This window comes from Pongo pygmaeus, chromosome 10 (assembly GCF_028885625.2).
Source record: "Pongo pygmaeus isolate AG05252 chromosome 10, NHGRI_mPonPyg2-v2.0_pri, whole genome shotgun sequence".
Classification (NCBI taxonomy): domain Eukaryota; kingdom Metazoa; phylum Chordata; class Mammalia; order Primates; family Hominidae; genus Pongo; species Pongo pygmaeus.
In genome coordinates, this window is record NC_072383.2 from 102,435,232 (window position 1) to 102,691,543 (window position 256,312).

The window sequence follows — 256,312 nt, forward strand, 5'->3', positions numbered from 1 at the left end:
AGTTTGTTACACAATAATAGATAATATAAAGGTTATGGGACCTGACCCAAGTTCTTCATTTGTTTTGTATTCCTCAATATTTTATAGTTTTCTTCATGTTGCAACTAAGTCTTTCTTAAGTTTATTTCTAAGTATTTTATGGTTTTTGTCTCTGAGTGACACTTTTTAAAATTTTCACTTCAATGTGTTTTTTGAAAGATTACAGCAAAACTAGTGATTTTTATATATTTATCTTACAGCCAATAATTTACCAGATTCTCATATTATTCTATACTTTTTTTTAAGGGGCTGGGCAGTGGCTCAACTCGAGGCAGATCACCCACTTCCAAGATCCAACTATAAGCTTTTTAACTGCAGCAACTTAAGTATATGCTATTAGAGCTGGAATTAATCATTCTATACTTAAAACAAAAAACCCTAGGGTCTCCTGGATTTCTGGGACATGCAATTGTCATCAGTAAGAAGGAATTTCAAAATAAAGAACTCCACCTTTTCTAAAATTTATGCCAATTACTTGATTTCCTTGTTTTATTAAATCCTCCTAAACTGTGTGGGACATTACTAACCATAGCAAGCATCTGTGTCTGGTTCCTCATTTTTTAGTGAAATGGCTTTTAGTGTTTGTTGTTTAGAATGATAGTCGCTGTTATTTTTCTTTAATTGAGCTATACATAACAAAATTTAACCTTTTAAAGTGTACAGTTTGATGAGTTTTAACAATTACTGACATCAAGATCAAGAGCATTTCTGTCACCCCAAAAAGTTCCCTGGTACTCCTTTGCAGACATTCTTTTATATCTTTACTTCAGTTTAAATAAGATACTTGCACTTATGCTGTAACTCCATTGTTAATATTTGCACAAGGCTGGGCACAGGGCTAACGCCTGTCATCCCAGCACTTTGGGAGGCCGAGGCAGGCTTGAGCCCAGGAGTTCGAGACCAGCCTGGACAACATAGGGCGACCCCATCTTTACAAAAGAAAAAAACCTCAACGTTGTTCATAATGAGCTCAAAGTATCCCTTTTTTTTTTTTTTCTGAGACCGAGTCTCACTGTCACCCAGGCTGGAATGCAGTGGTGTGATCTCAGCTCACTGCAACCTCAACCTCCAGAGTTCAAGTGATTCTCCTGCCTCAGCCTCCTGTGTAGCTGGCATTACAGGCGCTTACCACCATACCTGGCTAACTTTTGTATTTTTTAAGTAGAGACGGTGTTTCACCATGTTGGCCAAGCTGGTCTCGAACTCCTGACCTCAAGTGATCAGTCCACCTCGGCCTCCCAAAGTGCTGGGATTACAGGCATAAGCCACCGTGCCAGGCCTACAAAAAAAAGTTTTAAGTTAGCCAGATGTTGGTGGTACATGCCTGCGGTCTCAGCTACTCAAGAGGCTGAAATGGGAGGACTGCTTGAGCCCAGAAGGTCGGGCCTACAGTAAGCCATGATCCTGCCACTGCATTCCAGCCTGGGTAATAGAGCAAGACCCTGGCTCAAAAAAATATATTTTTAAAATTTAAATTTAAAAATTAAAAAAATATATTTGCACAAGTTCTATATAAACAGAAACCATATCTATATTGCTCACCCCTGTATTTCTAGCACCTAGTGTAATTCCTGGCACATACCAGGCCCTAAACATTTGCTGAAATGATGAGTTAATTAATGAATAAACCAATCAACCAACCAACCAATTCACCTTGGAGCTTGGCTCTATTCCTTAATGTTCCCTGATGCCAACTGCTTTCTTGCCTTGGTCTCCCTAGTCTGCTGACTCCCCACTGACTCCCCACTGCTGGACTACACCTGCCTACTAGGAGAGCTATCGACTGCCCTTAACTGCATTCCTTTACCTATTGGTTTTTCCTTCCGAGTTTAACTACAAAGTGGGGTGCTATCTAGTGGGGTTAGCTTTGCTCAAGGAGAAGCTTAACAACAACAACAACAGTAGCTGTTTCCAGCAATACATAGAGAAAAGCTAAAATTAGGACAAGGGAATCTGATACAAAGGCAGGAAACTTAATAACCATCTGGAGTGTTAGTTCTGGAGGAGCTAGGCCAAGATGGGAACTAGGTCAAAAGTCAGAAGAGGTGAAGAGACCACAGCCAGAAACAACAAAGCTGGGAATTAACTAAGTAGGCCTATTCTCTTTACAAGGTACTCAGCCAGAGAGCCAATCTTTTTTTTTTTTTTTTTTTGAGATGGAGTTTTTGCTCTTGTTGCCCAGGCTGGAGTGCAGTGGCATGATCTGGGCTCACTGCAACCGCCGCCTCCTGGGTTCAAGCGATTCTCCAGCCTCAGCCTCCCGAGTAGCTGAGATTACAGGCAGGCGCCACCACGCCCGCCCGGCTAATTTTTGTGTTTTTAGTAGAGACAGGGTTTCGCCATGTTGGCCAGGCTGGTATTGAACCCCTTACCTCAGGTGATCCGCCCACCTCAGCCTCCCAAAGTGCTGGGATTGCAGGCATGAGCCACCGTGCCCAGCCCAGAGAGCCAATCTTTAAGGGACAGAGCTGATCAGACAACGGCCCGCCATCTTCTGCCAGCCTACCATCTTGTGCTCTGCCTGCCTCATGAATTCCCACCATCATCTGCAGAAACGTCTACCCACAAGCAGTGGCTCTATTTTGAAGGATATGTCTCTGTCTCAGTTCCCTCCAGGTGCAGCACCAACTCCCCACCACTCACTAGTTAAGGTGGCATTTGCAGTTTCAGAACTGGTTGCTTACTTATTCAGAATTGGAGGAAAAGGTGAAGAAGCTGAGCTGTGAAATGCAGAAAAAAAAGTGAAGAAACTCAGTTTTCTCTCAAAACAGAAAATAAAGGAGTTAAAATATATAAAAATGCAACTGAAATCTCTGAATGTAATTCACACTCTAGTATGCTCTTTTAAAAAAAGATGAAAGCACAGAAGCATACATAAAGCATTCTTTGTAAGCTACTCTTTGCTTACTAATAACAAATGTAGGTAAATTGGGCAGATGTAAATAAGGCACCACCACAACATGTGAGCGCCAACCACAGAGCCAAGGTCCGCACACTAAATACGGGAAGTTGTAAAAGACTGTGACAGACTGTCACTAAAAAACTTGTCTTCAGGAATTCGGATGATTATTTGAAAAGATATTCAAAGTTCAATTTTGTTGGAGGAAGCAATAAGGAAGTGGGGTGTCTATGTCAGAGACGGGGGCGGGTATGCGTGGGGGTAACGTATAGAGTAGGTTAAAGGGACGTAGAAAATATTTCCAAAGGCACAAGTTTAGCATGAGGGACTTCCCTCACAGGAAAGACACCTGGTGTTTTATATGTCCTTCTGAACACGGGCAGGGTATTTCTATGAAGTTACAAAGCTGCAATCCCGTTCTCATGTGCAGCAGCACCACAGGTTTTGCTTTCAAATATCTGCAGGTGCATCCTCCTGCACTCGTTAAACTAAGGGTTTTCCTTTTCTGTGCTAGACCCGCTTTTACCACCACGCTCTCCACCTGATTCACAGAAAGGGTTCTACGACCGTCAGGTCACCGCCGCCTTTGTACTTTATGGGGGAGTCGAAGGCCTCAGCGCTGCTCGCGATTTCCCTAAGGTGGTCGGGGAGGTCCCAACCACGTTCTTCTGTAAACCAGATGAGGAAGGCCTGGGGATTCCGGCCGCGGAAAGGCACAGAGGAGGTGTAGGCTCGGACTGCCCAAGTGACGCACTTGTAGGCGGATTCAGAAACGCATACTCTCGAGACGGAGGCGGAGCCCCCAGACTCAGACCGACCCCCCAGAACAGGGCGGCCTTGCCTGAGGCATGAAGGCTTTCTAGGCCAGCTTCTAAAAGCTGTGTACAATGGAGACTCCTGGAATAGGCACATATCTATACTGTAATCAGAACGAGATGTAACATCTAAGACGCAGGACAGGGCTCCGGCAAAGACACGCTGGGGGAACGTGAAAGAAAGGGCTAAAACTACGCAGCTGGTCCTCAGAGACCAAAGACTACAACCCCCAGCATTCAATGCAGTGTACCCCTAGGACGTTGCATGCCGGGAGCTGTAGTTTCTCACCGCCCCCCATCTGAAAGTGTTCTAGGGGATTTTCAACCTCTCTCGTGTGTTTCTTCTTTCCGAGAAGCGCCGCCACACGAGAAAGCTAGCCGCGAAAATCGTGCTGGAATCACTTCCAACGTAACCCCAGGCATAGATGGGAAAGGGTGAAGAACACGTTGCCATGGCTACCGTTTCCCCTGGTCACGCAATAAACGCTCTCTAGGATCCGGAAGTAGTTCCGCCGCGACCTCTCGAAAAGGATGGATGTGTTCTGTGCTTACATTCATTGGACGTTTTCCCTTAGAGGCCAAGGCCGCCCAGGCAAAGGGGCGGTCCCACGTGTGAGGGGCCCGCGGAGCCATTTGATTGGAGAAAAGCTGCAAACCCTGACCAATCGGAAGGAGCCACGCTTCGGGCATCGGTCACCGCACCTGGACAGCTCCGATTGGTGAACTTCAGTCCCCCCCACGAATCCTCATTGGGTGCCGTGGGTGCGTGGTGCGGCGCGATTGGTGGGTTCATGTTTCCCGTCCCCCGACCGCGAGAAGTGGGGGTGAAAAGCGGCCCGACCTGCTTGGGGTGTAGTGGGCGGACCGCGCGGCTGGAGGTGTGAGGAGCTGAACCCGGGAGTGGGGGGGTGGAGGCGGCTCCTGCGATCGAAGGGGACTTGAGACTCACCGGCCGCACGCCATGAGGGCCCTGTGGGTGCTGGGCCTCTGCTGCGTCCTGCTGACCTTCGGTGAGTGATTCTGGAGGAGCAGACGTTCCCTCTCCACACACGCGGCCGCTTCTCGAAGGTTCTGGGGGCGTTGAACGTAGGAGGGGGGATCCCGGGGCCTGCGGTGGGCCAAGGGACTTCACCATTCCTCGAAAGAGGGCAAGGGGATTACGTTTATTCTCTTCTTCCTCTGAAAATAAAGAGAGCAACATCATCTAACTCGCCTATAGATCTAATAGTATTTCGCCCGGAGGTCTCAGCGACCTCGGGGTGGGGCCTCTCTGGGGCTCTGGCTCCCCCGGGAGCTGAGCAAGTCCCTCCCCCCTCCCCGCCCGGAGGACTTTTTCGGCCACCGCAACCTTCGGCCATCCCAGCTTTCCCGTCCCCTAATTCCCCAGACTCCGACTCCTCGCAAGCGCGTGTCCCTTCTTAGATGTTGGCCTCGGGAGAGTGAGGCCTGGGGCCCGCGGAATGGCAGTGTCAGCGTGTTTGATTCGGTTTTGCTGGAGTTCGGTTCTTAACATTTCTCCCCCTTCTCATGCCTCTGGGCTCAATTTCAGTTCCCCTCGCCAGAGGTTGCATAAATCCTATTTGCATTCTGACCTGTGATAACGAAGGCCGAAGTTTTGGCTTGGTCAGTTGCGAGGCCTTGGCTCGGCCTGCGCGCAACACGTGTGGGTGTAGAAGAGGCCTGGTATCAGTCTGCTTAACGTTATTTATAAATGATCGGAGACACACTGTTTAGAAGTGGTGACTGCCTCCGTATTTCAGGATCTACTGGGGACCTCAGCATCTGAACTTAAATAGATGTTCTGTCTTGGCTTTACCTTGGGTATTTAAACCAGGGAATGCACTCTTTCTTCCCCACCTCCCTTAGTTACCAACTGAATTTTGCAACCCCTACCCTTCCCTATTTGATCATCCTCCTTGGAGAAGTGTGATGTTGAAGAGTTTGCCCGTGTTAAATCTTCAGGGTCGGTCAGAGCTGACGATGAAGTTGATGTGGATGGTACAGTAGAAGAGGATCTGGGTAAAAGTAGAGAAGGCTCAAGGACGGATGATGAAGTAGTACAGAGGTTTGTGTTCATTTGAACTTACCTATGCAGATAAGCCCTGTGAACCTTGTGAGTTACGGTCACTTCTTATGTATCTCTTCTCCAAAGGTGCAGATAGCCTAACACCCTGTATTTAAATACCTGGTGAGTTGTGTGCATACATACCTCCTAACTTGCCCCTAGGAGTGATGAAAACTGAGTGAATTCGTTTGAAAACTATATTGCGGAATACTAGCACCATAAACTTTGTAAGACTTTATAGAAGAGACTTTCAGTTGGATTTGTATTCATTAACTGTGTACACCAAGTAAGTTTAAACATGGGATTTCTGTCTGTTGAACAATATTTTAAAATTTGGCTTCTTGGGACTTATTGACAGTTTTGGAGTCCTCACTGTGGAGCATAAATGAGTATGATTTTGCTTTTTAGTAGAGGAAAGTTGGAATTTTTTTTTTTCTGGCAATTTTAAGAACCGTGTATTTCCAGTGCAATGTTAAAGGCAGCCTACTGCTGTGCTAACATGATGAGACGGTATATCAGTTATATTTTATAAAGGTTTCCATTTTAACCCCCAAGACAATATTCAGAGGCCCCTGTGCTTTTATCATAATTCCTCTAGTTTTGAAGGGAACTATGCCATGCAATATTTGCTTATCTAACTGATTTCCTCAGAGAGGAAGAAGCTATTCAGTTGGATGGATTAAATGCATCACAAATAAGAGAACTTAGAGAGAAGTCAGAAAAGTTTGCCTTCCAAGCCGAAGTTAACAGAATGATGAAACTTATCATCAATTCATTGTATAAAAATAAAGAGGTAAGCAACATGTGGTTAGAATATTTTATCTCTGTATGGTGCCATACTTGTTTACTTAAATTTGCTTAATTTATTGCAAAAGTAATGTAGTATCCAAGTAAGTAGGTAACAACCTTTAGATACCTAATATGTCCAAGAATTGCTACCAGATACCTGGGAAGAAAGGGAGTGTCAGACATTTTCCTTTTCCTTTACCTCTAAATAGGTTCATGGCCTGATAATAGTTGTGAGTGTAAGGGCAGTCACATAAACTAAACTTCTTGCATTGCATACCTGAAGATCACTGTTAGGTGAATAGTGTTACTACCCTTACCAGTTAATGTATCCCTTATAGTTGCCACAGTTCTTTGTGTAAGGAGCTATGCCTTTTTTTTATCAAAAGAGTAAAGCCACTCCTATACCATAAGAAGTCTTAATTCCTTAAAGAGTGCTTTTATAAGGTACAGAGAAGAAATAAATGGGTTTGGCATAAAATCGAATATCTTAATGCATCTTGAGGATAGTCTAAGTGTATTCCCTCTGGCTTCCATTTAGATTTTCCTGAGAGAACTGATTTCAAATGCTTCCGACGCTTTAGATAAGATAAGGCTAATATCACTGACTGATGAAAATGCTCTTTCTGGAAATGAGGAACTAACAGTCAAAATTAAGGTAAGTGCAAGGCAGTTTTTCTTTCTTTTAAAGGAAAAGGAATCCTTACAGGTAGAGGATCCCTATCAGTCAAGATAGGCTAGATTATATTGCAGTGGCAAAAAACCCCCAAGTCTCAGTGGCTTGAAAGTCAGCAAACTATGGCCAAATCTGACTTGACTGGTTTTTATAAGTAGTTTTATTGGAATGCAGCCATGCCCATTTGTTATCTGTGACTGCTTCTGTGCTTCAACAGCAGAATCAAGTTGTTTTAACAGGAACATAAGTCTCCCAAAGCCTAAAATATTTACTGTGTGGCCCTTTACAGAAAAAGTTTGCCAGCCCCTGGCTTAAATCATTGATCACAGGCTGCCTGTGGTCTTTGCTCTGCCTCATCCTCATGCTGGGACAGAGGCGTGGGCAGCCATCTGGAGTATGTAGCCAGTTGCCATGGTGCAGAGCAAGCTTAGAGGGTCTCATACTATTATAATTAAAGGCTCAGCCTGAAAACAGAGCTCTCCTTTACAATTCATTGGCCATTTATAACTCATTGGCCAAAACTAGTCACATGGCCTTAGCCATTCTTAAATGGAAAGTAGAATCCTCCTAAGTTTCTGGAAGGCAGACAGCCAGGAATATTGAGTGAAGAATATTACTTCTTCACTCAATATTCCTGGCTGTCTGCCTTCCAGAATCTGTGATCCATCACATTCCAAATAGAGGAATCATTCAAGTTGTTTTGTTTTCTATCAAAGAAATAGGCAAGACATAAAATTTTATTTTTCTTGAATTGTTTTTCTTCAAAGGTAACTTGTTTTATTTAGGTCAGCCTCTAACCTTTGACATTTAGGCCAGTCTGCCCATTTGATATTAATACTTTCTCAAATACATAAATTAAGATGTACACTTTCAGAAAAGGCCATAAGAAACTATGTGGAGGAAAATATCTCAGTTTAGTTTCTGTATTGGAATTGATGGGACCCAAAGCTTGTTAGTTCCTCAATATTTGTTTGGCATAATGTAAATATTAAATACAACTATCTGGTTCTTGTCTTGCTTTTAGTGTGATAAGGAGAAGAACCTGCTGCATGTCACAGACACCGGTGTAGGAATGACCAGAGAAGAGTTGGTTAAAAACCTCGGTACCATAGCCAAATCTGGGACAAGCGAGTTTTTAAACAAAATGACTGAAGCACAGGAAGATGGCCAGTCAACTTCTGAATTGATTGGCCAGTTTGGTGTCGGTTTCTATTCCGCCTTTCTTGTAGCAGATAAGGTTATTGTCACTTCAAAACACAACAACGATACCCAGCACATCTGGGAGTCTGACTCCAATGAATTTTCTGTAATTGCTGACCCAAGAGGAAACACTCTAGGACGGGGAACGACAATTACGTGAGTATGACCGATTCCTTATAAGAATTAATAGTCACGGTGAGGATCTTGACTCTCCAGTTCTATTCTCTGAGCAAATGACTTATTCTGGGCCTTAATTTTCCTGCCTATAAAATGAGGAAACAGAACTGTTATCACTTGAAGAAATGTTTGAGGACCTGCAAAGGGCCAGGTACAAAGGTTTGTGATTGCTGTTGTACATGGACGGTATAAAGTAGGAAAGAGCAGCAGCTTCCCCAGGGGAGAAGGCTTCTTGGGTACCCACAGAGGAGGCACTGCTTGGTCAGTTTCCCAGGTTAGAAGAGTAATTTGTCTGTGGAGCATTCTGAATAAAGGCATGGAGGCACAGCATGCTCACTAGATGAACAGAGTTCTTTTTGGTGGCAGTTACGGATAGAATGTGATGAACTTTTTTTATTTATTTTTTTTGAGACGGAGTCTCGCTCTTGTTGCCCAGGCTGGAGTGCAATGGCACAATCTCGGCTCACCACAACCTACGCTTCCCGGGTTCAAGCGATTCTCCTGCCTCAGCCTCCCAAGTAGCTGGGATTATAGGCATGCACCACCACGCCCAGCTAATTTTGTATTTTTAGTAGAGACGGGGTGTCTCCATGTTGGCCAGGCTGGTCTCAAACTCCCGACCTCACATGATCCACCCGCCTCGGCCTCCCAAAGTGCTGGGATTACAGGCATGAGCTACTGTGCCCAGCCAGAATGTGATGAACTTTTTAAGATTTTCAAGGTGGTGTGGAGGATGTGAGGAGGGGACAAGGGGAGATTCTTTGGGGGAAATATTCCTCTTGAAAATATTCAAGATGAGTGGTAGCAACCAGGGCTGGGGCTGGCTTGTAGAGATAAAGGGCTTAAAGAAAGTTCATGAAAGTTGTGAAAGCTGTGGAATAAAATATGTCATTTAAGGATAGTTACAAGTTTTTAAATTTGAATTAAGATCCCTCTTAAGCCAGTAACTGTTGTTTATATAGGTGAGACAGAGCCAGTGCCCTACAGTATCTCTCGTTGCTTATTAGCACTGTGACGTAGACAGGGCAGCTTTTTGCCTTTTTAAAATTTTACCATCTTGGAGATGAGGAAATTCTATTTCAGAGGTCAGTTGGCTTGCCAACTCCTGCTAAGTGAGTAACAGAATGTGCCTACAGCTTCCATTTTCTTTTTTCTTAATTCAGTTTTAAATTTTCTTAACATTAAGGGAAAGAAGCACATACTTATCATTGTGGCCAACTTTCTTCATCCTAGAAAGTAACATTTCTTGTTTTTACTGCAGCAGATGTTCTTTTAATGAAGACTAATTAGATGACTGCATTTTAATACTTTTTTAACTTGTGTTCCCAATTTACCTTTCCCTGCCTTTGTCACTAACATTGATATCTGCAGGTCTCATTTGGAGGCATCACTAAGAGTTATGCCCCAGTGCCCTCTCTTTTTAAGCACTGGGCTAGGTGTTGGAGAAGGATAGGGAAATCATTCCGAAAGAAAGATAGAAAGTGATGTCCCAAGAGGTGTTAATGTCAGGTTGCTAAGAAACAGGTGAAATTATCTGGATATAAGCTCCATGAAGGCAAACATTTTGTTGGAAGCTCCATTCCCAAAGCTTAACACTTAATTTGGCAGCCATTTGTATGAATAAGTGAGGTTAAACAGGACAGTTCCACGCAGGGAATGATGACTGCTAACACCTATCCAGGACCTAGTTTCCACGACCATGCATATCTTTTTAAAAATTTCCTTTGCCCACTTAATTTTAACATACATTTTCTCCAAGTTAAGTTTCAGCCCTTTTCTCATTGTCCATATGATTCTTATGTAGTCTTACATAAGAACCTGCCACGGCCTCAGGTTCCATCTCTAGTTCTCAAATTTATATTCTTAGCCTAGATCAGGAGTCAGCAAACTTTTTCTTGAAAGAGCCAGCTAGTAGAAAAAAAGATAAAAGAAAACAACAAAAAAGAAAGAGCCAGCTAGTAAATATTTTTAGCTTGTGAGCTATATGGTCTGTCACATGTCCCAACTCTGTTTAGCTTGAAAGCAGGCATAGACAATACATAAGGATGTGTCCCAGCCAAGTGTGGTGGCTCATCCCTATAATCCCAACACATCGGGAGGCTGAGGTGGGAGGATCACTTGAACCCAGGAGTTTGAGGTCAGCCTGGACAACATAGTGGGATCCCATCTCCACAAAAAAATAAAAATAAAAAATTAGCTGGGCACGGTGGTGCATGCCTGTAGTCCCAGCTACTCAGGAGGCTGAGGTAGGAGGATCGCTTGAGCCTGGCAGGTCAAGGCTGCAGTGAGCCATCATCATGCCTGGGTGACAGAGGTCCAAAAAAAAAAAAAAAAAAACAAAACAGTGTCCCAATAAAATTTCTAATGAGTGCCAGCTATACCTCTATAGCTTGCCAGCCCCTTTCTAGGTCTCATTGCTGGGCTCTGTGTTCATGTGTTTAATTGCCTTTTAAATGCTTCTACCTAAGATATCTAACCAGCAGCTTCTACTTGCATCCAAAACTGAACTCTTAATCCCCAAATCACTAGAACATGTGCTCTGAGACCAGCAGCCTAGTCACTCACTAGGCTTTGTCATATCATGGCTACTTATTGGCCAGGTACCACTAAGCTAATGAGCCTTTTGAGACAGGGAGGGAACCATAGATAGACCATTTCCCATACTTAATTGGGAACACAAGTATCAAGATATGGACTACCTACTGTGCTTAAGAATAGGTTCTAGGCCGGGCACAGTGGCTCACACCTGTAATCCCCGCACTGCCCGGTGGAATTCTATATAATAGTGGAAATGTTCTATATCTGCACTTTTCCATTTGGGCAATCACCAGCCACATGTGACTGTTCAGTACTTGGAATGTGGCAGCATAACTGGAACTGAACTGTACATTTTATTTAAATAAGTCACATGTGCCCAGTGGCTGCCATTTTGGATAGTGCAGCTATAAATATAAACCAGATTAATTTTCTAGCTTTTTTAAGGAAAATGTTTTCATTAATTAGGAATAGTTATCTACAATAATCATTAGGTTTCTGGAATAACAGTAAGAGCTATGAGAGTGCATGATTCCATTTTTCTCCAGAATATTTCAGTGCTTTCTCACCTTGAAAAATGAAAACCATCTATTCAGAAGATTGGGAATATTTTAATTGTCTACTTAAAACTAAGGTTATTCTCCACTTGAGGTAATGTAGAGGAGATTCTTCTCTTTACTGTATCTATATGTGTTACATTTTAGCTCACAAACCCTTGTTGGTGATGGAGAGTTAACATGAATAATTAGGACATCTTGGATTATACTGAACTGCTGGCTATTACCATGGTATTTAGATGAATTTATAATCAGATCTTCTAAATGTTAGGTGTCTCTAAACATCGAATTTTTCTTGCAGCCTTGTCTTAAAAGAAGAAGCATCTGATTACCTTGAATTGGATACAATTAAAAATCTCGTCAAAAAATATTCACAGTTCATAAACTTTCCTATTTATGTATGGAGCAGCAAGGTAAATCTATATTGATTAAAAACTTATATGTATTACCTTGGCATGTATTTAAATATTCAACACTAAAAGAACGAAGGCAGGCTGGCGAGGTGGCTCATGCTTGTAATCCCTGCACTTTGGGAGGCCGAGACAGGTGGATCACCTGAGGTCAGGTGTTCGAGACCAGCCTGGCCAACATGGCAAAACCCCATCTCTACTAAAAATACAAAAATATTAGCTGGGTGTGCGGTAGCACACGCCTGTAATCCCAGCTACTCGGGAGGCTGAAGCAGGAGAATTGCTTGAACCCAGGAGATGGAGGTTGCAGTGAGCCGAGATCACCCCGCTACACTCCAGCCTAGGGGACAAAGCAAGACTGTCTCAAAAAAAAAAAGGAATGAAGGCAAAATATGGTCTATTAGTTAAGGATACTCTCAGGGTTTTCTTACAAAAACCTGTTTTTTGATCTGTAATGTTACGTCATATTCTGTAGACAAAATCAGAATTGTTAAACAAATGAGTTTAACCATAATTCTCTTATTTCAACAGACTGAAACTGTTGAGGAGCCCATGGAGGAAGAAGAAGCAGCCAAAGAAGAGAAAGAAGAATCTGATGATGAAGCTGCAGTAGAGGAAGAAGAAGAAGAAAAGAAACCAAAGACTAAAAAAGTAAGTCTGGTTCATCTCCCTGCATAAGATATTGTTTAACATGTATAGGCAAAACCAGGAAAACCTAAGTATGCACTGGCTGATTTGAAGTCAGCTTCAGTTCAGGTGCTAAGTCCATGGAGCCAGCTTTTAAAATAAGGCCTTTGTTTGTATGTTGAATACATTGTCCTGTAGAAAGTTTTAAGTATCAAACCCAGGTCATTTTTATGAAGAGTTTTCTGACTTTTATATATTGCCTAGGACTGGTGGCTTATATGTTTGGAATTTTAAAATCTTAAAAAGCTTTCTGAGTCCTCTTTTGTCTTTTTATCATGCAGAGATTAACTATAAAAATGGTTCTCTGGCTTGCTTAGGTAGCAGACTAAGAAGTATTGATTATGGTGGTTGAGAAATATTTTTGTAAAATGTTGGATTTCTTTAAGTCATGAAATGGGAATATGTAATATGTATTTTCTTCTCACCTCAAAACAAATATTTTCAAGAAACGTTTTTGCTAGTTAAAAATAACAATGAAGAAAAACTTAAGTGGCTTTTCATCAGTTAACAATTGTCTCTTTGAATTAAATATTGAGAAAAATACTTTGCTTTTGATACAGTTGGCAGAAACCTTACTAGATAACAGGTATCCTTTGGTGCCTTTTTTTTTTTCTTTAATCTGGAGACAGAGTCTCTGCCACCCAGGCTGGAGTGCGGTAGCACAATCATAGCTCCCTTCATCCTTGAACTCCTAGGCTTAAGCAGTCCTTTCACCTCAGCCTCCCAAGTAGCTAGGACCACAGACACACACCACCAACAGACACACGCCACCATGACTGGCTAATTTTAAAAAATTTTTTGTATAGATGGAGGTCTTGCTATGTTGCCTGGACTGGTCTTGAACTCCTAGGTTCAAACAGTTCTCCTACCCTAACTTCCCAAAGTGCTAGGATTACAGGCGTGAGCCACCACACCAGGCCTCTGGTGCTTTACATGGTCTTTTGAAATCTACTGAAGCCATGGTTACTGCTAGGATAACCTTGGTGAGCGCTGAGAGAGACTAATCAAATACTATAATAACTTCAGGTTGAAAAAACTGTCTGGGACTGGGAACTTATGAATGATATCAAACCAATATGGCAGAGACCATCAAAAGAAGTAGAAGAAGATGAATACAAAGCTTTCTACAAATCATTTTCAAAGGTAAATATTTATAATTCCCTAGCTTCTGGTTATTAATGAATAGACAAAATATCACCCTGTTAGTTTAATTGTATATGGTATGTGACCATGAATATAAGATGGTCCATTCCCATTTTTTCCCAGTGAGAAAATTCAAAAAAAGACCTTTAGGCCAACTATAATATGTCTACTTCTGGTTTATTGACCTAGTCATAATTAAAATCACATTTATGAACCTTTGAGATTGACATCTCAGTAGAGATGGTCTTTGAGAGTAATTGGTTTCCAGAACACACCATTTTTACTTAAGTTGAATTACTATACTCATCACTACTTCAAAATTGTAGCAGTTATTAAAATTAGTCCTAGCTCTTAGTTAATAGTGAAACTACAAAATCAATAATGTTTGAAACAGTTTTATGGCTGTTTAAACACAATTGGTTTCCTTTTTATTCCTGTGTATTTTGTAATACGTGATTTTTTTAAAAAATTATTTTGAGAAGGCGTCTGTAGGCTTCACCAGCTTGCCAAGGGTTTTGTGTGACAAAAAAAGATTAAGAACCACCTACATAGGTAGATGTGTGATTTCCACCACAAAACCCGTAAAACATGAAATCATGTTGTTAAGTGGCTTTTAATATAATCTTTAAAGAGCTTGCTTACAACATCAAACACTTATTGTGAGATCCTATGCCTGGGAATAATTACTAAATTTATGTTTCCTTGCCTGTTTTTTTTTTTTTTTCTTCTTTTACTGATCCCTTCTTGTAACTCTTAAGGATGCAAAACTAGCATTGATAAAGTTTGTTTCAAGTTAATGTTTCCCCAGCAGCATTTGGTACAAGTAGTAGAATGCTCTAGTGGACTTAACCATAGCTAAATAAAACTTAATATTCTGTGTCTGTATTTGTTCTTTTCTCTATCTCATATCCTTTAAATTTCAACTCTTAAAACACTGTTGGTTCTGCCTTCACTTTTATTTCCATAAACTCCAAAGTCCTAGTGTCTATAAACTTACTTTTTATAAAGCAGGTGTATTAGAAATATAATTAATGTGAGCCACACATGATTTGAAATTTTTTAGAAGCCATACAAAAAAAGGAACCATGAAATGCTAATAGTATAATTTATTTAACCCAGCATACCCCAAATAGTATTATTTCAACATAATCAATATAAAAACTAATAATGAGACATTTTATATCCTTTTTAAAATTTGTACTGTGCCTTCAAAATGTATTTTACACTTTAATAGCACATCTGAATTTGAACTAGCTACATTTCAGTGCTTAATAGCCATATGTGTGGTACAGTAATAGATAATGCAGATCAAGAGAATTTCTGACTTTGTTTTACAGATATTTACATACATCTTTGTAGCCACTGTTAGAGCTAAGTTCCATGGAAGAAACATGTTCTTGAGTACTTGTAGTTCAAGGGCACACTGAAGTGTTGTATGTAATTTTGTCATTTAGGCAGGGTGGTGGTTTTCCTATTCACTTCTCTCATACATAAGAAATATAAACTCATCCATCTTTCTGCGAGTTTAGGAAATAATGTTATTGACAATCATCATCAAAACAACCATGTCTAGTGAATTAGAATTGCAATCCTAGTCATTTCTTCACTCCACCCTTTTCTTTCTCTTCCCCCCACCCTTTTCTTTCTCTTCCCTTCTCCTGCCAGTAAAGGAAATTTTTTTGTTAGTTAATTGCTAAACTGAATGTGTACCACATAGTACATTGCTTAGTTCTTGCACTGCTTTTCTCCTGTGTCATTTGAATGACTAAGATACCAACTTTGCACAGGAAAGTGATGACCCCATGGCTTATATTCACTTTACTGCTGAAGGGGAAGTTACCTTCAAATCAATTTTATTTGTACCCACATCTGCTCCACGTGGTCTATTTGACGAATATGGATCTAAAAAGAGCGATTACATTAAGGTGAGTTTTTAAGTAGTACATACTGCGTTTAAAATTTGCAAGTTTAATTTCCAGAAAGTGACTTTTTTTTTGGTCTCTTTAGCTCTATGTGCGCCGTGTATTCATCACAGACGACTTCCATGATATGATGCCTAAATACCTTAATTTTGTCAAGGGTGTGGTAAGTATCTGAAGTTTGGGAGAAGGGGTGATTGTTGTGGGGGTCTGGCAGTGTAGAGTGTTTGGCTTTGCTTTCTTCCAGTGGTTTTATTGCTCACTGAACTTTCTTTTGCCATCTGAAGGTGGACTCAGATGATCTCCCCTTGAATGTTTCCCGCGAGACTCTTCAGCAACATAAACTGCTTAAGGTAAGTGTCTCTGGGAAGAAACTCTCCACTTTGCTGTTTGATTGGGGTTCAGAGGCAGGCTCCATTTGTGGAGTAACCAGATTTTGGGTCTGGTCCATGATTCTTCAGATGAATTTCCTTTCATTCTGGAGTTATCAGATCCTAAGAATCTGATTTTTTTTCTCCTAACATTTAATAATGAAGTTTCAAACATCTAGAAAAAAATTAAAGAATTGTACAGGTCCAGGATTAACATTTTGTCATCCAGACACATAGCCACCTTTTTATCAAGCCTTTCATTAAACCTTTCCCCTCCAATACTTCCATAATTAGAAGATTCTTTAGTTTTTGAATTTAAAAGTATTTGAAAGTAGAATATTTGTTCACTTCATTTAGATGCTAGAGAGAGAGTATCAGTGAGTTTTAAGGTTAGAATATAAACATTAAGGCAATCTTGTGGCTATTTGCATGGACAGCTGAATTTCAGCCCAATCTGAATGAATAGGAGTGCTTCACCATTTCCTGCCCCTCAATAAATGGCAATAACGATATTGTCTTTGTGTCTTTCACACTCCTCCCTGGGTACCTTACATTCTGAAAAGTTTGAGATTAACTTCTCTAATCAGTTATTCTTTCATTGTGTTTAGGTGATTAGGAAGAAGCTTGTTCGTAAAACGCTGGACATGATCAAGAAGATTGCTGATGATAAATACAATGATACTTTTTGGAAAGAATTTGGTACCAACATCAAGCTTGGTGTGATTGAAGACCACTCGAATCGAACACGTCTTGCTAAACTTCTTAGGTTCCAGTCTTCTCATCATCCAACCGACATTACTAGCCTAGACCAGTATGTGGAAAGAATGAAGGAAAAACAAGACAAAATCTACTTCATGGCTGGGTCCAGCAGAAAAGAGGTGAGATGAACTCGTAAGTGTTGTCAGCCATTCTGGAAGGTAGCTAGGAATTTATAGCCAACTCTTGAGGGGGAGAAAAGGAAAACTTAATTGTGTAACTGGAGTAGTTATAAGGCCTGGTCAGTCACTGACAGGAAGATGGTTTATATTCTCTGAACCTCCTAATGCTTCACCTGTAAAATGGGGTTTTTAATGATGTATAAACATAGCAGCTGCTAGGATAAACAAATACACCAGGGCCAGACTTGGAAAACTTTGTGACTTCTCTTAATTTTGTAGGCTGAATCTTCTCCATTTGTTGAGCGACTTCTGAAAAAGGGCTATGAAGTTATTTACCTCACAGAACCTGTGGATGAATACTGTATTCAGGCTCTTCCCGAATTTGATGGGAAGAGGTTCCAGAATGTTGCCAAGGAAGGAGTGAAGTTTGATGAAAGTGAGAAAACTAAGGAGAGTCGTGAAGCAATTGAGAAAGAATTTGAGCCTCTGCTGAATTGGATGAAAGATAAAGCCCTTAAGGACAAGGTATTGTGGAAATTACAAATTGTGGAAATATTAGTATCTGCATTTAACAGAAAGTTATTTTGTCAACAAATTAAGCTGCAGCTGGTTACTTTGTAACCATTAGAATGGTAAAAATTTAATTAATGTAATTAAATTATTGGGAGAAAGCTTAAAACTTTTGACAGTAGTTTAATACTGCTTTGTTAATAAGTTGTTACAAATTAAATTTTATATGTTTTTAAAAGGTGGTATTTAAACTTCTGACTAAAAAATTCAGATTATCAAGTAAGTGCCCCTACAAACTCTCCTAAACCTTAAGAAAAGCTATTTTTATGACCTGCTTCTGTGTTTATGATCTTAAGTGATAAAGTCTTAGACAGTTGAAAGACAATTGCTGAATGACCTTACCTGTTGATACTAATTTATATGACTTGATTTCTTTTCCTAAGATTGAAAAGGCTGTGGTGTCTCAGCGCCTGACAGAATCTCCGTGTGCTTTGGTGGCCAGCCAGTACGGATGGTCTGGCAACATGGAGAGAATCATGAAAGCACAAGCGTACCAAACGGGCAAGGACATCTCTACAAAGTAAGCATCCTCGGGAAAGTCCCTGCTAGGGCGTTGCCTCTTACCCAGTCTTCATTTTGGAGATAATACCAGCTTCAATACAAAGAGTAAAATTGCCTTAAATGTCTACCACTGTCTACTATAAGGTAGACAACAAGTTTACGAAGGGATTTCTCCTACATTTGATTGAGAAAGAAAAGGTCTTTGACTCATGATTTTATGATTTTATTGTATTTGATATGTAAACAGGAATTTTCTTAATGTGTTATGCTTATTGTCTTTACTTTTGCATTGGATTATATGCTTAGCCTAATACCTGAATTTATTTTACATTTTTAAATGTAATAGCTGCACATGAGGTTAATGACAACATTCCTCAAGTGAGTTAAGTCCATTTCAAATCACGTCCCCCAAACCCCCAAACATTGAATTATGGGTATCCAGATAGAATGTCTTATAAAGTAGATGGTACAGGACCTGTGAATTAACAGTATTTGAACTCAAGGGCCTATACCTGGAGGTATAGTGAGTCTTTGGTACTCTTTATTTTCAAGAAATATAATATTTCAAGTTTATGTTTTAATGTCACAGCAATGACCTTGAAAATGACTTCTCCCCTACTTTTATTTTCTTTTCTTTCACCTGGAGTATGTTTCTGATATGCTATCTAGTCATCTTCCTTTTTTCCCAAGGCCTAGCTTAAGGATTCTTTTTTTTCCCCCGCCCCCTGAGACGGAGTCTTGCTCTGTCACCCAGGCTGGAGTACAGTGGCGCAATCTCTGCTCACTGCAACCTCCGCCTCCTGCGTTCAAGTTATTCTCCTGTCTTAGCCTCCCGAGTAGCTGGGATTACAGGCACCTGCCAGCACACCCGCTAATTTTTGTATTTTTAGTAGAGACGGCGTTTCACCATGTTGGCCAGGCTGGTCTCGAACTCCTAACCTCGTGATCTGCCCGCTTCGGCTTCCCAAAGTGCTGGGATTACAGGCGTGGGCCACTGCGCCTGGCCAAGATTCTTTTTCTCACAAATGTAGTCTCCATTGTTGTCACAATTCTAAAATTCCATATGTCTTTTAACTATAAATTTCATGCAGAGAATAGTGTTCTGTTTATCTGATATCCCATTGCAATAGTACAAGGGCCATTTAAAACATGTCCACCTATTAATTTCAGGAAATGATTAATTAACAGGAAGTTACCTTGCATTCAACAAACATGAAGACTTCTTATGTCCATGCACTGATGGTCACAGGTAGACATAACTCCTGTCTTTTGTAACATTTAGACTAGTGAAAATGACAAATCAAAGCCAGGCATGGTGACTCACTCCTGTTGTCCCAGCTACTCAGGAGGCTGATGCAAGAGTATCAGTTGATTCCGGGAGTTCGAGGCTGTAGTGTGCTGTAATGGCACTGCACTCTAGATCTAGCCTGGGTAACATAGCCAGACTCCGTCTCTTTTTTATTTAAAAAAGAGGAAGAAAAGCAAGTCATAATCCGAGCCCTACATAGATAATGGGTACACCAGGATAGGGAAAGATGTGGTTCCTCCCTGTCCTCAGAGCTTTAAACTAGAGAAGAGAGAATAATCACAACCAACAGTAAAAAGCTAAGGATTTTGAAGGTATATTCAAAATACATTTGGAACTGAGCTCAGAGAAAAGAAGTTAATTTTTCTTGGAATCATTGGCGAAGGCATCATGGAGAAGGTATTATTATTGGAGCAGCATCCAGAGGCTACATAGATTTTTCTGAACTTGGGGAGGCAGAGCTACAATTATGGTAGTAAGAATAAACTAAGAGGGAACAAACAGCACATTAAATCAGTTCATCTATTCAGCAGTGCTCCAGATACTTGGGACTCATCAGTAAATAAAATAGTTCCCTTCATTTCATTTTTCATCTAACCATGTCCACTTGCTCCCCACCCTGCCTCCCCGTTAAAAGGGAGCAATACAGGCTGGGCACATGGCTCACGTGTGTCATCCCAACACTTGGGAGGCTGAGGTGAGAGAATCACTTGAGGCCAAGAGTTTAAGACCAGCCTGTGTAATATAGTGATACCCTGTCTCTATAACTAAATAAGGAAACAATGCAGTCATCCCTTTTTGTCCATGGGGTGTTGGTTCCAGAACATCCCATGGATACCAAAATCCACACATAGTCAAGTCCGTTAGGTAAAGTTGTGCTGTATTTGCATATAACCTATGCACATCTTCCCATGTACTTTAAATAATCTATAGATTACTTTTAATACCTAATGCAGTGTAAGTGCTATATAAACAGCTATTATACTATATTGGGTTTTTTATTTTTTTCTTGTTTTGCCCTTTCTAATGTTTTCAATCCGAGGTTGATTGACTCCACAGATAAAGTGTACTGGAAAAGTACAGTCGTCCCTAGGTGTATGAGGGAGATTGGTTCTAGGACCCCTGCCAAAATCCACAAATATTCTAGTCCCCCAGTCTGCCCTGTGGAACCCGTGTATATGAAGAGTTGGAACTCTGTGTGTGTGGATTCCACATCCCAAGAATACTGTTATTTTCTCTCCGAGTTTGGTTGCTGAACCTGCACATACGGAGGGCGGACTGTATTTATTGGAAAAAAATAGCATATAAGTTCAAACCTGTGGTGTTCAAGTGTCAATAGTACATTTTGATTTTTTTTTACCAAGAGTTGTTCTCTGTAATTATGAAAAATAAGGGAAATGTATGAACCCTAAAATTGGATATGTTTTGTTAATGTTCATTTTTATCTCTTAACAGTTACTATGCAAGTCAGAAGAAAACATTTGAAATTAATCCCAGACACCCGCTGATCAGAGACATGCTTCGACGAATTAAGGTAGTATTACAGCAGTCCTCTTGCTTGTCTTTTAATTTGAATACTTTGTATCTTTTAATATTGATCTAATGCATCTTCTTGCATCTCAGGAAGATGAAGATGATAAAACAGTTTTGGATCTTGCTGTGGTTTTGTTTGAAACAGCAACGCTTCGGTCAGGGTATCTTTTACCAGACACTAAAGCATATGGAGATAGAATAGAAAGAATGCTTCGCCTCAGTTTGAACATTGACCCTGATGCAAAGGTTTGTATCCCCAACCTTGCCACAAAGGCTGGCTGGCTTTGTTTCTGTTCTTTCAGAATAGGTCTCTCATGATTGAGGGATGTAGCTTTGAGACATTTGCCTAATTTCTACCTTTTGAAAGAATTTTATTGAATGTTTGAATCCCTGTAGTGTCGGGCACTGCACTAGAAACTAAGTCCTCCTTTTATGTCCTCTTTCCTTTTTGCCTGCCTCCTTTTGTTAGCTTGGCTCTTCATTCTAGTTAGAGGATTTAGTCTGTGGTTCTGAATAAATAGAAGTGACATTAATTATGATTTTATACATTTAAATGAGCAAAGTGGAAATAAATCCAAGGCATTAATGGGCCCGTAAATGTTGTGTTTAGGTGGAAGAAGAGCCCGAAGAAGAACCTGAAGAGACAACAGAAGACACAACAGAAGACACAGAGCAAGACGAAGATGAAGAAATGGATGTGGGAACAGATGAAGAAGAACAAGAAACAGCAAAGGTATGGCAAATCAAGAATGTGACTTGCATTTTCAGTTCTGGCAAAGTTAGGACAGAGTTTTAGTTCTGGCAAAGTTAAGACTGTGTAACTTATAGAAGTCAGACTGAGCATTTAAATTGTTTATTTCATGCACAAACCTGTGAGCTAGGTTTTTTTTCTGCTAACTTTTAATACCATCTGGGTTTATTTATTTACAGGAATCTACAGCTGAAAAAGATGAATTGTAAATTATACTCTCACCATTTGGATCCTGTGTGGAGAGGGAATGTGAAATTTACATCATTTCTTTTGGGAGAGACTTGTTTTGGATGCCCCCCAATCCCCTTCTCCCCTGCGCTGTAAAATGTGGGATTATGGGTCACAGGAAGAAGTGGGTTTTTTAGTTGAATTTTTTTTTTAACATTCCTCATGAATGTAAATTTGTACTATTTAACTGACTATTCTTGATGTAAAATCTTGTCATGTGTATAAAAATAAAAAAGATCCCAAATACTCAGTGTCTTGACTGTCTTACAGAGAAACTACCTAATACTTGGCTGAATTTTTTTTTTTTTAATCATGTGTCTTGGGTTCTTTTTCTTACAAAAGTGACTCAGTCTTGAGATTTTTTTTTTTTTTTTTTTTGAGACCGAGTCTTGCTTTTGCCGGCTGGAGTGCAGTGGCGCCATCTCTGCTCACTGCAATCTCCACCTTCCGGGTTCAAGCAATTCTCTGCCTCAGCCTCCCGAGTAGCTGGGATTACAGGTGCCCACCACCATGCCCGGCTAATTTTTTGTATTTTTAGTAGAGACAGGGTTTCACCATCTTGGCCAGGCTGGTCTTTGAACTCCTGACCTCATGATCCGCCCACCTCTGCCTCCCAAGAAAAGATTTTTTTAAAAAAATCAAAGGTTGAGCCAGTCATGGTGACACACACCTGTGGTCCCAGCTCCTGAGGAAGCTGAGGCAGGAGGATTATTTGAACTCAGGAGCTTGAGACTGTTGAAAAACCAAAGAGTTTAAAAAGTCTCCCCCAGGGAGAAGCGAGAATTGCCTTAAAAGATTTCCAAATATATGTAGATACTCCCCCTTTCATAGGGTGGAGCTTAATCTTCCGCTCCTTTTTGAATGTGGGCTAGATTAAGTGACTCCTAAAGAACAGCATGGAGAGGGAAAAAGTAACTTTGCAGTGGAGAAACCTGGCAGACTTAACCAAGTGATCAATGTTAATATCACCAGTGATGTGTACCCCCCTGATAGGATGTGAAGTCAGGTGAACTGCTGTGGTTTCCAAAAACCTGTAATCTCAATCTAATGAGAAAAACAGACATATTTAGAATATGTGAACAGTATTCTTCAAAATTTCCAGAAAATTTTCCTCAGAAAAACAGGCTGAGAAGTAATCATGGATGGCAGAAGACTAAGGATACATGACAACTATTAATAAATACAGTGTGGTACCCTGGAAACAAAAGGGTGTTAAATGGAAAAACTGGTGAAATCTAAAGTCCAGAGTCCAGAGTACAGTTGAGAGTATTGTACCAATATTGGGTTTTTTTGTTTTGAGACGGTGTCACTGTCTCCCACGCTGGAGTGCAGTGGTATGATCTTGGCTCACTGCAACCTCCACCTGGATTCAAGCAATTCTCCTGCCTCAGCCTCCTAAGTAGCTGGGATTATAGGCAACCGCCACCAGGCCTGGCTAATTTTTGTATTTTTAGTAGAGATGGGGTTTCACCATGTTGGCCAGGCTGGTCTTGAACTTGACCTCAAATGATCTGCCCACCTTGGCCTCCCAAAATGTTGGGATTACAGGCATGAGACACCATGCCCAGCCCCAATACTGGTTTCTTACCTGGCATACCATGGTAACTTAAGATGACAACATTCATAGAAACAGCATGGGGTATATGGGAACTCTACTAGATTGTGGTTTTTCTGTAAATCTAAACTTAAAAAAAAAAGCTATCTTTGAAAAAAATCACCCATAATCCTACCAGAGATAACTACCGGCATTGAGTGAAAATCCACATTGACCTATATTTTGAAATGTACTCTTGTTTATGAAACAATCTTTAATTTCACTAGTCTGTTACAGCTAACTGAAATGGTAGTCTTAAGTTTTTGTTGTTTTTACTGTGGGCTAGAGAGAGATGTCTTAGCTGTATATTTAAGGATCATGTGTGTATTAGAAAATTTTGCACAACTTAATTTATGTGCTACAAAGTTTCATTAGAGACTTTACAGTTTTTCTGATGATCTAGTACTCCTCTACGGACTTCTTTTTCTGTTGATGCTTCCCCACCCCCTACCTTAAGGTATTTTTCTAGAATTAGTTTGCAGTAATCATTACCAGCTTCCCTACTTGAGTGTACGTTTTCTGAAAACCACCCTGCTTTTCCCTTTGTGGTAGAATGGCAGCTCAGTTACAGAAACATGCTATACTTAAGGTATATATAGCTTCCTTTTATGGTACAGGCTTATATTAATTGCTACTTGAAATGTTTCCCATTTTGGGGCCACTATGCATTACCATTGTTAATACTCCTATGATATAGAAATCAAAGCCATCAGATCACATTGAATTAGTCATATCTGACACTTTTGCTCCTCAGAATCCTACAATTTCTAAATTTCTGTTGTTCCTAGCAGGAAAGCATCATACTCCTTCAGGAAAGCATCATACTCCTTCAGTTTTTGATAAAAATAAACAGCTCAATCATACCTGTCTTGCATAAAAACTGTTTAACTGGCCTAATTTAATTACCAAACAGGTTGCAACTGGTCTATCTTGGCCTTTTAAGTTAAAAAACATCATTATTGGGGATAATATAGTACTGCTTTTAATTTTTAATGCATATATGTTACAGATTTGGTTCTCCAAGAAACACTGAGGTGCAGTTTAGCAGGGAGTCTATGAAGGCGCACCCTTCGATCAACACCTGAGAAAGGAAACAGGACTGAGCAGAGGGATAAGTTGAGTTGCAACGCAGATCCAAAGACAGTGTCCATAAACCCCATAGGGAGTTGTGGTGGGCCCATCAGAGTTGCCCACCACTCATGTGCTGAAGTGGCCAGGCCTTTCTATTCTCACCTCCAACAGTCATTGGATTTGGGCCCCTTCAGGAGGCATGGCTTTGAGCAAGGCCACCGTAGCCGAGGCAATCCTTCTAGAAGCTGACCATTGAAAGCTGCTGGCATGCTTGATGCTAGGTCAACAAGCCTTCCTTAGGGAGTCTGGATGGTGCATTTCCATGACCACTACAATGCATATTTTTCACAATGGGGATCAACTTCAAAACAGGAAGAAAATGTACCTTATTGGAAGTCACTTGGAACCAGCACTTAATGAAATAAAGATGGCATTTTTACCCAAGGTAAATTTTTACTTTAATAACCATAAAACTGATTTTTCACCTTCATGAAGTCATTGTCTTACAGGAGACTCAGATTCAAATCATGACTCTTTCCCTCAGTAGCCAGACCACTTACTCTGTACCTGTAAAAGGAAAGGTATGCGGTGCTTCTAAAGCGTGCACTGCATCCATTCATTCACGTGGTCCACGGAGTGACGACGGTCTGTCCTCCCCTTAAGCAAAAACTGGCTCTAAGGGACAGGTCTTTTCTTCATGCAAAAGGTGAGCAATGCCCCCAGCCTTTCATTCTAGAAAGTGATGAGGTGATGATTTTGTATCCACAAAATGCATTATCAAAGCTCACCACTTTGGTGTTCATTTACTAAAGTTAGCAGAGATCTAGAATTTGAAAATACCAGTTTAGCAATGAGAAATAACTCCACTTAGCAAATTCAATTAATGAAACTAGTTCATAGTTTTAAATAATTTCTTAATTTATATGAAATAAAGACAACCCATATAGTAGACTTACAAATATTCTATTTTGCATTATATTCAAGACTAATCATCTTCCAAACCATATTCATGAAATGGTTTGATATGCGCTTTGGCAGTTTTCAAGAAATATCAATCAAACCGTAATTAAATTTCAACGTATCGGCTAAACGTCCACTGAGCACCTACTCTTGTAGTCAGCACTGGACTAAGTGCTTAAAGACAAGTACTCTGATGCAATAAATTAAGAAATACATATTTAAGACTTATATTATTCACAGAATTCTTGGCATAGTTATTTAAGTTCCTCCTGTTGAGAAATTTGAGGTTTGTGTTTTCTTTCTTTCAGTCCCAAAAGCTCCGTTTTGAGTTCTCCACGCTTTGGTGGAATTTCAGGTATTGTCTGCAAAAAAAAACAAAACAAAAAACCTAAATGTCTAACCCTTAATAAGGCTGTAATTCAATGTAACCTGGAAGACTTTAAAGAGTAAAAAATAACAAAAAGTTCCCTTGCTTGCTACTCAATGATAACTCTTTATTATGAGAAGCTCTGGTTGATCTAAGTCCCTTTCTAACCCTGTGTTTATATGAGTCTATCATCCTGACAAGGTCTTCGGCATTGCGTACTGCAGGACTCACAGAGGATAGCTGGCATCAGAATCAACTAACAGGTTCATAGCTTTGAATAAAACTTTCCACATTTGGAAATTCATTCCTGCACCATCTACTGACTCTCTACCATGTGCCTGGCATAGAAAATAGGTGTTAGGAATTAATTTATTAATTCAAAAATATTAAGTGCCTATTATATGCAAAGCACAAAGCATTATGCAAAAAAATACAAAATCCTTGCATTCCAGGAAGGTATTCACAGAGTTCTGCATCTATCACCACAATAAATTTTAGAACATTTTCATCACCCCAAAAAGAAACCCCATACTTATTAGCAGTCACTTTCATTTCCATGCAACCCTCCCCCACATAGCCATAGACAACTATTAGTCTTCTTTTTGTCTATATAGATTTGCCTATTCTGGATATTTTCTATAAATGGAATCATATAATATGTGGTCCTCTGTGTTCTTTCAGGTAGCATAATGTTTTCAATGTTCATCCATGTTGTAGCTTGTATCAGTATTTCATTTTTTATTACTGAATAATGCTCCATTGTATGGATATACCATTTATCCATTCATCAGCTAATAGGCATTTGGATTTTCCACCTTTTGGATATTATGAATAATACTGCTCTGAACATTCATACACAAGTTTTTGTGTGGATATGTGTTTTCATGTCTATTGGGCATAAACCTAAAAGTGGAATTGCTGGGTCATATGGAAACTCTATGTTTAACTGCTTGAGGAACTACCAGGCTTTTCTGAAGCCACTGCACTATTTTATATTCCCATCAACAATGCGTGAGGCTTTCAATTTCTCCACATCCTTGACGATACTTGTTACTATCTGTTTTACTACAGCCATTGTAGTGGGTATGAAGTGGTATTTCACTGTAGTTTTGATTTGCCTTTCTCTGGTGGCTAATGATGCTGAGCATCTTTCTGTGTGCTTACTGGTGTTCAGAAGATGACTTCTGAACAAAGACATGGAGGAGGATGAGGGAGCCAGCCATGCAGTTACCTAGGAGCATTTCAGGCAGATGGAACCACAAGTGCAGAAGACCTAAGGCAGGAGTGTGGCTTCAGGTTCAAGAAGAAGCAAGGTTGTCAGTATAGCTGGTACAAAGTATTCACAGAGAGGTTAAGAGGAGACAAGGGCAGAGGAAGAGGGAGTGGGGAGATAAAAGTCTCCAGTGTTTTTCACTCTGAAATGGGAAGACACTGGAGAGTTCTGAGAAGAGTGGCATGTCCTCACTCAAGTGTACAGAGATGACAATGGTAGCTTTGCTGAGAATAGACCACAGGAGAGCAAGAGTTGAAGGGAGAAGACAGGTCAGGAAGCTATTACAATAACAGGTGAAAGTGACTGACAGTGGATTGAATTGGGTAGTAGCAAAAGAGGTGGTGAGAAGCAGGCAGCATCTGGATGTACCTTTCAAGTTAATCCAGTGGGATCTGCTGATATGTACAGTATGAGAGAGGAATTAAGGACGACTCCTAGCTTTCAACCTGAACTACAACAGAGTCATCTCCTTTGTTATTCAGATGAGCTGAGCTGGACAACTAAAAGCACCTGTAGCAGTTCTCCCCAACACAGCACTGAGCACAAGTCTAGGCAGTTATCATAGTCTCCTCTGCTCGACTCTGCCCAGACCTTTCAGTTCTCAGACTGAAAGACTTGTGATCCAGTTTTGTTACAAAGAACAAAGTGGTTGACAACAGTGACAGTAATTACTGGAGCAAAACCAAAAGACATAGGTAAAGAACATATAAATGTTAATAAAGCACACTGCTTTCAACACACAGCCAGCCACCTGGGCCTTCAAGTTCCTACAGAGATACCCCATTGCCAATGTCACCACCCAATCAAACTGAGGTGGGCTTAGACCCTTCAATATGGCCCTTCTAAAGACTGTGGCTTCATTCTATCTCTTCCTAAGGTACAGGTAGCTGCTGTAACAACCCTTGCACATTCCCAATTATAATGAAATGGGTGAATCAAAGGTCAACTTCCCAGGGTCAAATCCCAGGCATTCGTTCTTTTGCAAGGCCTGCCTGATGTCTATTCCTGCACAAGCTATAGACTAAACTGCATTACTGTGGAAGGTTCTTGTCACTTTGTCTCCACTACGTATCCTTGATGCTCAATAGAACCCTTTTTAAAACAGAAGCACTCTGAAGTTGTAAGAAAGAGCTTTTGCAGCATTGTATGTATAAAAACTACATACTACCTAAATGTCAATAAGGGATTGATCAAATAATATGTCACAGCTATATTATGAAATACTATGCAATAGTTAAAAAGAAGATTTAATATACACAAATGTTTATTTATGTAGATGTTAACCAAAACAAGGAAGTTGCAGAGAAATGTGTACGTGAACTCCTATTCACATGAAGGAAAAACACTCCACAAACTGTGTGTGTACACATGCATGCACAGGTGCATTTGTCCATTTTGCATTGCCTGAGGCTGGGTAATTTATAAAGAAAAGAGGTTTATTTGGCTCATGGTTCTGCAGGCTGTACAAGCATGGCACCAGCATCAGTCCAGCTTCCGGTGAGGCCTTAGAAAGCTTTAACTCATGGCAGAAGGCAAAGTGGGAGCGTATGTAACACATGGCAAGAGAGGGAGTGAGAGAGAGAGCCAGGTTCTTTTAAACAACCAGCTCTCATGAACTAATAAAGTGAGAACTCACTCATCACCACAGGGAGGGCACCAAGCCATTCATGAGGGATTCGTCCCCATGACCCAAACACCTCCCACCAGGTCCTACTTCCAACATTGGGGATCACATTTCAGCGTGAAATTTGGAGGGGACAAATATCCAACCCATATCAGTGGGCATTCAACAACAGTGAGAAGTAGCAAAGGATATTCACCAAACAAGAAACAGTAGTTACGTGTGGGGAGCAGACAGGAGAAAGGAGGTTATAAGAGGGGGGATTTTCACTTCTTACTCTACATACTTGAATTCAGTTTGAATGTTTTACAAGAGTACTGGATTATTTTATGAACAGGAGCAAAAAAGAGACATACCAAACAGAAAGCTTGGGCTTCAGATCCTCAAATCGTCTCATTAAGCTATGTGACTTTGAGAAATCAACTTCACTCTTCTGAACCTGTTTCTCATCTGAAAACAGGAATAACACCTTCAAAATTGTAGTGACAATTAACTGATGTTAAAAATACAAATGGGCCAGGCACAGTGGCTCACGCCTGTAACCCCAGCACTTTGGGAGGCAGAGGCGGGGGGATCACTTGAGGCCAGGAGTTCAAGACCAGCCTGGCCAGCACAGTAGAAACACCATATCTACTAAAAAATAGAAAAAATTAGCCACGCATGGTGGTGTATGCCTGTAATCCCAGCTACTCAGGAGGCTAAGGCATGAGATTTGCTTGAACCCGGAAGGCAGAGGTTGCAGTGAGCTCAGATCGTGCCACTGCACTCCAGCCTGGGTGACAGAGTGAGACTCTGTCTCAAAAAATAAAAATAAAACATAAGTGCAAATACAAATGGAGCCAGGCACAGTGGCTCACACCTGTAATCCCAACACTTTCAGAGGCCAAGGTGGGAGGACTGCTTGAAGCCAGGAGTTGGAGACCAGCCTGAGCAACATTTTGAGACCTTGTCTCTACAAAAAATTTAAAAATTAGCTGGGTGTGAAGGTGCACAGTCATCCCAGCTACTTAGGAGGCTGAGGCAGGAGGATTGATTGAACCCAGAAATGTGAGGCTGCGGTGAGCTGATTGCACCACTGCACTCCAACCTGGGCAACAGAATGAGACCTGTCTCTAATTTTTTAAAAATTATTTTTCAATAAAAATTTCTAAAAAAAGAAACACTAATGGTTGACTCTCTAAAAGTGTTACCTGTCCAGGCAGAGTCCAAACAGAAATGACTGCTCGCAACACTGTGCTCCAAACCACTAGTCACACCTATAGCATAACAGCACATTCTTGTAATTATTTGCGCCATACTTTCTCATCTCCACCTCCCCAAGACTCTAATTCCTGAAAAGAACCTTTAATTCCAGTTCCTAATGAATGCTTATTAAAATTAATTTAAATTTCTCCCTCCGTTGAACGCCTATAGTCACTCATCCTTCATTCAACAAATACTTATTGAGTGTCTGCTACATTCCAAGCAGTTGAGATACAAGAGTGAACCAGACAGACACAGTCTGGAGCTTACATTCTACTGAAGCAAACTGACAAAGAACAAATAAATAGGCAACTGCAGACAAGTGCTCTATGGAAACAAAAGATGAGACGGAATCGCAGAGGAGGAATTCTTTGGGAGCTAGCCCAAGGACCCTCATTGCTGGAGGAGACTTGAGCTAAGACTTGAAGTTTTGAAGAAGGAAACAAAGCCAAGTTGTTGGGGGGGGGCGGGGGGGTGGGGGAGGAGGACATGCCAAGGATAATAAAAAGAATGGCCTCGAAATGGGGACAGGTTTGATGAGTTAGAGAAACAGCAAGGAAGCAGGCGTGAATGTTAACAGGAGAAAGAACTGGTAAAATAGTGGCAGATAGGCCACAGGTAGGCAGCGGCCAGACTGTGTAAGACCTCACAGGCCATGCATTGCCCTAGATGCAATGGGATGCCATCCAAAGGTTTTGGGCCCAGGGCAAATGTGATCCTAATTTCGTTCAAGATCACTTTTGCTGCCACGAGGAGAATGGAGTGGTCCAGGAGCATTTGCATTGCTATAAAGGAGTGCTTAAGGCTGTGTAATTTACAAAGAAATGAGGTGTATTTGGCTCAAAAATAAAATATGAGCCCTCCCGCACTCACCAGGTCCGGTCGGTAGTACCTGTGCACCACTTCTGCCCCTGCGCACATGGCCAGGAGACTGGCTGCGAGCATTTTCAGGTAGGTGGACATGGGCACGCCCGCGGGCATGGTCAGCAGGCTGGACGGGGAAGGAAGGGGCAGTGTCAGAAGTTCCAGCTCACGACTACACCGCGCCAGGGCTGAGGCGCTCCAGCCAGCGCTGGACACGAAACACACGGCGGCGGGGGTGCAGGAGGTGCGCCGTCAGGACCCCTGGGTTCTCGCCCAACCCCACGCCTCGGTTTCCTCCTTTACGAGCTGAGGGCACTGAGAGGACGAACGCCCTCCAGGCCGAGGCCCAGCCCCAATCATTTATCAGTGAGGGGCGCCGGCCTGCGGCATTAAAGGGAGCTCTTGATCAGCAAGCGGAAAACGGATACCAGGTGGTTTCCCCGCGCCCCTTCTACCTCTAGGAGGAGAGGACCTGTGGACTTCACTCCTCTCTGCCTCTATACACGCGCCCTACTAGAGACTGTACCGCGAACTGCAGGGATGCTGGGCAACAGGTCTAAGGGCGGACGGAGCGGACGGAGCGAACCGGACCCAAAATACAGGGACCCGGGGCCGCACCGGACAGGAAAGCGGGAGCGCTGCCGGCGCAGGCACGTGACGCAGGCGGAGGTGGGACGCTGGGAGAAAGCCAGTGACTTTTTTTTTTTTTTAAACCAATTCCCACACTTTCTCAGCCCCAGGCTCCCAGCACCTCCATCACTCTCTCTATAGTTAAATTTTCCTGGCAGATGTGGAATCTAACGCCAGGCCGTGGACTGTTATTACATCGTTTGTTCTTTCGTGCACACAAAGGAAACTGCACGCCTTTACCACTTTTTTAGGAGGGGTGGAGTCACACATTGAGCATTTGCGTGCTTTTATGGGAGTTCACCCTCCTGTGACCTCTTGAGAGTGAAGTTAAAGGCACTCACTGTCCCTGTGTCTGGCGTCTTTTGATACCCGAAATAGAGCCACATCCAGACAGCTGTGGCCTTATGACCTGGTGCTACTGGGAAAGGGGAAATTTGAAATCGACATAACTTAATCCAGGCATTTTTCGATTGTTTTGATTATTGGTTGATTTTTAAGTAAAAGGTTAGTGCAAAGGCCGGGGGCGGTGGCTTATGCCTGTAATCCCAGCACTTTGGGAGGCCAAGGCGGGCGGATCACTTGAGGCCTGAAATTTGAGACCAGCCTGGCCAACACTGCAAGATGGCAAGACCCCATCTCTACTAAAAAATATATATTATATATATATTTTAATATATATGTATATTTTAATATATTATATATATTTTAATATATAATATGTATATTTTAATATATATGTATATTTTAATATATATTTTATATTTTTAATATATATTTTATATATATATTAATATATATGTATGTATATATATACACACAAAATTTAGCCGGGCATGGTGGCAGATGCCTATAATCCCAGCTACTCGGGAGGCTGAGGCAGGCGAATCGCTTGAACCCAGGAGAAGGAGGTTGCAGTGAGCTGAGATCACGCCATTGCACTCCAGCTTGGGCAATAGAGCAAGACTCCGTCTCAAAAAAAAAAAAGTTAGTGCAAGGCTAAATTCTGAAGGATTAAAGTTGTATGTATGACAAATCACAATACTCATATTTTTAAAGAGCTTTATGGAGGTATATTTGACATACAATAAACTGTACATATTTAAAGTATACAATATGATGTTTGACATATGTGAGACCATTACCACAATCAAGATAATGAACATACCCAAGACCCTCAAAAGTTTCTTAGTGCTTCTTTCTACTCCCTCCCTCCTCCACGGCCTCATTTCCCTGGGTAATCACAGATCTGCTTTCTGTCACTATAAGTTAGTTTGCATTTTCTGGAATGTTACATAAATAGAATTATACAGTATGTACTATTTTTTGTGTTGCTTATTTCATGCAGCTCAGTTATTTTGAGATTCATCCACGTTGTTGCATGTCTTAGTAGTTCACTCCTTATTATTGCTAGGTGGGTTTAGACTACAATTGGTTTATCTATTCACTTATTGGTGAATATTTTGGTTGTTTCTAGTTGTTGGTGTGTAAATAAATAAAATTTAAAAAATGTTGGAACCTAAAAAAAACACTGTAAGCCTTGAGAGAGATGTGACTAATCTGCGTCACATACGGTTACAACTTCTGTTCTCAGATTATATATTAACTCACTTTCTTTTCTTGTTCTATACAATGACTAGAGAAAATTAAATGCCAGTGACAAAAACCTCCTACCTTCTTAATGACCCTTGATTAATTTGCCCTTTATTGTCCTGCTTTGCTGAGACCAGATAACAGAAAACCCATGAGTATTATACCCTCTGTAAAAAGTGTCAAATGCACCTTCCCAAAAAGAAACACTGCGTAAAACCAACCAAATTGCTGTAAATTTGTGCCAATCTTGTATGAAAAGTGTTGCAATCCTGCTAAAAACTCCTATCTCTGCCATACAAATGAAATCTTAACTTTCTTCAGAATGCTGACTCCATTCCTTTGGAGCTGGTGTTTCCAGGTGGTCCATTCTTACTCTTTGTGCTTGAATAAACCCTCTTTAAGTTAGATTCCGACCCTTTTGGTTATTTTAGGTTGACATTGGTTGATAGATATAAAGCTACTATGACCAGTAAAGTATATGAGAAAGACTGGCATAGAAGTCTTTCTGAGAACATGGGCTTCCATTTTTATTAGGTACATCTCTAGAAGAATTACTAGAGCATATGGAAGGTGTATATTTAACTTTTTAAGAAATTGCCAGGCCGGATGCGGTGGCTCATGCCTAAAATCCTAGCATTTTTGGAGGCCGAGGCAGGCGGATTGTCTGAGCTCAGGAGTTTGAGACCAGCCTGGGCAACACAGTAAAACCCCATCTCTACTAAAATACAAAAATTGGCCAGGTGTGGTGGTGTGCGCCTGTAGTCCCAGCTACTCGGGAGGCTAAGGCAGGAGAATTGCTTGAACCCAGGAGGTGGAGGTGGCAGTGAGCTGAGATCGTGCCACTGTACTCCAGCCTGGGTGACAGAGCAAGAGTCCGTCTCAAAAAATAATAATAATAATTAACTTTTTTAAAAAAGAAATTGCCAAACGAATTTCCAAAGCAGCTATACAGATTTATTATTTATTTATTTTTACTTTTTATTTATTTATTTTTTTTGAGATGGAGTCTTGCTCTGTTGCCAGGCTGGAGTGCAGAGGCACAATCTTGGCTCACTGCACCCTCCACCTCCCAAGGAGCCGAGATTACAGGCAAACGCCACCATGCCCAGCTAATTTTTTTTGTATTTTTAGTAGAGACGGGGTTTCACCATGTTGTCCAGGTTGGTGGCAAATTCCTGACCACAGGTGATCCACCTGCCTCGGCCTCCCAAAGTGCTGGGATTACAAGCATGAGCCACCATGCCTGGCTATTTATTCATTCATTCATTCATTCATTCATTCATTCATTCTGAAACAGTCTCGCTCTGTCGCCCAGGATGGAGTGCAGTGGCGTGACCTTGACTCCTGAGTTCAAGCGATTCTCCTGCCTCAGCCTCCCGAGTAGCTGGAATCACAGAAAGGTGCCACCACGCCTGGCTAATTTGTATATTTTTTTAGTAGAGACGGGGTTTCACCACATTGGCCAGGATGGTCTCAGAACTCCTGACCTCATGCGATCCATCCACCTAAGCTTCCCAAAGTGCTGAGATTACAGGCATGAGCCACCGCACCCGGCCGAGCTGTACAATTTTACATTCCCATCAGCAGTGTATGAGACATATGAGACATCCCCATCCAGTTCCTTCAAATCCTCTCCAACATTTGCTCTGGTCAGTCTTTTTTATTTTAGCTATTCTAATATGTGGGTAATGGTTTCTCATTTTGGTTTTAATTTACATTTCCCTCATGACTAATGATTCAGATATTTTTATATGCGGAAAAAAACACAAAAACATAAAAATCCTTGGGCACATACCCCACACCATATTAAAAATTTTAAATGGGTCACAGACATTCATGTGCTGATACAGTCATATGCTGCATCACAACATTTCAGTCAATGGACCACATACATGACCGGTGGCCCCATAAAATTACAACGAACCTGAAAACATCCTATAGCCTAATGACATCATAACTGTCAAACACCATGTGTCTGTGGTGACGCTGGTGTAAACACACCGTGCTGCCAGTCATCTAAAAGTATACCATATACAATTAGGTACACTACATAATACTTGATAACGAATTTTGTTACTAATATATCTATTTACTATACTTTTATGGTTCTTACAGTGTACTCCTTTTATTCTTTAAAAAAAAAAAAAAAAGAAAAGTTAACTGTAAAACAGCCTCGGCCGGATCCTTCACAAGGTACTCCAGAAAGCATTGTTATCATAGGAGATGACGACTCCCTGTGGGTTATTGCCCTTGAAGACCTTCCAGGATGTGGAGATGGAAGACAGTGATACTGATGATCTTGACCCTGTGTAGGCCTAGGCTAATGTGTGTGTTTGTGTCTTAGTTTTTCACAAAATTTTTAAAAGTAAAAAAAAAAAAATTAAAAATGGAAAAAAGGCTTATAGAATAAGGATATAAGAAATTGTTTATAGCTGTACAATGTGTGTTTTAAGCTAAGTGTTATTACAAAAAGGTCAAAAAGTTTAAAAAATTAAAAAGTCTATAAAGTTACAGAAAGCTAAGGTTAATATATTATTGAACAAAGAAAATTACTTTTTAATAAACTTAGTGTGGCCTAGGTGTACAGTGTTTATAAAGTCTACAGTAGTGTACAGCAGTGTCCTAGACCTTCGCACTCACTGACTCACCCAGAGCAACAAGGAGTCCTGCAAGCTCCATTCATGGTAAGTGCCTGCTACATTTTTTATCTTTAACACTATTTGGTTTTTTGTTGTTGTTGTTGTTGTTTTGAGACAAAGTCTCACTCTGTCGCCCAGGCCAGAGTGCAGTGGCTCAATCTTGGCTCATTGCAACCTTTGCTTGCCAGGTTCAAGCAATTCTCCTGCCTCAGCCTCCCAAGTAGCTGGGACTATAGGTGCCCGCCACTGCGCCCAGCTAAGTTTTCTTTGTATTTTAGTAAAGATAGGGTTTCACCATGTTGCTCAGGGTGTTCTCGAACTCCTGAGCTCAGGTGATCCACATGCCTCAGCCTCCCAAAGTGCTGGGATTACAGGCGTGAGCCACCGTGCTGGGCCTAATACTGTATTTTTACTGTACCTTTCCTAAGTTTAGATACATACTTACCATTGTGTTACAATTGCCTACAGTATTCACTATAGTAACATGCTGAACAGGTTTGTAGCCTAGGAACCACAGCCTATACAATATAGCCTAGGTATACAGTAGGCTGTACCATCTAGATTTGTGGAAGTACACTCTGTAATATTCTCACAATGAAAAAATCACCTAGTGACATTTCTTAGAATATATCCCTGTTGTTAAATGACAAATGACCATATTTTCTTGTGCTTCTATTTTCTTTGGTGATGTATCTGTTCAAATCTTTTGCCCATTTTTAAAACTGAGTTGTTTTCTTATGGGTTTTGAGTGTTCTTTTATATGTTCTGGACACAAGTCCTTTATCAGATATGATCTGCAAATATTTTCTCCCAGTTTACTGCTTTTCGTTAATTTTTTAAGAGAAGTTTTTAATTTTAATAAAGTATAATTCATCAATTTTCCCTTTTGTATTATATTTAAAAAATATAACCCAGGGTCATAAATATTGTCTTCTATATTTTCTTCTAGAAATTTTACAGCTTTGGGTTTTACATTTAAGTCCATGATCCATTTTGTTTTTTTATATGGTGTGAGGCAGGAGGCGGGACTTGACTCCCAAGGTGGAGCTTGGACACAGGACCAGATTGAGGACCAGCTAAAACAGGGAAGAGGTGGAAGCTCTTCTCCATAAAACACACCAACTACTGTGCCTTGTCAGTTTAGCTTTGCCATGGCAACACCCAGATGCTTCCACTCCTTTCCATGGTAATGACCCACTGACCCAAAAGTTACCTCCCTTTTTCTAGAAATTTCTGCATACTCAGCCCCTTGATTTGCATATAATTAGAAGTGGATATAAATATGACTGCAGAACTGCGTCTGAGCTGCTACTCTGAGCACACTGCCTGTGGGGCAGCCTTGCTCTGCAGGAGCAGTCTTGGAGTTGTAACACTGCTGCCTGAATCATAAAACTGTTTTCAGCTCACTCTTGATTTATTTATTTCCTGAGTGAAGCCAAGAACACTACTGGGCTAAGGGCTTGCCTGCCCTGCGTCATGGGTACAATTTTGTTTTGTTTTTGCATATAGATATCTGAACTGCCTTTGAAGCTTAGTTGAAAATCAGTTCATCACTTGTCCATGTATGTGTCTATTTCTGGACTCTATTCTGTTGCACTGATATATATTTATCTCTCTTGATGCTAATACTACACTGCCTTTTTTTTTTTTTTTTTTTAAGACAGGGAATCATTCTGTTGCCCAGGCTAGAGTGCAGTGGCATGATCTCAGCTCACTGCAACCTCCACCTCCTGGGTTCAAGCGATTCTCTCATCCCAGCCTCCTGAGTAGCTGGGACTACAGGCATGTGCCACCACGTCTGGCTAATTTTTGTATTTTTTTAGCAGAGACGGGGTTTCACCATGTTGGCCAGGCCGTTCTCGAACTTCTGGCCTTGGGTGTTCCGCCCGCCTTGGCCTCCCAAAGTGCTGGGGTTACAGGCATGAGCCACTGCGCCCGGCCGACACTGTCTTGATTACTGTAGCCTTATAATAATTCTTAAGTCAGGCAGTATTAGCTCTCCCAGCTTTGGCTATTCTAGATCTTTGCATTTCCATATAAATTTTAGAATCATTTTGTCAATTTCTACCCAAAAACGCTTACCTGGACTTTGGTTAGCATTATATTGAATCTTTAAACATCTTCACAATATTTGGTCTTCTGATCCATGAATACAACATATCCGTGTACTTATTTAATTCTTACCCAATTTCTACCAGCAATGCTTTTCACTTTTTATGATAGAAATCTTGCATCTTTTGTCAGCTCTATCCTTAAATATTTCATATTTTTGATGCTATTGTGAATGGTATTTTTTCTAATTGTTTGTTGTTAGTACATAAACTACAATTGATCTTCCTATATTGATATTTTATCTTGCAACCTTGCGAATCTCACTTATTAGTTGTACTAGGTTTTTTGTAGGTTCCACAGGATTTTCTACATAAACCAGCACTAGAGCAATGAATAAAGACAAGCTTTTTTTTTTTTTTTAATAGATGTCATTTATCAATCTTGAGGAAGTTTACAAGTTCCCAGTTCTGTTTCTAGATTGCTAAAAGCTCTGGTGAGCCAGGTTCACAAGCAGAAAAGGTTTGTCTTCCAGACTCAGATGCAGGATGTTGAGAGAGAGACACTGATGGGATAAAAAGCCAGTTTGCTGCAACTGCTTCACCATTTTCAGGTTCAGTGTCCTCACCGACAACTCCTCCCATAAGCTTTTTTTTTTCTTTTTTGAGACGGAGTCCCACTCTGTAGCCCAGGCTGGAGGGCAGTGGTTCGATCTCAGCTCACTGCAACCTCTGCCTCCCGGGTTCAAGCGATTCTCCCACCTCAGCCTCCCGAGTAGCTGGGACTACAGATGGCAGAGATGGGGTTTCGACATGTCCAACTCCTGACCTGAGGTGATCCATCCGCCTCGGCCTCCCAAAGTGCTGGGATTACAGGCATGAGCCACCACGCGTGGCCTCCTCCCATAAACTTTCTTTTGTCATGCAAGATTGAGCAGAGGACCCTGGTCTCTTGAGGTTATGAATGGAGCTGGCAGGACCCAGCACAGCAACCCACAGTGAGGGAAGCCCTTGCTGCCAAGGGTAATTCCCCGAGTGCAGACATCCTGAGAAAAGTTTACTCTCTTCACACACACTTCAGTCACCAGAATTCTCTCCCAAAGCATTCAGCAGTCTTTGGTTAATGTGTCTTTCTGGATGCCCTGAAATAACTGAGGCAAGCCACCTTTTGTAAGACTTTTCTAGACGATGGTCCTGAGCCATTGGCAAAATCAGAAAGGACGGGCTTTTTTCATTCACTCAACATATATTCATTGAATATTTACCATGTGCCAGGTTCTGAGTAGTGTCTACTAATGGACAGGGTATTCATAAAAGTCCTGTACTGTTTTAAAAGTTGCACTTAAACTTTAAACAGTTGATATATTACAAAAATCTTTCGGTATTTACTCACGAAAGCCTGGATCCTAGAATGAAAATACATGGAGCACAGAGCCACAGCCATCTCCCAGCTCACAGATCACGTGAGTGAGAAATAAACTTCTGTGGCTGTAAACCACTGAAGGTTTGCAGTTACCTGTTACTATATGAATAAACTCAGGAAAGCCAACAAATACAGCAGCCATGTTTTTCATCATCCTGCAAACTAGAAAAACCCAAAAGCCTATTCCATTAAGAGTTCCTTAATAAACTACAAACACCAGTGACAGAAATTGAGAACTAATGAAACAAAAGCCAGCTGCAAGAACCACTGAGACATAAAAGAGGGGTTAGTCTGTAAGATTACCAACCACTGAGATTTAAAAGAGGGGTTAGTCTGTAAGGTTATGGGAGGTGATGCTCGACTGGGATCTAGTCTCGTAGACGTCAAACGTTAATATTCTCATATATCCAAAGTAATGCAGAGAGCGGTTTATGTAGAGCTTTACATTTTACATAGCAGCTTTACATTCACCCTCATTTCACAGATAAGGAAACTGAGGCCCAAGATGGCACAGTGGCCTCGACGCCCAGGTTTTCCACTTCCAAAGTCCCTCCCTCACATTTCATTACCTGATAATGCAACACAGTCTTTAATCGGGGCGAATTTCGGGGTGGAAAGGACTAGATAATACTGATAAGCGTCATCATCCCATATACACAGCACCCAAAAGACAGCACCCTATAGCCCACGCGTCCACCAGCCCCCGAAAATACTGGAGACAAAAGCTGACGTCAGCAGAGCCCACCTCGTCCCAGTCTTCTGGTCCTCCACCCTTCCCGAAAGGCCAAGCGGCGGAGCCGGGGCGCCCAGCGAGAAGGGGGTGACCGTGATTGGGCTGTCCTGCATCACGTGACGGCCAGTACGCGTGGGATTTGGCTCCGAGGAGGCGGAAGTGCAGCACAGAAAGGGGGTTCGTGGGGGAGGGTAGAAGCCTGGGGGAGGAGCTTGAGTCCAGACAGTGCCTGGGTACTGCCAGACATCGGGCCCAGGTCTCTGGGGTTGTCTTACCGCAGTGAGTACCACGCGGTACTACAGAGACCGGCTGCCGGTGTGCCTGGCAGGTGGAGCCGCATCAGCGGCCTCGAGGAATGGAAGCGGAGAACGCGAGCAGGTAATACCCGGGCCAGCGCCGCCCCTCCCTTGCGCCTCTCACTGCGGGGCAGGCTGGCTGGCGAGCGCGCGCATGCAGGGGTCTTTTAAATCCCGGCCCGAATACAAAGGCCGGGGCCGCGCGTGCGCACTGTGGACTGCTCGGCCTTTCCTTTCCTGGCTGCGGCGGTGGCGGCGGCGGTCGGGGCTGCTCTGAGGGTTACCTGGTGCACCTGGACCCTTCTTTGGTTCCCCGCGATAACCAGTTGACTATAAAATATATTAGTAAGCATTCAGCAGTCTTTGGTTAACGTGTCTTTCTGGCTGCCATTCTTGGCTAGAAGGGTTTTCCTTCACCCTCCATTACCACGCAGAGAGCTGTAAAGATGAGTGTCGAACATTTCCAGCTCCAGGATTTTCATTTTAAAGTTGGTTGTTTTGTTGCGGCTTCCCCCCGCAAAGGCCTACTGAAAGCAACGTTAAGGGTCACGGGTTAGATAATTTTGTTGTGGGAATATGTATACCACTCTCGAGTAGTCAATCTAAAAATGACCTTTGAGTTTTCCAGTGGTCTCGGGGACAATCTTAAGAATCCGTTTTTAAAAAGTCCTTTGGGGGAGTCAAGAGAGGGATTTGCAAAAGCAAGAGATTTAGGGACTTGAACTCCTGACGGAAAACTAAATTTTTAAAAAATGGATATGGTGACAGTTTTTTAAAGATAAACAGTGATGATTTACATTGAAATTAAAAGAAAAAACCTATGCCTAGTGAAGAATTATCCTGACTCTCAGTGGCTAATGGGAGCTGAATTTAGGCAATACAAGGGACTTATATGGGCCTGTTCATGTCTGTAAAGTCGACATGTCTGGAATCTGATTCTGACATGCTGAGAATTGGTGTTACATGAAAGGGCACACTAACCAAAATAAATTAGAGTTTAGGAAAGGAGATATATGTAGACAAAGTGTGGACTTTATCTTCACTTTGTGGATCAAGTCCTGGAATAAATTACTCCACTTCTTTCCCAAAAGAACTTTACAAATAAGAGAATTCACCAAAATTTGTGGAAATCTCTCTCTCATAACCTTACTTAAGAGCAGAATTGAAACTTGGGCCAAGAATAAATTACACATTGTAAGACTTTATTCAGGGTCTTACAGCAAAATAGTAGGACTTCAATACACTGTTTAGCTCAAAGCTGTGACATGTCGGCCTGACTTCATCCAAAAGGCTATAGACCAGATTTTATTTTGCCTTGGAAAGCTTTCACCTTCAGGAACTGTGGAAAATTCTGTGTAATCTTCTGAAATGACTCAGACCCCAGGTAATCCTTAAGAGAGTAGTTCTTTGTCACCCTTGACTGTGCTAATCAAGAAATGTAATGTGGGATGTGAAAAAAAATAAATTTACTTTTTTTTTTTTTTTTTTTTTTGAGACAGAGCCTTGCTCTGTTGCCCAGGCTGGAGTGCAGTGGTGGATCTTGGCTCACTGCAACCTCCATCACCCGGGTTCAAGCGATTTTCCCGCAGCAGCCTCCCAAGTAGCTGGGATTACAGGCGCCTGCCACCAGGCCTAGCTAATTTTTGTATTTTTAGTAGAGACAGGGTTTCACCATGTTGGCCAGGCTGGTCTTGAACTCTTGCCCTCAAGTGATCCACCTGCCTTGCCCTCCCAAAGTGCTAGGATTACAAATGTGAGCCACCGCGCCCAGCCGACTTTTTATTTTAGAAGACTAATTTCAGATATTCAAAGAAGAAAATTCAAATTCCATGAATACAGACTTTTTTTATTGCTTTTTTTTGAGACAGAGTTTCACTCTGTTGCCCAAGATGGAGTACAGTGGTGTGATCACCGTTCACTGCAACCTCTGCTTCCCGAGTTTAAGCGATTCTCATGCCTCAGCCTCCCAAGCATCTGGGACTACAGGTACCCAACACCATGCCCAGCTAATTTTTTGTATATTTAGCAGAGACGAGGTTTCACCATTTTGGCCAGGAGGGTCTTGAACTCCTGGCCTCAGGTGATCACTTTGGCCTCCCAAAGTGCTGGGATTACAAGCATGAGCCAAAGCGCCCAGCCTAGACTTTATTTCAATGGCAAAATAGTTCAGGGGTCTTAGAAAATGCTTACAGTCAATCAACCAGAGAGGAATAAAGGAGGAATTTTCTAAGGGTACTGGGGTGTTTCCAGTGACCTCAGGCGTGAAAAAGACATTTACCGAAGATGGAAAATAGGATGCCAAAAGTGACTGGAAGAGAGTGGTATGGACCACTAAGAATACAAACAGGAAAGATTAACCCTTGAATGAGAGTAGACTTTGTAGAAATGTTAAGGAGACCAGGAAGGACTGTTTTGGTTAGATGTTGACAACAAGAAGAATAAAAAAGATTTGGGTTTTCTGCCCAGTCTACTGGCATGGTGGCAGCAGACAACAGAACACCTAAGTACTTTGTTCTGATTTGGATTTTACATCTCCTATGTTAGCAAAATGATTGTCTGACTGGAAATGGCAGAATGAATATCTGTAAGACTTAAAGCTCAAGACCAATGAAGGCGTTTAGGAGAAGTTTCGGGTGTTCTAACAGAATCATATGCCCTGGCCTGTGTGTGTTGTATTTCAAGGGAGAGGCCAGATTAAAGCAGTGTTTCAGGATTTGTAGCAAATGTAAGAGGCCTGGAAATAAACACGTGGGTTCATGTTCTTCCAGAGGTGGAGTCTGTCCTCTATTGACATTGATCCTGAACAAAATTTTTACTTCTCAATGGTTACTGAGCATTTTTAAAAGAAAGTAATTGATCGGGCGCAGTGGCTGACGCCTGTAATCCCAGCACTTTGGGAGGCCAAGGCAAGCGGATCACCTGAGGTCAGGAGTTCAAGACCAGCCTGGCCAGTATGGTAAAACCCCGTCTCTACTAAAAATACAAAATTAGCCAGGCATGGTGGCGTAACTAGTGACCACTACACTACAGTATCAGTTTAGAAAGAAAGCAAGACCTATACTAGACTGGCAGCATCAGAAGGATGCTGGCAGGAGGTACCTACAGTAGTCATTATTATAGCAAATTTTTTATATACCAGGTACTGTTTTGGATGTTTTACATATGCCAGCTAGCTTAATCCTTGTAACCAATTATTAGATACTATTCCCATTTTACAGATGTGGAATCAGGGCATAAAGAGATTAAGGAACTTGCCCACAGAGCTAGTAAATGGGAGAGCTGAAATTTGAATCCAAATGACCTAGCTTCAAAGTCTGCTTCTCTAGCTAGCAAATGTGCTTTACTGCCTCTCTTAGTGAGCAAGATGGAGATGGACTGATGGCAATCCAGTTAGGTGAAATAAGAACCTGGCTTACTACTGAAAGAATTGGGCAGACTGAAGAGAGGTCTGTACTCATATACCATGTATCTCTATCCCTAACTTTGTTCCTTTCAGTACCTTAACGTCAGGGTGCTGATGGCATGGTGATAAAATTTGTGAGTGACCCAAGCCTGGGAGGAATTTGTGGAATTAACTGATTGATTGAATCAGAGTCCAGATAAATCCTGACTGACTGGAATGGTGAATCATCTTTTACAAAGAAGAGGCACAATCCTATACTCAGCTGCAGAAAAATCAGTGATAAAGTGTGGAATGAGGGAGAAGTGATACAAGGATAGTTTTCATTGATGGGAAACTCAGTGTGAATCAACAGTATAATGTGGGTACCAGTATAGCTAGTGTCATGGGTTCTGCAGTTTGTCTCCAAAATGAGCAAGTTGGTAGCCCTGCTCAGTTTCAGGCTGATGAGGCTTTATCTGGAGTTTTGTTTGATTCTGAGCACCAAAAAATGACCAAATACTGAAGAAATTTGAAATCATACTACATGAGGAATTATACTATTTGAGGAACACTGTATGAGGACTGGCTTATTCTAAATCTTTATATTTACAGTTTCTAGTAGACTGTACATATGGTGAATACACAGACCTCCATCTAGCAATACCAAATGGAATAATAGTTATGGTGCTATCGCATCATAATTTACATAACCAGGCCCCTTTAGTTGAGCATTTGGATTATTTAGCCTTGTTCAATATTTTGTAAGTATTCAGTATGGTATATGTTTTTTTTAAGTGAAGATAATAAAATGTATTTAGAAAATAGCAACTTAGGCTGGGTGCAGTGGCTCACACCTGTAATCCCAGCACTTTGGGAGGCCAAGGTGGGAGAATCACTTGAGGCCAGGAGTTCAAGACTAGCCTGGGCAACATAGTGAAACCCCATCTCTACAAAAAATTGAAAATTTAGCCAGGCATAGATGCATGTACCTGTAGTCCCAGCTACTCAGGAGACTGAGGTGAGAGGATTGTCTGAGCCCAGGTGTGTGAGGTTACTGTGAGCTATGATAGCACCACTGCACTCCAGCCTGGGTGACAGAGCCAGACCCTGTCTCTTAAAAAAGAAAAAAACAACTTAAATCCCTAAAATAGTGTAAAATAATTGAAGGTAAAAGAAGTTGGAGTCATTAATTTTAGAGAAAACCTTAAAAATTTAGTTTTTTGAAATACAGCAAATCTAGCCAGGCATGGTGGTGTGTGCCTGTAGTCCTAGCTACTCAGGAGGCTGAGGCAGGAGGATCACTTGAGCCCGGGAGTTGGAGTCTGCAGCCAACTATGATCATGCCACTGCACTCCAGCATGGGTGACAGAGTGAGACTCCATCTCTAAAAAACAAATAATTAAAAAAATTAAAAAATAGCAAATCTTAATTAACTGGACTAATTAATGAACTCTATGTGTGGAGTGTGTGTATGTGTGTTTTGAGAAAGACTATCAGAAAATATAGTCGACCTTCCATATCTATGGATTCTGCATCTAAGAATTCAACCAACTGTGGATTGAAATTATTTGGGGAAAAAAAAGACAAATAACAACATTAAAAAATGATACAGATACAAAGAATGCAGGATGACAGCTACTTACGTAGTATTTACATTGTATTAGGTATTATAAGTAATGTAAAGATTATCTAAAGTATATGGGAGGATCTGCATAGGTTATATACAAATACTATGCCATTTTCTATCAAGTGACTTGAGCATCCTTAGATATTGGTATCTGTGAGGGGTTCTGCAACCAGTCCCCTATGTATGCAAAACTAGGTACATACCACAGTCCATTTTTAGAAAGATTGATTAGTAATTAAAGGATGACTGTACACAGTTCATCAGTTCCAGGCAGCTATAAAAAAACAATCTAGCCGGGCACAGTGGCTCACGCCTGTAATCCCAGCACTTTGGGGAGGCTAAGGCGGGCAGATCGTGAGGTCAGGAGTTTGACACCAGCCTGACCAACATGGTGAAACCCTGTCTCTACTAAAAATACAAAAATTAGCCCGGCGTAGGTGCCTGTAATCCCAGCTACTCAGGAGGCTGAGGCAGGAGAATCGCCTGAACCCAGGAGGCAGAGGTTGCAGTGAGCCGAGATCGTGCCATTGCACTCCAGCTTGGGTGACAGAGCGAGACTCCGTCTCAAAAAACAAACAAACAAAAAACAACAACAGAAAAACAATCTATGAGCGCTGCAGTTCAACAGAAGGTAAGTGCAAATGGAGGCTAGGAGAGAAAAAGGGGTAAACAGGAAAATGAGGGAGAAAGGTAGTGAAGAATATTTGAGACTAAGGTAAATGATGGAGGAAGAAAAGTGAACAAAGAAATAAAATCGATCATGCTTGTAAGTTTAATATCAGGAAGTTATACAAATTAGAAAGTCTTTGGGGTCTGTTTTGAGTCTAGACAGATCTAGTCCTATTTCCTATACATTGTCCACATATGTAGAAATCACTGAATCTAATTCCTCATTTTCATGGTGAGGGAATGGATACCCTGAGAGGATAAATGTCTAAATGCTCTTTGTTACTGTCCTTCTCAGAGTTATTGCTCAGAAACGTCGCAGAGTTCTGGATTATAAAGTAGCAACGATCATTATGCATACACAAATGTATTTAAGAAATATCCTCACACTGAGGTTGAAAGAGATTTATGCTGCTTATACATTTAGTTGTTATTATAATAGAAGACAAAGTTATCCAGAACCCCCCCCCCCTTTTTTTTTTAGACAGTCTTGCTCTGTCGCCCAGGCTGGAGTACAGTGGCACGATCTTGGCTCACTGCAACCTCCGCCTCCCTGGTTCAAGCAATTCTCCTGCCTTAGCCTTCTGAGTAGCTAGGATTACAGGCGCATGCCACGACGCCTAAGTTTTGTATTTTTAGTAGAGATGGGGTTTCACCATGTTGGCCAGGCTGGTCTCGAACTTCTAACCTCGTGATCCACCCCCTCTTGGCCTCCCAAAGTGCTGGGATTACAGGCATGAGTCAGTGCGTCCGGCCAGTTATCCGGAACTCTTTAGTTAACAAGCATTCAAGTTTATGAAGATTTTTGTATAGATGGAATGCTTGCTTCTGCCAAGTAATAAGAATGTTGTAATCCACCATCTTTCTTTTATTTTGGCTTTTAGGAAGCTGTTGAGGTAAACAAGCTAAGTTTAATGCTCGAAGATAGTGTATTCCTCAGAACTAACACATTTTATTTCCCATAGGTTTATTTTTCTTTATCTGTTCTAATTTAACTTTTTGTGAAATGCCACAGTCCATTTTTAGAAAGATTAAGGGATATATCATTATTATAGTTAAGTTTCTAGGTTTCTTTCAAACTTGATATACCTATCTAATATAAAAGTTCAGATTATTTTTCCTCGTTATTTTTCACTTTTTATTCAGCCAACTGTGATTTCCAGAATTTTGATTTTTAGCTTCTGAACCCCAGAATTTCTGAAGATGATTAATGACCTCCGACTATACTAAAAGTTTTGAAAAATTTTTTTAAAGAATCCTTGTAATGTGAACGGTGTCTCCCTAATTTATGTATTTTCAGTTTGCATTTCCATGAAGTGCTCAAAATGGGACATGTGAAATTCTGAGAGCAGTAGTAAGAAACATGGGAGAGTGGTAGGTAGATTGCCTTCCTGACCATATGACAGAGTAAAAACACGTTTCATGCATTTTTTTTTTTTTTCGAGATGGAGTGTTGCTCTTGTTGTCCAGGCTGGAGTGCAATGGCATCATCTCGGCTCACCACAACCTCCACCTCCTGGGTTCAAGCGATTCTCCTACCTCAGCATCCCGAACTAGCTGGGATTACAGGCATGCGCCGCCACACCCAGCTAATTTTGTGTTTTTAGTAGAGACAGGGTTTCTGCATGTTGGTCAGGCTGGTCTCGAACTCCCGACCTCAGGTGATCCGCCTGCCTTGACCTCCCAAAGCGCTGGGATTACAGGCGTGAGCCACTGCACCCAGCCGCATCTCATGCATTCTTTTGCTCACTCATTTATTGTCACCATATGTCTTTGTTTCTGTATATTCAAGCTAAATCAAGGTGCTATCAGAATCTCGGGAAGCTGCCACTGACCACAGTCAGAACTTGCAGTTTCTTTAGTTAGAATTGCCATAGGACCACTGCTCAAGACTTCCAGATCTAACCTAACCATATCCAACTCATCATTAGAATATTTAAATCATGAATGTTAAACAACCAATATTTTAACAATTTATTGCACAGAGCTACTAATAATATTAAAGAAAACTATGAAAAAAAAGGACATTTTACTTTGTGCCAGGTATGCTTCTAAGCATGGTTCTACATCTTAACTTCTAGTCCCTGTCTACATAGTTTCCCTTATGTGTAGCCTTAGTTATACTATTTTGTATTCTTTTCTGTTTTAAAATATATATAAACTCTTTCCTGTTCTTTTACATAATATAAATAAACTTAATTTTTTAGTAGCTGCATAGTATTTTCTCATGCTAATGTATTATAGTTTACTAAAGCATAACTTTATGTAATTTGTGAACAATAAAAGAAATAAAACTCTTATTATTTCCTTTAAGAGATACAGGTTAATCTCTTTCTCACTCATTCTTAATCTTTGCTTTACCAACCTACCCTTAAAGATAGCTGGAAGTGGAAATGCCTCTCCAGTGGTTTGTCCATTGGGATTGGGCTTCTGTTTATCTTGAGCTGCCAACATTTAGCCCAGCCGCTTGGGGTGGTCTGTTATCCTTTGTCTCTCCAGGCCATTTAAGCTTATCCAGGAAATGCTTTAGTTTGCCTTTTTTTTTTCCTGTAAACCATTTTATTGAGATATGATTTACATACTACATAGTTCATCCATCTAAAGTATACTCATTTGACCTCTTTTGTTGTTGTTGTTGAGGCAGAGTCTCGTTGTGTCCCCCAGGCTGGGGTGCAGCAGTGTGATCATCGCTCACTGTAACCTTGAACTCCTAGACTCAGGCAATCCTCCTGCCTCACCCTCGTGAGCAGCTAGGGCTACCAGCATGTACCACCATGCCCAGCTAATGTTTTAAAATTTTTTTGTGGAGGTGGCGATCTTGCTATATTGCCCAGGCCACTCTTGAATTCCTGGCCTCAAGTGATCGTCCCGCCTTGCCCTCCCAAAGCACTAGGATTACAGACATAAGCCACCGTGCCTGGCCTCATTTCCCTTTTCAATCTGCTTTCTGAGCTTCCTGTTCTCTTTCAATGAATGTCATAGAGAATGAAAGCTGATTAGTAGAGTATCTTGCTGTAGGAAACATGACTTTTGCCGGTCGCAGTGGCTCACACCTGTAATCCCAGCACTTTGGGAGGCTGAGGCGGGTGGATCACGAGGTCAGGAGATTGAGACCATCCTGGCTAACACGGTGAAACCCTGTCTCTACTAAAAATATTTTTAAAAGTTAGCCAGGCGTGGTGGCGGGCACCTGTAGTCCCAGCTACTCGGGAGGCTGAGGCAGGAGAATGGCATGAACCCAGGAGGCGGAGCTTGCAGTGAGCTGAGATCGCGCCACTGCACTCCAGCCTGGGCGGCAGAGCGAGACTCCGTCTCAAAAAAAAAGGAAGAAAACATGACTTTCCTCTCTAAATAGTAAAGCAAACTTTTCCATTTTATTTTCTACTGTTTTTCTTCTCCTGCCTATTTAATGGCGTTATTTGGCATTTGCTGTAACTTGAGTCTCATCAAATATGTGTTTACTTCCCTGGTTTTATGCTAATAGCAACACATGAGACAGTGGTTTAAGGCCATGAAAAGTAATTTTTTTAAATTGTTTTCTTTGAAAGCCTACATTCTTTCCTTTGAACAGAATACTTTGAACAAAATTTAAATCATGTTCAGAAGAGAGGTTGAGAGGTTTTTTCCTTCATAAATTCAACACATATTTACAAAATATCCATTTGACGTTCCTCTTTAGTGACTGAATCTGTTTTGTGTTGCTATTTCAGAATACCATAGACTGGGCAATTAATAAACAGTAGAGGTTTTTTCGGCTCCTACTTCTGGAGCCTGGGAAGTCCAAGATGGAGGGGCTACATCTGATGAGGGGCTTCTTGCTGCATCATAAAATGGCAGAAGGAACCACACAGTGAGGCAGCACTTGTGACATAGAGAGATAGGAAAGGGGGTTGAACTTATCCACTCAGCTTGTCATCAGGAACCCTCTCCTGTGATAATAGCATTAACCCATTCATGAAGGCAGAGCCCTCCTCTTGACCTAATCACCATTTTTTTTTCTTTTGAGACAGAGTCTTGCTCTGTCACCCAGGCTGGAGTGCAGTGGTACAATCTCAGCTCACTTCAACCTCCGCCTTCCAGGCTCAAGCAGTTCTCCTGCCTCAGCCTCCCAAGTATCTGGGACTTCAGGTGCATGCCACTGTGCCCGGCTAATTTTTATATTTTTAGTAGAGGCGGGGTTTTGCCATGTTGGTCAGGCTGGTTATGAACTCCTGACCTCAGGTGATCTACCCTCCTCAGCCTCCCAAAGTGCTGGGATTACAGGTGTGAGCCACTGTGCCCGGCCTTGTCACCTCATAAAGGTCCTACATCTCAACACTTGCATTGGGGATTTAGTTTTCAACACATGAACTTTGGGGGACACATTCAAACCATAGCAGTGGCAAAAAAAAAAAAAGCCCTAGCCCCAACAAAACAGCAAAAATACCAGCACCAATAAAAATCAAATCTAGGCCTGAGTGCAGTGGCTCACATCTGTAATCCTAGCACTTGGGGAAGCTGAGATGGGCAGATCTCTTGAGCTCAGAAGTTCAAGACCAGCCTGGCCAACATGGCAAAACCCTGTCTAGACAAAAAATACAAAAATCAGCCAGGCATTGGGGCTCGCACCTGTAGTCCCAGCTACTTGGGAGGCTGAGGTGGGAGGATCACTTGAGATCTCCCACCTCAGAAGTAGCAGTGAACCAAGATCGCACTACTACACTCCAGCCTGGGTGAGGGAGACCCTGTCTCCACACACACACACACACACACACAAATGAAAAAATAAGTAAACAGGCAAATAAAAATAAACTAAAAGAGAATCTTAATTAGATTGGAGGGGATCTTCAGGTGATTAAATACTGAAGGATACAGAAAGTAGGGGCACAACTTGTATTTGGGGATATCTTAACCCTGTGTGGGTTGATAGACCTTTCAAGTCTGTCTACTAGAAAATTCCCTCAAATCTTATTTCAGAGAAAGTGTGGGCTGACTTGACAGGACTGATCAGTTTTATCAGTGACACATCTTATCATTTAAACAGTGCAAGAGTTAATGGTTGGTTAGTAAGCACTCAGTAAAGATTGGTGAACATGTACATACAGGACTAGATCTCTCCTCTGTAATCCACTCTAAATAAATACTTCAGTCTGGTTACAAAATACTTAATACTGTACTGAAGATTTTTGTACAGCTGATCATTTGGATTTACATTTGGGTAATTTTATCATTACGTCTCATGCTTCATTATTCTTTCAGCTATTCCCTTCAGCAAGCTCAAGCTTTTTATATGTTTCCATTTCAACAACTGATGGCTGAAGCTCCTAATATGGCAGTTGTGAATGAACAGCAAATGCCAGAAGAAGTTCCAGCCCCAGCTCCTGCTCAGGAACCAGTGCAAGGTAGTTTCACCATGAGAGCTTGGAAGATTCAACATCGGATCACGCAGCTTATTTAAGAAAGGGTTTCATGGTGAATTTTAGCTCTATTTTAGTGTTAAAAAGTCGAATCCACTTTTTAAGTACTTAGTATGTGCTAAGCACTGATAGGTTCTGGGGAATAAAAGAACATGGGTCCTGCCCAAAAATATCTCATAATCTAGTAGAGAAAAGTGATAAGTAAATACACATTACAGCTCAGCACAGTATGTAGTGAAGAGGGGTATAGAATGAATGCCCTGAAAGCTTATGGGGTTGGCTTCTCACTCAGACTGACGGCTCAAAGGCTGCTTCCCAGAGCAGAGAAATAACACCAGGGCTCTGAAACTCCAATGATGTGGAGGCTTCATCCCCATAAAGATCAGAGTAGGGACATGTCCAGGCTGAGGGAGCTACACAGGCTGGGCACAGACACACAGAAGCATGGCACAGCCAGAAACAGAGCAATTCTGTGTCCTTGGAGTCTGGGATGTAACAAGGAAATGGTGAGAGATGAGGCTGGAAGGGGACAGTTGAAACTTGTTTTTTATCCCAAAGAATTTATATTCTATCCTGAAGGCAATAGGGAGCTGTTGAGAGAATGTAAGCAAGGGATGACTTACTTGATTGGTGCTTTACAAATTAGTCTGGAAATATTAGAGAAGATAGATTGGTTGGTAGACAACAAGTCAGAACTTGGAGGCAGGCCGGGCACAGTGGCTGATACCTGTAATCCCTGCACTTTGGAAGGCCGAGGCGGGTAGATCACCTGAGGTCAGGAGGTCATGACCAGCCTGGCCAACATGGCAAAACCCCGCCTCACACAAATTAGCCGGGCATGGTGGTGCACACCTGTGATTCCAGCTACTGGGGAGGCTGAGGCACGAGAATTGCTTGAATCCTGGAGGCGGAGGCTGAGATGCTACAGTGAGCCAAGGTTGCACCACTGCACTCCAGCTGGGCAATATGCGAGACTCTGTCTCAAAAAAAAAAAAAAAAAAAAAACACTTGGAGGCAAGGAGTGGATTAGATGGATTAGAGACACTGTTTGAATAATCTAGGGGAGCACTGAGGGGGACCTGAAGGGGTGGAGAAAGAGTTAGGAAACACTTAGGAGGTAGAATTACCTAGCCATAGCTAATGGGTTTCATGTGGTTGGGGGGAGCATGGCAGGATAGAGGGGGAGAAAGGGGAGTCCAGAAGTAACCACCAGGTTTCTGGCATTGGCATTTGGTTGGAGGAGGTGCCATTCACCAAGACAGAGAATTAGAAGAAAATAATAGGTTCCGGGGATGGGAGAGTGGATGGAGAGAAGTTAATGATTTTCTCCAATGTAACAGTATTTTATGAGAAATGTGCTCAGGGTCTTGGTTTATGATTGCAGGAACACATCTAATAACTCTGCTTCCGCATTAGGACTTCCCCAGCTACATGCCAGTGATGGTGGATCTGTTGGCATAGGGAGTGGCTAAGACAGTGTGAGGCAGGAGAGAGGAGGGACTGACTGCCTGTATCCCGCCAGGCTTGATTGGGGAAACGCCAAAGAGGAGTAGAATAGGGTAGAGGCCTGAGTAGTTAGGAGAAATGTTAAATAATTAAGGGTAAGAAAATCAGGGCTTCCTGTTGGGTAACTGTAGGTCAGTGGTTTTCAATCAAGGGTGATTTTGCCCTCCCAAGGGATATTTGACATTGTCTGAAGACACTTTTGATGATCAAGACTGGCAGGTTACTACTGGCATCTAGTGGGTAGAGATCAGGGGTGCTATTAAACATTCTGTAATGTGCAGTACAGCCACCCACAACAAAAAATTATGCAGCCTAAAATGTCAATAGTGTGGAGGCTGAGAAACTGCTTTACGTCCTAAGGTTGGATCCCTCCTCTTGCCTTTTGAAAAATACTGCCAGCCCAGAGATGTCATCCTGAGCACTCCTAAATTCCCCTCTTCAACTGTGTATGGAACAAAATATACCTCATCTCTAAAACAAGCCCACAAGCCATTGTGTTTTTCTTTTTTCTTTCTTTTTTTTTTTTGGACAGAGTCTTGCTTTGTTGTCCAGGCTGGAATGCAAAGGCATGATCTCAGCTCACTGCAACCTCCACCTCTTGGGTTCAAGCAATTCTGCTGCCTCAGCTTCCCGAGTAATTGGGATTACAGGTGCATGCCACCATGCCTGGCTAATTTTTGTATTTTTAGTAAAGACGAGGGTTTCACCATGTTGGCCAGGCTGGTCTCGAACTCCTGACCTCAGGTGATCTGCCTGCCTTGGCCTCCCAAATTGCCCTCCCAAAGTGCTGGGATTACAGACATGAGCCCATTTGTGGTTTTCTACTGGGGAAGTTGAGTGAAAATGTTTCCCTTCCTTCCTGTTTCTCTATTTTTCTGTTCTTATACTTGTTTACTTATTTATGTATTTACATTTAGAATTTATATAAAAATGATACATAGATACTTTGTATCCCTGAGGAGGTTAAGATGCCAAGTAATAATATGTGGAAAATAATAGTCCATGATTATTCTTGCCACGAACAGCTAGCAGGGGAAGGAGAGTGGCGTGGGGGATTGCATGAACCCAGTTCTAGGGTGAAAGAAAGGGAAGATATTGCAGAGGACACTCATGTTGGGACTGTAAGAGCTTAATTTTGGGGAGACAGGTACAAAAGGTGCTAGTTGGGTAACTTTTCTGGGAAAGCTGCTAAAGTTTCTAAGTTAAGATTTTCCACACTTCTGGAAATTATTTGTGTTTCAGAGGCTCCAAAAGGAAGAAAAAGAAAACCCAGAACAACAGAACCAAAACAACCAGTGGAACCCAAAAAACCTGTTGAGTCAAAAAAATCTGGCAAGTCTGCAAAATCAAAAGAAAAACAAGAAAAAATTACAGACACATTTAAAGTAAAAAGAAAAGTAGACCGTTTTAATGGTGTTTCAGAAGCTGAACTTCTGACCAAGACTCTCCCTGATATTTTGACCTTCAATCTGGACATTGTCATTGTAAGATCTTTGTCCTCGTTGGATTTTATAAGTAGTATTGGGGGATCAGCTTTACTTAACAGTTGTCCTTGTAAATAGCATTTTGCTGAAAAGGACCATTTCTAAGAATCCTTTTGGTGGTAAATGGTGTCACCCTCATGAGGTTGTGTTATATGAGAGTGTTTAAGAGGGTGGGCTCCAAATTTAGACTGTCTGGGTTCAAATCCTGTCACAAGTATAATCTTGGATAAGCCTTATTAACCTTTCTAAACACCGGTTTTCTCATTGATAAACCAAGGGTGATAATACCACCCCCCGATAGGGTTGCAAGTAAATGAGATAATCCATGTGAATCACTTCAACTGAATGATACCTGTGGAGACTTCATAAATGGTAGCACTGATTTTAAGCTCTTATTTTTCTCAGTAACTGTAAGAAACATCAGCATGTGAACAATCGTGTAGGTGATGTGGAGCGAGCTTCTTGTTGAAAGTTGAGAACCAGAATTGTGGCTGGACATGGGCTCAGATTGATTGATTGTTCCAGGACCTCTCTTTCCAGACTCAAAGCAGTCCAGTTGGTGAGGGTGAGAGGCCTGGGATCATAAAGGAGTCAAACTGGTTTTTTAAAATAACAGCAAAACTGTTAAAATAAAGAAAATCTCTTTCCCATATATGAAATATTTTGTTCAGATCAAGAGTAGTAATTGATAAATGATATTGCTTATGATGCTGGATTAAATTTGTATTTTAATCAACTCAGTTTTGTCCACCACTCCTCCATAGAAATGCTAAGGCTTAGGTCCTACTTTTTAAGATGAAATGTCTAGTTGTTTTGTTTTATAGATTGGCATAAACCCGGGACTGATGGCTGCTTACAAAGGGCATCATTACCCTGGACCTGGAAACCATTTTTGTAAGTGGTTACCTTTTAAATTAATTTACTTTTAAATTAGATATCTTTGTTAACAGGTTTTTTCAAAAAAACCAATTGTGTTTTTAAAAAGAAAGAGACTGTAAATACACATTCATGTTTCATGTTGTGTGTGTGTGTCTGTACATGAAAATAAGAGGGTTTGAAATGATATGTCACTGTTAACATTTCAGTCTATGAGAGTGGAGGGATGTGAATAAGAGTACTTTCTCTTGTTTGAATTGTTTCTAATGAGTTGTACTACTTTTTTTTTTTTTTTTTTTTTTTGAGATGGAGTTTCACTCTTGTTGTGCAGACTGGAATGTAATGGCGCGATCTCGGCTCACTGCAATCTCCACCTCCCAGGTTCAAGTGATTCTCCTGCCTCAGCCTCCCTAGTAGCTGGGATTACAGGCATGTGCCACCACGCCTGGTTAATTTTGTATTTTTATTAGAGGTGGGGTGTCTCCATGTTGGTCAGGCTGGTCTCGAACTCCCGACCTCAGGTGATCTGCCCACCTTGGCCTCTCAAAGTGCTGGGATTACAGGCATGAGCTACAACGCCCAGCCAAGTTGTATTACTTTTTAAAAATGATTTTTTGAAAGTTGTTATGTATAGGCATAGTAACGATAGTATAGTACATCTCTGTGGTAGCGCAGACATAATACTAACTTTTCCAGATTTCTGGTGATTATTTTCTAGGAGAGCATAAAATAGTAGTAAAGACTCATATTTTTAGAGTAAGTTTTAAAACTAAGTGTTGGCTGGATCTGGTGGCTCACACCTGTAATCCCAACACTTTGGGAGGCCAAAGCAGGAGGATCACTTGAGGCCGGGAATTTGAGACTAGCCTGTACAACATACCAAGATCTCATTTCTACAAAAAAATAAATAAAAAATTAGCTGAGTGTTGTCGTGCACACCTGTAGTTCCAGCTACTACAGAGGCTGAGTTGGAAAGATTGCTTGAGCCTGAGAGGTTGAGGCTGCAGTTAGCCATAATTACTCCACTGCACTCCAGCCTAGGTGACAGAACTAGACCCTGTATCAAAAAAACAAAAACAAGAAAACAAACAAAAAACAAGCATAACTACTGTTGCATTGCCTTCTCTATATAAGTTGTCTTGTATGTAAATCATCTTACCTTATAGTGCCTAATAGATCAGCGTATGCAGTATACCCTCAGGAAATTCTAATTGATTATCTAATAGTAACATTCAAAACATTTAGGGCAACTGATAGTAATGTGGTTTTGGAACTAACAATAACATATTGGCCCTATTATTTTAAAAAATTCCTTTTTTAGGGAAGTTTGGACTTCTAACTTTCTTCACTGTCAAGGTGTTTGAGTGTTGTTAGTCTATTGCTGTATGTTTATGTGTGAGGTGGTATCACCAGTTGTAAAGCAAAATAGTCTCAAAGTTTCCTAAACTGAGTTGCTGTGTATTCTTGGGCAGGCATTTGCCTCAACCCCCTGTGAAAAGGAGATAATAATAGTATCTCACAAGATAATTATGATGATTAAATCCAGGCACTGTGGCTCACAGCTGTAATCCCAGCAATTTTGGAGGCTGAGGTGGGAAGATCACTTGAGCCCAGAAATTCAAGACCAGCCTGGGCAACATGGTGAAGCCCTGTCTCTATAAAAAATACAAAAATTAGCTGGGCGTGGTGGTGTGCACCTGGGGTCCCAGCCAACTCAGGAGGCTGAGGTGGGAGGATTGCTTGAGCCTCGGTGGTCGAGGCTGCACTGAGCCATGATTGTGCCACTACACTCTAGCCTGGGTGACAGAGTGAGACCCTGTCTAAAAAAAAAAAATAACTGAATTTTCATTTTACAGGGAAGTGTTTGTTTATGTCAGGGCTCAGTGAGGTCCAGCTGAACCATATGGATGATCACACTCTACCAGGGAAGTATGGTATTGGATTTACCAACATGGTGGAAAGGACCACGCCCGGCAGCAAAGATCTCTCCAGGTAAATACACAGGATTTGTTTTTATGGGTTGGAACCTTGAGTATGCTGGTGCCCCAAATATTCTAGGAACATCGTATGTATCTAGTTCAAGCTGAGCTTAACAAATGTACGATATGCTCTTTCATTGAAAGCTGTCTGAATTTAGCATATTATAAATATTGCCATATTTATATTTTTGACTACTTTTTAATTCAATTTTAGTAAAGAATTTCGTGAAGGAGGACGTATTCTAGTACAGAAATTACAGAAATATCAGCCACGAATAGCAGTGTTTAATGGAAAATGTAAGATTTACTTTAAAATTTTTTTTTTCTTTGCTAACATTATGGGCAATGTAAATATGTTTGTATTTCATTTTAGGTATTTATGAAATTTTTAGTAAAGAAGTTTTTGGAGTAAAGGTTAAGAACTTGGAATTTGGGCTTCAGCCCCATAAGATTCCAGACACAGAAACTGTAAGTCCCTAAAATTGAATTTGTAAATCAGCTAAATGTGAATTTTTTTCTAGATAATTTCCTTATTTGTCGTATCCATTGTGATTTATACCATGCAAAACAATTACACCGTATTTTGTTGAATAATATCTATACATCAGCTTTAACTAATAGTTGTAAATTAATTCAAATACTATTAGGGTTTATTAGAAAGAAAAACAAAATTGTCAGCTAAATGTCTTGATGTTGTTATTCAGTGAAAATATTGAGAGGAACTGGCTCATCATATACTACATTCAGAATACATTTAATGGCATGTAGTTGTCAAATTCAAATGGTTTAGCCCTCGTACTCAGTTGTGAAACAAACACGGAAACACAGACATGAACCTGATTAGAAGAACTAATTGCCCCATTTATATATCTTAGCTCAACTTCATTTTAGAGCCATATAAATAATACAACCCAGACAAGCCTCCAGCCAACCTAGCTGGCATTAAATACTGTTGTCTTATACACAAAAGCATCATGAAATAACAGTGTTTTTCAAACTGTCATCTCTACAGAGCTTCTGCAGGCATTTGGTTCCAATTTTGCTTCTTAAATGTAGTTTTAGATTTTATTTACAACTTTTAAAAAAACAAGACAGTGCACAGATTTACATGTTGTATATACAACATTTTAACTGATGGAGAAACTAATTTGCTGCCAGGTTTTTGTGGAAACCTAAAAATGTTTCTGCCACCTACATATATTTAAACTTCTCCTTTAAAATTGTTTTTGTTTATAATTTTTTATAAATATGCAATTGATGAGTTTTATTATAGCATCGGTTTTTGCTTAAATAAAGGCCCACCTTTGTCTGCTTGGTTAAAATTGTACAAGTTCACTACTTCCTGTAGAGTACTGTATTTTTCTCTGTTACATGCCATTTGGAAGCCGGGCGTGGTGGCTTATGCCTGTAATCCCAGCATTTTGGGAGGCCGAGGCAGGCGGATCACCGAGGTTAGGAGTTCGAGACCAGCCTGGCCAACATGGTGAAACCCCATCTCCACTAAAAAATACAAAAATTAGCCAGGCATGGTGACGTGCGCTGTAATCCCAGCTACGTAGGAGGCTGAGGCAGGAGAATCGCTTGAACCCAGGAGGCAGCTCATTAGGCGGAGGCTCATTATTTTTTACTTACTGACTTGCTAATAAGTCAGTATTACAAATTCAAACTTAAACGCAACTACTTTTATTGATTTTTACATATATTTCTATATAGTTAAGTATCAAGTTATTAACCCAAATAAAGACAAATATTCTAATCTCAATATGAGTGAATTCAATAGAATTATAAGATTTCTGAAATTATAAAATGTTGTGATTCTAGCTCTGCTATGTTATGCCATCATCCAGTGCAAGATGTGCTCAGTTTCCTCGAGCCCAAGACAAAGTTCATTACTACATAAAACTGAAGGACTTAAGAGATCAGTTGAAAGGCATTGAACGGAATATGGATGTTCAAGAGGTGCAATATACATTTGACCTACAGCTTGCCCAAGGTATGTTACTGTCCTCATTCCTTTTATTCATTTTGTGCGTGTGTCTATATATATACATATATATACATACATATATACATACATATACATATATACATATACACATATACATATGTGTGTACATATATACACATATATACATGTGTGTATGTCTATATACATATATACACACGTATGTATGTCTATACATACGTGTGTATACACGTGTGTATATGTTATGTATATGTATATGTTATGTATATGCGTGTACATATGTGTGTGTGTCTATATATATTACAGAAAGTATGTTATGGATTTAAAAGCAGGAGAAAAGAAAACAATTATATTTGCAGCCAGAGTGCTCTGATAATGGATAATTATCACATGCACACACGGATATTATCACACACTCTGATAATGGATACACACACACATTATGGATACACACACACATTACAGTATGTTGTGGATTTAAAAGCAGGAGAAAAGAAAACAAGCAGGAGAAAAGAAAACAATTATATTTGCAGCCAGAGTGCTCTGATAATGAGTATTAGTCACTGTTAAAATCTCCTTTTACCAAGGTCTTCCGTCTACTCTGGCACTTCTGCAGATAATTCACCTGCAGAGTGCCAGAGCAGAGGGATGTAAGAAATATTGTACCCTACGTAAAATTGAATGTAAGCTGTTTTTACAATTCTTATGTGTTTGTTTAGTATATGCTATAAGTTTAAAAGATTAATAGAGATGTATCTCAGTGTATATGAACATTCAAGAAAAAGAATTGTTCATGATTTCTGAATAAAGCTACTTTCAAAATTGTTGTACAAAATCAGATTTAAATCCTTTTTACCCTCCTCACAGAGGATGCAAAGAAGATGGCTGTTAAGGAAGAAAAATATGATCCGGGTTATGAGGCAGCATATGGTGGTGCTTACGGAGAAAATCCATGCAACAGGGAACCTTGCGACTTCTCTTCAAATGGGCTAAGTATGTTTCCCTCCACATGTGTATTGCTTTCAAAGACGGTTTGGTCAGGATTGGGGGGAAAATTTTAATAGAAGGAGAGTAAATTATTGAAGAATGGGAATGATAATATGAAATTTTATTTTTAAGTGACTAATAGTGAAAAATTGATGGTTATTTCATGTTGAATTACACAGACTTTTACAGTACATTTTCTTTTTTGTTTGTTTGTTTTTGAGATGGAGTCTCGCTCTGTCACCCAGGCTGGAGTGCAGTGGAGCGATCTTGGCTCACTGCAAGCTCTGCCTCCCGGGTTCACGCCATTCTCCTGCCTCAGCCTCCTGAGTAGCTGGGACTACAGGCATCCGCCACCATGCCCGGCTAATTTTTTTTGTATTTTTAGTAGAGACGGGGTTTCACCGTGTTAGCCAGGTTGGTCTCGATCTCCTGACCTCGTCATCTGCCCACCTCGGCCTCCAAAAGTGCTGGGATTACAGGCGTGAGCCACCGCGCCCGGCCTACAGTGCATTTTCTTTGAGTCATGAACTCTAGGCCATCCTAGTTGCATTTTCCTCCTTTAATAACAAATGAGTCCTGTATCTGAAAATAGAACAGAAACTTACAATTGTATTCAGGAATTGCTTAACTATTTTAATAATAATTCTCCTTCACTAGACTATTAAAATCTCCTACTTTGATCATTTAAAACTTCCAGGCCGGGCATGGTGGTTCAAGCCTGTAATCCCAGCACTTTGAGAGGCCGAGGTGGGTAGATCATTTGAGGTCAGGAGTTCGAGACCAGCCTGGCCAACATGGTGAAACCCCGTCTCTACTAAAATATACAAAAATTAGCCAGGCATGGTGGCAGGTACAATCCTAGCTACTTGGGAGGCTGAGGCAGGAGTATCACTCGAACCTGGGAGGCAGAGGTTTTAGTGAACCGAAATCACACCACTGCACTCCAGCCTGGGTGACAGAGTGAGACACCATCTCAAAAAGAAAAAAAAAAAAGCTTCAAATAAGTTGATGTGGTGGCTCACACCTGTAATCCCAGTGCTTTGAGAGGCTAAGATGGGAGGATCACTCAAGCCCAGGAGTTTGAGGCTGCAAAGAGCTGTGATCGTGCCACTGCATTCCAGCCTGGGTGATAGAGTGAGACCCAGTCTCTATTTTAAAAAAAGCAAAAATTTCTAAATGGCATAAACTAACTTTGTTTTTCTTTTCTGGCAGTTGACAGTGCGGAGTTAAGAGGAGAATCAGCTTTCAGTGGCATTCCTAATGGGCAGTGGATGACCCAGTCATTTACAGACCAAATTCCTTCCTTTAATAATCACTGTGGAACACAAGAACAGGAAGAAGAAAGCCATGCTTAAGAATGGTGCTTCTCAGCTCTCCTTAAATGCTGCAGTTTTAATGCAGTCGTCAACAAGTAGAACCTCAGTTTGCTAACTGAAGTGTTTTATTAGTATTTTACTCTAGTGGTGTAATTGTAATGTAGAACAGTTGTGTGGTAGTGTGAACCATATGAACCTAAGTAGTTTGGAAGAAAAAGTAGCGTTTTTGTATACTAGCTTTTGTATTTGAATTAATCATCATTCCAGCTTTTTATATACTATATTTCATTTATGAAGAAATTGATTTTCTTTTGGAAGTCCCTTTTGATCTGTAATTTTAAAATACAAGTCTGAATATTTATAGTTGATTCTTAACTGTGCATAAACCTAGATTTACCATTATCCCTTTTATACCTAAGAAGGGCATGCTAATAATTACCACTGTCCAAGAGGCAAAGGTGTTGATTTTTGTATATGAAGTTAAGCCTCAGTGGAGTCTCATTTGTTAGTTTTTAGTGGTAACTAAGGGTAAACTCAGGGTTCCCTGAGTTATATGCACACTCAGACCTCTTTGCGTTACCAGTGGTGTTTGTGAGTAGCTCAGTAGTAAAAGCTGGCCTTTACCTGACAGAGCTCTGGCTTTGACCTGCTCAGCCCTGTGTGTTAATCGTCTAGTAGCCAGTAACTACTCTGGGGTAGCAGGTTCCAGAGAATGCAGTAGACCTTTTGCCACTCATCTATGTTTTACTTGAGACACGTAAATATGATAGGGAAGGAACTGAATTTCTCCATTCATATTTATAACCATTCTAGTTTTATCTTCCTTGGCTTTAAGAATGTGCCATGGAAAGTGATAAGAAATGAACTTTTAGGCTAAGCAAAAAGATGCTGGAGATATTTGATAATCTCATTTAAACTGGTGCTTTATGTACATGAGATGTACTAAAATAAGTAATATAGAATTTTTCTTGCTAGGTAAATCCAGTAAGCCAATAATTTTAAAGATTCTTTATCTGCATCATTGCTGTTTGTTACTATAAATTAAATGAACCTCATGGAAAGGTTGAGGTATATACCTTTGTGATTTTCTAATGAGTTTTCCATGGTGCTACAAATAATCCAGACTACCAGGTCTGGTAGATATTAAAGCTGGGTACTAAGAAATGCCATTTGCATCCTCTGAGTTACTCCTGAATATTCTGATTTCATATGTACCCAGGAAGCATGCTGTTTTGTCAATCAATATAAAATATTTATGAGGTCTCCCCCACCCCCAGGAGGTTATATGATTGCTCTTCTCTTTATAATAAGAGAAACAAATTCTTGTTGTGAATCTTAACATGCTTTTTAGCTGTGGCTATGATGGATTTTATTTTTCCTTAAGTCTAGGTCAAGCTGTGTAAAAGTCATTTATGTTATTTAAATGATGTACTGTACTGCTGTTTACATGGACGTTTTGTGCGGGTGCTTTGAAGTGCCTTGCATCAGGGATTAGAAGCAATTAAATTATTTTTTCACGGGACTGTGGAAAGCATGTAACTAGGTATTGCTTTGGTATATAACTGTTGTAGCTTTACAAGAGATTGTTTTATTTGAATGGGGAAAATACCCTTTAAATTATGACAGACATCCACTAGAGATGGGTTTGAGGATTTTCCAAGCGTATAATAATGATGTTTTTCCTAACATGACAGATGAGTAGTAAATGTTGATATATCCTGTACATGACAGTGTGAGGCTTTTTCATTAAATAATATTGAAAGATTTTAAAATTCATTTGAAAGTCTGATGGCTTTTACAATAAAAGATATTAAGAATTGTTATCCTTAAGTTACGGGCTTTTTCTATAGCAAGACTGAGTGGTATTCTTTCCCCTTTAAACCTGAGGTCAGTTTACCTTCTATTATATTTAACATGTAGAATAGTAACATGATAAAAATCATAAAAATGATGAATATTTTATTTTTCAGACGTCCATATTTTAAATGTAATAGTTTTATAAAAGAAAAGATTGGCAACCTGTTAAAAAGATCTACATGTGAAAAATACATTTAGAAGTTTTAAAAATTTGTGGATATAATTGTCATTCAGAATTAAGCAGATTGATTGCTGGTATCTAGATGGGTCTCTTCCTTTATGTTTTTCAGTCACATAATCTTGATTTCCATAGTTAACACATGTACTTAAAGAAGTTAATCAATGCCTATATGGTCCAAGGTATATTTGCACACAGTAGTTTTTGGTTTTTATATTGTGGATCATATGTATCAAAGGTAATGTTCATAAAGAACAATGTTATAGTTGGCTACAAAGGGACAATTCCACATTTCTATACAGGGAATATTTTAAGGATAGAGTTATATCAGCTATGGTGATTGAGTTTAAATATCCCTGCAGGGTCAGGAACAAACCAGCTTTCCCATAAGTCGTTGTGAACACTAGGGAAGTCCCAAGGTTTATGTCTTCCATTCCAGTGGAGTAATTTAGCTTCCTGCAGAAAATGCTCCGAATATCTGGCATCTGGATTCCAGCCTTCATTGTGTTTAGAGAAAAAATAATAGGCTTGTTAGAGAATAACATTTTTGTATTATAAATTGAATACAAGTTCATAGTTTTAAAAAAAGTAAACAAATAAAAGGGTTATACAGTGAATTTTCTACCCACCCCACGTCTCCAAATCAACCACTGTTAGTCTCTTGTGAATCCTAGTAATGTTATAGCATTGTTTGACCTGTATGCATGTATATGTATATTTAAAGACAGAAGACAAAATAGAGCATACTGCTACCTTGCCTTTAAAAAAAAATTATTTTGTTTCTTTATGTGGACATTGCCTTTTAAAATTACTGTCTTGGGAAACTTTCCACAGCAGTACATGTAGATTTACCAAATTATTTTTAGTGACTGTATAGAATGATATTATTTATTGACCAAGTTCCTTATTAAGGACGTTTAGATTGTTTTCTATCCTATCATTAGCATAAACACAGCAATGAACAGCCCTCTATGTATGTCTAGTGTATGTATACAAATATATATATATGTAGGATAAAATACTGTAGGTGGAATTGCTAGATTGAAGGGTGTGTGCCTTTTCAATTTTGATAGAGATTGCCACATTGTCCCCCAAGAAGTTCTATTAATTTCCCTCCCACCCAAGTTTATAGGGGTTCTTTTTTCTCTGCATTTCACCTCCTTAATGAAAAATGGCAACATTTTCTTTTGAACGGTCTTGTCTTCCTATAAAATGTGACTAAGATCTACTTTTTAAACAAACAGCTATCTATCTCCACCTGAATATTACTCCCCTCATAAGTCATCACTTCAAGCATTTACCCTAACAGTGCCATTGCTTAGAATATTTTTTAGAATACCTATTCTAGAACTACATTAAGGTGGTGTGAATGTAAAATTTTTTAAAAATCTCTATAGTGTTCAACTTTCTTTCCATGAAAAGGAATTTGATATACATATATATTCTTAAAACAGCTGAAAGCCCACTGAATTCGAGATGGTTGATTTGCTAGGGTTATGTTATTCTATTGTATGACGTTAACAACAACACAACCTGGCTTCTGTTACTAATAAACATAGCTGTGACGGCAGCTGCAGAAGAGAAACTAGTTGTTTGAAACTATCACAGCATAACTGGAATAATTATCAATCATCAGAGTCTATACAAAGGAAATACTCATTTGGGAAGAGGCACATTCCCATGAAAAGTCTACTAAGTAGGGCATCCTCACCTCTCAGCTTCATAACTGAGGGGCTGTGCAGAACTACCTCAGAGGGCTTGCAATTTGGGTGATGAAATTGCTTTTAGCTAAATATATTTTGTAAATTTAAAAAATCTTAAGCCTGCCTGTTTAGACCCAAACTTAATGCCCATTAGTGTTATGTTGCCCTTCTGCCTCCAGAACACCCTGAAACCTTATTTTTCAAATGATTTTTGTGTAGATTTACTTTGCACACCATCCCTGATTCCAAAACCTTCAGCGCAGAAGGAAGCTCTGTCCTACAAAGAAAAATGACATCTTTCCTTTGGGAAGAGTATGTCCCTTCCTACTTGTCAGTAAGTTGGATGTTTCTCTTTTTTTTTTCTTTTGAGATGCAGTCTAGCTCTGTCACCCAGACTGGAGTGCAGTGGCATGATTCTGCTCAGTTCAATCTCTGCCTCCCAGGTTTAGGCTATTCTCCTGCCTCAGCCTCCCAAATAACTGGGATTACAGGCACGTGCCACCATGCCCAGCTAATTTTTCGTATTTTTAGTAGAGATGGGGTTTCACCATGTTGGCCAGGCTGGTCTTGAACTCCTCACCTCAAGTGATCCACCTGCTTTGGCCTCCCAAAGTACTGGGATTATAGGCATGAGCCATCGTGCCTGGCCTAAGTTGGATGTTTCATAAAATGTAATTCTGAGTCTCTGTCTCAAGATCATAATATGCCGTAACCTTATTGATCTAAGCTCTGCATAACTGTTGCTACACATTTTTAAAAATAGACTTTCTACTTTGATGGGATCTGCACATGGAATGGTTGATATTTGACCTAGTGTTGAACCCAACATGACTGTAAATCAAATCAGACAGAACACTAACTTCCCTGTGGCACTCTTTTGTGCATATACATGCTCAGGAAAATCAGAGGATTCTGGGAATGATGCAGAAGCAACCCACAGAATCATCGAGAGCAGACAGGAACTCAGCCTCCACAATTACGTCCTTTTTAAAAAAAAAAAAAGATTATGGGACATAACACCTTGCAGGGTTGTTGTGAGAATTAGAAATAATGTTTACCTTCCTTAACAGAACCTAGTCCAGTTCTTGGCAATGTAATGGACACTTGCTAAATATAAGTGCATATCCATTGCCTACAAGTCTAAAATAATCCCCAAAAGTCTGAAAACAAAAGGTTTTTTAATAACTTCTTTGGCAGTAAAACCTAGATTCCGCTCAGCACCACGTTACCTTTTTAAAATCCAAACCCTTTCTAAACTTCCAAACATGTCTGGCCCAGCGGTTTTGGATAAGGGATTGTGGCCATGTGTTAGAGTGGATGTGAATGTGTCCTCTATGCTAGGCTCTATGCTAAGCAATTTACATGTATTCTGTAACTTGTCCAAAATCATAGTTGGGATTCCAGTTCGTACTCTAAACCCTACACTTGTGTAGTGAGTAAAAGACTTAGAGAACTCACAGAGTACAGAGTCAACTGCTTTTTAAAGGATAAATTTTAATGGCAGCTTTCTGAATTCATCCTAAGCCATTATGCTAATTTATTTGGTTTTGTCCACTGTAAGTTACTGCAAGAGAAAATAAAAGTGTGGCTTGACAGTTCAATAAAGTTTTGAAGTTTTGACAGTGAAAGTTCTCTCTCTCTCTCTTTTTTTTTTTTTTTTTTTGAGATGGAGTTTCATTCCTGGCGCCCAGTCTGGAGTGCAGTGGCGCAATCGTAGCTCACTGCAACCTCTGCCTTCCAGGTTCAAGCGATTCTCCTGCCTCAGCCTCCCGAGTAGCTGGGATTGCAGGTGCCTGCCCCCATGCCCAGCGAATTTTTATATTTTTAGCAGAGACGGGTTTCACCACGTTGGTCAGGTTGGTCTTGAACTCCTAACCTCAGGTGATCCACCCGCCTCAGCCTCCCAAAGTGCTGGGATTACAAGCATGAGCCACTGCGCCCGGCCGAAAGTTCTCTTTATAATAGTTCATGTTTACTGAGCACATACTATATGCTAAGCATGAATTTGATGGCTTTCCATAAATCTCCAGAAACACGCTCCTCAGGTAGCTAAGAATATCAACTGCACTTGCTGAATCTGAGCACTGAGGGTCAAGTCATTTGTCCAAGGTCACCTGGAGGATTTCAGTTGAACAACCTGGTGCTTTATGTAGCACCCTCTCCTCGCCATGGTGCTCACTGGATCTATAAAATGCACATGCGGCCGGGCATGGTGGCTCATGCCGTAATCCTAGCACTTTGGGAGGCCGAAATGGGTGCATCACCTAAGGTCAGGAGTTTGAGACCAGCCTGGCCAACATGGTGAAACCCCATCTCTACTAAAAATACAAAAATTAGCCAGGCGTGGTGGCACACGCCTGTAATCCCAGCTACTGGAGATGCTGAGGCAGGTGAATTGCTTGAACCCAGGAAGCGGAGGTTCCAGTGAGCCGAGATCACGCCATTGCAATCCAGCCTGGGTGGCAGAGCGAGACTCTGTCTCAAAAATACAAAAATAGAATGGACATTTGCGTTTTTCTAAACAGTGTTTCTGAAATACTTACCCAGGTGCCTTATGTGCCACAGGGGGTTAATTGTGGAATATTTCCCATGAAACACAATCAGCATTGGGGAGGTGGCCACCCCTCCTCCCAGGGAGCTGCTATAGAGGTTTTCCCTAAGAAATGAAGTAGAAAAACAACATTTGGCCTGGAGCCCCCACAAACTCAGATAAAGTCGAATCTAATATTGTAAGTGATGTAAGACATTATCTCACTATGTACTAAGACTTATGGCCTTTCATTCCCCCCCTCAACTTTTCATTTTGAAAATTGTCAAACATACACAAAATAGTAAGAATACCATGAACTCCTATATACATCACCCAGAGTAACAGTGTTAATATTTTGCCATTTTAACTCCCAGGGTTTTAAATAGTAGACACAGGAGATCAAATTCAAATCCTACATTATTTAGAATAACTTTACTTGCAAATTCAAGGTTATGATGGTATTAAAATATCCAGATACACGAGACTGCTAGGCAATACAATGATGTGATAATAGTGCTTGTATTAGACTTATTTTTATCTTCTCTGTTGTAAAACTCTGATAATGAAAAATTATAAATTATAAAAATCAACCTTAAAAAGCAAAGTTGACTTTATATAATAATCCTTAATAAAAAATCTATATTAGAAGGGGAAACTCAACTAAGATAAATGAAGATTGTTAGGTGGAAAAGATTCAAGTCACATTTTTCAACAGCTCACCAGGAAAATGTATAATCAGGGACTCCTCACTCCACAGGATCTTGATTCCTCTGATTTATACCTTTTGAGGAAAGGTTTTAATTGACTGCCCCCTTTCCTTTCTTAACATTGCCTCTGTAAGAAAATCTGACCTAAGATGACTGTGAAATATTTCTAACCCTTGAACTACGTGTGGAAAATTAACTGAATGATTTTGTTTCCAAGCATGGAAAAAATGGTAGAGAAGCCTTCACATACTCCACATTCTTTTGCATCCATTTCTCCAATTGCTTGGTGATGCGCTGGTGCTTCCATTCTGTCATGTTGGCAACAATCACACCGGGATTGAAAGAGCAGGTGCTGGGGCTGATGCCAAGGTCCTTGATGGCCTTCTTCCGGTAGTCCAGATAGCCCATATATGTGTTCTGTGAGGGAACAGGATGTGCATGCTTTTGACCAGAGAATCTTTTGTTTCTGGAAAATGATCATTTTCTTGAAACCCTTGTGCAGTATCTCTGGGTTTCCTCCTGTGTCACTGGCCACTTGGTAGTTTGTTGTTTTTGTTTTGTTTTGCTGGTTTCCCTCATTTCTCCAACCTCTAAATGCTGAATGCCCTAAGTCTGAGTGCAGCACTGGTGCCTTTCTCTAGCAATAACTCCATAAACAGCCTTGTCCAGTCTCATGGCTCTAAATACCACCCATCTGACAGCCCTGACCTCTCCTCCGGACTTCTAACTCCTGCTACATCTGCCATCCAAATGTCTCCTTTCAGATGCTTAGTAAAGGCAGCTCCAACTTACATCCCAAAATTGATCCCAATCCTATCCCAAACCTGCTTCCCTGCACCTGCCCCATCTCAGTCAGTGGCAACTCTGTCCTTCCAGTTACTTGGGCAAAAAACCCGTGGTCATTAGGTCCTCCTTGACTCCTTTCTTCTCACCCTCTTCTCATCCAAATATTTCAGCAAATCGTGTAGGTCCCATCTTCAAAATGCCAGAAGCCAACCACTTCTCTTGCCACTACTACTACACTGCTACCTTCCTGTTTAGGCCATAATTTCCACTCACTGGATTTCTGCAAGTTCCTCCTAACCAGTACCCTTGCTTCCACTATTTTCCACCCTACTCTGTCTCTAGGTCACTCATCTCCTCTAAGCTCCTCCAACAGCTTCCCATCTCATTCACAGAAACAGCCAGAATTCCTAAAATGGCCTGCCATACCCTATATCATCTGACCCTCCAATACCTCTCCAACTCCTGTTATTCTCCTCTTGATCCCTCAGCAACAGCGAACACCTTTAATGAACCAGACTCACCCCTGCCTCAAGATCTTTACACTTGTTCTTCCTGCTTCCTGGAGGGTTTCCCCCCTAACCATCTGCACAGGTGGTTCCCTCAATTCTTTCAAGTTTAGGTTCAAACAGTGCAATCTCAGTGGAGCCTTCCCTGATTACCATATTTAAAATACAGCCCCGCCTCCACCCCAATCCTCTGTTAAATATTTTACTTGTTTACTGTCTGTCTGTTCCCACTAGAATGTGAAATACACAAAAGCAGGAGTTTTTGTTTTGCTCACTATATTACTAGTACCTAAAACAGTGTCAGGCACAGAGTAAGCACTCAATAAGTCGTTGTTGAATGAATGTTGTACGGGGCAGGACATACACATTCTTTCACCCATATAGACTGTTATCATCTATAATTCCTTAATGTGATGCTCTCAAACCTCACACAGGAGTCATGGAAATACTTGAGTACTTTCTATACACCAGGCCCTTTTCTAAGAACTTTACATGTACTACCTCATTACTCTCATGTAATAGCTTTATATGTATTAACTAATTTAATTCTCACAATAACTACAAGGGAAGTACCATTATTACCTCTGTTTGGCAAATAAGGTAGAAACAACTGGCTAAGTAACTTGCCTGAGGTCATAAAAATACCAAGTGATAGTGCCAAGATTTTGAAAAAATCGAATCTGGTCCCAGAGCCTATACCTTGAAGTGCCTTAAAATGCCACACACATAAAATTATTTGCTAGAAGCTTTTTTGAAAAACAGCATTCAACTCTTAATAACGCCTCACATTTCAAAGCTACCCCTTTGGTTTCAGCATTGCATGTAGGTTCAACCTTCCTCAGTTCCATCAGGGTAAGGAGATCTTTACCCTTAACAAAATCAATATTTTCTTCTACTGGAAGGCGGATAAAAGCGATGGTCAAAACTCTGAAAATAGAACCAATGGTTCAGCAGGTCTCTTTTACAGAAAACATCATCTCTGACAGAGAGCATGGTGATGAGCAACCTAGGTAACAATGATGATTTCTGGAGCTTTTACTTCATGCTGGACACTTGGATATCATGTTATTTCATTATTGCTCACAAAGACACAACAAAGTAGACATGATTGTTCCCATATTTCAGGTAAGGAAGGTGGGACTTTGCTGGGTTAAAGTAAGTCAACCCAGAGTTGGTAAGGCATGGAGCTGAGATATGAACCAAAGTCTCAGACCCCTGTACTGTTCCGCCTCCCAGCAGTCCAGACTGGCCCATAAGGTTTTCAAGGTAGAGGTTACACTCATTTTGAGTTGCAGAGGAAGGAGAAGGGGCCAGAGTTGTAGGGTGAAGGAAGGATTTCCGAGACAGCATATGCCTACCTGAAGTCCCACGAGTCTGTTTATGTCCTGAGCAGAGGGCAAATCGCAGTCATCTGAAAAAGCCGCTGCATGGCCCAGGGCCAAGGTGGTGTCATACAGTTCTTGGATATCACCTGAATTTAAAAACACCAGCAAGTAAAACATTATAGCATTTGTTTTTGGGCTAGATAGAGCCTTAGAGCTTAAACAGTTCTTGATTTTGCTATGGGAGAAGAGTATTGGATCACTGATTTCAAGTGGCTTGACTATTTATTTAGTAAGAGTCGTGCCTACAGATTTAGAAAACCACTTGATGACGAGTTCAAACTGGCACTGATCTAATTTCTTTGTTTCTGTTGCTAAGTAGGTACCATACCAATGCGTATCCTGTTTGTAGTGGAAGAGATAGAACACAACATTTAAACACCAAAACTTAGCTCACGCCTAAGAATGTCATCTGTGACACTTTATTTCCATACATTATAGGGATACAGGGAAAGGAAAGGCTACCAAGCTATTTATTGCAGGTTTTGACAATCAGAGTGTCAACTGGATTGTCTCAGTAAGTATCAACCTGTTTCCAAAATACTTCCAGATTTACAATACTGTACTCACAACTTAAATAAGAAGTCAAAACTCACTGTGCAATTAGCTATTTGAAAAATGAAGAGAGACAGTTATTCTACTTATCAGCTGCTTCTTTTCCAAGTGTTCTTGGCAGTTAGCGAGAGTACCTTGTACAATTACATCATCGTCCAAATAGATGACTTTCTCGTGTTGGTGGATAAGTAGAGGGAGATAAAATCGAACAAAGTTCAGCTGTTAAAACAACAAAAGAAATGATGGTGGGGGAGAGGCATATGGCTTAGTGTCTTCTGGGGGTACTGGAGAGTCGGCTTTGACCATGGCCTCAGCTCAGCTCCAGGTTTGGAGTGGAATAAAACAGGAGCTAGCAAGATGTCTCATCTGAGCTTCCCAGTGCCCAACTTATCTGAGGCCTGGGGCTGAAGCCAGTGCTGGCGGATCAGCCATTCTCCTAGACCCAAACCCCCTAGTGCCGAGGCTGTTGCCACTTTCATCTCCGTGAACTGCTGCAGTGGGAGTCACAGAGGCTCCTTAGTCAACCTTTCAGGGCGGAAATCGCCTGCCTTTCTCTACATTCAGTAATTTTGATAATTGTCAATTAAATCAGCCTTAAATACACACACATACACACACACACACACACACACACACGTGTCATTCCAACAGCAAGCTCAACCTTTTAGCTCCTTGAACCAGAAAAAGAAGCAGCATGACCTGTGGGTAAGAACTTCAAAGATTCATTACTGACAACATTGCTTACTCTGAAGTCTTAGTTTGTACTCTGACAATATCTGGAGTTGGGGGAAGATCATATCATAGACAGAGGGCTCAGAATTAAGTAAATTTTCAGGGATGAATTTAAGTAACAACCATATGTAGAAGGTGGCTGCAGTTTCTGTAAAACTGCTATCAAAAACACCACTCTTTTTTTTTTTTTTTCTTTTTTGAGACAGGATCTCACTCTGTTGCCCAGGCTGGAGTGCAGTGGCATGATCACAGCTCACTATGGCCTCGAACTCCCAGACTCAAACAATCCTCCCACCTCAGCCTCCTGAGTAGGTAGCTAGGACTACAGGGGTATGCCACCATGCCTAGCTAATTAAAAAAAATTTTTTTTTGAGACGGAGTCTCACTCTGTTGCCTAGGCTGGAGTGCCATGGCGTGATCTCGGCTCACTGCAACCTCCACCTCCCGGGTTCAAGCAATTATCCTGCCTCAGCCTCCTGAGTAGCTGGGGCTACAGGTGCCTGCCACCACGCCCAGCTAATTTTTGTATTTTTAGTAGAGACGGGGTTTCACTATGTTGGCCAGGCTGGTCTCGAACTCCTGACCTTGTGATCCGCCTGCCTCAGCCTCCCAAAGTGTTCGGATTACAGGCATGAGCAACCACACTTGGCCACTAAATAAAACTTTTTTAAGTATAAACGGGGTCTCAATATGTTGCCCAAGCTGGTCTCAAACTCCTGAGCTCAAACAATCCTCCCCGCTCAGCCTCCCAAAGTGCTGGGATTACAAGCAGGAACCAGCACGTCCGGCCAAAAACACCACTTTTTATGCAGGAGAGGGTCCTTTTTGTAAGAACTCTTGCAGTAAAATACCTTAAGATTTCCAATGCTAGGAAAAGAGCTGGTGTCTCCTGAATATATTAGCTTAGTCAATACTATGAAGTATATAATCCATCATGCTACTGTTTTTTCTTAGCTGTCGGACACTCAGAGGCAGATTTAACGTACAATCACAGTTAAATATCCCAACAGCCGGTGGGTTTGGGATACTTTTTCCTGGCCTCAGCTACCTGGCCCTCCTCCAGCTCCCACCCACACAGACATATTCACACCCATAAATGCATTCTACATTTTTTTTAATGCTTCACTTCTTCTTTAATAACTTCATTGTGCTTCTGCAAGCCATCTTAAATCCTTTTTGTAGCAGCTGGCTTATAAATTATACATAAGCGGAGTTTGGTGGAGATCAACTCCACAAGACTTCAAAAATAATATTCCACGTGCATCCCGGTGACTAGCACTCCTTTACCGAACAAAGGTCTCACCAAGGACTGTCCCCAGCACATGTGTGGTCCCTACTTACGGGCTGGAGCAATTCAGGCCTCGATGAGTCTGGTCTGATCTTCCCTTTGAGGACCATCGGGTTGAATTCCACAATTTTAAAGTTTATTTCTCTCAGTTTGGAATGTTCAATCCATTTTCTAAAAAGATGACCAAAAAACCTCTAGTATACCCTTCAATTCTTTCCTCCATTTGCCTATTGCCCCAGGGTCAATCTGTTGCCCCCCTAGAAAGTTAAAATTAAAATATGTGTAAATTTAGTAGAGTTTAGTCCAGTAAATCCTTCTGACTTTTCTCCCCATCTGGTCTGACTTTAAATCTTTTTTTTCCCCTCAATCACGTAACTCTTTCTGCAAAGGAAATAAAGCAAAATAGTAATAACCAAATCTCTCCCCAGATCCAAATAATTTCTCCAGGAAACAGGAAGAATGAAAAGTGTTCTTTCTTATAAAGCAGCATCTGTGGTTGCCGGTACTATCTTCGCCATGTGGTAACAGCTCTGAAATGTTATGAAACAGGACATTCTGAACCTTCAACTTTTTTTTTTTTTTTTGGTAATAAGAATAATTTTAATTAAAAGTTATTTATGGCTAGGTTTCTTTTCAGACCCCCAAAATTACAGTATATGCCAACCCCAATTAAGTATTTAGGAGCAGAGCATAAATGGGGAATGAATGTGTTGCATCATCTATGATATTGCACATGTGAATGTATGGGTTTATATTTACACATAGGTAGACAAAAGTGATTATGTTTTTTCCTCTCTCGCTCTGGGCCCCAGGTGCAGAGAGCTGAATTAATAATACTCCTCAGTATATACAGATTGGTCTGTACAAAGCTCCTCTCAGTTTATTACTTTTCCCTTTATCCTCAATCCCATTTAATTGCAGCCATACTATTATATTTATATAAGTCCTTGAATATTAATGTGTCCTTGAATTGAACCTTCAACTTTGATCGAAGTCATTTTTACTCTGCTGTTTTGACTCCAAGGCTGATTTGAATTTACCTTTGTCTCTTTGATTCGGTCCCTTGATCTTCCCCATCTGTCTTTGTTCCCTTTCTTCTCTTCCCCCTCCCTCTCCCCTTCTGTTTTCTTGGTCTTGCAGAATTTTTATCTTGTATCCAATTCATAATGAGATTCTTGGTAGAAATAATCTCAAAATAAAATGTCCAATGACTAAAGCCACCTAGGGTAGTATTTATTGTTGACTAAAAATCAACAAAAGAATTAAATGTGAACAAAATTTAGATCTGCAAAATCTGAAAAAATAATTGGTCATATCAATTAAAAAAGATAGACCAACAGAAAAATAAGTAAGAGACATGAACACCTACTTCCAAATGGTTACAAAGTGTGTGGGAAAAGTGTTCAATGACGTTAGAAATAAGGAAACCTCAAATTTCTAGATACCACGGACACTAATCAAAATGGCAAACTTAAAAAAAAAGATTGATTATACTAAGTGTTAGTGAGAACATGCTGGATGTTACATGAGTGTGTTTACTTTGTGATGATCCAGTAAACTGCACACTGAATTTATACAATTTTCTGTTTTGGGATTCTACTTCAATGAAGAAAAAAACTTTAAAATATGTAAAAGGGGGCAGGGAGTAGACTGGACAGCAAGAACTGGGAAACAGCCCCTGGCCAAAGTCAGAAAGTCATGAGGCTCATGGCTTTTGTTAAGGACAAACCCTTGCCCAGAAACCTTATATATGCCATCCTTTTGGATTTGGTTATCTAGTTTTCATACCCATGATAGTTAATGGGCTGTTAACAACAGGCTAAGTGAATGATGAGCAATAGTATGATAAGGAGAGTGAGAAATGAGACAGAAAATCCAGAAAGCATACACAAGACATCAAAACCCAGGGCAGCCAAGGGCCATTTAGATTATAGGCAAACACCTTTACAGATCTCAGTACCTCCTGATGGCACCACTACAAAAACATTTAATTATAAAAGCAGTATGCAAATATATTCTCCTTTTGAATGATCAAATAATACTGAAACACCCTGAACTTCCCTTCATCAGCACCCTCCCCAATTCCTCTGTCCTCCCAAGAGATAGTGTTAACAATTTGATAGCTTTCCAGTTCTTTTTCTTCACAGAAACACATACGTGTACATGTACACACTTACAGTTAGGGGTTTTGAATTTCATAAAGTAGATCATACTATACGAGTTATACTGCAGCTAGTTTTTTCCACTTAACAATATGCCTTGGGAATCTCCTATGTCTGCTTAGACAGAGTGCCTTCTTTCTTTAACATCTGGATCATATTTCACAGTTCATTTAAATATTCTTCCATTGGTGGACATTTCAGCACTTTGAAATGTTTTCACTAATTCACATAATGCTGAAACTAGCATTGTTGTACACATATTTTGGTAATATGTACTAGAATTTTTGTAGCACAGATTCCTGGAAGAGGAAAAGGCATGTGAGTCAAATTATATATGCATACAACCTTTTGATAGATATTGCCATGTTGACCTTGCCAAATGCTTTACCAACTTAGAAAATGCACATTGTATAAATAAGGAATAAGCATGTCCATTTTCCTGCACTGGGTAATGTTGTTCTGTTTAATTTTTGGCAACCTGATGAGTGAAGAATTGTCACTGAAGTGACACATATGTTTTCATTTTTATTTTCATTTTCAACAATGCAAAAATGTTTCAATTCACATTTTCCTATTAATAACATAGAAAAATTTTATTTATTTATTTATTTTTTTTTTATTTTTTATTTTTGGAGATGCAGTCTCACTCTGTCACCCAGGCTGGAGTGCAGTGGCATAATCTCAGCTCACTGCAACCTCCACCTCCTAGGTTTAAGCCATTCTCTGGCCTCAGCCTCCCCAGTAGCTGGGATTACAGGAATGTGCTAACATGTCCAGCAAATTTTTGTATCTTTAGTAGAGACGGGGTTTTGCCATATTGGCCAGGCTGGTCTCAAATTCTTGACTTCAGGTGATCTGCCCGCCTTGGCCTCCCAAAGTATTAGGATTACAGGAGTGAGCCACCGCGCCCAGCCTTATTTATTTATTTTTAGCTGAAACAAGGTCTCACTCTGTTGCCCAGGCTGAAGTTAAGTGATGCGATCATAGCTCACAGCAGCCTCAAACTCCTGGGCTCAAGGGATCCTCCCACCTCAGCCTCCCGCTATGTATCACCACCCTCAGCTAATTTCTAAAATTTTTAGTAGAGACAGAGGTCTTGTTATGTTACCCAGGCTGGTCTCAAGCCTGATCCCAAGTCATCCTTTTTCCTTGGCCTCCCAAAGTGTTGGAAATATAGGAGTGAGCCACCTCACCCAGCCTACAACACCTTTTCATGTTTATTGGCCATTTGTATTTTTTTCCTCTGTGAATTATCTGGTTATATCCTATGCCCATTTTTTAACGATGTTTTTAAAATTTTTGTAACAATTCTATATTTTGGATAGTAATTCTTTGTCTATAATACATGTTAAAAATACTTGGTCTTAATCTATTGTATGAATAGCTTCACTTGTATTTTTCATCATTGTAAAGTTTTTAAATGTTATGCAGTCAAATCTGTCCATTTTTCTGGATGATTTCTGGGCTCAGAGAGACACTCTCCAGACCAAGATTTTACAATTATCTTTCATTTTTATAATATGTCCAAATTTTAATTTTCTGTTTATTTTTTCTTAATCCAAAAAGAAAGGAAATCTATTTAAGGAAATATAAGAAAGTAGAGGCCAGGTGTTGTGGCTCACATCTGTAATCCCAGCATTTTGGGAGGCTGAGGAGGGAGGATTGCTTGAACCCAGGATTTCAAGACCAACCTAGGCAACAAAGAGAGACTCGCTCTCCAAAAAAATTAGAAAATGAGCTGGGTGTGGTAGCATGCACCTGTAGTCTCAGCTACTTGGGAGGTGGAAAGAGAAGGATTGCTTGAGCCACGGAGGCCAAGGCTGCAGTGAGCTGTGATTGCGCCACTGCACAATCCAGTCTGAGCAACAGAGCAAGATCCTATCAGAAAGAAAGAGAGAAAGACAGAGAGAGAGAGAGAGACAGAAAGAGAGAGGGAGAGAAAGAGAGAAAGGGAGAGAAAGCAAGAAAGAAAGAAAAGAAGAAGAACAAGAAGAAGAGGGAGGGAGGGAGGGAGAGAGGGAAGGAGGGAGGGGAAGGAAACAGAAAATGCCAAAGTCTGTAAGACACAACTTACCGTATTCGAGTCAGAGTATTCCGGAGTCCCACTACATAGAACAAGATGTTGGCATCAGTGTTGCTGTAGATGCTATTGATGGCAGCCATAGTGGCACCCATCCTCCCTGCTGCAGCACAAATCACCACAGGAATCTCTTCTTCCAGTTCTTCAGGAGTCTCGGATTCATCATCTGGAAACATAAAAACTGGTGTCTTGGAACATGAAAGAATTTCACAGTAGAGCCAGTTTAATGCATCTTCCACACTCCTGGGGGAAGATGGCATAGTGTGGAAGAGACTGCTGATTGTTCTCCAATATCTAGTCATTCTGTCTTCCCTTAGAAAAGAACTTTGGAATTTTAGCTGGTACATAGCCAACCACGAAGACTATTTTACCAGACTCCCGTGCAGCTCTATATGATCAAGTTCTGACCAATGGGATGTTAGTTTAAGTAATGTGTCCCACTGCTTGGTCTACCCTTCAAAGGAATGCTCACCCACCCCCTTACCTTTCCCCTTTCCCATTGGCTGGACTGTCGATATGATGGTGGGAGTTAGAGTAGCCAGCTTAGACCACAAGATGGAAGCTACTTGTTGAGCTCACCAAAACCATAATATAGAAGGAATCTTGATCTGGATAACTGTGGAACTGATACATCAGACTTATACTTGAGAGAGGAAATAAACTTCTATTTTGTTTATGTCGCTATTGAAACCATACCCCCAAAGAGTTAAAGAAACCAATGACTAATAGAAATTCTTGAGTTTGCAGGATGATAGATTAGAAAAAAAAAATGCTGAAATGATGAAACTCTCTCTGCTTCTGAGATTATATCCCGGCTGAACATCGATGCAAAAATCCTCAAAAAAAATACTGGCAAACTGAATCCAGCAGCACATCAAAAAGGTTATTCACCATGATCAAGTGGGCTTCATCCCTGGGATGCAAGGCTGGTTCATCATACACAAATCAATAAACGTAATCCAGCATATAAGTAGAACCAAAGACAAAAACCCCATGATTATATCAATAGATGCAGAAAAGGCCTTTGACAAAATTCAACAGCCCTTCATGCTAAAAACTCTCAATAAATTAGGTATTGATGGGACGTATCTCAAAATAATAAGAGCTATTTATGACAAACCCATAGCCAATATCATACTGAATGGGCAAAAACTGGAAGCATTCCCTTTGAAAACTGGCACAAGACAGGGATGCCCTCTCTCACCACTCCTATTCAACATAATGTTGGAAATTCTGGCCAGGCCAATCAGGCAAGAGAAAGAAATAAAGGGTATTCAATTAGGAAAAGAGGAAGTCAAATTGTCCCTGTTCACAGATGACATGATTGTATATCTAGAAAACCCCATCGTCTCAGCCCAAAATCTCCTTAAGCTGATAAGCAACTTCAGCAAAGTCTCAGGATATAAAATCAATGTGCAAAAATCACAACCATTCTTATACACCAATAACAGACAAACAGAGAGCCAAATCATGAGTGAACTCCCATTCACAATTGCTTCAAAGAGAATAAAATACCTAGGAATCCAACTTACAAGGGATGTGAAGGACCTCTTCAAGGAGAACTACAAACCACTGCTCAACGAAATAAAAGAGGACACAAACAAATGGAAGAACATTCCATGCTCATGGATAGGAAGAATCAATATCATGAAAATGGCCATACTGCCCAAGGTAATTTATAGATTCAATGCCATCCCCATCAAGCTACCAATGACTTTCTTCACAGAATTGGAAAAAGATACTTTAAAGTTCATATGGAACCAAAAAAGAGCCCGCATTGCCAAGTCAATCCTAAGCCAAAAGAACAAAGCTGGAGGCATCACATTACCTGACTTCAAACTATACCACAAGGCTACAGTAACCAAAATAGCATGGTACTGGTACCAAAACAGAGATATGGACCAATGAAACAGAACAGAGACCTCAGAAATAACACCATACATCTACAACCATCTGATCTTTGACAAACCTCACGAAAACAAGAAATAGGGAAAGGATTCCCTATGTAATAAATGGTGCTGGGAAAACCGGCTAGCCATACGTAGAAAGCTGAAACTGGATCCCTTCCTTACACCTTATACAAAAATTAATTCAAGATGGATTAAAGACTGAAATGTTAGATCTAAAACCATAAAAACCCTAGAAGAAAACCTAGGCAATACCATTCAGGACATAGGCATGGGCAAGGACTTCATGACTAAAACACCAAAAGCAATGGCAACAAAAGCCAAAATTGACAAATGGGATCTAATTAAACTAAAGAGTTTCTGCACATCAAAAGAAACTACCATCACAATGAACAGGCAACCTACAGAATGGGAGAAAATTTTTGCAATCTACTCATCTGACAAAGGGCTAATATCCAGAATCTACAAAGAACTTAAACAAATTTACAAGAAAAAAACAAACAACCCCATCAAAAAGTGGGCAAAGGATATGAACAGACACTTCTCAAAAGAAGACATTTATGCAACCAACAGACACACGAAAAAATGTTCATCATCACTGGCCATCAGAGAAATGCAAATCAAAACCACAATGAGATACCATCTCACACCAGTTAGAATGGCGATCATTAAAAGGTCAGGAAACAACAGATCCTGGAGAGGATGTGGAGAAACAGGAACGCTTTTACACTGTTGGTGGAACTGTAAACTGGTTCAACCATTGTGGAAGACAGTGTAGTGATTCCTCAAGGATCTAGAACTAGAAATACCATTTGACCCAGCCATCCCATTACTAGGTATATACCCAAAGGATTATAAATCATGCTGCTTTAAAGAAACATGCACACATATGTTTAATGTGGCACTATTCACAATAGCAAAGACTTGGAACCAACCCAAATATCCATCAATGATAGACTGGATTAAGAAAATGTGGCACATATGTACCATGGAATACTATGCAGCCATAAAAAAGGATGAGTTCATGTCCTTTCTAGGGACATGGATGAAGCTGGAAACCATCATTCTCAGCAAACTATCTCAGGGACAAAAAACCAAACACTGCCTGTTCTCACTCATAGGTGGGAATTGAACAATGAGAACACTTGGACACAGGAAGGGGAACATCACACCCCAGGGCCTGTTGTGGGGTTGGGGGAAGGGGAAGGGATAGCATTAGGAGATATACCTAATGTAAATGACGAGTTAATGGGTGCAGCACACCAACATGGCACATGTATACATATGTAATAAACCTGCACGTTGTGCACATGTACCCTAGAACTTAAAGTATAACAAAATAAATAAATAAATAAATAAATAAAAGAAACTGGCTGAAATCAGTTGGAACTAATCTGGTCAACTGAAGTTTGTGCAGAACAAGCTTGCTGATGTCACAGCTTGGATTTCCGCCCTGTGTTTCAAACTAACTCCTCCCAGATTTGCACATGAGACCCATGAGGTAGCATGAAGAGATAACTGTGCAAGCCTCAGGACCTTTTAGACCTCCTCTTCTCTTCCATCAATCACCTACTAATCCCAGAATCCACCCCTGAGCCTTTTCTAATAAAATTACTGCCTTAAAGTCAGCACAGGGAGACAGATTTGAGCTGGGCTCCTGTCTCCTTGTTAGTCGATTTACAAGAAAAAGCTTTGCTTTTCTCAGAACCCGGAGTCATAGTGTTGGATTCTAGCACATCAGGCTGTGAGCCCTTTTGACCATAACACAAAATCTATTATTTTGGAGCTATCTTCCAGGAGCCAGTTGGCTAGCCTAAAATACACACACACTTAAAAACATACAAAGAACTGAAAAGCCTCATTTGTCCAACAGTCTTCAACTCTTCCCTGAATCAGAATATTTACTTTGCCTACACTGCTATAAGATACTGGTTGTGATTTTCCCTCTTCTATCCCCACTCTGGTCAAGTTCCTCAAACGTTGACAGCAAGAGGAAGGAGGTAAATGAAAGAACATGACTAATGCACAAGATAAATAATTAATTATTCTTTTGAGCAAGCCTGGCTATGCTATAAAATACCAAAGCCATAACATCATACTTTAGTACTGCAATACAACTTTCAGCCATGGAGAAGAATAATGATCCATAAGTAGAGTATCCAGTACCCACTGTAAAGTACTCATCTGATTTTTACTTAAAGTTCTCTCTCTCTCTCTCTCTCTCTCCCCTCTCTCCACCCACTCTCTCCCCCTACCCCTTCTCTTTCCAGATCCTTTTTGGAAAACCTCTATCCCTGAGGTCCAGGGTAGTTCTAGCTGATATTTCATTCAATAAGCATTTCTTGAAACTAACTACCAGGTACTGTGTTTTGTGTAATTTAAGACACATTGAATGGCCTCCTCTTTCTCCTTCTACATCTTTTCTACCAGCTTGCTACTGCATCTGAAATTTCCACCACTAGAATAATTTTGTTTTCACAATATATTTACTGACATGAGAGAATGTTCATAAAACACTGTTAAGGAGGAAAAGAATACAAAATTCTCTCTAGTATTTGATCACAATTTGATACATACATATTTGCAAATGGACTTATGTCTATTTATGGAATTAGGAGTGATTTTTATTTTACTTGTATTTCTTATACTTCCCAAACTGACTAAAGTAACCTTGATATGGTATGGCTCTGTGTCCTCACCAAAATCTCATCATGAATTGTACTCCCATAATTCCCACATGTTGTGGGAGGGACTCAGTGGGAGATAATCTGAATCATGGGGGTGGTTTTCCCCATGCTGTTCTCATGATAGTGAATAAGTCTCATGAGATCTGACAGTTTTATCAGGGGTTTCTTCTTTTGCATCTCTCACTTTCTCTTGCTGCTGCCATGTAAGAAGGGCCTTTCGCCTCCCGCCATGATTCTGAGGCTTCTCCAGCCATGTGGAACTGTAAGTCCAATTAAAACTCTTTTTCTTCCCAGTCTCAGGTATGTCTTTATCAGTGACATGAAAACGGACTAATACAGTAAATTGGTACCAGTAGAGTGGGACGTTGTTGAAAAGATACCAACAAATATGGAAGCAATTTTGGAACTGGGTGACAAACAGAGGTTGGAACAGTTTGGAGGGGTCAGAAGAAGACAGGAAAATGTAGGAAAGCTTGGAACTTCCTAGAGACTTGTTGAATGGCTTTGACCAAAAGCCAGCTAGAGACACGGACAATAAGGTCCAGGGTGAGGTGGTCTCAGATGTAGATAAGGAACTTGTTGGGAACTGGAACAAAGGTGACTTTTGTTATGTTTTAGCAAAAAGACCAGGGGCATTTTGCCCCTGCTCTAGGGATGTGTGGAACTTTGAACTTGAGAGAGATAATTTAGGATATCTGGCAGAAGAAATTTCTAAGCAGCAAAGCATTCAAGAGGTGGCTTGGGTGCTGTTAAAGGCATTCAGTTTTATAAGGGAAGCAGAGCATAAAAGTTCAGAAAATTTACAGCCTGACAATGTGATAGAAAAAAAAATAACATTTTCTAAGGAGAAATTCAAGCTGGCTACAGAAATTTGCATAAATAACAAGGAGCCAAACGTTAATCCCCAAGACAATGGGGGAAAATGTCTCCAGGGCATGTCAGAGGGCTTCACAGCTGCCCCTGCCATCACAGGCCCGGAGGCCTAGGAGAAAATGGTTTTGTGGTCTAGGCCCAGGGTCCTGTGCTGTATGCAGCCTAGGGATGTGGTGCCCTGTGTCCCAGCCACTCCAGCCATGGCTGAAAGGGGCCAACATAGGGCTTGCACTGTGGCTTCAGAGGGTGCAAGCCCCAAGCCTTGGCAGCTTCCACGTGGTGTTGAGCCTGTGAGTGCACAGAAGTAAAAAATTGGGGTTTGGGAATCTCCACCTACACTTCAGAAGATGTACGGAAATGCCTGGATGCCCAGGCAGAAGTTTGCCGCAGGGGCGGGGGCCTCATGGAGAACCTCTGCTAGGGCAGTGCAGAAGGGAAATGTGGGGTCAGAGCCCCCACACAGAGTCCCTACTGGGGCACTGCCTAGTGGAGCTGTGAGAAGAGGGCCACCGTGCTCCAGACCCCAGAATGGTAGATCCACTGACAGCTTGCACCGTCGCTGGAAAAGCTACAGACACTCAATGCCAGCCCATGAAAGCAGCTGGGAGGGAGGCAAACCCCTCCCTGCAAAGCCACAGGGTAGAGCTGCCCTAAGACCATGGGAACCCACCTCTTACATCAGCATGACCTGGATGTGAGACCTGGAGTCAAAGGAGATCATTCTGGAGCTTTAAAATTTGACTGCCCCGCTGGATTTTGGACAAGCATGGGGCCTGTAACCCCTTTGTTTTGGCCAATTTCTCCCATTTGGAATGGCTGTATTTACCAAATACCTGTACTCCCACTGTATCTAGGAAGAGGAAGTAACCAGCTTGCTTTTGATTTTGCAGACTCATAGGCAGAAGGAACTTGCCTTGTTTCAGATGAGACTTTAGATTGTGGAGTTTTGAGTTAATGTTGAAATGAGTTAAGACTTTGGGGGACTGTTGAGAAGGCATGATTGGTTTTGAAATGTGAGGACATGAGATTTGGAGGGACCAGGCGCAGAATGTTATGGTTTGGCTCTGTGTCCCCACCCAAATCTCATCTTGAATTGTACTCCCATATTTCCCATATGTTGTGGGAGGGACCCAGTGGGAGATAATGTGAATCATGGGGATGGTTTCTCCCATACTGTTCTCATGGTAGTGAATAAGTCTTATGAGATCTGATGGTTTTATTAGGGATTCCACTCTTGTATCTCTCATTTTCTTTTGCCGCTGCCATGTAAGAGGTGCCTTTCACCTCCCACATGATTCTGAGGCCTCCCCAGCCATGTGGAACTGTAAGTCCAATTAAACCTCTTTTTTTCCCCAGTCTTAGGTATGTCTTTATCAGCAGCATGAAAACAGACTAATACAAACCATGAGTTATTTTTATAAACAAACCAAAAAAAAAAAGCTTCTTAAGGATTATTCCTTTTGGACTAAGTTGTAATCTTATGGAGGTATCATGTGATATGTTACCTGCTGGCTGTGAAGTGATCTGCCAAAAATGAGAATTTGACTATGTTTCTTCGTTGCTGAAAGTTCCTCATTGGTTCCTAAAAGGTAAAGCCACATTTCTTTGCCTGGCACACAAGACCTCTCATGATCCAGCCCCTGCTCACTTCTCCAGCCTCACCTCCTTCTATTTTAGCAACACCAAACTCCTCATGGTTCCCTGAACACTACTCTTATCTCATTGCCTTTGCACATGATGTTCCCAATGCCTGGAATGCTTTCGATATCCTTTTCTGCATGGCTAACCCTTACGTATTCATTCCAAATGCAGTACTGACATCAGATCCTCTGGGAAGCCTTTAACAGCTCCCTACACAAATTAACACGCACCTTCTCTATGCTGTGCTCTTGCCTGTGGTTGAATTTATTAATTGCGTTGAAATTTATTTGGTTGCATGTCTTCCCTCTTTCTCCTATTACACTAGGAGCTCTGTGAGGGCAGGCATTTTGTTCATCTCTGTATCCTCTGCAGCTGTCGCAGTGCCTGGCACACAGTAGATTTTCAATACAATCTGAATAGATGGGTGAATATTAGATATCTCTATTTGAGCACTTGCCACAATGCACTGGAAGAATCTATTTATGTGTCTGTCTCCTCCACTAGACTGTAAGCTCATTATATTATCCCCACTGAGTCTGGCACTTTGGAAGTGCTTAATGAAAGTTTGCTGGAATGAACTAAATGGAATTGATGAATGAGTCTCAGAAAACAGGGCCCTTGAGGAGTAAGACGGAAGGGTAAAAAAGCTGGGGCTGTGCCTGGCTGCCAGACTCAGGCGGAGGCCTTAAGCAGACTGTGGGAAGCACAAGGTAAAAGGAAAGTGTCCTCATAAAAGAGGGGACACTCCAGAAAAAGGTCAAACATTGAGTGTCCAGCTCTGCTGCCAACAAATGACACTGCCACACTCCTTAGGGGCCTCTGCCAGGTAGAGATACTGAGTACTAACCTAAGCCAAAAATACTGCTCTCTGCCGAAAAGTTTCCCCTGGACAGAATGAAGGACAAACGCACACTGGAGAAATGTGGCGGAAAGGCTTATCAACTGTACCTTCTTCATCGATGCTCCATCCTTGCAGTTTCTTTAGGAATTATCTGCTCCATTATTTAGATTCATTGTACCAACTGGTGCCTGAGCCAAAGCATTAAAAGGTTGGCTATGGGAAACTATTTGGTGCCTAACAAAAATAGTAAATATCACAATGCTGGCAGAATGGAATAGAAATGATACTGCCTTCGTCCATTCCATAAGCAGCTCTGATCAAGCCATGCCTATTCCTAGAAGAAAGGAAATGTCTGCTTTCCTAATGCCATGACTCAGAATTCCATTTCAAATAAGGATTGTTTTAGCTAAGTGTATCAGCTTACCTCTCCCCAAGTGGGACAGCTGTGAGTGACCAGCACACTAATCACAAGAGAAGTATCGGGAGATTACATGGAGTGTCACAATGGGGATATTACAGAGAATACCGCCATGTTTTACTTGAATGTAGGACTTCACAGGGCCTCTGGATATTAACTTAGAACACTAGTTCTTTGAATTAATATTTTTCAAATTATAAAAAATAATACATAATTATTGAAAAAAGTTCAGCCCAAACAGAAGAGTATTTGGTAAATTGTGACTGTTTTCTGCAGATCTCTCACTCCCACTCCAAAAGTAGACCTCTGCTTTATAACAATATATAACACAACCAGTGTGGTGTGTGCCCCTTAAACCCTTCTTAATGGTAATACTAAAGAATATAAACCTGGGCCAGGCGCGGTGGCTCACACCTGTAATCCCAGCACTTTGGGACGCTAAGGTGGGCAGATCATCTGAGGTCGGGCATTTGAGACCAGCCTCACCAACATGGAGAAACCCCATCTCTCCTAAAAATACAAAATTAGCCGGGCATGGTGGCGCATGCCTGTAATCCCAGCCACTCGGGAGGCTGAGGCAGGAAAATCGCTTGAACACAGAGGCGGAGGTAGTGGTGAGCTGAGATGGCACCATTGCACTCCAGCCTGGACAACAAGAGCGAAACTCTGTCTCAAAAAAAAAAAAAAATATATATATATATATATAGCTTAAACACTTATTATTTAAAAACCAAAATGGAATCATACTTTTCAGTCTCTTCTGCAACTTGCTTTTCCCATTTAACATACCACAAGCATTCTTCCATGCCAATGCTACATTCGTTTGAATGGTATTTTACAACACTGATTTTAAAAAATTTTGACACTGAATGGTTAAACGTGATAATGGATCCATTCATGTGGTCCAAATGCTTTGTTTCTCAGTATAGGTCTGATTAGTCAGTCAGGATGTGCATTTCTTTAGAGCTGTTTTAACAGCTGTTTTAAAACCTACCCACTTATTTCCCTGAAGAAGGGAGTCTGTGGTGGGATTAGCTGAGCGAATGTGTTGGTTTATGAGCAGAGATTGAAGCATGAAGAGTGGAGTCAGTTCAGATGACATTTGTCTTTACGTGACTTCCTTCTCTCTCTCTCTCTCTTTTAGAACAGTTTATTGAGGTGTAGATACTGCTATGGACTGAATTGTGTCCCCCAGAGTCCATTTGTTAACATCTTAGCTCCCAGCATCTCAGGATGTCAGTGCACTTGATTGCCTTTAAAGAGACAATTAAGTTAAAATGAAGCCATTTGGTAGGCCTTATCCCAGTAAGACTGGTATCCTAATAAGAGGAGGAAAAGAGGAGAATCACACAGAGGGTCACAACCAGGAATGCAGCACAGAGAAAAGGCCACGTGAGGACACAGCAAGAAAGCGGCCGTCTGCATGCCAAGGAGAGAGGCCTCAGGAGAAACCAAACCTGCTCGCACCGTGATCCTGGACTTCCAGCCTCCAGAACCAGAGAAAATACATTTCTATGGTCTAGCCACCTAGTCTGTCCTATTTTGTTATGGCAGCCCAAGCAAACGAATACAGATTTTTTAAAATTTACCCATTGTAAGCGTACAGTACAATGATGTTTAGTAAATTTATAGAATTGCACAACCATTACCACGATCCAATTTTAGAAAGTTCCATTGAGCTGCCTGGTCTGCAGTCAGTCCATTCCCACTCCCAGCTCTAGGCAACCACTGATCTGCTCTGTGTCTCCATTGATTTTCCTTTTCTAGAAATTTCATATAGATGGAATCATACAATATATGGTCTTTCAGGTCTGACTTCTTTTATTTAGCACAGTTTTTTTTTTTCAGGTTCATCCATATTGCAGCTTGTATCAGTCATTTGTTCCTTTTTACTGTTGAAAAGTATTTCATTGTGTGGGATAAATTACATTTTTTGTATCCTTCACGAGTTGATGTACGTGTGAATTGTTTCCAGTTTGGGGCTACTATGAATTATACCCTAAGAACATTTGTATATATGTCTTTGGTGAAAATCATTCTCTTTGCAGATTCTATGTTCATTTAGATCAGATTATACATGTTTTTAATTATTTTTAAATGAATTTTTAAATTACAAAATATAATCAGAAAGAAATGTCAGCTTCCTGGGAATAGGGATGTTGTTTTGTTCACTGTTGTGTTTCCAGTTCCTAAGTGTCTGACTGAAAAAAAAAAAACTGTGGAATAAATGTATGTAACACACCAAATAACTGTATTCAGAGTCTCACTCTGTCATCCAAGCTGGAGTGCAGTGGCACTATCAGGGGTCACTGCTGCTTAACCCTCCTAGGTTCAAGTGATCCTCTCATTCCAGCCTCCCAAGTAGCTGGGACTATAGGCATGCCCCACCATGCCCAGGTAATTTTTTGTGTGCATGCAGATGGGGTCTTGCTTTGTTGCCTAGGCTGGGCTGGTCTCAAACACCTGGACTCAAGTGATCCTCCCGCCTCAGCCTCCCAAAGTGCTGGATTACAAGTATGAGCCACCATCGCCAGCCCATAAGTGTATATTTGCCTGATTTATATAAAAAGTAAATTAGCTGGGCATGGAGCTCATGCCTGTAATCTCAGCACTTTGGGAGGCCAAGGTAGGAGGACAGCTTGAGCCCAGGAGTTCAAGATGAACCTGTGCAGCATGGCAAAACCCATCTCTACAAAAAATTAGCTGGGTGTGGTGGCAAACACCTGTAGTTCCAACTTCTTGGGGTGCTGAGGCCGGAGGATTGCTTGAGCCCTGGAGGTTGAGGCTGCAGGGAGCTGCTATTGTGCCACTGTACTCGAGCTGGAGCAACAGAGTGAGATTCTGTCTCAAAAAAAAGTAAATTAATTAAAATGTAATAAACAGTGCTTCCTGATTTTTATGGAGGTTGACTTTGCATGTGCATTGGAGTTGTGAAGGTGCCATCTCAGGCAATTCACCCCCGAGGAGGGAAACACGGTTCTCAGTGCAGCTGGGAGAGACCACAGGGCCAATGAAGGGCCATTTTCAAGTTGAGAGTTATGAGGCTGACTTGCACTGATGGGAATGAACCAGCAGGGAGAGGAGAGAGAGGGCGGTTTCCATAAGCAAAGTCATTGAGAAGCTCCAAAGAGATGGGGTGTGGAGCAGTGCACTCACCCTGTGGTCCAAGAACTTACAGCATCAGCCTCAACCAGGAGCTTATTGGAAATGCAAGTCTTGAGGCCTCACCCCATACCTACTGATCCTACACCTCACGGGTGGGCCCAGTGCTGTGTTTTAACAAGCTCTCCATGTGACTCTCACACATGCTAAAGTTTGAATAGCACCGACCATCCTAGGGAACGACTGAAAAGGTGGTCTAGGGCAGATATTCTACTAGCAGGTCCTTGGGAATTGACCAAACTGTCACTTGTCCCTGAATCCAGCTATTGAAAGGACCTAGAGGAACACATTCAAACCACATTCCTGGGTATCCCAACTCAATGAATTCCATGTGTGCTCACCTGCGTCATTCTTGGGCACAGTCCCCTTATGAACTTTCTTATACAGAATCACACAGAGGGTCATGATCAGAAGGAACAGCAGCACCTGATTAACTGAAATAGAAATGGAAACACGTTAACATTGAACCTACGAACCTGAAATCACGTGACAAAGTTTAGAATGGTAGTGTGAGTAGATGCCTTCCATGACACAGAGGAGTGGTGTCTGAGACCTTTCTATAAGCAGAGAGCATATAGAGTAAAGAATTAACCTGGCCAGGTGTGGTAGCTCATGCCTGTAATCCCAGTGCTTTGGGAGGCCGAGGCAGGTGGATCACCTGAGCTCAGGAGATTCGAGACTAGCCTGGGCAACAGAGTGAGACCCTGTCTCAACAACAACAACAAAAACACACACACAAACACACCAAAAATAAAATTAGCTGGGCATGGTGGCATGCACCTGTAGTCCCAGCTACTAAGGAGGCTGAGATAGGAGGATGGCTTGAGCCTGGGAGGTGGAGGCTGCAGTGAGCCAAAATTACTCCAGCCTGGGGGACAGAGCCAGACCCTGTCTCAAATACAAAAACAAACAAACAGAAAGAATTAACCTGGAACACTATTGTTGCTCAGGGGTCTTGCATCTTTACTGAATTTGTATATCAGTTCTAATAGTTTTTTGCTGGAGTCTAGAATTTTCCAAATATAAGATTATATTGGCCAGGTGTAGTGGCTCACACCTGTAATCCCAGCACTTTGGGAGGCTGAGGTGGGCAGATCACATGAGGCCAGGAGTTCAAGGCCAGCCTGGGCAATATGGTGAAACCCTATCTCTACTAAATTATACAAAAATTAGCTGGGCGTGATGGTGCATGCCTGTAATCCCAGCTATTTGGGAGGCTGAGGCATGAGAATTGCTTGAACCTGGGAGGCAGAGGTTGCAGTGAGCCAAGATCACACCATTGGGCAATAGAGCAAGACCTTCCTTCCAAAACAAAACAAAACAAAAACGTATCCTCTGCAAACAAGGATAATCTGAGTTCCTCCTTTCCAATCTGGATGCCCTTTATTTCTTTTGCTTGTCTGATTGCTCTAGCTAGGGCTTCCACTACTATGTTGAATAACAATGGTGAAATGCAGCCATCCTTGTCGTGTTCCAGATGTAAGAGGAAAGGCTTTCAGTTTTTCCCCATTTAGTATGATACTAGCTGTGGGTCTGCGGTATGTGGCTTTTATTTTGTTGAATTTATGTGATTCTTCTTATGAGCCAGTAGTAATTATAAATACATGTTCTTAGCCATTATGACACAGTTGCTTCTCAGTTAATTCAACCCTTGGTCAAGGATGATGTGCAGGCAGGGTGCGGTGGCTCACGCCTGTAATCCCAGCACTTTGGGAGGCCAAGGCAGGTGGATCACTGGAGGCCAGGAGTTTGAGACCAGCCTGGCCAACATGGCAAAACCCCATCTCTACTAAAAATACAAAAATTAGCCGGGTGTTGCCCATGCCTGTACTCCCAGCTATTCAGGAGGTTGAGGCATGAGAATCACTTGAACCTGGGAGGCGGAGGTTGCAGTGAGCCGAGATCTCGCCACTGCACTCCAGTCTGGGTGACAAAGGGAGACTGTCAAAAAAGAAAGAAGGAAGGAAGGAAGGAAGGAAAGAAAGAAAGGAAGGAAGGAAGGAAGGAAGGAAAGAAAGAAAGAAAGAAAGAAAGAAAGAAAGAAAGAAAGAAAGAAAAGAAAGAAAGGAAGGAAGGAGGGAAGAAAGAAAAGAAAAGAAAGAAAGGAAAGAAAGAAAGAAAGAAAAGAAAGAAAGAAAGGAAGGAAGAAAGAAAGAAAAGAAAAGAAAGAAAGGAAAGAAAGAAGGAAAATTCTTGCCCTGGATAAACAGAAGACCCCAATGCCTCCAAGCCTCCATGTCTGTTTGTTCCAGTGATGTTGGCCCTTGGGATCTGCTGAGAAGCAGAGTAGTGTAAAACAGTGTTTTCTTGAGTATGGAACATATAGCACTGGTTGTGCATGAAATGACTGAGGAAGTTCATGTTCATAGCATTAATATTTAATCACCATATGAGAAAGTCAGTCTTTCTGATTTTATGTGCAGGAACGCAACAAAAGCTACCCAGAGTTGAATCACATTCTTCTAATTGTATATGTGTTTGAAGCCACCTTTTTTTTTATGATAGGAGATCATTCTGTTTTCATTTACAGTAAGGATAAAAACTTTCTATTATGAAGTACACTTATAAATTTTTTAAATTAGTCAAAGAAAACAAAATTGGTTTTGAGATGGAGTTTCACTCTTGTTGCCCAGGCTGGAGTGCAATGGCACAGTCTTGGCTCACTGCAACCTCCACCTCCTGGGTTCAAGCGATTCTCCTGCCTCAGCCTCCCGAGTAGCTGGGATTACAGGCCCCCACCACCATGCCTGGCTAATTTTTGTATTTTTAGTAGAGACAGGGTTTCACCACGTTGGCCAGGCTGATCTCGAACTTCTGACCACAGGTGATCCGCCCACCTCAGTCTCCCAAAGTGCTGAAATTACAGGCATGAGCCACTGTGCCTGGCCTAAAGAAAATATTAAGTAATGTTTAAGACAGAAGCCACTGTGCCTGGCCTAAAGAAAATATTAAGTAACGTTTAAGACAGAAGGAACACAGCTGATGAAAAATTGAGAAGATGGCATGTTGGCATGTGTAGTGCACACCTACCTAAAATTTGGGAAAAGTTGGTAGAAGGGAAGAGGGTGTGAATTTGAAGTCAGACTCAAATCTCCTTTCTACCACCTCCTAGCTGTATGGCAAAGGGGTATCTTAACCTCTCGGAGCTTGGTGTACTTTTCTGCTGAATGAAGATTGTAATAATAAGCATTACCTCGCACTACTGTTTTGAGAGTTAACCAAGGCAATGCAGGCCCAATAAAGACTTTACAAATGGTTATGCATCGTTGTTATTATTATTTTATCTTTTTTTTTTTTTTTTTTTTGAGACAGGGTCTCACCTCAGTTACCCTGGCTGGAGTGCAGCAGTGTGATCTCAGCTCACTGTAACCCCAACCTTCCAGGCTCAGGTGATTCTCCTATCTCAGCCTCCCAAGTAGCTGGGACTATAGACACATATCACCACATCTGGCTAATTTTTTGTATTTTTTAGTAGAGACGGGGTTTCACCATGTTGCTAAGGCTGATCTCGAACTCCTGGACTCAAGCAATCCACCTGCCTCAGCCTCCCAAAGTGCTGGGAATACAGGCATGAGCCACCGCACCTGGCCTGTATTATTTTTTATTATTTTTATGCATCAAGAGACTTAATCTACTGACTTCATATGCATCTATTTTTTGGCCTCTATGCCTTTGTCTTCCCATTTGTAAAAGAGTCTCCGTGGATGCCCTCCAAAGCTACATCCTGAGGCTGTGATTCTATTTTGCTGACACCCAGTTCCTCCCTGCCTTAATGGATTATCAGATTCAGCCAGGGACAATCAGATACTAGACTCAGTTTAAAACAAAACTATAGAGAAGCAGAAAATGGACAGAAAATGGACAAAATTCTACAGTTTATCAACAGGACCGATTAATATTCACCTGCCATGGCCAGGCGCGGTGCCTCACACCTGTAATCCCAGCACTTTGGGAGGCTGAGGTGGGTACATCACTTGAGGTCGGGAGTTCAAGACCAGCCTGGCTAACATGGTGAAAACCCATCTCTACTAAAAATACAAAAATTACCCAGGCAACTATGTCTCATGCAATATTTGGGACATACTTATACTAAAAAATTATTTGTTGTTTATCTGAAGTTCAAATTTAACTGGTTGTCCTGTTCTGCGTCTTTGTTTGCTGAATCTGGCAACTCTACCCTGAGGGTCACAGAATTAGGTTACTATGTTTCTCCTCAAATTCACAAACTACTGGATCTAAAATCAGAGGCAAATCCAGATTCTGATGGGTCTGAAGATTTGAGATGACTCTTTAAGACTAAGAATGCAAAATTACAAATTACAAATGCTAACTTAGCTATGAACATGAATATTTATTCCAAACGAGAAAATGCATTCTTTTTGCAAGTTTTATAGAAATATATGATCCCTGTTGTAAGTTCACTTCCACTTCTTCTTCTTCTTCTTCTTTTTTTTTTTTTTGAGACGGGCTCTCACTCTGTCTCCCAGGCTGGCATGCAGTGGTGCAATCTCAGCTCACTGCAGCCTCTGCCTCCCAGGCTCAAGTGATCCTCCTGCCTCAGCCTCCCGAGTAGCTGAGACTACAGGTGTCTGCCACCACACCTGGCTAATTTTTGTATTTTTTGTAGAGATGGGGTCTCTCCATGTTACCCAGGCTGGTCTCGAACTCCTGAGCTCAACTGACCCGCCCACCTCAGCCTCCCAAAGTGCTAGGATTACAGGCGTGAGCCAGTGCGCCCAGCCGATAAGTCCACTTCTGACTAAAATACTGAACAACTCTCCATGGGAATCATCCGGAAATGATGATGCCAAAAAGTGCCTGCAGGAAAACTATCCATGAAAATCAAAGACAATCCAAGAAAGAAGAAAAAAGCCAAGCCCCAGCCTCAAAACCATCCTCCCAAATATCTGTTTTTAAATCATTATTTTCAAAAGTTGTAATCTTACTTTTCCGTAACAGAGCCATGTGTATTCACGCGGATAAGAACCGTAACCTGTGGATTAAAGAAAAAAAAAATCTGTTTAAAAGAGAATCAACTTAAAGTTCATCAACAAGTGTTAAGGACTACGCCTTCTCTGAAAGACTGATATATCGTGAAGTGTGTGATCATTTTTTACTGCTCCAAATCTAAAATTTTGGAAACAAAATAAATACTGGCTCATGTCTTCAAAAGTGATGCCTCTGGTTGAACAAACCTTACTAAGGGTCCTCAAAAGCTAATCGTTTGTCTTCAGAAGTTCTTTCTTTCTTTTTTTTTTTTTTTTTTTTTGGTGACAGAGTCTCGCTCCGTCACCCAGGCTGGAATGCAGTGGTGCGATCTTGGCTCACTGCAACCTCCGCCTCCCAGGTTCAAGCAATCCTCTTTCCTCAGCCTCCCAAGTAGCTGGAACTACAGGCATGCACCACCACGCTCGGCTAATTTTTTTTATTTTTACTAGAGATGGGGTTTTGCCATGTTGCCCAGGCTGGTCTCGAACTCCTAGCCTCAAGCAATCCATCCACCTTGGCCTCCCAACGTGCTGGGATTACAGATGTGAGCCACAGTGCCCGGCCCAGAATTTTTTTAACCTCTTGTAAAAAGAGCTCTGTTAGCCTTCTGGGTCAGCAGAGCAGATGGCAGTAACTGGAAGTATCACACTAGATCTCCTTGATCTAAAATATCAACCCTATGCCATCTTTCTACTATCATGACTTCATTCCTTGATAAGGAAGATTTTACATCTTCAAGAATCCCTTGGAGGGGCATGCATTATACTCAATTCAATCATTCATTCAGTATTTACATATTGAGATCCTACTAAAAGCCCAGCACTGTGCCACTTCCCAGTGATGTACCGACAAACAGTACTGGTCCCTATCCTCCTGGAGCTTTTGGTCCAGTGGGGGAAACAGATATTAAAATGTGACACATAAAAGTATTAGATTACGGTAAGTGCTATGAAGGAAGCAAAGGAGATGTTGGGATAAAGACGAACAGGGGTAGGGAGTGCATCAGGAAGAGAAATCAGGAAAAACTTCATTGAGGAGATGGCATTGGAGGGAAAGAAAAGCAAGAGCCAGTCAAGGGCAGAACTTGCAGAGGAGCATCCCAGGCAGAGGGAAAAGCAAGTGCAAAGGCCCTGGGGCTGGAAAGAGCTCTAAGTATTCTAGGAACTGCAAGAAGCTCAAAGTGGCTGGATCACAGTGGACCAAAGGAGAGACTGGATGGAAGAGGCCAGAGAGGTACCAAGGGGCCAGGATACTACTGTGCCTGAAGAGAAGTTTGGATTTTATTTTAAGTGCATTAAACCCCCTCCATCAGTGTTTAACTTTGTTAAAGCCCTAAAGCACTGTTTTTCAAACATTCCCAAGGGAATTCTGATGGTAAAGGAGAGTGAATACTCAATGTTGCCCACAATGAGCTCAAAGTATCTTTCACGTTTTTGTTTTACCTTCAAATTCATGGGAACTGTGCAAGAATGTAGTGGAAAGGAATCACTCCTTTAACTGCTGGCAGAGTTCCCCACTCAGGGAGAAAGCTATCTGTTATGAAAGCAAGGTCTTCTGTGCCTAGGTGGGATGGCCAGGTGAGAGCAGGGAAAAGCTAACCTGGTCTGAATAAGGGATGAACCAGAATCCTAAGGTTCAGCCACAGCCCAAGAAAAAATATTATTAGAGGAAAAGGAAAAGTCCAAGTCACTTACCCTGGAGAACTTCCTTTCCTGTGGTAGGCCCAGGGACTATTCAAGAACAAATGTCCAATACTCAGCTCACAATCTTCTTTCACGCTCTGCACCTTCTAACCTCAGCCCACCTCCACGCTGCTCTTCCCACAGGACCTAAAATGATATTTTGAGTGTTTTACTGGGTGTGGTGGCTCACTTTTGGAGGCCGGGGTGGGCAGATGCTTGAGCCCAGGAGTTGGAGACAAGCCTGGGCAACATAATAAGACCCCCCTGCAACAATCTCTACAAAAAAATACAAAAATTAGCAGGCATCGTGGTGCATGCCTGTAGTCCCAGCTACTCAGGAAGTTGAGGCAGGAGGATCACTTGAGCCCAGGAGGTTGAGGCTGCAGTGAGCCATGGCTGCTGCACTCCAGCTGGGAGACACAGCAAAACTCTGTTTTAAAAAAGAAAAAGAAAGAAGAGAGAGAAGAAAGAAAAGAAAAGAAAGAGAGAAAGGAAGGAAGGAAGGAGAAGGAGAAGGAGAAGAAGAAGAAGAGGAAGAGGAAGAAGAGAAAGAAAGAAAGGAAAGAAGGAGAAGGAAAAGGAGAAAGAAAGAAGAAAGAAAGAAAGAAAGAAAGAAAAAGAAAGAAAGAAAGAAAGAAAGAAAGAAAGAAAGAAAGAAAGAAAGAAAGAGAAAAGAAAAACAGAAAAACTACTCCTTTCAGAAGAGCTGCCAGATTTGTCGTGTGTCTTTTTGTAGCCTCAAGCTCACAGCAATAATATTCCAGGGGATGGTCACTGTGGGATGAGAAAGTTTATCTCATCCCACAGTAGGATGTTTATCTGGTCCCAGATAAACATCAGGAGAGGGCAGGCTTTCAGAGTAACTGCAAGGAGAAGGGAACACAAATGGAAAGAAAGAGACCCCTGGAAGAAAGGCTGGAGGACTGTCAGGGACAGATTTGGGACGAGATACGCCTGTTTCACATTGTTATACACGATTAAAGTAATTAAAACACCCACCTCTACCCAACTTCATGTAACCCAATATTAAAAGGCCTTTTTGTCTCTGTGTTAAAGATTACAGAAAATATAGGGGTCAGCTGGCAGAAAAAGGGAGATTTTTTTCGGTTGATAGTCTTACAGGACTTATATTGAACATATTTAATAACTCATATGGCCCTTGGCACTGATCAATCAAAATGGGTAGCAGATATAAATGGCTGGCACAGCCCCACAGGAGTGTTCTGACTAATAAATAGCAGCTTTGGCATCTACAGAATGTCAAATCATACTAATGTATTATCTATTCATACATATAAATAAGCACAGGAGATTCCACACACACACATACACACACATGCACACACACACACAATGCATTATATTTTGCTAAGCAGCAAGAACTATAACTGTCACATCATCAATCATTCTCATGTTCTATCAGGCCAACTTTTTACATAAAGTCCTTTGCATAAGAAAAATGCAGGGCAGATTCTAAGAGGCATATTAACTAGATGTATTCCAAGAACAACTTCTTTTTAACAAAAGAGACCAGCTGCTGCTTCAGAGCATAAAGAATTGGCCTGTGAGAACTATTTTTTGCCAAGGTATTTGATACATGTTGACAAGCAAATTTTTTTCCGGTCTTCTGGATTTACACACATTTCCTACTGTGAGTTTCTTTCTTGATGTTCTTAAAGATTGCTATGCATCAGGGGGAGGGAGAGCATCAGGATAAATAGCTAATGCACGTGGGGCTTAATACCTAGGTGATGGGTTGACAGGTGCAGCAAACCACCATGGCACACATTTACCTATGTAACAAACCTGCACATTCTGCACATGTATCCCAAAACTTAAAACAAAATTTTAAAAAATTGCTATGCATACTATTTCGTTTTTATTAGGTAGTATTTTCTGAATTCTTTAGACTGTATTGAAGAATCAGAAAGAGTGCTTCACCCAGGGAAATACAAATGGTTCTGTATAATAAACATTCAGTTTGTCTGTTTTCATTTTAAATAGGCTTCTTTTCCATGACACGTTTACTAAAGGAATATTACCATGTCAGCTTCAAAATTTGACAAGCTGATTTTTAAGTTTTTAAAAATTTACATACATTAGAATTTCCTTTTTTTCCTGTAGTTCTATGGACTTTTACACATGCATAGATTCTTGTAACAACTACCACAAACGGGGTAGAGAACAACGCCAACACTCCTAAAGAATTCCCTTGCACCGCCACTTTGTAGTCAGGCCCTGCCCAACACCTAGCCCTTGGCAACCACTGATAGGTTCTCTGTCTCTATAGTTTTGTCTTTTCCAGAATGTCATATAAATGGAATCCTACAGGATGTAATATTTTGCGAGACTTTCTTCTTTCAATTAGCATAATGTTTTTGAGATTCATACTTGCTATTGCCTTTACCAATAGTTTGTACCTTTTTATTGCTGAATAGTATTCCATTGAATGGATATACCACAGTTTATCCATTCACCCAATGAAGGACATTTGGGTTGTTTCCATTGTTTTGTGATTATGAATAATACTTCTGTAAACACTTGTTTACAGGTTTTTGTGTGAATGGAGGGTAACTACCTAGAAGTGGTATTGCTGGGTCTTTTGGGTAGATATATATTTAACTCTATAAGAAATTGCCAATCTAGGCTAGCTGCCGTGGCTCATGCCTATAATCCCTGCACTTTGGGAAGCCAAAGTGGGAGGATCGCTTGAGCTCAGGAGCTCGAGACCAGCCCTGGCAACACAGTGAGACCCCTGTCTGTATGAAAACAAAACAAAACAAACAAAAAAACCCTCAAAAACCAAATGTGGGGAGTTAGAGAAAAACATTTAGCCAGACATGGTGGTGGGCACCTGTGGTCTCAGCTATTCAGGAGGCTGAGGTGGGAGGATTGCTTGAGCCTGGAGGTTGAGGCTGCAGTGAGCCATGGTCGCACCACTACACTCCAGCCCAAGTGACAGAGAGAGACCTTGTCTAAAAAAAAAGGAAAAGAAAAAGAAAGAAACTGACAATCTTTTTTCCTGAGTGGAAACAGAAACTGACAATCTTTTTTTCCTGAGTGGAAACATTTTCATTTTGTATTCCCACTAGCATGGTGAGAAAGTTCCAGTTGCTCTGTGTTCTTGTCAGCACTTGGTATTGCTGGTATTTTTTTTATTTTAGCTGTTATAATGAGCGAATTGCATTGTGATTTTAATTTGCATTTCCCTAATGATTACTCATGTTGAGCATCTTTTTGTGTGTTTATTTACCATCCACATATGGTGAAATGTCTGTTTAAATCTTTTGTGCATTTTTATAGAATTATTTTCTTATTTTTGAGTTTTGGGAGTTGTTTATATATTCTGCATACAAGTCCTGTGTCAGGCCTCAGTGCTGTGGCTCATGCCTGTAATCCCAGCACTTTGAGAGGTTGAGGCTGGAAGATCATTTGAGGTCAGGAGTTCAAGACCAGCCTGGCCAACATGGTGAAACCCTGTCTCTTCTAAAATACAAAAATTAACCAGGTGTGGTGGTGCAGGTCTGTAATCCCAGCTACTCGGGAGGCTGAGGCAGGAGAATTGCCTGAACCTGGGAGGTGGAGGTTGCAGTGAGCCGAGATTGTGCCACTGCACTCCAGCCTAGGCAACAGAGTGAGACTTTGTCAAAAAAAAAAAAAAAAAAGCCCTGTGTTATGCGATTTGCAAATACTTTCCCTTGGTTGTGGCTTGTCTTTTCAGTCTCTTAACAATAAATTTTGCAGAGCAAAAGTATTTAATTTTGATGATGTCAACTTCATTTTATTTTTTCCTTTTTTTTGAAACAGGATTTTACTCCATCACCCAGGCTCAAGTGCAGTGGTACAATCTTGGCCCACTGCAATCTCCACCTCCCAGGCTCAAACGATTCTCCTACCTCAGCCTCCCAAGTAGCTGGGACTACAGGCGCACACCACCACACCTGGCTAATTTTTGTATTTTTTATAGAGATGGGGTTTTGCCATGTTGCCCAGGCTGGTCTTGAACTCCTGAGCTCAAGTGATCTGCCTGCCTCGACTTCTCAAAGTGCTGGGATTACAGGCATGAGCCACCACACCTGGCCTTTTTTTCCTTTATAGATCATGCTTTTGGTATCATATCTAATAAATTTCGGCCGAACCTAAGGTCATGATGACTTTCTCCTATGTTTTCTTGGAGAATTTTATAGTTTTGGACTTAATGTTTACATTTAGAGTTAATTTTTGTATATATCATGAAATGTAGATTAAACTTAATCTTTTAGCATATGGTTATCCAGTTGTTCCAAGACCATTTGTTGAGAAAGCCATTTGTTAAGACCATTTGTTTTTCCTTCTGTGGAACTGATTTTTTTCTTTAATATTTTGTTCCAATTTCAGGGTATTCAAAGGGGACTTCAAATCTGGCAAGGAGTTTGAACCTGGAGGATGACATGTGTTCTAAAGAAGGGAGCAAGTGATCAACACAGGTTTTTTATTCTCTCCTATACTTTCTACAGGAAGAATTACAGATATGATTAGTCATCAGTGACTGAAAAGTGAGCTACACCATCAAATAAAGATTCAATAATGTGGCCGAGTGTGGTGGCTAACACCTGTAATCCCAGCACTTTGGGAGGCTGAGGCTGGCGGATCACTTGAGGCCAGGAATTCGAGACCAGCCTGGACAATATGGTGAAACCCCATCTCTACTAAAAATTCAAAAATTGGCTGGACGTGGTGGGGCACACCTGTAATCTCAGCTACTCGGGAGGCTGAGGCACAAGAATCACTTGAACCTGCAAGAAGGGGGTTGCAGTGAGCCGAGATCACACCACTGCCCTCCAGCTTGGGCGACAGAGCAAGACTGTGTCTTAAAAAAAAAAAAAAATCAATAATGTTCTCAGAGTACTATCAGGACCAAGCAGGCAAGAAAAGGGTTGATCTACCATGAAAAACTTTCAACCAAACATTTCCCCAAATTCAAATTTGATCTTTGCATTATATTCTGGAGTATTTTATTTGTGCTCTGAAATCAAGAAGGCTAAGACACCCTCCCTCTATTCTCGAAATATACCTGTTAAGACTTTGCTTCCCGGTTTTCCCAATTTACAATGTATCTATCTATATGCTTAACACAGTACCTTGGATATTCATTAGGAGAAGTGGTAGGCATTAAGCTAAGCATAGGATAGGGCAGGTTTGATGAAAAAATAAAATTAACCGTTAGATAAGGATTTTAGATGACAACATTCATTTTACTGTAAAATCTAAAGTTAAATATTGTCACATTTTTATGTTCATTCACTTGTTTGTGACATTTTGCCAATTACCCCAGGAGTTGGCAACTGACTTCCTCTATCTCACACAAAAAAAGTTAATTTGCCATGAAAAACAATTTGTCTTGAAAACTCAAAGTTTATTTTAAAATTAAGTTGATCCTTCTTAATTATGGTCTTTCAAAGGAACTTCTGAACTTGACATTTGACGGGAGGCTGCAGACTGCAAACCAGGAATAATAACCTTTAGAAACTAACAACATGACAGAGATAGCCCGAGGAGGTAATTGAGAAAGGAAGGATATCGTAGGTCCCTACAGTTTCATGAACCGAAGTGTTATGAGAATTTGCTGGCAGTCATCTAGGAAAACTCTTCAACAGAGATTTGATTCAAGTCTTTAATTCACTGTAAACAACCAGCTACAATGTTCCTTTTATTTTCCTGAGCTATAGACTGAACACCCAAGAGCTCTGAGTGCATGGCAATGACCCTTCTCTTCTTCCCCTTTTGCACCTGGAAAAGAATTGGGTCAAAACAGCACACTACTTAGGATTTTTCTGAGACAGGGTTTCAGGTACCTTTTATCCATTTAGGATTTTAGGTGATATGCATGCATCTAACTTTTGGGGATGATGGAAGCCTAGAATGGTCTTTGGCCACATGTCCCCTCTTCCCACTCCATGAAAGAAGTCATCTGGTATCACAGGAGAGAATGGGGCAAAGACCAGAAGGAAGCCGAGCTCTAAGTCCCTCAGGCCATCCACTTCCTGGACATCCCAGTTATGAAAACCAGTAACTTTACAATTTTTCCTTAAACTGTTTTGAAATGAGGTTCAGTTTCTTACAAACAAAAGTCTTTACAAATAAATTTGCTGTGGCCAGAATGGTGTGTGAATACGGGGAGCAGTCTGCAGGAGTCAGATAACAATCACAGCTATCATTTATTGCAAATTTAATTTGCACGCAGCTCCAGGCTATTTAGGTACATTATCTTATTTAATCCTAACACCTTTCAAGTGGATGTATTACTATCTCCATTTTTCACATGAGGACATTGTGGCTCAGAGAGGTTCAGTAACTTGCTCAGAACCATAAATCTTGTAAATGATGGGGCTGGGATTAAAAATTAGAGCTCTCTGACTTCAAAGCCCTTAACCACAAAGTGCTGAGCTCTCAAAGGGCCCTTGTGGCTACACCAGAGGTTAGGAGAATTGGGCTCCAGATAACAGATTTCACCGTGTGTTGATGAAGCTTTACAGCTCACAGGCAATGCTGGTCGGCTCTTTCCTGAGTGCTCGGTTACTGTAACTATGAGACTACTCCAGAGGCAGAGGAATAGTAAGTGCTGATTCATCTGAAAAGGGGGTTCATCTTTCCCCCTCCAGTGTGTTGCCAGCTCTGAAATCTCTTTAAGATGAAACAAGAAGCTTTAGGATGCAGATAATCGCATGCCAATTGCAAAGCACAGCAGTAATGAGCCAAGAAGGTAAGTTCCCGAAGCCGATTGTTGTAGGAAACCTTAAGCCCTATGGCAGGAGTGGTGTCCTTGAGAAGCATGCAGTTTCAACAGAAAGTTTGCTTTAAAAAATGATGTGTGTGTGTGCATGTGCGTGTGTGTGTGTGTATAATTGCATAAAGATTTGGCGTGCCTGAATTTCATCCTATCCTTCCTTTTTACAATTTCATCTCATCTCTGATGGTGGCACTTTCTGAGTTTCAAAAAACAAAAAAGTCCCAAGTGGACAAGACACAGTTTCTGACTGAGGGCACTGAAATCAAGTGGAAAATCATGTGGAAATCCTTTTCCAGTACAATTAGTGTATTAGACTGTGGGCCTTGGAGTCAGACCACCTGAGTTCAAATCCTAGCTCCACAATGTATAAAAACCATATAAGAACCCCTTCCCTTGGAAATTTAAGATTCCTCACTTATAAAATGTCTGTAATACCATTTTACAATCAACATGTTAATAAGTAATTCAGGCAAAAAACCTCAATGAACGCTAAAATGATAGGGGGTAAAATGTTGTTAGGGTACAGAAAATTCACATTCTCAAAGTAATCACACTTAAGATCAACAAAATGAAACAAATTGAAATCCTGTGCCTTGAGATGTGATAAATATCAATGTGTTCCTGCCAGCGATATTTAACCTGATTCTATCATGGATAACGTCATGGTCAAATCCAAATCACGGATCATTCTGAAGACAAACTGCCCTGGTCTCTTCGAATATGTCAATGTCATGAAAGGAAAAAAAAAACATGTTGGGAACTCTTTAGAGGCTTGGTAATGTGACAATGAAATGGAAAGTGTGAACCTTGGCTGGGCTAAGTGGCTCACGCCTGTAATCCCAGCACTTTGGGAGGCTGAGGCAGGTGGATCATGAGGTCAAGAGATCGAGACCATCCTGGCCAACATGGTGAAACACCATCTCTACTAAAAACACAAAAATTAGCTGGGCATGGTGGCGTGCACCTGTAGTCCCAGCTACTTCGGAGGCTGAGGCAGGAGAATCGCTTGAACCTGGAAGGCTGAGGTTGCAGTGAACCAAGATTGCACCACTGTACTCCAGCCTGGTGACAGAGTGAGACTCCATCTCAAAAAAAAAGTGTGAACCTTGACTGCATCCTGAACCAAATGTTTAAAAAGAGCTATAAAGTTTATTTTTGGGAAATTGGGGAAATATTATGGCATTAATGTTAAATTTCCTGAGAGAATAAATGTGGTATGGTTATGTAGGAGTACATCATTGATAGTAGGAGACACATACATTAATTTAGGGGTGAAAGGTCAAGAGGTTCAGGGTTGTTTGTGTGTAGAAAAAGAGAGAGAGTGAGAGGTACTGAGACAATGCTAATGTGGCAAAATTGATTGAGCCATTATACTCTTCTTGCAACTTTTCTATAAATTAAAATAATTTCTAAATAAAAAGTTGAGGAAATGAAGGTAATATAAGGCTTTATGAGGATTAAATGCAGTAATACATTTACATGCATTAAGTACTTACAACAGTACTTGGCAAACAGTTGGAACCCCACTTATACAAGCCATTATGATTGTGTGATCCTAGGGAAATAACTCCATCTCTCTCCGTCTCAGTTTCCTCATTATTATGACTGAAGCAGACAATTCTATTAGATCTAACATTCTAGAACTTTACGTAGTTATGCCCTCAAAAAAGTGATGGGGGTTGAAAGAATCAACATTGTCAGAATGTCTACAACACCCAAAGCAATCTACAGATTTAATGTAGTCCCTATCAAAATTCCAATGGCATTTTTCACAAAAATAGAAAAAAAATCCTAAAATGCATATGAAACCACAAAAGCCCCCAAATAACTGAAGCAATTTTGAGCAAGAACAAAACTGAAGGCATCACATTTCTTAATTTTAAATTATATTTACAAAGTTATAGTAATCCAAAAAGTATGGTACTGACATAAAAACAGACACATAGACCAATGGAACATAGACCAATGGGACAGACTAGAGAGCCCAGAAATAAATCCACGCATATATGGTCAACTATTCTTCCATAAAGGCACCAAGAATACACAATGGGGAAAGGATAGTCTCTTTAGTAAGTGGTGCTGGGAAAACTGGATATTAACAACAAAAAAATTGGAACTTTATCATACACAAAACCAGCTCAAAATGAATTACATATTAAATAAGTAATTATTCATTTTTATTAATTATTTATTAATTTAATAATAACATAATTAAATGTATAAGATGTGAAACTGTAAAACTAGAAGAAAACAGGGGGAAAGCTCCGTGGCATTGGTCTTGGCAATGATTTTTTGAGTATGACACCAAAAGCACAGTCGACAAAAACAAAAACAAACAAGTGGGACTACATCAAACTAAAAAGTTTCTGCACTGCAAAAGAGCAATCAATAAAATAAAAAAGCAACCTGTGGAATGGGAGCGATTATTTACAAACCATATACCTGATAAGAAGTTAATATCCAAAATATATAAGAAATTCATACAACTCAATAGCAAAAAAAAACAAATAACTTGATTTAAAAATAGGCAAAGGACCAGAATAGACATTTCCATAAAGAAAGCACACAAATGGCCAAGAGGTATATGAAAAGATACTAAACATCACTAATAATCAGGGAAATTCAAATCCAAACCACAATAGGATATCACTTCACATCTGTTAGAATGGCTATTATCAAAAAGTCAAAAGATAACAAGTGTTGGTGATGATGTAGAGAAAAGGGAACCCTTGTACATTGCTAGTGGGAATGTAATTTGGAACAGCCATTATGGAAAACAATATGGAGGTCTCTCAAAAAATTCAAAATAGAGCTACCATATGATGTAGCTATCCTACTTTAGGGTATATATCCAAAGGAAAGAAAATCAGTATCAAAGCTAGATCTGCATTCTCAGGTTCATTGCAGCACTATTTTTTTTTTTTTTGAGACAGTTGTGTCGTCTTTTTTTTTTTTCGTTGTGTCATCACCTGGGCTGGAATGCAGTGGCACGATCTCGGCTCACTGCAACTTCTGCTTCCTGGGTTCAAGCAATTCTCCTGCCTCAGCCTCCCGAGTAGCTAGAATTACAGGTGCACATCACCACGCCTGGCTAATTTTTGTGTATTTTTAGTAGAGACAGGGTTTCACCATGTTGGCCAGGCTGGTCTCCAACTCCTGACCTCAGGTGATCTGCCTGCCTCAGCCTCCCAAAGTGCTGGGATTACAGGTGTGAGCCACCGCACCCAGCCTGCAGCACTATTCAGAATAGCCAAGATATGGAATTAACCTGTGTCCATAAGTGGATGAGTGGATAAAGAAATGTGGTATATATATGAGTATGTGTGTGTATGTAGACATATATACACACAAAACAAAATATTATTTCACCTTAGAAAAGAAGAAAATCATGCCATTTGTGACAATATGGGTGAACCTGGAGGACATTATGCTAAGTGAAATAAGCCAGGCAAAGAAAAATGAATACGGCATGTTCACTTATATGAGAAATCTACAAAGTTGAACTTACAGAAACAGAGAGTAGAAGGGTGGTTACCAGGGACAGAGAGGTGGGGAAATGGGGAAATGTCGGTCAAAGGGTACAAGCTTGCAGTTATAAGATGAGCAAGTTCTGGAGACCTAACGCACAGCATGGTGACTGTTATTACTAATAATGTATTGTATACTTGAAATCTGCTAAGAGGGTAGATCTTAAGGGTTCTCATTGCACATACACGAAAGGCAACTACGTGAGGGTGATGGATTTGTTAATTAGCTTGATTGTGGTAATCATTTCACAATGTGTATATTAAAACATTGTACTCCTTGAAAATATATATATGTGTGTGTGTGTGTGTGTATATATGTGTGTGTGTGTGTATATATGTGTGTGTGTGTATATATATATATGTATTTTTTTTTTCAGAGACAGGATTGTCACCCAGGCTGGAGTGCAGTAGTGCAATCATAGCTCATTGTAACCTGGAGCTCCTGGGTTCTATCAATCCTCCCACCTTGGTCTCCCAAAGCACTGAGATTACAGGCATGAGCTACCATGGTTGGCTGAATATATACATTTTTTATTTGTTAATTATACCTCAATAAAGCTGAAGAAAGCAAACAAAAAAACTCTTATTTAAGAACTAATATTTGATAAAATGTTCTTATCAATAACCTTATGTCATTTTAATTATTTAGACAATATTTACAAGAACATCCTTACTTCCTTAAAAATTATTTATGCCTGGATTCCATTCCAAGATGGCTGAATAGGAACAGCTCTGGTCTGCAGCTCCCAGAGTGATTGATGCAGAAGATGGGTGATTTCTGCATTTCCAACTGAGGTACCTCATTCATCTCATTGGGACTGGTTGGACAGTGGGTGCAGCCCACAGAGGGTGAGCTGAAGCAGGACGGGGCATTGCCTCACCTGGGAAGCCCAAAGCGTTGGGGGATTTCCCTTTCCTAGCCAAGGGAAGCTGTGACAGACTTTACCTGGAAAAACGGGACACTCCCGCCCACATACTGCACTTTTCCAGCAAACAGCACACCAGGAGATTATCTCCCGTGCCTGGCTTGGTGGGGCCCATGCCCATGGAGCCTTGCTCACTGCTAGTGCAGCAGTCTGAGATCGACCTGTGAGGCAGCAGCCTGGCAGGGGGAAGGGCGTCCACCATTGCTGAGGTTTGAGTGGGTAAACAAAGTGGCTGGGGAAGCTTGAACTGGGCAGAGCCCACCACAGCTCAGCAAGGCCAGCTGCCTGTGTAGACTCCACTTCCGGGGGCAGGGCATAGTTGAACAAAAGGCAGCAGAAACTTCTGCAGACTTAAACATCCCTGTCTGACAGCTCTGAAGAGAGCAGTGGTTCTGCTAGCATGGTGTTTGAGCTCTGAGAATGGACAGACTGCCTCCCTCAGTGGGTCCCTGACCCCCATGTAGCCTAACTGGGAGACACCTCCCAGTAGGGGCCAACTGACACCTCATACAGGCAGGTGCCCCTCTGGGACGAAGCTTCCAGAGGAAGGATCAGGCAGCAATATTTGCTGTTCTGCAATATTTGCTGTTCTGCAGCCCCGCTGGTGATACCCAGGCAAACAAGGTCTGGAGTGGACCTCAGCAAACTCCAACAGACCTGCAGCTGAGGGACCTGACTGTTAGAAGGAAAACTAACAAACAGAAAAGAATAGCATCAACATCAACAAAAAGGACATCCACACCAAAATCCCAGCTGTAGGTCACCAACATCAAAGACCAAAGGTAGATAAAATCACAAAGATGGGGAGAAACCAGAGCAGAAAAGCTGAAAATTCTAAAAACCAGAGCACCTCTTCTCCTCCAAAGGATCACAGCTCCTTGCCAGCAATGGAACAAAACTGGATGGAGAATGACTTTGAGGAGCTGACAGAAGTAGGCTTCAGAAGGTTGGTAATAACAAACTTCTCCAAGCTACAGGAGGATGTTTGAACCCATTATAAGGAAACTAAAAACCTTGAAAAAAGATTAGACAAATGGCAAACTAGAACAAATAGTGTACAGAGGACCTTAAATGACCTGATGGAGCTGAAAACCATGGCACGAGAACTACGTGATGCATGCACAAGCTTCAATAGCCAATTCGATCAAGTGGAAGAAAGGGTATCAGCGATTGAAGATCAAATTAATGAAATAAAGTAAGAAGAGAAGTTAAGAGAAAAAAGAGTAAAAAGAAATGAACAAAGCCTACAAGAAATATGGGACTATGTGAAAAGACCAAATCTACGTTTGATTGGTGTACCTGAAAGTGACAGGGAGAATAGAATCAAGTTGGAAAACACTCTTCAGGATATCATCCAGGAGAACTTCCCCAACCTAGCAAGGCAGGCCAACATTCAAATTCAGGAAATACAGAGAGCACCACAAAGATATTCCTCGAGAAGAGCAACCCCAAGACATATAATTGTCAGATTCACCAAGGTTGAAATGAAGGAAAAAATGTTAAGGGCAGCCAGAGAGAAAGGTCAGGTTACCCACAAAGAGAAGCCCATCAGACTAACAGCAGATCTCTCAGCAGAAACTCTACAAGCCAGAAGAGAGTGGGGGCCAATATTCAACATTCTTAAAGAAAAGAATTTTCAACCCAGAATTTCATATCCAGCCAAACTAAGTGAAGGAGAAATAAAATACTTTACAGACAAGCAGATGCTGAGACATTTTGTCACCACCAGGCTTCCCTTACAAGAGCTCCTGAAGGGAGCACTAAACATGGAAGGGAAAAACCAGTACCAACCACTGCAAAAACATGCCAAATTGTAAAGACCATCGATGCTAGGAGAAAACTGCATCAACTAATGGGCAAAATAACCAACTAACATCATAATGACAGGATCAAATTCACACATAACAATATTAACCTTCAATGTAAATGGACTAAATGTCCCAATTAAAAGACACAGACTGGCAAATTGGATAAAGAGTCAAGACCCATCAGTGTGCTGTATTCAGGAGACCCATCTCACGTGCAGAGACACGTATATGCTCAAAATAAAGGGATGGAGGAAGATCTACCAAGCAAATGGAAAGCAAAAAAAAAGCAGGGGCTGCAATCCTAGTCTCGGATAAAACAGATCTTTTAAACCAACAAAGATCAAAACAGACAAAGAAGGCCATTACGTAATGGTGAAGGGATCAATTCAACAAGAAGAGCTAACTATCCTAAGTATATATGCACCCAATACAGGAGCACCCAGATTCATAAAGCAAGTCCTTAGAGACCTACAAAGAGACTTAGACTCCCACACAATAATAATGGGAGACTTTAACACCCCACTGTCAATATTAGACAGATCAATGAGACAGAAGGTTAACAAGAATATCCAAGACTTGAGCTCAGCTCTGCACCAAGGGAGCTCAATAGACATCTACAGAACTCTCCACCCCAAATCAACAGAATATACATTCTTCTCAGCACCACGCTGCACTTATTCCAAAATTGACCACAGCAGGATTCAGAAACTCAAAACCGCACAACTACATGGAAACCGAACAACCTGCTCCTGAATGACTACTGGGTAAATAGCGAAATGAAGGCAGAAATAAAGATGTTCTTTGAAACCAATGAGAACAAAGACACAACGTACCAGAATCTCTGGGACACATTTAAAGCAGTGTGTAGAGGAAATTTATAGCACTAAATGCCCACAAGAGAAAACAGGAAAGATCTAAAATCGACACCCTAACATCACAATTAAAATAACTACAGAAGCAAGAGCAAATACATTCAAAAGCTAGCAGAAGGCAAGAAATAACTAAGATCAGAGCAGAACTGAAGGAGATAGAGACACAAAAAACCCTTCAAAAAATAAATGAATCCAGGAGCTGGTTTTTTGAAAAGGTCAACAAAACAGACCGCTAGCAAGAATGATAAAGAAGAAAAGGGAGAAGAATCAAATAGATGCAATAAAAAATGATAAAGGGGATATCACTACTGATACTACCATCAGAGAATATTATGAACACCTCTATGCAAATAAACTAGAAAATATAGAAGAAATGGATAAATTTCTGGACATATACACCCTCCCAAGACTATACCAGGAAGAAGTTGAATCTCTGAATAGACCAATAACAGGCTCTGAAATTGAGGCAATAATTAATAGTCTACCAACCAAAAAATGTCCAGGATCAGACGGATTCACAGCTGGATTCTACCAGAAGCACAAAGAGGAGCTGGTACAATTCCTTCTGAAACTATTCCAATCAATAGAAGAAAAGGTAATCCTCTCTAACTCATTTTATGAGGCCAGCATCATCCTGATACCAAAGTCTGGCAGAGACACAACAAAAAAAGAGAATTTTAGACCAATATCCCTGATGAACATCAGTGCAAAAATCCTCAATAAAATACTGACAAACTGAATCCAGCAGCACATCAAAATCTTATCCACCACAATCAAGTTGGCTTCATCCCTGGGATACAAGGCTGGTTCAATACACGCAGATCAATAAATGTAATCCATCACATAAGCAGAACCAACAATAAAAACCACATGATTATCTCAATAGATGCAGAAAAGGCCTTCCACAAAATTCAACAGCATTTCATGCTAAAAACTCTCAATAAACTAGGTATTGATGGAACGTGTCTCAAAATAATAAGAGCTATTTATGACAAACCCACAGCCAATATCATACTGAATGGGCAAAAACTGGAAGCATTCCCTTTGAAAACTGGCACAAGACAGGGATGCCCTCTCTCACCACTCCTATTCAACATAGTGTTGGAAGTTCTGGCCAGGGCAATCAAGCAGGAGAAAGAAATAAAGGGCATTCAATTAGGAAAAGAGGAAGTCAAATTGTCCCTGTTTGCAGATGACATGATTGTGCATTTAGAAAACCCCATCGTCTCAGCCCAAAATCTCCTTAAGCTGATAAGCAACTTCAGCAAAGTCTCAGGATACAAAATCAATGTACAAAAATCACAAGCATTCCTATACACCAATAACAGACAAACAGAGAGCCAAATCATGAGCAAACTCCCATTCACAATTGCTAGAAAGAGAATAAAATACCTAGGAATCCAACTTACAAGGGATGTGAAGGACCTCTTCAAGAACTACAAACCACTGCTCAACGAAATAAAAGAGGACACAAACAAATGGAAGAACATTCCATGCTCGTGAATAGGAAGAATTAATATCGTGAAAATGGTCATACTGCCCAAGGTAACTTATAGATGCGATGCCATCCCCATCAAGCTACCAATGACTTTCTTCACAGAATTGGAAAAAAAATACTTTAAAGTTCATATGGAATCAAAAAAGGGCCCACATTGCCAAGACAATCCTAAGCAAAAAGAACAAAGCTGGAGGCATCATGCTACCTAACTTCAAACTATACTACAAGGCTACAGTAACCAAAACAGCATGGTACTGATGCCAAAACAGAGATACAGATATAGAACAGAGGCCTCAGAAATATCACCACACATCTACAATCATCTGATCTTTGACAAATCTGAGAAAAACAAGAAATAGGGAAAGGATTCCCTATTTAATAAATGGTGATGGGAAAACTGGCTAGCCATATATAGAAAGCTGAAACTGGATCCCTTCCTTACACTTTATACAAAAATTAATTCAAGATGGATTAAAGACTGAAATGTTAGATCTAAAACCATAAAAACCCTAGAAGAAAACCTAGGCAATACCATTCAGGACATAGGCATGGGCAAGGACTTCATGACTAAAACACCAAAAGCAATGGCAACAAAAGCCAAAATACACAAATGGGATCTAATTAAACTAAAGAGCTTCTGCATGGCAAAAGAAACTACCATCAGAGTGAACAGGCAACCTACAGAATGGGAGAAAATTTTTGCAATCTACCCATCTGACAAAGGGCTGATATCCAGAATCTACAAAGAACTTAAACAAATTTACAAGAAAAAACAAACAACCCCATCAAAAAGTGGGCAAAGGATATGAACCGACACTTTTCAAAAGAAGACATTTATGCAACCAACAGACACATGAAAAAATGCTCATCATCACTGGCCATCAGAGAAATGCAAATCAAAACCACAATGAGATACCATCTCACACCAGTTAGAATGTCAATCATTAAAAAGTCAGGAAACAACAGATGCTGGAGAGGATGTGGAGAAATAGGAACGCTTTTGCACTGTTGGTGGGAGTGTAAACTGGTTCAACCATTGTGGAAGACAGTGTGGTGATTCCTCAAGGATCTTGAACTAGAAATACCATTTGACCCAGCCATCCTATTACTGGGTATATACCCAAAGGATTATAAATCATGCTGCTTTAAAGACACATGCACACGTTTATTGCTGCACAATTCACAATAGCAAAGACTCGGAACCAACCCAAATGTCCATCAATGATAGACTGAATTAAGAAAATGTGGCACATATACACCATGGAATACTATGCAGCCATAAAAAAGGTGAGTTCACATCCTTTGCAGGGAGATGGATGAAGCTGGAATCCATCATTCTGAGCAAACTATCACAAGCACAGAAAACCAAACACTGCATGTTTTCTCACTCATGGGTGGGAATTAAACAATGAGAACACTCGGACATAGGACAGGGAACATCAGACACCGGGGCCTGTCATGGGGTGGGGGCAGGGGGAGAGATAGCATTAGGAGAAAATACCTGATGTAAATGACGAGTTAATGGGTGCAGCAAACTAACATGGCCCATATATACCTATGTAACAAACCTGCACGTTGTTCACATGTACCCTAGAACTTAAAGTATAATAATAAAAAAATTATTTATGCCTGTAGAATTGTTATCTTTGATAACAGTATCTGCAATTCACTCACTGTTATTCAAATGAGTCAGATTAACTATACATCTCTTTGAAATAAAAAACAACAAATTGAAAAAAAAATTTTTTTTTCTTTTGGGACGAAGTCCTGTTCTGTTGCCCAGGCTGGAGTGCGGTCACTTGATCTTGGCTCACTGCAACCTCTGGCACCCGGGTTTAGGCAATTCTCCTGCCTCAGCCCCCAAAGTAGCTGGGATTACAGACGTGTGCCACCATGCCCAACTAATTTTTGCATATTTAGTAGAGATGGGGTTTCAGCATCTTGGCCAGGCTGGTCTTGAACTCCTGACCTCGTGATCCACCCACCTCGGCCTCCCAAAGTGCTGGGATTACAGGCGTGAGCCACCACACCCGGCCTAACAAATTGAAAAATTAAGCATCCCATTTTCTAAGTACTATGAGACTTGAGTGTATAGGTACTTTTAGCTTTTTAGATGCTGTATTGTGACTCTACTGGCTGTAAATTTGTAAGTTCAGAGTTCTACTGAATATGAGAATAAATAAATTTATTTTTAACATTACAAAAGTGATTGGGGAGTCAGCACTGTTTTCTGGCAAGGTGTTAGAGATTTTGCTATTAGAATGTAAATATGAGTTAACTAGCTAAAAATGCTAAGGGGCTGGGCACGGTGGCTCACGCCTGTAATCCCAGCACTTTGGGAGGCCTAGGTGGGCAGATCACTTGAGGTCAGGAGTTCGAGACCAGCCTGGCCAACATGGTGAAACCCCGTCTCTACTAAAAATACAAAAATTAGCTGGGCATGGTGACAGGTGCCTGTAATCCCAGCTAGTCAGCAGGCTGAGGTAGGAGAATCGCTTGAACCTGCGAGGCAGAGGTTGCAGTGGGCCAAGATCGCACCATTGCACTCCAGCCTGGGCAACAGAAAGAGACTCTGTCTCAAAAAAAAAAAAAATTAGTTGGATGTGGTGGCACGCACCTGTGATCCCAGCTCCTTGGGAGGCTGAGACGGGAATTGCTTGAACCTGGGAGGCAGAGGTTGCAGTAAACATAGATTGCACCACTGCACTCCAGCCTGGGTGACAAAGCAAGGCTCTTTCTCAACAACAAAAACAACAACAACAACAACAAAGCTAAGATGGGATAAGGGCCCAACCCAGGACAAGAAGGTAATTAGGGGGCTCCATTGACATTTCATTTATTCATTCAACAAACATTTACTCAACCTCTATGAATATACCAGACACCCAGGCACTAGAGATTCAAAGGTAAGTCTCCAGTTAGTCCACATTTGGGGGAAAGGAGGGGAAGACACCAGTAAATATATAATGGCAATACAGTGTGCTTAGATGCCTTGGTAGATGTAAGCATGGGATATTGTTTTAGCATCAAGGAGGGGCACCTGACCAGATCATGGGGGTCAGGGAAGGCTCCTGGTCTCCACCAAACCAAACCAAGATACTCTGTTCATTCTTATGTTTCCTTACTAGAACGCAAGTTCCAGGGACAGGACGGGTACTACGTTAATCATTTCTGTATTTCCAGTTCATGGCAAGCATTTGGCACTTGGTAGTGTGGCAGCCTTGATAGCTGGCTGATCCAACAGCTCTTCCCATACTTTTCTCCTTTGCCTGTTTCCATATGAGAGAGAGGAAAATCCAAATAAAGATTTTACCAGCCTTCTTTGCAGCTAGTAGTAGCCACATAATATAGATCTGATGCTCAGAGACTTAAGTGGAAATCTACTGGGAATATCTGAGAAAGCTTTTCCTTTCTGGATGAAGTGTCAACTCCCCCTTCCTCCTGCCTTGCATGGGGCCATAATGGCTGGAACTAGGCAGCCACCTTGAGACCATGAGGGAGAGGTCAAGAGCTACACAGACTGGTCAGCTCTTACGTCATTGAACTGCTGAATCAATGCCATCAATACCTACCTCCTCCAAACTTCTTATGTGACAGAAGTCAACCCATGTGTTTAAGCTGCTGTAAATCAGTGTTTCCGGTATTTGAAGTCAAAGACTTTCCAGTAGATTAAGTAGGTTCTCAAGAAATGTTTGCAGAACTGAAGTCCTGGGGATAAGCTGATTGTGGGGAATTAAGAGAGGGATCAGAGTTATAAAGAGGTAGAAAACTGATAGGAAGTCAGGGATGGAGAACTGGAGAACCAAGGAAGTGATGCCGGACAGCTTAAGAATGTGTAGGGTGGGGTGTCCTATCTTCTGGCTTCCCTGGACCACACTGAAAGGATTGTCTTGGACCACACATAAAATACACTAACACGAAACATAGCTGATGAGCTAAACGAAAAAAATCACACACACACAAAAATCTCATAATGTTTTAAGAAAGTTGACGAATTTGTGTTGGGCTGCATCCAAAGCTGTCCAGCACTGCATGCAGCCTGTGGGCTACGGGTTGGACAAGCTTGGGGTAGAGTAAAAGGCAGAGATCTGGAACCAAGAGAAACTGGAATGGGGCAGAGTCTGAGAGAACATCTTCTGGCTAACAAGGTCCCGGCATGCAAAGAACTGCACCACAGGACTTGTTCCTCACTAGGGCTGAGGCATGGGTGCGCGAGATGCAGACTATGTGCCGGCTCTCTCCTCCTTACGTGCTTCCTGTACGTGGCCTGGGGGACTCGGCTCACCTGCTTTTCCTCCACCTTTCTGATGGCTCATTCTCAGTCTCTTTCACTGGTTGCTCCTACCTCCTGAACATCTAAATGTTGGAACACCTTAGCGATTTCTTCTCTTCTTTCTCTAAACTCCCTCCTTAGGAGACTTCATCCTGACTCATGGCTTTAAATATAATTTATATGCTGAAAACTCCCAAATTTCTGTCTCCAGGTCAGCCCTCTCACATGGATTCCAGACTCCAGATGCCACTTGGCATCTCCACTTACAGGAATCCACGTGTCCAAAACTGAGCTTCTGGTATTTCCCCCGAAACATGCCCTTCCCATAATCTTCCCCAAATCAGTTCATGGTGACTCCATTTAGTTTTTATTTTTATTTTCGAGATGGAGTTTTGCTCTGTCTGTCAAGCTGGAGTGCAGTGGCGCAATCTTGGCTCACGAAACCACCGCCTCCCGGGTTTGAGCAATTCTCCTGCCTCAGCCTCCCTAGTAGCTGGGATTACATGTGTGCACCACCACACCCAGCTAATTTTTGTATTTTTAGTAGAGAGACGGAGTTTCACCATGTTGGCCAGGCTGGTCTTGAACTCCTGACCTCAGGTGATCCACCCACCTCGGTCTCCCAAAGTGCTGGGATTACAGGTGTGAGCCACTGCACCCAGCTGTGACTCCGTTTTTTAAATTGCTCCACAAAAAAATCAGCTTGGTGTTTCCTTGACTCCTCTCTGTTCCTCATTCCCATGTGCACTGACAGTAAATCTTGTCAGTTCCACTTTCAAAATAGATTCAGAATTTTTACCACCTTCTGTGGCTCCACCCTGGCACATTAGCCTTTGACTATATTATTCTGCCTTTGTCTCCCTTCAGCTGATTTTCAACAAAGCAGCCAGAATGAACCTGTGAAAATAGGAGTCGTATTGTGCTGTGCTCTGTTCAAAATCTTCCAAGGCCTTCCTGTCTCTCTCAGAGCAAAAACCAAAGTCATTACAGCAGCCTTCCATAAGGTCTCACGTGATCACACTGGCCTCCTTGCCAGACAGCCTCCTGCCTCAGAGCCTTGGCCATGTTCTATTCCTGCTGCCTGGAATCCTCTTCCCAGTTATCTACATGGCTTGCTCCCTCATGTCTCTCAGTCTCTTAGTCAAAAGCCTCTAACCCCAACAATGCACAAATTGCATCCCTTCAGGAATTACCATCTTCCAACAGACTGCCTCGTCATCACCGGTGTACTGGCTGCCCTCCAAATGATAGATTATAAGCCCCATGAAGGCAGGAAATTTTGTTTCATTCATTGCCATATACCCAGCATCTAGACAAGTGCCTGGCAATATACGCCCTCAGAAAACATTTATGGACCGAAGGGATGAATGTGCAACCATCTCCTCAGGGTGCTGCACAAGTATCTCAAACCCCCTACACTCACAACTGAAATTAGCACCTCCCCTATGGAAACTCCTTCTCTGGGGTTCTCAGATTCCTCTTCAACTTCTCCCTCCTAATTCCTCCTTCAATCACCGAGTCCTACTAATTACACCTCTGCAATAACCTCCCACCTGGCCTTCCTGCCTTTAGAATTTCTGTACACTCCCCTTCCTCAATCCATCACGGGCCTAACAGCCATAGTAACTTTTTTGTTGTTCGATAATCATATCAAGTTCATTTGAAACACAAATGCAGCTTGAGTAGCCTTAATTTTTTGTTTGATTTCCTTTTTCTTTTTTTCGCTTGAAACATTTCAAGACTGCTGAAAAGTTCGAAGAATAAATACTCATATACCTTTCACCAGATCCACCAGTTGCTAACATGTTGACATATTTACTTAATTGAACTTCATATGTACATATATATTTTTGGAAGTTGTAAACATCATGACACTTCTCCCCCTAAATATTTCAGCATATCTATCTTTAAAAGAAGGACCAGACAGACCATTGAGGACAGCGACTATGGCTTCCTCACTTCCATCTGCCTGTCCTGCCCCAAGGTGGGAACTCAATAAATGTGTGTTGAATCAATGAGAATCAGGAGAGAGAAAGAAAAGGGATGAGACTCTTGTTGCTCTGCTCTTCAGTCCCAGAAAGAAAGGACTCAGCCAGAAGGAGGGGAACTGCTGATGATCCCACCCCAGGAATAAAAGCAGAGGGCTCTGGTCGTCTTAGCAGCCTTCCTGCTACTATCACAACAAAGAGCCCCAGAACTGTGCCCCTTACACCTCTGTGAGCTTTCCTAGCCCGAGTGACTTCCATGTGTGGTTTCTCTGTGGTAATAAATAGCCAAGCCTTTAACAAGAAATTGCCTGCAGGCCTGTTTTCAGAACAGACAGAGAGGTGGAGCTGGGAGCCACTGCAGGGCAGGCAAGGCACTGCGCAGTAGCATCTTCAAAGAGGGGAGAAAAGAAGGTTGAGGTTCTAGGGCCTGTGAGTAGGAAGAAAAGGAGAGTTCAGAGAGTTGTTCTGGGCATGAGAAGAGGCCTGTAAGTTTAAAAATAAGCCCCTGAAGACCTTGCATGGGGAGCCATTTTACCAGATGCCAAAGAGTTTAGGCATGTGGCCAAACCTGGAAAGAATGTTTTGAGACCTGGCAGTGGCTAAGGGAATTTGCTCTGCCTTGGAACAAAAAGCAAAGTGGGAAAGGCTCTTCAGAAAAATACTCCAAAAATCAGTGCCCCTATGTTTCATTTTACATGCCAGCTCTGATCGGCTATGGTATGAGCTGTCGGGATTGCTAGATTGAGAAGAAATCTGAAGCCATCACTAGATTCAGTTAAAAAAGAAAAGAAAAGAAAGAAAGAAAGAAAGATTGATTAATCATGTCTGCCATGGTTAGGAGTAATAGGAAATGATCTGGGAATCAAAAAGGAAGATAAAAGGGGGGGTTCCTAAAAGTACTGTTGAATGACTTAAATATGAGAGCTGTGTACGTTAGTGGAAATATGGGCTTTATCCTTAGACAGAGCTGACTGTGAATCCTAATTAGCTGTGTAATTGTGGGGTGACTTACAAAACCCTATCTGTAAAACGGGATAGTTCTGCATATTACAAAGCTATTGCTACATAAGTATTAAATATTATTATTTTAACACTTACGTAGCAATTCTATGTGCTAGGCATTGTTCTAAGACTTTTACAAATATTCATTCACGGATTATCACAACAACTCCTTAAGGTTATTATTCCAATACACAGGTGAGAAAACTGAGGCTCAGAGAATTAAGAGATCTGCTAAGGTTCACACAACTAATAAGTGGTAGAGCTAATATTTACACACAGGCAGCCTGGCTCTGAGTTCACATTCTTAACCACCTTGATAGTTACTACAGCCAACCACTTTCCATCGCTATGGTTGCTATCACTGTGTCAAGCAACTGACATAAGCTCTGTGAGTTAACTCTGCAAGACTTGCACCCTGAAGTTCTCAAATGCATAGACACATTTAACAGAGCACTTCATTTTAAGCTATGAGAGCTACAAAGTCATTAACAGGACAAGAGTAAGGGTTCACTGAAGGAAAGAGAAAGGACAAAATCAGGACTCAGGAGTCTGTCCTCTAACAAAATATCTCTTGCCTTTTAACTTTTTGCTATAATGAAAGGTTTACTCAAGATTCACCAAGATACATAGAACAGGTGTCTTACTCCATTTTTTTTTTTGACAGGGTCTTACTCTATCACCTAGGCTGGAGTGTGGTGGCATGATCGTAGCTTACTATAGCCTTGAATTCCTGGGCTCAAGCAGTCCTCTCACCTCAGTCTCCCAAATAGCTGGGACAATAGGCACGCACCGCCACCACGTCCAGCTAATTAAAAATTTTTTTTGTAGAGACAGAGTCTTGCTATGTTGCCTAGTCTGGTTTAGAACTCTGGGCCTCAAGAGGTCTTCCCACCTTAGCCTCCCAAAGTGCTGTGATTACAGGCATGAGTCACCATGCCTGCCCGAACTGGGTGGCTTCTAAACAACAAAACTTTATTTCTTATAGTTCTGGAAGCTGGGAAGCCCAAGATCAAGGTGCTGGCAGATTCAGTGCCTGGTGAGGGCCTATTTTCTGGTTCATAGATAGCATGTTCTAGCTGTGTCCTCCATGGTGGAAGGGGTGAACCAGCTCTCTTAGGCCCATTTTTTTTTTTTTTTTTTTTTTTGAGATGGAGTTTCGCTCTTGTTGCCCAGGCTGGAGTGCAATGGTGCAATCTCAGCTCACCATAACCTCTGCCTCCCAGGTTTAAGCGATTCTCCTATCTCAGCCTCCTGAATAGCTGGGATTACAGGCATGCACCACCACGCCCGGCTAATTTTTTGTATTTTCAGTAGGGACAGGGTTTCTCCATGTTGGTCAGTCTGGTCTCAAACTGCCGACCTCAAGTGATCCACCTGCCTCAGCCTCCCAAAGTGCTGGGATTACAGGTGTGAGCTGCTGTGCCCAGCCTCTTAGGCCTATTTTACAAGAGCACTAATCCCATTGGTGATGGTGCTGCTCTCATGACCCAACCACCTCCCAAAAGGCCCCACTTTCTAATAGCATCACCTTGGGGGTTAGAGTTTCAGCATATGAATTTTGGGGGGACACAAACATTCAGACCATAGCACTAGGGGAGAAGGACAAGAGAGTCTTCAGTTTATAAAGAATTTGTCTTGCTTTCTCCTGTGCTAGCATGAGAAATTCTTTCACAAAAAGCCTTTAGATTAGGGGCCAGCAAACTATGGCCCCTGGTCAAATCCTGCCTGAGACTAGTTTTTGTAAATAAAGTTTTGTTAGAACATAGCCATGTTTATTTTTTGTTTCTCTGCTGTTTTAATACTACAACAGCAGAGTTGAACAGTTGCAACAGAAACCATATGGCTTATTATCAGGCCTGTTGCAAAAAAAGTTTGCTGACCTCTGATCTCCACTTTAGGCCAGATTTTCTATATACCAGTACAACACACATGATAATCTTATGTCCTTAACTTGAGAAGGAAAAACAAGGTATCCCCTTGGATGAGCTCCAGGGAAGGTGGGAAATAGGATGTCCAAAAGGGGAACCAAAATGAAAACAAGTGTGGCCAGAATAGCACATCCCAGAGTGTGCTCCTAGAAATGTTAATTTACGTTATGCGATAAGGTGGTTCAGCGATCAACTGTTTGGGAATCATTGCGTTAAACAACCTTAAGAGGATTTCTCTACTACAGGACTTCTCAGGACCTTTAAAATGCTATTATGCCTTGCGATCTCTAAGAGTGTAATATAGTTCACAGAGTTTCCCATGGGACTATGTTTTTTCAGAACATTCTTTGGAAAATGCTGAAATTAAAAAGGATTTAGAATCATTTTCCTCGGGAACTAGAAATGAAAACTATGAGGGCTGTGGCTTAATGAACCTCACATTTTCTCAGCAAGGAAAGAGGAAGCACAAAGAAGAAATAATGAAAGACAGAATGGGAAATAAAAGAAAGAGAGGTGTTTGAAGGAAGAAAGGAGGAAAGCAAAGTGCTGGAGAGATGACGTATTAGGGTATGAGGAACACTTGGACGACTGGACTGTCAGAGGGAACCATGGTCAAAAGCAGAGGTGTTGCCAAAAACAGGATGCATGATCACTTTTGTCACCACTGCCATCATCAGCACCATCAGAGAAACTAACCTTTCCTGAGGTCTAACTACTTTGCAGGTCCTGTATTATGTCCTTTATAGACATTAGGTCATTTAATTTCCGTTTTACAGATGAGGAACTAGGGTGTATGCAAGTTAAACAATTCACCCGGAGTCGAGCTTAGAAGGTGTGTAAGTGGCAGCACGTAGATTCAGTCCTGCAAGCCTGACCCCAGAGCCTATGTTCTTACCACTGCATTGCACAGCTCCACTTCCAAGTGCATTAAAGGGAGAACTGGAATTCCATTATGTAATATAGAAAGGATATTACACAGAAGTGCCACACCAGAACATTTGGAGGAAAAGGAAAAGACAAAAACCACCCAATATCACTTTGGATATTTGGCTGCACAGGGGCCAAACAACGAGAGGACTGATTTTTTTTTCCAAAGCACATCCAGACATTCAGATATCATCATGTTTTCTTTCTCTCACTCTCTCTCACGTTTTTTTTGTTTACTCTCATGTTAACTATCCTTCTTATTTCATAAATATCAGGCTTATCCAACGTGTGACACTTGCTCATAAAGTAAACATAAGATATTTTTTAATGTTTAAAAAGCATTTTCAACTCGAACACCATGACTACTATATTTACAATAAGCCTCACTTGGGTTTCCACAATGGCCAGTTCTTTCTGGGGGGATAGAGATCCTCAGAACAGCTTCCTAAGACAGATTCTGAAAACATGAATCACTCTCAGTTAAATCATTTGTGGCTCAGGACATACCTGCATTAAATATTAGCATTCATCCATATCCTAACTGCTGATTTTTAATGTTTAAAATCTGATACAAACAGTAAATTATAATATTTGTGGAGAGAAGGAGGAGAAACCCAGGTCTGGAAAAGCAGCCCAGGATGTGAAAAACATTGCACACTGGATTTGCTGGAAATGGCCGAAAAGGGTTCCGCTGGAATGCTACAAATTCGGACTGGGAAGTTTCTGAAGGCAAAGTTTGTGTGGGGCAATCTGACGCCTCTGATTTACTTTCTTGGGTCTGTAGCAGAATAAAGAACTGCTGCAGACTGGCCAGGATAAAATGGAACGACTGCACGCTGCTCGTAAATGTCTCTATTTACCTGGTGAATGGTGAGGGTAGGGCTTTGGGCTCCTCGGTCCTGAAGAGCTGCAAGGCAGAGCGTTCAAATCGTGGCTGGCCCTAGGCTGCTGCCCTCACGCTGCTTCGGCTGCTTCTAAGATCCCATTGGAAGTCCCAAAGGGCTGGAGAGCCCCAAGGCCAATATTACGTTTCCAAAAGAATATTCCTCCCCGACCCGCACTCCCCTTTGCTTGCGTTGACTTTGGAGCGTCTCGGGTTTCTTCCACCTCTGCGCGAAGCCGCTGGGAACCCAGGAGTTGCGCTGGCAGAGAGGGGCGGACCCAGAAACCACTTCCAGATGTGCTCGGCTGGCCGGCTCGGATGCGCCAGACTTCCTCTGGCTAAGTGCAAAACATGCAAAAAACAGCGCTGTTCTAGAGGAAAAGACACAAAACCAGAGAAGAGCAAATGATTTCAGGGTGAATTTCTACCACACGTTGAGTCGAAGGCAAACTTTGAAAGAACACAAGTGAAAAATAAAGTTCATGCTGATTTTGAGAATATTCAGGGCCACTAGCTTCTCCTGAAATCTCCTAGTCATTGAAATGCTGTTGTCCCCAAATCAAAACCCAGGTAACAACTGTGGTCTTCTTCTACCAAGGCAATAATGACAAAAGTTTCAAGATGGAGTGTTTTTGTGCCTGAACAAAAGAGGAATCAGAGAGGAATGAGGCAGGGAGCTGGGAGCTGACCTCAACAGCGATCTGCGCTGTTCTGTATCTCTGCGGTGGGTTCTCAAATCCAGGAGATGGTGCCAGCACTTTGTCTGGGATCACAGAATTTATTTCTGCAATGGCTCCTCTTCCTATTTCCTATAAGGATATAAGGATCTCTCTGCTCACTGTCTCTTTCTAAAGTGGTGCTCTCCAACAGAAATAAAATGCAAGCCACACTGTAATTTTACTTTTTTTTTTTTTTTTTTTGAGACGGAGTCTCGCTCTGTCTCCCAGGCTGGAGTGCAGTGATGAGATCTCGGCTCACTGCAACCTCCGCCTCCCCGGTTCAAATGATTCTCCTGCCTCAGCCTCCCGAGTAGCTGGGATTACAGGCGCCTGCCACCACGCCCAGCTAATTTTTGTATTTTTAGTAGAGACTGGGTTTCACCATGTTGGCCAGGCTGGTCTCAAACTCCTGACCTCAGGTGATCCGCCACCTCAGCCTCCCAAAGTGCTGGGATTACAGGCGTGAGCCACCGCATCCGGCCAATTTTACTTTTTTTGTTTGTTTGTTTGTTTAAAAAGAGACAGGGTCTTGCTCTGTTACTCAGGGTGGAGTGCAGTGGCGTGATCACAGCTCACTGCAGCCATGAACTCCAAGGTTCAGGCGATCCTCCCGTCTCAGCCTCCTGAGTAGCTGAGATTACAGGTGCACACCACTACACCTGGCTATAATTTAAAATTTTCTAGTAGCCACATTAAGAAAAAAGTACAAAGAGGTAAAATTTATCTTAATGATACATTTTACTTTACCCAATATATACAAGATGTTATCATTTCAACACATAATATAAAACATTATTAAGATGTTTTATGTTCTCTTTGTTTTGTTTTTAAATTTAATTTGTTTTGATACATATTCATGTAATAATTGTATATATTCATGGGGTACATAGTGATGTTTCAATATATAATGTATAGTGATCAGAACACTATAATTAGCATATCTATAATCTCAAATATTGATGCTTATGTTGGAAACATTCAATACCCTCCTTCTAGCTCTTTGAAGCTATATATTATTGCTAACTATGGCCATACTACACTAGAACCTATTCCTCCTATCTAGCTATAATTTTATATCCTTTAACAAATCTCTCCCTATCTCTCTCTTCCTCCTGCCCTTCTCGGTGTTTTTTTTTTTTTAACTAAGTCTTTGAAATTTGGTGTGTGTTGTACACTTGGAGCACATCTCAATTCAAACACTAAATTTAAGCAGAAACACTTCACATATATTTAGATTTTATAAATACCATTTAAAAAGTAGATTCATTTAAGGTAATGGATATCCCAGTTACACTGATTTGATCTTTACAAATTATATGAATATATTAATATTAAATGTTTGAATGCACACTCAAAATATGTATATCTATTATGTTATCAATAAAAAAATTAGAAAAAAACACTGGGAACAAAAGTAGATTCACGAATCCAGGTTGGTCCAAATGTACTTAAAAATTTTCCAGTAATTGAATAGAGTATCAGTTTTTCAATTAAAATTAGTTACAGTTAAATAAAATTAAAAATTCAGTTCCTCAGTTGCACTAGTCACATTTAAGTACTCAGTAGTCAATGTGGCTAGTGGCTACTATATTGAGCAGTTCCATTCTAAAGGATTTAGTAGGGGTTTTCTTAGATATGAACTTTGAAGGTGGGAGGATCCTGAATATCTTCCATGTATATAGAACTTTGAATATAGCCAAAGCATTTTCATATCTTCTATTTCTTTTTAGCCACACAACATTTCTGGTAGGTAAGTTGAACAGATGTTATTTGCCCCAGTTTACAGATGAGCAAACTGAGGCTTTGAGCAAATTAAAGCCCAAGTTCCCAAAGCAAGTTAGCGATGAAGCCAGGATTGGAATTCTTATTCAGCACTTCTTAAGTGTTTCCTTCTTGAGGCATGTTTCAAATACTAGGATCTGGGGCTGCAACAGTAGGGTTAAGTGGCGTGGCACCCACATTGGTCATCCTTCAGCATCAAATTTGCTGCTTGTGTAGAATTATTGACCGCTCTGTGATCCCTTATATGCCCCTATTCTAAAGCCCTCACAGAATCCAGCAAGTATGTCCTTTCTCCTGGAGAGGCTTGACATGATGCCCCTCCTCTTCTCTCTTACCCCCAGCATCTTGTACCTTATTTTATGTATTAATTATTATTATTTAAAGACGTGTCTTGCTATGTTGCTCAGGCTGGACTTGAACTCCTGGGCCTTTCTCCTCAGCCTCCCAAGTAGCTGGGACTGTAGTCATGCATCACCATGCTCAGCAAGTTGTACCTTATTTTAAAGCACAATTCCATTCAAACATTTAGCTAAATGTTTTTAGCTAAAACATTGGTCACCACTGGGAAGTCAGAAGGTTCAGGGGCAGCACAATATCCTATGCTCTAAATACTGCACACACATGAGCGAAAATAAGAACCACTTCTGGCTCAGAGTTTCCTACCGCCCTTCCAGAATTATGTGCTGTCAACTTGCAGCAGGCTAGTCCCTCAGACATGTCCCAGGCATCATGTGGACAGCAGCCTGAGCTGACACCTGCCCAGTACAATTTCCTTCACAGATCATGTCATCTCCTTTGCATCTCTCATCCACCTAGCAGAATGTTGTAGATCTTCTCCCTGACCCCCACTGTCTCTGATTCCAGCTTCTTTCTCCTTTATTCCTGCTGTGCCATGCTCCAAGGATGCAATAGGCTTGTTATGTATGACTTAGATGTCCACACTGTATGCACAGATTTTCCCTGGGGAAGAAATGAGAAAAGAAACAGAGGATACGCATGACACCGGACTGGGCTTTGGAGACAGACATACCTAGTGTGAGCACAGGTCTTACCTCCAGTTTCCTCATCTGTTAAGTCGGGACTACTAATAGGACTCTTGTGTGGGTTAAAAGACATCATGCATGTAAGGCACTCAATAAAGACTCAAGAAATGGAAGTTATTATTGCTGTTGTTTTTAAACAAAAGTAATATTTAGCCAGGCATGGTGGCTCACACCTGTAATCCCAGCACTTCGGGAGGCTGAGGCGGGCAGATCACGAGGTCAGGAGATCAAGACCATCCTGGCTAACACAGTGAAACCCTGTCTCTACTAAAAATACAAAAAATTAGCCAGGCGCAGTGGCAGGCACCTGTAGTCCCAACTACTCAGGAGGCTGAGGCAACAGAATGGCGTGAACCCGGGAGGCGGAGTTTGCAGTGAGCTGAGATCGCGCCACTGCACTCCAGCCTGGGCGACAGAGCAAGACTCCGTCTCAAAAAAAAAAAAAAGTAATATTCAATTGAAATTGAACTATAATATGTAATTGATTTTATTGAATAATATATAATTGAATATTTAATTTTAAATTTAAATATTTAACTGACAAAGACTGAATACATTCAAGATCTACAGTGTTGACTTGATATGCATGTACACTGTGTAATGATTACCACAATCAAATTAATTAACACATCCAACACCACCCATTTTCTACACTAGATCCCCAGAACTTGCTCATCTGATAACTGAAAGTTTATACTGTTTGACTAACATCTCCCCATTTTCCCCATCCCCTCACCCTAGCAACCACCATTCTACCTACTCCCTGCTTCTATGAGTTTGACTTTCTTAGATTCCAAATATAAGTAAAATTGTACGTATTTGTTTTTCTGTATCTGGCTTATTTCACTTAGCATAATGCCCTCAAGTTTCATCCACATTGTCAAAAATAGCAGGATTTCCTTTATATGGCTGAATAATATTCTATTGCATATATGTACCACAATATATTTATCCATTCATCCATCAATGGATACTTAAGTTGATTCCATATCAACTTAAGTTGACTATGATAAATAATGCTGCAATGAACATAGGGAGGCAGATATCCAAAGGAAATAAAATCAGTATTTCAAAGAGATATCTGCCTCCCCACTGAAATACTGATTTTATTTCCTTTGGATATCTGCCTCCCCATGTTCATTGCTCTGCTTCCTCCCTTCTAATAGAAACACGATTTCATTTGGACAGCAAAATGCCCATTTGAAAAGATTCTCCTCCTTGGATGTCCTGCAGCTAGAGTGGCACGTGAGCAGACATCTGCTGTCTAGTACTTCCTTGAAAGCTAGTGTTTTCCTGGCAAAGAGCTCTTTGGTGTCTTTTGCCCTTTCTTCCTGTTTAAAATACAACCTTGAAGCTTGCGTGTGAAGTAGCCACCTTGCAGCCATGGGGATAAGAGGCCTGCACTGTGCTGCTGCATATGGCCACACTGGCTGTGCACAGTGACTATAGAGTTGCATCAGTCAGGGTCCTGGCAGGATACAGACAGCTCCCTCCAATAGGGTAATGGTGGAGACTTTTTAAAAAGGCACTAATTGAAAAGGTGTAATCACTGTCAGGGAAACATGGTTAAGAGATGATACAGTACCCTGGGGCTAGCAATAGCAGGGAGTTATTACCACCCCAAACTCTGAAGGGCAACAAGGGAGAGTGGTTTCCAGGACTTGGAGAGAGGATATGGAGGGGGTGGCCAGCAAGAGCAGCCCTCCCACTGGGATACAGCCAACCTGTGGTGCTCTGCACAAAAGGGACCAGGGGCTGATTACCCCAGCCTCACAGTCTCCTGTTGGTAGTGTCTCCCATTGACCAAATCCAACTAGAAGTCAGAGGGCAAGGAGCTCAAGTGCTATAATCCATTTAGGTCAGCCTCTCAGGATACTGAACAGGTGGAAGGGTGGAGAGTAGATCTGTAGAAGTAAATGGAAAATATCCTTGCATTATATGAATGGGGTCCCTGGCACTCGTCATTCTGCAGCCTGGCATATGCTAAAGATGGCAGAGAATCACCACAGCAGCCCTGAACTAACTACTTATGGAAAATCTTGCTATGTGAGGAAAATAAACCCTTAAGTGGTCAACTAAGTTTGGTTAGATTTAGTTACATGCCTGAGTGCAACCCCATGCAATATGTATGCATTTCACATGCATTTTATATTTGTGGTATCATTTGTCAACAAAACATGTATCTCAGTCAGTATTATTCCATGTTTATTTCTTACTAGTTGAAGGTCAGATGTTCATCATTTCTTCTTGCTAACTAAGTCTGCCTTGACTGAGTATATAACTTTTAGATAAGGTCCTAGATAAAATCTATTAAAGCTGATAAGTTTGCCTGGGAGGAAAGGAATAAGTCTTCTGTAGTAGTACATGAATTACCACATTGGGTCAGGCTGACAAGCCTCTTTGCCACGTTTGTCTCCCATGGCTGGGCTCTAAGATCACACATATGGGGCAGGAATTACCGCAGTAGCCTCAATTCCCTCTCTTTTGCCTGGTGTGGTTCAGTTGCAGATCATCTTCCTGTTGCCCTGAGCTTCGGTGCTCTTGCTTTCCCCTGCTACTCCCTGAACTGCAGCAATTGCTCCAGCACCTGAGTCTCACACTTGAGTTCCCTTTCTCCCGTACGCTGTAACTGTTTTTCTTCCTTGGCCCGACTAGGGGCCCTGTTCTGGCAATTAAGTTAGGTTCTATCTAGCCTGGAGCCCTGCCTTGCTCTTGCCAGCTGCCCTCTCTATGCTTTGGCCATAGCTTCAGCCAAGATCCATGGCTGGAGCCCTGCAATCTGTAAACAGACCTCTCAGACACCATCTGTTTCCCTCATCTCGGCAACAGTCCCTGCCCAGGATCTCTGCTATTGAGTTTTGCCCACTTGCTAGCACTCCCCAGAACCTCTTCTCAGACCTCTGGCAATAAGCCTTTGGCCCTTGGCCTGAGTCCTCAATTGAGATTAAAGACATTGCAATTTACACTCTTGGCTGAAAACACAAGACTGTCTGCCACCTCCAGCACCAGATTCTCACTCTAGGGTTGACTTTTTGGCCTGCAGCTCAGGAGGAAGAATAGAAAGTGTAGAAATATAATAAAATCATGATAATGATAGAAATAAAACAATCTACTACTTATTAAATGCTAACTACATGTCAGACATTGCATAAGTATAGCACAGTCCTTGCTTGGCATGGCAACAGCACAGATTTCAATTAGCACCGTTTAGTTATATAACACAAGTCCCCCAATAATACAGTTCAAATTTCAGTTACCGCAGTATATTAACTGTGAGTAATTGCATAAATACAAGCTTTGCTGCCAGGTTTTCAGTCCACAAAATTACTATGCAAATAACAGATGCACGCCATGGTCAGTGACCACAGCACACCACTTCATTTGTAGTCTGCTGGTGACTGGTCACTGGACATCTGTTATTTAGTTATGCACAGACAGCAAAGCATGTAGTTGTGTTGCCTCTTTATCTCCAAGTAACATTTTAAAAAATGGACAATAGAATTTGCCAATAAAGATAAAAGTGAAGCAAAGAAACAAAAAGTGATTATTGTGGGAGTGAGGTTCAAATCAAAGATCACTGGAGTTACAGAAGAAATTGGTGGCCATGGGAATGTTGACATTGCCACTGTTCAACTCCAGATGGGAATCCAGAGAGACTTAATAAAGGTAAACTTATGAACGTAAATAAGGAAGGAAGTTGTAAGGAAAAGGATAAAGATGTTCCAGAAAGTGACATGGGCAAAAAATTCACATTAAAGGAATGCTCAAAGATATCTCACAACATTGAAAGCACAAAGGAAAACTTAGAAAGGAGGCTGGGCATGGTGGCTCACACCTATGATCCCAGCACTTTGGGAGGCTGAGGCTTGAGTTCAGGAGTTCAAGACCAGCCTAAGCAACATAGGGAGACCCCGTCTCTACAAAAAATAAAAAAGTTAGCCAGGTGTGGTGGTATGTACCTATGGTCCCAACTACTCAGGAGGCTGAGGTGGGAGGATCGCTTTAGCCTGGGAGGTCAAGGTTGTGGTGAGCTGTGATCATGCCACTGTACTTCAGCTCAGATGACAAAGACCCTGTCTCAAAAAAAAAAAAAAAAAAAAAAAGCAAAACACTTTAATTCTCAACATTTCTGTTTTAAATTATGGCATAATAAATATTAGGTTTATAATTTTTTCATTTCTCTATATATTTATAACCAATAGTAAGAAAGTTTTTAATATTTAGACAAAAAAGTTTTTAAACATCACAAAACAATTGTAATTTTTCCCACTGATAATTGAGATCACTTTGAAGGGTGTTGGCTTGCATATGTTTATAGGACAGTGCTATCATGCAAAGTGAAGACTGCCTGTACTTTACATGTATATTTCATTTACCTATTTCTTTCTTTCTTTTTTTCCCCCCTTGCTAGGTCGCTGCCCCATTTTCAGCACTAGATGGTGCTGAAACCCACGTTTGCCTCCATTCTAATAAATAATCAGTGCCCCTCATCCTTAATGGAGGATATCCCAGTAGTATGGGAAGGCTAGCTAGGGGTTCAGTGTCCAAGGGACCTATGGACCCAACCTCCTACAGTATGGTGCTGCTGAACAGCCACTATGATTTGGTGTCTCCATCTCTTTTTGTCAAGTTACACAGCAGGGTTTCCAGAGCTGGGATGGTAGTCTCACCTCTCCCCTTTGTCTCTGGCTGTTGTCAGGGATATTTCTCCTCTAGGGACTGCTGATGCTTCTAGTAGTTGAGGCAGGGACAAGTCTCCTGCAAGGGAACCCAAGATTGTGGAGAAGCTGGTTGTCTATGCCTTGATCTCACTTTTTACAGTGTACAGACTGTGAGTTGTAGGAAATTTTCATGCACTTGGGGCCTGGCAGATTGTGGGGAGGGGATTACAGATATGGAAGTCTGATTCTCTTACCATCTTCTCAGAGTTTTTTAAACTTCTCTGTGGCCCCAGCAATTGTCTCATCCTCATATTTGAGTTCTCGGATATTGTGGTGATAATTTCAGTGTTGAATATTAGTTTTGGGTTTTCCATTGGGGGGTGTGAAGCCAGCTTGCTTCCTTGCTGCCACTTTGGAACCATATTATCTCATTTAATCCTTTGACTAACCCTAAGAAGCAGATGCTCTTATTATTCCCATTTTGCAGATGCTCTTATTATTCCCATTTTATAGACAAAGAATCTGAGGTTCAAAGACGATAAATAATTTGACCAACGCCATACAACTAGTTAAGTAGCTACAACCTATTGGGTCTTAAAGCCCATGATCTTAACCCCAAATGAAACAGTCCAGGTAAATGACTCTGGTGGGTGTTTGATATGGAGGAGTGGGCAGAGAGGAGAGGAAGTAGTGAGAGATGAAAGTACCTTCTCTAACATATGTCTAAAAAGTCTACAGCAGCACTGTCCAATAGAGCTTTCTATAATACAACAGATGCCCCCTTACCCAAGGAGGATACATTCAAAGACCCCCAGAGATGCCTAAAACCACGGATAGCACCAAATCCTATATACCTCTAACTAAGACAGCTACTCAATAACAAATGGGCAGGTGGCACATACAGTATGGAAGCACTGGACAAAGGATGATTCACATCCCAGGCAGGTAAGAGCAGGACAGTGCAAGACTTCATCATGAGACTCAGGATGTTACACAATTTAAAACTTACAAATTGCTTATTTCTGGAATTTTCCATTTAATATTCTCAGACTACATTGACTGTAGGTAACTGAAACCATGGCTAAAGAGGGATTCCTGTATATGTATAGAATACATAATATTTATATAATCTATAATAGAGAATTAATGTATCTATTCAACCCTGATATACATGTAGATATACATGGACTTCAGGATCCATCTTTTCTTGATCCTCCAGGACCTTGATCCACCAAATCCCAGCTCTTTCTGAACAGACCTACTTGCCCTATGGGATGTAATTTCCAGTAGAGCTGCTCTACTTCACTAAGTCCTCAGGAAATTAGGCTTCTTCTGGCTCATGGTCCAAGATGGCTGCTCCAGCTCTAGCCATTACATCTACATTCCAGCCAGCAGGAAAGAGTAAGAGAAAGGAAGGTTCCCTCCTCCAGAACACATTCTGGAATTATATATATTACTTTTGCTTACAACCCATAGGTCAATATTTAGCCACAGGCCACAAAAAGTTGAGGGAAGTTTGGGAAATGAGTTTTTATTTAGAATGGTCATGTGCCCAGCTCAGAGTCCAGATTCCATAACTGAAAAGAAGAGGAGAGCAGACATTGGGGGTCATCTTGAAGCAGAGTGGGTACAGTAGTCTGGGAAAGTTCTTATTTGTTTGTTTGTTTGTTTTGTTTGTTTTTTTCCTTCCCAGCCTCAATAATGAGAGGCAGGCAAGGAGAAGGTTGGAAATGATTGCTGGTTGTGCTCTTCCGACCTTTTGTTTGCAACTGGATCCTTCTTCTGGTCCCACAAGTCTCACTATCCAAAATAATAACAATTTACACAGTACCTCTCTCTCCTTGCCAGCCATTGTTCTTTCTTTCCTTACACGGCCAAGTCTCTGTAAAGAATAGACTACACATGTTATCCGCATTTTCTAACTCATGCTTCAGTCCTCTCTGGCTTCTTTCCCTCCCACTCCATTGAAAACATTTTAATTCTAGGCCACTACTAACCTCCTAATTTGCAAATCCAACAGTTGCTTCTTCGTCCTCTTCTTCCCTTCTTCTGTGGATTTTGGCTTTCCTTGCCACTTCTGCCTCTATGAAACCCTCTTTGCCTGTGGCTTCTTTGACATCACTCTCACCCAGTTCCCTTTTAACTTCTCTGGCTACCTATTCTCTATTTCCTTCGTGAGTGCCTCCTCTTGTCTTCACCCCATCAGTGCTGGCTTCTTCAGGGTGCTATTTTCCATCCCTCTTCTCCAAACTCTCCTCCTAGGTTGTTGTTTCCAAACTACAATCTTGAAGTTTCAAAGATTGAAGGTACTTTACTGTGAAATGGGGACCTATTTTAGATGCCTCCCTCAAGGAGAGATTACTCAAAACTGCTCTACTAAAACATCTTTCCCATTGGATTATGTACTTTGTCATAGATTGAATTGTATCTCCCCCAAAAGACATGCTGAAGCCTTAACCCGCTGTACCTATGAATATGACTTTATTTGGATATGGGATATTTGCTGATATAATCAAGTTAAGATGAGATCACAGGATGAGCCCTAATCCAATATAACTAGTGAATTTACAATAAGAGGAGAACAGGCTGGGTGCAGTGGCTTACGTCTGTAATCCCAGCACTTTGGGAGGCTGACGCAGGAGGATTGCTTGAGCTCAGGAGTTCAAGACCAGCATGGGAAACATGGTAAAACCTCATCTCTAGAAAAAATTTAAAAACTAGCCAGGCATGGTGGTGCACACCTATAATCCCAGCTACTCCGGAAGCTGAGGTGGGAGGATCACTTAAGCCTGGGAGGTGGAGGCTGCAGCAAGCTGAGATCGCACCATTGCACTCCAGCCTAGGTGACAGAGCCAGACCCTGTCTCAAAAAAAAACAAAGAAGAGACAGACACACAGGGAGAACACCACGTGATGATGTGATGGAGTCAGAGACTGGAGTGATTCATTGACAAGCCAAGGGCTGCCATGGATTGACAGCTGCCAGCAGAAGCTAGAAAGAAGCATGGAAGCATTCTCTCCTACAGGTTTTGGAGGGATCACATCCCTACTGACACTTTGATTTCAGACTTATACATCCTTCAGAACTGTGAAACATTCCTATTGTTTCACAGCAGCCCTAGGAAACTAGTACACATTTCCTCATCACCCTGCAGCTCCCTATCTAAGCCACCAGTTATAGCTTGCAATCTCTTTTGTCTTAAAAATATTTTGCCTTAATTTTTCTCCTAGTTCAAGGGTTCTCGGGCTTTCAAATATCATAGCCTAGTTTTTTTTAATTTGAAGTTCAACATTAGGGTTGGAACTTTTGATTTTTTCCTTTAACCTTGTGCTATAAGGGCATTAGAAAAAAACTACCATCTAGGCGCAAAACTCTCAGAAGAAAGTACAGTTCTTTAAATTAAACACTTTGGGTTTTATGAAAAACTCACTGCTTTATTCCAACTCTTCCAGTTTTATTTCAAATCCATAAAAACTTTATTATGGCAACATTTAAGAGCCTCCTATGTTATGTATGTGACATAGAAAAATATTAATAGATAAATATTCATAACCTCTTTTCTGTTCGCAGACATATTATTTCTCCCTCCCTTTCCAAATTCTCTTTGGACATATTACGAAATTGGGCTGGCCGGGCACGGTGGTTCATGCCTGTAATCCCAGCACTTTAGGAGACCAAGGCAGGCAGATCACCTGAGGTCGGGAGTTCAAGACTAGCCTGACCAACATGGAGAAATGTCGTCCCTACTAAAAATACAGAATTAGCCAGGCGTGGTGGTGCATGCCTGTAATCCCAGCTACTCAGGAGGCTGAGGCAGGAGAATTGCTTGAACCTGGGAGGTGGAGGTTTCAGTGAACCAAGATCGCACCATTACACTCCAGCCTGGGCAACAAGAGCAAAACTCCATCTCAAAAAAAAAAAAAAAAAAAAAAAAAAAATTGGGTTAATACTCAGTGAGAGGGAGATTTTAAGAAGCAGAAGCTAAAAAGAATAGTGAGAATTCCTTTTGGGGTTTTTGTTTGTTTGTTTGTTTGTTTGTTTAGACAGAGTTTTGCTCTTGTTGCCCAGGCTGGAGTGCAATGGCACCATCATGGCTCACTGCAACCTCTGCCTCCCAGGTTCAAGCAATTCTCCTACCTCAGCCTCCCGAGTAGCTGGGATTACAGGCATACACCACCACGCCTGGCTAATTTTTGTATTTTTGGTAGAGACGGAGTTTCACCATGTTGGCCAGGCTGGTCTCGAACTCCTGACCCAGGTGATCTGCCCTCCTCAGCCTCTCAAATTGCTGGGATTACAGGTGTGAGCCACTGCGCCCGGCCTGAGAATTCCTTTTTAAAAGGTAGAGAGCTATCTCTCAAAAAGAAGCTTAGATAGATGAGAAGGTGGAGAAGCATGCTGAGGTTTAAGGGAGTTGGGTGAATGAAGCATATAAGAGAAATTGAAAATGGTAAAATAAGAGGAAAAAAGAGTTTCAGGAAATTCACTATACAGTGTCTGTGTTCTCCTTTCAGTACCTCTTGAGAATCTGAGGTAGGGATTTAAATTGCTTTCAACTTTTTCTTCCACTGGACTTGTATCTCTTATTTATCTTTCTTTAATAAAAATAGAGATGGGATCTCACCATCTTGACCAGGCTGGTCTCAAACTCCTGGGATCAGTGGATCCTCCTGTCTCAGCCTCCAAAAGTGCTGGGATTACAGGTGTGAGTCACCATGCCCAGTCCTTTTTCAATTAAAATTTTAAAAAAATAACTTGTATTGTGGATATTTAAGATATACAATATGAAGTTATGATATCATATCGACCAGGGGTCCCCAATCCCCAGCAACCAGTCCTCGGCCTGTTTGGAACCCCCATGACCTCCTGAGCTCCGCCTCCTGTCAGATCAACCGCGCATTAGATTCTCATAGGAGCTCGAACCCTACTGTGAACTGCCCATAGGAGGGATCTAAATTATGTACTCCCTATGAGAATCTTATGCCTGATGATCTGAGGTGGAACAGTTTCATGCCGAAACCATAGCCCCCATCCCCCTGCCAAGTCCATACCACCCACTCCCCTGCCAAGTCCGTGGAAAAATTGTCTTCCATGAAACCGGTCCCTAGTGCCAAAAAGGTTGGGGACAGCTGATACAGACAGTCACAAAGTTACTATAGTGAAGCATATTAACATATCCATCATCTCATATAGTTACCACCAACCCTTTTTGTGTTTCTGTGGCAAGAGCGGCTAAAATCTACTCATTTGGCATGAATCCCATATGCAGTGCAGTTTTATTCCTAATGGACTTGTGTGATTATGTGTAGGACCAAATCACAGGGCACCTAGGCCTTATTAAGCGTTGCATTGGCTGGGTGCGGTGGCTCATGCCTGTAGTTCCAGCACTTTGGGAGGCCGAGGCAGGAGGATTGCTGGAGCCCAGGAGCTCGAGCTTGCAGTGAGCTCTGATCACACCACTGCATTCCGGCAACAGAGCCAGACCCTATCTAAAATAAATAAATAAAAATAAAGAGTTGCGTATGACTGCTATCAGAGGCAGCATGGTATAATGGTTGGATATGACTGCTATCAGAGGCAGTATGGTATATGATATAAGGGCTTGGGGGTTCTGGAATCAGAAGCCCTGTGTTTGAATCCTGGCCCCAGTCTTTTTTTCAACAACTCTCCTTTGTGTCCATCAGAAAATTACTTTACTGCACTGTGCCTCATTTCCCCATCCATGAAAGGGAGATAACAGGAGCCACCTCACTGGATTGTTGGATGGATTACATGAGTTAATACATATGAGGCATTTAGGGCATGCCAGGCTGTGGACAGCCCTCACTTGTCAGCTAGCAATGAAACAGAAACCTACAAACCATCTCTCCGCTCCCTAAGCCAAACAAACCAAAAACACCTCTTGTGGCTCACGGTTCCCAAGCTTCCCGGCATGGCTCCCCACAAAGCTGCCTTCGGTTCGCCCGGCAGGCGTTGTAGCGACCTTCCCTGCCCGGGTCCCAGTCACGGTCGGGAGCAGCGGCCGTGGCCCGGGCTCGGGAGGCAGGCTCCCGCCCGCACCCTCCCGTGCGAGGTCCCCGCCCTGCGCTCCCGGCTCTTCGCACCTCTACCCGAGCTTCTCTCACGTTGCTTGTGAGACTGCCTCGCCCACACATCCTAGATGCTCAATTAAAGTGGACGTAAAGGAAGATGCTGTGCCTTCTTCCCAAAATACCGAACGGGAGGCTCTGGGTGGGGATGGGAGACGTGGTCAGTGGGAAGCGTCCTTCCACCCTAAGGTGCGCTGCCCCAGGTGGCCGCTGGCCACGTCGCCTGGGGTGGGGGCGGGGCTCCCCTGTCAGGAACCCCCTTCCCCAGCGTCTCTCCACTGCCCGCGGGCCTCCAGCCTGGCCCCCGGAGCCCGCGGCCACGTGACCCCAGCACAGCTGGAGGCGGGTCCCCGCCCTCCCCAGGGAGCAGCGGGTTGAGGCGGGAGCGGTGCATTGTGGGCAGAGGGGCGGGGGTTGGGAAGATGGCGGCTCCCAGCCTCCTCAACTGGAGGCGAGTTTCTTCCTTCACGGGGCCGGTCCCCCGCGCCCGGCACGGACACCGAGCTGTGGCCATCCGGGAGCTGATGATCATCTTTGGAGGGGGAAATGAGGGCATCGCGGATGAGCTGCACGTCTACAACACGGGTAGGCGCGGCGGCGGCTCGTCGGCCCCGCCTGCTGGAGCCGCGGAGGGGGAGGGGTGGCGAGGCGGCGGCCGCGGCCCTGACAGCTGTCACCGCCCGGTCACTGCTTCCTTGGGCGGGCGGCGGGGAGCGCGGCTCAGCCGGGCGTCCCGGGTCCCGCAGCTCTGTCCCGAACGGCAGCTCTGGGGCCCGCGGGGCGCAACGGACCCCGAGCGGGGCGCACCGGCCTTCAGGCGGGGGATCCCGCACGCCCACACCCCAGCCCGATAGGCGGACGCAGGCGACAGAAGACCGTGTCCAACCGCCTGGGCCATTCCCCGAAATCTCTCCCCTGTCAAAAAACAAAACCCACTCCAAACCAAAGTTCCTTAGGGCCTTTCTCGTCTTTGCCTGCCTTCCTTTCTTAGGAGGAAGACCATCTAGGGGGTGAGGAGGTAAAACGAGAGGCCTTCTGGCACTCTCGCCTCAAATACAACCCGGTGTTTGGCAGGTAACGGTCAAGAGCCCCTCCGTGGGCCGCGCTCTAAACCGGCGGGGACGTGGTGAGGCGGCCTTGTGTCTGCATACTCGGTGTGGGCGCCCTTCTGGACTGGCCCTCGGAAAGAGGACTGTCATAACTGGAGCACCACTGCAGATCACAAGTGCCCCTGGGCAGGGAGCCCCTATCTTTGAGGACCTCTGTGGAATAGAAGGGAGACTGGAATTTAATTTTTTTTTCCCCTCGTAAATGCTCAGGCTGTCACAAGAAATCTGTTTGGTGTAAAGACAGTGATGGAATTTTGGGTCTACTTCATGACCGATAACTTTTCTTTGACCAAACAACTTAATCACAGGAATAATTTGAAGATTAACAAAATAGTGGAGTCTGAGAAATTTTATTTTTTTCACCCTCTGCTCCTCCCAGCGCCCCAGCATATGAAGGTAAAAAGTTACTGACAGTTTGGTCTTAGTGTAAAATCCCTGGCTTTGGAACAAATTAGACCTGATTTGAATCTTGCTCTGCCGGTTGCCCAGGATCAGCGCTAAAGTTGCCAAACCTTTTTAAGCCTCACAATTTTCAGTTGTAAAATGGAGATTTTTATACTCACCCAGCAGGGCGTTTTGTAAGAATTAAATGATACAGATCAGGGTTTTTCAACAGCAGCACCCTCGACCTTTTGGGCCAGGTAATTCTTTGTTGAGGTTGGGGGAAGCTGCCCTGTATTGCACTGTACATTGTAAGATGTTTGACAGCATCTCTGCCTCTACCTACTAGATGCCAGTAACAGCCCCCTCCAGTTGTGACAACTAAAAATGTCACCAGACATTACCAAATGTCTTCTGGGGGGGCAGAATCATCCCCAGTTGAGACCCACTGATATTGATGATATATATAAAGGACTTGCTGATGGTATATGATAACCGTTGTTTGTTATAATCGGTTTTAATTTTATTTTGGCAACTAGCTACGAATCAATGGTTTCTGCCAGCTGTTAGAGGAGATATCCCTCCAGGCTGTGCTGCCCATGGATTTGTCTGTGATGGTACCAGAATATTAGTATTTGGGGGAATGGTTGAATATGGAAGATACAGCAATGAGTTATATGAGTTACAAGTAAGTGTATTTAATATTGTTTCAATCTGAGGCTTTAATAATGATATTGTTCATAACTTTTCAAAAGATTGCAACATTACTAACATTGTTTAACACATTTTAATATTATTCAAGTAATGTAAACTTCACATTTTATAGCTTTATAGAAAATGTTTCCACTTCACTTAAAAGCCAAAGATTCCTGGCAAGTCTTTTTCCCATACCCAGTGCGACATTTATAACATCAAGATATCTGTTAGGTAGCATCAGTTGTACATGTTATATATTTAGGTTTTTGTATCTTAGTGCAGTAGAAACTTTACCCTGCAACAGGAGCACCTGGGGAACCTGTGAAAACACAGATTGCTGGGTCCTACCCAGAGAGTTTCTGAGTCAGTAGAAGGCCATGAGCATTTGCATTTCTACCAAGTTCCCAGCTGCTGATGCTCCTGGTTTCTAGAGTATACTTTTTGTTTGTTTGTTTTGAGACGGAGTCTTGCTCTGTCACCCAGGCTGGACTGCAGCCGCACGATCTCAGCTCACTGCAACCTCCGTCTCCTGGGTTCAAGCAATTCTCCTGCCTCAGCCTCCTGAGTAGCTGTGACTACAGGCACGTGCCACCATGCCCAGCTAATTTTTGTATTTTTAGTAGAGACGGGTTTTCACCATGTTGGCCAGGCTGGTCTTGAACTCCTGACCTCAGGTGATCCACCCGCCTGGGCCTCCCAAAGTGCTGGGATTACCGACGTGAGCCACCCTGCTGTGCCGCAAGTTCTTAAGTATTAAGTACTGCAGGACTCACAGAGGGATAATTGGCATTGGTATCAACTGACAGATTCACAATTTTGAATAAAACTTTCCGCATTTGGAAAATCACCGTGCCCGGCCCCTAGGCTATACTTTGAAAACCACTGCTTTAGTGTTTTAGAAATTGTTACCCTCATATTAATATTTACTACACCCCCCACCTTGACAATACATACAAAAGAGGAGTAACAGTTTCCCATAACCTTTCTAAATTTGAGTCTTATTAAACCAGACTCATAGCCCTTGTTAACTTTTCTTCCTGATCTGTGCCTTATCCCTAGGGCAGTGATCATGTGGGTATCTGCTAATTGGCAGATGTGAGTGGTTATACCTACTTACAAGCAACTCATTGCAAAAATAATTTCAGCTAAAGAAAACATCCATGGCCAGATAATAAATTTTGGAATTTGATGTGTTAAATGAGCTTTATATTTACCTTTAAAAGGTTAAAATATTTACCATTCATGGATTACCTTATTTCAGAAAGTAAGAATATATAAATTACATTTAATCTTGAAGCTATGTATAATACTTTATTTTTCATTTGGAAAATACTTTAGAACTGTTAGTGTTTATTATTATATGCTTAGTTTGCCATGGAAATCTGTGAATATGGAAGAGTAACTTGAATGTCTACTGGAACATATATTTTAATTCCAGAAGTTAGCTGGTTATTTGTCATTTGTCCCAAAAGTGGTTTTTTAGTGCCTTCTGATGGGATTTGGATTAAAATGTATTGATATGATGTTGCACTATTGACAATATAGGAGTGCTTTCTTGATTTTGTCTGACTGTATTTGTGCCCTTTTTTTTTCAGGCAAGTCGTTGGTTATGGAAAAAAGTGAAACCCCATCCCCCTCCTTCTGGTTTACCTCCTTGTCCTCGGCTTGGACATAGCTTCTCTTTATATGGTAACAAATGCTATTTGTTTGGTGGCCTGGCAAATGAAAGCGAAGATTCAAACAATAATGTTCCCAGGTATGCTGACCCTTTCAGACCAAATGCTTGTTTTATGATTTAGAGTAGGAACATTTTATTTTTTCCATCTTTAATTTTTAAAAGGGATGATGCTTAGCTTTTTGCATTTCAACCTAACAATGGACAGATTTGTGTGTGTTTGTGTTTTCCTTAGTCCCTGGAGCATATTTGTTTTCAAAACTGTGTCTTTTCTTCAGAAAGCGTTGGAGCTAAAAACAAAAAAACTGTCTTTCTAATGAGAAATCATCTTATTAAATTAATATTAATGTAACTGTTTGTATCAATATATTTGTATATATTGAGCCATAATGCATTTTAGCTACCTCATAAATGATAATGAAAAGTAACAGATGGTTATTTTAAAATTAGATTTCTCTGGGAATTTGGCGACAAAACTCTGACTATAAAATGAAAGCTATCATTTCCATGTTTTATACAGGAAGCTGTTAGAGTGGTTCACACTAGCATATACTTTTATAATCAATTCTTTCCTCCTTTTTCCCAAACAGAATTAGTTCACTTCCTCTTTTCTTTTTCACATTGTGTTTTGTTTGTTTGTATGTTGAATTCCAATAAGCCTTTATGAAACAGCTCATAGGCAGGTTTGGTCCACAGGGTGTAGTTTGCTGGCACAGATTGTAAATAATGGGGCTATCTACATTGTTGACCCCTATTATAGCTAATGTTGGTTTTGTCTGCAAAGAATTCCTCTTTCCTTTGGGGAATTATACTGTTCCATGTAGTTTTTTTTTTTTTAATAAATTTTATTTGTGTAAATTTAAGGTATATAACATGATGGTATAAGATAGATATTTTGTATATATATTAAAATGGTTACTATAGTGGTAATATATCCATCATTTCGTATAGTTACCCATTTTTTTCTTCCTGGGGCATGAGCAGCTGTAGTCACCACCGGGCGTTGTGGCTCAGCACTTTGGGAAGCCGAGGTGGGTGGATTGCTTGAGCCCAGCAGTTCAAGATCAGCCTAGGCAACATGGCAAAACCCCGTCTCTACCAAAAATACAAAAAATTAGCTGGGCATGGTGGCACGCGCCTGTGGTCACAGCTACTCGGAGGCTGAGGTGGGAGGATTTATTGAGCCTGGGAGGTGGAGGTTGCATTGAGCCGAGATCGTGCCGCTGCACTCCAGCCTGGGTGACAGAGTTAGACCCTATCTCAAAAAAAAAAAAAAAAATCCTGAATACAATGCATTATTATTAACTGTAGTCTTCATGTTGTACATTAGATCTCTCAATTTGTTTATCCTAGGTATTTGCTACTTTGTATCTTTTGACCTACATTTCCCCATTTCCTTCCCTTCCTGTCACCTTGACCCTGGTAACCACTGTTTTATTCTCTATTTCTATATGTTTTACCTTTTTTGTTAAAAAAAAAAAAGATTTCACATATGAGATCATGCAATATTGTTCTTTGTGTCTGTCTTATTTCACTTAGCATAATGTCCTGCTGCTCCATCCATGCTGTGGCAAATGGTAGTATATTTTTTTCTTTCTTTTTTTTAGACTTTCTCTTTTTTTATTTTTTATTTTTATTTTACTTTAAGTTCTGGGGTGCATGTGCAGAATGTGCAGGTTTGTTACATAGGTATACATGTGCCATGGTGGTTTGCTGCACATATCAACCCATCATCTAGGTTTTAAGCCCCACATGCATTAGGTATTTGTCCTAATGCTCTCCCTCCCCTTGCCCTGCAACCCCCGATATGCCCTGGTGTGTGATGTTCCCTTCCCTCTGTCCATGTTTTCTCATTGTTCAGCTCCCTCTTATGAGTGAGAACATGCAGTGTTTGGTTTTCTGTTTCTGTGTTAGTTTAGTTTGCTGAGAATGATGGTTTCCAGCTTCATCCATGTCCCTGCAAAGGACATGAACTCTTTTTTTTGAGACAGAGTCTCGCTCTGTCTCCCAGGCTGGAGTGCAGTGGCGCAATCTCGGCTCACTGCAAGCTCCGCCTCCTGGGTTCATGCCATTCTCCTGCCTCAGCCATCTGAGTAGCTGGGACCACAGGCGCCCACCACTACATCCTGCTAATTTTTTGTATTTTTAATAGAGACTAACATGGGGTTTCACCGCGTTAGCCAGGATGGTCTCGATCTCCTGACCTCGTGATCTGCCCACCTCGGCCTCCCAAAGTGCTGGGATTACAGGCGTGAGCCACTGCACCCGGCCGAACTCATTCTTTTTTATGGCTGCAATATTTTTTTATTTTTAAGCCCGAATAATATTCACATAGTGTTTTGATCACATTGTCATTCTAGCACTCAAGCTTTGGAGATTTAGAGTCCAAAGGGCTGTTTTCTGATTCAGGGCTTATCATGTGTGTCCTTTAGAGCAAATAATCTAAGCCTGTTTCCTTCACTGTGAAATGGGAGTGATTAAATACCTGTTTTACAGTGTCATTGTGATAGTGAAATAAGATCATTGATATAATTTTCAAAGCACTTTCAGGTTGCCATAGCATATAATACAGTAGAGTTATCAACCATTATAATGTCTTTTTACCTGCGTTAGATTGATGGTAGGATCTTAACTTTTTTTCCAAACTTTTTTAAAATATAGAAACACTAAAATATCATGGAAAATTTGGAAACTACAGAAAAGGAAAAAAAATTATCCTACCACAGTAATCCAGATACTTTAACTTTTTTTTTTTTTTTTTTTTGAGACGGAGTCTCACTCTGTTGCCCAGGCTGGAGTACAGTGGCGCGATCTCAGCTCACTGCAAGCTCCGCCTCCCGGGTTCACGCCATTCTCCTGCCTCAGCCTCCTGAGTAGCTGGGACTACAGGCGTCTGCCACCACGCCTGGCTAATTTTTTTGTGTTTTTTAGTAGAAACGGGGTTTCACCATGTTAGCCAGGATGGTCTTGATCGCCTGACCTCATGATCCACCTGCCTCAGCCTACCAAAGTGCTGGGATTACAGGCATGAGCCACCACGCCTGGCCAATACTTTTACTTTCAACACGTCTTTTTAAAAAATTTTTCCATTAAACAGGTTTTTAAAATAACACTGGTAAAAAGTCAAGAAATCAGAAAGTGTACAGTGTTCTTTCAACAACGCTATCCCCCAACATAGGCAAATACACATAATTCAATTTGATGTACATCTTTTGGAACCTTTTTCATGTAACACTTTTCATGTACCCTTTTTCATGTATTAGCTTTTGTTAGGTTATTGTTTATGATGGGGCAGGCTTCTCAAGGGTATTCTACTTCAGAGGGCCAGTAGGTGCATACAGTTACATACAATGCTTTTTAAAGCCTGTGTTCAAAGCACACATTCATTTCTGGTCACATTCCATTGGTCAAACCAGCCATATGGCCAAGGCGAGAGTCAGTGGTCTAAGGATATGTACTGTGCCTACCAGGAAAAAAGAATTGGGAACACATTAATACGATCCTCCACACAGACCTATCTATTTTCTTTTCTTTTTTTTTTTTTTGAGAAAGGGTCTCACTCTGTTACCCAGGCTGGAGTGCAATGGCACAATGTCAGCTCACTGGAGCCTCCACCTCCCAGGCAGAAGTGATCCTCCCACCTCAACCTGTTTAACTTCTTAAGAAATTCTACCGAATTGTTTTCCAAACTGACTACACTATTTTACATTCCCACCAGCAATATATAAGAGTTTTACTTTCTCCACCTTGGCTAATACTCATTATTGTCTGTCTTTTTTATTGTTGCCATCCTAGTGGGAGTAAAGTAGTATCTCATTGTGGTTTTAATTTGCATTTCTCTAATGACTAATAGTGTTGGACATCTTTTCATGTGCTTTTTAGCCATTCATATATCTTTGGTGAAATTTCTATTCAAATATTGTGTCCGTTTTGAAATTGATAGTTTTCTTATTATTGAGTTATAACAATTCTTTATATATTCTGGATATAAGTTTTATGTTTTATTTTATTTTTTAATCAGAAATGTGATTTGGCCAGGCATAGTGGCTCACGCCTGTAATCCCAGTACTTTGGGAGGCTGAGGCCAGCAGATCACTTGACCCAGAAGTTTGAGACCAGCCTGGACAACATGGCAAGACCCTGTCTCTGCAAAACATTAGAAAATTAGCCAGGTGTAGTGGTATGTGCCTGTGGTCCCATCTACATGGGGGGCCAGAGCAGGAGGATTGCTTGAGCACAGGAGGCCAGGACTACAGTGAGCCATGTTTACATCAGTGCATTCCACCCAGGGCTACAGAACAAGACTCTGTCTCAAAAAAAAAAAAAAAAAAGTAAAATTTGTGCAAAAAGGCTTACTGGGATTTTGATAGGGATTTCATTGATTATATATCAGTTTGAGGAGAATCGCCATCTTAATAATATTGGGTCTGCCAATTCATGAACATGGGATGTTTCTCCATTTATTTAAATCTTTTAAATTTTCTCTCAGCAATATTTTGTAGTTTTCAATGTATGTGTTGCTCTTTCTAATTTTGATAAATGTATTCTTAAGTTTTTTATTCTTTTTGAGGATATTATGAATCGATTTGGTTTCTATTTTTTTTTTTTTTTTTTTTTTTGAGATGGAGTCTCACTCTGTCGCCCAGGCTGGAGTGCAGTGGCGCGAGCTCAGCTCACTGCAAGCTCCGCCTCCTGGGTTCATGCCATTCTCCTGCCTCAGCCTCCTGAGTAGCTGGCACTACAGGCGCCTGCCACCATGCCCAGCTAATTTTTTTTGTATTTTTAGTAGAGACTGGGTTTCACCATGTTAGCCAGGATGGTCTCGATCTCCTGACCTCGTGATCCGCCCACCTCAGCCTCTCAAAGTGCTGGGATTACGGGCGTGAGCCACCGCACCCGGCCGATTTGGTTTCTTAATTTCATTTCTGGATTGTTCATTGCTAGTATATAGAAACACAACCTTGGTTTTGTTATTTATCTTGTATCCTGTGACCTTGCTGAATTCATTTATTATTTCTAATATTTAAATGGATTTCAATTTTTTTATTATTGTTGATTCTTAGGAGTTCTTTACATATATATATTTTTATATGTTCCAAATATGTTTTCTAAGTCTTCTCTTTGCCTTTTTTTTTTTTTTGAGACGGAGTCTAGCTGTGTCACCCAGGCTGGAGTGCAGTGGCACGATCTCGGCTCACTGCAGCCTCCGCCTCATGGGTTCAAGCGATTCTCCTGCCTCAGCCTCCCGAGTAGCTGGGATTACAGGCTCCCACAACCATGCCCAGCTAATTTTTGTATTTTTAGGAGAGGCAGGGTTTCACTTTGTTGGCCAGGCTGGTCTCGAACTCCTGACCTCATGATCCGCCCGCCTCGGCCTCCCAAAGTGCTGGGATTACAAGCATAAGCCACCACGCCCAGCCCACTTTGCCTTTTTTAAAAAGGGTTTTCTGTTTAGTTTCATCATGTTTGACAATATTTTCTACTATGGCTTTCTGGTTTTGAATCTTGCTTTGAAAGACTCTCCTTCAGGAAAATTATAAAAATAAATTTTCTATATTTTCTTCTAGTTCATTCACAGTTTTGTTTCTGTTTAGAACATTAATGCATTTGTGATACACTTTTGTGACTAGTGTGAGGCTTTTTACTTCTTTTCCTAGTTGATTTTCAATTTTCCCAACACCATTTATTAAATAAGCCATTTTTTCTATTGATTTGAAATTCCATCTCTGTCTTATCTTAATTCTTGTACAAATATGTCTTTCTAGGCTTTCTAGACCAGGGGTTGCAAACTATATCCTGTGGGCCAAATGTGGCCTGCTGTCTTTTTTTATTAATAAAGTTTTATTGGAACACAGCCATCCCCATTCATTTTGTATTGCTGTTGGCAGCTTTCATGTTGAAACAGCACAGTTGAGTAGTTGCAATAGATTTTATGGCCTATGAAGCCTAAAATATTTACTGTCGGACCCTTACAGGAAACATTTGTTGATTCCTGCTCTAGACTCTATTCTGTTTCATTAATATATTTACCTTTCTATCATTAATTGTGGCATTTGCTATAGGTTGTTGGTATGTGATTTTAATAACATTAAGGACATTTTCTTTTCTTTTCTTTTCTTTTTGAGACGGAGCCTCACTCCGTCACCTGGGGCTGGAGTACAGTGGCATGATCACAGCTCTCTGCACCCTTGACCTCCTGGGCTCAGACAGTCCCCCTGCCTCAGCCTCTTGAGTAGCTAGCTGGGACCACAGGTGCATGCCACCATGCCCAGCTAATTTTAAAACTTTTTTTTTCTTTTTCTTTTTCATAGAGACAAGGTCTTTCCATGTTGCCCAGGCTGGTCTTGAACTCTTGGGCTCAAGTGATCCTCCTACCTTGGCCTCCCAAAGTGTTGGGATTACAGGCGTGAGCCGCCATGCCTGGCCAAAATGTTCTTAAATTTCCAGCTTACTAGTTTTATTTTTCTCTCTTTTTAACAAGAAATGTATATTGAGGTAGTTTAAATTCATTTTGGAGCTTACTGTGTCTCTCCTTTAATCCATGAATTTTGTGAATTATTTTAATTAATTAATTGAGGTTCTGAAATATGAGCCACCTTTTTATTCGTAGTTAAATCTCACTTTATTGTGTTACAGAATTCTTTTCTTTGCTGAATCACATTTCTAACATTTATTTATAATACCTATATTTATTAGTGATTTTGCCTGTATTGTCTTTATTTGGGGGAGTAGGGTGCTATTGTAATCTGATTTGAGTATCAGGATTATGGTATCCTTGAAAACGTAATCAGGGTTATGTTCTGAGGTCACGGAAAGCCCTCCATCTTTTATTATATTTAAATAACTTAATTCCTTGAATATTTAGTAGAAATTTTCCATATTTACCTGGGATTGGTATATGATCTTTGATTGCCTTTTCAATTTCTTCTATAAGTATTGATCTATTTAGGTTTTCAACCTTTCGTAATTTTTAGTAATTTTTTTGAGAAGTTACCCATTTATCTAGATTTTTAAATTTATTTCTAAAAGTTATAAGACAGCCAGGTGTGGTGGTACGCACCTATAGTCCCAGCTGCTTGGGAGTCTGAGACAGGAGGATCATCTGAACCCAGGCGTTTAAATCTAGCCTGGGCAATATAATGAGCCCGTCTGTAAAAATTTAAAAAAAAAATTATTTATTTAAAAATGTTTTAAAGTTATAAAGACAATTCTCTCTAACTTTAAAATCTCTATATCCGTTGTTGTATCTCTTTTCTTATCCCTACATGTTAGTTTTGTCTAATCAGACTTGCTAGTGATTTGTTATTTTATTTATTTCAAAGAGCCATTTTTTAGTTTTATTGACTGTCTGTTTTTCTTTTTAGTTTATTTTCTTTAACTCTTTAACTCTATTCCATTTCTTTCAACTTTTGTTCCTAACCTTTTTTTTTTTTTTTTTTTTTTTAGAGACAGGATCTCATTCTGTCACCCAGGCTAGAGGGTGGTGACACAATCATAGCTTACTGCAGCCTTGAACTCTTGGGTTCAAGCTATACTCCCACCTCAGCCTTCTGAGTAGCTAGGACTACAGGCACATGCAGCCATGCCTGGCTAAATTTTTAAGTTTTTTGTTGAGACAGGATCTTGCCATGTTGTCCAGGCTGGTCTTGAACTCCTGGCCTCAAGCAGTCCTCCTACCTCAGTCTCCCAAGGTGCTGGGATTACCCGCTTGAGCCATCACGCCCAGCATCTTTTAAACTTCGAGTAGTTTGAATGCTTTTTCTAACTTCTAATAATTTGAATGCTCATTAGTTCATTTTTTTTCAGTGTTATTTTCCTGTGATTATATCTTTGGCCGTGTCCCATAGGGTTTGATACATACTGCTTTTATTGTCATTGATTTCTATTTTCTCTTTAAAAGTAATTTGCTACAATTTTTTAAAGATCTCCAAGTGGAAAGTTTTGTTATTATTGCCAATATCTAGTTTTATTATATTGTGGTCAGGAAATGTGGTCTATAAAGATGTATTTGTGCCTATTTCACAGTCAATTTTTGTGATTCCATAGGTGCTCATTAAGACCATGAGTTCTTGACTGTGTACGAGGTTCTTTATCTATTAAATCAATGTTTTATGTATTTATTATTATTGATTTTAGAGATGTGTTCTTACTGTGTTGCTCAGGCTGGATAACTCCTAGGCTCAAGTAATCTTCCCACCTCAGCCTCCTGAGTAGCTGGGAGTACAGGCATGTGCCATTGCACCTGCCTCTATTAAATGAATGTTCAAAGCTATTCTATTTTGTGAGTCTAGGTCTTACCAACTTTTGAGTGACATGCTCAAGTCTCCCACTGTGATTGTGGATCTGTGTTTTGTTTCTTGTATATCTAATTTTCAACTTGTGTACATCGTTTTGTTGTAGATTTATCTTTTGTAAATGGGGCTAATAGCCAATATGAACTGGATAGCATACTGGCTGATGTCCATTCTCAACAGTTTAAGCCTATGCCACATTAGTTTTAGATAGTTTTAATATTATCCTTGATTTTCATAGCTTATACTTAGATTTGGGGTTCTTGTATTTTGTTTCCCCTGCATTCCTGCCCCCACCACCAACCCTGACCAGATTTTGTCTTATAATAGGGCAGTTTTATTCTGCCATTATATTTTGTATTTTGTTTCTTCTGCATTCCTGCCCCCACCACCAACCCTGACTAGATTTTGTCTTATAATAGGGCAGTTTTATTCTGCCCTTGTATTTTGTATTTTGTTTCCCCTGCATTCCAGCCCCCACCACCAACCCTGATCAGATTTTGTCTTATAATAGGGCAGTTTTATTCTGCCCTTGTATTTTGTGTTTTCCATCCACTCTGCTTTGTTGCCTTTCCTCCCTTTTCTTGCCTATGCCAGATTTTTTTAAGTTGTGATGAGGGAAAACATTTGCATATGTATATGTATATGTATATGTGTGTTCGTGTACGTGCATGTTTATACATCTGTGTCTGTGTCTGTGTGTGTGTGTGTATATATATGTTTATATAATTTTTATTTCCTGTTCTGTGAACTGTCAGTTTATATCTTTTTATCTGTGTCTATTGTGTGAGTGGTCATTATCTGGATTTTTAGGAAAATTTAACCTTTTTTTCTGCAACATGTACTAAACTTTTTAAGTTTGTCTTTTCTTCTTTTGACATTGTTTATGGTGGGGTTTTTTTGGTTTTTTTGTTTTTTTGTTTTTTCTTTTTTGTTTTTTGGTTTTTTTTGGGACGGAGTCTCGCTGTGTCACCCAGGCTGGACTGCAGCCATGTGATCTTGGCTCACTGCAACCTCCACCTCCCAGGTTCAAGTGATTCTCCTGCCTCAGCCTCCTGAGTAGCTGGGATTACAGGCACCCACCACCACGCCCAGCTAATTTTTTGTATTTTTAGTAGAGACGGGGTTTCACCATGTTGGCCAGGCTGGTCTTGAACTCCTGACCTCAGGTGATCTGCCCGCCTTGGCCTCCCAAACTGCTGAGATTGGGCATGAGCCACCGCGCCCGGCCCCTGGCCTGTTTTTTGTTTTTTTTTTAACTATCTTATTAACTGCTTTCTATATACTGTACTTTGCTTTTTTCCCCCATTTCTTTACTTTTTCCCTATTTATTATTTTTCTTTGACTGTTTCCCTCTAGTGATTTGAGAATTATATGTGCTAATTTTGTGCATACCTTAGTTGCTTGGAAATTAACACACATTTACAATGAAAATATCCTGTCATCCTTGGGAATAAATTACTGTCTTTTTTTTAACATTCTTTTGCCTACCTCCTTTTTCTGTATGTTCCATATATTTTTGAATCTTATTCCAGGTTATGATAAATATTAAAAATTAACTTTGTAGTAAGTTTTTCTTAGTGGTTATTTAGATCTCATAACCACAGATTTGAACATCAGTTTAGATGTAACCATAAATTACTACCATTTCTCTTACTCAAAGTATTATTTCTTTATTATTTATTTATGTATTTATTTTTGTTTTGAGATGCAGTCTCACTCTGTCTCCCAGGCTGGAGTGCAGTGGCGTGATCTCGGCTCACTGCAAGCTCTGCCTCCCGGGTTCATGCCATTCTCCTGCCTCAGCCTCCCGAGTAGCTGGGACTACAGGTGCCCACCACCACACCCGGCTAATTTTTTGTATTTTTGTTAGTAGAGACAGGGTTTCACCATGTTAGCTAGGATGGTCTCGATCTCCTGACTTCATGTTCCTCCCGCCTCAGCCTCCCAAAGTGCTGGATTACAGGCGTGAGTCACCGCGCCAGGCCTATTCAAAGTATTGTTAGATTTATTTTTCTTTTCCCTAGATAACATCCTAGAATTATTTTCCCCAAAACAATTATGTGGCTAAACTTTGAAGCTTTATATGTCCTGAAATGTTATAATTTTTGCCCTTACACTTAAATAATAATTTTGTAGGAAATAGATTTCTACAAAAGTCATTTTGCTCAAAACTTCAAAACATCCATGAAACTTAGTGCCACTTTCTAAAGTTACAAAGCTATGTAGGACATTGCTAAGACATTATAGTGAAAATTTTAAAAGTTACAAAGCAGCATTTTTAGTATGCCTCATTTATCCATATGTGTTTATCCATAGACAGAGGTGTCTTAAGGGATATTTACCAAAATATTTTCAATAGTGATTGTTCTGGTTATCTAGTGCCATACAGTAAACTGCCCCAAAATTTAATGATGCAGAATAATAACCATTTGATTATGTTCATGGATTCTGTGGGTCAGGAATTCAAATAGGCCACAGGAGGGATGGCTGGGACCTCAGCTGAGAAGGCTTGAAGGGGTTACTTCTGTGTCCGATGCCTCAACTGCGATGGCTAAAGGACAAACTCAGCTGGTTCTGTCACCCTACATACCTGCATATGGCCACCCAGATGGTAGTTTTATGGGAGTTGAACTTCTTACATGGTGGTTCAGGATTCCAAGAGTGAGTGTTCTAGTTAAGCCGTTTAGGCGTTCTGTGACCCAGCCTCAGAAGTCACATAGTGTGCTTTCACCATACCCTATTAATCAAAGCAGTCACAAACCAGCCCAGAATCAAGGGAAGGGAACATAGACCCAACTTCCTGATGGGAAGATTGTCAGAGGATTTGTAGCTATGTTTTAACACCAACAGTTGGCAAGTTGTCATTGATAAGAGTGTTGGCTAAATGATGACAGGAATTATTTTTAATCTCTTCTGCTCACTACTGAGCCCCAGAAGAGTGCCTGGTACATAGTAGTGTTTGATAAGTATGTATTGCATGAATGAGGTTTGGGGTTTCTGCTCCCCTAATGCCTTTCTGTACTATCTGAACTTTTCACAGTAAGCACATTTTATCTTTATAAATAGAAATAAAATGCAAATAAAGGGTATATATTATCTGAACGTTTTAATTTTTTCTATGATATCCTAGATATTTAAATGATTTTTATGAGTTGGAGCTACAGCATGGCTCTGGTGTTGTGGGTTGGAGCATTCCAGTGACTAAAGGGGTTGTGCCTTCTCCAAGAGAATCCCACACAGCTGTTATATATTGCAAAAAAGATTCTGGAAGTCCTAAAATGTATGTTTTTGGTGGAATGTGTGGTGCTCGCCTGGATGACCTATGGCAGCTTGACTTAGGTAAGTTTAACTTGATTCAGGCTCAGGAATAGGGCAAATTAAAAAATGCTTTGAAAAATATTATTGGTTGCAGTATTTATTGAGTTGTACTTAGATTTATAACCAGCACTTGTAGCCTCAGGGACAGCTTATGTGTGATATGAATGGTTGCTGATAAATCAGATTGAGAAAATGAATGTTTGGTTTATGATAGTAACTCTCTTGTGCGTTCTGTAAATAGGGTTACCGTATGTCCTGGTTTACCTGGGGTGATTCTGGTTTATGCTTATTGTCTTGTGTAATTATCAATAGTACAATACTCCCTTTCACTCTGAAAAATGTCCTGTTGGGGATGATAACTTTATACGGTTACCCTATCTACAGGAAATGTAGCATTAACAATGTTATTCATGGTCAGTAAAAAACCCTTAGGTAGTTCTCTCTAAAGGGATCCTAGGAATGAATGATTGGAGGGTAGTGTGCCTCTCACCTTTGACTATCTTCTGTCCAGTGTACTCTTACTTAAAATGGTAAAATCTCTAATATTGTTCTTAATTCACAATTGGTAGCACCCTAAGCACACTTATTTATTACAAATACAGTCATCCCTCGGTATCTGTGGAAGATTTATTCAGGACCTTCCCTGATACCAAAATCCATGGATGCTCAAGTCCCTGATATAAAATGGTGTAGTATTTGCATATTCTCCCATATACTTTAAATCATCTCCATTCGAGATTACTTGTAACACCTAATACAATGTAAATACCATATAAATGGTTGTTATACTGTATTGTTTAGGGAATAATGACAGAAAGAAAACATGTTCAATGCAGCCAAAGATTTTGTGAATATTTTCAATCTGTGGTTAGTTGAATCCATGGATGCAGGACCCATGGATACGGAGTTAACTGATAATGTTAACTGTACTAACATTAAGTGTAAATAAATTTCTGATTGGCAGTTTATGTAAGCTGGAAATGTTTAAGATAATGTTCAAATAACTGTTTTAAAATACTTTGTTTCATTTTGGTAAGTCCTTGTTTTATTTTTTAAAATTATGCAAGTTGAGGTAATCTACTGTTGTTAGATCAAGTTGCTAATATAATTATTTTTACTTTTAGAAACTATGTCATGGTCAAAACCAGAAACTAAAGGGACAGTGCCACTTCCACGAAGCCTTCATACAGCCAGTGTTATAGGAAACAAGTATGGTGGTTTTTTGTATTTTGCTTCTGTTTTTTTTTAAAAAAACAACTTAAGAAGCACACAAAGCAAGTAATGCTAGTAGTTTCTTGGAAATAGATTATGAAACTTAACAAAGTTTGATTGTGCTTACTGAAGCTAAAATAATTTGTCTGTAGGAGCTAAAATACTTAATGTGCCATTTTCTTATGCTCTCTCTTTTACTTCTTTGCATTCCTTATAATGCCTTGCCCAGAGTAGGCTTTATGTAAGTGTTAACCTGGGTGTTGCCAAACTAATCACCTAACTCACTGTTTCCTTTTTCGTATTTTTGGTAGTGCTTCATTTGTACTGAGGCATATGCTCTTAATGATTATGCTTTAGATGGCAATATAGAGTTGATGGTTAGAATACAAACTCTGTGACCAGATTGCCTAAATTCAAGACTCAGCTTTGGCACTTGTCCTGTATGACCTGGGGCAAGAAAATTTAATCTGTTTGTACCTCACTTTCCTTAAGTATACAATGTGGATTAAAGTAAAACTTACTTGACAAGGCTGTAATGAAGACTAAATGGATTAATACATATGAAATGCTTAGAACAGTTTCTGGTATGAAGTGAGCACTCCATAAATGTTGACTGTTACTACCATCAACAAATTCCCTTATTTGTGCAACATTGTGCCACAATTGGGAGTACTGTTTAATTAGAATTTAATGAAATATTTACTATTGCAGTAATATTAAATATTAAATGTAATAGTTTAGGAAATGACTGTTGTAATTTAGAACCTAGTTTTGTTTTTGTTTTTTTAAATTCAAAACCAAACAGGATGGTCTTTACATTTAAACAAAATCTTATACATTTTTTTAACTGAAGAGCCATTTTATAAAATGAAATTTTCCACTGAAACCCCAACATATAAAATGGATTTTAAAAAATAGAGCTCTGGCCAGGCGTGGTGGCTCATGCCTATAATCCCAGCACTTTGGGAGGCCAAGGTGGAAGGATGGCCTGAGCCCAGGAGGTTGAGTTTGCAGTGGACCGTTATCATGCCACTGTACTCTAGCCTGGGCAACAGAACAAGATCCTGTCTCAAAAAAAAAAATCTCTGGTTGGCATAAAAAAAAATAGATCTGGTTGACATCAGGTCACATGGGCCCTGATTTCTGCCTAATGAGCCTTTCTCTTCCAGCAGCCATCAGGCTTGTCTTAAGAACTCCTAGGGCCCTAAAGGAACACAGTTTAAAGTTTTTTTGTTTAAGTGATATCAATGACCAAAGTTATATGAAATTTAATCCTCTTCGGTTACTATATGCATACAATTTTAAATTTGACTTTGGATGTCACAGATCAATTGAGTATCTCTCTGAGGTACCCTTTGTATATTATAGGCAATATTGATTTTTAAATATATTATAGTTGAAATATTCTTCACTTTAAGTAACTTGCCAGAGAGAAATAATTGTGATTCTGTATTGCTTCATAAAATTGTAAACTCTTGAAAAAAGACCACTTTATTAATCTTCTTATTCCCATTACCTTGGCAATGGTAAGTGAATGAATAGTTCTGAAGCTCTGAGTCAACTGATAGGAAATTTTTCTATTCTTAGCACTTCAAATCCAAGAAGTAAAATGAAATAAGCTACTTTATGTTTTTGTTTTTTGTTGCTTAGGATGTACATTTTTGGTGGATGGGTCCCACATAAGGGGGAAAATACTGAGACTTCACCTCATGATTGTGAATGGAGATGTACCAGTTCATTTTCTTACCTAAATCTAGGTGAGTCTTTTAAGAGTTACTCATTGAATTAATCTTTATTAATAAGATAATTTTTGTAATTTTGTTAAGAACAAAAGATTAGTCATGGATATTTCTATCTTTTCAGATACAACAGAGTGGACCACCCTAGTATCAGATTCTCAGGAAGATAAAAAAAATTCAAGACCAAGACCAAGAGCTGGCCACTGCGCTGTTGCAATTGGCACTCGATTGTATTTTTGGAGTGGAAGAGATGGCTACAAAAAAGCACTGAATAGTCAAGTTTGCTGCAAGGATCTTTGGTATCTTGATACTGGTAGGTAAGAATATTTAACAAATAAACTTTTTCCTTTAGGTAAGCACTCAAATGTCTGCCTTTTGAGACTTACTGTAAATGCGACTGCCTCTGTTTCCCATAATTAAGTATGAATGGAAGAAACAATATGTGTAGTTATTCTCCACTCCTGAGAAGTATATAATTATCCTCTCCTTGAGTGTAGGCTGGATTTAAAGACTCCTTTGCAAAGAATAGAGTATGGAAACGGAAAATAGTAGCTTTACAGAAACTTGGCAATCAGGAGAAACCTGGCAAGCACTACCTTAATCAAGTGATCAAGGTTAATATCACTAGTGATAAGTTAGTATCATTTACTCCCTAATATCATGTGATAAGTGAAAGTACCTCGGTAGTATTCCCAAATCCATAACCTCAGCCTAACTATGAGAAAATATCAACAAGCCCAAACTGAGGGACATTCTAGATCTTCTACAAAGAATATGTGAGCAGTACTATTCAGAAGTTTCAAAGTGAAGGAAAACAAGGAAAGACAAATAATCAAAAAGCGGAGGAGACGAAGGAGACATTACAACTGAATGTGATATTGTGTTCCAGATTGGATCCTGGAACAAAAAAAGACATTAATTGAAAAACTGGTGAAATCTGAGTTGTCTATAGTTGAGTTAATAGTATTAAACCAATAATTTCTTAGTTTTAACAAATGTGGTAATATTAGGGGAAGCTGGAGAAAAGGGAAAGCTGGGGTCAGGGGGTTATGGCAATGCTGTACTATCTTTGCAACTTTTCTGCAAATCTAAAATTATTTTAAAATAAAAGATTTTTAAAAAATATATTAGAGGCTGGGTGCAGTGGCTCACACCTGTAATCCTAGCACTTTGGGAAGCTGAGGCAGGAGGATTGCTTGGGGCCATGAGTTCAAGACAAGCCTGGGCAACATAGTGAGACCCTCATCTCTACCAAACAAAAAATTAGCCAGGTACAGTGGCTCACACCTATAGTCCCAGCTTCTTGGGAGGCTGAGGCAAGAGGATTACTTGAGCCCAGGGGTCTGAGTCTGCCTACAGTGAGCTCTGATTGCCCCACTGCACTCCAGCCTGGGTATCAGAGCAAGACCCCGTCTCTAAAGGGGGAAAAAATTATTAAAACACCAAAATTTTTAAAAAGTGTACCTCACATCGATTTTTAATAAATACTGATTGACAGCTGCGTAGCAGGAATTGTTCTAAATGCTGAGAATATAGCAGTGAACAAGACTGATAGTGCCCCTGCTCTCACAAAGAACTTACATTCTAAGGGGTTACAACAGCAAGGAGATAATGAGCAATAGTGAAACAGGTTAACAAAATAAGTTCAGTTTCTGTTAATCATGTGAATACATGAGATAGTGGTGTTAGGTATGGGGCATGGGAGTGGTGGCTGCTTCAGGGTGGGTAGTCAAAAAAGGCTTCTGTGGTGAGATGACATGGGATGTGATTCGAATGGTGAGAAGGAGCTACCCACATAAAAAGGCCAGAGAAACCACTGCAGGAAGAGGGAACAGCACATACAAGGAGTCTGAGATGGGAATACTTGGCGTGTTTGGTAACAGATTTGAGCTGGGTAAACAAAGAGGAAAGTGTAGGAATGGAGGTTAGAGAGATGACCACAGGACATAGGGCCTTGAATGTGGTGTTAGAATTTCTAAGTTATTTTTAAAGTACAGTGGGAAGTTTTGTGTAAGTTTGAAGGAGAGATGTGACACATTCTGATGTACATTTTGGAATGGTCACTGGCAGTTGTATGGAAAATGAATTGTAGGTGCACACTGCAAGACAAGTTAGAAATCTCTTGCAGTAGTCAAAAAAGTATTTTAGACTATAGTGGTGACAATGGAGGAGGGGTGGACTGGATAAATTCAGGATATATTTTGGAGTTCTTGTTGACAGAACTGGTTGATAATTTGTGTGGCAAGTGACAGGGAAGAATGGAGGATGAAGTTTTTAGCTTGAATTTTACTGAGATAGGGAAGATTGAAAGAAAACAGCATTGTGGAGAAAATCAAGAGTTCCATTTAGACCATGCTAAGTTTGAAATAAGATCAAGCAGGCATTTGAATAAATAGATGAATCTAGTGGCCATTAGAGAAATTAGATCTGGAGATATAATGTGTGATGTTATATGAGAAAAACAGATTATAAAACATATAATGACTCCAGTGTTTTCAAAATTATAAATAGAAAACTTGGAAGGACACACACCAAAGCATTATCTGAGAGCTGAGATTATACATTTTCTTCAGAGCTTTTCTGTCATTACTTATCTGTATTTTCTACAGTAGCATGTATTGTTTTTGTAATGTAAAAAGAGTTTAATTTTAAAATTAAGATGGTTGAAAAAATAATGAAACGAGAGTAAATGCTTTCTGTGGAAGAAGCATATACTAGCAAGCAAGAAAAAAAATATAGAAAATTCAACTTACTGGTTCATCTTTGAAATTGGAAATTATTAACTAAAGTCTAAGGATAAGCTTCAGTCTCTGAAATTGGATGAAAAAAATGTGTATGACTGAATTTTTCTCTGTAGGGATTATATCACTTTGCACAGATTCTCTAAGGGATCTGTGACTTAAAAAGATAAAAAAAAATTGGATTTGAATGGACTGTTTTTCTATAAACCTTTTCATAATGAGCTTTAGATATCAGTATTCTTCTAAAAGTAATCATGGCCACGATCATAAGGGCAAAATATAGATTTTGCTTTTCCTCTTGGTAAGTTAGCATCGGTTTTGGTGGAAGAGGGGGCTCATCTTGTTTTTTTTTCTTTTTTTCACTTTTAGTTAAACTTTGTGCATTTGATAGCAATGTAAAAGAGTAATAGAATTCCATGAGGCTTTCTATGAAAAATCACAGTTCTTTGCTCGCACCTTTCCTCATTTTACTTGCTTTACAAGCATTTATTTGTTCTTAACTCTGTTAAATGATTCTTTACTTCCATATCTCTGTATCACATGCATATATTGTTACTTTGATGTATTTTTTTTTTTCATTTAGGCAATAATGCGCTCACTTTCTGCTATGGAAGTTAAGGATTTATCTCTTCCTCCCACCATTTCTGTTTTTTCTTTTTTGAGACGGAGTCCCACTCTGCTGCCCAGGCTGGAGTGCAGTGATGTGATCTCGGCTCACTGCTACCTCCACCTCCCAGATTCAAGTGATTCTCCTGCCTCAGCCTTCTGAGTACCTGGAATTACAGGCGCCAGCCACCACGCCTGGCTAATTTTCGTATTTTTAGTAGAGACGGGGTTTCACCATGTTGGCCAGGCTGGTCTGGAACTCCTGACTTCAGGTGATCCACCTGCCTCGGCCTCCCAAAAGTGCAGGGATTACAGGCATGAACCACCATGCCCAGCTGGTAGTACAAGTCTTGATAAGGGGGTATTAACTTCAGAGAAGTTATGCTTTTGTAAAATATCATGTCCAAGTTATCTTTGCTAACATTAACAGAATTGCTAAAATGTGTGCTGTTGGCTGAAAATTGGCTCATAAAATTAAAGAATATTAGAACTTCTAAGAAAGATAAAATAATGTAGCTTTAATACTTGACTCCCCTTGCCTCTCCCCAGCCTCCCTGCAAAAACCTTCTAGGATTCCCAGCTTCCCCCAAAAAAACTCCTTCTAGGATTAAACACATTTCCGAATCTGAAGTCTCGTATAGTTTGGTAGTTTCGTACTGGATTGTTTTGTTTATAGATATATTTGTCTAAGAAAATAAATAAATAAATAAATAGAATAAGAACCCGAAACTATTTTTATTTGACCTACTATAGCTGTGTTTATCTGAGTAAACTTTCCCTGTCTTGGTAAGCAGATGAAATGTTCATTGCTGATGTTTTCAAAGCTCCGGTCCACACAAACTATATTGGCAAACCATTTATACACTGGAAACTTAAATGTATAATATCATGATTGTTCTATAGAGAAACCACCAGCACCATCTCAAGTACAGCTGATCAAAGCCACTACCAACTCCTTTCATGTCAAGTGGGATGAAGTGTCTACGGTTGAGGGCTATCTTTTGCAGTTGAGTACGGACTTGCCATACCAAGCTGCATCATCAGATTCTTCAGCAGCACCAAATATGCAAGGTAACATAATTTTCATGCTTAAAGTATGTGTGCTCACATGCTTTTAAAAATATGTACTGCAGGCAAGGCATGGTGGCTCACGCATGTAATCCCAGCACTTTGGGAGGCTGAGGCAGGTGGATCACCTGAGGTCAGGAGTTTGAGACCAGCCTGGTCAACATGGTAAAACCCCATCTCTACTAAAAATACAAAAATTAGCGGGTATGGTGGTGCACACCTGTAATCCCAGCTACTCGGGAGGCTGAAGCAAAAGTGTCACTTGAACCCAGGTGGTGGAGGTTGCGGTGAGCTGAGATCATGCCACTGCACTCCAGCCTGAGCAACAAGTGAGACTCTGTCTTAAAAAAAAAAAAAAATTCACACACGCACACACGCACACATATACTGCAGTACGTGTGTGTGTGTGTGTGTGTGTGTATACACACTGCAGAAAAGTCTGTGATTAGGTTTGGTTTAAGAAATTTTATGACATTAGGTCCATGCCTGATAATTCAAATACGTTGTATTTCAGTTCTAAAACTTGGCTGTCTTACCATTATGATGTAGTAGAACACATAGACACGTAGGATAGATTGTGTTTTCTGCAGTTCATTTTTATGTACTTTCCTAAATTGACATATTACTTGACTTCAGCAGATGGCTTTAATTTGCTTTTATAAATATCTTAGCTTTTTTCAAAAGTATTTTTAACTAAATAGGCCTTGGAAGTAAAAGCAAACACAAATTTTGCACATTTTTCCAGAGAGGATTTCAGTCAACTTAAGCAAACTATTAAGAAAACATATAACCTTTGGTAAAGATACTACTTTTTAAACTTTAATATGTAACTTTAAAAATATTTAATTATATTTTATTGAAGCTAATTAAGAGCATATCAGTCTGAACCTTTCTCATTCCTGCAGGAGTCAGGATGGACCCTCACAGACAAGGCAGTAATAACATCATTCCTAACAGTGTAAGTAAAAAAGTGTGTGAAGGTAATTGGATGTTTATGGTTATAGTCTCAATTTTTATTCAGATATTTAGCATACTACTACTCTAGAAGAGGGGTCCTTAATCCTGCCTGCACTTGAGAGTTATCTCTGAGGTAAACAAACAAACAAACAAACACAGATTCCCAAGCTCTTTCTCAAATCTAGTGAAGCAGAATCTTTAGGAAAATGCCCAGGCAGCTCTGTTTTTGAAGAAAGCTTCACAGGTCACTGTGACAGAAGCCTGAATTGAAAACCCCAGGCCAAGAGAAGCCTAGCTGCATTACACAGAGCATCAGACTAATTGAATGTAATGTGTACTTATGTGTTTATTATTTTGTCATTTCTAAATGTCACACAAACATACATCTAAAGATGTACTTTAAAAATATGTATAAAATATTTTCTTTACTATGTATTTTGTTTACTGAAAAATATCAGTTACTAAATTGAACACTTGTGAGGTTATTTCTTGTTTATGAAGTGCATCACAGTAGGTCTTGGTAGAGACTAATGAATATGCTTACTAAGATTCTTTATTTTTATTTGGTAAACTGCCATCTACCTCAGTAGACTGTTTTCAAGGAAAATGATGTAGGTATTGGCTCATATGTTCTGAGTATGACTGAAGACCAGTAAAGGCATAGGTCCGGAAGTATATCATGTCATAGTATGTCAGGAAGGGGTTATTGCAAGTAAAGCTCATACAGTTTTTAAGTAGCCTGTCATATTAGACATAATATTTCTATTATATATATTCCTATGTTATATGTTTATTATATACTATATATGTGTATATATGTGTGTGTGTGTGTATCACAAATTTAGATGATACTGTAAAGCTTATGATGAAGAGCAGTACTTTCCTACCCTGTCCCTACCTGCTCTTGATTTCTGTTCCCTAGAAGCAACTACTTTAAACTATTGTAGCTTTCTTTTGGTATCTAACTATGCACGGTTGTCCTTCTGTATCTGCAGGGCTTTGGTTTCAGGACCCACCCCCCGCAGTCCCCTCGATATTCAAGTCTCGCAGTTGGCCCTGTGGAACCTGCAAATGCGAAAACTCGGCCCTTTGTATCCACAGTTTTTGCATCCTGCGAATACTGTATTTTCCATATGTGTTTGGTTGAGGATGTGGAACCCACAGATATGGAGGACCAACTGTATTTATTAAAAATAATCCACGGCCAGGTGCGGTGGCTCACACCTGTAATCCCAGCACTTTGGGAGGCCAAAGCAGGCGGATCACGAGGTCAGGAGATCGAGACCATCCTGACTAACATGGTGAAACCCCGTCTCTCCTTAAAAAAAATACAAAAAATTAGCCGGGCATGGTGGCAGGTGCCTGTAGTCCCAGCTACTTGGGAGGCTGAGGCAGGAGAATGGTGTGAACCCAGGAGGCGGAGCTTATAGTGAGCCGAGATTGTGCCACTGCATTCCAGCCTGGGTGACCGAGCAAGACTCCATCTCAAAAAATAAATAAATAATCACACAGAAATGAACCTTACAGTTCAAACTCACGTTGTTGAAGGGTCTACTTTTAGATCAATTGTCTTCAATTATGAAAGATGACAATTTAATGATCTCTTACAATTCTGCCTCATCCCCTCCTTTCCTGTTCCCACATCCTTCACATATTTTTAGTAGAATTATGACTTGATGTTTACACTATGATGGTGAAATAGTTGCAGGTGAGCCATGTAATGTGCTATGATAATTACTCCTTTTTCATGCAACTTTGTTTTTCCTGGCATTAACTGCCTCACTTTTTCACTTGCTTAGTTTTCTTCTTGTCTATCATTAATTCATACTCAAATTTTCTAAAAAATTATAAAACTTAAGATATTTGGACATAAAGGTAGTTTCTTTTTTCCCCCCTTGGAACCATTCCTCCTGGAGCCCCCTGTCCTTATGTACTGGTTCTTCTCTAGGCCTGCTGCACAGCTGTCACCTTAGAACTAACTTCTCTCTGTTTCATAATAGGAATTTATCTCTTTCCTGTGTTACAGCCCATATTTCTTGACCTTATTTCTTCCTCTTTCTTTGTGTTTTCCTTTATTTCGTTGCAACCCCCTGAGAAGTGGGCTTTTTTGAGATCTTGCATATCTGAAAATGTCTTTAGCCTATTTAACTGATAGTTTGGCTGGCTTATAGAATCCTATATTGGAAGTTTTTCCCTCAGAAATTTATAGCATTTTTTCTAGTGTCTTTTAGCATTCGGTGTTGGTATTGAAAAGTGTGATGCCATTTGGATTCCTGATCCTTTATATATGACCTAATTTTTTATCTTTTTATCCCCAGTATTCTGAAATTTCAACAATGGTGTGCCTTAGAGTGTATGTCTTCATTTGGTGTGCCTCACCCAGGGGACCCAATTGCTCTGGAAACTCATGACCTTCATTACTGATGATTTCTTCCCTCAATTTCTTTTCATTTTTTTTTAATAAACTAGTCCTCTAATTTTGCTTTTTATCTTCTATTTTCTCTGTGTATTCCAATTTTTACATTTTAAATATATCCAACCACATTTTTAATTTCTAAAAGCCTCATTTTATTCTTTATTTCTGTTATAGCACCCTATTCTTGTTTCATAAATACAATATCTTTCCTTCTCTCTTGAAGAATTATACTTCAAAAAATTTTGGAGTTTTAGTCTGCTCTTCGTTATATTTCTTTTTTTCAAGCTCCTTTTTATTTTTTAATGTGTTTTAACCTTGGACTTCCACATTAGAGGTTGTCATCAACTGTCTGGTGATGCTTGGCTGTCCCTTTTTGTTTAAAGTGAGGCTTTAAAAAAGCCTGGAAGGCCTATGCATGTGGGTGTGGCTTGTTGCTTAGTAAACCTTAACAAGAGTAAGTGGGCGGGGACCAACAAATGTCAGTATCAGTGGGTCTTTTTTCTTAGACCAATTGGTTTCCCCTAAGAATTCTCCAACCTCTTGCTTAGGGATTATGAGCCTGGCTGTCAGAATTCTGGGAGCTTAGTAAGGGGATTGGAGGGAAGGTATCTTTTTGTTCAGCATTTAGACTTTCATTTAATTCCTATTTTCAGTATGGGTGCCACTCCCCATACTTGTATCATCCTCATACTTGTATCACTTGAGCAATACCGTAGCGTAGTCTAGAGACTCACATTTCAACCTTTCTACCTATTTCCCATCTTCAGCTAGAATGGAGGAGAGGAATTTCTCTGGCTTGGTATGCTGGGAGAGCAGAACTAGGGCTACAGCCCTTCTTAAACAGGCTTCTGTGTGACAAGCCTCCAGCATTTCCTTGTACTCTGTACCTCTGCCACCACTGACTGCCCTGGGCCCTGGGGCACAAACGGGCCACATCTTAGTGACTTTCCACTTAGGAGAAGGCTCTTAGCTCCAGCTTTTCTGTTTTATATCTTATCTATTATTCTCTCTTCTGCCATTCTCTTTTTTCTTAAAAGGTTATAGCTTCATACTTTCAAAAATTCCTTTTTTGTCATTTGAATTGGGTTTTGGAGAAATCTCCTGAAGAGCAAATGTGTTTAATCTATCGTGTTTAATGAAAATTCTCAAGATTTATTTATACTTATTTTATAAAATTCTCATTAGACTGAGTGTCTGATTTTAAGCAAAAAGCACATTCGAGATGTAAGAATTTTGGAATGAAATAAACCAAATTCGAATTCTAGCTGTTACTTACTGGCTACCTGACTGTAGGTGTATTACTTCAGTTCTGTGAGTATCATTTTCTTCATCTATAAAAAAAGGGTCAAGTTATCTTACTGATAGGATTCTTGTGAAGATTAAGTAAGATACAGAGTTTATGGATATATATAGTACACTGCCTGCCATAATGCCTGGCATAGTTGTGGCTATCATCATCATCATCACTTATAAACAGTAGCACCACCAATTAAGGGCAAGCACAGGGCATATTATAGACAAGTATCCTCAGAGCCATGAGAAATTATGAGCCGACAATAAAAATAGAGACAGAACGGTAACAAAAAACAAGTAATTAGAAAGAACAACAATATTAGGGTATTTGAATGAAGCCAGGTCACTTTTATGGTTAGGTAGACCTATAGGTATAATAACTGATATTCACATTGATGACTTGAATTATCGAAACATTTTAAATGTGGTGGCTGGGTTCTGTGGCTCACAGCTGTAATCCCAACATTTTGGGAGGCCAAGGTGGTAAATCCTTCAGCTCAGGAGTTCAAGACCAGCCTTGACAGCATGGCAAAACCCCATCTCTACAAAATATAGAAAAATTAGCTGGGCATGCTGGTGTGTGCCTGTAGCCCCAGCTGCTTGGGAGGCTGAGGCAGGAGGATTGCTTGGCAGGCAGTGGCTGCCATGAACTGTGATTGTGCCACTGCAGTCCAGCCTGGGCAACAGAGCAAGATCCTGTCTCAAAAAAATAAAAAATAAAAATAATTTTTTTAGGCCAGGTGCTGTGGCTCACTCCTGTAATCCCAGCACTTTGGGAGGCTGAGGTGGGTGGACCACCTGAGGTCAGGAGTTCAAGACCAGCCTGGCCAACATGGTGAAACCCCGTCTCTACTAAAAATATAAAAAATTAGCCAGGCATGGTGGTGGGCGCCTGTAATCCCAGCTACTTGGGAGGCTGAGGCAGGAGAATTGCTTGAACACAGGAGGTGGAGGTTGCAGTGAGCTGAGATCACACCATTGTACTCCAGCCTGGGCAACAAGAGCAAAACTCCATCTCAAAAATAATAATAGTAGTAATAATTTTTTTTAAAAAGTTTGAATGTGTTTATTATAGTGTGTTTAAGAAGGTTAAGAAAACTGTTAATTAGGGAGATTCTTATCCAAAATACTACATGGTATAGGATAATGATATGTATATGTATGAAATCTTTATATGGAAAACTCAGTCATATAAAATAGATATTTGCTTGAAGATTCCATATAGCTGAGATTTTACTTTTGGAGTTATCATATTTTTAGGATACATGTCTGCCCTTTAAGAAAATTTGACCAGACCCAGTAGCTTTGTTCTCTCCTGTGTTATATATGTATTTGCTTGTGATACTAGCTACCACTTATTAAAATGTAGATTTTTTTCCTCAAAATATACTCTCCCTTTCCTCTTCAAAACTGATCTTTTGAGCATGGAGATTAAGTGAAAAGAAATTGTTTTCTTAGAAACTATTATAAAATTGAAGAATAATCCTGTAGAAATTAATAATGTAATTTTTAGGTGTTTTGTATTTTGATAAAAAGTATTTAAATTGTAATTTATTTTGCTTGTTTTTTACATGTGTTTTTATTTCATTGAATATTGCTTACTACAGTAATCTGTTATATTTCTTGTAGATCAGTGATACAATAAACAGCACAAAAACTGAACAGCCAGCCACAAAAGAAACTTCAATGAAAAACAAACCAGACGTTAAAGCACTGATGGATTCTAATGCCATTTTATATCCATCTTTGGCATCAAATGCTTCTAATCATAATAGTCATGTGGTGGATATGCTAAGGAAAAATGAAGGTATATGGATGACATTTTAAACTAAAGCTTTTTATAAAATCGGTGGGGAATTTAATAGTCATTGAAAAAGTAAATGTTGTACAGTTTTGATCCATTTTCCTAATAGCAAAAAACTGCCATATTCAACCTGGTTAGAATGATGTTAAAATACTGAGTAAGCACTTTACCTGAATAGTAATGATTAGTTATGAACTATGGAATTTAAATGAGGCAATTTTTTTTTTTTAAAGAATAGCCTCTCCATCAGGAAGAACTATAGTAGAAAATGATTAGGAGATTTATTAGGGATTCTTTTAGGACTCCAGGAGATGCATAGAGACTAAAGCAGCGGCTGAAATGGAGAGGCGAGAATTCATCATTTAAGAGACTTTTAGAAGGTTTCATCTATTAGACTTGACAACTGGTTGTATATGAGAAATAAAAATGAGTTGAATATGACTCCCAGTTTTTTGAGTTGGACATGAGAATAGATAATGATACTCTTTACCAAAACAGGAAATATAGGAGCAAGAACAGATTTTGGAAAAGATAGGTTCAGCTTTGAACTCTGTTTTTGAGACACTTCAGGAATATACTGGTAAAGATTTCTAATGGGCAGTTGGATACTTAGGCCTGGAGTCTAGAAGGCAGTACTAGGCTAGAAACATAAATTTAGAAATTAAGAGTATTTAAATGTAATCTCCAAAAGAGCAAGGATCTTGTTGACTTGTTCACTGCTAGATTCCTAGCACCTGGTACAGTGCCCAGGACATATGTATGGATTTGGGAGTGGTATTTAATGCACAAAAAAATATGTGAAGGGCGACAAGAAGAAGGCTTAAGTTTGTGAGGCATGATCTATGCCTGCCTTATTTCACCATTATAAAAACAAATACAATGTCTCACACATGGTAGACTTCACTGTTGTGGAATGAATAAATATACGTCATAGGAAAAAAATAGCTTCAAAAAGGAGTATGTGGTCAGCATTGTTTACAGTGCAGAAAAGTCAAGTAAATGAAAATTGAAAAATATCCCCTAGAAATCATTGCTGTTTGCCAGAATTATTTTATTAGAGTAGTGTGCTAGAAATCAAATTTTGGGGAGATCAAGGAAGTATAAACTGTTCTAGAGGGAATTAGTAAGGGGAGAGGGTAATTGGTGGGAATTGTTGGGTAAACGAAGAGGTGTGTTGTTTGCTTCAGGGATTTGATGATGTTTATGAGCCAAGGACCGAAACCTACTGACAAAGAATCTGAAAACCCTGAAGAGAGAGGAATGATTGATGGGGGTCCCAACATATAGGGGAAGGAATGGGACCAAGAATACAGGAAGATACATTCAGATTTTTTAGGAGAGAGGTCAGCAAATCTTCTGCAATGGAAGACAGGGAGGATAAGCTCAATTATTAGTACAATTCTAGTTTGCAGCCAAAGAAGGCAGAAAATTGAGATAATTCATGCCTAATGACCGCTAATATTTTTTTCCTGAAATGAAGGGCAGGGCCATTTGATCTATGATTTAGTGGAAAATCAAGAACAATGGTTCAGTGTTTAGAATGAACGATGAAGGTAAAAAGTTGGATATCCATTATGGATATAATGCACTTTATTTTTCTAAACATTTTATGCCTAATGGTTAATTCATACTAATACCATTTGTGGTGCTCATGTATGATTTTAAAACTGAAAGTATCAAGAATCATATGACAAGAACTATAAGACACAACAATTATCTGCAGATATCATATTAATAATTACCTTTTCCCTTTTATTTTAGGTCCTCACACTTCAGCAAATGTAGGTGTTCTAAGTAGTTGCCTGGATGTAAGAACAGTAATTCCTGAAACTTCTGTATCCAGTACTGTTTGCAGCACACAAACTATGGTAACCCAGCAGACCATTAAAACTGAATCATCCAGTACAAATGGGGCAGTTGTTAAAGATGAAACTTCACTAACAACATTCAGTACCAAATCTGAAGGTTTGAAATGTGTTTCACATACTGTATTTTGAACCATTTATGTATATAAATTCATCAAACTTACTTGTCTTAGATGGGAGTTGCATTTCATCTTGGAATTTTGTTATTAGTCATTTCAACTTAATTTCTGTGAACAAGAGTTTTCATTTGACCTAAATTTAACTTTTAGAATCTTTAAGAATTCTCCTTAGTTTTTGTTTTCTTTCAATCATGACTTTATGGATTTTGACCATATATTTACCTTTATCAGCTTTCATCTTTCCAGAATGTAATGTAAACAGATAAAGCATTTCAGTTAAATTTATTTTATAAAATATTCTCTGCATAAAATATTTAGATTAGCACACACTATTGAAATACAATCAGAATGTGTCTTTCCTACCATGAATAAATTTAGCAAACTTTTTTTTAGACAAGATTGGTTCTAGACTGTATTAACAATTCTTCCAACTTGCTTGATTTCTAATTTGATAAATTCTTATTCTTTTGAAATAGGAATTGTATTGCACCTTTAGTGAACATTCTCTGAAGTTCTAGCTAGTCATCAAACCCTTGAAAAATGAAGTTTATGAATTGTTTTGAGTTAAAGGGTCAATATTACTACTTATTGTAAATAATAGTACAGTACCCTCTGGCTATTTTTTATTGTGATAAAATACACGTAAAATTTGCTGTCTTAGCCATTTTTAATTTTACAGTTGGTGGCATTAAATATATATTTAAAAATTACATTTTAATGTATCTGATGTTATGTAAATCTTATCTGATAAATTGTTTAATTTTTAGTTGATGAAACATATGCACTGCCTGCAACGAAGATCAGCCGTGTAGAGACACATGCTACAGCAACGCCGTTTTCTGTAAGTACATGACCTGGTGATGATGCATGTTTACACATGATTATGTACTTTTAAATGCTGAGCAACTTCTAAATAATTTCATAAAAAGATTCTCAGGTCTCAGTAATGAATTGACATAAATTTAGAAATAAATGATTGAATAGGAAAATGTTCACAGTATAATGTTTAGTGAAACAGCTGGATAAAAAATAATATGTGTTGTGTTCCCAATTTTGTTAAAAAATACATGCAGTTCATACATTTATACTCTCACATGTACCCACACATAACCACTCTAAAATCCAGGTGGGGGGCCACAGATACTTTTGACTTTCTTCTTTATGCTTTTTATATTTTTCTATAATGCAGTGTTATTTTTATAATCAGAAATGTGTGTATGTATATATACATACATATATGTGTATATATGTGTAAATTACATTAATGGTTAAAAGATAGGGTGTGTTATGGAACATAAAACTTGAATGGCTGTATTGCTAGCTACTTAATAGGAGCACAACAGAATATTGCAATAGTGGATTGACATAAATGTAGGGTAGCCCAATAATCTGTGATATTTGGTTGTCTTACATAGGCCAAATTTGGTATGCATGGCACCAAAGTTAAAATGCCAGGAAAGTGCCTTACAAATATACCAAGATTGTCTTACTTAGATAAATACAAGGATAATACATACATATACGTACTTTTGAGGGTTTTTTTTTTTTTGTTATTAATCATTTCAACTTAATTTCTGTGAGCAAGAGTTTTCATATGACCTAAATTTAACTTTTAGAATCTTTAAGAATTCTCTTTAGTTTTTGTTTTCTTTCAATCATGACTTTATGGGTTATGACCATATATTTACCTTTATCAGCTTTCATCTTTCCAGAATGTTAAGTCCTAGTGTTTTTAGACTCTTCTTAGGGAAGGATTACTAAAATGAATTTTTTTTCTCTTGAGTCTATTTTGCCATGCATCAGCCAGAATTGTATTTGTTATTTGAGTTGGAGCCAGTTGTTTTATAAAAGTTGTTGAAGAGAGTTTTTACAACTTTAAAAAATGAAAACAAGTTTAAAGCTATTACTTTTTTTTAACTTTAAAGACTCTTCTAGTTAGCTCACTTTGTCATGTGTGATAGCCTAAATATTAAAAAAATGTGAATTATAAGCATGTACCTCTGCTGTTATATATTTAAGACAGAAATAAATAACTGAAGTGCACATTTGTTTTGAGCTTCTGGAAACAGTGTCTCATTTATAAGAAGATGGCTTTAAAAGGTTAGTTCCAGGGATAAGTATAATTCACTTACCACTAAAAGTAGCTTAAGGTAGAGGAAGTTTATTTGTTTTAAAACAGGATAAAAAATGTAAAACTGTTTAATCTACTCCTCTTTAGTATATACTAAAGTATATTCAAATTGCATTTTAGTTTTGAACATTTTTTCTCCTTTTAGGTTTGGAGAATCACAGGTATTTCAAGTGCAAAGATCACTGAATTTTTGCTAGTTGTTTTTGGATCTAGAAATGAGCCAGCTTGGAATGAATTTTTCTGTATTTGCTCCTTTTGGAGCAAGTTGTAATGTTACGCTAAAGGAATTACATTTTCTGAGAGAGTCTCTGAAATGACAGTGTTCTATAAAATAGCTGGCATTTTAACATATCACTGATTGGAAAGCATGCTAACTCCAGCTAGGTTGATAGTACAGAGCTACTGACTTGGAGAATGCCTGTCACTCCTGTGTTTGAATTGGCATCCCTGTTTCACTGTCAGTTGACCTAATCTGTTAAGACTTTATTTACTTATGAGTTGTTAATGTTGTGGTGTTTATCCAAATACCTATTTGTAGATCACTGCATGGACTTATTAAATCTTGAAATTTTTCATATATTCAATAAGAGTCTTCATAAATTTTTTTTTCTCTGAAATTAGAAAGAGACTCCTTCAAATCCAGTGGCCACAGTGAAAGCGGGAGAACGACAATGGTGTGATGTGGGAATTTTTAAAAATAATACAGCTTTGGTGAGCCAGTTTTATTTGCTGCCAAAAGGGAAGCAAAGCATCTCAAAGGTAGCTATTGATATATTTTCTACATTGTAAATTATAAGCCTCAAGGATGAGATTTTTCTCTACCAATAACTTAGGGAAAGGAAAAAAAATAATTAAGAATGAGATTTCTATTTTAGAACCCTGATTCAGGTCACTTGAATGAGTAAAATTGAGATCCATCCACAATCTATATAATTGGGAATTCTGTATACCAAATGTATTAGGCCGTTCTCGCATTGCTGTAAAGAAATACCTGAGACTGGCCGGGCGCAGTGGCTCACGCCTGTAATCCCAGCACTTTGGGAGGCCAAGGCAGGCGGATCACGAGGTCAGGAGATCAAGACCATCCTGGCTAACACAGTGAAACCCCATCTCTACTAAAAGTACAGAAACTTAGCCGGATGTGGTGGCGAGCATCTGTAGTCCCAGCTACTCAGGAGGCTAAGGCAGGAGAATGGCATGAACCCGGGAGGTGGAGCTTGCAGTGAGCCGAGATGGTGCCACTGCACTCCAGCCTGGGTGACAGTATAAGACTCCATCTAAAAAGAAAAAAAAAAAAAAAAAAGAAATACCTGAGACTGGATGGCTCAAGGTTCCACAGGCTGTACAGGAAGCATGATGCTGGCATCTGCTCAGCTTCTGGGGAGGCCTCAGAAAACTTCCAATCATGGCAGAAGGTGAAGGGAAAGCAGGCATGTCTTACATGGCAGGAACAGGAGCAATGCGTGGGGTGGGGAGGTGCCACACACTTTTAAACAACCAGATCTCATGAGAACTCACTATACAATACTAAGGGGGGATGGTGCTAAACCATTCATGAGAACTCTGCCCCTACAATCCAATCACCTCCCATCAGGTCCTACCTCCAACACTAGGGATTACAATTCTACATGAGATTTGGTGGGAAAACAGATCCAGATCATATCACCAAGTTACATTGTATTCTTTGTTAAGGCCCTTTGTATCGACTACATCACAAGCATGTCATTTAAAAAATCTTTGAACCAGGTGTGGTGGAGCATGCCTGCAGTCCCAGCTACTCAGGAGGCTGAGTCAGGAGGATTGCTTGAGCCCAGGAGTTTGAGGCTGCAGTGCAGTATGATAGCACCTGTGAAGAGCCACTACATTCCAAACTGGGCAACATAGCAATACTTATCTCTAAATTCAAAAAAAAAAAAAAAAAAAAAACAACTTATACAATCACTGAGATGGAGAGTTTTTTGTTTGTTTGTTTGTTTGAGACAGGGTCTTGCTCTGTCACCCAAGCTGGAGTACAGTGGTGCAATCTGAGCTCACTGCAGCCTCAACCTCCTGGGCTTAAGTTATCCTCACACCTTGGCTTCCTGAGTAGCTGGGACTACAGGGACAAGCCACCATGACCAGCTAATTTTTGTAGAGACTGGGTTTCACCATGTTGCCCAGGTTGGTCTCAAACTCCTGGGCTCAAGTGATCCTTCCGTCCCGGCTTCCCAAAGTGCTGGGATTACAGGCATGAGCCACCACACCCAGCCAGTGAGCTGAATAATCTAGTCTGACTAGCACAGATAAGAGTTTTTTTAAATATCTCTAATTTTGTTAACCGGTGTGTCTAGAGAATCGAACTTTTTTTTTTCTATTGAAAAAGAAATTTTTTTTATTCCTGATTTTACAATTAAAAAAAATCTAAAAGCCCTGATATGCTATTAAATACAATCTAATGTTCTCTTGATTCTGAAACCCCTTAAAGAGGACCTCAAATACATATATGAGATATTTTATATATATGTAAATTAGACATTTAACCTTCTAAGAATTATTAAATAGATAACAGCTCCAAAGCACATTGGAAAAATTTATGAAGGCCAGGTGCAGTGACTCGTGCCTGTAATCCTAGTACTTTGGAAGGCCAAGGTGGGAGGAGCTTGAACCCAGGAGTTCGAGACCAGCCTGGGCAACATGGCAAGATCCTGTCTTACAAAAAATAAAGAAATTTTCTGGGCAAGGTATGTGCCTCTGCTCCCACCTACTTGGGAGGCTGAGGTGGGAGGATCACTTGAGCCAGGAGGTCAAGGCTGCAGTGAGCCATGTTCAGGCCACTGCACTCCAGCCTGGATAACAGAGTGAGATGCTGTCTCAAAAAAAAAAAAAAAAAAAAAAATTATTAAATGGAGAATTTCTGAGAGAGAATTGCCAAGGAAATAGATGTTCATTTTGAATCTCCTGAAGATATGCACAAATGAGGATTATATCCTATATATTTATATATATTTTAGTTGCTCTACTATTACTCCTCGTATCCCTCTTTTTCATATAGAATTTTTCTAATTCTTGACAAAAATAGAAATTCTAGTTAACAATTAGTATTATGCCCAGTGAAATTTCTCACTGTAGTTTGATTTCACGTATTAAGATGTGTCTGTGTCTAGGGGCCTAGTAGCTACCTGACTTTTCTTAAAAGAAAAAAATAGCCTAAAATTTAGAGCTAGTAAACTTAGGTTTAAATCACTAGTTCCAGCATTCAGCAGTGTGATCTTGGCAAGTCAACTTGTTTAATCTCTCTTAGACTCAGTTTCCTCATCTGTAAAGTAGAGGTGACATGGCTCCCTTAAAGCAGGAGAACACAGTGGCACTCTCTGTCTAACTGGGAGAGTTAGGGAGAATATGTAAAAATTGTTTCAAAGTTGTAAATGTTATTATCTTCCTACCTAGAGTATATATATAATCTAATTATTTAACATTTATTTGGTGTCTGCTGAATTTTAATTTTAAAAAAATGCTCTATAGGCCGAGCGTGGTGGCTCAGGCCTGTAATCCCAGCACTTTGGGAGGCCGATGCGGGTGGATCACATTTGGTCAGGAGTTCGAGACCAGCCTGGCCAGCATGGCGAAACCCCGTCTCTACTAAAAAATACAAAAATTAGCTGGGTGTGGTGGCAGGCATCGGTAATCTCAGCTACTCGGGAGGCTGAGGCAGGAGAATCGCTTGAACCCAGGAAGCAGGGGTTGCAGTGAGCCAAGATTGTGCCACTGCACTCCAGCCTGGGAGACAGAGTGAGACTCCGTCTCAAAAAAAAAAAAAAAAAATGCTCTATACTACATGCTAGTCACTCCTTTTCTATCAAGCTTGCCTGTCTCTAAAGGGTATTGTTCCTGGGCAGACTATTATTTGACAGGTATATCTTCTGAGATTTCTGTTTCAAGATAAGTTTACATGATGGTGGGATAGTTGATACTTTGTTTATGGTGGTTGTCAGCTTTTTTCTGCCTTCACATTGTTCACATGCAGAATGCTCTTACATTTCTGTGTATAATCAGTGATTCTCAACTGTAAAGAGTGCTCCCCTCTGGATAAGGAGCACAGATTTATGGACTTAGTTGCTTATCTATTGGAGGGTTCATTCCATGTGAGAGAGAGGGAGATAAATGTGAACCAGAACCTTAAAACATAATTTATTCTTTAAAAGTTTTTTTGTTTAATAAAAATTGAATAATTTTTAAAATTTTAATATATTAGTTGTACCTTTTCTTTGACTTTTGCATATACTACATTTTAGGTAGGAAATGCAGATGTACCTGACTACAGCTTGCTTAAGAAACAAGATCTTGTTCCAGGCACAGGATACAGATTCAGGGTTGCTGCAATCAATGGTTGTGGGATAGGTCCTTTCAGCAAAATCAGTGAATTTAAAACTTGTATTCCTGGTTTTCCTGGAGCTCCTTCTGCAGTCAGAATTTCAAAGGTGAGACATTGGGTCAAGACTTGTTGGTGATTTTAAATTATTTGAAATTTCATATGTGAAGTAAACTGTCAGTTTAGAAATTCTTGTTACCATCTAATGAAATGAGAGATACCTAAAAGGATGGATTTAAAGTTTAAAAAATAATTCTAGCTAATCATTCTTTTTTTTAGCTTTTAAGTTCAGGGGTACATGTGAAAGTTTGTTACAAAGGTAAATGAGTGTCATGGGGGTTTGTTGTGCACATTATTTCATCACCCAGGTATTAAGCCTAGTACCCATTAGTTATTTTTCCTGATCCTCTCCCTCCTCCCACCCTCCACTCTCTGATAGGGCCCAAGTGTGTGTTGTCTCCCTCTATGTGTCCATGTGATTTCAAGCAAAATTACAGCATCCAAATCACAGAAAGGCAGGGAAATCTGGTATGCTTCTAAATTTGTTCTTGTTATTATGGAACAAAAACATTTGGCTGGAGAATTTTAATAGAGCACTCGAAACTGGATTATATTTTATCCTAATGTCCTGTCCCTCCCTAGAGATTGTTTAGGCAATAAACATCCCTGTTTTGGGATATTACAGGCAGACATTTAAACTTAGCTGTGTTTTTGAAAAGCAAGCATGAAATTAAACATTGTAGATCCAAATGAGGTAGGTTTTAAAAATCAACAATAAAAGATGTAACATCTAATGCAATTATTTTAGTAAAAATGAGCATTTTGTATTCTAAAGATAGACTCAACATAATAAGTGATAACAGAGGAAACATAAGAACCTTTAACCTGGTTTTTTTCCCCCCTCTTCAAGAATGTTGAAGGTATCCACCTTTCCTGGGAACCTCCAACTTCACCTTCTGGAAATATTTTGGAATATTCAGCCTACTTGGCTATCCGCACAGCACAGATACAAGATAATCCAAGTCAACTTGTGTTCATGAGGATTTATTGTGGTCTTAAGACATCATGTATAGTAACTGCTGGGCAACTTGCAAATGCACATATTGATTATACATCCAGGCCTGCCATTGTGTTCAGGATATCAGCAAAGAATGAAAAGGGATATGGACCAGCTACACAAGTTCGGTGGCTTCAAGGTAACAATAAGAAAGCACCTTTAAATTGAATTGGTTTTTTTACTGAAGCTATTGTGATGATGATTATTTATTAGTAACTGGTTATGAAGATTTGTCATTTAAAAGAGTATTCTCTGGCTGTATTTCCAGCAGTTATGAACTTGAGTTTGTAAATTGTTCTTAAAATGTATTTGCTGAATTATAGATCCAAATAAAAGAAAAGAAGCAAAGACTCTCTGAAAATTAGTATATGAGTTCTTCCTTACAGATATAGCTCTTTTATAAAGAAAAACAGTGAAATTAAGATAAAAGCTAGAAAGCTTTATTACCCCAATATCTTTTATAAGGGCTATGTAACCCAGTCATCCTAGAGTTATTGAGATGATTCTAGTAACTGGCTGTTGTATACTATGCTGTCTTATATAGTAAATGTTCTCTACATTGTAAATGTCCTACCTTTGAGTACTCCCTCTATCTTTATACTATATGAGCAGTGTTCCTCTAACAACTGTCTTCTATTGGATAATATGTGTGATACTATAATAATTCTAGTAGTTATTTGATTCCTTTCTTTGTTTACAGTTAGCACAGAGCTTAAGAAATTAAAAAAGAGGCAAGTTTAGAAACTGCTTTTGAACTTTTATTATTTTCCAAGAATCTTGGTAAAATACAAGAACAATGAGTTTTCTTGATTCTTACCAGGCCAATATATTTGAATATATTTTTGGCCAAAGCACTTAACTTATCTGGCCCTCATTTTCCTCATAACAGATGAGGGAGTTAAAACAGTTTATCTTTTAGGTCCCTTTCAGCACTAAGGTTTTGTGTTTTTAGTAGAAGTGAAGTTATGTCCCTGAACATTTTCATCTGTCTTAATGGCTCTAATTTTGCTTTTACTAAAATTAAAATCTTCATAATTGAATTTAAAATTAAAGTATATGTCCTCCTATTGGAGAAAGAAACAAGCACCTTAACAGGACACAGGTTTTAAAATAGTGTTTTAAACATTTGTAAGATTTTTGTAAATGCTCTAAATGTTTTATTTTTGCATTGTTTTTACCTTGAAATTGTATAAACTTTTTTACTATGAAAATATAAGCATTAGACAGCTAACTCAGGTTCCATTACAACCTTAAAGATACAGATAGGCATTATAAACACTCTGCTACAGGTAACTTGTTTTAAACCTTTTAGGAATTTCATGGTTCCACTGCCTATTTAAATCTGGAATTAATATACAGAGCAATAATTGCAGAAAAGATATTTCAAACTAAGAGCTTCAATAACTGCAGGGGCACAGGTCTATCTTTTTTTATACCACATAACCTTATGCCAGTTTAGGTTGACTGAGTAGCTATGTCCTCAAATTTCATGTATGATACCCCCCAGCAAAGATGGATTTAATTGTGCAGAATTGATATATATGTGTGTTCCAGTTACTAATTTAAAGTGTATAGAATATTTTAATATATAATTTTTGTAAAGAACTGGGATTTTTATACTACAGTATTTGTAATTAATGTGTCTCACTAATTAAGTTTCTCTTGAAGAAAATATGCAAATTGTTAGACACATAATGAGTGGTTTCCAAACTCTAAAGATAAAATAAATGCACTACTATGGTGTTGTTAGAATACCTTTTTTGTGGCTGTATGAATCTTTACTCTTTAAATGTGTACTTTACAATGTTTACAAGGAGCTTCTCTGGTTTGTTATCCCAGCAATGCCCTTGGTGAGAGCTTCATTCTGCATTTGTTTAATTCATATGCTTTGCTTTTGGCATATGCTTGCTTTTTGCACTAGTAGAATTTTAACTTACCTCATTATTATGTTTGTAATCATTTGTCTAGCTTCTGTAATGTATCTGATATAGGCTAAACAAATACTTAACCAAAGTTAAAATACATGGTAAGCAATTTTGCACATATTAAATATTAGAGTTTGTTGTGTATATGTGTATACTTAATTATAAAAAGAATATGAATGGAAAGTTATACTAAAAGTGTATGTTTCGAGCCCAGTTATTTTAAAGATCTATTGCTTTAATAGAAAAAGTTTGGCTTTTAACCCTTTCTTCTCTGCATTAATTAACAACGTGCATCTTGAAGCCCTTCTCCTAATGACAAGGAATAAGTTGATTTTAAGCAAAGGATAGAATATTTGTTTGAGTGTGCACATTTATACCTGTTTAGTATTTGATTCAATTAAGCCTCCACTCTTCTGGATCAGGAGGTGATTCTGAACCTGTGGTTCTAACATATGACTTACTTTTTAGAGGGAAGAGAAGTCTTTCTATACTGAGGGATTTGTTAAAATCATCAATGTTTTTGCCTTGAGACTTAGCCCAGATTCTATTTTTTTTTTTTTTTGGCATTTGTACATTAAGCACCAGTCATATTTATCTCTGTGATAAGGGATTGGTGACTAAAAAATGCCATTAAGAAATCTCTGTGGCTTTGATATTAGTAGTTAATAAGAGATCTTAGAGCTGTGTGCTGATGAATAGAATGAATTGGAGTAAATAGCAAGAGAAGTGCATTTAGCTTCTTATGATTTGCACATTTTCTAAGTGAAGATCCCTTTGTGTAGCAATAGGCTGTATCATGCAGATATTTTTCATAGGATTTGCACTGAGTTAAATGACTTTCTTTACTCTTCCCAGTCGGGTAAGCAATTCAAATGTAACAAGCCTTTGTGCCAGTCCTCTTCTGTGTTCTGCAACTCTGGCTCTCATAAGTAGTAAAAATATTTTTGATGTTGCATGCTCTCAGAATTATGTTTTCTAAAATATCATATTGGCTTCATTTTAGTTTAATAAACTTCTTTGGCAACTTAATTAGACATAGGGTATATATAAACTCAATTTTATCTGCATTTTTAAAAAAATTGAAATAATCTGATTGCATGTATGAAGGACTCCTGCCTCATTACCCAATTATATAAATACAATTATCTATAGGAAGGTGAAATTGTTGATCTATTATTTCAAAGACTTGTAGACTAGCAAAGATTCATTCTGATTAGAAATAAAGTCTATAGCTAAAGATATTTTTATTTTAAAAAATTACAGCCCTTGTAACAAAAATCATTTGTAACATTGGATATGAAGAGATTATTAGTATTTAAAATTATTGTAGTCATTTGATCATAAATGAAGTAGCTTGCAAAATAGACTTGGTCTTTGACCCTTTAAGGTGTAACTGACTGACTGTTGTGTTTTTCAAGACTGATTTTAGGCAGTTTCATGTATCGTGTACCAATGATATGTAAAATAAAGCACCTTTTCTACTATAAACAATTACAGGTGTTATTTATTTTGAAGGATATGAAAGAAAAGTTAGTGATGGCAGAGTGAATCTGTAGAAATGTTTATTTTATATTTAAAATAACATTATGTAAACATATTAAACATATTAACATGTTTAATAACATTTAATAATTAACAAGTTTAATAATTGTTAAACATATATTTAAAAGGCTGCCTGTATTGTTTGAAATAATATAGGCAGCCTTTAAATTAAGAATGGATCGTGTTTAAAAACTTGTTTTTAAGTTTTTAAGATGGCAGTTGGGAGTCATTTTCTCATAGAAATGTAAATCCTATGTAAGTAACCCTTGTCATACCTGAACTAGTGTGCTTGAAAGTAAAAAGGCAAATGGCTCCAAGAAATAGTCTAAACTTGTTGTCACCTTTTTTTGTCTTTCATTTACTCTAAAATATTTTTCTTTATTGTTTTCATCCTTTTAAATTCGTAGCAGCCAGACTTCTGACCTGCTGCTCCATTGAAATGGCTCTAGCAAAGTTCAAGGATAACCTCCCATTTCCCAAATCCAGGGAACTCTTTTATCGTATTTAATCTTGTCATTTGAAACTTTTGTCCACTGTCTCGGCACTTCCTCATTTTTGTAGTGTCTATGATACCATGCTTTCTGTCCGTCTTTACACACCTCCTCCTGTCTATGTTTCTCTTTTTTACTCCCACCTGTCCCCATTCATTTTTTTTCCTAGATTCAGGCCAAATTGCCAACCTGAAGAAGTCTTTCCTGACATACTCCACCACCAGGTAGATTTAACCCCTTCTTTTTCTTCTCCCATTGTCCTTTGTTAAATCTTCTGTCATAGCAGTCTAAAAACTTAGCGCCCCTATTTGTTAGCGTGTCCCTCTCCGTCTGCTAGATGGTAGGTCTTTAAGGCAGAGATTGGGTCTTTATACCCGTTCCATGTTGGCCGGCTAGTTAACTGGTACTTAAATATTTTAATAAAGAAAATAGTCACCTTTACACTTCTTCATATTCCCACTCCTCCTAAATAGAGGTCAAAATGGGAGGGAAGCTTTGAAAGGGAAAGAGATTTTTTGCAGATTTGCCAAGTATCTGGAGGAAATTCAAACTCTTTAGCTTTGTCTTACCCTGCCCTGCTATTAGGTTAAAAGAAGTTCTGGGATAAGAGATTTAGTATAGGAGGTCTTTGATTTGAAAAGGTCCTTCTACCAGATCAGGTTTGGTTTTTTTCTTAAAGGAAAGAAAGAAGAAAGATCTTTCATGAGGTTATGGGCATTGCTGGATTATGATTTTTAACACTGGATGATCAAAATGAGCTAAAACTGTCAAAAGTTAATCTCTGTCTGACACTAGAGATTACCTACCTATATAAGTTCAGGGAACTGCTGAAGGACATGGTTACCAGAATTGGAACTGCATTGGATTCTGTTACATATCAAGTCAGGTCACTGTTATCACCTCTAAACTTATAGGACAGAAGATTCTTACACTCAGGAAAATGAGATGACATTGGCAAAACTCCCTTCTAAGTTTTCTAGTTATAGTTGTTAGTCCCTAGACTTATCTATTTCTGTGACTCCAGAAAAAAACTTACTTTGGTCATTCCTGGAAAAACATGAACTACAAAATTCTGGGGGAAAAAATCAATAAATTCTGTAAACTGAATGAAGGGTTCATGTCTATAATCCCAGGCCAAGGTGGGTGGATCACCTGAGGATTGACCAGCCTGGCCAATATGGTGAAACCCCGTCTCGACTAAAAATACAAAAATTAGCTTGGCGTGGTGGCAGGCGTCTATAATCCCAGCTACTCAGGAGGCTGAGGCAGGAGAATCGCTTGAACCTGGGCGGCGGAGGTTGCAGTGAGCTGAGATCGTGCCATTGCACTCCAGCCTGAGCGACAAGAGTGAAACCCCATCTCAAAAAAAAAAAAAAAAAAAAAAAAAAAAAAAGCCATAAAATCCGAGAACACCAGCTTCCTTGTTCAAATTAGTGTCCATTCGTGGGCCTATTAATCTCAGCAGAGGGGATCTGGAACTGAGCATGAGGTTCTTTTGTTTTATATATTTGGTATTTTGGATAAATTAGGTTGAGCAAAGGCCTGCTACTTAATCATCAAATTCACAATCTGGCTACCACTCCTGCCAGTACCTCACATTCAAAAAAGTTATGAGAACGCAAGGTTATAAAGCCTTTGGTCTTGGATAGAGAGAATGCTGGGAAGTCATAGAGATGAGGTTGTGAAGGTTACAGAAGTATTCCCTATTTACTGATTTTAATTTGCTTGTTCAAAAGATATTTGAAGAGTGCCTAGAGATGTCAGGGTGTTTACATATAAAAGAGAAGAAAGTATGAATTGGTGGCATATCAGATATGGAAGATGTCACAGAGAAGGAAACGTCCCCCCCAACCACCATTCTACCCACTTCCCCTTCATGGTCTTCTTACCCCCCAGAGATATGAAGCTAAAAGATCCATCATTCCTGAGCATGAGAATTGAGGAAGGCACAAGACGAGCCCTTTGGTATGAGCACATACAGGTTAAAAATAAAAGGTAGCAGCTGGTGTTTGTTTTTGAACATAGAAAAACCATGTCCACTAGTAAATTACACTCCGACAAATGTCCAGCTCCAACCAAAAAGATTATCCATTCCTCCTACTGAGAAGATAGAGTAGACATTCTCTGAGAATTTAAGAAGAGTACCTCCTTTTCTCTTTTCATAGTGGGGAAGGGGCAAAAAGCTACAGCCATAATGTTTATCATCCACTATAACAAAGCATAGCATGTAAGAGAGTGGGCAGAGATCTGAAGATAAAACTGCTTGATTCACAATCATCCTGCCAGTTGCGATTTAGCACCCCCTGGTGGCATTGTCCAGTCCAGCTTACATGTGGATAAGATTCTAGGTCTTGTAGCTGCCTAGGATTTTAAAAATAGCTACAGCAATACCTGGAGCTTTCTGGTGAGTTGGCAACCCTGTGTTAGACCCAATTGGAGAGACTGGACCTGGAGAATATACTTGCTACTTTCCTGCAACTTCCTAACCCAAGATAACAACTTTAACCTGCCCTGTTTAGATACAAGGACACACTGATTATTTCAAGATCCATTTAATTTTTCAGGATCTTTAAATTGTTTATCAAAATTTCTAGCTAGTTTTCTGAATCAGGAGAAATTGCATCTTAACTATGTCTTTTTAAGTCTACAAAATGGCACTGACATTGATAACCTTGGTAAAGACGTGATTGCAAAATTGTTATAACATTTGTGTGACCAGCAAGGCACCTGTTATTGAGCAATGTGGAGAAACGGTCAGTTGCTGCCATGCACTTTCCATATTTTTGGAATACTTAATACATAAATGCATTATTAGGAGAATGTGTGAGAGGAAATTTATACTTTTGAAAGTCAACGTAATTCAGTAAAGAGGTGGTTTCTTTGTCGATTTATTTGGAATTTATATCACCTATCATTTTCATTATCTGCTTTATATAAATAATTATACCCAGAGAACAAAGTAACCAATTAACCAGAGTCATGCCAGTGAGTCCAAGCCAACTTGGAAGAACAGTGCTATAATATTGTCATCTCATTGGATCCTGATCCTGTGGGAGTCTGGTTAACTTCTGTGAGGAATAGTCCATACTCATTTCCTTTTCATATTATCATGTATTGCTTCCCCCATTATTATAATTGACTGATTTGCATAGCACAGTAGTGGCTGAAATATCAGAAGATGTTCTCTCTTTGTTGATGAAAGTATATATTGCATAACCTTGTATGTTTTTTCTTTTAAAATGTTTGTTGTGAAATAATACATACAAAAGTATATTGTGTATGTATGGTTTAAAAAATAACATGATCACACATGTACTCAGCCTTCAGCTTAAGAACTAGAACATTCTCAGCTGCCTAGAATCTCCCATTTGTTCTCCCTCCATAGATTTTATGAGGTAAACATTCTTCTGGATTTTTTGTTAATAATTTCCCATGTTTTTATTTGTGACTCTACCATCTATATATGTATTCCTAATAATATATTGTTTAGATTTGTTTTTGAACTTTTATGTAAATGGAATCGTGCTGTATGTATTCTTCTGTGACCTCTTTTTTCTGACATTGTTTTTGAGATTCCCATCCATGTTTATGCATGTAACTGTATTTCATGTTTTCACAGCTGTATGGTATTCGATTGTATGACTGTTTCACAATTTATTTATCCATTCTTCTATTTATGGAGATCTGGATTGTTTTCAGCATTTTGCAATTACAAACAATGCTGCTATGAACATTCTGCCCAATTACAATGTAAGCTGTGTGTGGGCAGAAGTTTTGTCTGTTCTGTACTCTACCATATTCCCAATGTCTAGAACAATGCCTGGCACCAGGTAGATGCTCAATAAATATTTGAGGAATGAATGACTTCTTGTATTGTCTCCTGGTGCACTTTTACAGCAGTTGCTCTAGGACAGTTGTTGTCAAAGTGTGGTTCAGGGACCCCTAGGGGTCTCTGAGACCTTTTTGGGAGGGGTCTGTGAGGACAAAACTATTTTCGTAATAATACTAAGGCATTATTTGTTCATTTCATTCTCGATTTTTTTCATAATTTATTTTCCAGATGTGTGATAACATCATCACTCTGGCAGCTAATCAAGTATACTTGTATATTTCTGTTTTAAAAAGTATGAATTTTAATTTCTAATATGGTAAATATTGATAGATATAACCCACATGAACAACAGCTCTTTGAGGCCGTCAATAGTTTTTAAGGATAGAGGTTCTGAGGCCAAAACTTTGAGAACTGCTGCTCTAAGGAGTGGGTTTTACTTGGTAATTGTTTTCTAGAGCATTTGTACCAACTTATACTCCCACTGGCAGTGGTTGAGAGTTCCCATGGCTTCACATCTTGGGAAACACTTGGTCTTGACTATCTTTGTATGTGCCAACTGGATGGCTGTTATGTGGTTTCTTACTGTGGGTTTAATTTGCATTTCCCTGATTACTAATGAAATTGAGTGTTTCTTCATATATGGGTCCGTCATGATTCCTCTTCTGTGAAATATTCATGTCTTTTGCCCATTTTTCTATTAGGTTGTCTGTCTTTTTTTCATTGATTCATATGATGGATACCAATCCTTGATCAGTTAAATATATTGCATATATCTTCTCTCAGTTTGTGTATTGTCTTTGTAATTGTAAATAATCTGTTGATCCACTTGGAGAACACTGACATCTTTTCAGTAATGAGTCTTTCCAGCCAAAACCATTGTGTAGCTTTCCACTTATTAGGTCTTCTTTAATGTCTCAATGAACTTTAAAAATGTTCTCCATAAAGGCCTTTACATCTTATATTAGATTTCATCCTAGTGGTTTTATAGTTTTTAATGCTGTAAACTGAATTTTTATCTTTTTAAAATTTGTTTTTATCTTAAAATTTTTCTCATTATTTTTATTGACTTTGTTAATTTCGTTCAAAATACATAACAATATTTCTATATAATCAGCAATAACCAGAATGGAAAGTATAATTTTAAAAATTCAGTTTAATTAAATTCAGTTTACCTGTTATGGATGGTAACTGAATTTTACTGAATTACTGAATTTTTAAAATTATACTTTCCATTCTGATTGTTGCTGATTTTTAAAATTCAGTTTAATTAAATTTAGTTTACCTGTTTGTTTCTGGTAACAGGTAAAATTATACCTGTTAAAATTATACTTTCTATTGTGATTATTGCTGATTATATAGAAATAATGTTGACATGTATTGATTTTAGATCCAACAACTATGCTAAACTTTTATTAGTTCTAACAATTATCTAGATGTCCTTTGAGTTTTTTTAATTAACATTGGCAAATAGTGGCAATTTTTGTCCTTTCTGATCCTTACAGCTTTTTAAAAATTTCTTGTATTTCTGTGCTAGCTAGCACCTATAGAACAATGTTGAAGGGAACTGATAGTGAATTTTGTCTTAACCCTGATTTAAAGATTTTCTTTTTTTTTTTTTTTTAACATTTCACTGTTCAGTGGCTTTTTTTTTAATAAATGGCCTTTATTAGTTTAAGGAAGTTTTTTGTTTTTTGGTTTTGTTTTTTGTTTCTGTTACCCAGGCTGGAGTGCATGGCATGATCACAGCTCACTGCAGCCTTGATCTGCTGGGCTCAAGTGATCCTCCTGCCTCAGTATCCCAAGTAGCTGGGACTACAGGCATGTGCCACCATGCCCAGCTTACGTTTAAATTTTTTGTAAAGGTGAGGTCTCATTATGTTGCTCAGGCTGGTCTCCAGTTCCCGGGCTCAAGCAATCCTCCTGCCTCAGCCTTCCAAAGTGCTAAGATGGCCAGTGCTCCACTGCACCTGGCCAAGGAAGTTATCTTCTTTATCTAGTTTGCTAATAGTTGTATTATGAACGGATATATATATATATAATTTTTAGATGGAGTCTGGCTCTGTCGCCCAGGCTGGAGTGCAGTGGCGCAATCTCAGCTCATTCCAAGCTCCGCCTCCCGGGTTCACGCCATTCTCCTGCCTCAGCCTCCAGAGTAGCTGGGACTACAGGCGCCGACCACTACGACCGGCTAAATTTTTTTTATTATTTTTAGTAGAAACGGGGTTTCACCGTGTTAGCTAGGATGGTCTCGATCTCCTGACCTCGTGATCTGCCTGCCTAGGCCTCCCAAAGTGCTGGGATTACAGGCGTGAGCCACCGCGCCCGGCCTGGATATTGAATTTTATTCAAGGCTTTTTTTCTGTCTCTCCTTTAATGTGTTAATGTATAAATTATGGTAACTGACTTTTTAATATTAAACCAACCTTTAATTCCAATTATAAACCCAACTTGGTCATGGTGTGTGTGTTTTAATACATCGCTGGACTCAACTTGCCAATATTTTGTTTAGTTTTGGTCCTATAGGCCAGACACGGTGGCTCACGCCTGTAATCCCAGCAATTTGGGAGGCCGAGGCGGGCAGATCACTTGAGGTCAGGAGTTCGAGGCCAGCCTGGCCAATATGGTGAAACCCTATCTCTACTAAAAATACAAAATAGCTGGGCGTGGTGGTGTGCACCTGTAGTCTGGAGGTGTTCAGGAGGCTGAGGCACCAGAATCACTTGGGCCTGGGAGGCGGAGATTGCAGTGAGCCCAGATCACACTACCGCAGTCCAACCTGGGCAACTGAGCAAGACAATATCTCAAAAATAGATAAATAAAAACAAACAGTTTTGCTCCTATGTTCATGAGTAAAATCAGTCTATAATACTTTCATGTCCTATCATTGTCTGGTTTTGGTATCAACATTATACTAGCCTCATGAAATGGTGAGTTTTTCAATTTTCTGGAAGTGTTTAAGATCAGAACGGTCTTTAAAACTATTTGGTCATTAATGGAAGATTTGTATTCAATGTCTTTAAAGGTTATAAGAACATTAGGATTTTATATTATTCTTGTCAGTGTTTTCTTTTCTTTTCTTTTTTTTTTTTTTGAGACAGAGTCTCGCTCTGTTGCCCAGGCTGGAGTGCAGTGGCGTGATCTCCGCTCACTGGACGCTCTGCCTCCTGGGTTCATGCCATTCTCCTGCCTCAGTCTCCCGAGTAGCTGGGACTACTAGTCACCCACCACCATGCCCAGCTAATGTTTTGTATTTTTAGTAGAGGCGGGGTTTCACCATGTTAGCCAGGATGGTCTCCATCTCCTGACCTCGTGGTCCACCCGCCTCAGCCTCCCAAAGTGCTGGGATTACAGGCGTGAGTCACTACGCCCGGCCTCTTTTCAGTTTATTATTTTTTTCTAGGGATTTATCCATTTCATCTTAGTTTTAAGATTTTTCCTATATGAAGTTGTCTATATTATTATTCTTGTATCATTTTAGTCTACACAGCATCTGTTAGTTGACCTTCATTCCTATTTATTTGTGCTTTCTCATTTTTCTTGGTTAATCCTTCAAGAGGTTTAAATGTTTAACACATTAGTTTCTTTAAAAGTGCATTTCCAAATGTCAGGGATAGGTTATAGTAATTTGTCTAAATCCCTGCTTTCATGATACACTTTAAAAATGCATTATTCAATTAATTTGCTGATAGTTCACATTATTTCTTTTATGTTATAAAGCATTTGGGGGTTTTTAACTGGGAGTTGTTAGGTTATCTAGGCTGTCTTACTCTTGGAACTGAAGTCTAGATTAATAGTTTACCCATATTTATGTGAGTAGAATACATGGTACTGGTACTTCCAAGATGTCTGGTTCTCTCTGTACAGTTCTGTAAGATAGCACTTTTACAGTGTGGAGACTGCTACTTGCAAGGTTGGGAATGTGCAGAAAGAAACCATTTTTTAAAGATAGACTCTTCCTCCAAAGTAAGGAATGGCTCTGCCATTTCCTTAAATGTCCCAAACATTGTTCTTTGATTAATGATTGCTTTGATCTGAAAAAAGAATTTGGATTTGGTTTCTTATAAACCTAATATTGGGGATTATATATGCATGAATGAGCCTCCTTGGCATACCTGTCCTGGTTGAAAGGCACTTTCTGTTATGACTTGTCCTTGCCCAGTAACCTGTTTTCAACAACTGCCTAGTGTTCAAAGTTCAGAAATATCTTTCATTCAGATGTACTCTGAAATTGAGCCCTGGAAAACAGTTGCAAAAGTATGACACAAACCTGTTACTGCTTGCTTTCAGAGGACAATCAAGGAAGATCTAAATTATACCTTAAAGAGGCAAAAATTTATGCCAAGGATCAGAATTTTATAATCTCAGTATATTTTTGTGGAAGAAAAAAGAATTACCTATTAACGTAATTTGCTCCCCTAAAACTAGTACACGGCCTTTAAGACAGTGCCAGTGGCCGGGCGCAGTGGCTTATGCCTATAATCCCAGCACTTAGGGAGGTCAAGGTGGGCGGATTGCCTAGGCTTAGGAGTTGGCGACCAGCCTGGGCAACACGGTGAAACCCCGTCTCTACTAAAATACAAAAAATTAGCCGGGCATAGCAGCATGCGCCTGTAGTCCCACCTACTCGGGAGGCTGAGGCAGGAGAATTGCTTGAACCCGGGAGGCGGAGGTTGCGGTGAGCTGAGATCACGCCACTGCACTCCAGCCTGGGCAACAGAGTGAGACTCCGTCTCAAAAAAAAAAAAAGTGCCAGCACATATTTTAATGACTTTATTCTTACCTGACACACTTGCTCAGATTAATTTTGGCAAAGGAGTTCTTATAATAAGTTGTCTTGCACAGGTATCCCTTTAATATGCAATGGAAAAAGAAACAGTCTCTGGAGTAAGATCAGGGAAAACTGTAACTTTACTATTAGGCAAGTGTCTCTCTTTAAAGACAGTGGCCAGAAGCCAGAGAAATGAATCCATGCCAGTGCCATCTGTGGCCCAAGATTTGAAGGGATTCTGCCTTATGGTTTCACAAATCCTTAAAATCAGGTACAAAAAGCAGCAGTCTTGAAACAAATTTCTAAGGGGCCGTACAGCAGCCAGTATAAAAGGCTGTATTACACATCTCAGTTTTGGGTGGTCCTGTTTTCTGTATTTGGTGATTAGTACAAAGGTTTTACAAATGTTTGAGGACCTTTTCTGATGAAGTTTAGACCTGAAGAATGAGTGGGGCTTAGCTAGGCAGAGGGAAGTCTATGTGTTTAAGGTCATGGCAGGTGGGTGGGGGAGGCAAAGAACTTGGCATAAGGAGCCTAGACGAGATCAGGGGTGACGAGCTCCCCAGTCAAGAGAGAGCTAAACTTGGTGAAGTAACATTTCTAGCTCTAAAAGAAAACATAAATTAAAACTGAATATTTTTCAGGCAGTGTAGTATAGTTCCTTAAAAAACAAAGTTAGAGTTCCATTTTTTACTCACAAGCACATTATATGACTTAATAGGAGTTTAAGGTCAATATATACAAATTATTAACTTATGTAAATTAATTTATCAGCTGCCTAATTCAGGGAAACCAAAAAATACATTTAAAATAGACTAGTAAAATAGATTTTACCCAGTATCACTTTTATTTTGAAGCCCTCTAAGAAGCTGCCTAATTATTATTTGAATGACTTAAAGTGTATTTTATCACATAAAGCAACAAACATTGTCTTGTTTATATTGTTGATAAAATAACAACTTTCCTTAAGAGAAAATATTTTTTAAAAATCTTGCATTGCAAGATTTCATTCTTAGCAAATGGGAGAAACTATTCTTTCCACTTTTCATGCCTAATTTCTACTGCTGTAGAAGTCCTTTTAATTGGGCCCTCATAACTATATTCAATTAGAATTATTAAAGTTAATTGTTACTCCTTTAACTCACTAAGGCAACCCAGAAAACAGGCAATGAGGCATGGTTTTGAAGAAAGGAAAACACTGCACACATAATACAGTGTAGAAGGGGAAAAAAATACAAATAGCTTCAAACACTGTCATATCAAAGTATGTGACATTAGGAAGGCAGCATTTAAAAAACAATCCTCACTGGACTCAAGAGGATTTTAAAGCATGTCCATTAGAGCGAGGTAGTGAGGGGATAAATAGAAGCTATCTAAGACAGAAGCTACCTAAGTCCCCTTCTTCTACCTGGAACTCACTCACGGAAACCCATTTCTCCTCTTAGATACTCAAGAAAGCAATGTTTACAAAATTATAAAAAACATTTTTATGATAGGTTAACATGGGAGCTTGCATACATAAGAAGTTCCAGAGGAGAAAACATGACATTCAGTTAAATGCAACATGGGCCAAAGAAGACACAGACCCCAGCTCTGAGAAGCATAAATTAGGATATTATGCACCTGACACATGCAGAATGTCCATTTTCTTTCCCATCAGAGTATGAAGTCCCCAACAACAATGAAGTCAATACAAAAAAAAGGTGACCTGATTTTACCTGGTGTAAAATTTTAGTTAGTACTACTAGCAAATTATGAAGTTTGGAAATTTGTTGTAGTATATAATAATTTAAAATTTACTCAAATTCCTGGTTTTTTTTTTGAGACAGTCTTGCTGTGTCACCCAGGCTAGAGTGCAGTGGCGTGATCTCAGCTCACTTTAGGCTCTGCCTCCCAGGTTCAAGGGATAATGCCTCAGCCACCAGAGTAGTTGGGACTACAGGTGTGCACCACCACACCCTGCTAATTTTTGTATTTTTTGTAGAGACGGGGGGTTCTCCATGTTGGCCAGGCTGGTCTCAAACTCCTGACCTCAAAGTGATCTGCCTGCCTTGGCCTCCCAAAGTGCTGGGATTATAGGCGTGAGACACCCCATACCTGGCTTCAAATTCCTTTTTTATCTTCATTCTCTACCTGAACAAATATTAATCTTTAAAATAATTTTAGAGACAGCACCTGATAATCAAAGACCAAGTGCTTTTATCAGTTATATAGTGACACACTGCTTGGATCAAGTGGAAAATATCTCAAAAATATAACGAAGTATCAAAAGCCTTAAAAATTTGCATATTTGGTAACCCAGCAATTCTAAGAATTTAAGAAAACAGTCATGGATGTACATGGGATTCAGTGAAGTGCTGTTTATAACTGTGAAAGGATGTAAATAGTCAAAATATCCAAGAGAAGATTAAATAAATTATGATTGAGTCATACAACAGAATAATAAACCAATAAAAATGATGCAGAAGACTATGCATGACCTGGAAAAGATGTTCCCAATATATTGTTAAGTGAAAAAAGCAGGTTACAAAACAGTATGCACAATATGAGCCCATTTTTATAAAAATATACATATTTAGCAAAGTAAAAGGACAAATGATATTTATCAAAATATTAACATTGGTTCTTTCAACATAGTAGGATGATTGTTGATTTTGCTTAACTACTCCCCCATTTTTTCCTATTTGAATTTACTATAATGAAGTTTGTTTTTTAAATGGAGAGTAGGAGATGAGGACATTATTAACCTCTGATTAGCCCAAATATACACCTAAAGGCTGCTTCTGGCAAAGTAAATGTTTCTGTTCAGCCTATATCTGGGAAATTGCTTCTACCTTATAAATTTGAGTGTCCTTCAAAGATGATATTCACTCCAACTTCCTTTTAGGCAAACTATACAATAGCAATTTTTGATATTAAAAACTTAAAAAAAAATCCCTCAAGTTAATTAACACCAAAAAGAATAGATGAGAAAATACAAATCCTCACTTTTCAAAAAGAAACAATCCAAGTACATACTACTAAATTATACAAAGTTACATTATCTACGTTTAGTTTATTGCAGAGATGAAGACAGCATACTAGAAGTTGGTGGCTTCTATTTCACACCGTTCACAGCACTCACTCTGTTCTCCATTTCATTCACTCACCCATGCAAAAGGTCTGTACACGCAATGATGTCTGATGTTTCTTGGTTTCCATAGTGTAACAGGAAACTTGACATTTCAATTAAAAAGGTAAAATGAAGACATTTACCATCAGACTATAAAACTCCTCTTCTGTAAGAGGATACTATAGTACTTGAAGATATGATTTGAAAAAAAATTATGTACCAAATGAAAGGGGCACCATTTCAAGAGCACTAGGACTACATTAAACTTAAATGTATTCCCACATTCTTAAAAATGTAACTCAAAACCAAATCTAGTCTTAAAAAAGCTCCAATAACTAAAACTACATTAACAGGCACGATGAACAGTGTAAACACTGTTAATGGGCACCAAGTTTAACAGGGCAGACAATATTTGCTTCTGCATTCACACTTATTCAATTACATTTTTTTTTAAATGATGCTGCTTAAACTATTAATGTTTTACCAAAAAAATAATAATTTTAATAAATACAGCAAATGCTAGAAATCTAGCTAGGTTATCATGCAAGGTATAACCAAGACAAACTCAAATTTATAATAAAGGCAACTTGCATTCAAAATGAACTCTACCCTTATATTTTATTAAAAGGGCAAACATCATGAATTAACCCAGCTGCTTACTTGAATTACAAAAGTAACATGATTCAATATGAAAATAAGAAACTGTCTACAAATCTCTGACAGTAATAAATTGCAATATACAATGCATACAGGAGTCATACAGAGCAACAAACTCTCGTACAAAACAAAAATATTTTAATACCTTTAAAATCCAAATTTTTCTTTAAAATCATTCATGAAAAAGATTCTCGAGTCAGAATTAACACCTCAATTAGTCAAGCATCAGGAAGCTACATTACAGCTATTAATATACAAAGATACATCTTTTCACCAGTCTTTCCTTCTGATGTCTCTGTTCCAGAATCATACAGACTCTCATTTCTCTACACTCCCCATTCCATCATTTCTTCAGATCATGAAAACTGAATTTGTTGAACACCAGAAATCTAAGATTAGAAAATTTAAATTGAGCAGAATTAAAGAAAAGGAGATTAAAAGCACCATATGCATATTATAAAAATTCATTGAATAAAAAGACAATAACAAGTAAGTCTAATTCCCATTTCTTGTATATCTTTCTAGAAATCTCCTATGCAAATATGAACATATGCTTATTTTTAACTATTAAGAGAACACTATATACTGTTATCTATATTGAGAAAACACAATTTTAATAACCTTCTTTATCAGGTCCTTAATAACATGTTGAAATTAACTATATCAATAGATATAATCAAAAAAAAATTTTTTTTTTGAGACAGAGTCTCACTCTGTTGCCCAGGCTGGAGTGCAATGGTGTGATCTCAGCTCACTGCAACCTCCACCTCCGGGGTTCGAGCGATTCTCCTGCCTCAGCCTCCAAGTAGCGGAGATTACAGGTACCCACCACAACGCCCGGCTAATTTTTGTACTTTTAGTAGAGACAGGGTTTCACCATGTTGGCCAGGCTGGTCTTGAACTCCTGACCTCAGGTGATCTGCCCACCTAGGCCTCCCAAGGTGCTGGGATTACAGGCATGAGCCATGGGGCCCTGCCGATACAATCAAATTTTTTAAGCATTTAAAATACAAAGGACTGTACCTGTTGATATGATGTTGTGTAAACCATAACATTTTGTTGTTGACCGTCTGTGGTTATTAAGCCAGCTGGTAACTGGTTAGCTAAAAGAAAAAAAAATTAGTTAAAGAGGGAAAAGAACTATATCTACTTTCTTGGGTTGTATCTTAAGGTTGTACCATTAATGTCTCATTACAATTCTGCCCTGTACCAATGATGTAGTCTTGGAAAAAATAATAAATCCTCCAATTTTCCATTTTAAAAAATGTTCCCTAAAAACCACATTATTTTATATTGCGTTTTTCAATTTTCCTATCTCTAACATGTACCTTAGCTAACTGCCCATGTGTACAAATCTGTAGACTGGATGAAGTTTCTGATTCATGATTAAACTACACTACACCATGAGGTTTGGCTGGGAGCAACATATAACTGAGCAGCATATAGTTTACATATGAGAAATATATATAATGAGAAATTTACTCAACATAGCCCTTTTATTTCACCAATATGACAATATGATACTCAATTTAAAAAAAAAGAAAACTGAGTTCAAATTTATTTAAATCATAAGATTTTATATTACAAACTACATTTCCTTAATATTCCTATCTCATATGAATCTTCACCAAAAACTAGGGGCTACGGAACTCAGTCAGAACTATCAGTGAAAGGTTATAATGTCTGCAGAATTAAACTTTTCTACACTTATCACTCACTGACTTCAAATAAAAGGGCATGAACTGATAAGAACTATTTAAAATAATGCTTTGTCAAAATACTCAGTGATGACATTCCAAAAATACCATTAGACACTCAGTATGAATCATCGCTAACAATCTACAAGACTTGTATTATAACAATGCTTACTAAATGCCTCCTCTGTAAGCTCTTCACTTAGTCCATCTGTAGCTGTGACTGCTCCACCAATTCCCTTTTCTCCTTTCATAGCCTGAGGAAGGAAAAAAAAAAGTCACTGATATTCAAATGAAATTGTCTTCCAAATGCGAATGCTTACTTATTGCCTAAAATTAGGAGCTTCTATTATTACAAACTCTAAGCACAGTATTTGTTAACACTTCTGGTTAATTACATATGAAGAAGGCTTTCAAAAGGCTAACTTTTAATATAAGCTGTAATCATTAACAAGACAGAGTTAGTAATGACCTAGAAAGCAAAGTATTCACAGATAAAAATAAATTATTCTAATTCCACACAATATCAAAGGGGTAAGAGAACTCTACTTACAGATGAAGAAGTCTGCAAAATACCACCAATATTGAGCTTATAAATCTACAAATGATCCAAGTGATCACTTAAGTATATATATGTCTCTCAGCCAACTGGGCAGTACTGTAGCAAGCTGAGAGTTAAAAATTCCTAAATTAATTTGGCCAAATACCTCTAGGTTCCTATGATACTGAAGATCTGTAAAAATACTGTCAGGAATTTACACATTCTTTTCCTACTTCAATTATTCCATGCAAATATCACTAATTTAATGGGATTCAAACACTAAAGATATTAAGAATATATTTTGAAAGTAATGTGAATCTGACACCTAAGCTGGCATGTAGAAATAAATATGCTGAACTCAATTGCTTTTCACAAAATCCATTCCTACAGGCAAAGATAAACCTAAGAAGTATAGAAGAATTCAATCAATAAGAAAGACATACGATTATACCTTCCTCTTTTTATTATCTAAAAGACTCCAACCTTACTACTTTTAATGCTACTTCTTTTAAATTAACAATAGCAGCAAGAAGTAACATTAATGAGCACTGAACATTATTTATTTAGTCCCATCAATAATTCTATGATATAGGTACTATTAGCCTCATTGTACAGATGAGGAAACCAAGGCCTAAAGTAATTAAATAATCTGTCCAAGGCCACAAAATGTGCATGTGGCAGAGCTGGGATTCAGCCTCCCGGTAGTCTGAATACAATGTCTGTGCCCTTAAATCATTATATAACTATGCTATAGTTAGTAATAAACAAAGGGAAAAAGAAAGGACTTTCTATTTAAGTACTGTAATATAAGTCAGTGATCCCCAATCCCCAGGCTGCAGACTGATGAGGGTCCGTGGCCTGTTAAGAACCCGGCCACACAGCAGGAGGTGAGGGTCTGGTAATCCAGCAGTACCACCTGAGCTCTGCCTTCAGTCAGATCAGCAGCCACGTCAGATTCTCATAGGCGCTCGAACCCTATTGTGAACTGCGCATGCAAGGGATCTTGGCTGTGTGTTCCTTATGAGAATCTAACTAATGCCTGATGATCTGAGGTGGAACTGTTTCATCCTGAAGCCATCTGCCCCTCGCACCCCTCCCCCGACCCCAGAGCGTGGAAAAATTGCTTTCCGCAAAACAGGTCCCTGGTGCCAAAAATGTTGAGGACTGCTGATATAAGCAATTAAATACTTCTGAGAAATGTTACATAATTTACTACAAAATGAATTTTTAAAACAAGTAATACATTTACAAAGTTAAAATAAATAATGTCTCTTATTTTCTTAAAAGCACAATGGGGGCCGGGCATGGTGGCTCACACCTGTAATCCCAGCACTTTGGGAGGCCAAGGTGGGTGGATCACCTGAGGTCAGGAGTTTGAGACCAGCCTGGCCAACATGGTGAAAACCCGTCTCTACCAAAAATACAAAACTTAGCCAGGTATGGTGGTGCGTGCCTGTAATCCCAGCTACTCAGGAGACTGAGGCAGGGGAGTTGCTTGAACCCTTGAGGCAGAGGTTGCAGTGAGCCGGGCAACACAGCGATATTCCATCTCAAAAAAAAAAAAGAAGAAAAAAAAAAAGCACAATGGGAGACATTTTATTTACCTCTCTGAATTTCTGAAGGTATAATTTCAGAGGTTCCACATAACTGTCAAAGCCTAAAGTAGACATAGCAAAGAGAATATCTTCTCCATTGATTGTTTTCCGTTTCTCTTGATGGCACCTTTCACTTGCTTCAGATGTTATAAAACTGATGAACTCACTTACACATTCTTGAACACATTCTTTGGCATCTTTTGCAATCTGAAGAGAAAATCATAGGTAAATTACAGAAACTATAACCATCACCTTCCTAACAACCTACAAAAATGAAAGCCTATTCAGAAGAACACATCCACTTTGTGACTATTTAATCTCTTAAATATATGTTATAACATTAACACAATGTGTGCTATCAAAAGTCCACACCTCAGAGTCAGAATAAAAACTCAAATACAAGTGAGAGAAGCCTTGACAACTATTTACAGAAAACAAATCTAATTTAGATGTAAAAGAGTGCCGGGCAGGGTGACTAACGCCTGTAATCCCAGCACTTTGGGAGGCTGAGGCGGGCGGATCACCTGAGGTCGGGAGTTCAAGACCAGCCTGGCCAACATGGCGAAACCCTATCTCTACTAACAGTACAAAAAATTAGCTGGGCATGGTGGCAGGTGCCTGTAATTGCTGCTACTCAGGAGGATGAGGCAGGAGAATTGCTTGAACCCAGGAGGCAGAGGTTGCAGTGAGCCGAGATTGAGCCATTGTACTCCAGCCTGGGCAAAAAGAGCGAGACTCCGTCTCAAAAAAAAAATTAAAAATTTTTAAAAAAGATATAAAACGGCAATCACTGGATGTTCCTACCACCCCACAGAGGATGAAAACTTACTAACTCTGTGCCCCTGGAAACTCCATTCCACCATGCATATTTTGTGGGCGACTTAGGTACCACTTCTCCGCCCTAGCATTTCCATGAATAAAGACACCAGAAAACAAAAAGCAAAACAGGAACTAAAAAACTGAATTCACATAAGGCTTGGAAAAGAGAGAAATAATAACATACAGTGACTTTGACTTTTTTATTATTTGGGATACACAGTGTCAGATACAGGTTTTGAATTTACTAAAAAGCCTGCCTAAAGAAGCACACATCTGCCACTTCATTATAAAAACAATTTTTCCCTTAAGGGTCTGGGGTCTAAAAATGAAACTCCAATGGACTAATCAAGCAATTGCAAAGCCACTTGTAACAGCAATACCACTCAAAATCCCTGCTGAAACACACTGTCTTTCACCGCCATGCCTATTTTCCATACTGGAGAAAGTAAACAAGAACTGCATAAATGCAGTCAAGCAAGATAATATAATGTGAGCCACATATATAAGTTTAGATTCTCTAGTAGCCATATCAAAAAAAATAAAATTAATTTTAATATATTTAATTTAACCCAATATACCCAAATTATTACCATTTAATTTAAACATAGAATCAATTTTTAAATGAGAAATTTTAATTCTTTTTCTTTATACTAAGTCTTCAAAATCTGGTGTTTTAAATTTACAGCACATCTCCATTCAGACCAGCCACATTTCAGGTGCTCCTGAGCACGTGGCTTGTGGCTACGGTACTGACCAGCGGCATAACCGGTCATACATAGCCTATGTAAGCAATAATCAGCATTTGTGCTTTTTTTTCCTTAAAACATAAGGACAAAATTCTCAAACTGTAAGTTCTAGGCTTAGTGATATATTTTAATAGCATATTTATTTGTAAGCTTTATTACTTCCATAAGTCTTTTTAAACTATAAAATGACAGAAAAATTACCAATAGTAAATGACATAAAACGTGTGAATTTTAATTCAGACCAAGCGATGAGCAGTGACAATGAGTTTTAAAAGTTCTAAGAAGACAAAACTACTTAAGAAAAAAAAAACATTATCAGTTTAAATGTATCTTAGTATCTATAATTATGTAAAAATAGCTGTTTCCAAATACCAGGATTTGTTTTGGAAAATTCTTATTACACCTATATCAGACCAATATGACCTAAATTTGCTGCAACATTATAGAAGTTACAGCTTCAGGCCGGGCACAGTGGCTCATGCTTGTAATCCCAGCTACCAGGGGAGGCCGAGGCAGGAGAATTGCTTGAACCCGGGAGGTGGAGGTTGCGATGAGCCGAGATCACACCATTGCACTCCAGCCTGGGCAACAAGAGCGAAACTCCATCTCAAAAAAAAAAAAAAAAAGAAAAACTTACAGCTTCATACACCCAAACCTGATAGTTCTGACAACGCACCTATTTTTTAAAACAGTCGGGCCAGGCACGGTGGCTCATGTCTATAATCCCAGCACTTTGGTAGGCCGAGGTGGGTGGATCACCTGAGGTCAAGAGTTCAAGACCAGCCTGACCAACATGGAGAAACCCCATTTCTACTAAAAATACAAAATTAGCCAGGGCGTGGTGGTGCATGCCTGTAATCCTAGCTACTCGGGAGGCTGAGTCAGGAGAATCGCTTGAACCTGGGAGGTGGAGGCTGCAGTGAGCGGAGATTGTACCATTGCACTCCAGCCTGGGCAACAAGAGTGAAACTCTGTCCCCCCCGCAAAAAAAAAAAAAACAGTCTAAATTCTATTTTATCTGCCTCCAATAAGTGGGAGAGAGGAGAACATTTAGGGACATGACAGAATTGAAAATGGGACACTGTTCAGTAACTGTGTATGTAGACATGAAAGAAATATTTGATTTGCTGAAAGCCTGAATGATTGAAATCAACAGCTAACTGTACCCATGACCTATGAATTCATGTAGTTTCGTATTTCCCTTGAAAAAACCTAGTTAAATTTCTCCTCTACGTTACCTTTCCCGTTTGAGGTATGGCATTTTTCATTATCCTAGCCACGTTTGCTATTGGAAGATATATATCTTGTTCTCTGAAACTTTCTTTTGAACCATTTGTGTCTTCATGATCATTCATGCTGTCCTCAGTATCTAAAGAAATAAAAATATTTAGGTTTAAAGCTTCTTATTATTTCTATTTCAAGATAGAAAAAACTACCAAAGTGATTCAGAATAAAATCATTCTGGTTCACCTCTTAACCATTATTTAGGGATTAGGATAGCAAGTCTCTTCACAATTTTTACAGAGCCAGAACTGAACTTTTTAAATTAATTTCAGACTCACTGCCTAGAACACTTTTTATCCTCAAATATACCTGCTAAAATCCTACTTGCCCATTCTCCAAAAATCTCAAATAACATCTCCATAGCACCTTCAAAAATGATCTTTTCTTTCATAAAATATAAGTGCTTCTCTATGCCTTTTCTCTTACACATTTTTAGAATTTTTATTATTCCTCATTTCTCCTATTAGATTTTTGCTACTTAATGTCACGAATCAGCTTTGTGTTTCCTACAGCTTGGTACAGCACCTTCCACAGAGTAGGTACTCATAAATATTTATTACATGACTTAGCTATAAAACTTACAGACCGTAACCTATGGCTCCTTCAATATTGCTAGATTAAGAGGTTGTATGTTTCTCCAAACCCAAGTTTATATAAACTCATTTATGTAAAAGTCTATATAAAACTTTTAAAGTTGATATAAAGTTGTCTTGTCTGTATAAAGTTTATATAAAATTCTATAAAGAATGGAAAAACTGGACTTGAATATTACTGATCCAGTTGGATTACTAATGTAACTAGTTTTTGAACAAAGCTATAGCAGTGATCCAACTGTTCATACAAAAAGTGACTTTTCAAATTATATAAATTTAGCTATAACTGAAGCTTGCACAGTACCAATAACATCCTTTTATGACTAAATGCAGTATCCTGTAAGTAAACTGCCCACTCTTCATATGTACTAAGTAGGCAAGGCACTTAAGTTGATTCAATTTATGTTTTTATGTGTTTAAAGTGATGTTATCAGAATTAATTTATTTGAATATCTGTCTCAGGATGAAATTAATCCCTCTGGCAAGTTTCTTCTAAAAATATATCTCAATTTTTAAAAATTTTACATATCAGGCCAGCTGTGGTGGCTCATGACTATAATCCCAGCATTTTGGGAGGCCGAAGCAGGCAGATCATCTGAGGTCACGAGTTCAAGACCAGCCTGACCAACATAGCGAAACCCTGTCTCTACTAAAAAAAAATTAGCTGGGCGTGGTGGTGGGCGCCTGTGATCTCAGCTAATGGGCAGGCTGAGGCAGGAGAATCACTTGAACCCAGGAGGCGGAGGTTACAGTGAGCCAAGATTGTGCCACTGCACTCCAGCCTGGGTGACAGAGCCAGACTCATCTCAAAAAAAATAAAAAATAAATTTTTTTTTTTTACAAACCAAAATGCCACAAAAGTAAATTATTTCTGATAAGCCAACATAACACTGCCTTTCTTTTTTTTTTTTTTTTTTTTTTGGAGACAGGGTCTCACTTTGTCACCCAGGCTGGAGTGTGCAGTGGTGCAAACATGGCTCACTGAAGCCTCTACCTCCCAGATTCAAGCGATCCTCCCACCTCAGCCCCCAGCCCCCTAAGTAGCTGGGACTACAGGTACATGCCACCAAGCCCAGCTAATTTTTTAATTTTTTTGTAGAGGTAGGGTTTCACCATGTTGCCCAGGCTGGTCTCGAACTCCTGAGCTCAAGTGATCTGCCCACCTTGCCCTCCCAAACTGCTGGGATTATAGGCGTGAGCACCATACTGAGCTAACACTACCATTCTAATACCTGACATAGTTCAAAGTTAATATTGAATGAAAACCAAAAATAAATCATAAGTGCAAGAAATATAATAGCTAGAAATTTAACTCACCCTCTAAATAATTATTTTAGTTACCCTATCAATTGATTATAAATTTCTCATTTAACATTTTAACAGGAAGTCAATAACAAATTTTAAAAGAAACTGTACAGATTTTAGACAAGGTGTATTTTTATAGTAAAAGTCTTTTCAAGGACTCGTTCTTTTGAAGACTATTTCTAATAAAAATAGCATGGTACGCCTTTTTAGACTTTCTCATTGAACCGTAACACAAGATTGTAAATTTCCTATAAAGACAAAAGTAACCTAGAACACCATATTAATGAAATGTCCACTTTCTAACTTGCTTCAACTTGTGAATTTGGTTCTAATTGTGGCTTGCTTACCATCATGAGGCTGTATAACATAATGACTTCCTCCAATATAGTCTGCAGAGATTCCTAGTTGAGAAGCATCTGTTGTAGAACTGTCACCATCCATCTATGAGGAGAAAAACAGTTTTTCAATACTTTTCAAAGTACTAACAAATGTAACAGATTCAACACTTATAAACTGTCACAGGATGATGGGTCAATTATACTTTTCATAGCCTTAAGCTTACTAAAAGAGAATTTATATTTCTTTTTTTAAAAATTAATTATTTTTTTGAGACAGGGTCTTACTCTGTGGCCCAGGCTGGAGTGTGGTGGCGTGATCACAGCTCACTGCAGAATCCACCTCCCAGGCTGAAGCAATCCTCCCACCTCAGCCTCCTGAGTAGTTGGACTACAGGCATGCACCACCACGCCTGGCCAATTTTTTTGTATTTTTAGTAGAGACAGGGTTTTGCTATGTTGCCCAGGCTGGTCTGGAACTCCTGGGCTCAAGCAACCCGCCTACCTCAGCTTCCCAAAATGGTGAGATTACAGGCATCGGCCACCGCAACCAGCCTATATTTCTTGATTTGGAAACTTTCCCACAATTTGTCCACGATTCAAGATTTCCCTATCCATCTTCCATAAGTGATAAGCATAAGGCCAATAGCGACAAGGAAATGAATCTAAAGCATATGCCTCTTTCTTTTTAAGTGCATAATCTTCAAATATAGTACCACAGGCAACCCTGACTTACAACCTAATTTATCCCTGGAATGATGATCAGCTTAGTAAAGCTGTACACAGTGTCATGCGCCTGTAGCCCCAGGTGCTCAGAAGCTGAGGCAGGAGGACTGCCTGAGCTCAAGAGTTCCAGACCAGCCTGGTCAATGTAGTGAGAACCTGTCTCTTAAAAAAAAAATCAGCTTAAGTCATCAACTGGAATTTACCTGTATCCATCACCTCCAGCTCTCCTGCTAAACCCTGATTTTCCTTTTGCTCCTGCTGCAAACTTTCTCTGCTTTCTCATAGAAGTTCCAAAATAGACAATGTCTCTGTTCAAACTGTTACTTGGTATAAGAAGCATGTGGATTCTCTGCACAATTCTGTACCCAGGCAAGCCAAAATTACAGCCATGTTTTGAATGAACCCATAAACTCCTGATTCTAGTCAAAGGTTAATTTTCTCTCCCCCTGCCAAATCAGGGCCAGGTGTGGCTCATGCCTGTAATCCCAGCACTTTGGGAAGCTGAGGTGGGAGGATCACTTGGGCCCAGAAGTTCAAGATCAGCCTGGGCAACACAGTGAGACCCTGTCTCTAAAAAAATAGAAATTAAAAAATTAGCCAGGCATTGTGGCATGTGCCTGTAGTCCTAACTACTTGAGAGGCTGAGGTGGGAAGATCACTTGAGCCTAGGAGGTTGAGGCTGCAGTGAGCTGTGATCACACCACTGCATTCCAGCCTCAGTGACAGAGTGGGGTCAGGAGGAGGGGTCAGGAAGATCTATGTATAAAGATAGGAAAATTACCTGCACAGACAAGAATAAGAGTTAAAATTCCTATTTAAAAAAAAAAGCCTGCTTAATTAATTTTGCTGAGAGCTAAAAGAATTCCAAGAGGGAAAGTCTGGAAAAAAGTAAATCATAAGCCCTGAACTGGCTCCATTCAATTTCACCAACATGGCAGATCCTAGAAGGCTTTCTGTTTTGCAAATACTACTACTCAAAATAAAATATCTGTGACTGAAAAAATGTTAAATGCATTATCTGAATAAAAAGTATAGCAAAAATCAAGTGTAATTCATATATACTTTCAGGCTGAACAAAGAAGAGAAATTTGACCCTTCATTAAGGCCCAGGACCCAGTATAAACTTAATGTTATTAATTGCAAAATTTTAGTCCTTGTATAACACGTCTTCTCCATCTCTGTTGAATTTTTATTTAATATTAAAATACTGGGCTAGTTTCCAGGTCTTCAATAACATGGCATTTCTTTCATGCATCTGTTGACTGTGATGCCTAATATAACTGTAGATAGAGACACATTTCTATAATTTATATAGTTGTTATAAGGGGGTAGAAAATAGAATTTACAGACCTTTAGTAATCTGTGAACATAGGATACCTATTTGATACTTTTTAGTAGCCTCTAAGAAGTAAACAACAAAGTCAGTGACCTGATTCTGACTCTCCTACTGATACCCTGAAAATAAGCATCCCTGCCAATTAAATGTATTTCCATATAAAATGTAAATAACAATACCACCCTCCCCATCTTAAACTAACACAAATAAATGTGAAACAGTGCTCGAAAATCAACTGCTATTTTGATCGTAAAATGCTAACGTACTAGGAGAGTATCCTTCAATAGACATGATGGATTTTTTTACAGCCATGAAAGAATGGTCAGTTATGATACCTGTGAGTTGACTAGCTTTTACAATAACCTAAGGAAGATCGAGGTGCAGGAGACAGGACCAAAGTGGTTGTTTCAGAACCTACAATTGGAAACAAACTTTGGTTGGGGGTGGGGAGGGCAGGCGGTGGGTTGGGAAGAATAACAGAAATTCTTTCCTGAATGAGTGTTTACATGATACAGTAAGCCTTTTAAAATTGGCTATGAGCAAGACACTGTTCAAATAACCAAGCGGATCTGGGAGATGAATTAATTTAGAAATATAACACAAACAAAAGTATTAAAGGAAAAAAGTTTAAATCATATTATCTTGTCATGCACTGGAATTAGCAACAAGATTATCATTTGGACTAACAGCATTAGCCTCTCTAAACCTCAGTCTTCTAAAAGTGAAGATAAAAGTATTTCCTAGAGTTGTCAGAATTAAATAAAGACTAGAAAGCTGCTAAAGACAGTGTTTGGCACGTAGTGTACCCCATAGACATTCGATCTCATCCTCCCTCCTTTGAAGAGAAGCCGCACATCATCTGCTTAACTGTATGTGTCTTCGGTTCCGCAAGTTTTAGCTTTCTATCATTTCACACCTTCTGTCTTCCTTTCCTCTATCTTTCTACCATTAAAATCCTGCCCCAGACTTTAATCCCAGTGTTCTCTATCCTCCTTTAATCTTTCTGATTTATCCTTTCTGCAATTCAAAAACAAATGTTCTGTTCTTTAAAGCTCTATGGCACTTAGTACCTTTCACTCAATAAGTCAACCTAATCTTTGATGCTTAGAATATGCCAGCCATTTGCCTATAATGATGGAAAAAAACTTGCTAGATGCATCCCAAAGGTTTTTTCTAGGTCTAAAACATCCTATAAAAATTTATAAAACAGACTGTAGATTGTCAGTAAGCCAGCCAACAAATATTTACTGAGTGAGCGCTTAGTATTTACCAGGTCCATGCTATGTGCTGGTCACGTAGCTGTCAACAACAGACAAGGTCTCTGTCCTCAGCTTGCAGGACAAATGTTACATAACCTGGGAGGCAGGATGAAGGGGTAGAGAACAGAGCCTATTAGTCCTTCCAGGACACAGGCTCTGGAATCGAATCACCTAGTTTGAATTCCCTGCCACTTACCATGAGACCTTGAACAAGCTGGATGAGAACAAGACTTAACCTCCCAGGGCTTCTGTACAGGTTAGGAGCTAATCCATGTAAAGACAGCATAGTACAATGGGCATACTCAGTAAGTGGTATATATAGCTATTAAAATAATTACAAATAATTAAGTAATTGCTAGTGCCAAGTACGAAGAAAAACAAAGATGTTTTGTTATGTGCTATGTGAGTTTACTCCAAAAGGGACCTCACTAGTCTGAGGGGTCAAGAAAGGCTATCTTAGGAAATGACATTGAAAATGAGACTGACAGATGAATAGAAATCAGTCAGGCAAAAAGAAAGGTGGGAAACAAATGTTCCAGGCAGAGAAAACCAAGAAATACAGTACTGGTGGATTGGAAGGAGCTAAAGAGAGGCTAGATCAAGCAGTGTCCTGTGGACAAGAGGAAATCAAAGAGTTTTAAGCAGAAGAGCACAAATCACATTAAAAAAAAAAAAATCCCTCTGGCTACAGTTCAGTACAGAAACTGACCTGGAGGGGAGCACAAATAGGCACAGAAGACCAGTGAGGACTATAATGCTGCAGTCAGGGCATGACTTCAGGCAAGATAATGATCATTTTAGCATCAGGTCTGGGCGAGAGCGCTGGAGATCAAGAGAAGCAGAACTAGACAGCTTTTTAGTAGGTGACTTGGTGACTGACTGATAGAGATACAGGAAGACCAAGGATAATGCTGGGATTCTTGCAGCTGGAGAGACAGACAGCTGTCACCGCAGAGAATGGGAAAGGAAAGGGAGGGGAGTGCTGGACAGTGTAAGCCTAGCTGAAGCTAACGACCGTGAATTTACAGTGGTGCCAGTATGTCCAGTGTGACACTTGAAAGGCCTGATATGAGAATACAAAAGCGAAAGTGTTGGATTTCATCCAGGTAATGAGGCTGGAAGAGCACAGCATGTAGGATAATGACAAGGGGACAATGATGAATCGTTAGACCCAAGGGAACTGATAAATATGGACAAAGAATGGTTAAATCCCAATAAATTCATTTTAATGACTATTCTCATTATTTAGTTGAATTGACAGAATTATTCTTGAAAATATTATTTGAAATAAACAGGTAGTGGGCTAAGCTAATAAATCTTTATTTTTTTTGATGTAGCCATATTTAAACTATGCTAATAATTTGTTCCACAAACAAATACTGCCCTCTTTAATGTTTACATTTATTGAACACTTTCTAAATTTCTCATGCAATGTTTACAAGCCTGTGACGCAGGTGAGAAAACTGAGGTATACGAGGCTAATGATTCGCCTGAGGTGACACAGTAAATGGGACTGAAATCCAGGGCCTCAGATGCCAACTACTCTCTACAGCATTCCTGCCTGGTAGTTTTTCATACAGTCTTTACACCTACTTCTTTAATTTGTCCCCTTTACATTCTAAGGCTACTGATTATACACTGAAAACATTGAAATTAGCTTCTCAAACCAGGATGGTGTTTGTGAGATGGTTAAGAAGCACACCCTGGACGACAGTGAGGAGCACTGGCTCTTAGGACCGATTTCATGGGTTTGAAGCTTGGCTCCCCATTTATGAGCTCTCTTTGTGTTTTCAGCTTCCCCATTTTTAAAGTGATGTTGCTATGAGGAAGCTATTGTATAAAAAGCACTTAGCAAAGTGCAAGATACATAGTTAAGAATTCGACAAATGTAATCTTAGTATTGCCCCCTCAAATACGGTTCTCATTATTCTTCCAGGCCGAGATTCTTCTCTCTCTTAATTTACCCGTTTACCTATTTTCTGGATTACATTCCTTTTATCTATCTGAGGATAAGAAATAATACAAAGATTCCTCTTCTCTAATGTATCTTCAATCCTCCTTACCAGCTCCTTCACTCTTCCTTAAACATGCTTAGTCTCCCTCATTAAGCACACAGAAGTACACAGAGATATATAAAATCTTAATTCTGCCCCATACCCTTGCCTAGCTACCATTCTTGCCCTGACAGTTGTTAAGACACCTCTTCATTCCTATTTAAACTCCTGAACATGTACTTTTTAACCCCAACCCAGAATGAAACCACTCTTAAAAGCTGCCAGTGATCTCGTCCTCATCCTGCTTGACTGTTCTTTGTAGTGCTGGCTACTGCTCACCACACATTTATGCTTGGAATTCTCTCCTACTCTGATTTCCAAAGCAACATTCTTTCCTCCCCACCCCCTAATTGTTTCACCCAAGGTTATCCTTCTCTTTCTTCCCTTATTTTCTTAGTGAACTCACTAAGTATCACTTCTACGCTCTTAAATGCCAAATCTACAACCAATATCCTGCTTGCTATTCAAGCAACCCATGCCTGTAGGGCATGTCTAATATCCCATCACTGCAAATTTAAGATACTGGGAAATGAAACTCACCTTGCCCCATCCCCTGCAAGGGGCAAGGAGGGAGGTTTCCCTTTCCACTATTGTAATTCTACTAAGAAGAATACCAGCCCTTCACTCTGCCCAGCCAAATATACCAGCATCATCTTAGGTTCTTCCATCTCCTTCAAGCTCTACCTCATCTATTACCTCTTTAAAAATGTCTCCTAGATATGCTTTCCCTTTCCTATTTCCACTGGATTATAACATATTGTTATAAGACTAATCTCACCACAACACCAGTTCTATACTCTTGAACCTATTCTCAAAGGTTCCTAAAGGCTTCCTGTGTCAAATCCAAACCTCATTTTCATGACTTCACATGACAGATCGCACATTTAACCTAACCAAACCTGTTTCCTACTCTTCCCTATCTTCATGGTTAATAAAAATCTTTGTGCTAGAATGTGCTTTATTTAGGGATCACTGAGTGCATTTCTTTCATTTTAGGAGTGAAGCAACCACAGCTCAAAGAAGCTGTAACACACCCGAGGTTACAGATAGAGTAGCACATCCAGAATTAAATATCCAGAGGGGCCAAGTGCTTTCTCTTTCCTACATTATCCTTTGAGATCTACCCTGGACCATGCACCTCTACTCCCAATCCCCTAAACTTAAGTTGCCCATCCTGCCATCAGGCTTTTGCTTTTGGTGACACCCTTCACCAATCCACTCCCACCCTCTATTTCAAGGCTCAGTTCAAGTGCGGGATCCCTCTGTGACATTCCCAAGTACCCAGGTTCACCATGCCTCTCTTCTTCCCACATCTACTGCACTTAAGAGTTAGCATTTTCCATTCTGGGCATAACTGTCCCCTAAGTATTCAATTAATTGGCTAAACAGACAGCCCCTTTACCGCTGAGACAGGCTACCCTGTAGCCTCAACGGCACTTAGGGACCCATGGGAAATAATATATGCAAGAAGCTGAAAATAAGGAAGCAACAGGAATGAGCAGAGGTACTGTCTGTCTAGACTTGAAATGCATTCATTCTACCAGGCACCTCCAGTATAAATTGGTTACAATTTTATTTCCAGCCAATTACTATTCAAATCTAATTAACAACCAAAATGGTAAAATATACTTACTGTCATGAAATACTGTCAGAACCGTGTTGTCAGTGATGCTGAAGAACACCTATCTAAAAAGGTGTCTAATCTTTGTGATCTCAACCTAAAAGATAAACATCTATTAGGACCTAACATCTTTCAGTAGTAAAAATATATCAAATGTATCACTTATAGGCTTTTTTTCTCATAAAATTAAAGAGAGCTTGTATAATTTTGACTACTATTCTTAATCAATGGAGTACATGGTATAAAATAGTATAAAAAGGCATCCAATAAATGTTTGTTGACTTGAAAGATTTTGGAGAACTTAAAAACAAGTTAATTCCATGGGGAAAGGAGAAAATGGCTTTTCCAACATAACCCTGAATTTAGCCATATTCATCATAAACATTCATTACAATACACCAAATAGGGACCAAATTATAATATGCAAGAGACCAAAAATTATACATCTAAATTACTTAAAACATTAGCACCCAAGATGCGAACACACCCCTTATCAACTTAATTTTTTGGTGATGGTTTTCTTAAATGTTTCAGAGTAACATTTAGGCATTTTATAGCTCAAGAAGAGGAAAAAATTATCTGAGAATATAATGCTTTTCAATTAAGAACCTCAGATTATACTGTAATGAAGATACATTCTGCACTGAAAAGATATCAAAAAAGCAACACAATCAAGACCCTTATTTATAATTTTGAAGCACCACCATTTTTGACTAAAATTGCATCGAAATAGCACTTCAGTCTCACTGTAAGGCATAAATAGCTGAATAAATTAGTATCAACTGCAGTGTTACAAGTTTCATTTCTCGTTTGCTCCATTCTCTTAAAGGAAACAATTAAATGGGGGAGGGGTAGGATGCCAAAACAAAAACACATCCTTTCAGTGTTAATTTTAAAGGGAGAAGATATACTGATATGCATCCAAGCATGAAATCTAGCAAATCGCAGAAAAAACTGTAGCTACTGAATTGAAAGTTTTTAATGCCACTAAAAGGGTCCAGGCAGCAAAGACTGCTTGACGTTTGCTATAATATTAAAAGTAATTTATAATTTCTTTTCAAATATTAATAGTATCTTCTAACCCCAAAACTGCTCAGCAAAGTCCTTCCTTGTAACGAGAAATGTTATTTTTTAAAGGGTGTCTTTGAAAAATAAGCCCTCAGAACACTTAAAACATGGGAGCTATATTTATGTATTTTGCTTGGAATGGGGGAGGGGGGTGTGGGCAAGGGAGTCACACCACACCACATTCACTCACCCAAATAGTTGATTCAGTATATATTTAGACTCAGTACATTAAAGAAAAACACTGTCACCTCATATGGTATATATTTTCTTAAGGGCAGGTTGCTATATGTAAAAGCTCAAGGGAATGCATACATCTGTTTAATGTTTTAAGAAATGCAAATTTGTATCCAAGAAAAGCAGTAGTCCCTTCCTCCACCCTCCATTCTTTGGCATCAACAACCAGAGTTTTGCATCAATATACAGTAATCCTTAAATTAAGATACAAGAGCAATGCAGGGAAGGAATAATTTGCCTTTTAAGGAATTTTGGTTAAACTTTCAATACTTTACAAATAAAACCCCCACTGATTAGTGCCACTGATATTGATCCGTTTGCTTTCATCACTTTATGTTGCTGATTAGTTTCCACACTAAGAGAGATGAAACCACCCCAGTGATTTTTGGCACGAACCACGGAACTATGGGGTCCATGCGGGTTAGTTGGGATGCCATTTTTTTTTTAAAGGTCGTAGGCTACCTAACCTTGTTTAAATTATCCTGTTACAGTGCTTTGGGCGAGATTACGATTTGTGGGTGCTCTGTAATTCTTTGTTCTCTAAGACTACCGTTCCTTAAGGCCCTGCATATCCTCCCGCCTCCCACCACTAATGATTAAAACCTTAGTCCAATCCGAAGGGCTTCCTTCCCACCTTCGGGGCAAGTCCAGGGACCACAAGCCGCCAGATGGCTGCATTCTTTACGCGCAAACCAGGCTGCGGGGAAGCTAAAGCCATGCCTTCCTCCCCACGCAGGTGCCTGGGTGGCCCCGGCCCCACGGCCCGGTCAGGGCGACCTGTCAGCCCTGCGAGTGCCAGGAGGCCACCCCCAGAGCGCATCCCCTGACTCGCCCGGCCGCCCCGGCCCCGCGCCCAACGCCTGCCTCCCACCCGCCGCGCGGCCCCCGGGATGTGCGGGTAGACAAAGCGCCGGGCCCCGCCACAGCCCCGCGGGCGGGAGGGGGACGCCCCCGGGGACTCGCGCCGCGGCCGGGGCTACGGGGCCAGGGCCCGGGCCGCGTCTCCCGCCCCTCGGCCGGCTCCCCGCACAAAATGGAGCCGGCCCGGGACGCCGTCGAGAGCGGGGCCCCGACGCAGCCCCGCGGCCCCTCCTCGGCCCCGGGCCCGGAGCTCAACGGCGGCGGGCGGGAGGCGGCCTGGCCCGCGTCCCGCCGCTCCTCAGCCCGGCGCACAAAGAGCCGCGCCGCGGCCCCGCGCCCGCTCCACGGCCCGGCCCTCTGCGGGAGCGGCCTCGCAGGCGCGGGCCCCGGCCCCGGTCCTGGCCCGCGCGGGAGGGCGGGAGGCGAGTGCCCCCGGCCGCGGCGGCGTTGGCGGCGGGGACGGCGCCGGGAGGAGACGGACATTTCATTCGAGCTAAAGTGGAGTCGGTTTAGGAGCGATCATTGGCCGAAGCGAGACACAAACCTCCAATGCAGCCCTGGTTGGCTCCCGTCTCCAATCGGCTGTTTGGTTGGACAGAAAATGGCTGCGAAGGAACCAGTCCCAGCGCGGAGCTCCGCTTCCAGGACTCGGCCTCCCCTCCCTCCGCCGCGGGCCGCTTCCCTCGGCGCGACACCCTCCCTCCGCGCCGCCCGCGCGCCCGCCAGCCGCGGCCCCGCCCCTCCCCTCCCCGCCCCGCCCCCGGCCCCGCCCCGCTCTCCTGTGAGGCCGCCGCGCCGCTCCCGATGCTGCTCCTCTAGGCGCGAGGTCTTCCAGGGCCCTGCCCGGGCGCGCTGTTCGGGTCTAGGCGGGCCTCCTTCCCGGTGCTGACCAGGGCCTGTGCGAAGCGGGATCTCTTGGGCCTCCCTCCCTTTGTCACCCCTTCCCCCGCCACGTGGAGGTGTCTCAGCCGCCCGAGCTCAGCCTGCCTGCGCCTGGATTTTTAAGAAGGGGAAACCAAGGACAGAAGCCGCCCCCTAGGACGACGCGCCCGGGCCACCGGGAGGGTCTGAACGGCGGGGACCTCCTGGAGCGCCTTCAGTGCCTCGTGTTTTCTTTCCTGGGGTCCCTGTTAGCGTCGCCGCATGCACAGCGCTCCCTGTCATTTGGTCCCTGAGCTTGGGTGTTTTTCACATTTCATCTAAAGATGCAGACCCCTGCTAAGTCTAGCCAGCCTTCACCCTGAATCTTGAACTTAAGATGCTGCATTTTCCACCCACCCCCACCCCTCTAGTAGCTGCAGATTGACAAGCGGCTTTTCCCAACCAGATGACATTTTGGCTGCAAGAATCCGTGGCCCGTTCTTGCCTCTGTGCAGCCAAGCTCCTTCGCTGTCTTTCTCAAACTGCAGTCCCCGGTCCAGCTTCGCTTAGCAGTGACCATCCCAGAGGTGGGTAATCCAACACCACTCACTGCAACTGGAGCTGGGGATGGCGTGCCCTCTGCTTCCACTAACCGAGTGGCCTGCACCACATTAAACTCTCCAGCTTTGATTATGTAAAAATACAGAGATCTTTTATTTATAGAGTTCCTACTGTTTCTCAGAGTATTTAAACATTTCTGCGGCAAGTATGGAAGAAAGGACAAATGAAAGCCCCAAATTGTGACAAGAGGAGTAAGTAGCAATGCCACTGTCATCAGACAACCTGACTTGAATTCCAGCTCCCATTCTTACTGGCTTGTGATCTTGGCCAAATGTCTGCTTCTCAGGGTTGTTTGCGATCATGTATACATAGAAAGCCCTTAAAAAAAAAAAAAAAAAAGTTATCCCAGCACTTTGGAAGTCCGAGGCAGGCCGATCACCTGAGGTCAGGAGTTCGAGACCAGCCTGACCAACATGGCGAAACCCCGTCTCTACCAAAAATACAAAAATTAGCCGGGTGTGGCGTGGTGGTGGGTGCCTGTAATCCCAACTACTCAGGAAGCTGAGGCAGGAGAATCGCTTGAACCCGGGAGGCAGAGGTTGCAGTGAGCCAAGATCATGCCATTGCACTCCAGCCTAGGCGACAGAGCAAGACTCCATCTCAAAGAAAAAAAAGTTATCCTAAGATCTTTATATAGCATGAATTTCTTCAATCTCCATCAAACATTTAAAAGGTGTTATTTGCTAAAAAAAAAAAAAAAAAAAAAAGGAAAAATTGGCCTGAGTTTAATTTCTCCCTTTATGCTTACCCATAAAGTGGAGATTAAGGAGTGAAATGATGTGTTCAAAGGTTCAAAGGCAGGAAATATAAAGTAATAGAATTGGGAGAAGGGGCTGGGCATGGTGGCTCACGCCTGTAATCCCAGCACTTTGGGAGGCCGAGGCGGGCGGATCACAGGCGGGTGGATCACCTGAGGTCTGGAGTTCGAGACCAGCCTGACCAACATGGAGAAACCCCATCTCTACTAAAAAGTACAAAATTAGCCGGGCGTGGTGGCGCATGCCTGTAATCCCAGCTACTCGGGAGGCTGAGGCAGGAGAATCGCTTGAACCCGGGAGGCGGAGGTTGTGGTGAGCTGAGATCACGCCATTGCGCTCCAGCCCGAGCGACAAGAATGAAACGCTGTCTCAAAAAAGAAAAAAAAAAAAAAAAGAATTGGGAGAAGGATGACTAATCCTTCTCCCAATTCTGGATGGTGAACCAAAAGATGTGAAGATGACTACTTTTCTGAGTTAATAGTTTATCATTTCAGTACTGTGGATCTAAACTACGTGCTTAATTCAAATTCCACTAAAAGGTAATATCAGCTCCTACGTTCTGCAGGCATTGTACTAGGAGCCCAAGGGCTACAAAGGTGAATGAATCACTCTCCTTACCCTGGGGAGCTAGAACTCTAGGAGAAATGGAACCCGGTCCACATCCCCTCTGCAGTTGGATCCTAGGTCATCCTGCCTTGACAACCAACCTGTGTTCTCTGTGCCTTCTGTGTCTATTTCAGGAAGCCCCCAATAAATGTTAACCATTTTTCTGATGACTTGGTGAAAGAGGGAGGCCAAGATCATAATTTAGTCTTGGAAAAAACACTGTAGCTAACCTAGTCTTTGCATTAAAAGTCAGAGACAGGTAATTGAGTGTCTTTATTTTGAGTCTGTACACCACAGCTTCCAGTTAGTTTATATTGTTATTTATCTAGGCATCATAATTCAGCAAACAATGAAACAGAATCCCTGGCCCCATGAAGACTTCACAGTTAGATTTTACTTCATCACTTCAATGAGGCCTCATAAAATTCCCATGAGGACGGTGTCTAGTAGAATATTGTCTCCACTTCCACCTTTCTGATTCTTCTCTTGCTCCGCTCTTCTCAATCCATTCTATGCACTGAGGCCTAGAAGGATCTGGCTTCAGCTTCCCTCTCCCACGTGGCTTGTGGCTCTTCCTCAACCCTAACCTCACCACCCTCTAGACCAACTGGCCTATGCATTCTCCTCACATACGCACCAGCCTTTAGATCCTCACTGGCTCCTTTTCATCACTGAGGTCTTGCCCCTTCAACAAGGGACTTCCCTGATCCCTTCTTCTTAAGTAGCCCCACCCAGTTACTCTCTATTCTGTCATCTAGCTGTATTATTCTGTGTAAAAGTAAATATGATTATATTTACTCCAATACCCTTAGCCTAACTGGATTATCTTGTTTATTTGTTGGCTACAAGTACATATATCTAAAATGGAAACAGGCCAGGCTCAGTGGCTTATGCCTGTAATCCAAGCATTTTGGGAGGCTGAGGAGGGTGAACTGCTTGAGCTCAGGAGTTTGAGACCAGCCTGGCCAACATGGTGAAACCCCGTCCCTACAAAAAATACAAAAATTATCTGGGCATGGTGGTGCATGCTGGTAGTCCCCAGCTACTCAGGAGGCTGAGGTGGGAGAATCACTGGAACCCGAGAAGTGGAGGCTGCAGTGAGCTGAGATTGCATCACTGCACTCCAGCCTGAGTGACAGAGCAAGACTCTGTCTCAAAAAAAAAAAGGGGGAGAAAACACTTCTCATTGCCCACACTAGTACCGCCGTGGTTCAAGTCACATCTCCTGGAAGGATTTGGATGTTCTAGCCAAATCTCATATTGAAATGTAATCCCTGGTGTTGGAGGTGTGGCCTGATGGGAGATAATTGGATCATGGGGGTAGCTTTCTCATGAATGGTTGAGCATCATCCCCTGGATGCTGTCCTCGAGATAGTGAGTTCTCTTGGGATGTGGCGGTTTAAAAGTGTGTGGCTCCTCCCCCTCTCCCTCTTGCTCCTGATTTCGCCTTGTGAAGTGCCTGCTCCCACTCTGCCTTCCACCATGATTGGATGTTTCCTGAGGCCTCCCCAGAAGCAGATGCCAGCCTTATGGTTCCTATACAGCCTGGAGAACTGTGAGCCAATTAAACCTCTTTTTGTATAAATTATCTAGTCTCAGGTATTTCTTTACAGGAATGCAACAACAACCTAATACATCTCTCATCAGGGTGACTGCAGTGACTTGTCTCCCCTCTTCCACTCTGATACACAGCAGCCAAGATTTCAGATCCTCTGAAAATATAAGTCAAATCCTGTCACTCCACTGCTCAAAAATCCCCTATTAACTCCTCATTTCCCTCAAAGTAAAAGACAAAGACTTTCCAGTGGCCTTGCAAGACAGAGTGGCAAGTTCCTTCATTCCAAGTTGAACAACAAAAAGATACTGATTGTTCTTTGGTCATAGTGACAAGAAACAACCAGAATCTGTTTTAATCAATCAATAACAATCTCCTGATCAGTGACTTGCTACTGAAAATTAGCCAATCAGCAACAGCCACACTCTAGTAATCCCTCTTCCACATCTAAAGGTCAGCTCATCTCTAAAGAGTCCAGCTTCTAAGAGTTCCCAAACCTCCGAACCCCATGCTTCCCAAAACACTATATAAGATTCACAGATTCCTTTGTTCAGAGACACTCTGTCTTACAAGTACTGCTGTCCTCTGCTTAGCAAGAAATATATTCAGCACTTAATTGTTGCAGACGTGAATGGTGGCCTCTTCACTGGGCAACACCCTATGGGATCTTTGATCTATTCCCTTTCCGCTCCCCCTCTACCCTCATCTCCTCCTACTTTTTCCTTTGCTAATTGCACTCCTTGCAGTCCTTATTTCTGCCAGGAATGCTCCTGCCTCAGGGGCTCTGCACTGGCTGTTCCATCTGCCGAGTACATTCTCCCTCAGATAGCCACATAGCTCACTCCCTCACCTCCTTCCATGTCTTAATGGGGCCAGCCCTGATCACTTATCTAAAAATTGCAATTCCAACTCCCTACCCCCACTCAGCTATAACCCTCTAACATATTATATAGTTTCCTTATTTGTTATGTTTATGATTTATTGTCTGTCTCTTCCCACTAAAATGTAAGCCCTATGAGGACAAGGAATTTTGCTTGTTTTGTTTACCAATGCATCCCACGCATCTAAAATAGTGTCCAGCATTCAGTTGGTACTCAATATTTGTTGAATGAATGGACTTTGAATGTTTCACCTTTTTAGAATATAAATTCCTTTAGTGCAAAGACCTTGTGTTCACCATTGTATTCTCAGAGCCTAAAACAAATGCCTGGCACACAGTAGGGGCTTCATAAGTATGTACTAAATGAATGCATGCACAGGTATGGTATAAAATTGTTTTAACTGATAATATAAATGACCCTGAGATTACCAAAGCCTTATGTGCCATCTTCCTCCACAGAAACACAGTTAATGAACACATTTAAAATTCCTCACATTATTATGTTGTGTTAATCAAAAAATCCAAAACATATTCATCACTATTTCCCCAGGTATTAGGTAAGTTAACATGCAAAGATGACTAAAAAATCCTTGATCAGTTTGAAAAAGCAGCAAGATCACTCTCGTTTCTAGGGCTGCTGAGGCTAAGGACAGGAGGAAATCCTTGTCTCTGATAGGAAATAAGGGCAGAAAACATTCTTTTCTCATTTCCTTTATTTTTTTGCTTAAACTCTTGGGTCATTTCCAAACTGGTATCCCTGTCCATTTAATATAACATGGCCATATTAATCTTCCTGAAAACTTGTTTTTTTAAATCCTACATGTGAATGCCAGGTCATAGAAAACATAGTTCTCATTGTGTTGTTACCTTTTAAAAAATCATGAAAACAACTCTCATCTATTATATAGTTACTACATATCAGGAACTCTGCTAAATGCTACCTGCATGTTTTCTTATTTCAGCCACACAATGACCTTATGAAATAGGTGTTACTTACCCAACTTAAAAGACATGAAAACAAGCTCATAGTTTAAGAAACTAAGAAGTCACACAGCTGGAAACCAAGCCTCAAACCCGGCCCCAGTCTCTCTTATAAAAAAAACAACTATTTATTCAAAGGGTCCCCATAGACTTTTCTCTAAAGAAGATACACAGATGGCCAACAAGCATATGCCAAGATGTTCAACATCATTAGTCAGAAGGGAAATTCAAATCAAACCACAGTGAGATATCACTGCACACCCACCTGGATGGCCAGAATCAGAAAGATCGATCATAACAAGTGTTGTCAAGGATATGGTGAAACTAGAACCCTCACACACTGCTGGTGGGAATGTAAAGTGGTACAGCCACTGTGGAAAACAGTCTGGTAGTTCCTCAAATAGCTAAACATAAAAGTTACCATTTGACCCAGCAATTCCACTCCTAGGTGTATGCCCAAGATAAATGAAAATATATATCCATACAAAAACATGTATATTTATGGTAGCTTTCTTCTTTTATTTTTATTTATTTATTTATTTCGAGACAGACTTTCACTCTTGTTGCCTAGGCTGGAGTGCAATGGCATGGTCTCAGCTCACTGCAACCTCCACCTCCCAGGTTCAAGTAATTCACCTGCCTCAGCCTCCCAAGTAGCTGGGTAAATATGATATATCAATGCAATGGAATATCATTTGGCCATAAAAACAAATGAAGCTCTAATATATGCTACAACATGGATTAATCTTGAAATCATTATCTAAGTAAAAGGAGTCAGACACAAAAGACCACAGATTATATGATTTCATTTATATTAAATATCTGGAATAGTCAAATCCATATAGAGAGAAGGCAGATTACTCTTTGGTGGGGGCTAAGGGAGGATATGGGGGAGCCCGAGGTGTGATAGCTAAAAGGTATAGAGTTTCTCTTTGAGGTGATGAAAATGTTCTAAAATTGTGAGGGCCGGGCACAATGGCTCACACCTGTAGTGCCAACATTTTGGGAGGCTGAGGCAGGCAGATCACTAGAGGTCAGGAGTTTGAGACCAGCCTGGCCAACATGGTGAAATCCGATCTCTACTAAAAATACACAGATTAGCAGGGTGTGGTGGCAGGTGCCTGTAATCCCAGCTACTTAGGAGGCTAAATCAGGAGAATTGCTTGAGCCTGGGAGGTGGAGGTTGTAGTGAGCCAAGATTGCACCACTGCACTCCAGCCTGGGCAACAGAATGAGCCTCCATCTCAAAAAATAATAAGAAAATTTTTTAAAAAATTGTGAGGATGGTTGCACAAATCCACGAGTATACTAAAAAACAGTAAATTGTACACTTTAAATTTGAAAATTGTATGGTATGTAAATTATATTTCAATAAAGCTTTTACCAAAAGGATCCTACCTTTTCATATATGTTCATATCTTTTTATATGTGAAGCACACACAAATTGATAAGCAAAACACTAAATTCTAAGTAAAACACTAAATTCCCAATAGAAAAATGAGCAAACGACATAAAATAGAAAACTCATAAAAGAAAAAATACAAATGGCTCATGAACATGTGGGCAGGGAAAAAGGTTCACCTCAAAGACAAATTAAAACAGGGGGAAACCTAACACATAAGCAAATAATTTTACAGCAAAGATGAAGATGAAGATGTGATAAGATGGGTGTTCTTTTTTTTTTTGTAGACATGAGGTTTCATCATGTTGCCGAGGCTGGTCTTGAACTCCTGGACTTAAGCAATCCTCCTGTCTCAGCTTCCCAAAGTTCTGGGATTACAGGCATGAGCCACTTCACCCAGCCTGAGATGGGTGCTCTTATATGCTGATAATGGGAGAGCTTTCTAGAAAGCAGTGTGTGCTTTGGCAGCTTTTAAGGCATTTATATTAGTCTGTTCTCACACTGCTGATAAAGACATACTGAAGACTGGGTAATTTATAAAGGAAAGAGGTTTAATGGACTTACAGTTCCACATGGCTGGGGAGTCCTCACAATCGTGGCACAAGGCAAATGAACAAAGTCTCGTCTTACTTGGCAGCAGGTGAGAGAGCATGTGCAGGGGAACTCCCCTTTAAAAAACCATCAGATCTCGTGAGACTTATTCACTATCACGAGAACAACACAGGAAAGCCCCACCCCTATGATTCAATGACCTCCCACTGGGTCCCTCTCATGACACACGGGAATTATGGGAGCTACAATTCAAGATGAGATTTGGATGGGGACACAGCCAAACCCCATCAGTGTTCTTACACACCTAGTCAAAAAAATCTATCACAGGAAATCATTTGTAATACAGGTAATAAGTAATAAGATATTCATAACAACGCTGTTAACAATAGAAACAATTGGGGGAAAACTATGTGGTAAGCAAACTAAAATGGCCCGAAGGCTCTGCACCTCCTAGTATTCACACTTTTGTGTATTGTCCTCCCCTGGGGTATGGGCTGGACTTATCGACTCACATCTTTTTTTTTTTTTTCCATTTTTATCTATTTATTTATTTTGCTTTTCTCTATTTTTCTTCTATTATATAGGTATTTTAAGCTTTTCCTTTTTAAAAATTCTCTACAACTATTATGATTTTAAGAAGGGGAAGAGTTAGAAGCATTTACAGACTTTTCACAACAATGACCCTGCCTGGTAAGTCCCTTTTTTCCCCCTCCTTATTTTCTCACACTTTGCGGTTAATGAGTTTTAATATTTGTGTTGCTTTCCCCAAATATCTACCAATTTGTTCATCTTAACAGCTCCATCCAGACATAGAATACAGAAAATCATAGGAAAGTGTCACAGACTTGGATAAGTTCATCAAAGCGCCTCTCAAATTATCAAAGAACTGTTATCTTGCTGTTTTAAATGCAGTAACGGGTTGTTTTTCCTTTTTTTAAATTTTTTATTACATTTTTTGTAGAATCGCTCTAAGCTGTGTCAAGAACAGCCACAAGGCAGGAAGGAGGTTGTCCTCCATTCCCCCTCCATTTGACACAGGGCTACACATAGAGCTGCCATAAAAAGTCTGGTCCTTTGGTCCCTAAATAGCTGAAAGAACAACAGATAGAGATGCTCAGTGGCCTCCCAGCTATCCCCTGTGGACCAGGCCTGCTTCAGGTGCTTGTAGGCTGGAAAAGCAGCATCTCCTCCCAGTTCCCAGCCCTTCAGCCTCACATCTGGTCTCGTGTTATTTTGTTTTAAAGTTGCCGTGTGTGTGTGCGGGTGGGTTTTTTTTTTTTTTTTCATTTTTCTTCATCATCTTCTTATTTATGTCATATATATTTCCCCCAAACATGTGCCCTCTTAACTCCATAAAGACTATCTTTTTCTTGAAGAAATGTTACAGTCACACAGACAGTGTCTGGAGTCTTCAGCTTGATCGATTTTGGCTGATATGTCAAGGGTGTCATCCAACAGTTTTCATTTATAAATAGAGAGAGAGAGGTTTGTTTATTTATTTAATTTGGTTTGAAGTTCCGGTATACATGTGCAGTTTTTTAAATGGAGCCCGTTCAGCATCCCGCCCTGTTCGAGTCCTGTTCTCCCGCGGGAGACGCTCTTGCGGGTGCTCAGTCCAGGCAACTGGCACCTTTGGGCCGCTTCAGCTGCACCTGGAGCCTCTTCATGCTGACCTGGAAGCTGTTCATGGCCTGGATGGTGGTCTGCGCGCTGGCCGGGTTGTCGAAGCTCAGGAAGCCTGTGGAGGAGTTTATTGGACACTGTTCTCCCTGACAGGAGGGGGCCTGGCAGTGTGAGGGCACAGGGTGTCAGGCTGGGGAGAGAGAGAAGTGCCAGGGCGACTCACTTCTAGTGAATGAAATTCAACAGGCAAAATGGGAGGTCACTTCTAATATTAGATTACAAAATACATGAATTCTATCTTGGATCACCTTTCTCTCTCTCTCTCAATCTCTCTCACTGTGTGTGTGTGTGTGTGTGTGTGCGCGCGCATGTGTGTGTATCTCTATATCTATCGATCTATCTATAGATAGATCTATATATTTATATATCTATATCTATAGTCATATAGAGGGATATAGATATGTATAGCTATAGATAAATAGAATAAGGAACTGATATCTCCAGCCAACAGCTAGCAAGAAGCTGAATTCTGCCAACAGCCAAGTGAGTGAGCTTGGAAGTGGGTCTTCCTCTACCTGAGTGTTGAGATAGCCACAGCCCAGCTGATAGCTTGATTGCAGCACTAAAAATCCCTGAGCCAGAGCCACTCCCAAATTCTTGGCCCGCTGAAACTGAGATAGTATTACTAAATGTTTGGTGTTTTAAGCCATTGAGTTTTGGGATAATTTGTTAACAGCAATAGATAACAAATACAACTTCATTGTCTAACAATTTGAAATGATTAGAAAACATGTCATAAAATGGAATATTGTCCTATAAAATATTTTCAAAGAATTTTTTAAAACATGGGAAGATGTTGAGAATAAAGCAAACTATAAAGAGATACAATATGATTCCAATTCATATATATATAGGAATACTTACAGAGAAAACCTGCAAGTACATATGTTGAAGGTCAACAGTTTTCTCTGTAAAACAGAATAGGTGCTCAATGCATTCTTGTTGATTTCAGTTAAGAACTCATTCATTTGGTCCATTTTTATTGAACATCTGCAGTGTGTCAGCCAGGCCCTGGGGAGACAATGGAGACAAAAAAACAAGTCCCTGCACTCATGGAACTTACTTCTTGGTGAGCTCTCCTGATGGTTTCTTCTATAGCGGTGTGGATGGAGGTGGAAAGATGGAGTGTAGTGAATGGATTGGTGATACATTTTGGGGTGCAAAAATGAATAAGGCCAGGTGACTCACACCTGTAACCCCAGCATTTGGGGAGGCTGAGACAGGCAGATCGCTTAAGCCCAGAAGTTCAAGACCAGCCTGGGCAAGATGGCAAGACCCTGTCTCTACGAAAAATTTAAAAATTAGCTGGGCATAGTGGCATGTGCCAGTAGTCCCAGCTACTTAGGAGGCTGAGGTGGAAGGATCACTTAAGCCTGGGAGGTTGAGGCTGCAGTGAGCCATGTTCACGTCAGCCTGGGCAAAAGAGCAAGACTTTATCTCAACAAAAAAACAAACAAAAAACAACAACAACAACAACCAAAACCAAAAAGGGAATAGTGAAGAAATGGGGTTTACTGTTTACTCTTAGGTGGTTGGTTTGGGTAATTTGAGAGGATGGTAGGATGGGCTGTGGAGTAGACTGTTTGGTTTTGTGAAAGTTGTCAAAATCAAAATGGAGTCACTAATTTCAAGAAAACCCTAAGAAGTTATCTCTTTATTCATGGCGAAGTCCATGAAGAAAGGATCTCCTGCTTGTGTACCTGATAACAAAAAAGACTCTACAAAAACTACAACCTTGCACAAAAAAATGTTTCTGCCAGAGCGTCTGTCCAGCAGCTGCCTGTCCAACCTTGGACCAGTATCACCCTTGTTATTGATCTTTGTAGCCAAAGACAATTATTTCAAAACAATTTTGTAATCCTTCTCATTTTTTTCTTTAGAAACCTTTGTCTTCCTTTACCTCCCTGAATACTCACATTGTTTACAATGGCATGTGTTTTCCCATTGCAGTGCTCTATTCCCAAACATCATTTTCTTTTAGAGGGCCCCTCTCTGTTGGTTATTTAGGTTCATAGATTAAAATCCTGCTGCTGCTAATTACCAGCTGAGTGATCTTGGGTCCACAGGCTACCTAATTTGTGTGCCTCAATTTCCTCATCAGCAAATTGATGACCTTCCTCATCCACTTTGCAGATAACAAGGTAATTCACAGAGTTGTTGAGAGGCATGAGTTAGTATAAAGGTCTTCAAAGAGAGCCTCGCACATTGAAAAATAGCTAAGATTATTAGCTGTTATTATTATTGCTTTACAACTGTTGAGATGAGGATTACTAAAAAAGAAATCAAAATTAAGAATGACTGTGAGTATTTAAAAAGTGTAGTTATTAATTTTTCTCTATTACAGTGGAATCATGCCACCTATTAAAGTTTACCTAGTTTAACAGTTATGGGAGTAATTGATATACTATGTGATAATTAACACTGTGGATTAGAGGTGCCCAAAGGAAGGAATAAAAGAGCAGTAAATTTTAATAAGGACTCTAGGAAATGACCCTAGAAGGAAAGAGTGCTGAGGCAGGCTGAGCCTGGAGGGGAAGAAACTGCAGAGGGAAGTGGAGGGGAGAAAATGGGGGGCCAGAGACATCCCTTCCACCTCTGAAGCCAGGGCGACTCCTCAGGCTGTTCAGTGGCTCCAAGCACTGAACAGGTCATGATGCCGTATCTACCCCTGTGTAATTCAAAATAAAAAGGATGCTTCACTGTAGAGTATGTGGATAGAAGTCCCACAGAGCTCTGGCTTTTCTCATGATGGACACTTTTATATGTTTCTCAATATCAAATTCTTTTTTAAAAAAATTCCTTGCTTTGCTGATCCCCAAGCACATTCTTGGTTTGCTTAATCTGTAATCCCACCTGGAAAGTTGTGGCCACTGACTCCTCAGCCCTTGCCCTTTGCTTGGGTGACTCCTATACATCCCTCAGATAATTTAGCTTAGCTATCACCTCATCCAGGAAGCCTTCCCTGATCCTCCAAGACCAAGTCTTGTAGTTCCACCCATCTCTGTCACTAAAGCAGGGGTCCCCAACCCCTAGGCCATGGACTGTTAGCGGTCCATGGCCTGCTAGGAGCCAGGCTGCACTGCAGGAGGTGAGTAGTGAGTAGGTAAGCAAGCAAAGCTTCATCTGTATTTACAGCCACTCCCCATCGTTCACATTACTGCCTGAGCCTCGCCTTCTGTCAGATCAGCAGCAGCATTAAATTCTCATAGGAGCGTGAATCCTATTGGAACTGCTTATGCGAAGGATCTAGGTTGTATGCTCCTTATGAGAACCTAATACCTGATGATCTGTCACTATCTCCCATCACCCCCAGATGAGACTGCCTAGTTGCAGGAAAACAAGCTCGGGGCTCCCACTGATTCTACATTATGGTGATAATTATTTCGTTATATATTACAATGTAGTAATAATAGAAATAGTGTACAATAACTGTAATGCATTTGAATCATCCTGAACCAACTTCCCTCCCCAACCACCACCAACCGTGGAAAAATTGTCTTCCATGAACCTGGTCTCTGGTGCCAAAAAGGTTGGGGACTGCTGCACTAAAGCACATTTCCCTCTGGAATGAAATTCTTTTTTTTTTTTTCGAGACAGGGTCTCTCTCTGTCTCCCACGTTGGAGTGCAGTAGCACGATCACGGTTCACTGCAGGCTCAAGCGATCCTCTCACCTCAGCCTCCAGAGTAGCTGGCACTACAGGCATGTGATTTTTTTTAAATTATTTTTTATAGAGACATAGTCTCCCTATATTGCCCAAGCTGGTCTTGAACTCCTGTACTCAAGCGATCCTTCCACCTTGGCCTCCCAAAATGCTGGGATTACAGGTGTGAGTCACTGTGCCTGGCCTGGAATGTAAATTTGTGGAGAGCCAGACCATGTCTGTCTTTTTCATCCTTGCACCCCCTGTGCCTAGAACAGTGCCTGGCTCAAAGCTGAATAAAAGTGTTCTAAATGAATAAATTATTGAAAGAGTGATCCCACTCCTCCTCACCTCCCCTGACTCCTTCACCTCCAACAAAGACCTGGACAGAGTTATCCCACAGGCTCGGTGTAGGTCACTCCCACTGGTCTCCAGAGCCCTTACACTTCTGCTGCCTCAAAATCAGAGATCTTCCCACCTGCATGCCTCCGATTCCACACTGACTGAGTTTAATGAGAACCCATTCAAAGGATAAAAAATTATAAGCACAGACAGAATTTCCACAACTGAATTTTCTGAGCCTAGGTGATAAAGTTGAAAAAACAAAGCATTTACAACCTCACTCTAAGGGGGTCTCTGAGTTTTATGAACTATTAAGTAAAGGATTTTCTGCAAACTGCCCCTTCCCAACTTGGCACAATCCTGTCTTAATCACTTTTGCAAATAGGGTTTTCCTGGCTGGAAAGGCTCCCCCCACTTTGTTTGCCTATAAGCAGTCACAGATTCAACAGCAGAATTGCTAAGAAATTCTTTTTTTTTTTTTTTTTTTGAGATGGAGTCTCACTCTGTCACTCAGGCTGGAGTGCACTGGTGTGATCTCAGCTCACTGCAACCTCCACCTTCCGGGTTCAAACAATTCTCATGCATCAGCCTCCTGAGTAGCTGGGATTACAGGTGTCCGCCACCATGTCCGGCTAATTTTTATGTTTTTAGTAGAGACGGGGTTTCACCACGTTGGCCAGGCTGGTCTCAAACTCCTGACCTCAAGTGATCTGCCCACCTTGGCCTCCCAAAGTGCTGGGATTACAGGCGTGAACCACTGCACCCAGCCAGAATTGGTAAAAAATTCTTGAGATAATCTAGCTCAAAGATTACAAACTCCTATCCAGTTGCCTTTGTAGGCAGCATACTTATTTTTATTTCACCTATACAAGTCTGGGGGGTTTCTACCCCAAACTTTACGAGGGATTTAAATGTATTTTGGGGAAAGCCATGGCTTCTTTCATTTCCCCCAAGCCCCACCAACAACCCCTGGCTTCTACCAGGCTATTTCTCAGTTTATGTTACCAACCTGACCTCTGATGACAGATCTGAGTTTTGGCCACTGAGGTGGGTTCAACCTCCAACCCGCTCCAAAAATTCCTTCCCCAGCTGTCTCATGTAGGGATGTCCTTGCCTTCCAAGCCCAGTTCAAGTCCTAGACCTCCTCTAGGAGACCCATCTCTATTCCCAGCCCCACCTTGCCTTTTCCTGCCTTTTCCTTCCATTTTTCCTGTTGTTACTGGTTGTGCTCACATCACAGGTGTAGAGACAGTAAACTCTGAAGAGGCCTGCTGCTGTTTTTCATCCAGAATAGGCTTCCCCCTTCTTCTGGGAAACGTACCTTTCCCTGACTCTAATTGTGAGGTTCCCATGGGAACAGAGAGCAGACCACTCTCTTCTGACAGATCCCATCCCCTTGGCCCCTGATGATTGGTGCAGGATTGGGCACCTGATTCAAGCCAGGGCAGGCATGAGCCTCTACTGCCCCGCTGGATACGGTCTTTGAACCAGGCCAGAACCCTTACCCAGGATTTGTGAACTTGACCCCAGGGAGAGCAAGTGTCAGTCCCTTTCTGGTATCAAAGCTGGGTGGAGCTGCCCTGGTGGCTGTTGCTTGACTTGCCACCAGTCCTGGGGAGAAAGCCAAAACACTAAGAGAAAAGCAGAAAGGAGAAACAGAGGAGAGACTCTGCAGAATTCAAGTCTCTAGTTCTCCATTTTGTCTAAGCTAGTACTGGTTGTATCCCGTGTCAGGTATGGTCCCAGACATAATAACTAAAAGAGAAGTTAGTTTCATTCATTGTGATACTGCTTGACATCTCCTGTCATCTGAGTTAACATATATCACCTCTGGCTGGGCGCAGTGGCTCACGCCTGCGATCTCAGCACTTTAGGAGGCTGAGGTGGGTGGATCACCTGAGGTCAGGAGTTCGAGACAAACCTGGCCATCACAGTGAAACCCCGTCTCTACTAAAAATACAAAAATTAGCCAGGTGTGGTGGCTCACTCCTGTAATCCCAGCGGAGGCTGAGGCAGGAGAATTGCTTGAACCTGAGAGATGGAGGTTGCAGTGAGCCGAGATAGTGCAACTGTACTTCAGTCTGGGTGACAGAGCGAGACTCCGTTTCAAAAAAAAAACACATATCACCTCTTAGATAATATGCAATGCATATGTCCCACATCTGAACTGGGCTTTACATTTTTAAGATATTCAGCTAAAAAATGTTTTTTTACATTTTATGGCACTAAAATAGAGCTTTTACAAGACACCTGATCATTTAGAAAACTATTAGGTAGGTGGAGCATGGTAGCTCATGCCTGTAATCCCAGCACTTTGGGAGGCTGTGGTGGGAGGATTGCTTGAGCCCAGGAGGTCGAGGCCACAGTGAGCCAAGATTGTGCCACTGCACTCCAGCCTTGGCAACCAGAGTGAGACCCTGTCTCAAAAAAATCACAAAAGGCCAGGTGTGGTGGCTCATGCCTGTAATCCCAGCACTTTGGGAGGTTGAGGCAGGCAGATCAAATGAGGCCAGGAGTTCAAGACCAGCCTGGCCAACACAGTGAAACTCCATCTCTACTCAAAATACAAAAATTAGGTGAGTGTGGTGGCACATGCCTGTAGTCCCAGCTACTCGGGAGGCTGAGGCACAGGAATCTCTTGAGCCTGGGAGACGGAGGTTGCAGTGAGCTGAGATCACGCCACTGGTGACAGAGGGAAACTGTCTCAAAAAAAAAAAGAAAGAAAACTATTATGTAGAATCCCTACCTTATATGAAAAATGAAAGAAAGAAGAAAAATGAAAGAAAAATGAGTAGCAGGGCAAGAGCAGGAAACGCTGGGTGGGGAACAAGAAGGACTGTGATTTGGACCACAATAAGGTTGCTCACTGAGCAGCAGAAGGTTCTCTAATGGGCAGATCTAAGGGGCAGTTCAGCTTGGAAGGGCTTCTAGGAGCAGAAGTGGCCTAAAGACTGTTGTGCTGGCTCTCCACTTCCTTACGTTTCAATTGTTGCTCTAGACCAGAGGGCAGCAAACCTTTTCTTTCAGGGGCAGATAGTAAATACTGTAAACTTTGCGTTGCAACAACTCTGGGCGTGGTGGTGTGCACCTGTATTCCCACATCTTACACTGAATTGATTCCAAATGCCCTATTCATGGCCCTCTTGCCTGACAGCTGCCTCCACTACCTCCAACAGTGGCAGAAGTCAGTGGCCATGTTTGTTTAAGGATCTTAGCACTGTAATCATAGAAGGCACTTATAAAAATAATTGTCAATATAGTCGATAGAGTAGACTTCTCTTGTGAATACAGCACACACCTGTCTGCCCAGCATGGCTTTTCACTCTTCTTTAGGTGACATTGCTCTCCTTCTTTGGGGATAATTGCTTTTCCCCCACCTCCAACCACATGGTCCTAGAGGGTGTAGCCAATCCTATTACAGGGATACTTGACACAAGCCAGGCTGATCACAGTACCTCACCTCCCCCAGCCACAGTGATTAGCTTGAGGAGTGGGCCAAATCAGGCCAAACAGGATCATTCTATTGGGTTTTAAAATCTAGATCTAGTGGAAGAAAAAGCAAACATTTACTTTGCTCCTAGGTGATAAAGTCATGATGTGACCCAGAATTCCCAACAGATACCTCCCTTGAGATATAGAAAATACTTGTCTACATAGGAAAGGTAATTGAGAGAAAAGATGGCAGGGGGAAAGGGGGAGGTGGGGGGAGTTGAGGAAGGGGCACTTAATCCCTGAAGATCCCTGAGCTTCTCTAGTTCCTCTTTACCTAAGGCTGAATTGTTGAGCTTCAATTCTGAGAACTACTCTAGTATCCAATAAGTCACTCTTGTCTTTCTTTTTTTCCCCTTCTGTAAGTTTGAATTCAGTTTCTGTTGCTTGCAATCACAGTCTCAGTGAATATATAAATTGTCTGGGATCTATTTTGGTTTTGCTTGAAGAGCATTTTGGGAATGAAAAGCCTGCAGTTTGGGAACAAACTTCAAGAACCAATCATTTTCAAGAGGACAGTAGAAGAGAGAAAAAAGTTTTAAGTAAGAAAGAGTGTATTTGTTATCCCTTATAATAATAATGGCCTGTCATTACCTGTGAGGTGGGTATCATCTCTATTTTACAGGAGAGAAAACTGGCTCAGCAAACCAAACAGCTAGAAAATGACAGGTTGTGAATTCGGACATGTCTGATTTCAAAGCTTAAACGTTTCACCAGGCTAGAATATGTTCCTGGAGTGAAAGGAAAACTATCCTTTAATCTAATATATTTTCAGAAAATACCTTAAATCTAATGTTGGAACTGGAAATTCCTGCTCCATATCCCTCATTAATAGTTAGTCAACTACACATGCATTCATTCGGAGACATCCGTAGGAATTACAGCAGAATCTACTGACTCATTCATTCCTGGTACTCTGAAAGAAGTTCAGATAATTTATCTGGCAGGAGCCAGACCTGGGAAAAGGCCCATTCAAAAGTCTATCTGAAGATATATACACCTACTATGCACCCACAACAATTAAAATTTAAAAAAAATTTTTTTAAGTGTACCTGAAGGCAAAACAATGAAAAAATTCTTACCTGTCTAGGGCAGGGGTTGGCAAACTACGGCCTGCAGCCCCGCTGCCTGTTTTTGCAAAGAAAGTGGTTTTGGAACACAGCTACATCTTTCATTTATGTTTTGCTGTTTTCCTGCTACAATGGCAGCAGAGTTGTTGCAATGCAAAGTTTACAATATTTACTATCTGCCCCTGACAGAAAAGGTTTGCTGCCCTCTGGTCTAGGGCGACAATTGAAATATAAGGAAGTGGAGAGCCAGCACAACAGTCTTTAGGCCACTTCTTTTCCTAGAAGCCCTTCCAAGCTGAACCGCCCCTTCGATCTGCCCATCAGAGAATTTTCTGCTGCTCAGTGAGCAACCCTATCATGACCCAAATCTCAGTCCTTCTTGTTCCCCACCCGATGTTTCTTGCTGTTGCCCTGCTACTCACCTCCATTTTTCTTTTTCCATGTCCATAGCCCAGGTGTAAATCTTACCTCTGCCTCCTACTCCCTAAGGCAGTGGTCCCTAACCTTTATGGAACCAGGGACCCGTTTCATGAAAGACCATTTTTTCAATGGACAAGGGATGGGAGGGATGGTTTTGTGATGATTCAAGTGCATTACATATATTGTGCTCTTTATTTCTATTATGATTACATTATAATATATGATGAAATAATTATACAACCCACCATAATGTAAAATCAGTGGGAGTCCTAACCTTGTTTTCCTGAAACTAGGTGGTCCCATCTGGGGATGATGGGAGACAGTGACTGATCATCAGGCATTAGATTCTCATAAGGAGCCCACAACCTGGATCCCTCACATGCGTAGTTCACAACAGTGTTTGTGCTTCTGAGAGAATCTACAGCACCGCTGATCTGACAGGAGGTGGAGCTCAGATAGTTCCTAACAGGCCATGGGCTGGTACCAGCCAGTGGCCCAGGGATTTGGGAACCCTGCCCTAAGGCATCTATTCACCTCTGCTCAGCCCTGTGTCCTCCTCCTTCTTCCAGCTGCAGAACTCAAGCCCTACCTACTCTTGAGTTTGGCCAGTGAGGAGAGGTACCAACAGAACAAAGAAGAGAAGAAATCAAGGTTGGGTGTTTATTTCCCTGGCTTCTTCCTGCTGAACCGCTGCCTCCCCCTACCCAAGCCTGTAGCCCTGGTGGGGCCACCCCCAACTCCCCTACTCTCCATAGACTCTGAAATGCATCCTTCCCTTTGCTTCCTCAGACTTGGGTGTCAAGTGGTTTCTGGCTGTTGTTACCGTAAGGAACTACACTGGCTCTTACTTGTTTTCCTAAACCTGCTCACATCTGTGTAATAGTCCCTCTATTAGTTATCAATTGTTGTGTAAAGTATTACTCCCAAAACTTAGTGCCTTAAAACAGCAAACATTGGCTGGGTGCCGTGGCTCAAACCTGTAATCCCAGCACTTCAGGAGGCTGAGACGGGTGGATCACCTGAGGTCAGGAGTTTGAGACCAGCCTGACCAATATGGAGAAACCCCATCTCTACTAAAAATACAAAAAATTAGCCGGTTGTGGTGGCGGGTGCCTGTAATCCCAGCTACTCTGGAGGCTGAGGCAGGAGAATCGCTTGAACCCAGGAGGTGGAGGTTGCAGTGAGCCAAGAATGCTCCACTGCACTCCAGCCTGGGCAACAAGACTGAAACTCCATCTCAAAAAAAAAAAAAAACAAAAAACAAAACAGCAAACATTTATTTATTATGTCACACAGTTTCTCAGGGGCAAAAATCTAGTAGCAACTTTGCTGAGAGGTTCTGGTTCCAACTCTCTCATGAGGTTTTGGTCAAACTGTTGGCTGAGGATGCAGTCATCTGAAGGGCTGAGTGAGGCTGAGGGATTCACTTCCAAGTTTTCTCTCATGGTTGTTGGGAAGAGGCCTTAGTACCTTACACAGGGGGCTCTCCAAAGGGTTTCTCACAGTGTAGCTGGCATGAGACAGAGTAACCAAGACGTATTTTATAGCCTCATCTTGCAAGTAGCATTGATAAGGTTAAAAAATCAGTTATTCTTATATGTGTGGGTCTGTTTCTGGACTGTTTATTCTGTTCTATTGCTGTATTTTTCTGTCTTTATGCTGACACCACACTGTCTTTTTTCTTTTAACTTTTTTTTTGGTTTTATTGAGACAGGGTCTCACTTCGTCATCCAGGCTGGAGTACAGTGGCAAAATCACAGCTCACTGCAGCCTCAGCTTCCTGGGCTCAAGCAATCCTCCTACCTTAGCCTCCAGGGTAGCTGGGAATGTAGGTGCACACCACCATACCCAGCTAATTTTTTTGTATTTTTTGTAGAGATGGGGTTCTGCCATGTTGCCCAGGCTGGTCTCGAACTCCTGGGCTCAAGTGATCCTCCTGCCTCAGCCTCCCAAAGTGCTAGGATTACAGGTATGAGTGACCACACCCAGCCTTCTTCTTCAACTTTTATTTTAGAATCAGAAGGTACATGTGCAGATTTGTTACTAAGGTATAGTTCATGATACTAAGGTTTGGGGTATGATTGAACCCATCGCACAGGTAACAAGCATAGTACCCTACAAGTAATTTTTCAGCCCTTACCCCTTTCCTTTTCTCCCCTCTCTAGTAGACATCAGTGTCTATTGTTCCCATCTTTTTTATTTGTTTTTTTGAGAGAGTCTTGCTCCACCACCCAGGCTGGAGTGCAGTGGTGTGATTTTGGCTCACTGCAACCTCCACCTTCTGGGTTCAAGCGATTCTCCTGCCTCAGCCTCTCGAGTAGCTAGGACTACAGGCATGTGCCACCAGGCCCAGCTAATTTTTGTACTTTTAGTAGAGACAGGGTTTCACCATGTTGGCCTCAAGTGATCCACCCACCTCAACCTCCCAAAGTGCTCGGATTGCAGGTGTGAGCCACCACGCCAGACCTCTGCATGAATTTTAGAATCACTTTGTCTTTTTTTTTCTTTACAAAATAGCCTGCAGTGATTTTCATTAGCATTACATTAACAGCAATTTGGAGGGAATTGACATCTTAATAATACTGAGCCTTCTGACCTATGAACATAGTATATCTCTCCATTTGTTAAAATCATCTTTATCTCAGCAATGTTTTATAGTTTTCACTGTTTAGGTCTTGCAATTCTTTGTCAGATTTTCACAATTAAAAAAATAATTGGAGTTTACAAGGAGAACTAGCTGGAATGATCATTTTAATTTTGAAGTAGGTGAAGAACATTTGTATTTGATAGGCACATTTATTTTTATATTTTCCTCTTATATCAAAAATTTAAATACAGACCAGGTGCAGTGGCTCATGCCTGTAATCCCAGCACTTTGGGAGGCCGAGGTGGGCAGATCACTTGAGATCAGGAGTTTGAGAACAGCCTGGCCAACATGGCAAAACCCTGTCTCTACTAAAAAGAATACAAAAATACCCTGTCTCAAAACAAAAATTTTTTTTAATTAAATACAGATTCAAGGGCAACTGTAGGTCTTATTTTGCAAAGTATATGAACCTTCACATTCTGAATGCAAGGAAGGACAATGACATCTAAAACAAAATTGTTCATTTTCTCAAAGCACAAAAGCAGCTCGTGTGGTTAAAAATCCCATTTTTTTCCATGAACATTGCTGCTGCATTTTACACATGAATAACTGGAATTATGGTTCTTTAGCTTAAGATGACTGTATTATTTTAAAACTTCCTTGATGAATGTGATATTTTTCTTTGCTCACTCAAACTTTATACATGAGAGGATTAAATATTACCACACTACCATTCTTCTAAATAAAACATTTTAAATGTATTTAAATTAGGTATACAGGAGAGTGGGATTACAAGACTGAATGTTTAATGTGAAAATTGTAGCTATCCGTTTTTACTCAATTGAGTGAGTTTAGAATAGTAGTGGCCGGGCATGGTGGCTCACGCCTGTAATCCCAGCACTTTCAGAGGCTCAGGTGGGCGGATCACCTGAGGTCTGGAGTTCGAGACCAGCCTGACCAACATGGAGAAACTCTGTCTCTAAAAATACAAAATCAGCTGGGCGTGGTGGCAGATGCCTGTAATCCCAGCTATTTAGGAGGCTGAGGCAGGAGAATCGCTTGAGCCTGGGAGGTGGAGGTTGTGGTAAGCCGAGATCATGCCATTGCACTCCAACCTGGGCAGCAAGAGCAAAACTCTGTCTCAAAAAAAAAAAAAAGATTAGTAGTATCACTCATTGTTTGTAAAGTTTTTGTTGTTGTTGTCTTGGGTTTTTGCTCATTTGTTTGTTTGTTTTACTGTAACTTATTTTGCTTCAGCCATGAGGATCACAGGAAATTACCAGGGTCTTGGGCTGTCCTGAGACTGGAAAGTCCAGAAGACTTAAATTTTCACAATTTTTTAATCTATTGAAAATGATATTGTTTTTCTAATTTTAGTGTCTGATTGTTCATTGCTAGTACATAGGAATTTTTGTAGAAATAGCTTGTATCCTGCAATTTCACTTATTTTAGTAGCTTTTTGTAGACGCCATTGGATTTTCTACATGAATGATCATGTTATCTGTGAATCACCACAATTTTACTTCACCCTTTTTGATATAAATACCTTTTATTTCTTTTCCTTGGCTAGAATCTTCAGTATAATGTTAAGTAGAAGTGGTAAGAGCAGACATTCTCCCCTTATAACTAATCTTAGGGGGAAAATATTTAGTTGGTAGCCATTAAGTTTGATGTTACCTGTACGTTTTTGATAAACACCCTAGAGCAGGTTGAGAAGTTCCCTTCTACTCCTACTTTGGGGAGATTTTGTTTTTGTTTTTATTTTTAGACAGGAACCTCCCTTGCCCAGGCTGGAATGCCTTGGCACAATTACAGTTCACTGCAGCCTCCACCTCCCAGGCTGAAGCAATCCTCCCACCTCAGCCTCCAGGGTAGCTGACTACAGGTTCACACCACCACACCCAGCTAATTTTTGTATTTTTTATAGAGATGACGTCTCGCCATGTTGCCGTGGCCAGTCTCAAATTCCTGGGCTCAAGCAATCTGCCTGCCTCAGCCTCCCAAAGTGCTGGGATTACAGGATTGAACCACTGTGTCCAGCCTAGAATTTTTTTTTTTTTTTTTTTTTTTTGAGACAGGGTCTCGCTCTGTCGCCCAGGCTGGAGTGCAATGGCACGATCTCAGCTCACTGCAACCACCACCTCCCGGGTTCATGCCATTCTCCTTCCTCAGTCTCCCAAGTAGCTGGAACTACAGGCGCCCACCACCGCGCCCGGCTAATTTTTTTGTGTTTTTAGTAGAGACAGGGTTTCACTGTGTTAGCCAGGATGGTCTCAGTCTCCTGACCTGGTGATCCGCCCGCCTCAGCCTCCCAAAGTGCTGGGATGACAGGCATGAGCCACCGCGCCTGGCCAATTTTTTTTTTTTAATCATGAATCTGTCAGATTCATCAGATCTTTGGGAGTTTGTGCTTTCAAGGAATTTGTCTATTTCACCTAAGTTGTTGAATTTATTGGCATACAATTGATAATAATATTCCCTTATCCTTTTAATAAATATCATGATGTTACCTCTATTATTATTATTATTATTATTATTATTATTATTTTGAGATGGAGTTTTGCTTTTGTTGCCCAGGCTGGAGTACAATGGTGCAATCTCCGCTCACTGCAACTTCCGCCTCCTAGGTTTAAGCAATTCTCCTGCCTCAGCCTCCCAAATAGATGGGATTACAGGCATCCGCCACCATGCCTGGCTAACTTTGTATTTTTTGTAGGGGTGGGGTTTCTCCATGTTGGTCAGGCTGGTCTCAAACTCAAGACCTCAGGTGATCTGCCCGCCTGGGCCTCCCAAAGTGCTGAGATTACAGGCATGAGCCACCGCACCCATCCCTACCTCTACTATTCTTAATACTAATTTGTTTTAGGCTGGGCGCAGTGCCTCATGCCTACAATCCCAGCACTTTGGGAGGCCAAGGCAGGAGGATTGCTTGAGCCAGGAGTTCAAGACCAGTCTGGGCAACATGGTGAAATCCCGTCCCTACAAAAAATACAAAAATTAGCCGGGCATGGTGGTGCACACTTGTGGTCCCAGCTAATTGGGAGGCTGAGGCAGGAGGATTGCTTGAGCCCAGGAGGCTGAGGTTGTAGTGAACTGAGATCACGCCACTGCACTCCTGCCTGGGTGACAGAGTGAGACCCTGTCTCAAAAAAAAAATTATTTTATTACTTTTCTTCCTGATCATTCAGCTAGAGATGTATTAATGTTATGGCTTTTCTCAAGCAATCAGCTTTTGGTTGTATTGATGTTTCTTTATTGTTTTCCTGTTTTCCATTTTACCGATTTTGGCTTTGATCTTTACAGTGTTCTTCCTTCTACTTACTCAAGGTTTAATTTGCTTTTCTTTTTCTAGTTTCTTAATATGAAAACTGAGTCATTGATTTCATACCTTTCTTCTTTTATAATGTAAATATTTATTATTCCAAAATTCCTTCTAAATTCTGCTGCACTATACAAACTTTGATATGTTGCATTTTCATTTTTATTTAGTTTGAAATACTTTCCCATTTCTATTTTGATTTATTCTTTGATCCAAGGGTAAGGGTGCTTTATTTGGTTTCCAAATATTGATATTGATTGCTAATTTAATCTCATGTGTTCAGAAAATGCACTTTGTAGGAAGTGAATGCCTTTAAATTTGTTGAGACTTGTTTTATGGCCCAGAATATGATCTATCTTGGTAAATGTTCTGTGTGCACTTGAAAAGAATTTGCATTCTGCTCTTGTTGGGTGGAATGTTCTATAAATGGCAATTAGGCCAAGTTGATTGATAATGCTATATCAGTAAACAAAATTAAAGGAACTGTATTAGTCCATTTTTACACTGTTGATAAAGCCATACCCGAGTCTGGGTAATTTATAAAGAAAAAGAGATTTAATGGATTCACAGTCCCACATGGCTGCGGAGGCCTTATAATTATGGAAGAAGGTGAAAGGCACGTCTTACATGGTGGCAGGAAAGAGAGAATGACAGCCAAGTGAAAGGGGAAACCCCTTATAAAACCATCAGATCTCGTGAGACTTGTTCACTGCCACAAGAACAGCATGGGGGAAACCACCCCTATGATTCAATTATCTCTCACTGGCTCCTTCCCACAACACGTGGGAATTATGGGAGCTACAATTCAAGATGAGATTTGGGTGCGGACACAGCCAACCATATCAGGAATCTCTAAAAAAGTATTGAATATGGAGAATTCCAAAAAGCCTGATGAAGGATACAATTTTTGTGTGTTAGAATTGTTTCGTATTTCAAGTCAAACTGTTTTCCCCAGCCATATTTGTTCCTACTCTTTTTTTTACCTTCAGCCTGTTGTTGACATAAAGAAATAAACTGAGGCAAAAACAGGTAAATATTTATATGGGCCAAGGTTGAGGACTGCAGCCTGGGAAACACTTCCACATTACCTTGGGAAATGCTCTGGAGAACAAAAAAGTGGCTCGAGGTTTTAAAGAAAAAAGGATGAATCAGGAGAGGGGGCAATTACAAAAGTTATTTGTCAGGAATTCTCATTGGTTTAGAGAAATAACATTGGTTAGTGATTGGCTGTATATTACTGAACTATATATAGGGTATGAGTTATGGTGTCCAGCCTGTGGCATCGTTAGGTTAATTTATAGCCATTTATGGTGACACTCAGTCTAGAGTCTATATATAACAGAAGGATTCAAGAGATGATTACTCAGTTACTCAGCTGCAGGTGGGGAAATGGGACTTGACTGCTGCCTCACTCCTATGCCTCTCTGGGCCTGATCACCTTCCTCAGATAAAAAGTTTTCTTTTTGGCTGGGAGCGGTGGCTCACGCGTGTAATCCCAGCATTTTGGGAGGCTGAGGCAGGTGGATCACCTGAGGTCAGGAGTTCGAGACCAGCCTGACCAACATGGAGAAACCCTGTCTCTACTAATAATACAATATTAGCTGGGCATGGTGGCACATGCCTGTAATCCCAGCTACGCGGAAGGCTGAGGCAGGAGAATTGCTTGAACCTGGGAGGCAGAGGTTGCCGTGAGCCTAGATCGCACCATTGCACTCCAGCCTGGGCAATAAGAGCAAAACTCCATCTCAAAAAAAAAAAAGGTTTTATTTTCTTTCTCATTGGCATGATTTCCTGCTGGATGTGAGGAAGCACAGAAGAGCCTACTCCCAGCTAAGGTTGTGGGCTTGCTTTTCAGGTCTAGGTCTCTGTCATGTTTTCCCAAAGGCCCCCAATCATTTGGCTAGCTTTCCTCTTTTCTTCTGAGCTGACAAAGGATAACAGAATCACAAAAGTGAGAACATTGTAAGGGTTTCAGAAATCTTATCCGAATCTAATCATAAATTACAAATTCCCTTTCGGTTCTGCTTACCCAATATTGATGTTGCAGGAGGCTCGAAGTATAGAGAGAAGTAAGATATAGCCCTTGCTGTAAAGATAGGATCATCAAATTTCTTCTGTAAAGGGCCAGATAGTAAATGTTTTAGGCTCTGCGGAGATGTGATATAATAAGAAACATATATTTGGTCTTTGCCCCTAGCTCCTGGCACATAGCTCTTGGAACCTTGGAACCTCTGAAGGGATAAATGTCTATTTATATGCTAATGAGATGACTGAAGCCTAGGGCTTCCTAAGCAGTCTCAGGACCAAGGCTGGTTGCCAGGGGAAGCAATCATGTGAGTAGAGGTTGGAGCTTTTAGTCCCACCCCGCCAACCTCCAGGGAGAAGAAAGAAGCCAAATGTTGAGTTGATCATCAGTGGCCAATGATTCAATCAATTGTGCCTATGTAATGAAGCCTCCATAAAAACACCAAAGGACTGGGTTTGAAAATATTTTTTTTAAGACAGGGTCTCACTGTCACCCAGGCTGGATTGCAGTGATACAATCACATCTCACTATAGCCTCTACCTCCTGGGCTCAAGTGATTCTCCCACCTCAGCCTCCTGAGTAGCTGGGACTACAGGTGCCCGCCACCAGGCCCAGCTGATTTTGTATGTTTTGTAGAGACAGGGTTTTGCCATGTTGCCCAGACGGGTCTCAAACTCCTGGGCTCAAGCGATCCGCCCGCCTCAGCCTCCCAAAGTGCTGGAATTAGAAGGGTGAGCTACCACGCCTGGCCTGAAGAGCTTCTTGATAGCCCAACACATGGAGGTATCTGGAGGGTAGAGCACCCAGAGAGGGCATGGAAGCTCCGTGCCCTTTCTCATAAGCCTTCTGATGCATCTCTTCCATCTATCTGTTCATTATATCTTTTATAATAAATGGATAAACATAAGTAAAGTGTTTCCCTGAGTTCTATGAGCTGTCCTAGCAATTTAGTTGAACCCAAGAAGGAGGTCATGGTAACTCCAGTTTATAGTGTTACCAGACTGAGCTGGGGCCTGCTTGCCTGGCACAGTAAGACCAAACATCCATGCTGAGATTTTGCAGTGAGATAAAGGAGGGCATTTATTTGCAGGGTGTCATGCAAGGAGAATCTGGCAGTTCATGCTTAAGATCTGACCTCTGCAAGCCAAGGGTTTTTAAAGGTACAGGTAAATTTCAGGAAAGCAGAAGTTACAGGCAAAATTGTAAATCAATACTTGGAGGTTAAACATCAGTTTGGCCTAAAAAGGCAGGATATCCTCAACCAAGGGCTTACAGGTCACAGGTCAATTAAAAGATTTTCTGATTTGCAATTGGTTAGGGAAGGAAAGCTTCATCTAAAGACTTGGGGTCATCAGAAAACAATGTTAGGTCTGGCCCATGGGCGTGACTTCCTCCTGGCCCCTGAGGAAGAAATTTAGAACAAAGAATGGCAGCCAGAGTTCAGTCCTCAGTGTTCTCCCCTTATCTGAGGTCTGTGTGCCAGTGGATCCATTTGGCAGGGGTCTGGATTTCTAAAGAACAACTCAGGGCTATTTGTTAACATGTTATCTTTAGTTTCTACAGGGAACCAAACATCTCATGACTCTAACTTCCTTGGCTATTGTTTTAAGCTACTATTACCTTTTTGCTTATTAAGTTGCTCATTTACTTCTCAGGGCTAGCTAGGTTCCCAGGATTTCCCTTAAATGAACTCAAGATTTGCCTTTGTTTCCCTGCCTAGCAGGGACCTCTGTTCCTTCTCAATAGCTGATTGGCCGGAAGCACTAGTCACAACCTTGGGCTTGCGACTGGCATCTAAAGCAGTCTTATGGGACTGGGTCCTCAACCCATGGGATCTGACGCTATCTCTAGGTAGATAGTGTCAGAATCAAATGCAATTATAGGATGCAAAGCTGGTGCCTGATGAGAATTCCTTGGTGTATGGAGAAAAACCCACACACATCTGGTGTCAGAAGTGAAGTATTGAGTGGTGTGAGTAGAGAGAAAAACCACTGAGTAGACAAAGTGGTTTAGGCTGCTGGGAGAGGACTGCTTGTCTGTCTGTCAGGACATTTCTCAGCTGGACTAGTGAGATGATTACTTTATTCTCTTAAACCTCCAAGGCTCAGACGATGCCGTGCATGACCCCAGGGAGCACCATTCACTTAGACTATAGTGAATAGCACCCCCTGCAGCTGTGCAACATGGTGGTTCAGGCCACCTTCTACACCTGTCATATTCTCTCTCCACTTTATCCCCACCACCACCCTGTACGGCCACCACCATGCTCAGAAAACGCTTGCCTAGCACGCTCCCGGACTATTCATGTCATAACAACTGTGGGAAATGATGCAAATAGTAACATGAATATCCACAAGCTAAAACACAGCATGGCTTCATTTTCTTCTTGTTTCCTTTCTCTGTGATATCAAGTTGTGTTTCTGGCTGTGAGAAAGACACTCACCCATCCAGTCCCAAAGAATGGACTTAGAGGCATGAAAAACAGCGAACGTGAGACCCTTTTTTTTTTTTTTTTTTTTTGAGATGGAGTTTCACTCTTGTTGACCAGGCTAGAGTGAGTGCAGTGGCACAATCTCGGCTCACTGCAACCTCTGCCTCCCAGTTCAAGCAATTCTCCTGCCTCACCCACGCGAGTAGCTGTGATTACAGGCACCCGTCACCACACCCAGCTAATTTTTGTATTTTTAGTAGAGACGGGGTTTCACCATGTTGGCCAGGCTGGTCTCGAACTCCTGACCTCAGGTGATCCACCTGCCTCGGCCTCCCAAAGTGCTGGGATTACAGGCGTGAGCCACCATGCCCGGCCTCCAGTGGTATTTCTGGATCCAGCTTCTGTGTGGTGACCAGCTGGCTGTGACAATAGCTTAGTTAGTGAGCAATAGAAAATAATGAAAAGACTCACACACAGTCAGCCCACAAATTCCTGCAACATCGGAGGTAGACAGGTTATAGGATACTGGGTTACCTTATGTTCCTAAGTCATCTTATTGTGTGTCTTATTTTCCACTTGAGGTTGTTCTTTGTGGTAATTTTAATATGACTTATCTGCCTTAAACATTTAGAGTTGGAAGGAAGGGACAGAATGTATTTTGCCCTGGGCCCTCACCTGCTGGGGAGGACTACTAGCCACAAACCCTCCCTAAAGATAACTGTGAGCACAGGGTAAGCATGCGTTCCAAGCGTGACTTAATGAGAACTCTGTAATGTACCAAGAAATAAAAAGATAAGCATAGACTGACCCAAAGATCAAAAGGGCAGATGAACTGTAAACTTCCAAATCAGTTTTTCCTCCGAAACGTATGTTTAAAAATCTTTACTGGTAACAAGCCTGAAGGATTTTGATTTTGTGATCTCATATATAAGCTTATCGCCAACTCTGAAGGCTTAGGTCTGCTGGCATGGGTTCCATCCTTCCTTAGTGAATAAAGTACCACTTGTTGAATTGCCTCTGTTGGTTCCTGGAGTGCCTCTGAGTTCTTGGAGGTCTCTGGAATTCAAGAGTTAGTCTGTTCAGTCCAATACAGCTTAGGGCAGGGGACCCCAACCACTGGGCCACGGACCAGTACTGGTACATGGCCTGTTAGGAACCGAGAAGCACAGCAGGAGCCGAGCAGCACAACAGGAGGCATACAGTAGGCAAGCGAGCAAAGCTCACCTGTATTTACAGCTGCTCCCTAACGCACACATTACCACCTGAGCTCTGCCTCCTGTCAGATCAGCAGTGGCATTAGATTCTCATAGGAATATGAACTTTATTGTGAACTGTGCATGTGAGGGATCTAGGCTGTATCTAAGTTGCATGCTCCTTGGGAGAATCTAATGACTGATGAAACCATCCCCCCATCCTGCCCCCATCTGTGGAAGAATTATCTTCCACAGAACTGATCACTGGTGCAAAAAGGCTGGGAACCTCTAGTTTAGGGAATTAAAAAATGGTCCAAGACAAGTAAGTTGTAGAGCCATGTGAGAAAACATCTTAAATGGTCCATTTTCAAGGCATGATAAATCTAAGTACATGGTGAAACCCCATCTCTACTAAAAACACAAAAATTAGTCAGGTGTGGTGGCTCATGCCTGTAGTCCCAGCTACTCAGGAGGCTGAGGCATGAGAATCACTCGAACCCAGAGGCAGAGGTTGCAATGAGCTGAGATCACACCACTGCACTCTAGCCTGGGCAACAGATTGACACTTGGTCTCAAAAAACAAATAAACAAACAAACAAAAACCAGAAATACCATTGGAGAGAATGTTTCCAAGTCCTCAGGACAGGCTGAACTGATAAAGTGGAAGTTGAGAAAGAAAATTTGAGGTGAGACTTGCCCTGCCCGTCTCATGGAATTTCTGTAGGCCAGATCCTGTCAATTCTGACCAAAGGGTGGCCAACCAAACTTGGAGCTGGGGGAAACTGGGATAGCTGAGACATTCCCTAGGGCAGATACCAGTTGCTCAAGGTAGAACTAAGGGTCAAAATGGACCAGGGTCCACTCAAGAAGATGGGCTGTGGATGTACTGAAGAAGGCAGACGGAAACAATCAGTGCGGATATGGTATTAGCGTTTTCCTGAGAAGCAGAACCAACAGGAGATAAAGAGAAATGAGGAGTTTTTTTTAAATTTTTTAATTTTTATTTTTTATAAGTTTTATTTTGATCTTTTCCACTTCTATGTCGCTACTGAAACATTTTAAATGCTTCCTATACCTTCTTGAACTTATGTATTAAAATCATTTTTTATTTTTATTTTTTCATATATTGGATTTATTTATTTATCTATTTTATACTTTAAGTTCTAGGGTACATGTGCACAACGTGCAGGTTTGTTACATATGTATACATGTGCCATGTTGGTGTACTGTGCCCATCAACTCGTCATTTACATTAGGTATATCTCCTAATGCTCTCCCTCCCCCCTTCCCCCCACCCCACAACAGGCCCTGGTGTGTGATGTTCCCCACCCTGTATCCAAGTGTTCGAAATGGGGAGATTTATTATGAAAATTGGCTCACACAATTATGGAGGCCTTCAAGAATTCCCACAATATCAGCCAGTCACGGTGGCTCACACCTGTAATCCCAGCACTTTGGGAGGCCAAGGCGGGCGGATCACCTGAGTTCAAGAGTTCCAGACCAGCCTGGCCAACATGGTGAAACCTTGTCTCTACTAAAAATACAAAAAAAAAAAAAAAAAATTAGCTGGGCGTGGTAGCACGCGCCTGTAGTCCCAGTTACTCAGGGAGGCTGAGCAATTCAAGGAGAATTGCTTGAACCCAGGAGGCAGAGGTTGCAGTGAGCCAAGATCGTACCACTGCACTCCAGCTTGGGTGACAGAGGAAGACTCTATCTCAAAAAAAAAAAAAAAAAAAGAAGAGAAGAAGAAAGAAGAAATCCCACAATATGCCATCTGCAAGCTGGAGAAACAGCAAAGCTGATGATGTAATTCAGTCCCAGTATGAAGGCCTGAGAACCAGGAGTTCTGATATCTGAGGGCAGGAGAAGATGGATATCCCAGCTGAAGAAGAGAGAGGGAGAAAGAAAGTGAGGGAGAGAGAGAGAGAGAATTTGCCCTTCCTCCACTTTTCTTGTTCTATTTGGCCCTCAACACATTGGATGATGCTACCCACACTGGGGAGAGTGGATCTGCTTTACTCAGTCTACTGAGTCAAATGCTAATCTCTTCCAGAAATGCCCTCACAAACACACCCAGGAATAACGTTTACCAGCTACCTGGGCATCCCTTAGCCCAGTCAAGTTGACATCTAAAATTAACTGTCACAGACATGGAAAGTGGCAGACCCTGGAGATCTGCAGGATATGTCAGAATCCAAAACCTCAGCAAGGTTGGTAAAAAAGGGCAGAGGCAAAGAGAATCAGACTTAAGTACTGCCAGAGAGCTCATCAATTTTCTGCTTTAGATCTCAGGGCAGGAAAGGCCCAGGGCTTGTGAAATATTTGGAGAATGTAAAAATATCTGGGACCTTGAAAAATAGTATTGCTCTAAAATGCAGCTCGAGACCAGCCTGGGCAACATGGCAAAAACCACCATCTCTACAAAAAGTACAAAAATTAGCTGGGCATGGTAGCTTGCACTTGTCTCAGCTACTCAGGAGGCTGAGGTGGAAGGATCGCTGTGCCTGGGAGGCAGAGGTTGCAGTGAGCTGAGATCACACCACTGCCCTCCAGCCTGGGTGACAGAGCTGTCTCAAAAAAAAAATTAATAAAATATAAGGAGAAAATTTCAAAATATAAGTTAATGAATGTGAAACAAGTGTGTATAAAGCACTTCATTCTTGTTAACTTCATTGATTGTTCAATATTGCATTCATAAAAATTTCCTTATATTGGGAAATAAATAGCAAATTAGCATACTGGTGAAGGGCATGAACTGTGAAGCCAAATTGCCTGTGTCCAAATTCTGGCTCCACTCTTTACTATGTAACTTGCAGCAAGTTACTCAACATCTCTGAGCTTCAGTGTCCTCATTCTTTCTAATCCCATAAATAAATTGTGGATAATTATATCACTAACCTCATAGATTTTTTTTTTTTTTTTTTTTTGAGACAGAGTCTCGCTCTGTCACCCAGACTGGAGTGCAATGGCATGATCTCGGCTCACTGCAACCTCTGCCTGCTGGGTTCAAGTGATTCTCCTGTCTTAGCCTCCCAAGTAGCTGGGACTACAGGCGCCCACCAGCACGCCAGCTAATTTCTGTATTTTTAGTAGTGACGGGGTTTCACCATATTGGTCAGGCTGGTCTCGCAACTCCTGACCTCAGGTGATCCACCCACCTTGGCCTCCCAAAGTGCTGGGATTACAGGCATGAGCCACCACACACAGCCACTAACCTCATCGATTTTTAAGAGGATTAAATGGGCAAAAGACTTGGAACAGTGCATGGCACATTCTCTGTACTAGACCTGTACTAATTGTTGTTATTATTTTCTCACTTCGAAAGATTCCAAAATATGAACTGATATGTAAGAAATCATAACCAAATTAAATGAGTTATTTATACATAAGTAATTTTAAAAGCAAAATTATACTCTTTCCAAAGAATTTCTTACATTTTATCAATGAAAATTTCAAGCAAATACAGATGTAAAAATAAAGATGCAAAGAGAGGCTGGGCCCAGTGACTCATGCCTGTAATCCCAGCAGTCACAGTTGATGTGTGATATAGCCAGTGCTGTTTTAATGTTTGCTACAATAGGTAGGCAAGCCTGAAAAAGCTCTGAAAAAGCCAAGCAAGCTGCTTATATCTTCCGACCCAGACAAAATCCATCTCCAAACTGGGCCAGTTTAAGGTCAATAAGTGATTGCATTCAGCTGGCTGAAGTGGGCGCTTCCTGGAATGGCGAAACTATGCAGTTCTTGCCAGAAGTCGTTGCTGTGAGCATCAGGGTTCAGAGTTGAGCCTTCAACACCAGACCTCTGCGATGGGCTTCCGGATTCAAGGCCCCGTCCCTTTCTCAGAAGGTAAGGCTCGCGTCAGGTGAACCACATTGGTCGTTTGGCTCTAACAATAACGGCGCCTTAGAGTGAACACTTCAGGCTCGTTTTGTCTCTTTACAGACTCATAATAACCCCTTGCAGAGTAAGGAAGGCGAGTGACTCCTAGTCCTGGAGACAGGGGGCCTGCAAGAGCCAGAGGTCAGTGCTCCTGGAGGGGAGCCGGGGGCGGGGACAGGGCAGGCGGAGGGCGGAGCTAGGGGGAAGGGCGGGGCCGGTGGAACGGGGGCGGGGCCCAAGGGCTGGAGGCTGGCAGTCTGGGGTGCGGCGGTGGACCTGCAGATCTCCCCAATCCCCTGAGCCCAACCGGAGCAGCAGAGACTCTTTCTGCAGCAAAAAGATCCCTCCAGCCAAGTCAACTTGTTCTTCTTTCCCTCACGGTCTCCATAACCCCAGCCAAGCAGGAGGCGAGGCCATTGGAGTGCAAGAGTAAGGCAGGCAGAAGGGAATGGCCAGAGGAGGCGCCAGTGGGTGGAACAGGCTGGAATACTCGGTCTTCTTCCACACCTACTCTTAGGCTGCTCCTCTGCAACCAGGCCTCCCTGGGAGATCTTGTCTTCTACAAAATGTGTGCCGTGCCTTGTTACTAAGTCTGATTAATTTGCTGTAATTGGGAATTAAATTAACTTAGGAAGCCTAGATGCATTGGGGGTAGTTGGATCCCGGGGTGGCAGCACTCAACCCCTCCCCGCAACAAGGCAAGGTGGGCATGGTTATCATACAGAACAGCAGAGTCAAAGCTGCAATCAGAATAGCTTGACAGATGCAAACCTAGGGCGTTGGCTGATTGCTGATGGTGTTCCTACAAGTGAAATAGATGGGAAGCATACTAAATTCTTCCTGGATCTGCATAAGCAGAAAACTTCTAGGTCAAGTGAACAAAAGCCTAAGCTGAATCATAAAAAATAGAATCATGGTGCTCAACCAATTTTCAGACTTGAGCCTGTGTACAGACCTTGAACCCCTTGAATAAAGGAAAGGTCAGATCCCCTTGAGGAAGGACCTGGGTACACTACTGAAAATACATATACTGTTAATCTTTCTCCCAGCCTAGGGGAGGGACCTACAGCCTTTTACCAGTATAACTGTACATTGGGGAAGAGATAACTCTACAATTCCTTTCGGGACTTCTTGACATTTGCTCTAAACTGATGTTGGTTTCAGGAGACCTAAAACATCACTGTGGTCCACCAGAATAGGGGCTTATGGAGGTCAGGTGCTCAATGAAGTTTTAACTCACAGTGGGCCCAGTGGGTCTCCAAAACCACCTGCAGTTATTTTCCCAGTTTAAGAATACATAATTGGGGCCAGGCACGGTGACTCATGCCTGTTATCCCAGCACTTTGGGAGGCCGAGGCGGGCGGGTCACCTGAGGTCAGGAGTTCGAGACCAGCCTTGCCAACGTGGCGAAACCCTGTCTCTACTAAAAAATACAAAAATTAGCTGGGTGCAGTGGCAGGCACCTGTAATCCCAGCTACTCAGGAGGCTGAGGCAGGAGAATCGCTTGAACCCGGGAGGTGGAGGTTGCAGTGAGCCAAGATTGCACCATTGCACTCAAGCCTGGGAGACAGAGCAACACTCTGTCACAAAAATAAATAAATAAATAAATAAGAATACATAATTGGAATAGACATACTAAGCAGCAGCTGGCAGAGTCCTCACATTGCTTTCCCCACCTGTGGAGAGGGCTACTAGCTGGGAAAGGCCAAGTGGAAGCCATTAGAACTGCCTCCTAGGAAAATTGTAAACCAAAAGCAAAAACAATTCCTGGAGAGATTGCAGATATCAGTGTCACCATCAAGGACATGAAAGATGCAGAAGTGGTGATTCCCACCACACTCCCATTAAACTCCTGTTTGATCTGCACAAAAGACAGATGGGTCTTGGAGAATGACAGTGGATGACTGTAAGCCAAATTATGTACAATTTTTTTGATTTACTTGCTTTTGATGTTCATTTAAAAGTATATTGCCCCAGGCTGGGAGCAGTGACTCATGCCTGTAATCCCAGCACTTTGGGAGGCCGAGGTGGGCAGATCACGAGGTTAAGAGATCGAGACCATCCTGGCTAACGCCGTGAAACCCCATCTCTACTAAAAATACAAAAAAATTAGTCAGATGTGGTGGCACGTGCCTGTAGTCCCAGCTACTAGGGAGGATGAGGCAGGAGTATCTCTTGAACCTGGGAGGCGGAGGTTGCAGTGAGCCGAGTTCGCACCACTGCACTCCAGTCCGGGCAAGAAAGCGAGACTCTGTCTCGAAAAAAAAAAATATATATATATATATATACGTATATATATATATACGTATATAATATTATATACGTATATATATATACACGTATATAATATATATATACGTGTATATATATATACGTATATAATATTATATACGTATATATATATATATATATGGCCCCAGCATTAAGGGAAGCCCCATTTTAGGGATGGAGAAAGGAAGAACACAGTAATTTTCCCTTGAGGGAAGCCTTTTTCAGTGGTTCTCTCCTCATGTCTCTTAAGGTAGACAAAGGGCACAACATAAGTGGTCATTGATATGTACCAACTGTTCTATACCAAAAATAATAATAATAAAATAAATGGTCATTGATAGAGGCACAAAGATTAGGGCACATCCCTCTACACAATGCTATGTGGCCATGAAAAAGACTGAGGTAGGTCTATATGTACTGATATGGAAAAATGTATTAATACAGAATATATTGATGACTACAAAATAAATGAAGTTGCAAAGTTTGTAAATGTGTTGGAAAATTTCATAGTAAATGTTATCAGAGGTTTCTTCTGGGAAGTGGGGTTGGAGAGTAACTATATCAGTGACAAAGCTTTCTGTTGCAAGTAAAAAAAACCCACACACACAAACCCACTCAGCCAGGGTTTAATATACAATAAGAAAGTGTCTTATCTTGCAAAATAAGAAGTCCATGGAAACAGGACCCCGGGGCTGGTGAAACAGCAGCTCTTCTTTCCATCTTTCTGCTTTTCATGTACTTCTAAGCAAAGTTCAGCAATGCTGTTGTGGAGTCCCCTAGCCAAAGTCACCTGTCAAAGGAGTCCCATATCTGCTCAGTAATGAGGCTTTGTTCTCAGGTAGCTCCTCTTGTGAGGGGTAGGTACAGAGGTTTCAGGAGTCACATCCAAACTTAACAGCATCATAGCAGAGAAAGCATTGTGCTAATCTAGGTCCTGTGAAAAGCAGACCTGTGAAATCTAGGTCCTGTGCTAATCTAGGTCCTGTGAAAACAGGATTAAATGTGCTAGAAATTTATTAGGGGAAATGCCTTTAAGAGAAATTGAGGAGGGAGGTGATGGAGACTGGGAGAGCCGTCAGAGACTGATGAAGGTCTGAACACAAGAGGAGAGGAGGAAGTTAGGGTGGAAGGTTGGAGGAAAGTGTCTTAGCCATGTACTCCTAAGGAAAATTCAGCAATGCTGTTGCTGAGTTCTCTAGCCAAAGTTGCCTGTCAGAGGAGTCCCACATCTCTCAGAAACAAGCTGTCTTACTATCCCTGACAAACTCTGTCACTGGCTGGAAGCAGTCCCTGAGAAGTGTGGCCTCAGATGTTCAGACACTACAGCAGCCATCCATCAGCAGTGCTCCCAGCAGCTGGAGATCTGAGAGGACATTCTCATGGCGTTCATGGGCATTCTTTTTTTTTTTTGAGACGGAATCTTGCTCTGATGCCGGGACTGAGGGAGTGCAGTGGTGCGATCTCAGCTCACTGCAACCTCCACCTCCCAGGTTCAAGTAATTCTCTGCCTCAGCCTCCCAAGTAGCTGGGATTACAGGCACACGCCACCACACCCGGCTAATTTTTTTGTATTTTTAGTAGAGACGGGGTTTCGCCATATTGGCCAGGCTGGTCTTGAATTCCTGACCTCGTGTTCCACCTGACTCGGCCTCCCAAAGTGCTGGGATTACAGGCGTAAGCCCCTGTGCCCAGCCACTGCATTCTCGTTTTTTAAGAACAAGTGCCCTAGCTTATATCCCCTATGTGTCACATATCCTGATTTAAACCAATTACTAGCAAGGGGAAGTGCGACCAATCAGGACCACAGGACCACACTTTCAGTCTCAGCTAGCGCCCACCTCCGCAGAAGCATGTGGCTGTTGGGCAGAAGGTGGGAAACTGCAAAAAACCTGGGTTCTGTTAGGAAGAAGGAAGTGGTGGATAAATGTCAGGTAAGTAAGCAACAGGGCCTACTACAGTGATGGAGGGACCTTTTGAACCTATATGTGTCTGTATAATTTGGATTTTTTTTTTTTTTTTTTTTTTTGAGACAGAGTCTTGCTCTGTCACCCAGGCTGCAGTGCAATGGCACAATCTCGGCTCACTGCAACCCCCGCCACCCTGGTTCAAGTGATTCTCCCACCTCAGCCTGCTGAGTAGCTGGGATTGCAGGCACACGCCACCACGCCCAGCTAATTTTTGTATTTTCAGTACAGTCGGGGTTTCACCATGTTGGTCAGACTGGCCTTGAACTCCTGACCTCAGGTGATCCACACGCCTCGGTCTCCCAAAGTGCTGGGATTACAGGCATGAGCCACCGCACGCGGCCATAATTTGGATTTTTATGAGCATATATTACGTGTATAATAGTAGTTTTTCCAGTCAGGGATGTTAAGAGAGTGGGACTTGGCAGAACAGTATTCAATTCCATCACTAAGATTTATAATCTATAGTCATGGGCCCATAACATAACATCTTCAACTCTTTATTATTAAGAAGTTTAAAGTGATTCTCAGGTTGGAAAAAGGAAAATACAAAAAACATTAAAGAGATGTGGGTTTCTCTTGCGTCCTGGGGAAAAATTATTTTCTGTCTATAAAAAGTCTGAAATGTGTTAGATTACACAACTTTAGGTTTGTTGTGTTCATATTTTGAAGAACTGGAAAAAAATGGTTTTTTCTGTTCCTTTTCTGTAAGTATGTTACAGAAAGTCACAATAATTTATTTTTAACAGGTTGAGTAAATTGTTCTTTTAGTTTCTTTCAACTCTGTTGGTTGAAATGATAGAACAACATATTTCCCAGCAAGTTATGAGGGTGGATTATGAGATTATGCAGTTATTTTGAAAATGATCAGTTTAGTTCTCCTTATTCATACAATTATATGTAATCTTGGGTCTTAACTACTTAAATATGAATCAAAGCCCAATATCTTAATGTCACTTTTTAAAAAAAGCTGAAAAAAGATTCTTGGTAACAAAACTGTAAACTTGGGGAACTATCATTAATTAGTGGATTTAAGTTTGGGTATTTTCCAAGAGATATAGGTAGTTGCAGAATGAGGTGGTCTTCAGTGTCAAGTAACATATACTTGACTGGCAAGTGCCCTCAGTGCCCTCCCCAGGTGAAAAGTGATGTGAAGTCCCCCTCAGAACCCAACCTTATCTTGACCACTCATTTTAGGAAGTTCCCTGCCCGCTATCCCATCACTTCTTTTCATTGCACCCAGAATCAATTGCCTTCATACACTTAATACAGTTCATTCATTTTACTTAGATATACGTTGTTTGTTGTCTGTCTCCTATACAGTATATAGAAAGCTGCATGGTGAAAGGAATGGTGTCTGTTCCACCCCACAGTTTATACCCAGCATCTAACTCAGGACTTGGCACATCACAGGAGCCTAATAAATATCTGTTGAAAAGTGAATGAAATAAAAGCTATACTTACGCAACAAGACCTCCTAACATTGTTTTCCAGCAGCCAGCATCTTCTGTTCTGAGAATGTGGTGAACTTTCCTGTATCTTAATGGATGATTCATTCTGTGGCCAATTGGCCGGGGGAGGGCAGTAGCTCCTTGTTCCAAGCTCCTGCCTCACTGTGCCTCTTCTGTTTATCAGTTCTGCCTTGATCCGTTGGCAGTGGCCAAACCCCATGGATTCTCCCTGGATTTTGCCTCCAGAATCCCACCCTCCTGTCACTGCCCTGGTGGCCTTCGAAGTTTCTTGCCAGGATTCCCGCCCTGACCTCCTCACTGGGCTGCTTGCCAGCAGTCTTGCCCAATTCCACCCCCATGTTCCCCTCAACTGCCAGAGATAGTATCATTAAGATATTTGAAAAATTGACTCTAGAGTTTAAAGACTCCCCTGCTCCTCAAAACCCAGAGATAAGATCAAGTCCAAACATTTTGGCGTGAGGTTCAAGGCATTTCATAATCTGCCTGGAGGTCCCTCTCCCAGCTCCTCTCTAATTACCCAGCCCACTTCCTCCCAGCCGGGGTTCCAGCCACAGAGAACCTTCTGGCATTGAGTGAATGCGTCTGACAGCCAGAATGCCAGCATTTGGTGCCAGCTATGCCTTTTGCCTGGCCTGGCTTTGCCTCCCCTCCTTCACCTTGAAATTCTCCTCATCATAATCCATCTGACCTGACTTGAAATTACACTCTCAGGAAGGGAGGCCTGCCCAGCCTGGGTTATTCGCATCTCTATTAAAGCTCTCATCACTTCATGCCATAAGTTTGCAGTCTCAGCCTCTGCTGCTACGGTTTCCAGCACCAAGGAGACTTACTGGAAGAGATGAAGGAAGAAAAGAAGAAATTGAAAATGAAAAAAAAATGAAGTCTATGCCACCCTACCCCAACTTCTTATTTTCTTCTGCTTCTCTCTTACATTGACTAGTTACTTTGAAAGGCCTTTTATGGGGAACATCTGTTGTGCTTGTCTGCCTGACAGTCCTTCCCTTTTCTGGAAACAGCACTCTTCTTTCCTATGGGAAAACTTGCCCCATGTATTTTGAGGGGGTTTGATTATATCCACCCTGCCATAGACCCAGACTGCCCCTACAAAAGGACCTCATGCCCTTCCTTGAACATAATAAATGATTCAGGACTGGGCACATGACCTGAATAAGGCCATTTAAAATCCTCCTTAGATTTTGTTGCCAGGGGGATTTGGGAAGATACCCTCCTTCCCTTGAAGATGCTTAACTAGTAAGTTTGGGCTGCCAGTGATCGTTATAATCCCTAGTAGAGAAAACCTGCTTAAGAGAAAGGGAATGTGATTTGATAACATCATTTGAGCTCCTAGATCAAGCTGTGCCTGAAGGCAACTGACTTTCCTTTATGTGAGCCAATAAATTCTCTTTTCATTTATTCTCTTTTCATTTATTCTAGTTAGTTCCTGCCAGTTGTACCTCAGAGTCTCCAGCTACTATACTTTTTCTTTTCTTTTTTTTTTTTTGAGATGGAGTCTTGCTCTGTCACCCAAGCTGGAGTGCAGTGGTGCCATCTTGGCTCACTGCAACTTCTGCCTCCTGGGTTCAAGCGATTCTCCTGCCTCAGCCTCTCAAGCAGCTGGGATTACAGGTTCACGCCACCATGCCTGGCTAATTTTCATATTTTTAGTAGAGACAGGGTTTCACTATATTGGCCAGGCTGGTTTTGAACTCCTGACCTCAAGTGATCCACCTGCCTCAGCTTCCCAAAGTGCTGGGATTACAGACATGAGCCGCCATGCCCGGCCTATACTTTTAAAACAAAAATACTTCATTATGAGCTCCACTTTACTCAGAGAGGGTGTGCGTTAGATATAAAAATGTGTTAGGTCATTCTTGCATTGCTATGAATACCTGAGACTGGGCAATTTATAAGAAAAGAGGTTTAATTGGCTCAGAGTTTCTCAGGCTGTACAGGAAGCATAGTGGCATCTGCTTCTCAGGATGCCCTAAGGAGCTTTTACTCAAGATGGAAGGCAAAGTGGGAGCAGGCACGTCCCATGGCGAAAGCAGGAGCAAGGGGTGGGGAGGTGCCACACACTTTTAAACCACCTGAACCACCTGATCGCGTGTGAGCTCAGAGCGAGAGGTCACTCATCACCAAGGGGATGGCCGAAGCCTTTCATGAGGGATCTGCCCCCATGTTCCAAATACCTCCCCCCAGGCCCACCTACAACATTGAGGATTACCTTTCGACATGAGATTTGGTTGGGGACAAATATCCAAACTATATCAGTTAGTGAACCCAGGGCTCATTTTCTGGGTACTAAAGTCAGCGGCAAATCCACTTTTTTTTCCTCCAGTGATTTCAATGAACCATTGAGTTCATTCTCATTAATGCTCAGAAGAACCTGAAATAGAATACTTACTCCTAGAGCCTCTGTCAAAGCCCATCTCAGGCACAAAAGTAGTTTCATGGCTACTGAATAGAAATAATATGGAACTCGAGAAAGGCCTCACACATTTTGGGGGGCCACTTTGTGCTGAAGATGAAAAGAGAGAAGCCCAATACATGATAGGACTTTAAGATCTCTCTATATACGGGACTTCCAACGGCTTTTTTTTTTTTTAAGAGGGCCATTCCTCTATTTAGAAGTTTTTAGGGCAAAGCAAAATTAGAGGTCATTTTTGAAAGGGAAATTGTAAAAAAAGCAGACTTGACAAGAACAAAAGAGTACAAAAAAAAAGCTGCTTTTAAATCATCATTGGCAGTTTAAAAAAGTTGATGAGCTCCTGGGGTGATGTAGAGAGAGGAGCGTGGGTAAAATATCTGCAAAAATAAAATCAGCTGGATCCTCTCTCTTCAGAACAATTCCTCTAAAGGATCCACGAGAAGCTGTCCTTAAATGGGGGTGTCCGGGAGTCCTGACGAAAGATGAACTGTATGCGGCTGTCTCGTTGGCCTTCCTTTCTTTTGCCCTGTGGCTCCTTGAGATCACGGCCAAGTCTGGGTAAATAGAACATGCATTCCTTCTTTCATTTACTTATGCATTTGAGACACAGTTACTGAGCAGCTATCAAGGGTTAGACATTGAAGGGCATCAGTGAAGCTAGATTGCAAGATGCCTGCCTCAGCTCTCTACTCTTCACCATTGCTAGGATGAACCATTCAACAAATATTCCCAATAATGCATATTTTGTGCTAAGCCCTATATTAGGCACTGGGATACCATTGAACCAGTCATCCCTGCCCTGCAGTAATGGCAGCAGTTAGACAGGGTTTGATTCTTAAAGAAGACTCATAGGACCCAAAATGACAATGTTGCAGGGAAAGGATACAATCCCACAACAGCATAAAGTAAGGCAATGTATAGAAAGTAGCCAAAGACTGCATCACAGCAAAGGATCTGGAGAGGCCAGATGCAGGCTCCAATCCTACTCTTTCTGCAAGGCTGAATGGATGCACTTTCTCTTTTAGATCAGGAATCACTAATGTGTGCACTGAATACCTTGCAACCAGGGTGTCCGAAAGGGAGGACAGGCTGAGTTTTTTATCCCCTGCTGGTCACATAGGTATATTCTTGCTATGCAACTGCCCCAGTGGCAGAGCTCCCCAGGGGTCTCACTGAGACCAAGGCAAATTACCAATCTCACAGTTATCATTGAAGTCTCACAATTTTCAGCAAACTGTCCTGAAACTTGCCTTGAATCCATGATTACAAAATAACATTATTAGTCAGAAGGTTTCATGTCTTGACCAGGGATCAGGGATCAGTGCTGGCAGGTACATGTTTCACTTCAGTGGCTCATCTCAGGCCAATTCCAGGCCTACAGGGGTTAATCCTGGAACCCCTCCAAACCGTTCTCCACACTGCATCCACCAACGACAAAAACAACACAACTCAATCAGATGATGTCACTCTCCTGCTTAAAAATCTTCAATGGCTCCTCATTCCCTCTGGATTAAATCTATATTCCTGGATGCAATGTGCAAAGCCAGTTAGCATCTGTCCCCTGACTCCCTTTACAAATTTAGTTTCTTCCCAACACAGGCTCTTCAGTGCAGTCTGCATTGAGAAGCAATCCATCCCAGCACTTTTCACACTTTTGAAGTGCCCTTGGCTTTCATTTCATTGCCTGGCCAACTCCCACTCAGCATGGGTATCACCTCCAGGAAGTCCTCCCTGGTACCCAGTCTACTATAGGTCTACTTTAGTACTTTATGATCACTCTTTTTTTTTTTTTGAGAGTAAGTCTCACTCTTGTCACACAGGCTGGAGTGCAATGGCACGATCTTGGCTCACTGAAACCTCCTCCTCCTGGGTTCAAGTGATTCTCCTGCCTCAGCCTCCCAAGTAGCTGGGATTACAGGTGCCTGCCACCATGCCTAGCTAATTTTTCTATTTTTAGTAGAGATGGGGTTTCACCATGTTGGCCAGGCTGGTCTCGAACTCCTGACCTCAGGCGATCGCCCACCTTGGCCTCCCAAAGTGCTGGGATTATAGGCGCGAGCCACTGCGCCAGGCCGATCACTCTTGTCTGTAATTCTTTTACTTATCCACCCTTCTCCGTAGATTAGTGGCTTGTTGAGGACAGGATACGTATCTGTAGGGTCCTCCAGTGTCTCCCTACCCCCTTTCTTTCTCAGCCTGACTGAGAGTGCCTTTGGCCTCTCTGTGACCCAGCCAGCTGCATGTTTTCCCTGCAGGCTTGAACCCAAGCCAAAGCCTTGAACATTCCCAGGCACTGATGAAGTTGCCTAGTTTGGTTTAGGTTGTTGCTCAAGACACTGACCTGAGCCAAATTCTTTAAACCCTCATATAAACTCCACACTCTGACCCTGTCATGGTGGACACACCTAGGTAGAACATCGCTTTCTCTCTTGACCACTGGAGGATACATGGCAGCCCACTCTGTAAGTCTGTCTTACTAATAAACACTTTGAACTGACCATCCTGGTGTTTAGTGCTTCTTTCTTTAGAATCCCAACCAGCCCCATCTCAAGACCATTTGAGGCTCTCTCTTGTGGGAACTTCCCTGCCACTGCTTTGGGGGCAACTCCAGCCACAAGTTTGGTTGGAGGGAACAATATCTTTTATTTCTGATTCCTGGTTATCTATCACAGTTCCCTGCAGACATAAGCCACTCAATAAGTAAATGATTCTAATGAATTCCTTTCTAGCAAAATGTATGCAGGTAGATGCCACGCAGGTCAAAGGTGGCATGAACACCAGCTGGCTGCTCATGGCATGTCCTCCTCAGGCCCAGCTGCACTCTCCACTGCAAATTCCATGAGATATATGTATATCTTTACAATAATTTTCCCAGCCATCCCCCCCATTAAGCCACTTCAAATAGGTTCCTGTTGTTTGCAACTGGAAATGTCCTAAGCAAAACATTACCTCATAGCCTTATTGAATTGGATCATTGTATTGATTTGTGCATCTCACTGTAAATTTTATCTTAAAAAAAACACAGGAGAAAAATTACCCCATGGGGTTGCCAGGAGGCAGACATGAGATAATGCTTGCACAATGCTGTGTTAGTCAGGAATATTTTGGAAACAAGTGACCTAAACACAAAACACAAACCAGGTTAAGTAAAAAATGGAATGCACAGGCTCACAGAACTGGAAAACCTAGAGGTAGGTCTGTGTGTTTGTTCTCTATTGCTGCATACCAAATTGCCATAGCACCAATTTAGCAGCTCACACCACCACCCATGTATTGTCTCACAGTTCAAGACTGAAATCTTGGGGTCAGCTGGGCTAAGTTCTCATCTGGAGGCTCTGTGGATAATCTGCTTTCAACCCCATTCTTCTTGTTGGCAGCATTCAGTTGCTCGCAGTTGTAGGACTGAAGTCCAATTTCCTCCCCGGCTGTGCTGCTCTTAGCTCCTAGAGGTTACCCATGGTTCCTTCCCATGTCCCTGCCACAGGCAGTTCACAGCATGAATGTTTGTTTTCTTCCAGATTAATTAGAGTGTCTCTCTCTGACTTCCTCTTCTCACCTCAGATGATGAGGCACCCAGATCATCTCCCAATCCTACCCACAACTGATTTTAGGCCTTCATAATGAAACTGGAGAGTTTCCTTGACTCCTTTGCAGGACTTACAACAGGGGTGGCTAGTTTACTCTGCTGTCACGCTCAACCCTTTATGGA

The 256,312-nt window shown here is 40.8% G+C and overlaps 6 protein-coding genes across 21 annotated transcripts; 3 read left to right on the forward strand and 3 right to left on the reverse strand.

The window, feature by feature from the left end:
* Positions 1-4,045: 4,045 nt before the first annotated feature.
* On the forward strand, positions 4,046-22,292 carry HSP90B1 (heat shock protein 90 beta family member 1). The gene is made up of 18 exons (XM_054444170.1): positions 4,046-4,763; positions 5,716-5,818; positions 6,470-6,611; positions 7,146-7,262; positions 8,305-8,636; positions 12,051-12,162; positions 12,691-12,810; positions 13,873-13,989; positions 15,777-15,914; positions 15,997-16,074; positions 16,196-16,261; positions 16,888-17,157; positions 17,437-17,682; positions 18,111-18,247; positions 20,990-21,068; positions 21,158-21,313; positions 21,678-21,800; positions 21,998-22,292. Exons 1-18 carry the CDS (start codon positions 4,715-4,717, stop codon positions 22,025-22,027), a joined length of 2,415 nt encoding a protein of 804 aa, XP_054300145.1. The 5' UTR covers positions 4,046-4,714; the 3' UTR covers positions 22,028-22,292.
* A 2,307-nt stretch (positions 22,293-24,599) lies between these two features.
* On the reverse strand, positions 24,600-40,285 carry LOC129010218 (ubiquinol-cytochrome c reductase complex assembly factor 6). Of its 5 annotated transcripts, XM_063646645.1 has the most exons (4): positions 40,114-40,285; positions 31,048-31,165; positions 29,289-29,382; positions 25,875-26,033 (listed from the first exon to the last, which is right to left on the reverse strand). In XM_063646645.1, exons 1-3 carry the CDS (start codon positions 40,212-40,214, stop codon positions 29,329-29,331), a joined length of 273 nt encoding a protein of 90 aa, XP_063502715.1. In that variant the 5' UTR covers positions 40,215-40,285; the 3' UTR covers positions 25,875-26,033; positions 29,289-29,328. The 5 variants fall into 5 exon arrangements, with proteins under 5 accessions (XP_054300154.1, XP_063502716.1, XP_054300155.1 ...); XM_054444179.2 differs by lacking the exon at positions 29,289-29,382 and having other exon boundaries at positions 24,600-26,033; positions 40,114-40,193; XM_063646646.1 differs by lacking the exons at positions 29,289-29,382; positions 40,114-40,285 and adding an exon at positions 39,938-40,107 and having other exon boundaries at positions 24,600-26,033.
* TDG (thymine DNA glycosylase) lies at positions 40,270-63,412 on the forward strand. 2 transcript variants are annotated; one of them, XM_054444171.2, is made up of 10 exons: positions 40,270-40,479; positions 51,311-51,453; positions 54,217-54,458; positions 55,283-55,352; positions 57,191-57,326; positions 57,528-57,610; positions 57,687-57,781; positions 59,135-59,306; positions 60,147-60,272; positions 61,479-63,412. In XM_054444171.2, exons 1-10 carry the CDS (start codon positions 40,457-40,459, stop codon positions 61,619-61,621), a joined length of 1,233 nt encoding a protein of 410 aa, XP_054300146.1. In that variant the 5' UTR covers positions 40,270-40,456; the 3' UTR covers positions 61,622-63,412. The 2 variants fall into 2 exon arrangements, with proteins under 2 accessions (XP_054300146.1, XP_063502712.1); XM_063646642.1 differs by lacking the exon at positions 40,270-40,479 and having other exon boundaries at positions 51,394-51,523.
* Positions 63,413-63,524: 112 nt separating this feature from the next.
* Positions 63,525-137,281, reverse strand: GLT8D2 (glycosyltransferase 8 domain containing 2). Of its 3 annotated transcripts, XM_063646643.1 has the most exons (13): positions 136,959-137,242; positions 130,153-130,266; positions 122,627-123,020; positions 96,261-96,395; positions 94,524-94,570; positions 89,919-90,011; positions 78,043-78,214; positions 73,860-73,977; positions 71,921-72,005; positions 71,208-71,320; positions 68,808-68,974; positions 67,864-67,976; positions 63,525-64,114 (listed from the first exon to the last, which is right to left on the reverse strand). In XM_063646643.1, exons 5-13 carry the CDS (start codon positions 94,540-94,542, stop codon positions 63,945-63,947), a joined length of 1,050 nt encoding a protein of 349 aa, XP_063502713.1. In that variant the 5' UTR covers positions 94,543-94,570; positions 96,261-96,395; positions 122,627-123,020; positions 130,153-130,266; positions 136,959-137,242; the 3' UTR covers positions 63,525-63,944. The 3 variants fall into 3 exon arrangements, with proteins under 3 accessions (XP_063502713.1, XP_054300148.1, XP_063502714.1); XM_054444173.2 differs by lacking the exon at positions 130,153-130,266 and having other exon boundaries at positions 136,959-137,281; XM_063646644.1 differs by lacking the exons at positions 130,153-130,266; positions 136,959-137,242 and adding an exon at positions 123,339-123,458.
* An 8-nt stretch (positions 137,282-137,289) lies between these two features.
* HCFC2 (host cell factor C2) lies at positions 137,290-179,188 on the forward strand. Of its 3 annotated transcripts, XM_054444181.2 has the most exons (15): positions 137,290-137,528; positions 138,973-139,121; positions 140,725-140,885; positions 152,229-152,437; positions 153,541-153,625; positions 155,279-155,385; positions 155,492-155,680; positions 159,618-159,785; positions 160,688-160,740; positions 166,078-166,255; positions 168,014-168,217; positions 169,004-169,077; positions 170,989-171,126; positions 174,639-174,824; positions 175,626-179,188. In XM_054444181.2, the coding sequence occupies exons 1-15, from the start codon at positions 137,366-137,368 to the stop codon at positions 175,938-175,940; spliced, it is 2,379 nt and encodes a 792-aa protein (XP_054300156.1). In that variant the 5' UTR covers positions 137,290-137,365; the 3' UTR covers positions 175,941-179,188. The 3 variants fall into 3 exon arrangements, 2 of the variants coding, with proteins under 2 accessions (XP_054300156.1, XP_054300158.1); XR_008492949.2 differs by lacking the exons at positions 174,639-174,824; positions 175,626-179,188 and adding an exon at positions 170,256-170,336 and having other exon boundaries at positions 137,353-137,528; positions 170,989-171,090; XM_054444183.2 differs by lacking the exons at positions 174,639-174,824; positions 175,626-179,188 and adding an exon at positions 170,293-170,336 and having other exon boundaries at positions 137,353-137,528; positions 170,989-171,119.
* An 11,480-nt stretch (positions 179,189-190,668) lies between these two features.
* Positions 190,669-210,895, reverse strand: NFYB (nuclear transcription factor Y subunit beta). 7 transcript variants are annotated; one of them, XM_054444184.2, is made up of 9 exons: positions 210,715-210,862; positions 208,020-208,104; positions 204,344-204,428; positions 201,024-201,117; positions 198,733-198,863; positions 195,939-196,136; positions 193,969-194,050; positions 193,123-193,202; positions 190,669-192,488 (listed from the first exon to the last, which is right to left on the reverse strand). In XM_054444184.2, exons 3-9 carry the CDS (start codon positions 204,350-204,352, stop codon positions 192,456-192,458), a joined length of 627 nt encoding a protein of 208 aa, XP_054300159.1. In that variant the 5' UTR covers positions 204,353-204,428; positions 208,020-208,104; positions 210,715-210,862; the 3' UTR covers positions 190,669-192,455. The 7 variants fall into 7 exon arrangements, 6 of the variants coding, with proteins under 6 accessions (XP_054300159.1, XP_054300160.1, XP_054300161.1 ...); XM_054444185.2 differs by lacking the exon at positions 210,715-210,862 and adding an exon at positions 209,944-210,603; XM_054444186.2 differs by lacking the exon at positions 210,715-210,862 and adding an exon at positions 209,913-210,603.
* Positions 210,896-256,312: the final 45,417 nt, after the last annotated feature.

Excerpts from the sequence above, each read along its gene's own strand:
- HSP90B1 (XM_054444170.1), top strand. The coding sequence starts at position 4,715 with ATGAGGGCCCTGTGGGTGCTGGGCCTCTGCTGCGTCCTGCTGACCTTC. Across the intron at positions 13,990-15,776 it reads TCTACAAATCATTTTCAAAG|GAAAGTGATGACCCCATGGC; the intron begins GTAAATATTTAT and ends AACTTTGCACAG. Across the intron at positions 16,075-16,195 it reads TTAATTTTGTCAAGGGTGTG|GTGGACTCAGATGATCTCCC; the intron begins GTAAGTATCTGA and ends TGCCATCTGAAG.
- LOC129010218 (XM_063646645.1), bottom strand. The coding sequence starts at position 40,214 with ATGCAGGACAGCCCAATCACGGTCACCCCCTTCTCGCTGGGCGCCCCG. Across the intron at positions 31,166-40,113 it reads GACCAGAAGACTGGGACGAG|CCTGCTGACCATGCCCGCGG; the intron begins GTGGGCTCTGCT and ends TTCCCCGTCCAG. Across the intron at positions 29,383-31,047 it reads GGTACTACCGACCGGACCTG|ATGAGAAACAGGTTCAGAAG; the intron begins GTGAGTGCGGGA and ends TCCTGTTTTCAG.
- TDG (XM_054444171.2), top strand. The coding sequence starts at position 40,457 with ATGGAAGCGGAGAACGCGAGCAG. Across the intron at positions 57,782-59,134 it reads AGATTCCAGACACAGAAACT|CTCTGCTATGTTATGCCATC; the intron begins GTAAGTCCCTAA and ends TTGTGATTCTAG. Across the intron at positions 60,273-61,478 it reads CTTCTCTTCAAATGGGCTAA|TTGACAGTGCGGAGTTAAGA; the intron begins GTATGTTTCCCT and ends CTTTTCTGGCAG.
- GLT8D2 (XM_054444173.2), bottom strand. Across the intron at positions 73,978-78,042 it reads AATACTCTGACTCGAATACG|AAAATGGATTGAACATTCCA; the intron begins GTAAGTTGTGTC and ends TCATCTTTTTAG. Across the intron at positions 71,321-71,920 it reads CGATGATGTAATTGTACAAG|GTGATATCCAAGAACTGTAT; the intron begins GTACTCTCGCTA and ends TTTTAAATTCAG.
- HCFC2 (XM_054444181.2), top strand. The coding sequence starts at position 137,366 with ATGGCGGCTCCCAGCCTCCTCAACTGGAGGCGAGTTTCTTCCTTCACG. Across the intron at positions 152,438-153,540 it reads CCTATGGCAGCTTGACTTAG|AAACTATGTCATGGTCAAAA; the intron begins GTAAGTTTAACT and ends TTTTACTTTTAG. Across the intron at positions 160,741-166,077 it reads ATAACATCATTCCTAACAGT|ATCAGTGATACAATAAACAG; the intron begins GTAAGTAAAAAA and ends TATTTCTTGTAG.
- NFYB (XM_054444184.2), bottom strand. Across the intron at positions 196,137-198,732 it reads CCATACCTCAAACGGGAAAG|ATTGCAAAAGATGCCAAAGA; the intron begins GTAACGTAGAGG and ends TTTTCTCTTCAG. Across the intron at positions 193,203-193,968 it reads GCTTACAGAGGAGGCATTTA|CTAACCAGTTACCAGCTGGC; the intron begins GTAAGCATTGTT and ends TTTTTCTTTTAG.